Source organism: Manis pentadactyla, chromosome 14 (genome assembly GCF_030020395.1).
Source record: "Manis pentadactyla isolate mManPen7 chromosome 14, mManPen7.hap1, whole genome shotgun sequence".
Classification (NCBI taxonomy): Eukaryota; Metazoa; Chordata; class Mammalia; order Pholidota; family Manidae; genus Manis; species Manis pentadactyla.
Genome location: NC_080032.1, coordinates 79,922,492 through 80,162,338, shown reverse-complemented (window position 1 = coordinate 80,162,338; position 239,847 = coordinate 79,922,492). Strand labels below are relative to the sequence as shown.

At 37.9% G+C, this 239,847-nt stretch overlaps 4 protein-coding genes across 11 annotated transcripts; 2 read left to right on the top strand and 2 right to left on the bottom strand.

Annotated features, from left to right (window-relative positions):
* The first annotated feature begins 20,035 nt into the window (after positions 1–20,035).
* KRAS (KRAS proto-oncogene, GTPase) lies at positions 20,036–55,831 on the top strand. 2 transcript variants are annotated; one of them, XM_036889547.2, is made up of 6 exons: positions 20,036–20,208; positions 23,261–23,435; positions 23,842–23,963; positions 38,248–38,426; positions 40,383–40,542; positions 51,393–55,831. In XM_036889547.2, exons 3-6 carry the CDS (start codon positions 23,853–23,855, stop codon positions 51,507–51,509), a joined length of 567 nt encoding a protein of 188 aa, XP_036745442.1. In that variant the 5' UTR covers positions 20,036–20,208; positions 23,261–23,435; positions 23,842–23,852; the 3' UTR covers positions 51,510–55,831. The 2 variants fall into 2 exon arrangements, with proteins under 2 accessions (XP_036745442.1, XP_036745441.1); XM_036889546.2 differs by lacking the exon at positions 23,261–23,435.
* Positions 55,832–56,082: 251 nt separating this feature from the next.
* ETFRF1 (electron transfer flavoprotein regulatory factor 1) lies at positions 56,083–63,019 on the bottom strand. Of its 3 annotated transcripts, none has more exons than XM_036889550.2 (3): positions 62,894–63,019; positions 57,078–57,165; positions 56,083–56,996 (listed from the first exon to the last, which is right to left on the bottom strand). In XM_036889550.2, exons 2-3 carry the CDS (start codon positions 57,126–57,128, stop codon positions 56,775–56,777), a joined length of 273 nt encoding a protein of 90 aa, XP_036745445.1. In that variant the 5' UTR covers positions 57,129–57,165; positions 62,894–63,019; the 3' UTR covers positions 56,083–56,774. The 3 variants fall into 3 exon arrangements, with proteins under 3 accessions (XP_036745445.1, XP_057347725.1, XP_036745444.1); XM_057491742.1 differs by having other exon boundaries at positions 62,906–63,019; XM_036889549.2 differs by having other exon boundaries at positions 62,890–63,013.
* Positions 63,020–63,053: 34 nt separating this feature from the next.
* Positions 63,054–139,514, top strand: DNAI7 (dynein axonemal intermediate chain 7). Of its 5 annotated transcripts, XM_036889540.2 has the most exons (16): positions 63,107–63,186; positions 65,940–65,957; positions 81,799–81,880; positions 83,073–83,164; positions 85,126–85,227; positions 86,090–86,227; positions 98,887–99,030; positions 102,174–102,277; positions 103,931–104,237; positions 124,010–124,085; positions 126,599–126,759; positions 132,541–132,697; positions 135,403–135,617; positions 136,723–136,890; positions 138,288–138,401; positions 139,124–139,514. In XM_036889540.2, the coding sequence occupies exons 1-16, from the start codon at positions 63,184–63,186 to the stop codon at positions 139,400–139,402; spliced, it is 2,160 nt and encodes a 719-aa protein (XP_036745435.2). In that variant the 5' UTR covers positions 63,107–63,183; the 3' UTR covers positions 139,403–139,514. The 5 variants fall into 5 exon arrangements, with proteins under 5 accessions (XP_036745436.2, XP_036745438.2, XP_036745435.2 ...); XM_036889541.2 differs by lacking the exon at positions 65,940–65,957 and having other exon boundaries at positions 63,054–63,186; XM_057491740.1 differs by lacking the exons at positions 63,107–63,186; positions 65,940–65,957 and having other exon boundaries at positions 80,380–81,880.
* Positions 139,515–139,588: 74 nt separating this feature from the next.
* Positions 139,589–220,342, bottom strand: IRAG2 (inositol 1,4,5-triphosphate receptor associated 2). The gene is given in 40 exon segments (XM_057491290.1): positions 139,589–140,063; positions 140,756–140,863; positions 142,595–142,696; positions 142,968–143,017; positions 143,132–143,194; positions 143,646–143,689; positions 144,552–144,699; positions 149,283–149,417; positions 152,418–152,558; positions 152,819–152,846; positions 152,934–153,000; positions 154,746–154,803; positions 157,680–157,743; positions 159,855–159,966; positions 160,123–160,187; positions 160,305–160,351; positions 169,907–169,988; positions 170,737–170,884; positions 172,627–172,642; positions 172,644–172,724; positions 173,294–173,374; positions 174,475–174,530; positions 181,243–181,405; positions 181,826–181,940; positions 189,052–189,215; positions 190,220–190,321; positions 191,043–191,177; positions 192,824–192,923; positions 193,739–193,803; positions 193,905–193,964; positions 195,286–195,342; positions 197,391–197,468; positions 200,051–200,101; positions 202,070–202,187; positions 205,066–205,224; positions 206,278–206,356; positions 206,447–206,526; positions 210,363–210,531; positions 216,599–216,709; positions 219,751–220,342. Coding segments are annotated over 40 exon segments (4,317 nt in total). The 5' UTR covers positions 220,322–220,342; the 3' UTR covers positions 139,589–139,819.
* Positions 220,343–239,847: the final 19,505 nt, after the last annotated feature.

The window sequence follows — 239,847 nt, the reverse complement described above, 5'->3', positions numbered from 1 at the left end:
TTGTTTGTGAAACTGCCAAAATCCTTCTCTAAACCAGAAATGAAAGAGTACACATGACCAATAGTGTTTTATTGTTCAGTATTTGATATGGACAGGATCTAACATTTATCTAGTTACAGTGATCCTGGTGCATTGTATGCTGTATTATATAACATCCATACATCAAAATTACAAAAAAAGCTTTCATTATCCTTGTTTTCAAATCAAAGAAAGAAAGGCAAAGGAAGGTAATTAACTTGCACATTTTGACATAACAAGAGAGGAAGACCTGGGATTTGAGCCTGTATCTCTAAAAATAGCTTTCAAACTTTTTGTTAAGCTATGGAATCTTTCTTAAGGCAAAGCTTCTGTGTGCATGAAAAACATAAAACAGATAAATCCCTGGAGGCTCTGGCCGAGCGGCTGGTTTTGCTGCTACACTTCTCTTCCCGCCTCTGCTTCCCAGAGCCCTCTAACATCTCCAGTTTGAAAACTATTGCATTATGACAGATGCCCTCTTATTCTACTTTTTCTAAAATCAGCAATCCTCACTGAGTGTACCAAGCCGTTCTCTACCAACAGCAGTATTTAACAAACCGTGCAAGGTGCTCTTTGTCAAGCTTTAGATATAATCATACAAGGTAGACACAACGGTGACAGCATCCATGATGACTGTGATGATAGAGCTAACTCTGTAGAAACACTGCACTTGCTATTTCAAAGCTAAATAATAACATATGTGCAGGCCTCTAAGGCACCTAGCCAGTTTCATTTGCTCTCTCCTGAAAAGCATCAGTAATTCTTTGTGAGAGCTTCCTTACAGGTGTGTTTTTGCCATGTAATCCTGCTAATTCAACAAGGATTGGCATGACCTAAAGATTAATGGCCAGTGGTGAAACTGGGCACAAGAGGAGGACCTTCTGTTCTCTCTTATGGAGTCTGAGCATGAAACATCCAGGGAGAGTCAACTCTGGGAGAATGCAGAAGTGGGGAACAGGAAGACAGGAAACAGAAGCCACGGGTAAGCAAAGCTGTGAGATAGAGGGAAAGTAAATGGAATGTAGTCAGTAGCAAGAGCTGGAAAAATAAGCAGGTAGACAGAAACAGAGAGAAGAGCTGAGTCATGTGCATGGCAAGAAGCCAAGAGTTCCTGGGAAGTCACCAAAGGGCAGCTTACACTCCCAGACTAGAGCGATTACTCAGTTGTGCTGAGAGGCTGTGACTAGAATCTAGTTTTCCAGTAGCCTGACGATGAGAACTTCATCTGTCTTTTCTACTTCCCTGTATCACATCCTTTTTAACAAGCCTACATTAATCGAGCCAAGTGATCTTTTCTCTGCATCCTAAAAGAATCTAATTAATACACTATTGAAAGAATCTAAATAATACTGTATTGAAAGTTTGCAGAGTGCCTGGAACATAGCAGGAGCTGCATTTATAATAGTTATTATCCTTTTCAAAGAGATCCTTCACACAAAAGAAAAACTACACGCTAACACTGAAATCTGAGACTCACAGTTAGTTTGGATATGGAGTTTGGTAGCTTTTTTGCTCTCCTGTTTTAAAAGTTTTTTTTAATTCTAGGAGAGGGCCCAAATTGGATAAGTTTAGGTGTGGAAATAAAACATATGTTCTAACAATTTGGGAGAGATGGATGAATCTCTTGGGATATGAGGTTTCACAAAATATTTCAAATTATTTTTCAAATATTATTGGCTTGGCAAAACCAAAATGAGTTTCTAAAAGAATTTCTCTTTCAGCATTCAAATGGTCTCAGGGGAAAATGTAATGTACATATTTCTAACTCATTTTATATAACTCAGTATTGTTTAATAGGAATTGATTGATTGTTAAAAATCAGTTTTTTAACTAAGAGGTGTTTTTGGACAGTGAAACTGCCTACTCAGGAGAGTCGAATTATATGTTTTCTTAAAAGGGTCTCAGAGCTTGGCCTCAAACTTTACCAAATATTTTTCCTTCCCGCCAGAAAAATAGTAATATCTGAAAGAGCTCCGTTCTTCCAGTTATGAACAAAAAGACAGTAATTTGAAATTCCAGAAAATTAATGGACAACCAGGAAAAAACCAACCATATATTCTTAATGCCATGTCCTTAATCTAAGTTGTAAAAAGGAAAAGGAAAGGAAAAAGGGAAAAAAAAGAGAGAAAGAGGAAGAGAAGGAAAAAGAACCACTGAGATGATAAAGGATTATAGGTTTGTGAACTAAGTGACATGTAGTCAACAACCCAAATTCCTCTGTGGAATGCACCAAGTCTCAGAACCATCTGGAGACCTCAGCTGGTGTAAAATTATACTTTGACTCCCCTCTTTGGTACCCTGCTCTTTTTCCATTCTCATAGTCACCAGACTTTACTGAAATCACTTCATAATGATTTTCCTCTGCCCTATAACCTGTGTGAGGATAGGGGTCCGTGTCGTTCTTGTTCCCAATTTTCCCCAAATTATGCTCGAATTATGTGTTGAATAAAAACCTGATAACACAATAATGCTTAGAAGTTAAAATCATAAGCTCTGGAATCAAATTGAAAGTCACTGTCAACATCCAAAGAGTGGCTACAGCACCTGCCTCATTGAGCTGCAATGACGGGATACGCATCCGGCCCTCGGAACGGTGCTCGGCATGTTGTCAGTGCTCCAAAAATGTTTGCTAGAAAAGGAAGCATTAATATTTCTCCATGGCAAGGAATATAAGCATTTTTCTTTGAAAAAAGAAAGTTTTTATAAAAACCATATGAAGATAGATTTTTAAAAACACACGTTGTGATTTAGGCCCGCGCATTTTACCAGCACTTCCTGAAGCATCGTTGGGGGGGCACTCTCGCAAATCTCTTTTTTCTCCAACCGGCTGGGTGGCCGTGCTCACCATTAGTGAGTCATTTGATCTCACTCGTTTCGGGCTGAATTCCATTGGCAGTGGAGCCAATGGAGCCGGAAGAGTATGAAGGGTTGTAATTCTAGATTCTTTCAGCCCAGTAAGTATGTCAGTTGTCTAAAAAGATGTCCATGATTTAATGGTTACATAGTCAAGAATTCCTAGAGTGAGATTTTTCTTTTTCCTGCACTGGCATGACTCTGACACTGAACAGAGTGTACTGGGTTCACTATGGAGATGTGGCCACTGCCCAAGTGTCCCTTGGACAGATAACACAGAGACTGAAAGGCCATAAATGACTGGCCCTGAAGTCCAGTTAGCCTTTAACTGAACCCAATCGTATGGCTGGAGGGCAATAATAAGAGCTAGAATTTATTGAACTCCAAGTGTGAGACATTTTATAAAATTTCTGATTCTTACACCAAACCTATGAGAACCAACCTATGTTTCCCATTTTACAGATAAGGAAACAGACTCAACTAGGTTAAACCACTTGCTCAAAAGTTCATGGATTTTTAAAATCACTGGACTGTACCATCATCACCATTTTTATGTAAATCTAAAACTGCATTTGTCAAGGAACCCCTCAGGAGAACAAGTTGATTGAAAAAGTAAGTTTCTAAAAGTTGGAATGGGGAAAAAATTCAGTGGCTCTGAGAGTAAACCCAGTTCTGCCTTGATTTCAGTGCACAGAACCTATGCTTTACTTCCTTCCTGCCACCAGCATATGGGATTTATAATAAGATGGAAGCCGCTGTGTAAATGGCCTGCTGGGTTGTATACACTCTGTGAGAACAGTTTTGCCTCTCTTAGGCATTGTTTAATTTTTGCCATTCAGTTCGATTCCTGGTATATAGGGCACAACAAATATGCATTGAATGAATACATGTCCCCTTCTCCCTGGTGGCCTCTGGGAAATGCAATGAGTAGATACCACTGATTAATCAAACGTGTGTTGTCAGGCATTGTTTTCACTGAAGTCTTCAATCAGCAAATAGTACAGGGACTTCCTGCTTTGGGGGCTGGACTGACCCCATGGGAGAGCAACCTGAGAGGTGCTGGGGATGCACCCCCAGTGTCACTACCACAGCTCATACACAAACACGCTGCACCGTTCTCTCCATGTACTAGTCATGCTGTCTACCTGGCACCACTTTAAAAATTGCTCCATTCAGGGAATAAATGCTCATTTCGGAAAGGTAGTGAGGAGAAAGTGTCTAACTGCATCGTTGGCCTTCACGGGGAAGAACTCTAACAAAGGGAATTGTGATAACTAAAAAGAGCCTACTGGGGTCCAGGCAAGGAAAGCCAAGGAGTGTAATTCTAGAAGGTAGGGTGAAGATCATGTACCAGTGGCTGCCATGAGGCCTGGACAGCATAACAGTTATTCACCCAGGGGCTTCACAGGCAAAACAGCAGAACCCACTTCTGCCTGAATACAAAGCCAGGACTAATTCTACTCCATTATGAAAGGGACAGCAGCAAAGGGTTAGGAGGGTTTGCTCTTAGGTCCCCAACTCCATGTGAGCAGGAGCCACATCTGACGAGCTCACTGGTGTGCACCGTGTCTAGCACAGTATCTGCATAAAGTAGGTGTTCAGGAAATACCTGGAGTTCTAAATAAGGCATTTTTTTTTAAGGATTTCTCTTTCTATTCACTCTCGGGAAAAAATGCATACACATAAGGACACCACACATAGCAGCTATAAGGTCTTTGCAAGAGTAATTCATGGTCCTGATTCCCTTTGCTTTCTATTTCTATTTGAAATAGCCATCTGTGGTTTTGTTTTATAAGTAACGCACTTACTGATGAAATTTAAAAGCTATTAAAAATTTTAAATTTCACCACCCACTATTTTTCACCTTTAATAGTTCACTTTTTAGTCTCCTAAAACATACATTATTATTTATGTATCACAAAAAAACAGGCTCATACAATTTTATAATCTACTTTCATTTAACAATTTATTGGAAACAAATTATAATATACTTCCATATCATCATTTTTAGTGGCTATAGGACATTCTTAAGTGGCTACACTATATTCTATACTATTCAATCTCCTACTGTTCATTTTTTGCAAGTACAGCTAAACTACGTATGTTCCTTACTTGTTTTTGAATGTCGAACAAGGGTTTACTGAAGCCTGAGGTTAATAGGAGAGAACAATAATACAGAGAGCCTAAAACTGGATACTAGAAGTGGCAAGTCTCAGAATCCACAGGCCCAATGATCTACACAGGGTCCCCAAGGGCCCGGAGGCCATCACTTATCTTAATCATAGCCTATTGCCCCATTGTACTTCCTCACCCCAATCCATCTTCTGACTTTTATTTATTAATTAATCAGTTGTTCAGTGGATATACAATATATTGGTTTGAGATATACAACATGATTCAACAGTCAGCAACATTAATAAATGCTCACCACGGTAAGTGTAGTTACCATCTGTTAACATACAAAGATACTAAAATATTATGGACTATATTCCCTATGTTGCACTTTCATCCCTTGACTCATTTATCTCCTAATTAGAATTTTGTGCCTCTTTATCCCCTTCACCTATTCTGCCCGTGCTCCCAATCCCTTCCCCATGGCAAACACCAATCTCTTCTCTGTTTTTGACTTATCTTTATAATAGACCTCTAACCTTTATTTTTTAGGAGAACTACATTATCCATTATCCATCTCCACCTCCATTCTCCCTTTACCTTCATTCCCAGCCAGAAAATATAATCCTTGCAGGACAGGAAAATTTCTATCACTTCAAGAAGAAAACTTGTGTCTTTTAGGGTGACCTACCCAGTTACAACCACCTCATTGGTTCTGTCCAGCTCTTTAAGGCTTACTTCCTTAGGTGGTGAAAGGGAATGTCCTGGTACCTCTCAAATTACTTTTCTCTGCCCTTAGCCACTCCCATCTCTGCTCAGCCAATATCCTGAGCCCTTCTTGTACCGACACAGGCCATGCCACAGTGACACTGTGCCAGTCCTTCCATTCTGCATGCCTGAGTCGTCACCACACATCTTTCTTTTCAGGGCCCTTATTACCTTTGGATGGGCTCCACAACAACGTACTGTTGTTTTCCTTATTTTAGGAATGCCACAGGCCATGTCTCCATTGAACACAGAGAAACAATTCTTCAGTTCAATAAATATTTATTGAACACCAAACACTGAGCGAGACTGCGCTGGAAGAAGGACAGGATGTGAAGACATTCAGGGGACACAAGACACCAAAGCCCGGAAAACGCAGGCAGGTGGGTCTGAGAAAGGCGACACAGTCCTGAACCTTAGATGACAGGCTACCCGAGGGCAGGGAGTGTTGTTCTGGTTTGCTTTTATACTGTCACGTTCCCAGGACCCAAAACAGGGACGAGTCCACCTAGTAGGCATTCGATTAATATTTATATATATATATATATATAATATATATATATATAATATATAATATAATAATTAATATTTTTGGATGAATAAATGAACAAGATATGACTCTTGTCCTAAAGAAGCTTGCACTCTAATAAACAAGAAACAAAGGCTGTGTGCAACAAGTGCTCCTCTGGGATAAACAGGGTGAGAGCAGAGGCAGTCCTGGGGTGGTGTAAGAAATCCGGGGCCGCGGCATTGGGTCACACAGCTCCATCTCCTAGCCAGACGGTGCTGATCAAGAGGCAAAACATGTTGAACTGAGACCAAGTTTGTATTTCTCCATTTCCTACTAGTGTGTAGCTCTAACTTCATTTCTGAGTGGCTGGGTATACCCTGAATAGGCCTATTTCCATAGTATTGTCTATCATTATTAAACAGATAAACATTTCTGTAAGTAATTTTAAGAGTACCTTCCTTTTTATCATTAGTGTAGGCAGTGTCCTTTCTCATCAAGGATTAAAGGAGAAGAGGAGAAATAACAGTAGATAGACCCATAGGAACAACAAAGCCAGAAAGAGGGGCTCTGTGGGTTACCAAGAGTCTAGGGGGCCTCATTTCTAAAAACTGCTCTAAATAGAGGGAAATTTTCCCATCAGAAAACAAACTGGAAATTAAAGGTGAGGGTGTCAAAGCCTTTCACCACATTATTCTACTCTCAGTATGCGAGTGAGAAAATGAAGGATCAGCCTCTGTTGCTAGCCGTGCCTCTATTGTGTGGTGTCAGAAAATAATTTGTGTTCTACCCTGAACAATCCCTTGGTGTAAGCCTAAAAATAATTATTCATTTAGGAAAGAAAATTGTCTCCTAAAATGAAAGTAAATTATGCTGTTGAATGTTACATTATGGGTCCTTGTTCCCAAGTAAACACAGAAGTATTTTCTAGCAGAAATTTTCAACGATAAGAGTACCTCTGACTCTAAACATATTGTTAGCTGCCACAGATCCCTTAGGAACAATGCACAGATGGTATATTTTATTGAGATTCCTGAAGGGCTCTCTGGATGTTAATGATATTAGCTTATGCACGTGAGTGACATAGCTTAATTTGCAAATAATAGACAACAAGAACATTTAGTGATAAAATAGAATGCCATTTTGGCCTATTAATGTTTTCATTATGGAAGATGCAGAGTGGTGTGTGAAGTTTTGGGTAAATATGTTTATCTCTGTTAATGGTATGGATGCTTCACAACAAAGACTTGCTGAATATAAATTGAGGCTGATGGTGGTCATACATTATGTATAATATTGAAGAGCTATGCCACAAAAGCCTGCATTTCCTGGGTAACAAAACATTTAATATGGAAATTACGTATCCGATTTCACAAATCAGCTCAAGAGGTTAAAACTGATGGATCATATACTGAACTAGAACTGTCTGAAGAATTCATCTTGTTTTATTTTCCCAGTAAAAAAGCAAACTATTCATTGCTTAAACTTGTTAATGCTTTAGACTAGAATTATTCTCTAAAAGGGCTGATGCTGTTTCATCTACCCATAAAATTTTTCTTATGGCGCATGTAACATTCATTTCTCTCAATTTTTTCAGTTCAAGTAGCAATGTTTCTAATGAAAAACTTTCAAACTAATGTCTAATAAAATGATTCTGTGTTTCTCTTTCCACACGCTGAGGTAATCATGCAGAAAAAGCAAATAAATCTTTCTCTTTTGGGGTGAAAGCATTCATATTTGATAAGTGATTTGAAAGTAAAATGAGATTTTACATAAATATTTTACATTTTTTATGGACTTGTCTTTATTGGTATTCTTTTCAGGAAAGAGTCATTATGAAAGGAAATGCGCACATATCAAAAATATGTATGACAAAGCACAGTTATAGATAATTTTTGTTAGAGAAATAAAGAAGCCTTCCAAAGTGAATATGAGAAAGAGCCTAGTGATAAAAAAGGTTCTGGAACAGTAGTACTAAAGGCAAAAAACTAAATGTTTTGCTTTATGTGAGCATAACACCACTACCTATACAATCCAGAAGATATAAAGAAGGGGAAAGAACAAATTATTTAGAAATAAAAAATTTACAACAGAAATGCACCAGTAAATCTCTGGTTTTAGAATGTTATCTACATCTTCATGTGGCCCCACTGGATGGCTGCCAAATCAGAGCTGGACTAGAAATGTGGCTGTGGGACCTGCGACATAAACTTTGTTCCACATTCTCACCCCACCCCAGAAATTCTTTTCTACTACATTTACATCAATTGGCAGTTAGTGGCATTTCTTATGTCTGAAGGGACTCTAGGCTCTAGTGAAAACTTGTAGAACTGTTTATAACATATTCCACAGTGGAGAGAAATGCAAATCCCCCTTTGGCTTTATACCCTCCTGGCCAGACCTGTATGTAAAAACACTGAAACGCTGTTTTAGTGTGACGGGAGAACAGAGATAATATTTAACCACCTTAGAAAATAACCGATGCCAGATTCCATTTTACAGCATTTCGTTGGAAGGCATAGGGTTTATATTCAGGGTATAACCTTAGAACATATGAATACATATTAAGCATCTACTCTGGACTAGGTACTAAGTTACTTTCTATGGAGGATGCAGAGATAAATGGAACACAATTATGTCTTCAAGTAGGGGCCATGAAACATTACAAATAGGTATAATAAAGGTATATCTGATAGGAAGCTTTGATTGACTGATATTTTCAAAGAAAAACAGCTTAAAATTGTTATTTTGTGTAAATGTTATGCATCCCAATGCTTGAAAGATTGGATCTGAGACCAACACCTAAACCCAGAAGTGGTCGGGGCACAAGCTCTGTGCAAAACAGGTCCAGAGTCCAAAACAGACAAGTCGCTCACTGGCTGGTTTGGTTAAATTCACCTTCCAGATGTTTGAATATGAGACATGCGCAGAGAATAAGTTTGTTGGCCATGTGGCTCAAGTTGAAGAAGTAGGTATTGAAGATTACTAAGTGACTGTGATAGCAGAAAACTAGAATAAGGAGCAAGCAATAATGTGCCACTTGAGCTGAGGGGATGGGGCTGGCCAACTGAGCAGATCACTAGAGCTTCTTCAGAGCCTGGAGGGTCCCAAGCGTCACTATGTCCTGGATTCACATTCCATTCTTCATCGATTTGGCTGTTGAAACTGTGGTTCTTTTACTTCCCCGCATAGCTTTACAATATAGCCTTGTTAATTAACGAGAGGCTAATCTGGGTGTGCCTATACCTTGCATACTGCAGAGACCCCTCGTAACACAACAAAACCATAGGAGGGTTAGAGGTTGACTGTTGGGCAGTAGGATCACTTCTTACCTTGCAGTGTCAGCACCACTTACGAGGCCCCACAGATATCAGAATGAACGTTGAATAAGACAAGTGTGTAAGGTATAATGAGAGTTAAGAGAAGTGAAAATTATTCCTTACTGAGAGAATCAGACACAAGGTTTTGTGGAGACAGTGCCATCTGAGCAAAGCCTAGTTGGGAGTGAAGGGAGGGACTGCTTCCCCAAACACATGCTTTTAAAATGGGAATTTTAAACTGTTGTCATGAAAGTTTTTAAGGCTACGATAAAAATACACTGGACAGAACATTATGAAAATAGAAATTGAAGGGCTGTACCTTTGGAAGGTACTCACTTCCCCATAAACCCAAGGAATAGGTCTTACACCTGGGGCTCTCCTCCTCCTGTTAGAGCCTGTCTTTGCTAATTCTTGAGTATTAGGGAGCATTCAGACATGGAAATAAGAATTTCAGGCAGTGGACAAAGTCTTAGTGTGGGGCAAGTGGGGAAGTAAAGAAGTTGAACTTTAAGTAAAACACCTCAAGGGGAATATTAGTGAGAAATGAGTTTGGAAAAGTAGATTCAGGTTTTCACTTTATTCTGCAGGTATTTATAATTTCTAAACAAAGGGATGTCAACATTGTGCTTCAAGAGGGTTAATATGAAGTGGATTTGATGAGGGAAAAATCATAGTGGGGAGGAGGCAGAACCCAGGACAAATTAGGAACCCAGTGCAAAAGCCCAGGTGAGAGGTAGTGTGGATGGTTGTTATCGTAAAACTACACATACTTACAGTGTTACTGTTTAGTATTTGTGTTAGTGTCTTGCATGTACACCCATCTTCATTAGGTATTTATTCCAGCTCTTTATGGTAAGTCAATACCACAGCAATATGACATATCTTTCTTTCATTTATAGCAACAGGACTGCATACAAGATGCAAAATTCTATAACAGCTTGTTTCTTCAAGTGCACATAAGGAAAAATAATAACCACACCACACATTGTTTACTATTTTGGGTAGAAATGTTACTGTAAGCAGTCCCAAATTCTTTTACTTAGGAAGTAATGATTTTTTCTCAGATGCTCTGAGAATTCTTAGATTTGTGAGAAAACCAAAAGCGATCCACCTGTGGGTGTTGAATCTCATATACTAACGTCTCAATGCCTAACCTTGCACCTTCCGGAATTTTATAAGCTCACATTTCACCCTGTGAACTTACATGCACTGCAGTTGCCTGCCTCTAACCGTCTGAAGGCTGCTCATGGGGATTGGTTGTCAAGTGTTCTACTCTAGAAACATTTGGAAAAGATGGCTCAATACTCTATTGATAATGGTATCAAAGCTTTGCTTTGCTTTCTCCTTTTTCTTTCTTTTGTAGGATTTCTGATTTTCTTTAGAAAAAAGCAGACTAATGATTCACAGTCTTCTCTATCCAAGACACAAACGACTGAAGATAATCACATTTATCATAAACTCCCACGGGAACCAGCTGCGACTCTGACTCAAGAAAACATGAGAATTCACGTCAGCTTGAGAAGCATGTGCTAGTGATAAACCAGCATGAATTAATTTTTTAAGCTAACTCAAGTGTGAAATACTTTTATATTAGCTACAAATGGCTTGGGGATATCCTCACAACGGAATACATCTCAACACTTTGCTTAGTTGAGAGTCACTGGCCTTGATGGTGCTATCACCGTCAAGCATTACCCAGTGTCAGCGCAGGACACACGGACAAATCCTCCCCCACCATCCACACATGCACGTCCCAGTCTCAACTAGACAGAGGCCCTTACATCTTTTCATTCTTATCTGTTTTCTGAACTTTGATTTTTTCAAACTCTATCAATAATTACATACAATTGCATAGAATTTACTCTCTGATAATCTATGTAAATATGTTTAATCCCAGTAGATTTTCATTTAGAAAATCAGATGAGTTATTGAGGGCTCATTTACTTTTGCTTGTTTTCGTAAACTGATTTCAGCCTCATAGGTAGTCTAAACCATAAAAAGAAAACAAAATATATGCAAAATATGTTCAAAGGTAGTTAACTACCTCTCATAAAAGCGTAAGGAGAATTTGCACTCAGCTCACCTTTTAACAGAACTCATTTGGGTAGACCTACTATTCACTTTTAAAAAACAATACAAGCTGTAGAAGATTTTGAAGCCAGGAGAAGCAACTGAGTGGAGTGTTCGTTTATCCTTGTTTGTTGATATTATAGTTTGTTTCAGAATGGTTTTCTGCAAGTACATATTTATTATATTTCAGCATATTTTTTCGATTGGTCACATTCTTATCATTCTGATGCATGTCAAAGTGCATTTTCTCTGCTATGTGTTCTAGCAGTGGGAATTCAACAGTGAATAGAACAGACACAAATCCTAGTTCATGTATTGCTTGGTTTCCTGTTGGGGAAGACAGACCATGAGCAAGTAAATAAGTGAAACATATTGTGTGGCAGATGGTGAGAAGTTTTATGAAGAAAAGAAATGCAGATAAAGGGAAGAGAGAGCTGTGGAGTGGAAACTGCAGTTTTAAATAAGGTGGTCAGGGATCCCACTGAGAAAGTGGCATCTCAGAAAAGACCTGAAAGAAATGAGCAAATGGTGTGGTTAGCTGAGGGAAGGAGCTTCCCAGGTAGGAGGGACCTTCCGTGCAGAAGCCCTGAGGTGAGTGCCTGCTGGTCCATCTGGGGAAGTGGGAGGAGACTAGCGTGGCCTCAAGGGAATGGGAGGATGTGCTGTTAGGAAGGTAATGGGCCCCTCATGGGTCATTTTGAGGCTTCTGCCTTTGAATGTTATGGGAGATTTTGAACAGAGGAGTGACGAGATTTTATTGTGATTGACTTGAACATCAGATGGGGCACAATATGAGTTTGGGGTCACTTAAGTTAGGACACTTAGAGAGTCAGCATATTTTATGGAGCTGGGCTAAGATTTAGTGTCTGAGGAGTTTCATAGTTTGGGTATTTTTTTGGAAAAGAAGAAAAAGGAAGGAAGGATGGAAGGCAGTAAGGGAAGAAAAAAAAGAAAGAAGGAAAGAAAGGAAGGGAGGAAGAATCAAGGATTGTTGAGACATTGAGAGTAAAAATTTTCATTATAATATTACCCATACTCCTGACAAGCCTGGTAAATTAAAACAATCTGGAGAATATATACATACAAGCCCCAACTTCCAATGGTTGGATTCATTGGTTTTTCAACTTTAAGATGGTACAAAAGCTATATGCACTCACTAGAAACTGTACTTTGACTTTGAATTGTGATCTTTTCCCAGGCTAACAATATGCAGTATGATAATCTTTGGTGGTGCTGGGCAGCGGCTCCCAGACAGCCTCATGATCATGACAATAAACAACGGATACACTTACCACCATTCTGTAGCCACACAAGTAATCTGTTGTTCACATTCAGTACAGTATTCAACAGATTACATGAGAGAGTCAACACTTTATTATAAAACAAGCTTTGTGTTAGATGATTTGCCCCCCTGTAGACTAACATAAGTGTTTGAGCACATTTAAGGGAGGCTAGGCTAAGTCATGATGTTCAGTAGATTAGCTGTATTAAATATATTTTCAACTTAAGATATGTACAATTTAGGATGGGTTTATCAGGATATAACCCTATCATAGTCAAAGAAGATCTGTGGTGTGTTTATAGTCACAATGAATACACGATAATTTGTTATTTTTGCTCACAACTTGCCTTTAAGCCGGGGAAAGTCCTGTTACCACATCAAACTTTCTGCAAAATGCTTAAAAATTGTATTTAAAAACATTTCCTTGGTGTCCTGGGAAGTTCAATTAATTAATATCTGTAAAGTACTTCAAATCCCGAAGAACATAAAACTGACCTAAAAACAAGAATGTTCAGTTATTGCAATGAAGTACTTTATTTGGGGCATGCCCCAAAGTATATTTTATGTATATATATATTTTTTACAATAATTTCTTCCCAAACCATCATCAATAGAAGCTGTCTAATAGGGACTCAGAGAGCCTGTTCTGAGAAGTAAAACAATAATTTTGGAAAAGCTAATTATTACATTGGTCTTTATTAAACTTGGACCTGTTACTAGTAAAAAACATAAAATTTTCTTTTGAATGGTAGTCCTCAAAGTGTGATCCGGGCACCCCTAGAGGTTCCAAGACCTTTTTAGGAGTTCTGCAAGGTCAAACCCAATTTCATAATAATACTGTTATTTTCTTTTTTCCACTTTAATTTCTCTTATGAGTTATAATGTGGAGCTTTCTAGAGACTCTATGTGATATCAAAACAGTTAGAATGCAGGAGCAGATATGAGAATCTAGCTTCTTCTATTAAGCCAGACATTTAAGAGATTGCAAACATGTTAAACAATGCTAGTCTTCAATTTTTTGAAATAGAGGTATTTTCATAAACTGATATTTGTGTTAGCATGCAATGAGTTTATTATTATCTAACATGAATCAATCAAAAGGAACTTAATAATTTTTAACTACGTGAAAGAATCCTGAAATCCAAGTCTGAGAACCACTGCTTTTTGTGAACTTGAAGAGAGCAGAAACTTCACTTACTGGCAATTATTAGTCGTAGTATTTTCTTTAGAGCAATTTATCAGGAAATTATCTTTATTAAGTGACTACTGTGTGGTAAGCTCTCTCGGGGCATTGAGGAATCAGCAGTCCCTGGCTCATGAAATTTATATTTCAGGAGAGGGACAAGCAAACAAACAAATGGCCATGGTAATTTCAGATATGATAAGCACTAAGTAAAAGAATAAAACAGCCTCTGTGGAGAGTGATTATTTGAAGGGTAGAGTAAGTGAATCAGGTGGAGTGCTGATTTAGACTGGTTGTTGGGGAACCTCTCACTGAAGTGGTGGAATTAAGCTGTGGAGCAGAAAGAGGCTTGCTGGCAGGAGCACGCAAGTTCAAGGCCCTAGGAGGGCACCAGCTTGGTAGTCCTGGGAAGGAAAAGGTGGCTGGTGTAGTTAGAGCCTAGGGAGAAGGGTGGTACTTGGTGCGATCAGAGGTAGGTAAAAGTATGTGATGAAATTTCTTGAAAGAGTTTGAATTTTATTCTGAGTGCAATGAAAAGCCTTTGCAGAGCTTGATCTGGTCACACGATTCAATTCGCATTTTGAAAAGAATCAGTCTGGCTGTTCCATGGGAAATGGATTGTGGTGGAGCAACAATAGAAAGAAGCAAGGAGACCCATCAGAAATGACTGTTCCCCTGGGAAGGGGGCGGTGGATGGTGGCTTGCACGACAGTCGTAGGAGTGCAGAAGAGATGAAGAGGACAGACAGGGGTAGATGTGTTCTCAAAGACAGTTTGCAGACCTTGTGTGGCTCACAGGGAGGGGTTCAACAAATGGAAGCTGTTGTGTCATCGTTCTGTTCTTAAACACAAAGCTGGCAGAGATTTGTGAATTTGTTCTAGTTTACAGAACTAGAAATTCAGCCGGTGCACCATTCCCTCTATCACTGGGACTGTTACACCATAGATAAAACGCCTTACCTGAGGTCTTTTTTATCTCCAATCTTTTCTGCATTTAGCTGCCATTCTAATCTTCCTCAAACACTGCTTTCATCATGTTTGCCTTGCTGATAAGTACGTTATAAGCATTCATGTAGCTATTGAGTAATTGCTGTGCACTAGGCTTGCATGGCTGGGTGGGGTTCACACACTTAAGATAGCGTTTTTGCCTCTGGGATTTTAGAATTTACTTGGGGAGACATGATTAACCCATATGAAATAATAGATCAAAAAGAGATGGCATAATTAACACAGCTTTCATAAAGAAGGTAGAACTTGTTCTAGATCTAGCTCTGGGAGAGAATTTTAGCAGAGAGAAGTAAGAAGGAGCAAAGGCACATTTTGTGAGGTTCATGGCATAGAGAGGGGATGTGCTTGAGAGGAGAAGAGCACCTACTTTGGGAGGGTGGGAGACAAAATCACAGGGCAGGATGGTGCCAGACCGCGGATGCTATCAAAAGGTGGCCATCTAAGATCTGGACTTGATTCAGCTGGATATAAAGAGCTGTTAAGGATTTTATAAGTAAGATTCAGTCTTAGTAAATGCTTAGCTGAGACCAGTGATCATTTCCCCCTCTCATTTCTAAGGTCATTATCATTGTCTTCAGGTGCTCATTAGGTACTTAGCTTGTAATTCTTTGCACTTTTAAAATATATAATCTGCCTGAGTGCAGCCTATATGGTGTAGGTGCAGAGTAAATGTCTGATGATGATGAAAGGCATGTGTAAGGAAGATTAACCCAGCAACAGCATATGGGCTGATTTGAAAAGAATACCAGGAGGCCAGGGAGTCATGGAGAAGGTGTCCAGGAAAGGTAGGTGTGAAGGAAGGAAGGTAGAAGAGGCAGATAAGAGAAAATACTTAGGAAGTCTAATTAAAACTTGAATGCATAGTAGGTTTGAATTAATTTAAATAATCAAATCTAAATGTTTTGAAGGGTTATGATGTCATTCAGTTAAGAGTGAAAAATTGGGAGAGAGAATTCGTTTGGGGGAATAAGATGGGGAATTTGGTTTTGGACAGGCCTTCAAGATGATGACAGGAGGTTCATCTAGAAATGGGCTAGGAAACTGGCTAAATTAAGATGAAAGGCTGGTGTTTTATAATATAATCTCATTCATGCCAACAAGTATTTATAGAGGCCCTACGATGTGTAAGAGCTATGGGATATAGAAGTAAGTGAGGAAGGGACTTTGAAGAATTAATAACCTAGGAGGGAAAACACGTATACAAAAAAGGAATACAAAATCTAATGAAATAGTATTCAGAGGAGATTATGTGCTGAGTAAGTGAATTAAACAGCACCTATTCAGGGGTACAAATTTCCCACCTAAGAAAAGTGACAGAGAGTCCATGAAAGTATCCGTAGGTGGCTCCCTCTGCTTAACCCTCCCTGCTCTGTGTCCTGCTGCTCTGACCCCAACAAACAAAGGCCATGGTCTCTAAGCAGGCATAAGGAGGCCAGCCACCGATCAGGTAGCCCATCAAGAAAACTGTGTCCCTTTAAGGCCCGTTTGTTGAAGAGTGAATGACCGTTGCATTCAGATCCTCTCTCTTGGGATGTTTTCAACGTAAGTCACAGCGAGCAGTCACTAGAAGCAGAGGGGGCAGAACTTGAGAGTGTATACGAGAAAGAGGCAGAGAGATGCTGATTCAGGAGAATGGCAAATTACTAACGTGTGGGCAATAGATGCTTGCTGATGAGGGGCTGAGCGAGCCACTGGAGCCTGTTGCGGGGGGTCATAAGAACTGCAGGTGATTCCTGGAATGAGTGGTGGCTCTGACTGATGCTATAGTTTTCCTAAGTTTCCTTATGTCCTTAAGATAAACCCTCAGCATTTGCAGTACTCTGACCCATGTCCTGGCGTTTTGTATCTCCTAAGAGCCCAGCTAAAACAAGGGGATTCCTGTTGCTTTGGCTTTTATGATATCTGCAGAAGAGGCTGTCTTGCAAAGGAAAGGGCAAGTATGATCATAAGGCAGGATCAAAGGAAGTGCCGACGTGCACGTGTGTATGTGGCTGCCTTCCCAGGAGACTTGGACGCGGAAGGTTAGAAACTCCATTACATCTTAGCGCAAGCCTGGAATCGCCGAGCTTACGCTCTTTGTTATTTCCTCTCTTCTCCTATCATGATCAGAGTACAGGCCTGTGTGCTTGTCCTTGAGGAGACCAAAGGGAGAAGCAGGGAGGCTATTCACTGCAGCCTCAGGCTTGAGGAAGAGAAGCCCCAAAAGATGGTAGAAAGTGCAGCTGCCAAGAGAAGAAGGAATATCAGTGTCTAGATTGGAGTTTCTCTATGTACAAACACTTATCCACCAGTTTAGGGACACTTGATTTATTAAAAATGAAGAATTCTTGTTCAACTGAGACCAAATGGAATGTCTGAGTGAGGGGTCCAGGAGCACGCATTTTCCTAAGTATGCCAAGGGCTTCATGAAGCACTTACCTTGGAGACCCATTCCTCTAAGCCTTGCAGTAAGCAAAGGGACTGTTGGCAAGGAGGCAGGGCCTTCAGAGAGCCCCGGGGACTGAATGGTGAGAGGCTTGACACGCACCTGCGCACATGCTGTATGGAAAGAAGGAGAGAGAATGTGAGGCCAAGCGGCAGTGTAGGGTGTGTGCACAGATACGGGGCTGAGATTGACTTTGGGAATCATAAGCAAATGAAAACTGAAACCGTGTGCATGGATTAGGTTTCTGCTAAGGCCAGAATTTTTATAATCAGCACAAAGTGCTATATAAAGCTTTGCCATCTCTGTATTACAGTCTTTTAAGATTTATGGAGCGCCCACTACAGGGAGAACATTGTTATTAGCAGCTGTCAGAGAAAACCAGAGCTTACCACGTACTTGAAGTTGGGAAAAATAAATCTGTGGTTTATATTTAAGAGTGACTACAAAGCAACATACAAATAAGGGCAAATCCATTTAACAAAAACTCATTGTGTCCATTACATGCAGACATTTTTCTAGACTCCGTAGGGTGTGGTTTATCAGGTGACCTGGGTGAGTTTAAAGGTAGATTTTGTAAGAGGGTGAAGAAAACAGATTACAGAGGGCTTAAGGCACTTTAAGGAAGGATTTAGAGTCACAGAGTTCAACGGGAGGGTACACAACTTCAGTCAGCATTCCACAAATACTTATCGAGTGCCTTTTGTGTTGGAGGCAATGGAAATGTAGCAGTAAGTAAAACAGACAAAATCCCTGCCCTTGGGGAGCTTCTATTCTGGTGAGAGCAAGACCAGAAAACAAAATTAAGTTATATGGTAATTAAAAGGTGGTAAGTACTCTGGAAAAAAGAAAAAGCAGGAGAAGAGATAGGATATGGGGAGACAGGAAAAGAATCAGTATCAAAAACAATCTTTTGGGAAAAACTCACTAAAAAGACATTTGAATAAAGGTTTATAAGCAAGCATCTGAGGAAGCTTTGTGTATATGTAGTGGACATGTATTCCAGGTAAAGGGACAGCCAATGCAAATTCCCTGAGGAAGGGACCTGCCTGGCTGTGTCAAGAGCCAGGAACCAGTGTGTATGTGCAGAAATTGAGGAAAACCATGCAGCATTTGGGGAGATTTGTTGTATGTTAGGGGATGGGAGCCACTCTAAGGTGTTGGGAGCAGAATTGTACATGATCTATAATATGGGTATTTCATTTCCCCGGTGTGAATTTGGGCCCCATTTTTAACCTCTCTAAATTGATTTTCTTCATAAAATAATGAAAAGTATTTGATCTCATGAAGTTGTTGTGATGATCAAATAAAGAGCAATTCATTTAGCAACTACTTGACATACACTAGGCACATCCTTTTCCCTTCCCTGTCTGCCACCTGGTACCAGGTGCTTGGAGAGAGAGGCAGGACTGAGCCTAGCGGATTACGGCCTCCCAAAGGGATAGGAAGAAAAGGGCACAGTTGGTGTAAGGCAGAGACTAACAGACGTAACCGGTAGGGTTTAATCGTTGTATTAGTGTTTCACGACATGGACTAGATGGGTGGTCCTATTAGGTACAGGCGTGGTCTGCCTGTCTTCCCTCTTTTAAGACTTTCCCAAACAATTTACCTTTCTAGGTAGGTTATCAGCAAAGATTCTGGGTATGCCAGCAGTTTTAATTGTTCCATTGTTTAATGTATTAACTCCCTGAACGTTAACTGATTAACCTCAGCCTTCTAATTAATGTTGGAATGATTCTCCTTGGGTCTAATCAAGGGCACTTCTATTAAAGAATAGTTTTATTTTGTGCTTGTGCTGTCAGCGGCAATTGGTACATTCGAAGTCGCTGTTTGGAGGGACCTGGGATGGCTCCAATCTACCCGTAGACCTGCAGCAACAAACAGCAGACAGCGGTGAAAGGGTTTGTCACGTTTGTCTGGGCCTGGGGCTCGGCTCCTGGCCCCGGAACTTCGAGGCTGGTAATCAGCCGGCTCAGAACCGAAGGACGGAGGGAGAACTGTCTGCAGGTCTCTCCCCAGATCCCTTACATCACCTCCCACGCTCGGTGGCTGCACGTTTATTTAGTTGCAGTAATGATAGTAAATGAAGCTGCACAGGCGCAGGCCAGCCCCGAGGGGCGGCGGGCTTTTCGCCGATTCTCAGGGTCGGGGCGGCGGGTGGCCGGCCAGGTCTCCCGGCGGGCGGGAGGCGACCGCGCGTCCCAGCGGGCGGCCGCGGGCCGGGCTCTGCGGCGAGAGCCTGGGGGCGGGCCGCCGCGTGCGGCCGGCAGCCCCTCCTCCGCGCGCCGAGGCGCCGCCCCGAGACCCCCGTCCCGGCCGGCCGCGCCCCCTCCTCCCGCCCGCGGCGCCCGCAGGCTCCCTTCCCGCTTCCCGCACCGCCCCTCTCCGCCCCTTCCCGCGCGGCCGCTGGAGAGGAATCGAGCGCCGAGCGCCTCGATAGCGCTGCCCTCTGCGGCCGTCCGGCCCCGGGCTCATCGCTGCGCTCGGCGCTCGATTTCCCTAGGCGGCGGCGCGGCGGCGGAGGCAGAGCGGCGGCGGCGGCGGCGGCGGCGGCTGCCCGGCCAGCACTCCCGGCCCCCGCCATTTCGGACTGGGAGCGCGCGCGGCGCAGGCACTGAGGGCGGCGGCGGGGGCCAGAGGCGCGGCGGCTCCCGGGTGCGGGAGAGAGGTACGGAGCGGGCCGCCCCTCCGGGCCGCTGCCCCGGTCCCGACCCTCCTCGCCGGCGCCGGGCGGGGCCGAGTGAATGAATTAGGGGTCCCGGGAGGGGTGCGGCGCGGGCGCGGGCGCGGACCCCCGGCGGGCGGGCGGCCGGGGCGGCGACGCGGGGAGCGGGGAATGGGCGGTGCGGGGCTGGGGCGGGTGAGGCTCGCGGCGGCCGCCGCTGGGCTGCTTCCTGGACGGGGAACCCCTTCCTTCCTCCTCCCGGGCGCCGCGGCTGAGGCGGCCGGCGGGCTGCCCCGCGGGCGTCGGGTCGGTGGCGGGCACCCGGCGCGCCCCGGCCTCCCCTCCCCCTCGCGGGCTTCCCCCGCCCCCCCCGCGCTCCCGCACCTCTGCCTCCCTTCCCCGCGCTCGCCGCCTCGGCCGCTGCCTTTCCTGCTGCATCCAGCATCTCCAGGACGGAGGCATAAACTTCTCCCTCGAGCGCAGTCGGCACGGGTCGTGGTCCTTTTCAGTGTGTAGGGGGTACACGAGGAAGAGGGGAGGTCACGTTTTGCAAGAGCAAAGGAAAGTGCTTAGAGACCCCTGTTTGAGGGTATTGTGTTTGGGAAAGAGGCATCTGCAGCCGAGTTCCTGACTGCTCCCCTCCCCCATGCACGGGCTGTGACATTGCTGTGGCCACAAAGGAGGAGGTGGAGGTAGAGATGGTGGTGGAAGAACAGGTGGCCAACACCCTACAGCGCAAAGCCTGAGACTTGGTGAAAAGGAAAAAGTTAATCCCAGAAGGTCTATTTTGCTTTGTCAAGTTAAAGCACACGCAGAAAACCCGCAGAGCAGAATCTGGGCTTTTTCCTCGCCAGTTGAGGCAGACGGCAGTAGCCAAAATTGTACCTGAAGTTTAATTTGCCTCAACGTGTCCTTTTCCCCGTCTCCCCTATGTTATCGTCGTCCTTAAAAATTTGACCCCCATCCCGAGAGTTTTTACACTACTACTAAAAAGCACACACAATTAAAAAAAAAAAACGATTTACAAGAGAGTTAATTGTAGCAATCCGCCGGCCAACTGCCTGAAATGCTCTTAGGCAATGTGCGTGCTATAGCTGAAGTCTTAAGCTAGCTTTCTTAAATCTTGATATCCATCAGAATAGAGGGTTAAGAACAGAAAAGTATTTTCTTATTTTTGCACAATACATGTTACATTGATAATGGGGGAAAATCACTTAAAAAGAAATTGCAAAGGAAAAAATTCTGTTTGTAATCATCGTCTCAGAATCAACCATATGAGTGATGTCACTCTTAGGTGACTAAGGTCCAAAACGCTGGCTGGAACATGAAATAGACTGTAGACATCAAATATGGTTGATAACAGTACTGTTTACTTTGAAACTGTAGACATCCCCAAGTATACTTGGTTTTAAGAGATAGTAGGTGAGTTGATAGTTTTATGACAAGTAAAAGTGATTTTTTTTTTTTCCTTAACAAAATGCTGGGTCTGGTCCCACTTCCACCCCTTTGCTAGGTTTTGTAGCTTTGGGTGAGGGTGAGGGGGCCCTTGTGGCCTGTGATCTCTAGTAAGGCTCCTTGGGAACCCACTTCTCTCTAGTGGATTTAAATATTACTTGCTTTTAAAATCTAGTTCAGGGATCTTTTGCAGAAACAACCACTGCATAAACACATAGACCAGAAGGTGTGTGTCTCTTAGATTCCACATGTGTGTATACAACTAAGCTTTACACTAAACTATCGAAGATCCAGTGTGGGATATTTCAATATTTGCCATAATAGAAATTAAAACTGAGAATTTAAAAAATGTATTAGTTCATTTAAAAATAGAAATAGCAAGCCCATTACTTGGTGGCATACTTGTTTTTCTTTTTAATGAAAAGTAACCTTTCAAAACAATTTAGTGAGAAGAGTGTCATTGTTTTCACACTTTTGCAAATCTCTTAATTATATGGCTCACTAGAAGACATCTGGATTTTCACCACTTTTCTGCAGTCTGTTACGATAACCAGGAAAATTCTACACTTGTGAAGGAATGAGAGTGGGAAGGGTAAATAACATCATAGTATTATGATGAAAACAGTTTTGATCTGTGGGACCCCCAAAAAGTCTTAGGAACCCTGATGGCTTCCTGGACCACATTTTAAGACCTACTTTTGTGGCACGCTATCCAAATTGTTTTGGGGGTGGGGTGGGCAGGAAGCTCAAGGATGCATTTTGGTGTCTATCCTATTTGCTGTGGCCTATATTTGGAATAAAAAGTGGGAGGTAATATGCCCTAGACAATCGCAAGCAAGGCTGGTGGCAGAGAGTAGACCAAGGAGCTGTGATATTAACAGTCTGTGATAGAACAGTTGTCTAGCCTGTCTGCTCTTTGTGAGAGGGCTCAGGAATAGGGTGAGTAGGTGGTTGGTATATTATCATTTGGAAAACTACTTTTTTTTTTTTTGGTGCCTATTTGCATAATTCTTGGTCTTCGCGCTAAGTCGGTTACTGCACGTACGTAGTGTTTGTATCTGCATTCATTAATTTGAAACTGCTTACCCTGTAATAAATTATCATGCACTTACTGACATTCTTTCTACAGTTCATTCCTATTTGTAATAATATCCTGTATGGTTGAGAAAGGAGATAAAATCAGATAAATTCATTTTATTTCAAAAAGTTTGAAACAGCTGACAAATATTTTGTACCATAAACCTTCAGGTTGCTACTATTTATTGCAATTGTTGGGAGAGCACGTATAAGAAGCATTGAGTAAAATCATGTGGATTACTGGGAAATATTCACTCATGTCTTTTAAGAATTCTCTCATTAAAAGTGCTTATCTTTAAGTGTTATACAATTATATTTTTCTTGTGCAAAGTACTCTTCTTCAGCACTAATATTGGATTATGTATTTTGATTATCAAATCATCTAAACTGAATAGTAAGTTCCAAATTCTCAAAGGTCTCTTAGTTTTTACACCATTTTCCCCAGCAGATATTTTACAGATTAAAATGTCATCAAATGTTGTCATCTGCTTCAGTGTTTCCATTTTTTTTCCCCACTCCACAGTCCAACTTTATTTGACAATCCTCCACCCAGCCGCCATCTGATTCTTGCTAACTAACCATCCACCACACTGTGATGATGCTTTTTAAGTCTTCTATAGCTGTTGGTTCCAACAAAGACATCCAGCATATGCATTTGCAATTCTTAGGGACTAGAGTCAACTAGGAATACTATTGAGGTAGCTGTGAACCAGTTTTGTGTGGGTGTGTCCACAGGGTGTAGAGCCCTATTCTGGGCACTTGTACTGAGTAAAGTCATGGCGTTTTCCTTTGGGAGCCCTGAACTGCTGCAGAACAGCAGACTGGCTATTTAGATAGAACAACCTGAATATGATAAAAGAATTTTGTACTCCGAATGCATTTTTCTCACATGTTGTTGGGAAGTTTGTAAACGAAGTGCCTTTCATTACAGTACACATCTGTAGTCACCTGGCTTTCATCATTGAATTATGTGAGGTATTCTCACATAGTTTTCCATATAAAAGTTGATTGGTGTTAAAAGGTAATGACAGTGTTTGGGTTCTATTAACCTCACGTATGATGTATGTTCTAATGCGATCCCATTTTCGTTATTTTCATCATAAGGCCTGCTGAAAATGACTGAATATAAGCTTGTGGTAGTTGGAGCTGGTGGCGTGGGCAAGAGTGCCTTGACGATACAGCTAATTCAGAACCACTTTGTGGATGAATATGATCCTACGATAGAGGTAAATCTTGTTTTAATATCATGCATATGGATTTGTGCAGGCCCATCCTTTGGGGACAAGAAAAGGATTTTCTGATCATTTTTCATGACACTCATTACAAGGCATTTATACTGAAAGTAATTTATTAAGTTACTTGAAATGTACTTGGGTATCAAGGCACTAAGTTATATGTGAACATAGATATGGAGAGCCCTTCTCTCCATTCTTTCTGGGTTATTAGCATATGTGCATTTGTTGGGAGACTATTTCAGAGATTGGTGAGGGACTGAAAATGTGAATTTACATCTTATCTGTACCTAACATTTATTTTAAAATGTGGCTCTTATTTTTATGGGTATTTTATGGGTATTTTTTGGTATTTTGATGTCTTATGTGAAAGAGTTAAGTTATATTGGTGAAACATTTCATGGTTGATTAAAAAGAAGCCAATTAGTAGTATTTCCTATTTTCTTTTCACACTGAAGTAGTGGAGTATCTACATCTGCCTGGTAGATTTTTAAAAGCTCCTTCTTTGCACATGTATATACACAAATACATGTTATAGATATGTCATATATACATATAAAACATACATACAGTGATTACATAAAGGTACCACTATAAATCCTTACCTTTGCTTTGCAGCCCTCTCTTAATTTACTCAAGGAAATGTTAGAATTGTTTTTATTACACATTGAGTAATGAATAATTTTCAGACTCTTAGTTACATGAGAACTTACCAAAGTAAGGGCCAAAAGCAAAATGTTAGAATAAAGGCCTTGCAGAAACCTTGAGAGGTCAGGTAATATCCTCTTGTCTTCTGGCAGCACTATACTCAGATTATCTGAAGCAGATAAGGATTTATTTAATCCCAAAGATCAGCAGGAATGGATGGCACATAACTGTTCTTGTTAACTCATTTCCAGAATGAAATTATTAGTGTATTTTATGCATCATCTGAATCTTCATGCTAAGTGTAACATCAGTGGAGATGGAAATAAATATATTACCTTGTCCTTGAAATAGACTTATATTGTTAAGAGTATTTCTTAGACTTCTTTACTCCAGGTTAGGCAATCTTTAATCCCTTAGCTTTTATTCTGTATCTCATATACCAATTTTTAAAATCTGCTCTTGAAAAATCTCCCAGCACTCTCTCTGAGTCCCAAGCTGTGGAATCTAGAACAGGTTGAAATGCCCCATTATGGTACTGTGCTGTGTAAGGACTTGACAACACACTCTGGCTGCACCGAGGTGGAACCTGAGGGCACTGGTGGCCTTGGGAAGATGGTCATGCGGTTTAGAACTTGGAGGATTGATTAAGTAACTGTTCAAAAAGAAATGTCAAATGTTTTTGGTATCAGAAGAAAAAGAGAAGAAATAACACTTATTTGCAAAGATTTGATTTAAACATGGAAGCAACTTTTCTTTGGCTTCCAAGTTGAAGAATTTGCATAGTAAAGGGGAAGAGTCGACTGAAGGGGACCACCTATATGATAGTCTATATTTTTCCTTTCGACAAATCAGTTCAATGTTATGTGATGATTTTGTGTTGTTTTTATTTCAAGTAGGATTCAAGAATCCACCCATTTTAAAGCCAGGGTTACCTGGCATACTCCAACATTTAAATCAAAAGTAAAATAAAATTTTAATAGAATTCAGGTAAACCATGGAAATTTTCCTGGGATTTTAGAAGATGATTTTCCAGAAGGGCTCTCCATCTTCTCAGAAAATCTGAGGAATTCCATTATACTGTGTTTCCTGTTAGAGGTCATGAATAGTCTATGATACTATGATAAACTAGGTTAGGAAAACTTTTGGTCTAAACTGTTAAAGTGCAATATAAATCTTAATGAAATAAAGCTAAAAGTTAGTTCTTTATTTGGGAGGAAAGTAGAAAAAGTTTATAAACTCATGCCTATAACTGATTATGATTCCTGCCAAACCAGAAGACTTGACTTTGGGAAGCATTGATTACCTGTGAACTTTGAAACTGACATTCCCTTATTAGTTTAGCCACCTGGGAAAGGGTTCATAGATTGTCTCCTGTCTCCCAAGTAACAGCGAGTCCCCGGGGGAAATGACACATTAAATTCTTAGTTAAGCTCAACTGTAAGAAAGGCAAGAGAATTCAGTAGCTTATTTTAATAAAAAGTTAAGCAGAAATTCTGACTTTATCTTTTTATTAAAAGTTGAAGAGAAGGATATCACCACTGTTCAGTTTTGATTGGTGAAATAATGTAGGTCAAAGAGAAAATGAGAGGACACATCAAAGAGAAAATGAGAGGACACAAACTGCACGTTTGGAATTCTCACCAGTTTTCCTGCATTAAAACAAATGGAAAGAAATTTAGAGAAAAATTTTTGAATCAGGTAATACCATTTTCTAGTGGTTTAGAATTTACAAAGTTTTATGCTTATGAGATAGATAAGGAAGGTGGCATTGTTTCTTTTTTTATAGATAAAAATGGGCTCTGAGAGGTTATAACTTGCCTAAAGGTACTTTGCTAGTAAGTGGTAGAATTTTAAGTTCTCTGAGACAAATGGAATTTCCACTGAACCCTTGAATAACTTTTTTAACATGATAAATGAGTCTTCAAACTAAGAAAATATTTAATATTGGAGGCTGGTTCAGATTTATCAATATGCCAAAATTTGAACTTTGCATATTATCTAATGGCATCTTAATGGCAGAGATAGGATATAGAATTAGATGCGTATGACACATAGATCGAGCATGTTGATGCTTTAGGTTTGTACTTAGGAATCACCTTTACTTGTATCCTGAAACATCTTACCTTTACCTTACATGAAATCCACCAAAGACTCCAGGGAGAATGAAATACGTCATTAGTGGTGCAGGATTATTAGATGCAAAGCAGTGCCCCAAATATAATACCAGACTAGAAATAACTTTTATAGTTTATAGAGATCGCTTGTTATAAAAACATTTTCCAAGGTAAAATTTGATGGAGAGAGATCTTTGTCTTAAAAAAATATAGACATAGAAATGAGACTGCTCAGTTGATCAGCTAGCAAATATAAATTGTGTATCTACTGGATGTAATATGCTAGTAAAAATAGATATAAAAAGAAGTGTTTTTTTCCCAGGCTCTAATTCACTGACATCTGCATGCTACTGTTAACATGACACATCTAATTCAGTCTCTGGTGTTACGCCTTTCTTTGATGAAACGGTTTCCTACTCAGTAGGAAGAATGGATTCATAATTGGATTGAGTTGTTCCATCTTTAGTGCTCTGAGCTGTACAGTGTTTATTCACCAAGATTTATCGGTTTCTCTTTTTAAAAAATTTTCCATGTTACTTATGTAATTTATTTTACTTGCTGAGTAAGGTCTTTAGATTCCATAGAGAAAATTTGTAATATTAAACTAGTATTGAAGAGTGGTGTAAAAAAAGCAATATGTTATCGTTGTAAGTTGTTATTTTTCTGGTTTTATATGCATGTATCAGCAGTTGTCAGTGAGGGGAAGATGGGTGTCCCTCAGAGGCCATTTGGGAACATCCAGGAATACTTCTGGTTATCACAACTCAAGGAGGGGACGGCTACTGGCAACTGTAGTGGGTACCGGCCAGGGATGCTGTTAACTGTCTACGGTGCGCAGGAAAGTTCGCACAGCCTGCAACAAATAATTACCTGGCCCAAATTCAGTAGTGCTTAGTGCTGGAGTTGAGACCCTAATATGTGTTACATATAGCTTTAAACATCCTTTAAATTGTCAAATTCAAGTCCTTGAATCAAGGCTTATGTTAGATTTTCTTATGTAATATAGATTTAAACTTTACCTCTTCTAAACTAATTATACATTATATTAGGTCACTGTAGCATTATATTAAAACATTTTGTTTTTAAAATAAGCTACACACAACATTTGTGTGTAAGTAGATTTCTCTTCAAGGCTTTGGCTAGCTCTTCCCCCACTTCAAGTGAGTGCCCTCTACTGGTCAACTTATGTGATTTTTTTTTTTTTTTTTTTATAGTAACAATGAAATAACTAAGTTTGGATATTTTTCCTATTTAAACTGTGGGTATAATCAATTTATAAACATAAAATTTATTTAAAAGTATTATTTTACTTAATAAGCTTGTTAAAAAACTGAAGTATTAGTTTTATTCTCCTCTAATACTAATAAGATTACTGTGTGGACTAGTTAGGCCTAACTAAATATGTAGAGGAATATTATTAACTAGAAAGAGAGTGTGGTAGTGTAAGAGAAAATAGTGTGGCTCTGTTGTTAACACTTACTGAGGTTACTTTATCTGAGGGGAAAAGAATGGCACTGTGGCTCTCTGAATTTCTTTACATGCACACTGGAAGGACATTACAGAGCTCGAGGCTCAGTGATATGCCACGTGGGCTCTTAGGAAGGACCTATCAAAAGTGGCAAATTGTGAAAGTTCACATTTTGTAGATTTTTATAGGGCTATAGAATAGTTGTGAGCATCTGGTTTTAGAATAAACTAGCACAAAACTCAGGCACTGTGTGTAGGCCATTTTAAACTTATTATTTATTTAGACCTGAATGTTAAAAAATATTGGGCATGTTTATTCTATGGACTTTTATAAGTAAAGCTTTAAAAACATACAAATGAAAGTTAGTAATGGAAATAAATAAAAGGAAAAAACTTTTTACGGTTGGCATCTCTTAAGATTCTGGTTTTAGTGCAACTAACTGCATAATTTCATAAATAATATTGAGTGCCCCCTCTGTCCATGCAGCCTCATTAGGCCTAGAGATACCCTGAGGACCAAAGGGACCAGCTCACTGCCTTCATGGAGCTTATTAGTCCTAGATAAATATTGAAGAGCAGTGTGTCTAAACAATAATCCTAATTATATTTAACTTAATTTAGAGGCCTTATGCTTTAGGAGAGGGCATTAATTTCTTACATCTCTTAACTACATTGTCAAATAGTGCCTAGGTTTATGCAAGAGTTATATCATTATGACCTTAACATAATAAAATTAGCAGAAATAGGTAGTAAAAATAAAATATTTGAGAGGATTAAAGGGAGAGGCACAATGCTTTACCTTAGGTAATTTTTCAACTTTTAATTTTGAAGAATTTTAAACCTATGGAAAAGTAGCAAAATATAGTACAATGAATACCTATTATCCTTAAATCAGACATATTTGCTTTCTCTGTGTGTGTGTGCGTGCATGCATGCGCATGCATATATATATGCACATGCACGCACACACACACATACCGGAATACATATAATTTATTTTTGCTGCATTATTTGAGAGTAAGTTACCTATGTTATGAACCTTTACCTCTAAATGTCTATCTCCTATTCTAATACAGAGGTCTGTAAACTGGCCTGTTTGCTGGCCAAATCCAGCCTGCTGTCTCTTTGTAGTTTCACTGGAGCGCAGCCATGTTCATGTGTTTACGCATGTTGTCTATGGCCGCTTTTGCACGACAGTGGGAGAGTTGCACAGTTGCAACAGAGATCAATTACTGCCTGGTCCTTTGCAGAAAAAAGTTCCCAATCCTATTGTAACAAGAATATTTCTTTGTATAACCACAATGCAGTGATGAAATCAAGGAAATTCCAAATTGATACAATACTTTATCTGACATATAGTCCATATTCAAATTTTGTCCGTTCCCAGTACAGTAACCTCATTTAGTTTTGCCTGATTGTTTCCTTATGATCAGATTCAGGTTAAATGGTTTAGGCAGGACGTCTGCATAAGTGGTGATGGGTCTTCCTTTGTGCATCTCATTGGGAGGCACGTGATGCTCATTTGTCCCATTATTGATGATGCTAACGTTGATTATTTGGTTAAAATGATATCTGTCAGTTTTCTCTCTGCAAAAGTAATCTTCAGTTCCTTTCTAATTAATATGTACTTTGAGGGGAGATACTTTGAGACTTTAAATACCTGATTCTCCAACATTTGCATCCAATGGGATGTAGCAACCACTGGTAATTCTCGCCAGAATAAATTACGACCGTAGTGGTTGCAAATGGTAACTAATTTTCCAACTCTGTCATTGCTTCTTCATTTATTAGTTGACATCTCCTATGAAAAAAAGGTTCTCTCTTTTTCTGCTCCTTATTTATTTGTTTTTTTTGCCTTATTTGTATCACTGTGGACTCATGAATTCTTCTTTAGTCAATGTGTAAAGTCTATTACTGTAACTATTGATTTTGATGCGGCCAGAGAATCCCTTTCAAGCTGACCTCTACACCCTCTGACATGTCCCATTAGTTTTTGGAGCTCATCCTTGTTTTCTGGCACAGTGTGTTCCTAGTTCACTTTGTCCTTTTCCTGTCCCCACCCTGGATTCAACCATTTGTCCAAAGAGTCCTAATTCCTTTTAATGGGGAATGGTATTTAGAAATTAAAATCTGGATGTTAGGTATGTTTACTGCTACTGGAGTGTCACTACTTCTAGATCCTTTTCAGTGGATGGAGCTAAGAAATATATTTTATTTAAAAGTCACTCGCTATCTTTTACAGTGAGAACCCTGGCTCTACCTTGTATAAATTTTAATGTTAAACATTAGATGCCTGTTAAAATAAAAATGATAATGTCAGTCTTAAATCCTTGTTATCGTATTATTTAAGTAACACCGATTAATTGAATTAACTTGACGTTAGGTTTGTTTCTTTATTTGTAGAATTGGGATTAAAGATTTTTTTTTCATTGAAAAAAATAGGGATCCTTTCATTTTCAAAATATTCGTAAACCATACAAAAAACATTTAGGAAAAGATCGAGCTATTTGGCTACATTAAAATTAAGACATCTTTAATAAAAATATAAGACAAATGGAAATCTGAGAAAACTGTTTGCATCATATATCAACAAAGAAGCTCTCTTATATAAGAAGGAAACATCCAAATGGGAGAAAACGGGGCTAGGGATATAAAACCCAACTTAACCACCATAAAAAAGAAAAAATGAAAAAATATATAAAAGGACACCGCATTAAATAGAAATAAAAGTTCAAACAATGAAAATTTTTACTTTCATACTGGCTAAGATTGGAATAATAGTGCTGGTGAGGGTATAGAGAAATATGTACTCATTGTGCTGTTCATTCTTACAGACTTTCTAGAGGTCAGTTTGGCAATATGTATCAAAATGTAAACTCTATGGTTCTTTGACCAAGTAATTCCATTTCTAGTAATTTATCCTAAGGATCCAATCAGATGTTTAAAATGTGTGCACAGGAATGTTTACTACAGTGTTGGTTATGTTTTTTAAAAATGGAAGTAAACTACACATCTAATAGTAGGAAATGTCTCACAATAGGAATTATGAAATATCTATACAAATTATATTAGTGTCAAAAAGGATTAGGTGCCTCTGTGTGTACTGACATTGGGAAATCCCAGTATAAAGTGAACCTGCATCATAGCACATTGTAGAGTATGATTTCATTTATCTAAAAATAATGTGAATATATACATAAAATATGTTAGGACATAAGCCAAACTCTCATTCTGTATAGTATTTAGTTTTTAAGAATGAGCATATACTGTTTGAGGGGGAAAGTGAATACTCATGTTTGAGGGAGAAAAGTCACTACTGTATTTTAGGTACCATTATATTATTTCCTATTTTCCTTCCCCCTTTTAAAATTCTCAACAAACTGGATAATGCAGATGTATCTTGGATAAAGAATTTGGTATCAGGCCAATTAAAGAATAGGTGAGAGATAAATAATACAAAACATGAAAATGATTATTGTAATGATACTGTAATAAGATTGGATCCATGATTGATCCAGCCTCACTTCTGAGTGGTAATGAAATAGGTATACCCTTAATGCAGTGTGAAAGAGTAATATGATGAATACTGTGTATGCACTAACCAGCTTTTCCATATTTTAACATTAGTTCACATATTCTCTTCCTGCCATAAATGTTTTTAAATCTCTGTATGTATTTTTTTGTTTGTTTTATAGTAAACGTTTTATACTATATAAAACTTGCTTGAATACATTTATTAAAATACTTTCATTATAATTTTTAGATTTATGAGTTCATTGCTTTAATATAATTTCTGATATTTTAAACTTGTACTTTCTTTTTAAAGACTTGTAGTGTCTCTATATATTTACATTGCATTGAGTGCATTCATTTATATAAAAATACTGATAACCTACTGTGTTCACGACTATTAGCCACAGGATGTATAAGTGGTGAGCAAAACAAATGTGAACCAACCTCCTGGAGTTTAAAGCCTAGTCAGGAATATAGACTTAGACAATTATACAAATAAATGCATAGTTACACATTATAATACATGCTATGAAGGAAACAGGTGCTGAGGAAGGAGAGTCATATAAGTCCCTGCTTTCTGCTTTGTCATCAGACCTACTTTGCCATTTAACACTTTCTTTCTTGTTTTTACCAAGCAGAGTGATAATGTTTAAGAGTAAAAGGATGCTGTGAGAGGTCTTTAACACAAGTGAGTGACACAATGAACACCACTGCTGTATGGAGAGTATATCATATGAGTAACAACAGGGATTGTTGCTAGGAAGCAGGTGGAGGAGATTTCATGAGACAAAATAGTTATGGACTAGGGTGATGGCGGAGGTGCTTGAATTTGGAGTATATTTTGAAGATAGATAAATGGTATTAAGATTGCGGGTAGAATTAAATGCCTGTGTAATTTTTCCTTGTAAGACATTTTAGGATGCCATGTTAAGTATATCTTTATTGTAACTGTCATTTAAAAATAAGTTTCCTTAGCTTTGTTTGCCACAGTGACATTACTGTGTCAAAGGCTATGAACATTTTATGGCTCTTGACAAATACTGTAATTGCTTTCCAGAGGATTGTGCCTGTTTATTGTTATCACCAGAAATGTTTGAGTTCTAGCTATAATTAACTTTTGTCAACATAGTATATTTCATTTAGAAAAGTTTTTTACCACTTCAGTAAATAAAAAAAAATAGTACTTTAGCTGGGAGTGAGGGGAAATACATAGAATAACTTTACTTCATTTACTGTCTTATTATCTTAAACAAAGCAGCTTTATTCTACCCTATTTTCCAAAGATGTTAGTAACCTATATACCTGATTAAATAGAACAGTTTATTCTATTTAAAAGGCTGGAAATAATTCTAATTAAAAATGTGAAGTTGTGATCTTTTTGCCCTATTCTTAACTAGTTTCATTATAGAATCTGTGTTTTTGAATTGGTTGGGCTTTCATAACCTGTACTTTCTCAGAATGATTTCTTTTTTTATATTAAAGGAATAAATAATGTGTTGAGAATATTTCAGATTTGTAAAAAGGTATTTTATTAGCTTGGAACAGGGTTGGCAGACTTTTCTGGCCCTTTGTCACATAATCTTTGTTTTTTTAAACAATCATTTCAAAATATAAAAACAATTCTTATCTCATAAGCCATAAAAAAAACAGGTGGGTGGGCAGGATTTGACCTTTGGCAATAGTTTGCTGAACTCTTATTTAGACTCTAACCTTAGGAACGATTCTACATTAATCATAAATTTTTTCTACCTCCGTATACTTCTTTTCTTGCAACTAACCTGAAGTTGGAGGAAAATATTTAGTATTTATATATTATTTTGTTATGCTCACTTTCTGCTTCGTCATCAAACCTGTTAGTCCTTTTTAGATTATACTTCATCCTTTAACATCTTCATTCTTGTTTTTATCAAGTTGCACTGCCTTTATATTTTGTTTTTACTTTTTTTTTTTTTTTTTGGAGTATAGTTGATACACAGTCTTCTGTTGATTTCAAGTATACAGCACAGTGGTTCAGCAGTTGCCCATATGAAGTCCTCAACCCCCTAGTACGGTTCCTGTCTGTCAACTGAGGAAGATGTTACAGAATCATTGGCTATATTCTCCATGCGCACTACTATCCCTATGAGCAGCTTATATTATGGTTGAGAATTTTTGTGCCCTTTTTTCCTCTCACCCTCCCCACCCACCTACCCGGTGGTAACCAGTCACTTCTCAGTCTCTATGAGTCTGATGTGTTGTTCATTTTGTTGTGTTTTGTTTTAATATTCTACAAAAAATTACAATCATATGGTATTTGTCTTTTTCCACTTGGCTTATTTCATTTAGCATAAAACCCTTTAGGTCCATCCATGTTGTTGCAAGTAGCAGGATTTCTTTTTTATGACTGAATAATATTCCATTATGTATATGTGCCACATCTTTGCTATCCATTCATCTATTAGGTTGCTTCCATTATCTTGGCTAGTGTAAATAACGCAGCAATAAACATAAGGGTGCATACATCTTCTCAAATAAGGGATTTTGTTTTCTTCAGGTAAATTCCTAGGAGTGGTATTACTGGGTTGTATGGTACTTTTGTTTTTAGTTTTTGAGGACCCTCCATACTGCTTTCCACAGTGGCTGCACCAATTCACATTCCCAGCAACAGTGTAAGAGGGTTCCTTTTTTCCACATCCTTACCAATACCTGTTATTTCCTGTCTTGGATGATGGCCATTCTAACTGGTATGAGGTAGTATCTCATTGTAGTTTTGATATGCATTTCTCTGATGATTAGTGATGTGGAGTATCTTTCCATGTGCCTGTTGACTATCTATATTTCTTCTTTGGGAAAATATCTGTTCCGGTCCTCTGCCCATTTTTTAATTGGACTTTTTTTCTTGGTGTTGAGGCCTATGAGTTCTTTACATATTTTGGATGTTAGCACCTTAACAGATAAATCGTTTATGAATATAGTCTCCCATACTATACGATGCCTTTTTTTTTCTGATGATGATGTCCTTTGTTGTACAGAAGATTTTTAGTTTGATTTAGTCCCAGTTTATATTTTATTTTGTTTCCCTTGCCTGAGGAGATGTATCCAGGAAAAAATTGCTCATGCTTATGTTCAAGAGATTTTTGCCTGTGTTTTCTTGTAAAAGTTTTATGGATTCATGACATTTATTCAGGTCTTGACCCATTTCGAGTTTACTTTTGTGTATTGAGTTAGACAGTAAACCAGTTTCATTCTCTTGCATGTAGCTGTCCAGTTATTAAAGAGACTCTCTTTTCCCCATTGTATATTCATGGCTCTTCTTTCATTAATTGACCATATATATGTGGGTTTATATCTAGGTTCTCTCTTCTATTCCACTGACCTATGGATCTTTTCTTGTGTCAGTACCTTACTGTTTCTATTACATAGCTTTGTAGTATAACTTGAAGTTGGGGAGCATACTCCACCCAGCGTTATTCCTCTTTCTCAGGACTCCTTTGGCTATTCAGGGTTTTTTGTGGTTTCATATGAGTTTTAGGTTTATTTGCTCTAGCTCATTGAAAAATGCCATTGGTATTTTGACAGGGATTGCATTGAATCTGTAAATTGCTTTGGGCAGGATGGCCATTTTGACAGTCTTAATTCTTTCTATCCATGAGTATGGGATAGATTTCCATTTATTTGTGTCTTCTTTAATTTGTCTCATGAGTGTCTTAGAATTTTCTGAGTACAGATCTTTCATCTCCTTGTTAGGTCACTGCCTTGTTATATTGCAGCTCAATGACTAATTGTGCCTCTAAGGATGACTGTAGTTAAAATTAGCTTTGGAAATTCTGAGTTTTTTAATCTAAATCTATTATTTCTTATCAGCAGATTCTACTCATTGTTTACAAGTAGGTTATAGAGTACCTTTTCAATAACTGAATGTGACTCAGAACTTTTCTGTTAATATATTTAGGATTTAAAAAGGAAAGGTAACAGGAATGAAATATCTCAATAAAAAGGGACTGAGCTTGATGGAGTATTCATTATGGAAACATGTTATGAAATACATGCAGAAACCTCTGATATTATACCTTATATACTTTTGAAACACAAAGTGTTTGAAAATTTTGTAAGTGGCACTTTATTGGGGTCACATTTTGCAGGCATTTTATGTGGGCATATGGTGACTAGTCCCCCAGCCATGCCTTAGGTATATAGACTTGTGTGGCTCCAGAAACTGTAGTCTTTAATTTTATTGTTGGTAGAAAATTTTAGATTTAAAGACAAATTCAACTAGAAGGTTAAGTTAGTATAGTGAAGAAAGAATGTGAAGGGACAGCAATAGGCAAGGAAAAGTCTTTGTGGTCTGTAGCCACACCTGGGTAATGAATGGATTGATTCTAAGACACTGTACTTTGCTCTCAACTTCTACTCTTTCATTATACTTCAAAAACACTGGTTTTCAATTTTTAATATACAGGAGTCCTTTCAAGTAGTTAATTAAGGTAATAGGCCAAAATAATAAAATGCCAACCAGATGTTCAAATGTTCAAATCTTTAGTAAAGAACTTCTTGTTTAGAAAATAAATATCTGTCCTTTTTTCCCTACTGATGAGATAATTAATTTTTATTACAGGCAATTTAGGAAATACAGTTTACTTTAAAAGATAAGTACAAGATCATGGTCTAATATGGGAGTATTTTACAATTTAAAAGATTAAAAGTCAGAGTAAGGAATACATTTATATAGAATCCAGTGTTAAAAAAGATGAGAAATTATAAAATTATCTCCATAAAAGATATAGTCTTTGTTAGCATTTGATGTATATACCATCAATTTCTAAGTATATATAGATACATGTATACAGATATGTATGTATATATATTTTACATATATATTGTTACATATATTTCTCCTACTGTAAACATTTTTCAGGTATTTTAACAAAAATATGATTTTTAATGACCATTCTCTTTTTTAATAGACTTGTGTAAAAAATAATTCATGAACTAAGGGCACTCTAGTTTACAGCTCACATGGGGAACAATAAGAAATACTGTCCTTAGTTTATACGTTATACTCATTATATCAGCCTTGCCTCTTTATTTTCTGATTTCCCATCACACCATCTCTTTTTATTTTTTAAGGCTTATTTTGACTGAGAGTATGTGAAATCTTTTAGGCTTAAGTGTCAATCAAAAGTCAGAGGAAAGTTAAGATTTTCATTTCAAGATTCTGTTAATATTAACCCCCGCTTTTCTTTAGTCAGTCTTAGTTTAGCCCTTTACAATAGCCATCACTTTCTCCTTTCCTTTCCTCCCTCGCTTTTTAATAGAGGGCTCACAGTTTGCAGGTAAAACAGTCATACTCTTTAGAGTTATTGTAGTATCCATCTGGCTGATATCGTTCCTAGCATTTCAGAAATGGATAAAGGCATTAAAATCCTAAGTATTTACCATTCTCTTACGTATTCCTTTGATTATAATAAGTAAAACAGATGAATGACAATTATTTTGTAAGTTGATTGATTTTTTATTGTCATCTAAATCATCATGAAAATAGAGTTGGTACAACTATCCATTTTATAATAATTATTTTTTCTTATAGAGAATTTGGGTCTTTTTGTTTTTAGTATGTACACAGGCACTGTTGAATCTCTGTGTAACACCTTTTTTAAGCTTTTGTTTCCTTGTAGTGGTACAGTGTATATAACATGAAATTACCAATGTAGCTGTTTTAAATATGTAGTTCAGTGTCATAGTCACAGTGTTGGGCAACTACTAGCTCTGTTTCCAGAACTTTTTCATCATCCCAAACTGAACCCCTGTGTATAACTTTCCAATCACCTTTCCCCCATCCCTGGGTAGCCTCTATTCTACTTTTTGTTTGTGTGACTTCAACTATTTTAAGAGTGGAATCACAGCTATGTGTCTTTTGTGTCTGTGTGTTCAAGATTCATCCATTTTGTAGCATGTATCAGAATTTCATTTCTTTCTATGGCTGAATAATATTCCACTGTATGTATATACCACATTTTTTTATCCATTCATCTGTTAATGGACACGTAGGTTGTTTATACATTTTGGTTATTGTTAAATAGTGCTGCTGTGAACATTGGCATACAGTATCTGTTTGAGTCCCTGCTTTCAGTTAGTTCTTTTGGTTAGATACCTAGGAATGGAATTGCTGGATCATATATTAATTCTGTGCTTACCTTTTTGAGGAATCGCTAAACTCTTTTCCACAGCACCTGCACCATTTTAATTCCCACCAGCAATGTACAAACCTACCAGCTTCTCCACATCCTTGATAATACATTTTCTTTTTCTATTTTAGTAATAGCCATCCTAATAGGTGTAAAGTGGTGGCTCATTGTAGTTTTGATTTGCATTCCCCCAGTGACATTGAGCATCTTTGCATGTGCTTATTGGCCATTTGTGTGTCTTTGGAGAAAAGTCTCATCAAGTCCTTTGTCCAGTTTTGGACTGGGCTGTCTTTTTGTTGAGTTTGTGTCTAACACCTTTTTAAAAGTAAAAGGTGCACCATAATAATCCAGACTGTGTTTCTCCCTTCTCAGGATTCCTACAGGAAACAAGTAGTAATTGATGGAGAAACCTGTCTCTTGGATATTCTCGACACAGCAGGTCAAGAGGAGTACAGTGCAATGAGGGACCAGTACATGAGGACTGGGGAGGGCTTTCTTTGTGTATTTGCCATAAATAATACTAAATCATTTGAAGATATTCACCATTATAGGTGGGTTTAAAGTGAATATAATAAAATGACATTGAGGAGTAATTGTATCTTCCATTTATGGGGTCATTGTTAACCACTGTGCAAAAATTACCTAGTTTAAATTTTTAAATAATTATGAGGTAGGTAATATCCCTACTTTACAAATTAAATTCTTAAGGATTAGAGCAGTGGAGTAACTTATTTCCTGATTGATTAGATAGCAATGGCTCTGGGATTGAAACCCAAGGCTTGCTTGACTAAAAACCTGTGCTCTTAATTACTCTGCACCAGAGAAATAAGGCTTTGAGCTAGATCTACAATAAAAATAAAACTATCAATAAAACTGTGAAATGGAAATTGAGGTGATTTCACTCAGAAAGCCTTAAAAATCAATCTAGTATATTTAGTGTAGAATTTCTTGGAATCAGATGAAACATTGGCCTTAGATATTCAAAAAAAACAACAAAGACTGATGTAAAACACTGTATTAAGCAATTACAGTTTTTAAAGAATCTGACAAATTGCGTAAAACTGCCTACTTTTATTAAAATAATCATTATTGTATTAAGTATAATTTATATTCTCTTTTTTTGAGGGTTTACAGTTTTCATAAAACTGTATATTAGGCAAATACCCCATTTGTTGGCTGTATCATATAATTAGTTAAGTGGCTTAACATGTTACTTATGTAACATTCGCTGCAGTATGTTTTCTCTGTAGTCTGGTAATAGAGAAAAAGAAATTTGGGTGGGTGATAGTATTTTTGTAGTAGGTGTTTAGATATACAATAAACAGGTATGAATACATTATCTAAGTACTTAGCTAATAAGTAGAAGAACTGGAAATTTGAACCATTCTGACTCCATTGTCTACTTCTTATTCCATATTGCATCTTTGAAATTCACCTAAAATTACGAAGGACTATAATTTTACCCCAAATTTAGAATTTATGCACATCTTACAGAAAAATACCAACATATAGAGGGATTTTTACACCGTGTATGGGTGCGTACCTCAGAGATATTGTAGGCTTGGTTCCAGACCTCCTCAGTTAATTATACATGGCAATGAAGCGAAATAAATTAATTTTTTGGTTTACTAGTGCACATGTTACCTTTACACCATACTTAGTCTATTAAGTGTATAATAGCACTATGTCTAAAAAAACAGTGTACATACCTTCATTAAAAAATATTGTTGAAAGATGCTATCATTATCTGAACTTTCAGCAAGTCATAGTCATGGATCACAGATCAACATAAGAAATATAATAGGAATGAAAAGTAAATATAGTGGGAATTACCAAAATGTGACACAGAGACACAAAGTGAGCAAATGATGTTGGATAAATGGTGCCAATAGACTTGCCTGACAAAGGGTGGCCACAAACCTTCAACTTTAAGAAATGCATTATCTTTGAAGTTAAATAAAGACAAAACAAGGTCTGCCTGTGGCAATGTCAGTTATTCACATAGGAATCAAAATCTTTCCACTTGATACACTCCTTTTTGAGACTGGAATGTGAGTTCTATTACATTTTGAGAATATTAATATAATTCTTGTTCTTGTGAAACATTTTTAATCCTATACTTACATATTTAACTATATAGTATTTTTCTAAGGTTATACTTTTAAAAGTTAGGCATAGCCCTTTTTGGTCTGAATTTTTCCATATTTTCTGTTTTGTCATTGTGACCTATGAGCCTATTAGATTGTAGTTTTATCATTGCTTATGAACCTATTGTTAGATTGTAGTTTTACTATTTTTCTATGTATTTATTCTTTTAAGAGACATAGAAGTCTAAAATGGAGGAAAAAAATAGCTAGAAGGATATACAAGGAAAATTTGGTGTGGTGGGAACAAGGAATTACATTAAATGTATTTTCTCAACCATATTTTGTACGACAAAGTTGTGGACAATCTTTGCAAGATTTTTGTGTTACTAAGGCCTCTGATGTACTTCTTTTCTTCCCCAGAGAACAAATAAAAAGAGTTAAAGACTCTGAAGATGTACCTATGGTCCTAGTAGGAAATAAATGTGATTTGCCTTCTAGAACAGTAGACACAAAACAGGCTCAGGACTTAGCAAGAAGTTACGGAATTCCTTTTATTGAAACATCAGCAAAGACAAGACAGGTAAGTAACATTGTAGTAAATACAAATCTATTCTTTGCAGACTCTATCGAGTGATTTTAATCATTAATCATAATTTACAAATACATTCTAATAATGTCATTTTGGGGACAGTAAGGCAAGAGTACTGGTAAATGTACATACCTGGTAGTGTAACTGTTGCATCATTTAATGTAATGTATCAGTTTTCCTTTCCATTATGGTAAAATAGGAAATAAAACAATGTTTATTCGGTAATTCTCTTAAGGATATGAGAGGGGCAGTGCTTCATCCAATGTCCATGATAGTACTTTTGGCTTTTGTTTCTTTTCACATTGAACATTTCTCTTTGACTCAGCACATCCTATATTCGGGTTTCAAGAAATGTGGGAATTTTTTTTACTGTTACATTTATAAAGCCAAAGACTAGGGGAACAAATACTGAGTTTCCTATTTCAGAAGTGCTTTTAGAGCATTATGTCATGTTTCTAGATTGAAATTTTGTTGTATTTGAGGAATTTTTCTTTAGTAGAATTTTTTAAAGATACATTTGTTTTAGGAGAACATTTTCATTAAAGCAAGAGAATATTTACAAAGTAAACAGAAGTCCCCAGTTACTCATTTACTGTATTGTTTTTGACAAAAATAAACATCAGATTGACCCTGAATTTTGTTTCAAAAATTATCTTTATTTTAAAAGTAACTTTTTCTCTAGTCATAATGGAATTTCAGTTGATATTATTTAACCTATTTGTATAAAATAAGAGTTTAACGTACAGAAAAAATTCTAGAAAGGACTCTAAAAGGATATAGTGGAATACAATTTTCATGTAATGGAGAAAATGATCAATTTATGCTCTATAGAAGATGACGTTTGTTTTTGGCTTTGTCTAGTTAAATGTATCGTGTGCCTGGAAAACCCAATTTTGTGGAACTTAACTTTTGTAATGCTAGGGGTTAAGAAAATTAATGAACAACTCATTACATGGTTAAACTTAATAAAAACAGGCCCTCTAGAACTTTCATTGAATTTCATAAAATTTTGAATAAAAATTTTAAAGTAAACTCATTCAGCTAGTTAATATGTCTGTTCCCCCTAGTGGAAGATCATATATGCCTGCTTGCTAGTTGTACAAATTTGGTACAGAGTGAAAAAACAATGAATTCTATGTTAAGTCTTTGTTTTTAGATTTTGTTTGAGTATAAAAGATAAATTTCTGTAATTTGACCATAGAACAAGTATCTCACTCTAAAACCTAACTTCTAGATTAAAGAAAGACTTGGTATACAGTGCTTCGTTTTACTTTAGAGGAATTAAGATTTCATTCAATCCATTCCCAGGTCCCAAAGACTGGGTCAAGAGGTTTGGTGTTTTTCTTCTTTTTACTGGTCTTCTTTAATGAGACTCTTGATTTCTCTTAGACAGTCGGTACTCAGAAAACAATTTTAATATTACAACTTTTTCTCACGTTTTCTTGTGAAAAATTTTCAAATGTAATATTAAAGGAATTTTATTGAAAATACTTTCAAACCTTTTACCTAGGTTATACTATTGAATTTTATTAACTTGCATTATTTGTAACTTTTAAAGATGCCTTTTTATGCTAATTAACATTTTAGCTTACATTTTAAAAAGAAAAGTAAAAAGCCTGAGACTTTTGCCAAATGTTGTAAAGGGTTGCAAATAGAAAGAACAGTGCTTTTCATACTTTTGTGTGCATATGAATGAGCTGGGCTTCTTCAAATCCAGAGCCTAAGTCAGTGGGTTGGACTGAGACCTGGGATTCTGCTTTCCTCACGAGCTCTCAGGTGATGCACACTTAGGTACCTGGACCATATTTGGAGTAGAAAGGCAATGGAGGACACTAAAGGGGAGCCTTCTTATTCCTGTAATGTTGCCCTCCACTTCTCATGTGTTAAGGGCCGAAAATAGCCGTGTCTTCTTTCATGTTGTATAGTTACTACCTCAGAAGTACTAGTTGATTCTTAGAATTTGACATTAATGCTTCAAGACACCCAGCATTCAAAATTAATCAGAAAATTACCTGGTCTCCTTTCAAAATAGGTTTTTAGATTTTATACTGCTTTTCTTTTTTGGGGTGGGTGGGTGGAGGTGGGAAATGTGTATATCATGTGTATGATTATGGAAGTAAAGTGATTTAAATTTGCTTTGTAGACATTTATGTGGACCATCTAATTAGAATATAGAGTGATTTAATTTATTTCTTAACCTGGCATAGCTTTTTCCTGTTTTATTGATATCTTTATATAATTTATGTTGCTAAGCTATAAACTTAGGGAATCAATTTCTGATCTTCAATTTCTTTTTATTACATGGACTTGTTGGCTTGCTTTTCAAAAGTTTATTCATCTCCCTGTTGAATTAAAATTTGGTATTTCATGCTTTTGGAAGACTTTCGAGAGCTATTCCTAGTAACTATGGAGATTATAAAATGAAATACATAAATTTTTATAAATTTTACATCCCCCGTTTTTGTGAAAATTTGAAGCCCTATTTTCTGCAGTGTTTTTATGTTATTCACCTGCTATTCATTTTATGTTATTTTGAATAAAATTAATATGCATATCCTTGTTGTATTTCATCAGCAGCTTCTTGTTTCATGCCCTGAGTTTTGGTCTTGGGCCTGAACCTAAAGCACAAATACCAAAAAGAAGTATATTAAGTTAGTAGGAACAGGACTTCATTTAGAACTTCTCATAGATAGAAGTCAGAGGTGGGCAAAGATGATAAATACTTTGAGCTTTGTGTTCCACAAGCAATATCTGTTGCTTTTTTTTTTTTTTCTTAATACCTATTAAAAATGCAAAAATCATTCTTAGCTCGTGGGCACTACAGAAAATAAACTGTGGCTGCATTTGGCATTCGGGTTGTAGTGTGCTGACCCCCGATTCTCTGGGGGAACTGTATTGTTGATTAGACATTTAGAAGTCAGGTCAGACTTTCAACTTTAATTTTACAGACTAATATTAGTAATTTTAAAATAAAACTATGTATTCTGTGAAAGGGAAATAGTTTGATTCTAGTACTTTTTCATATAAGGGTTGCAGCCAACTTAGTTTTGTAATTTGTAAAAAGACCATTATATGGCTAGAATATAATGAATTATATTTCTTTACAATCCTTTTAGTCTGTATCTGCAAGGCCGAAGTAATTGTTATTTAATGCTAGTATGCTGTATGTGGTTCCTATGTTCCTAGTTCACATTTATCTGAGCAGTTAGTAATTGCCAGATTTTTCTGGCCTCTTTGGGCAATGCATGGCATGTTGGCAAAGACTGTTGAAACCAAAACATTGATACCATGGTAATCAGCTCTGTGTTTTCCAGTCTGCTAAAATCAAAAGTGGGGGTCTATGTATAGGGTTCAGTAAAGTGGACAACAGAGAGCAGTATTTTCAGTATATCTGCTCCTCTTGATTCAGCTTTTTAGCTTTCTCAAAGTCTCAGTTTGAGCATAATGTGAAAATTAGTTCTACTAATTTAAAGTTAGTAATTTAATTACAATAAGAATTTTTAAATGTTGAGTGGTTAATTTCCTGGGTTTTGTTGTTAATTTCTCAATACTTAAAATGAATTTTTAGAAGACCTCCTTTAAAGAAAGCTTCTGTTCAAATTGTTGCTGGAAACAGAAATCATATTTTCTGGTATTGGTGATGGGGATGTACACACTTAAAAAGTAGACAGACTGATTTTAGATATAAGTTAAAATCAAAATTTGCTTCTTCTAAATTAGTAGAGGACCATAACCCTATTTTCCCTCACTGAATAGCATGTTTTAGAACTTATGCATTCAACTTGTAACTCTTTGTAAAACAGGAATAAAAGTTTATATCCTTAAAAAATATGAGCTTTTACCTGGTTTGTTTTATTTATTTATGTATATTACTTGCATTGATTTTTTTTTTTAATAGTGTAAATTTTTTTAACTAAAGAAGGTATTATTGATATGCAAATCTTATTTTGGTTTCACATGTACAACACAGTGGTTCAACAGTTAACCACATCATCAAATCCTCACCCTAGAAGGTTGGAGGTTAGATGTGGTTCATCTTTATTAGATGAATTAGATCATCAATCATTAGAAGATGCAGTTACTATCAGTGTAGAAAGATGTTACAGAATAATTGTATTCTCCGTGCCATACTAACCTTCCAGTGACCAGCTTATATTGTGATTGCAAATTATTGTGCACCTTTATCCCCCTTATCCTTACCCCCCAACCCATCCCAGCCCCATTCCCTTGGTAACCACTAGTCACTTCTCAGTGTCTTTGAGTCTACTGCTCTTTTTGTTCCTTCTGTTTTGTTTTGTTTTTCTATTCCACAAACAAGTGAAATCATACATTATTTGTCTTTCTCCACCTGGCTTATTTCACGGAGCATAGTACCCACTAGATTCATTCATGTTGTTGCAAATGGCAGGATTTCTTTCCTTTTTATGGCTAAATAATATTCCATTGTGTATCTGTACCAAATCTTTATCCATTCATCTATGAATGGATATTTAGGTTGCTTCCATATCTTGGCTATTTACTTACATTGCTTTTCAAATTGAAAGAGAATCATTTGTGAAAATATCTTAAATGCTACCTCATACTTTACATTTTATATGCTTTACAAGGTTCACTAAAAATACTTTTATTTATCTTATTTAATAATGAGAATTTCTAATATATGTTTTTTAAGGAGTTAGGGGTAAAAATAAACCCTCCCCTTGAGAATTAATGATACATATAAAAATTAAAAATTTTATGTACAGGCACAGTGGCGATTTAAAAGTAACATATTTAATGATTTCAGAAAATGGTTGGCAATTTTTATTTTGTAGCTGGCTTACTAGCTAGTTGATTAAATTGATTCGGTTAAAAACTATGATACAAGTTTTCTTGGGCTATTATTATTTTTATGTTAGGTGAATAGAAGTATATCACTATGATAAAACTAACTTAAGGTGTACATTTTAATATATAGACAACATTAACTGCCTTCTTAATTGAAAATTAATTGTATGAATGTTAAATTAAAGCTTTACTTTAAAGGTAAATTACTGAAGTAGTTCTTAATATATTCTTGATATTTACAAAAATTAATATATCCTAAAGAATAGAAGAGAGTTGCCTTTTTTCTTAACTTACAGAAGCAGTGGATATGAGATGACTTTTGCATGTAAAAATTAAGCCTTAGCTATTGGTCTTCTTCAGTTAATATTTAAATGGCTGATTCTCTGTGCCTGATTGAATTTAAAACTATCAATTGTATTTTTGATAAGTATTAGCTTTTTAGGTGCTGGGTCCATTTTGTCATGTTTGGTTAATAGAAAGACTGATATTACCAATCCCAGAGAGTTAAGTATGCCAATCCCCATAGTGAGTAATTCTTAAAATTAAAAGAACACATCAATCTTAAAATTTAATGTGCAATAGAATGTACCAGCTTTCCTAAGCACTTACATCTTTCTTTAAGAAAAATGAATACAAATATTACATCTTTTAAGTTAATTTGTGCTACATGTAGGTTAATATTTGTGTGCATTTCTCTTTTAGAGGTAAACTTTGGTGCTATGTTTCTCTGGACAAATTAGCAGTGTAGATAACTGCACACTTCGCCTCCTTTGGCTACTGCCTGCTTTTCTGGTCAAGAAAGATGTTAAAAATGTTGTTAATCTCCATATGATGATAGATGATTGTGTTTGTTGCCATACCTTTTTTAATATAGCTTTAAGCAGAAGCCCTTTTTGCCCCTTTTGAGTACTTACATTAGAATAGAAGGTTGGAGCCTGTTTAATTGGATACTGTTCCAAAAAAATTATTTTTAAGATTTGTAATAAGGAAACAAAATGCATTGCTACTATTGTGTTTGTTTTAAAAAATTCATGAGGGTTTCAAATATTGTGGTACAAAGCCCTTGTATACCTTCTTATTTAAGTAATGTAGTTATCTATCCACAAAAATTCTGTGTCAGCTACACTTGTGGACCTTCGAAATTGGACAATGTTGTAATTGAAGATAAAACTTGAGATTCCAATCTCTTGACCCCATTTTATTTTGAGGTGTTTTTTTTGTGTGTGTTTTGTTCTTTTCAAACAAAGGTTAAATATCCCTTTTGTACCTTTTTTCTCCTCACTGCCCATACAGGGCAAGGGTAGGGTAAGGATCAGTGATACTTAAATCACATGTTTTTAAGTCAAAGAAATAATTTAAATCTAATTTCAGTTTAGGCTTTAAGAGGGCATGACATACTGAACTAAAATGGTTGTATTAACTGATACACAGGTGTTAATACATGTGTTTTGGTTTTTTTCATAATCTCCCTTGGTTCCTAATTTAAAATTTAAAATTCGAATTCCATTACAAAACAAAACTGATTAAAAAGAACAAACCAGGATTCAAGCCCATATTTTAAAACTGTATCCCCAATTTTATTAAAATGATCTGATGTCTCTTTTAAAAGGAAATGCTCAAGAAAAGTTCATAATTTCAAATTTCTTGCATATGGCTATCCCAATAAATTACTATTACCAGGGAAACAGACTTTAAGAAGTTGTGTTTTACAATGCAGAGAGGGGAGGATGCTTTTTATACATTGGTGAGAGAGATTTGACAATACAGATTGAAAAAAATCCGCGAATAAGTAAAGACTCCTGGCTGTGTGAAAATTTAAAAATGTATTGTAATGTGATCTGGTAAATTCAGCATACTAATTTTGGCAGAAAGCAGATGTCTTTCAAAGGTAACAAAGTAGCAACCATTTCAGAACTACCTAGATGTGGGATTCTGATTTGAAGTATTAAAGGATAAAGCTTCAGTTTGTGTCCATGATTATTATTTATTTTCAGTCTGATGGGTATGAACTATAATTGAGGCAGTTTTGATGGCTATAGACTACACTTCTGCGGTCTAGAGAGAAGAAATGTAAGAAACTGCATAGAGTAGTAAGGTTGGCTGACCCAGAAGGTGGGGAAAGGCCACTCTTAAAATACAAATTTTTTTGGACATTCCATGAGCAAATACATGTTCTGCCTGTGTTCGCTCACTCGGTAGCATTAACATTACTTTTTTATTCAAGTGAGAAACCTAGCAGTTTTGGGATGATTCCCACATCCCTCCTTTTTCACCCCCATTTGGAGGCAGTCACAAGTTCCTCTCATGTCACATTCTAACTTTATAACATCATCAATTCAGGCTGCTATCATTTCTTGCTGGGACTGTTACAACCTCTTATTTGGCTTCCTTTTTCCACAGTGCAAAAAAAAAAAAACCAAAGAGATAAACTTCAAAGAAATATCATTTTCTTATCTTTAAATCCAGTCACTGACTTCCTATTACCTATGGAATAAAATCTCAAATTTCATAGCATGTTAAAATACGGCCCTTAATGTCTTCCTATCCCTCCAGCCTTTGGCTTTGTCCCTAAAAACTTCTTGCTTGAAAAAATATTTTCTCCCTTGCCCTGCTGTAAATAAACACCATATTATTTCTTACCTTCTCTTGGGTCTCGGCTGTTGCCCTTGTGTGGAGCCGGTATTCTTACCCCCGCTGTTGCTACTCAGCTAGTGCTCTGTCGTGATGGCCTAGACCCCTCCTCCAGGAGTCACGCTAAACCCTCTGTCTGGGCATAATGCCCTTCCCGATACTGTTATTAACTGTTACATACTTACTATGTGAAGTTGAAATAACCTCTTTTGTGTTTGATTCCTGTGAAGTATAGAGAGCCAGAGTCATGTATTTTTAATCTTTGCATGGCCTGGCCTGTTGAGGTTCCTGGCCCATGGTCGCTGCCCTCTTGGATTTACTGAGTGGACTTTGTCAGTGTGTGGACTTTGTCAGTGTCCTTTCTCAGTCATCCCATATTAAATTTGGTCTTGCTCTGAAAATATTTCACAACAGATGCCATAAAGTTCATGCCAAAGCTTAAGATTTGGATACATATTATTTGTAATATATAATGTTCTGTGAGAACATGAAGTAAAATTGTGGGATATCATTTATTGTGCTGATTAAAGGTTTGTATTCCTTATTAAATGAATTTAAGGTTTGAAATAATTGTCTCTCAAAAGTATAAAATACACATCTGAATAGTGGACTCAGTACCAAAAGATACTGTATGATATGCTGATCTACTAAACTCAGAAGAAACAAACCCTGACGTTTTTAGATTTATGAACTCTTATTATTTTTTGAGTATCACAGTGTAAAGCAGCACCTTAATTTAGAAGTTGTGTCAGAATTTAACACTGCAATGCAGTTTGAAGAGTTAAGCTTTTTAAGTAACAATAGCCATAACCAGGTTTAAGTCAAGGCTTAAACAATTTTTTTCCTTCTATTGTCTTATTATTTTAAAGTAGAACTATTTAGAATAAAATAAGTTATATGGCTTAATTTTTATTTAAAGCAAAAGTGGAAAGACATACTTTTCTGAGATTTCTAGTTTGTGCAAACGATATAATGTCACTGTCAGTGTGGTGTCAGGCATGATGAGTTGAATCCTTTTTTCAGTGGACATAAGAAAAACGTGTACTGGGTAATACTTAAAATTTCACATAAAATACTTTTACAAAATTAATATGACAATGATAAATATATACAAATTAGTTTTTCTTAGTCCTAAAAAGGATGGATTTAAACAAAATAATTACTGGAATACTACTTTTGTTTTTTATTTGTGTATGAAACTGACTAGTTACCATATGGGGAAGGAAAAAAAGGAATTCACTGCCATGTTTATTGTAATTCTTTAATAAGATTATATAGAAAGGTGAGTTCAGTGCAATTTGAACCTCAAGTATTTGAATCTTAAAAGATAATGTTACCGAATTGTTTTCATTGTCTCCTAAGCATTTCTGTATTGTTTTCACCTTAGAATGTGTCTTCTCTAGATCTGTTACCTGGTTGTTTACTTGATCTACTTCACCATTTTAGTACCATTGACATTTATCTTCATTACGAAAGCAGTTGAAATGGGGTAAACTACATAGGGATCAAAGAGAATTTTCGAACGGTTGTGGAGTTGCATTAGATCTTCGTTTTAGGTTCCATCTCAAGAGTTTATGATTACAAATGAGGCAAGGGTTGGTAAGCTGTAAAATGATTATTCTTTGTTATATCATTGGAAGTTTTTCTCTCTTTATGTGTTAAGAAAGTTAGCATGAAGGTTTATAGATAAGTCTTGACTGTATTGCTAGTAACTGTGTCTTACCCCGTTTCCCCTTCTCTGGGTGAATCAAAAGCATGTGTTGGAGCAGTAATGACACCAGAAAGTGGGGAAGAGCAGTGAGTGCACTGTCGGGGCCTTATGGGGGGCTTTATTCACTAGTGTTCAGATCAGTAATATTGATTTTTATCCTACTACCATTTGTTTAAATGTGAGCAGGTTTCTCATTTACACTGTTTACTTCTTTAAAAATATTGGTAATACTTTTCTGAATTTTAGATGTGTTGTGAAAATTACTTAAATGTAACCTGAATGAAAATGCCCTTAATTAGTTTTGTTATTATTTTGAAATAATACAGGAGGTCTTAGTAATGCAGTAAAGCAGAAATCATGTCACTGTTAAATTTTCAAATTTTAAATTATTTTGAAAATAATATAAATTAATGTTTTTATATGATTATGCAACAAAGATGGTTAAAATGAATTAAAAACCCAATTTTCCTTGTTGTTAAAGTGGCTTTATTTATACTTTATTTTTTGGGTATTTGTTCCTAAGATTCCCTCTAGGGTCTAGGTTTGATCATTAGGGTAAAAGGCTTTTTTAAAAAAAGAGTTACTACTCAGTTGAACCAATTAAAAAATACGTAGAGAATCACATTTTTTAATTTTTAATTTTGCTCTTATATTTGATTTTTTAATAGGGATATGACAAGAATTGACATACAGTGATGTTGTATGATATTAGTATTATAGGGTTAAAATCTTTCCTGCTATCACTTTAAGAGCACAATTTTTCAAACATTCTGAATGATTGGTTTGAAAATTACTCTGACTTGAAATCATTTTTAGTCATTGATTTAGATACCTTAATTTGGTCACAAATGGACGTAGGCCAAAAATGACCAAATGAAAATTTCTTTGAAGATACATTAGCCTTTATATGGCAAGCTTTTGAGTACTTAGTATACTAAACAGAAACTTAAACAATAATAAAAGAGAATCCTCTCCAAATTGGTAAACTACACAACACTGAAATGATTTAGCTCAGTTCTTCACAAATTAGGGCTATTACATTTTTCAAAGTAGGGTGTCTTGTGTTGACGTCACTTTAGATTTCTTTCTTACATGATAAGTATATGAACTGAAACTTAATACCTCATATATATATTACCTGGAAACTGAAAGTGTATTTGAATACTGTTTGGTAATATTTTAAATCTAACAGATTGAAGTATTCGGCCAGAACTCAATTACTGTTACTGTAAATATTTATGAAAGTAGTATATGCTTGCATGGCTTATATCTAATGTCTACAAACTAAGGGATGATTGAGTTTCAATACATATTCACACATACACACACAAATGCATTTGGATTTTCGTGACTGAAGTGTGCTAATATGGGAAAGTTACTAGCAAATTATGTTCTGGGAAAAAGTCATTTGTTGAACATATTAAGAATTTTGTGCCATTGATTGTCATTGCCTTTTGTGAAAATCAGTGTTCCCATTTGTAATGCTGACAAATATCCATGAAGAAGACATTTAAGAATCCTAAAATCTGATATATATTTGTTACCCACAGAGAAAGATAAAGTGCTTTTATTCTTTCTTAATATTAATGCTTTCATAAGTAATATATCCTGTTATCTGTATGCCTCAAACCATCATACGTATTCACATTTTAATATTTGTTATGTATTTCAGGGTGTCGATGATGCTTTCTATACATTAGTTCGAGAAATTCGAAAACATAAAGAAAAGATGAGCAAAGATGGTAAAAAGAAGAAAAAGAAGTCAAAGACAAAGTGTATAATTATGTAAATACAATTTGTACTTTTTTCTTAAGGCATACTTAAGTAAAAGTGGTAATTTTGTACATTACACTAAATTATTAGCATTTGTTTTAGCATTACCTAATTTTCTTTCTACTCCATCCAAACTGTTAGCTTTTATCTTGAATGCTTATTTTAAAATGACAGTGGAAACTTTTTTCCTCTAAGTGCCAGTATTCCCTGAGTTTTGGTTTTTGAACTAGTAATGCCTGTGAGAGACTGAATACCTGAGATTTCTGTCTTGGGCTTTTTGGTGCATGCAGTTGATTACTTCCTATTTTCCTTACCAATTGTGAACTTTGTGGTGAAACAAATTAATGAAGCTTTTGAATCATCCCTGTTCTGTGTTTTATTTAGCCACGTACTTGGATTACTAATAATAACTTCAGTTGTGATTTCATGATTGGTTTTACTGAAACATTGAGGAAACATGAATTTATGGATGTCGTATAGATTCATCTTGTAGGCATCATGTCCTATAATTTCAGTCACCCCTAATGAATATAAAGTTACACTGTTCACAATGGTTTCCTCCCTCTTTCCACTGCTATTTGTCATAGTCACGCTCCCAAAAATACTATATTTTTTCTATAAAAAGGGGAAAAAATGGAAAAAAATAACAAGGCAATGGAAAACATTTAAAGGCCATGTACTTTCCACATTAGATAAATTCCTATAGTACTCTGAATAGCTTTTCCTGTTGAGGCAGTCCCAGTATGTAATGCGAATTATAGCAACCATTTTGGGGCTATATTTACATGCTACTAAATTTTTGTAATAATTGAAAGAATTTTAACATGCATAAAAAATTCTCATAGGAATTAGAGTTTCCCTGTGCCCTTTCCTCTTTCTTAACATAACTTTAAGTCTTTTCTTGAACTTCAGTCTGAAAATAGTTTTAATTCTGGTAGTGATGTGAAAGATTATTTGGGCCAGTTAGCTTAGTAGGTGTTAAAGAGACCAAGGTTGCAGTGGTCGCCCAGGCGGGAGCCTTTGAGCTTCACTGAGAGTTTCCCAGTGTGGACTGCGCCCCTGTGGTCATTCAGTGTTGTCGTGCATTGATTGGTCAAAAATGGGGACTAGGAGAGGTTTAGATAGATACACTTCTCACTGTGTGGTGATCCTCCTGACAGGGAACGTCACTCTTGTTTTGAAAACAAAATTTTAAAGGAATTATTTTAAATGAGATTTTGGTGTGGGGGTGGCAAGGCTAATTTTTTTTGGACAATGAAGTAAAAAACTCAAAATCTCCAATATTGCAGGCTAGTTCTCAGGACTGGCTAAAGTAACATTTCATAAAGACTTTACAAGTCTGGTCATATTTTAAGAGTATCTAATGCTTAAAAAATAGATGATTTAATACTAAGAAAATGATCCTTTCAGTGCATTTAAAATGTTACTTTAAAATAGTTGAAGAGATGGTATGTTGAGGTGAAAATATCACTGGACTAGGAGGAAGGTGACTTAAATTCTAGTTATTTGTCTTTTTCAACTCTGATTTTGGGCAAATCACTTACTATTCTATCCATTTCTTCATGTTAAAAGAAGTCATCTCAAAGGCTATTTCTAGCATTACAATTACGTGATTCACATTGAGTTTACATAAGGATGCACCTATTTGTCAGTCTCAGCACAACCTGTAACTTTTACCTGTGTTACCATCTTCAGTGCCAGTTGTAGGCAAAATTGTGCAAGAGGTGAAATTTATTTTGGAATATCCAGTTTCAGGACTTCTCTCCCATTTGAGTGTTATCTTGCCTGCCTACCCTCTACATGCCCATGACTCAGTGCTTGTTTTCTGAGTATTTCCAATTCCCCTAATCTCAAGATTTATTGCTCTTTTGGGTATGGGTATCTCCATGAAAGCTTACCATCACATCACACCAAAATGTCCTACATCTTAATTCCTCAGGCTCAACATAATGGACAGAAACTGTAATGGGATTTGACCTAACAGCTAATTTTCAGGTGGTGGCTGAAGCCATTTAATCTTGCCCTTTCTGAACATCATATGTTCAAAATGATCATATAACAGCACTTGGTCCATTAATGACCACATAGGAATTGTCATACCTGCAATGAGTAGACAAAAACCCTATTCAATGGAAGGAAAATTTAAAAAAGGGAGTGAAGAAACAGCTCCTTAGATAACTGCACTAGGACTAGCCCTGGAAGCAACAATATATTCCATTGTTTTAATAACTAAAATCTTACAACGAAAAATTCTTCAAAATGTAATTCATAAAGGTTACTTTTAGCAGAATTCATTTATTCAAGAAATATTTGAGTGCCCACTAGATGCCAGGGACTACACAGGCACTGGGGATATTACGGTGTCCCCAAACAGGGGCCATAATCCCATATCCTTAAGTAGTACTTTTATCCTAGAGTGGTCTGTAATATCTTAAGCATTTGGGACATGACCTGCAGATACCATAATGCCTATTTTAGCTTGGCAAAGAAGGAATTTGGTCTCTAAGGTTTCTTCCAATTGTAAAATAATAGTTTTGCTTTAATTCCAATGTAACTTTAATCAATCTACTTTACATAAATCACTTCATTGTTTTAAGGGAGTAAACCTGATTACGTTGTTTTTTATTTGACATAACTATGTGATTCTACTGGAGCAGTTAGAGTACACATTAAGTTGTATGTCAGATAATAATATTAAAATTCCCAGTGTGTAATATCTGGTTTTTCTCTTTATACAATTAATTAAAATAGACTTTTTAGTTAAATATTGAATTCTGAAATAGTTTTGTTATCTGGATATGAATAAACAGATGCCTGGACTAATTCACAGATTTTACTGTGTAAAAATCAGTAAGATTTCTGAAATGCTGTGCTAAACTACAGGTATATGGAACATTATCCAGAAAAGGTGTCAACATTTTTATAGTATTTCCTTTTGTTTCCACACGAGAAAGAAATGGCCATACTTCAGGAATTATAGTGTACCAACTGAGGGATTTTTAGGACTCCTGTATTTTTGATGTGGCTGGGCAACTTTTTATTTAAGGCAGTGGTAATATGAGACTTTTTTTGTGGGAATATTGAATGGTTTGACAAAAGGTTGGTTTTTGTAGAAATCTTAAAACGGGAGAGAGAATCCTAGAAATAACATAAATGTTATCTAATTATTACAGTCTTGTTGAAGTTGAAAAAAATTGCTAGATTACAGTCTTAGACCTTAACATGTTTGTGGAAGAAGGCAGCAGAAGCATGTAGTATAATTTGAGTGAATATTCCAAATTAGAAACTCTAGGCTCTATTTTAACTGAGTCACACTGCATAGGAATTTAGAAACTTTTATAGGTCATCAAAACCTTTACCACCATTGCACAATTTTGTCCTTACATAGAACTGTTGTGAAGCATGTTAAATTGCAGTTTGCACAAATTCATCTCATTTGTATTCGTGATTTTTTTTCTTGTAACCATTCTTTTATACTATACACATTCAGCTTTTTTTGTAGGCAGTTAAAACTATCTTGTCATTTCCATTTGTCAAAAAGTAGTACTTTCTTGATAATTATGTATTAATGATTTTTTTTAAACCCGTAAGTTACTTTGAAGCTGAATTAATATTTAATAACTTATGTTAATATTGGTTAGCATGAAATCTGTATTGAGAAACTAAACAGCATACAACCGGTAGTTGTAAATTCCTTCAGAAAAAAATTATTTCTGAAGATATATTCATATCAGTTCTTGAAGAATAGTCATAACTAGATTAATAATTGCTTTAGTTTAATAGTTTTAAGTGCCTGCTTGGGATGATGACAGGCAATTTAGATGAATTTAGGGAAAACAGAGTTATTACCTGCAGAAATGTCAACTACAGCGGGTCCCACTGCCCGTAGAGCTAACTGGGTTATGTAATGTTTTATCCAAAAGTTTCCAATTCCACTGTCTTGTGTTTTTATGTTGAAAATACTTTTGCATTTTTCCTTTGAGTGCCAATTTCTTACTAGTACTATTTCTTAATGTAACATGTTTACCTGGAATGTATTTTAACTATTTTTGTATAGTGTAAACTGAAACATGCACATTTTGTACATTGTGCTTTTTTTTTTTTTTGTGGGACATATGCAGTGTGATCCAGTTGTTTTCCATCATTTGGTTGCGCTGACCGAGGAATGTTGGTCATATCAAACATTAAATTTAAAATTGACCACTCTTAATTAAAATTAACTTTCAAATGCTTATAGGAGTATGTGCTGTGAAGTGATCTGAAATTTGTAATATTTTTGTCATGAACTGTACTGCTCCTAATTATTGTAATGTAATAAAAATAGTTATGGTGACTATGTAGTGTGTACTTCTTGATGGAAATTTGAAATATTTGCCCCACAATTGATACCAAATAATTTATAAGCCATAGGCACTGTAATATGTGTTAATGAATTTTTTTTGCAGCTTGTAAGTTAGGTATATTCTTTATTTACGAAAGGCACCATGAACATTATGTAAAGGTGTAGGTGTGGCTTAAATTTAAAACCACTGGATTTACATCCACTGCAATGTTAACTCATTTAGAAGTAGATGTAGAACACATATGCCTTTATGACAAAAGAAAAGTAACATTATTTATTACTTTTTATCAGTGAAGGCAATTGATACACAACAGGTGATTTGTTTTAAGGCCCAGAGGGAACAAGCAGAAAAATTAATAATGGAAATAATTTAAAAGGTATGTATGCGGTGCCTATCACTGGCAGGCTGTTTTCTTACTCCATACATATTATTTCTATAACTGCACTTAAATCTTTACCAGGTGCGATTTGTTTTGTAGTGAACCTTGAGTATGTGCTGTTAATATTCCAAAATGAATTAAAAATAAGGTACTCTTTCAGAAGTTAAGGGGAGTAAATGTGCAAGAAATTATTTTGCATACTTAAAATGTATTAAATGGAATTTCCTATCAGTAAAATGAAAAAGTAGGCTAAGATTAACAAAACCCTTTTTAACCTATTAAATTTTTTAAATTAAGTACATATTTTCAGCCAACATTGGCTGCTTGTTAATTTAATTAGTAGTTGGCAGTATTACACAGCTAAATTGCTTTTTTAGTATAAAAATTGAGCATAAAGGGTTGCTGATAAAATTTTCAGTATGTTTAATTCAGTAAAGCTGCTCAGGTATTTTTTTATATGACATGTATATCTTGCCATTCAAGTTAGAATTATTTTTATAATTATCTGGCATATGTGAACAGCTGGCACTGATTTTCAGTCAAAATAGAGTAATAGTGATCAGTTAGTTTTGTTGATATCTGAATAATAGCGCTGTTTCATAGCTCTGTATTTCCTAAGGAAGTATAAGGCTTCTAGCTCTTTCATTACAAATTCACCCCGTCTAATAAGTTCTTTGATCTTCTCTGGGTCCTTCACATCTTTGTTTTTAAGGAAAGCATTCTTCAGACGCCTTTTAAAGTAGTCTGCTCCTTTTGGATAGTCCCGTCCAAGATACAGCAGCTTAAAAAAGAAAATGATGTATTTCTAAAGAATCCATGTCATATAACGACATATTCATAAAATTGGCAACATACTACTTACATTTTTATAAAGATTCAATACTTCTCCTCTTAAAGAATTGGCCATTTTCATTTATCATGGAAAGTATCCACTTTTATACATAACATACCTAAAGAAAAAAATTTTTTGCAAATAACTGCATTGTAGTCTTAAAAAAGAAACAGAAAAGACTTGGTGCATTGGGGAAAGTGTTAACTTTTTTTCATTCAGTTAATATTGACTGAGCACTTTTACTGTTACAGGCAGTGGGATATAGCTATGAACATATCAGATACTTGCTCTCACAGAACTAAAATCTCCAAGGGAGACATCTAATAAGCAAACAAGATTAATTATGAATTGTGCTAAATCCTATGAAGGAAATATAATAGAGAAAATGGATTGTCATAGATAGATAGATATGTAGGTGTACCTTCTTTTATACCAGAGTGGGATGAATTAGAACTAGACTTGAATCCTAGCTACATAATATTGTACAGGTTACTTAACCTTCTTGAGCCTCAGTTTCCTTGTCAGCAAAAGGAAAATTATCTTTGCCTTGCTTTCAGTGTAAGGCCAGATATGTTTGGAGGACACAGAAGATTCCTGGCAAATCTAGAAGGGTGCTATCCCAAGAAAGGCTCAAGAGTAGGAGAAACTGGGTGTGGAAGTCAAGCAGATGCACAGCTAGTGGTAGATGAGTGCTGAAGAGGCTGAGTGAACAGTGGTAAGGGGGTACATGAGGAGCAGGCAGCATCCAGTGGGATGGATTATGCTCGTTCATGTGTCACCTGTATGCTACTGGGAGGGCAGCTCCTGAAAGGTCCCATGACAGCCTAAATGTAGAAAATAATTCCCAATACTTGTTACAGCTGTGGGACTTAAATCATAAAATTCCTAACATCATAAGCATCTAGTTTATAATGTAATGTCATTTATGATCTTCCTTAAAATTATTTAATTCCCATTTTTCCAGTGATCTAGGAAAACTTTCATACTTTATATCCCTCCTTAATAAGCTTTTTATTTTGATACAGTTTGTTTTGCAGAGAGTTGCAACACAGTACTTAAGTATTTCCCCTGAACTACTTGAGAATAAGTTGCTAACATGATATCCAATTAGCCTGAATACTTTGCAGTACCACGCAACAGAAATAGTGTAAGCCACCTATACAATTTTACATTTTCTTACTAGCCCATATTAAATAATAAAACAAGTGGAATTAATTGAATACTTTGTTTATATCAAAAATACTACTTCAGTGTGTCATGCTAGCTACGTTTCAAGTGCTCATAGATACCAATGGCTTATTTGCTACCACACTGGACAGCACAGCTGTAGAGTGTATTTGCTATGAACAAAGACATTTTCCTATAGAACGATTTGACCAGCAGGATCAAGAAATTAACACTGCCACATAACTCCCATCGAATCCACAACCCCTTCAATTTGGCAGTTGTCCCAAACATATCCTTTATATCAAAAGGATCCTTACACAGTGCGATTAGTGTTCATGTCTTCTCAGCCTTCAGTCTGAAACAGTTCCTCAAGATTTCATTGATTTTCATGAACTTGACACTTGTGAAGATCACAGGCCATTTATTTTGTAGAATGTGTCTCATTTTGATGTTATCTCATGGCTAGGTTCATGACGTGCAGTTTGGGTAGAAATACTACAGACATGATAGATTGTTTATTTCACTGCATCCTGTCAAGTGGACACAATTCTAATTTGTTCCATTATGGTTGATTTAAATTTTGATAAGGTGATATTTGGATTCCCCACTGTAAAGTTACTCTATTTTTTCCTTTTGATGTTAGTATTTTGTGGGAGGTAATTTGAGACTATTTATATTCCTGAAAAACCTTTCATCTTGCAAAAAACACATTAAAAATAACAGGATTAAGGGGAAAATAGCTTAGAGCAGACCATTCAAATCCTATGAAACTGTAAACAGAGCACTAATAAAAACTAGAAATTGGTAGTTGGAGAGCTAATTTGAACTACTTGGGTTGCTCTGAGCATAGCCTGACACAGCACAGACATGTTTCAAATGCTCAAAAACAAGACTAACTGGGAATGAGAGTCAGGGACTGGACACTAAGGAATCAAAAGAGGAGGAGGCAGTCCTTGGGAGGATAGATGTGCTTCTGATGATGGATATCCTTAGTATGGTTGTGATGGTTTCATAGGTATATGTATATGTCACATTTATCAAATTGTATTTACATGTGTAGTTTATTGTATGTCAGCTTTACTTCAGTCAGATGGTTGAAAATTGGTGTAGATAATGCTGGCAAAATGCTAAGAGCAGGGCTGCAAGATACAGAGGTACACATGGAAGTAGAGATCATCTAAACCACGAGGCTGCCAATTAGTGGTCAGGGTAGGTGGTTCAGCCTGCTATTAATCAATAGTTGCAAGAACAGGGTGTGCTTCTCTGGGGAGAGATTCCCTGGGTATAAGTAGTTATTTTAAATTTAAAAAAAATATATATATATAATATATATGTATATATATATTATATATATATATATATATATATACTTGAAAGACTGCTGCTGCCAGTAGGACAGACAGCTTAGTGAAGACCTTTTTATTTCTTAAGTTCAAAAATCTATTGCTTGTCTGGCTTTTTCTTAGGGGTAAAAAATTGCATAGGAACCAACATTATTTCTATGTTAATGCTCATATAATTCCCCTATCTACTGGTAGTGTATGAGCTAGTTCACGTAACAAGCATACTGAGGGCAGACGTTAAAAAAAAACTTTTGAATTCATTAACACTGGCTTTTTTACAATTTTGTTTTTCTCCAAATTAATGTTTCCGCCTGCTTTGTCTAATCACTTCTGAACTTTCCTCCAGTCTAGCAATCCTTTTTTGTCCACTTTTTCAAGTGAAAGGACAAAAAGAGTTTTTTAGAAGATCTACATACAGGGTTGCAGTTTATACAGAGCTTCACTTCCTTAGGGTGATCTGAGTGGGCCCTTTATTTGGGGAAACTTCCATGTCAATATCTTAGATCCTTCCTCTTAGGCTTGTTAGATTCCATAGAGAATTTCCCAGTCTTCTGAGGATTTGCTGATTCAACATTAAAAAGTGGAAGAGGAGTGGGAGTACATACATCCAAATTCACTTAAGCTCTGTTTCCAGGGTGGTTCTCACGAACTTAGTGCACGTGAGGACACCCCAGTCCAGAGAAGAGTGTTTTGTCCAAAAATAAACCTCCGTACTTCTATGGGAGCGAGAGTGCAGTGACTTAGAGGTATTTCTTAAATAGCTTTACTTAATCTACTTGATTTACTTTATTTTTCATTTCTAATTCCACTGGCCCTGTTCCAATCTCTTTTGAGAATTATGCAGTATAAATTGGGCTTTTCTGATAAGCTAAGTCACATGCATTCATCTATTTTGCAGCTCCCAAAGTTTTATTGTTGTCATCTCCTCTCATTTGTCCAATTTATTTTTATATCCCTTCACTGGAGATTCAGTGGAGTTTTGGAAAGGAATGAAATTAGATGGGTGTATATAACCTAATATTAACATCTAATCTCATTAAAAATTTTTTTTTTGCTGAGAGCCATTTTCCAGTGTGGTTTAATCTTACTGAAAAATGACTAAGAACATGTGCTTTAAAAATAATATTAAATCTACATACAGTAATTTCAAATTGCAAATTATAGCCTGTTTAATTTCCTGGCAAAGAGCACAGTTTTACTTAATTCTCAATTTGTATTCTGTGAAAGCTTTTAGAGATGTGTTTTAAATTGTCCTTTTTAGCTGTTGCCCTTATAAATAAATTATGCATAATAATTAGCTGAGCAGAAAATAGCTGTTTGCCTAGTGTAAATCTGTCATGTTCTTTGATATGTTAACTTACACAAATTAAGACAGTTTATTATTTTATGTTGCCCTTCAGGCATTTCAGTTTATTAGCCATTGGGAGAAGTCAGTCTCCTTGGGTTTAAATTGGTGAATAGTTTAAGTCACTAGGGACCTGGGGCTGGTCCTTAACCCTTCATGAAGTCACAGAGGTTAATGCTCTTTGTAGTTAGGGACTGAGGGAAGTCCCCTATCATTCTGAGTATTTGAGTGTGGGCAAAGAAGGAGATACAATCCTTATTGACAGCTTTTTTTCAATGATCCTGTGCTAAGGAGTTAAGACTTAACCAATTCCAGTCCTGGGTTAACCAAGAACTGTCATTTTACTAGGAGTTTTGTAGCCTGAAGTTGTTAGTCACTTTTATCCATGCAGTACAGATGCACTAAAAGCTGAAGGAAAACAGGCAAAGAAAGGCAGTGCAATGTTACCATTTATTGGGTTCCGGAGGACTTGACTCAGACAGGTTAAACACATTTTCCCAGACTAGGTAAGCCTAAAAAGCTTCATACAAAGACATATCCAATTCATCAGCACCAAAAGATGTAATCAGAGAGGTAGGTGGCAAGAGATTTGCCCCCAAAGACTGACATTAGCTTGGTCTAGACCAGGCCAACCTAGAAGCAAGATGAAAGGCGATAGTTAATATGTTCAGAATGGTTAGGTACTACACTATCTGAAGGTAAAGAAGAATAGGAAATGGGCCACCTTATACTTAAGCAACTTATAAGAGAGTACTAGAGGTGAAGCAAGTTCATTGGTATAATCTTAGAACACAGTGAGCTGGGGAATACACACAGTACGGTGTTCTAACACATGCACAGCAATTCCCTCTTTCTAGGACAGGTTGGTAGAGTGAAAACTTAACCAAATTCTCTCCCCTAGAGGCCTACAATTAAGGTAATTTGGAATTACTCTAACACCTCCTTAAACTCATTAGTCCTTGGTGACTTAAGATTCTGTATCAAATATTAGCAGTTTGATTGAAAAACTATTTTGAAACAAAAGCTTACTTGCATACCACGCAGCGCCAGAACTCTCTATTAAAGTAGACATTAAGATGTTTTGGTCTTTCTACCAGGGTTTGTAGGTGGAATGTCATAATTTGCAGTCCAGATTTCTGTTACAAAGGGAGTAACATTTTAACCCACAAAGACTAGCTCAGTCAAGTAATACTTACAAAGACACTTAGTCAATGTAGTTGGAAGGGACAGAGCATTTTAAAGAGTTCAAAAAAGAAGTGGTGCTAATGATAATTTTAAAGTATTTTGTATCTTGTCATACTAAAACAGGGAAACAGGGTTTAGGTCCTAAAATCATAGAGAATTCAGTTAGGCTTTGGAAGGAACCTAATTTCTTAATCATTTCTAGTTTTTTCCTGTTGGTCAAAGTTGCAAGTGTTTATTCGTGTGAGAAGACTGAACTTCAGAAGGTTGTGCACTGGTTAATTAGCCTGTGACCTAGGGCAACAACTTTATGAGCTTTGCTGGGCCTCGGCGACCTTCAACTGTAAGGAATACGTGAGCCAGTAACTGCCTCGAATAGTTTCCAGTTCTTATTTATAACATGCTTTGCACAGAAACTGAACTGAACTATGTGTAGAGAGAGAAATTCGAAATTCGAAGGTCATTTCGAAGTAGCTCCAACCCTCTTGGAGCCAATTTATTTACCTCTAGATATCTAAATGGCCAGTTGAGCCCCTCCCCTAAGAACTGGTGGCCCAGGCAGCCCTCCTGGCTCTCAATCACTTGACCCAATCGCGCAGCAGGCGGCTCCTTGTTTCTCGAAACCCCCATAGAAAGTTTCGCCCCAACATACTCCAGGAACATAGTGAATAACAGAACAGAGACTGTCAAGATCAGAAGACGCTCGGAAGCCCTTTCCCACACCCGGTAGTTCGCCCAAAACACTCGATCGCATCCAGATCCCAGGATCCGGAAAACAATAGAACTCCCCGACGCCTGCACTCACGCACTTCCCGGCTCACCACAGCCGTAAAGGCCTCCGACCGTGTCGACCCCTCCGTCCGTCAACCGCAAAGCGAAGCGGTGGGGCAAGGGGTTGGGTAGGGCAACCGCTCAGGAAGGGGGGCGGGGCGCCGCCCGGAAGAACCCAGTGCGACCGCGCGGGCCCGTACGTGAGGCTCTGCGTTCTGTCCCCGGGGCGCATGCGGGCGGGGCTTGTCGTCATGACAACTCAGGAGCGTTGGTCCAGACAACCCTAAACTGCGGTGTTGCCGACTCTGGACGTGGTGCTTTCCTCAGTATGGTGAGCGGGGCAAGTGGGCGAGCCGGGTGAAAGGGAGGGCATTGATTCTTCTTCACCGGTGTTAAATGATGTAGCAAGAGCCTGTCCCTTGTTAGAGGGGAGAGGATCGGTTTAAGAAGAACCTGCCCTGCGGGGGTTCGGCCTTCGGATGTGTAGCCTTCCGATCCGGGTTGCAGCGGACAGGTGGATCCCAAACCGGTTTCTGTACAGCAGACGATGGCTAATGCTGTCAGGATGTTTCTTAATCCCGCATTGCTACTAGGCTTAAAAACTGGTCTCAGCCTGGTAACTTAAGTAATGATAGACGTTCCCATTGAATCGCTTTTTTTATTACACCTTTATGGAAATGCGTTTTTATGCCTCCTCAGCAGATGATTAAAAGCTATTGCAGTTTGCTCTGCTCCGAAAAATTATTTTATATGGGCTTTTGTTGTAATATAAATGTTTTATGATTTAAGGTCCTAAGCCTGCCCTGAATTTTTAAGCATGATAAACTGCTCGTGCTTTTCTGCACTCCTCAGCTGTCCCATCTTCAAGAACAAACCAACAAGTAGCTATGAGATTATCTCCTTTACATTTGCTTAAATGTGATTTCCCTTTTCATCTATGGGTAAATCCAAGGGGGTAGAAAATGTAATTAGTTAATTATTTAATTCATTAGTTAAGGGAAAATACGGAGTTTATTCTTTGTGCTTGGTGCCAGGTAGAAAGACAAGGATACAAAGATGACTATTACAGCCCCTCCCTGCTGTGGAAAACAGACTAACCAAATTAATTACAAAACAGTTTTATAATTGTAGCAATTGAAGCTACTACAATGGAGTAACAGGGAGTCAGAAATGATTAAATTGGAGGCGGGAGACAGTGGGTAGGGTGCAGGAAGGGAAGAGCAAAGCTTTTCAAGCTGTGTTTTAAATTATGATTATGAGTTTACCAGAAGTGGGGGGAAGAAAAGGGAGTGGAGAACGTTCATGTCAGGGGGAACAGAACCTAAAAGGACTTTAAGCCGACTTAAAACGGATGATAAATGGAGAGAACAATAAGCACCTCTTTATTATTTTCCAGTGGGACACAAATTTCTTCTTAGATTGTCTAGAGTGTCTCAAAATGTACCTGGAACATTTTCTTCTAACACCTGGAATGCTTGTTAAAACACGGATTCCAGGAACAGCGTGGACTCCAGTTCTATTGTATTAGTTTCCTAAAGCTGCCAAGTAACAAAGTACCACAAAGGAAGTGGCTTACAGCAATAGAAACAACGTTTCACAGTTCTGCCAGCTAGTAAATGGGCTAGTAAGTGACATCAAAGTGTCAAGAGGGCTATGCTCTCTCTGCAGGTGCTGGGGAGGGATCTGCTAAAGCCTCGCTGAGAGCTTCTGTTAGTTCCCTGGCTTGTAGCAACATTAACTCCATTCTGTACATGGCGTTTCTCCTTCTGTGCATATCTGTGTCTAGATTTCTCCTTCTTATAAGGACACCAGTCATAGTTCACTGTGAGTCAAGTAATACGCATTATTAACCAGTATCCCAGGTGCTTCTTAAGCCCTCTGAACTTTGAGAACTACTGCACAGCATGACGCTCTTCTGAGCAGGAGGGGTGAAGAGAGGTGCTTATCCGAAACCTGTTTCACATTAAAAGCACTAGTGAAAGGTGGTAGTTTGGATATATTTAAAATATGACTACTTGAGAACAGAGGCAATGCTATTTACCTATTCTGCTATATCGTACTTACTTCAAGATGGAAGAATGTTAACTATTAATTGATAACAAATATGGTAATAAAAATAGAACCCATTTATAAAAATTGTATGAGCACAAAATCTCTACTATTCCTCTTTATATCATTTCCAATATCTCAGAGTGCCTTTTGTATAAGTCATTAATAAATATCTGTTGAATGAATTGATGAAATATATGTACTTTTCAAGAAGGCATAATCTACTTTGTGTCAGTTTTAACATTTATAGTTTGTACAGGAATAACCTTAAGCTTGAACAGGTCATTTCTTCTGTATAAGGCTTCAAATATAGAAAGTGTATAATCTTATAGTTATATGGTCTCCTACAAATTCCTTACCAGAAAACTGATGGATCATGGGGCTAATCAGGAAATTTCAAGGAGTGTTATCAAAAACTACACATAAGTGTAAATGTTTACTGCAATACTTTTTATTTGGAAAGTGTACAACTTTCCAAAATAATATCCAGAAAAGAATTGATCTGCTTTCAGACACATTGCTGAATAGAATCATTTTATCATAGCTTTCCTGCTTTAAATAACTGATTCTTTTTCTATAAAATCGAATTTTACAGAAAGATTATTTATTTATGAGAGCATCCCATACTTTCAGACTTAACATTAGTGCCAATACTTAGTCAATGCCTTATTGTTCTTTGGAACCCTTTAAATAAGGGCCTTCTTGACTGGTATTCTGCTTAGTGATAGGACATTTCATTAAATGTGGATTATAGAATGATTGTTGTAAGAGTGCAACATTTACTTATAAAGGATGTTTCAGTGGGTGAACTATTTTTAGCTTTTCCTAGACTTGCTTTTTGTTTTGTCTGTATTCTTATTTAAAAGACTTCTTATTTGGGGATTTACAGAAAAGTTGCAAAAATGGTACAAAGTTCCCCTATACTCTTTACTCAGATTCTCTGAATTTTAACATGTCACATAATCATGGTACTTTGGTTAAAAATGCCTGAATTTAAAAAAAATGTATCAATTCTTTTATGTTTCCAACTTTTAGGGTCGCAAAGCAAAAAAGGTAGGTAGAAATTATTTCTTTAAATAGTTTTATAAGCACTGACATTGCATAAATAGAATTCTAAAGCATTTTTTTAGTTAATTTTATTATAGTTGATAGAATTTACTAAGCTTACTTTTTAGTCATTTGTGCTATTTAAATCATGGAATAATCCTTTACAATAACAGGGCATATTTAAAATTTGACATAAAAAGATACTTCTAGTTTCACAAAGACTTTTGAAAATAGCCTTTAATTTTACTTGTGCCTAGATTTGAGGCTGTTTTATTACTTGTGTTCTAGAAAACACTGGATTAGGTACCCCTTTTCTTCATTCCAGATAAACATAAAAATAAAGTTACAAAACCTGCTATGACTTAAAAGTGGATCCTGGGTAATATGTCTTTAAATGGGTTCCACGGTGACACACACTTGATTTTGTTTGTGCTTTGTAGAAATTTTAGTTTAATAAGGGATGTATGGAATGCCTTTTTCTTTCTTCTCTTAATAGACATACTTTCAGGCAGAGATTATAATCTCTTGACTGGCAAGCCAGATTTAGCTCACAGACATATTTTGTTTTACCTAAAAAGCTTTTTAAAAAAATCAATTGCCAAACTATTTTCACACACAAATGTGACCTCCGTCTATTCTTGAAAAATTGGAACTATGATGACCTTAGGTGTATAGTCTGTAAGGCAACAGGTGGTGAGGCTGAGTAGCAGGCATTGCTTCCAGATGGGCATAAACTCTCATAGTTTGCCATAGTCCTGAGCTTGACCAAACTCTGCTGTTTACCTACCTAAGCTGAGTAGGGATTTGGGTTTGGAATGCCAGCTTAAAGGTGTATCAGAGGTCCCTTCTCTGTAAATTTCCCTACTATTCTGTCTTGTGAAATCAATTATACCCTCTGTGTTCTTAGAGCACATGCATTCATACCTATCTTAATTATAAACCCTTACATCATTTTATTGTACTACTTATAACTGTGGACTGTTCAAGGTCAGGAGCATATCCTATTTATTTTTATGTCTACAGCATTTAGCACAGAGCCTGACACATAATAGAAATTCAATTAACATTTATCTAATGAGTATGTGAAAATCCTTTACCCTCCCACGTAAAAATACTTGGACCCTTGACTCTTTAGAAGAAATGCTTATGTAAATGTATATTCAATATTTATACAATGAAACATTTCTTCAAGATATAACTCTTCAGTGCCTTCTATGTTTGCTTCTGTTAGTCACTCAGACCCACTACCAACGCAATGCTGTTTTAGGGGCTGTGGATATAAGAACAAAATTTATGAAGCCTCTGGACACATTCTTACAGGGGAAGTATGCTAGAGGGCTACAATATTTGTATGTGCATCTAGGTATTTTATTGGTTTGTGTGGACATTCAATTTTGCTTTAGATTGTGAAATCTTAGAGGCATTGTTTTAAATCTGAAAACTCATTGTTCTAAATGATTTTGGTGATTAATCATGTATGCATGGGTGCTAAATAAATACTTTTGGAATCCTTTGTTCAGAGTGTTGTTTCTCTTAGAAAACGATGAGACGCATCCTATGATACTTGAAACCAACAGGAGGAAGTTACTCACTTTTTATTTTTTATTTTTTATTTTTATTTTTTTTTATTGAAGGGTAGTTGACAACAGCATTGTATTACATTAGTTTCAGGTGTACAACACAGCGACTCAACATTTATATACATGATATTTCTAGGTACCAGGTATCACCATACCAAGTTGTTACAATATCTTGACTATATTGCTTATGCTTTACATTACATCCCGGTTACTTATTTATTTTACAATTGGAAGTGTGTTTATATATATATATATATATATATATTGTGAGGGCATCTCTCATATTTATTGATCAAATAGTTGTTAACCACAACAAATCTCTGTATAGGGGGGTCAATACTCAATGCACAATCATTAATCCACCCCAAGCCCAATTTTCGTCAGTCTCCAATCTTCTGATGCATAACGAACAAATTCTTACATGGAGAACAAATTCTTACATAGTGAATAAGTTACATGGTGAACAGTGCAAGGGCAGTCATCACAGAAGCTTTCGGTTTTGTTCATGCATTATGAACTATACACAGTCAGTTCAAATATGAATACTCATTTGATTTTTAAACCTGATTTATATGTGGATACCACATTTCTCTATTATTATTATTTTTAATAAAATGCTGAAGTGGTAGGTAGATACGAGATAAAGGTAGAAAACAGAGTTTAGTGTTGTAAGAGAGCAAATGTAGATGATCAGGTGTGTGCCTGTAGACTATGTGTTAATCCGCGCTAGACGAGGGCAATAAACATCCATGTATGCAGAAGATTTCTCTCAGAACATGAGGGGGGAGGTTCTAAGCCTCACATCTGCTGCTCCCCATTTTCTCACCAGATGGCCCCCTGCGACTGTGCCTGTCTTAGGTTGTTCCTCCCTTGAGGAATCTTACCCGTCTCTGGCTAACCAGTCATCTTCCGGGGCCATACAGGGAAATGTTAAGTTGGTAAGTGAGAGAGAAGCCTTATCGTTTGAAAAGGTTAGCTTTTTACTTCTTTGCATATTTATGCCCTGTGGCTTCTATGCCTAGCATTTGTCTTGAGGTGTCTTTACCACTTGGAAGAATTATGATACTCGGTAAATTCGACATGTGGCACGAGTTCTATTTAAAGGTTGTGATTAGGTAGGAAGAAGAAAAGCTACAGAAGTAGCAGGCAGAAGAAAACCTGGGAAGATTGATTATTTCTTTGACATATCTTCTTGTAGAGTAACTTCAGCATGGATAGGTTTTAAACGACTAATTAAATTGTGCACACACATTAACATAATAGGAATATAGTTACCTAACCAAAGCATACCTGTAGTTACCAGCCATCTCCAGTGAAACCAAGAAAACCAGTTAGGCACCTTAGGCATTTGTGAAAACTTATCTATGATATGGTGGATATTGTCTGACTGAACTTAAACAGTCTGAGAGAATTCAGATAAACTAGAACACCCCATTCCTGGGGACTGTTCATATCCCATATGTTCTTTTAACGATAAATAGTCTGTGGTTGTAAGATTTTGGAGCGCTACAATTTGCACTTCTCCAAATTCTTGGTTGAGTTCCAACAGTATAGATCCAGTCAAATTTGTTGTTTTACTGTATGCACAGGCCAGCTTAGATATCTCCTTCATCATTCCCATGGCAAGTCCAGGAACTGGTGGGATGAGTGCATCTACACCTGTGACAGTGCGTGGATCTTTGTTGAAGTTTTTTTTTTTTTTTTTTTTTTTCTGATCATCTTCTGTCGTGAGTCTTCCCGAGAGTGCTGATGTTGGAAGTTCTCTTTCATATCGTATCTTAGTTCATTTTCGGGGTAGCCAAATTAGGCTTTGATCCTCTGTATAAACACAAACAGACCCTTTGCCTACACTTTTATATGTCCTGCATTTTTTTTTTTAATCATTAATCTACACTTACATGACGAATACTTTGTTTACTAGGCTCTCCCCTATACCAGGTCCCCCCTATATACTCCTTTACAGTCACTGTCCATCAGCGTAGCAACCTGTTGTAGAATCACTACTTGTCTTCTCTGTGTTGTACAGCCCTCCCCTTTCTCCCACCCCGCTATGGATGCTAATCTTAATACCCCCCTACTTCTACCCCCCTTATCCCTCCCTACCCACCCATCCTCCCCAGTCCCTTTCCCTTTGGTACCTGTTAGTCCATTCTTGAGTTCTGTGATTCTGCTGCTGTTTTGTTCCTTCAGTTTTTCCTTTGTTCTTATATTCCACAGATGAGTGAAATCATTTGGTATTTCTCTTTCTCTGCTTGGCTTGTTTCACTGAGCAAAATACCCTCCAGCTCCATCCATGTTGCTGCAAATGGTTGGATTTGCCCTTTTCTTATGGCTGAGTAGTATTCCATTGTGTATATGTACCACATCTTCTTTATCCATTAATCTATCGATGGACATTTAGGTTGCTTCCAATTCTTGGCTATTGTAAATAGTGCTGCGATAAACATAGGGGTGCACTGATCTTTCTCATACTTGATTGCTGCATTCTTAGGGTAAATTCCTAGGAGTGCAATTCCTGGGTCAAATGGTAAGTCTGTTTTGAGCATTTTGATGTACCTCCATACTGCTTTCCACAATGGTTGAACAAGTTTACATTCCCACCAGCAGTGTAGGAGGGTTCCCCTTTCTCCACAGCCTCGCCAACATTTGTTGTTGTTTGTCTTTTGGATGGCAGCCATCCTTACTGGTGTGAGGTGATACCTCATTGTAGTTTTAATTTGCATTTCTCTGATAATTAGCGATGTGGAGCATCTTTTCATGTGTCTGTTGGCCATCTGTATTTCTTTTTTGGAGAACCGTCTGTTCAGTTCCTTTGCCCATTTTTTAATTGGGTTATTTGTTTTTTGTTTGTTGAGGCGTGAGAGCTCCTTATATATTCTGGACGTCAAGCCTTTATCGGATGTGTCATTTTCAAATATATTCTCCCATACTGTAGGGATCCTTTTTGTTCTATTGATGGTGTCTTTTGCTGTACAGAAGCTTTTCAGCTTAATATAGTCCCACTTGTTCATTTTTGCTGTTGTTTTCCTTGCCCGGGGAGATATGTTCAAGAAGAGGTCACTCATGTTTATGTCTAAGAGGTTTGTGCCTATGTTTTCTTCCAAGAGTTTAATGGTTTCATGACTTACATTCAGGTCTTTGATCCATTTTGAGTTTACTTTTGTATATGGGGTTAGACAATGGTCCAGTTTCATTCTCCTACATGTAGCTGTCCAGTTTTGCCAGCACCATCTGTTGAAGAGACTGTCATTTCGCCATTGTATGTCCATGGCTCCTTTATCAAATATTAATTGACCATATATGTCTGGGTTAATGTCTGGATTGTCTAGTCTGTTCCATTGGTCTGTGGCTCTGTTCTTGTGCCAGTACCAAATTGTCTTGATTACTATGGCTTTATAATAGATCTTGAAGTTGGGGAGTGAGATCCCCCCTACTTTATGCTTCTTTCTCAGGATTGCTTTGGCTATTCGGGGTCTTTGGTGGTTCCATATGAATTTTTGAATTATTTGTTCCAGTTCATTGAAGAATGTTGCTGGTAGTTTCATAGGGATTGCATCAAATCTGTATATTGCTTTGGGCAGGATGGCCATTTTGACGATATTAATTCTTCCTAGCCATGAGCATGGGATGAGTTTACATCTGTTAGTGTCCCCTTTAATTTCTTTTAAGAGTGACTTGTAGTTTTCAGAATATAAGTCTTTCACTTCTTTGGTTAGGTTTATTCCTAGGTATTTTATTTTTTTTGATGCAATTGTGAATGGAGTTGTTTTCCTGATTTCTCTTTCTGTTGGTTCATTGTTGGTATATAGGAAAGCCACAGATTTCTGTGTGTTGATTTTGTATCCTGCAACTTTGCTGTATTCCGATATCAGTTCTAGTAGTTCTGGGGTGGAGTCTTTAGGGTTTTTTATGTACAGTATCATGTCATCTGCAAATAGTGACAGTTTGACTTCTTCTTTGCCAATCTGGATTCCTTGTATTTTTTTGTTTTGTCTGATTGCCGTGGCTAGGACCTCTAGTACAATGTTAAATAACAGTGGGGAGAGTGGGCATCCCTGTCTAGTTCCCGATCTCAGCGGAAATGCTTTCAGCTTCTCGCTATTCAATATAATGTTGGCTGTGGGTTTTTCATAGATGGCCTTTATTATGTTGAGGTACTTGCCCTCTATTCCCATTTTGCTGAGAGTTTTTATCATGAATGGATGTTGAACTTTGTCAAATGCTTTTTCAGCATCTATGGAGATGATCATGTGGTTTTTGTCTTTCTTTTTGTTGATGTGGTGGATGATATTGATGGACTTTCGAATGTTGTGCCATCCTTGCATCCCTGGGATGAATCCCACTTGGTCATGGTGTACGATGGTTTTGATGTATTTTTGAATTCGGTTTGCTAAAATTTTGTTGAGTATTTTTGCGTCTACGTTCATCAGGGATATTGGTCTGTAGTTTTCTTTTTTGGTGGTGTCTTTGCCTGGTTTTGGTATTAGGGTGATGTTAGCTTCATAGAATGAGTTTGGGAGTATCCCCTCCTCTTCTATTTCTTGGAAAACTTTAAGGAGAATGGGTATTATGTCTTCCCTGTATGTCTGATAAAATTCCGAGGTAAATCCATCTGGCCCGGGGGTTTTGTTCTTTGGTAGTTTTTTGATTACCGCTTCAATTTCGTTGCTGGTAATTGGTCTGTTTAGATTTTCTGTTTCTTTTTGGGTCAGTCTTGGAAGGTTGTATTTTTCTAGGAAGTTGTCCATTTATCCTAGGTTTCCCAGCTTGTTAGCATATAGGTTTTCATAGTAGTCTCTAATAATTCTTTGTATTTCTGCGGGATCTGTTGTGATTTTTCCTTTCTCATTTCTGATACTGTTGATTTGTGTTGACTCTCTTTTCCTCTTAATAAGTCTGGCTAGAGGCTTATCTATTTTGTTTATTTTCTCGAAGAACCAGCTCTTGGTTTCATTGATTTTTGCTATTGTTTTATTCTTCTCAATTTTATTTATTTCTTCTCTGATCTTTATTATGTCCCTCCTTCTGCTGACCTTAGGCCTCATTTGTTCTTCTTTTTCCGATTTCGATAGTTGTGACATTAGACCGTTCATTTGGGATTGCTCTTCCTTTTTTAAATATGCTTGGAGTGCTATATACTTTCCTCTTAAGACTGCTTTTGCTGCGTCCCACAGAAGTTGGGGCTTAGTGTTGTTGTTGTCATTTGTTTCCATATATTGCTGGATCTCCATTTTGATTTGGTCATTGATCCATTGATTATTTAGGAGCGTGTTGTTTAGCCTCCATGTGTTTGTGAGCCTTTTTGCTTTCTTTGAACAGTTTATTTCTAGTTTAATGCCTTTGTGGTCTGAAAAGTTGGTTGGTAGGATTTCAATCTTTTGGAATTTACTGAGGCTCTTTTTGTGTCCTAGTATGTGGTCTATTCTGGAGAATGTTCCATGTGCACTTGAGAAGAACGTGTATCCTGTTGCTTTTGGATGTAGAGTTCTGTAGATGTCTATTAGGTCCATCTGTTCTAGTGTGTTGTTCAGTGCCTCTGTGTCCTTACTTATTTTCTGTCTGGTGGATCTGTCCTTTGGAGTGAGTGGTGTGTTGAAGTCTCCTAGAATGAATGCATTGCATTCTATTTCCTCCTTTAGTTCTGTTAATATTTGTTTCAGGTATGTTGGTGCTCCTGTATTGGGTGCATATATGTTTATAATGGTTATATCCTCTTGATGGACTGAGCCCTTTATCATTATGTAATGTCCTTCTTTGTCTTTTGTTACTTTCTTTATTTTGAAGTCTGTTTTGTCTGATACCAGAATTGCAACACCTGCTTTCTTCTCTCTGTTGTTTGCTTGAAATATCTTTTTCCATCCCTTGACTTTAAGTCTGTGCGCGTCTTTGGGTTTGAGGTGAGTCTCTTGTAAGCAGCATATGGATGGATCTTGCTTTTTTATCCATTCTATTACTCTGTGTCTTTTGATTGGTGCATTCAGTCCATTTACATTTAGGGTGATTATTGAAAGGTATGAATTTATTGCCATTGCAGGCTTTAAGTTTGTGGTTACCAAAGGTTTAGGGTTAGCTTCTTTACTGTCTTACTGTCTAACTTAACTCGCTTGTTGAGCTATTATAAACACAATCTGATGATTCTTTATTTCTCTCCCTTCTTATTCCTCCTCCTCCCTTCTTCATATGTTGGGTGTTTTGTTGTGTGCTCTTTTTAGGAGTGCTCCCATCTAGAGCAGTCCCTGTAGGATGCCCTGTAGAGGTGGTTTGTGGGAGGCAAATTCCCTCAACTTTTGCTTGTCTGGGAATTGTTTAATCCCTCCTTCATATTTAAATGATATTCGTGCTGGATACAGTAGTCTTGGTTCGAGGCCCTTCTGTTTCATTGCATTAAGTATATCATGCCATTCTCTTCTGGCCTGTAGGGTTTCTGTTGAGAAGTCTGATGATAGCCTGATGGGTTTTCCTTTGTAGGTAACCTTTTTTGTCTCTCTGGCTGCTTGTAATACTTTGTCCTTGTCTTTGATCTTTGCCATTTTAATTATTATGTGTCTTGGTGTTGCCCTCCTTGGATCCCTTGTCATGGGAGTTCTGTGTACCTCTGTGGTCTGAGAGGCCATTTCTTCCCCTAGTTTGGGGAAATTTTCAGCAATTATTTCTTCAAAGACATTTTCTATCCCCTTTTCTCTCTCTACTTCTTCTGGAATACCTATGATTCTTATATTGTTCCTTTTCGATTGATCACTCAGCTCTCTTAAAATTCTTTCATTCCTGGAGATCCTTTTATCTCTCTCTGCATCAGCTTCTCTGCGTTCCTGTTCTCTGTTTTCTAGTCCATTAATGGTCTCTTGCATCTCGTCCATTCTGTTTTGAAGTCCTTCCAGAGCTTGTTTTATTTCTGAATTCTCCTTCCTTAGTTCTTGCATATTTCTCTGCAAGTCCATCAGCATGGTTATGACTTTTGTTTTGAATTCTTTTTCAGGTAGACTGGCTAAATCTATCTCCCCAGATTCCTTCTCAGGGGAAGATGTAGCAGATGCTGAAGCTGTCTGGGTTAGTCTTGTCTGGATCATATTTTTTTGCCTTTTCATGTTGACAGGTGCTATTGACTGTCAGCTGGGAGGGCCAAACTTTTCACTTGCTACTGGCCTTTCTTTACTGGGGCAACTGCGACCCCTAGTGGCTTGTGTTGGGTAATTGCGTGTAGAGTGGGTCTTTGTGTCTTGCCTGGCCGGAAGGGAGAAATTTCCCTTTCTGTGGGCGGAATTTGTCTCAGGCTGCTTCTCTGCTTTCGCAGCACCCGGTGGGGTGATGGATGGGGGGGCTGCTTGACTGTTTGCCTCCGTGAGGGGTCTCAGAGCTGTTGCCCAGGGGGTTAGTGCACCCGGTTTTCCCTGTAATTTCCAGCTGCTGTACTGTGACCTGGGTTGTTTCCGTCAAGCTGTTAAGTCCCTGTCCCTTTAAGACTTTCAAAAAGCCCCCGCTTTTCTTTGTCACAGGGGCATCAGCTTCAGCACCCGCTCAGAGGTCTTACTCCCTGTTCCCCCAGTATCCAGGGCCCCCTGGGCATGTACTGTGTCTGCGCTCTGGCCCGGATGGCTGGGGCTGGGTGTTCGGCAGTCCTGGGCTCCGTCTCCCTCCCGCTCTGCCTATTGTTCTCCCGCCGGGAGCTGGGGGGAGGGGCGCTCGGGTCCCGCAGGGCCGGGGCTTGTATCTTACCCCTTTCACCAGTCGCTGGGTTCTCGCTGGTGTAGCTGCAGTCTGGCCACTGTCCTGCGTCTTCTGGTCTCTCTTTTAGGGCTAGTTGTGTTTGTTGTATTTTCAAAAGTATATATGTTTTTGGGAGGAGATTCCCACTGTCCTACTCACGCCGCCATGTTGGCTCCGCCTCTCCAGTTACTCACTTTTTAATTATTCCATTCTTAAAGATTATGGTTTGGGGATGAGGTATGTCTATAGAGGGAATTTACAGTATAATTAGGAAACAATGAAAGATACATTTTATTCTTTTAGATTTCTTAAAGTTTTTTTTAAGCTAAAAAGTAATAAATGCACATGGTATTGCATTAAGTAGGATAAAAGTTGAAAATTACCTTCTACTCAAGACTGGAAGAGCCACGGCAAATCTTTTCATAGATTTTCTAAGCATTAAAGAGTACACACATCACACTCCTTTTCTCCCCACAAATGGAAGCATTCTGCATCTTCTATTGCTGAACAATATTATACTTAATTAATTGCAGGGTACTCACCTTTTTACATTTTAGTAGTACTGAAATTGAGATGTATTTTATGGTCATTAGTGTCATACAATCTCTGTAGTCCTGAATTGACACCCATTTCTTCCAGAGGGGATGTTTGCTTCTGTCAGTCACTTGGGATTTCCACTAACATGGTAACTACTTTAAATTCTCTGCTTGAGAGTTTTGGGACCACACTAATGATATGCAAGCCACAGGGATAGGAAATGTTATTTTCCTTATTCTTTTTCAAGATTGAGATATCTAAGTGTCCTTGCTGTATCTTTCTGTGCTGTGGGCTCATTTGTCTTTACCTACATCCAGGTTTGTATAGGTGTTTCCAGTTGGGCACACATCTTGGCATTTCCTGTTTTGGTAGTAATAATTTAAAGGTACATTTTACTTCTGATGGCATCACAGATGTGAAGGAATAAGTATATATTTGAAACAAAACAAAACAAAACCTTTTGTTTTGGCTCATTGAGAAATACATCACTTCTTTTCACAGCTGCATCATATCCCATTGGAAGTATGTACTATGATTTTTATGTTGTCCCTATTTTTTGCTACCACAAACAAGGTAGGAATGAAGATCCTTGCAAAAATATGGAGGAATACTTATTTAATTGATTCGGCAGTGATCTAGGTATTAAGACAGCAGCAGCAAGATAGAAGTTTTGTCCTCGTGAAGTTTATATTTTTTTCCCTGCAGCTTTTTTGATATATAATGACATAACATTGTGCAAGTTTAAGGTATATAACATGATGATTTGATATACATATGTATTATGAAATGACTACTAAAATGCAATTATTAGTGAAATGTTGATATTCAACTATGAAGAGATTTTACAGAACTTGGAATACTTTTATTTGAATCGATTTTATTTGAATAAATTGAGAATGGTGCCCAGGTACTCCCCCCCAGCAGGGAACTGTAAAAAAAAGGGAAAAAGCAAGGAGATGTCTTATTGCTCATATCCATACTTTGAGTCCTAATTTAGGAGCAATGTAGACATGGTCTCCAATTTATAATGGTTTGATTTACATTTTTTAACTTAATGATGATGCAAAAGCAATATATGTTCATTAAAAGCTATACTTAGAATTTTGATGTTTTCTGCGGTTAGTGATATGTATGTCGTCTGATATGTTTCTTGTGATATGGGGCAGGGAGGCACAGTTCCTAGTCCGCTGTACAATCATGAGGGTAAGTAACACGTAAAACCGTTCTCTATTCCTACACCCATTATGTTTTCACTTTCAGTACAGTATGCAATAAATAACATGAGATATTTAACAGTTTATAAAATAGGCTTTGTGTTAGATGATTTTATCCAACTGTAGGCTAATGTAGGTATTCTGAGCACATTTAAGGTAGCTAGGCTAAGCTTTGATGTTCAGTAGGCTATCTGTATTAATTTGTTTACTGGTATATATCAAATGCCTGACAAATCTTAGCCATTCAATATTTTCATTGAATGAACAGTCCACAATTTATTTCTTTTGAAAATATTGATAAAATTGACAATTCTCTAGTAATTTTTTCAAGAAGAATGAGAGGCATAAATAATACTAGGAATGAAAAGAGATACATAACTTTAACAATAAATGACATTTTATGTTATTATTATTTTATATGTCAATAAATTAGAAGGTTTAGATGAACTAGACAAATAGCCAGAAAAAAAAACTTAGTCTTTTTCATGATGAAGTAGAAAACTTTTAACAGCCCTATAGTCATTTAAGAAATTAAATCAGTGGTAAAAAATCTTACCAGAAAGAAAATTCTAGGTCTACAAGTCTGTGTTAGCTAGTTCTTAATTTAGAGATAAATAATTTCATTTTTATAAAAACTCTTCCAGAACATGAAAAAGGAACACTCATGATTCATTTTGAGTTAGCTGGATAGCCTGAGAATAGTATGAGAAAGGAAAATTGAAGCCCATTCATAAATACAAAATCTGTAAACAAAATGTTACTGAGCTCAATTTGGAAGTATATAGAATGATAATAAATAATGACCAATTTAGTTTATTCCAGGAAGGCAGAATTGGTTTAATATAAGAAACTAAATGAATACAATTAGGTTTTAGAAATTCAATTACTGTACTTTCACATTTAACAGGTTGAAGGGCATTTCCTTAGCCTGTTAAAGGTACCTATATTAAACAAAACAAAACAAAAACAAAAACTACGAGAGAAGCAAAGTACTGAAGTTAACAGATACTGATTTGGATAATGATTATGGGAGTATAAATTAGAATAATTACTTTGGAAGTTCGTTAACATTGAAAATGTACATACCTACCAGTTATACTCCTAGGTAAACACCATAGAGAAACTCTTGCAAATGGACACCAGGGTGCATACACTTGAAGGCCTAGAGCAACATTATTCATGATAGTAACAAACTAGAAACCATCTGGTGCCTCTCAGTAGGAGAATGGACAAATTAATGAGTTACTAGTCCACAGTGAAAACATACAGCTTCAGCTGTATCCATTACATGGATGAATCTTACAAACACCACAGTGTATAAAGAAGTAAATCCCCAGAAGGACAAATATTGTAGTATTCTAATTATATGAAATATCTAGAGTACTCAAACTCAGAGACAGAGAGTTGAATGGTGGTTGACAGGAGCTGGAGCTGGGGGAGAAGGAGGAGTTAATGTTTAATGGATACAGATTGTCATTTTGGGAGATGAAACGTTCTGGAGAAGAGAGGTAGTGATGGTTGTACAAAACTGTGAGTGTATTTAATGCTCCTGAACTGCAGTGCACATTTAAAAATGGTTAAAATGGTAAATTTATGTTTTGTATACTTTGCTACATTAAGAAGTCCATTACAAATGTATACATAAAGTATCATTGGGTTTATGTAAAGTTAAAAATAAGCAAACTATATTGTTTAGGAATACATACCTTTGTAATAAATTAGAGAAAAGCAAACAACCATCACAAGCATCAGCAATTTTCTCTAGGGGTAATTCTTTTTTGTAAATCAGTATAATTTTTAGCACATGATCTGGAAAGAATTCAAATAACTGCATGATACAGGTGTAACAAGCCTACTCCCATTGGCTTTTAATAGAAGCTGGATCTCTCATTTCTTATATTTGTAAAAATTAAAAATTAAAATAGATTCCATCTGAATCTTGTTCATTCGTCAATAGTGAACAATTGTCCATGGATCATGACCTAACCAAGGAAAAAAAAAGCCAACCATTCTCATCAAGAGATACATATCCAGCAAAAGATTACTTTTTATGTTTAATATTTACTTATCAAAATTTGTAATGCTATATGTTACTTTGTGTTGTATACTGAAAATAATTATAAGATTAACTCAATCCAGAGCAAAATTTTCATTACTTAGAAGCTTAATGGTAAGGAAATAAAAATATTGATTTTTTTATATATATTCTTGTGACAGATAAATATGATAGGATAAACAAAAGGTTTTCATGGATATACCATTAGGATAAGATTCTGTGAGGGAAGTAGAATGGAAATATAAGTTCAAAGAGGAAAAGGATAAAAATTTTATTAAAAGCTTGTTCACATTTTTAAAACTTGATGATATTGGTCATTATATCACTAATATATAGATACTATTGGATATATTTTAAATAAAGGAGTGATGTAAAAGCTTTATGTATCATATACCAGAAGGAACAACATTTTCAGCTACTTAAGCTTGTGATGAAAAGTTTTCAATGTCAACTTGTGTGAAGGGACATACAATTTTTCAAAATTCTTTTACGGAATATGTGAGCAAATAATTTCAAAAGTTACTGATCAACTACAGCTAAAGCTGGAGGAAAGGCCAGAAAAGTCTGAGAAAGAGGGACCTGGGAGAGAAGAAGCAAAATCAGAACAAACCTGAAGGTCTGGTGAAGGAAATATTTCAAGAAGGAAAAAAACCTTGCCAAATGAGGGTGTCAGATGAGTAAAATGAGGGCTGAGACTTGACCAATGGCATTGGAAACATGGCATTTTAAGGTCCCTTGATGAGAGAGGGTTTAATGGAGCAATGGGAAGGAAAGACCGCTTGGAGTGGGCTGTGCAGAAAATGAGAAAGTGGAAGCAATGGGTAACTCCTTCCAGGTGGTCTGCTATAAAAGGGTAACAGAATTGTAGCAAAAGATGGAAAAGGATTTGAAATCCACAGAGAGAGGAATTAATAAATAACTAGAGGTGTTAACTACAGGAGCCAGGTCTTGAGTAGGGTTAATAAGGGTTGGGGTCCAGTGTAGAAGTGGCGGGTTCAGCCTTAAATAGCAGAAGTTCCTCCACTCTAAATGGGTAGGAAGGCAGAGAAGGATACACGGAGGTTCAAAGACTTGGTATGTAAAGATTCTTCTCTCTCCAAAGTTTCTAGTGATGTAAGAGGTAAGGTCAACAGCTAAGAGCAGGACAGTGGAGAGGAGTTTTGGAGATCTGAAGAGTGAAGAGAATGAAATAGTAATTGGAATGCTCTATGGGGCTACAAGCCTGTTTAAAGTTTGTGCTCATAAATTTGAGCACTTGTATTTTTCTCTGGCAAGGTTCAGCTGCTCATATTGCTAGCACAGAATAAATGGAGAGTTGACTTGAACTAGAACTCAGCTTCTCAGAGGTAAAGGAAAAATAGTGGAGGTGGAGATATGTAAATTAGTGAATTTGGTGATGAAATTTAACCTGGGTAAAGAACAAGTGAGGCATGAGGGGTTGATGAACAATGCAAAGTGGCAGGGCCAATGGACTGGAGATTCCAGTGGTGCTTCCTGAAGCAGGTGAGCCATAAAGAAGATGGTCATCCAGGAGTTTGTTTATTACAAGGGTTGCTCATGTTGAGTCCTATACGTAAATGGTACGCTTCTATATGCACAGGGAGAATGGAGGGCAGGTGGTTATCACCCAGTCAGTTCTCAGATCTGTATTCTGAAACCCTGATCTCCTTGCTAGACCACAGTTCTCAAATTCCAACGCCTGCAAACGTTGCCTGGATGCACCACTAACACGTCATGCTAATCATATTTAAACTCCTTCAAACAGTTTCTCTTTCAAATACACTTGTTCTGGACCACCGTTCTTTTGACTCTTTTCTGACTCCTTCCTCTCTTCTTGCTTCCAGGTGCAATCTAATCAAATAAGTCATCTTATAAAACATTTATTGGATCCATGCTTCTTTCTGCATTTCCATTGTCATAACTTTATTAACTTGTGTTAATAGTCACCAAAATAGTATCCTCTTTATAGTCATTTTTTCCCCTAATACCATGTTAGTTTTCAAAATTACGTTTTTAGTAGCCACAGCCCTTCTCAAAAAATTTAAGGGGATTTCCAGTTCTTTTAGAATCATGTCCAAACTCTATAGCATAGGCTCCAGCCTACTTTCCATTCTCATTTCCATTTCACCTCTTCTTGGAGCCTTCTCAGGCTACACTGAACGTGTGGGCCTTTCCACCCTGTATCTTATGCCTGCATTTCCCTTCTCTTGGGATTTCTTCCCCTCATATCTGAATGTTAAAATTTGGGGGGCACAAACTTAAATAGTATCTGCTCTATAAAAATTTTACTGGATCCCAACTCTTGAAAATGATCTCTTTCCTCTAAATTTGCAGTATAACTTTATATGTCTATTAGTAATAAAAATATTTTGTAACAGCTGGCAGTATATGAAAACTGTTTTTACATTTGTTTTAACCCTTACAGCAGTGAAAGGAGGTTTTATTTAGCACCATTTTGAAAATGTGGAAACTGGGAAAGAGAGATTTATTTAAACTGTATATACTTGTTACAGTCACTGTTACCACTGAATCATTTATATGCTTGTTTTTCTTGTTTCCATACTTATTCCTCAGTGCATTGAGTTAAGTCTTTGAGCATAATAAGCAGTCTTACTTGAATGAGTGAAAGACTGGCCAAGTCTTTCTTGGCCACAGTAGTTATGAAAAGTCTTTTCATGACTATTTGTGTTATATATGTTTTTAAATAATTTAGATGCATGTTAATAGCCTTGTTTTATGTCGTGACCTTTGTTAAGTCTGGTGGTAAGAAAAAGATCACCAAAGCTGAACGATTGAAGCGGCTACAAGAGGAAGAGGAGAGACGACAAAAAGAGGAAGGTACAAAATACACAGTGATACTATTTTCATATGCAGATAATACTAACAATTGGTTGGTATTTCTGTATTCCAGTTGATATTTTATTAAAGAATTTAAAAAATACCTACTATTCTAAGGGTACCCAGAAAATTCTATTAATATACACCAGTCAACTTCCAGATAGATCTTGGAGTTAGTTGCCAGATAAGATACAGGAGGCCCAGTTAAATCTGAATTTAAGATAAACGATGGAAAATTTAGGACAATTTGTCTTGTGTAATAACTGGGACATACTTAATCCAAGTTTAACAAATCCACTATTTATCTGATATTCAAATTCAGCTGAGCACCATGTATTTTTATTTTCTAATTCTGACAACCCTTGAAGTATTTATGTTTACTGATGAAATATGGAGTACAATAAGAATTCTGAAACTCAATTAAATATAGGAAATATACACAAGAGATACAACAGCCTAAGTTCTTATAATTTAATAACATTTATTTGCCAAAATTAAAGAAGACTGTCATTTGATAAAAAATGTCAGCTAAAATAAAAAAAAAATTGGTTATTTAAAAATCCAAAAAAGAGATTTAAAAAATCTGAATATTTCAAGTGGTTTAGTTTTTAGCACTAAGAACATCTGTGGATTCATATTCAGGCTTTAAAAGTCTGTCCTCAGGTTCCATATTGATTTTTTTATTTATACTTACATAAATCCTTTTAAGGTGACCCATGATGATAATACAATATTAGGATCTAGATCTTGGAGAATGTTTTATATTGGATTAAACTCATATTCTTCAACATATATTTCATATTTTGTTTTTAATATTGAAAGCAAGAGAAAATCAAAATAATTGCTTCTGATTATGTAAATGTCGCAAGATAATGGAAATCTTCTGGAGAGTTTACCTCTCCTTAATTGCCCGTGATAGATCTGTCATTTTTTATTGATTGAAGTCATTATTGGAATGCTATGAGCTTTTTGGAGAAGAGAAATGTCATTGTGAGTCTATTTGGCCAGAAAGATTGAATCATGTTACTTTGTGAAAGAAATCTGGCATTTGTCTTATTTCTACCACATAATAAACGTTGTGATTTCTATAAAACATTCCACCATCACTACATCTTGAAAATATTTGAAGTAATTTAAGAGCTTAAAACCAGATTGATTTAATCACTGAGACAAAATTGTTTTGGTTCTTTAGAGGAAGCCCGTCTAAAACATGAAAAAGAAGAAATGGAAAGACTTGAAATACAACGAATTGAGAATGAAAAATGGCAGCAACTTGAAGCAAAAGTAAATTAATAATTATTGATGAAGACAAAATATGTGGCTATCAGGTCATTTGGCCATTTAATGTCATTCTCTCCCATAGGTACCAATAATATTTTAGGCCTTTATGAACTGGTTTAACTCATTTAATCTCACCCTAAGGTTAGTGAGATATTATTATCCACATTTCACAGATAAGGAATTTGAGTAACAGAGAAATGAAGCAACAAATAAGTTGCAGTTAGGACTTAGGCATAAGAAGTCTTGCTTGAGAGCACATGCTTATAACCATTAAGTTATTACTCTCCAATATAATTATATCTTTATTGTTTTGTAGATTATCAAGGACTAAAAGAAATTCAAATTCTACCTCTCCATTTTTAGTTTCACTTCTCTTTCATCAGAATGTTTCAGAACAATAGTTCTGAAATATTTTGATGCTAGAACAAAACCTCATTAATAAAAATTGAAGATTCCCAAGGAGCTTTTGTTATGTAAGCTATATCTACCAGTATTTACCATGTTAGAAATTAAAACTGAGAAATTTAAAAACATTTATTATATTAATAGACATTAAACTTTGTTAAACATTACTAAAAATAAACACATTAACATCTTTAAGAAAGAAAACTATATATAATTATATGTGTAAAATATAATTGATATATAATTGACATATAACACTATATTCATTTTAGGTGTACAGCCTAATAATTTGATGTTTTTATATGTTGTGAAGAGTTACAGAAAGCTATTAATAAATTATTTTTTAAATTAGGGAAATGAATGGCTTTGTTTATATTTTTTAAATCTCTAATGTCTGACTTGGAAGACAACTGGATTCTCATACCTGCTTCAGTATTCCATCTTTTATAATGTGTTGTTTGATTGAAATATATGAAGAACATCTGGCTTCACACAAACATATAGTTGGAAAAAGGAATATTGTAATAGCCTTTCAGATAATTGTGGATGTTGTTCTTTGATACTATACCCAAACTCAGTAAGCGATTGTTTCTTAACGTGGATCTGAAGCCATATCAATGAACTTCTCATACTTTGTTACACTAAAATATTGATGTCTTACACTTTAAATAGATCTTGTATCCATGCATGATTTTTCAACATCATGCATTGGTTGCTTGGAAAATTTTGGTTCACTGAATTATTTGCTTCCAAATGTTGACATATTTTGTTTATTTTCAAAGAACTCACATGTATTAATATCTCCAATCAAATTAAAAAAGTTTTTGAGGATTGGGAATGGTAAAGCTCACACTTGTAGATTCCAATTTTCTAAAATTCAAAATCCTACTTGAAAGCTTTAATTTTTTCATTGATAACAAATACTTTGAGTCATTTGCTGGAAGGGACATGTTCAATTCATTCATTCTTCAGAGACTGTCTGCCAAAATAGTCAAATAATTGTACCAGTATTTATTTCTCAAGAAAGCATTGTCCTTTGATACGTAGCAGATGTGCTTTATGCTTATTCTCACTTTATCACACAGAATATTAAAAAGACATACTTAAGAGTTAATATCTAATCAAATTAATGATTTCCACTTGTTCAACAGGTCATTCTTGTGCAAAACTGGCTGTTTATCACCCTCCTCCCCAAAGAATATGACTACAACTACAGTTCATGCCTTGATTTGCGCTGAGGTGCAAGCAGTTTTACACCGGCTTGCACCATCAGTTTTACCATCAGTGCAAATGCATACACTACAGAAAAGGCTAAGAATGTTTTAGTATTCTTATGAAAGTAGATTTGACCTTGCAGATCCTGAAAGAAGAGACTTGGGGACCCACCCGAAGTCTGCAAATTACACTTTGCAAATCATTTTCAGTTGAAACCTTTTGGAAATGCCACATGTAGTCAAACTCATTTTAGTATTCATTTTGAAACTACTACTTTGCCAAGTAAATTTTAGATGATACTCCTTGTGAAACACAAACACACTGTATCTCTCCCCATGCAATAGCATCTAGAAAGGAGAAATGAAGAACTTGAAGAACTTTATTCCTTAGAGGGGTGTTTTCTTGAAGCAGAAAAACTGAAACGAGAAACTAGATTGCTTTCTCAGGTAAGACTTTTTTCTTTTAGCTAATACTTCCTTAGCACAAGAAGGAATTATAGTCTGATATCCTAATTTTTAACCTCCCAAATTAAAGTTTCTCTATAAAATATCTCTAATCTGACAAAGCTCTCTCCTATTGCTTGTAGCAAAGTAAATTCATACAGCTTTGTAGATAACTATTTGTCAATAACATCCTTGAAATTTTTATGCTTTGATTTAATTTTTGGGAATCTATACTGAATATGACTCTAAATTAAAATAGAAAAACTCTGAGTTTAAGACAATCCATATTGCTCAAAACAGCATAACTTTGGAAATGATATAGGTGATTTTCAGGAGAAAAGAGAAAACTGTAATATTAGGGCCAGATGATTATGATATAATTTTAAGCAAAAAATTTTAAGTACAATATGACTACAAATGTAGAAGTTGCACAGACCACAGAATGAATAGAAGGACTCATATTAATATGCCACTAGCAGTTAGTAAGTAAATAGTAATATGAGAGTAATTTGAGTAATAATTTGAGAAGTAGATAATTGGCCTGTGTGGCTTTTGTAAATAGCTATATGATTAGAGAAGAAAACTAAACAAAGCCAGTTGATACTGTTTTTTAAAAAAAATGTCAGTAAGTAGAAGTCCTATTAATTTGAATTAATGAGGCTTATCAATTACTTTGATGAAGAGGAAATTGGTTAATTTAACAATATCTCAAGTAACTAGTTAAAGTCATATGTTTTTTGCCTAGTTTGGAAAACTAGGTTATGACACCTACTTCAAAACACTTTAAAATATGTCAGAAAAGAAGTAATTTAACCCTTGGTTGAATTTTCATCAGTGTGAACCTTCAAATATTTGTATTCCACAGTGGGAACACTATGTTCAATGTGATGGGAGCCCTGATCCTTCAGTATCCCAAGAAATTAATACTTTTATTAGTTTGTGGAAAGAGGAAACAAATGAGACTTTTGAGAAAGTGATTGTGAAGAGTAAACTAGTGCTAAGAGTAAGTACCTAGGTATTACTCTATAATTTCAAATTATTATTTGAGAAGTAGAAATTAGCCTGCATGGCTTTTGTAAATATGACTATATAATTAGAGAAGAATGCTAAGCAAAATCAATCCATACTGTTTTAAAAATAAAAATATGACAGTAAGTAGATACTGAGGCTATCAATTATTTTGATGAAGAGGAATTTGGTTAATTTAGCAATATCTCCAATAACTAGTTATAGGTTGTCTGATATTGACAATATTGACTCAAAAAATAGAACTTAACTGAATAAATATAGTATCTGCCAATTAATAACACTACTGCTTCCTTGGTTATGGAGAAAAATACTTGATAATCTTTTCATATTCTTTATTGTTACAACTCCTAAAAATCTCTTGCCACCTTAGTAAGGTCAACATAAGATAAATGTGAAACTTCAACTGTATGTTTCTAATTCAAGTAAAAAAAAAATTCAAGCTATATCCATTTTTGTAGATAACTTGGGGGGGAAAGTTTATGATTTTGTTCTCAGCTGCAATTATCCACTCTTCAGTGATTTAGTACACATTTTTTAATGTTAACTGTGTGCCAGGAACCTACTCTTTTAGGCACTGGAATTACCAGGATAAATAAGAATACCCTATTCTTCAACTTGTGCAATTAGGATGGATTGGCTAGCCTGAGGAGCTACGACTTTCCAAATCACTTAAAAATACTAGAAAAAAATTAATTAAATGACATTTATATCCATTGCCCAGCTCAAATGAAAGTGAGGGAAGATCATATTTATTTTCTGATTAAAACAATTGAGAAAAGGTGGCAAGTCTTAAATTCAGTAGCTTCCCAGAGAGTGTCTATCTGTTGACATTGGGTGGTTTGGCATTGGTTTAAAGGGCCATGAGGAGGCAAAGCCTCTGGCATATGCAAGGTGGCCAGTTGAATCAGAGACCCTCTCTGTGGCCGGGAGCCTCCAAAAGGTATTGTGGATAATAGGGTGAAAAAACTATTCTGCCAAGAGAGAGGATAAGAACTTGTTTGGCTTATCTTAAACCTAGTCTCTACTGAGAATTCTTAATCACAAGTGAGTCAAAAGTTGGTTTGGAAGAATTTCTCAGAAGACAGCACAGAGAGATAAAAAGATGGAAAATATGGAAGAGTGGTTAACAGACATGTATGACAGAGCAAGAAGGGCTAAAAATATCTTGAAAAGGTGTATGAAAAGGAGATAGAGAAGAATAAGGGACAGACAGTATCCAAAGAGATAAGACTAACAATCTTCCAGAATTGAGACTCAAGAAAACCCAACAAATCCTAATTTAGGATAAATAGAAAGAAATTCACACTTAGACATACCTCCCAAGTAGCAGAAACTAGAAGGAATTCACTCCTCTCTGTCCTGTTATCCTCGAATGCTTCTTGTTCCAATTCCCCACCACATTTTTGTGCGTTTGCCATGTGGTTTACTTCATCTCCGTGTTGCTCTAAAATGGAGTAACTTCAGCCTCTCTAAGCTTCTAACACGCACTGCCTGATTCAATCTGGTCAACAAGCTTCTGAGACTGGTTTTACATAAGAAGCAGCATAGACTGTGACCAGCTTTCAGTCCCCGGTGAGACCTTAGATGGGCCTTGCTCTGACTTTCCAAGGCTCCAAGGAGCCTCCCACACACTGGGTGAGATATCTGGACACCAGTGGCTTCACCATACAGTGTTCTTGCCCTTGAGCATCCTCTCTGCCAGGGATGCTGTCACACCTGGTGCTGGTCCAGGAACCTGGGGCTCTGCAGGTTAGCAGGGAGGCAAAGGGCAGAAGCATGAGAGGTCACCAGTGATGAGCTGGAAGGGACACCCTCCTGTCATGAATGTGGGGTACAGAGGCAGAAGTAATAAACTACAGTAGGGAAAACAGGAGACCCCATGGCAAATGCCAGCTTCCAAGGTATCAAATGTATTTATTTGACAAACTCCTATGTTAGGCTAACCATGCCAGCTTTTAGAAATGGCAACTTTCTGAATTCTCGTAACTTGTGAGGTAGGCGCCACTATCCCCATTTTACAAGTGAAGAAGCCGAGGCACAGAGATGTTAAGTAACTTGCCCAAGGTCGCATTGCTAGTAAGAGTTGGCTAAGACTGAAGCCCAGCGTTCTGGCTTATTTCCATGTTACCCTGCACTGCTATGCTGCCTCTCAATTTAGAAATTTTCCATATAGTATCCGTGTCAGTGTTCCCAGCTAAACTCTGCCACTTATTAACTAATAATAGTTCATCAGATTCCTTGATCACACTGTGCCTCAGTTTCTCCCAACACTTTAAATCTCTCTCCCCTCTCTTCTTGCTTGCATGGTTTCTGAGAAGTTGGATGTAATTCTTAATTTTGTCCCTCCAAAGTAAGATTCTTTTTTTTTTTTTTTTTAAATAATTATTTTTTATTGAAGGGTAGTTGATGCACAGTATTACATTACATTAGTTTCAAGTGTACAACACAGTGGTAGAACATTTATATACATAATTCGAGGTTCCAGCTATCACCCTACCAAGCTGTTACAATATCTTGACTATATTCCTTATGCTATACATTACATCCCGGTTACTTATTTATTTTACCATTGGAAGTCTGTCCTTTTTTTTTTTTTTTTTTTTTTTTGTGAGGGCATCTCTCATATGTATTGATCAAATGGTTGTTAACGACAATAAAATTCTGTATAGGGGAGTCAATGCTCAATGCACAATCATTAATCCACCCCAAGCCTAATTTTCGTCAGTCTCCAATCTTCTGAGGCATAACAAACAAGTTCTTACATGGAGAACAAATTCTTACATAATGAATAAGTTACATGGTGAACAGTACAAGGGCAGTCATCACAGAAAGTTTTGGTTTTGCTCATGCATTATGAACTATAAACAGTCAGTTCAAATATGAATACTCATTTGGTTTTTATACTTGATTTATATGTGGATACCACATTTCTCTCTTTATTATTATTATTTTTAATAAAATGCTGAAGTGGTAGGTAGATACAAGATAAAGGTAGAAAACATAGTTTAGTGTTGTAAGAGAGCAAATGTAGATGATCAGGTGTGTGCCTGTAGACTATGTGTTAATCCAAGCTAGACCAGGGCAATAAAACATCCACGTATGCAGAAGATTTCTCTCAGAACAGTGGGGGTGAGGTTCTAAGCCTCACCTCTGTTGATCCCCAATTTCTCACCTGATGGCCCCCCTGCGACTGTGCCTGTCTCAGGTTGTTCCTCCCTTGAGGAATCTTACCCGTCTCTGGCTAACCAGTCATCTTCCGGGGCCATACAGGGAAATGTAGAGTTGGTAAGTGAGAGGGAAGCCTTATTGTTTGAAAAGGTTAGCTTTTTACTCCTTTGCATATTTATGCCCTGTGGCTTCTATGCCCAGCATTTGTCTTGAGGTATCTTTACCACTTGGAGGAGTTATGATACTCGGTAAATTTGATATGAGGCACGAATTCTATTTAAGGGTTGTAATTAGAAAGGAAGAAGAAAAGCTATAGAAGTAGCAGGCGGAAGAAAACATGGGAAGATTGATTATTTCTTTGACATATCTTCTTGTAGAGTAACTTCAGCGTATATAGGTTTTAAGCTACTACTTAAATTGCGCACACACATTAACATAATAGGAGTATAGTTACATAACCAAAGCATATCTGTAATTACCAGCCATCTCCAGTGAAACCAAGAAAACCATTAAGGCACCTTAGGCATTTGTGAAAACTTATCTATGATATGGTGGATATTGTCCAACTGAACTTGAACAGTCTGAGAGAAATCAGACAACTTAAAACAACCCATTCCTGGGGACTGTTCACATGCCATATGTTCTTTTAACAGTAAATAATCTGTAGTTGTAAGAGTTTGGAGCGCTACAATTTGCACTTCTCCAAATTCTTGGTTGAGTTCCAACAGTATAGATCCAGTCAAATTTGTTGTTTCACTGTATGCACAGGCCAGCTTAGATATCTCCTTCCTCATTCCCATGGCAAGTCCAGGAACTGGTGGGATGAGTGCATCTACTGTAGCAGTGCGTGGATCTTTGTCGGGGTTTTTTGATGATCATCTTCTGGCATGAGTCTTCCAGAGAGTGCTGATGTTGGAAGTTCTCTTTCATATCCTATCTTAGTTCATTTTGGGGGTAGCCCAATTAGGCTTTGATCCTCTGTATAAACACAAACAGACCCTTTGCCTACACTTTTATATGCCCTTTATACCCTTGTGTAGAACTCGTTGGAGGTTACCACACAGGAACTGCCCTTTTTTTTTTTTTTGCTTTGTTTTTGGTATCACTAATCTACACTTACATGATGAATATTATGTTTACTAGGCTCTCCCCTATACCAGGTCTCCCCTATAAACCCCTTTACAATCACTGTCCATCAGCATAGCAAAATGTTGTAGAATCGCTACTTGCCTTCTCTGTGTTGTACAGCCCTCCCTTTTCTCCTACCCCCCCATGTATGTTAATCTTAATACCCCCCTACTTCTCCCCCCCTTATCCCTCCCTACCCACCCATCCTCCCCAGTCCCTTTCCCTTTGGTACCTGTTAGTCCATTCTTGAGTTCTGTGATTCTGGTGCTGTTTTGTTCCTTCAGTTTTTCCTTTGTTCTTATATTCCACAGATAAGTGAAATCATTTGGTATTTCTCTTTCTCCGCTTGGCTTGTTTCACTGAGCATAATACCCTCCAGCTCCATCCATGTTGCTGCAAATGATTGGATTTGCCCTTTTCTTATGGCTGAGTAGTATTCCATTGTGTATATGTACCACATCTTCTTTATCCATTCATCTATTGATGGACATTTAGGTTGCTTCCAATTCTTGGCTATTGTAAATAGTGCTGCAATAAACATAGGGGTGCATCTGTCTTTCTCAAACTTGATTGCTGCGTTCTTAGGGTAAATTCCTAGGAGTGCAATTCCTGGGTCAAATGGTAAGTCTGTTTTGAGCATTTTGATATACCTCCATACTGCTTTCCACAACGGTTGAACTAACTTACATTCCCACCAGCAGTGTAGGAGGGTTCCCCTTTCTCCACAGCCTCGCCAACATTTGTTGTTGTTTGTCTTTTGGATGGCAGCCATCCTTACTGGTGTGAAGTGATACCTCATTGTAGTTTTAATTTGCATTTCTCTGATAATTAGCGATGTGGAGCATCTTTTCATGTGTCTGTTGGCCATCTGTATTTCTTTTTTGGAGAACTGTCTGTTCAGTTCCTCTGCCCATTTTTTAATTGGGTTATTTGTTTTTTGTTTGTTGAGGCGTGTGAGCTCTTTATATATTCTGGACGTCAAGCCTTTATCGGATGTGTCATTTTCAAATATATTCTCCCATACTGTAGGGATCCTTCTTGTTCTATTGATGGTGTCTTTTGCTGTACAGAAGCTTTTCAGCTTAATATAGTCCCACTTACTCATTTTTGCTGTTGTTTTCCTTGCCCGGGGAGATATGTTCAAGAAGAGGTCACTCATGTTTATGTCTAAGAGGTTTTCGCCTATGTTTTCTTCCAAGAGTTTAATGGTTTCATGGCTTACATTCAGGTCTTTGATCCATTTTGAGTTTACTTTTGTATATGGGGTTAGACAATGGTCCAGTTTCATTCTCCTACATGTAGCTGTCCAGTTTTGCCAGCACCACCTGTTGAAGAGAGTGTCATTTCGCCTTTGTATGTCCATGGCTCCTTTATCAAATATTAATTGACCATATATGTCTGGGTTAATGTCTGGATTCTCTAGTCTGTTCCATTGGTCTGTGGCTCTGCTCTTGTGCCAGTACCAAATTGTCTTGATTACTATGGCTTTATAGTAGAGCTTGAAGTTGGGGAGTGAGATCCCCCCTACTTTATTCTTCTTTCTCAGGATTGCTTTGGCTATTCGGGGTCTTTGGTGTTTCCATATGAATTTTTGAATTATTTGTTCCAGTTCATTGAAGAATGTTGCTGGTAGTTTCATAGGGATTGCATCAAATCTGTATATTGCTTTGGGCAGGATGGCCATTTTGACGATATTAATTCTTCCTAGCCATGAGCATGGGATGAGTTTACATCTGTTAGTGTCCCCTTTAATTTCTCTTAAGAGTGACTTGTAGTTTTCAGAGTATAAGTCTTTCACTTCTTTGGTTAGGTTTATTCCTAGGTATTTTATTTTTTTGGATGCAATTGTGAATGGAGTTGTTTTCCTGATTTCTCTTTCTGTTGGTTCGTTGTTAGTATATAGGAAAGCCACAGATTTCTGTGTGTTGATTTTGTATCCTGCAACTTTGCTGTATTCCGATATCAGTTCTAGTAGTTTTGGGGTGGAGTCTTTAGGGTTTTTTATGTACAGTATCATGTCATCTGCAAATAGTGACAGTTTAACTTCTTCTTTACCAATCTGGATTCCTTGTATTTCTTTATTTTGTCTGATTGCCGTGTCTAGGACCTCCAGTACTATGTTAAATAACAGTGGAGAGAGTGGGCATCCCTGTCTAGTTCCTGATCTCAGCGGAAATGCTTTCAGCTTCTCGCTGTTCAATATAATGTTGGCTGTGGGTTTATCATAGATGGCCTTTATTATGTTGAGGTACTTGCCCTCTATTCCCATTTTGCTGAGAGGTTTTAACATGAATGGATGTTGAACTTTGTCAAATGCTTTTTCAGCATCTATGGAGATGATCATGTGGTTTTTATCTTTCTTTTTGTTGATGTGGTGGATGATGTTGATGGACTTTCGAATGTTGTACCATCCTTGCATCCCTGGGATGAATCCCACTTGGTCATGGTGTATGATCCTTTTGATGTATTTTTGAATTCGGTTTGCTAATATTTTGTTGAGTATTTTTGCATCTACGTTCATCAGGGATATTGGTCTGTAGTTTTCTTTGTTGGTGGGGTCTTTGCCTGGTTTTGGTATTGGGGTGATGTTAGCTTCATAGAATGAGTTTGGGAGTATCCCCTCCTCCTCTATTTTTTGGAAAACTTTAAGGAGAATGGGTATTATGTCTTCCCTGTATGTCTGATAAAATTCTGAGGTAAATCCATCTGGCCCGGGGGTTTTGTTCTTTGGTAGTTTTTTGATTACCTCTTCAATTTCGTTGCTGGTAATTGGTCTGTTTAGATTTTCTGTTTCTTCCTGGGTCAATCTTGGAAGGTTATATTTTTCTAGGAAGTTGTCCATTTCTCCTAGGTTTCCCAGCTTGTTAGCACATAGGTTTTCATAGTATTGTCCAATAATTCTTTGCATTTCCGTGGGGTCCGTTGTGATTTTTCCTTTCTCGTTTCTGATACTGTTGATTTGTGTTGACTCTCTTTTCTTCTTAATAAGTCTGGCTAGAGGCTTATCTATTTTGTTTATTTTCTCGAAGAACCAGCTCTTGGTTTCATTGATTTTTGCTATTGTTTTATTCTTCTCAATTTTATTTATTTCTTCTCTGATCTTTATTATGTCCCTCCTTCTGCTGACCTTAGGCCTCATCTGTTCTTCTTTTTCCAATTTCGATAATTGTGACATTAGACCATTCATTTGGGATTGCTCTTCCTTTTTTAAATATGCTTGGATTGCTATATACTTTCCTCTTAAGACTGCTTTTGCTGTGTCCCACGGAAGTTGGGGCTTAGTGTTGTTGTTGTCATTTGTTTCCATATATTGCTGGATCTCCATTTTGATTTGGTCATTGATCCATTGATTATTTAGGAGCGTGTTGTTAAGCCTCCATGTGTTTGTGAGCCTCTTTGCTTTCTTTGTACAGTTTATTTCTAGTTTTATGCCTTTGTGGTCTGAAAAGTTGGTTGGTAGAATTTCAATCTTTTGGAATTTTCTGAGGCTCTTTTTGTGGCCTAGTATGTGGTCTATTCTGGAGAATGTTCCATGTGCACTTGAGAAGAATGTATATCCTGCTGCTTTTGGATGTAGAGTTCTATAGATGTCTATTAGGTCCATCTGCTCTACTGTGTTGTTCAGTGCTTCCGTGTCCTTACTTATTTTCTGCCCAGTGGATCTATCCTTTGGGGTGAGTGGTGTGTTGAAGTCTCCTAGAATGAATGCATTGCAGTCTATATCCCCCTTTAGTTCTGTTAGTATTTGTTTCACATATGCTGGTGCTCCTGTGTTGGGTGCATATATATTTAGAATGGTTATATCCTCTTGTTTGACTGAGCCCTTTATCATTATGTAGTGTCCTTCTTTATCTCTTGTTACTTTCTTTGTTTTGAAGTCTATTTTGTCTGATATTAGTACTGCAACCCCTGCTTTCTTCTCACTGTTGTTTGCTTGAAATATGTTTTTCCATCCCTTGACTTTTAGTCTGTACATGTCTTTGGGTTTGAGGTGAGTTTCTTGTAAGCAGCATATAGATGGGTCTTGCTTTTTTATCCATTCTGTTACTCTGTGTCTTTTGATTGGTGCATTCAACCCATTAACATTTAGGGTGACTATTGAAAGATATGTACTTATTGCCATTGCAGGCTTTAAATTCGTGGTTACCAAAGGTTCAAGGTTAGCCTCTTTAGTATCTTACTGCCTAACTTAGCTCGCTTATTGAGCTGTTATATACACTATCTGGAGATTCTTTTCTTCTCTCCCTTCTTGTTCCTCCTCCTCGATTCTTCATATGTTGGGTGTTTTGTGCTGTGCTCTTTCTAGGAGTGCTCCCATCTAGAGCAGTCCCTGTAAGATGTTCTGTAGAGGTGGTTTGTGGAAAGCAAATTCCCTCAGCTTTTGTTTGTCTGGGAATTGTTTAATCCCACCGTCATATTTGAATGATAGTCGTGCTGGATACAGTATCCTTGGTTCAAGGCCCTTCTGTTTCATTGTATTAAATATATCATGCCATTCTCTTCTGGCCTGTAGGGTTTCTGTTGAGAAATATGACGTTAGCCTGATGGGTTTCCCTTTATAGGTGACCTTTTTCTCTCTAGCTGCCTTTAACACTCTTTCCTTGTCCTTGATCTTTGCCATTTTAATTATTATGTGTCTTGGTGTTGCCCTTCTTGTATCCTTTGTGTTGGGGGTTCTGTGTATTTCCGTGGTCTGTTCGATTACTTCCTCCCCCAGTGTGGGGAAGTTTTCAGCAATTATTTCTTCTAAGATACTTTCCATCTCTTTTCCTCTCTCTTCTTCTTCTGGGACCCCTATAATACAGATATTGTTCCTTTTGGATTGGTCACACAGTTCTCTTAATATTGTTTCATTCCTGGAGATCCTTTTGTCTCTCTCTATGTCAGCTTCTATGCGTTCCTGTTCTCTGATTTCAATTCCATCAATGGCCTCTTGCATTCTATCCATTCTGCTTATAAACCCTTCCAGAGTTTGTTTCATTTCTGCGATCTCCTTTCTGGCATCTGTGATCTCCTTCCGGACTTCATCCCATTTCTCTTGCGTATTTCTCTGCATCTCTGTCAGCATGTTTATGATTCTTATTTTGAATTCTTTTTCAGGGAGACTGGTTAGGTCTGTCTCCTTCTCTGGTGTTGTCTCTGTGATCTTTGTCTGCCTGTAGCTTTGCCTTTTCATGGTGATAGGAATAGTCTGCAGAACTGGGACAAGTGAGGCTGGAAGGACTTCCTTTCTTGTTGGTTTGTGGCCCTCCTCTCCTGGGAGAACAGCGACCTCTAGTGGCTTGTGCTGCGCAGCTGCGCGCAGACAGGGTTTCTGCTTCCTGCCCGGCTGCTATGGAGTTAATCTCCGCTGTTGCTGTGGGCGTGGCCTGGCTCGGGCAGCTACTCCAAAATGGTGGAGTCGCTTTGGAGGGGGAGCTCCGGGAGGCTATTTATCTCTGTAAGGGGCCTCCCTGCTCCCTGCAGCCCAGGAGTTAGGGTGCCCAGAGATCCCGGATTCCCTACCTCTGGATTAAGTGACCTGCCCTGCCCCTTTAAGACTTCCAAAAAGCACCCGCCAAAACAAAACAACGCCCACCAAAAAAAAAGAAAAAAAAAATTTTTTTTTAATTAAAAAAAAAAAAAAAAAGGTGGTTGTTCGTTTTTCTTTATTCTCCGGTGCCAGCCTCAGACCTCTGCTCACCGGTCTTTCTGCCCTGTTTCCCTAGTATTGGGGTCCCTATCCCTTTAAGACTTCCAAAAAGCGCTCGCCAAAACAAAGCAGCAAAAAAGAAAAAAAAAAAAAAATGGTCGTGCGCTTTTCTTATGTCCTCTGTCGCCCAGCCTCCAGTGCCTGCTCACTGTTCTTGCTGCCCTGTTTTCCCAGTATCGAGGGCCCTGCACTCTGGCCCGGATGGCTGGGGCTGGGTGTTCGGCAGCCCTGGGCTCCGTCTCCCTCCCGCTCTGCCTGCTCTTCTCCCGCCGGGAGCTGGGGGGAGGGGCGCTCGGCTCCCGCGGGGCCGGGGCTTGTATCTTACCCCCTTCGCGAGGCGCTGGGTTCTCTCAGGTGCGGATGTGGTCTGGATATTGTCCTGTGTCCTCTGGTCTTTATTCTAGGAAGGGTTGTCTTTGTTATATTTTCATAGATATATGTTGTTTTGGGAGGAGATTTCCGTTGCTCTACTCACGCCGCCATCTTCTGCCCCTCCTAAGATTTTTTTTTTTGTCTGGCTTCTGTCAGGAGTTTTTCTTCACCTTTGACTTTCTGTAGTTGGAAAATGATAAGCCTCAGTGGACTTTTTGTTTAGCATTTTCCCTGCTTGGCGTTCTCTGCGCCCTGACGTGCGGTGCGCTGTCTGGCCTTAACTGGAGGAATTCCAAAGTGTTTCTTCCTCTCCTTTCTCTCTTCACCCTCCGGCGTTCCCACTATGTGTATGTTACACTTTTCCCAGTTGTCCCATAGTCCTGGGATATTCTGTTCTTTCCCTCTTCTCAGTCTTTATTGTCTTTGTTTTTTGGTTTTCAGGGGCTTTATCAGCCGAGTCTCATTTGCTAATAAGCCCAACACAGGCGTCCTTCATTTCTGTTACAATGTTTTGATTTCTAGTATTTCTTTTTGCTTCCCTCTAAGGATTTACATCTCTCTGCTCACAATGCCCTTCTGTTCTTCAGGCTTGTCTACTTTATCCATTAGCGCCCGTAGCCTATTCATCACAGGTGTGTTGAGCTCTCAGTCTGTTAGTTCCGACATTCCTGCATGTCTGCTCCTGATGCCTGATCTGTCCCTTGGGTGCTTTGCCTTCGCTATGCCTTCTAATTTTTTTCTTGATAGCCAGCTGTGATATCCTGGGTAGAAGGGACTGCTGTAAACAGGCCTTACAGGGGTAAGGCCTGGGGGTGTGGCCGTGTGGTAGGGTGGCGGCAGGGCGCGTTCTGCAGCCCCGGGATTGGGTCCCAGCCTCCCTGTGAGCCTGCGCCTCTGGACGGCGAACTTCACAAGCGTTCTTCCCTTTCCTTAGCCCCTCCTGTGGGAGGGGATGACTAGAGTCAGCGGCAGTTGGGCGTTTCTTTTCCCCCAGGTGAATTAGGCTCTGAGAAAACTCCAGCAGGCTAGACTCCAGCTAATTTGTCTCCCCTGCGATCCGGCCCTGCTGAGAACAGAGCGCTTTGGCCCGTTTCCCACAGCTTCCTTTTCCCCGCCCCTGCCAGAAGCACTAGGGGTTTTTTCCCCATATTTATCGTGAGAACCTGGTCCAGCTCCTGGTGGTGAATCTCATAGCACTGCGTCCTCTTGGAGTCTCTAACTCTGACTTGTCCACTCCGAGCCTGCAGCGGTTTGTCACTTCATTTACAGTCAGGCTTTCCCTACCCAGCGCTGGTTCCAGCAGTGGTTTCTGCTCCTGGGTCCCTGCTCTGCTAAGACGACTGACTCCTCTATTTATTTACCTTTCTCTCCATTCTTGGGGGCAGGGCTTTGCCCTGTAGCATCTCCTCTCTTATGGATCAAAGAAGAGTAGATTTATCAGTGTGGTCAGCTTTTTACTTATGAGGACAGGAGTTGTCTTGCCAATGGGTTTCAGCCCCGGGCAAGTTCGCTATGGATCCAATGTGACCAAAGAAATTGACAGCAAAACGTTCTTTGGGGTGAAAGGGTTTATTTCCCGATGGTGGGTCGAGCACTAGCACCTCTGCCTCCACCCAGAGCACTGGGCCGAGCTCTCTACATAGCGCAAAAATAGCTTATTGCCTAAAGGTGTGGAAGCGGTAGCCTCGCAACAGGCCAGGTACATCATCAGGTGGTTTAGGTTCAGTGAGGAACCCCGGCTTCCCCACAGGAGTCTTGGAAGCTCCTACAGGTGGAACAGGACTGCCTCAGTTTCCTCATCTATACAACAGGCGCAATAACAGCATCTACCTCATAGAGTTGTGATGCAGATGGAAAGAATTAAAGCATATGAAGTGTTTAGACCAGTTCCTGGCACATAGTAAGCATTCGGTAAATATTAGGGATTCCCTCCTCCTCCTCCCCCCACCTCCTCCTCCCTGTTGTTGCCATATTGCTGTGATTCCCATTATTCCAGGCTTAGGAAGTGACAGGCTGTGCCTTGTCTATCGGCTTGGCTGATGGAAGCTCTGTTACACACAGCTGAGAATTCTGAATGGAGGGTTTGGAGGAACTATATTTTCCCATGATCTTAAATAACAGAATAAATGCAGGAAAGGATTTTTCTGTTTTACCGATGCTCTGTTCCTCCATTTAAAAGTGATAGAACATCCTCCTTTTCACTTTTTCTTTGACTATTTGTCAGAAGATTAGTTCACTGTTACAGATTTTTACTTTATGCTTTTACTTTATAGTTAATTGATAAATTGAAATTAACTTTACTGGAAACTACACTATATGACTTACAAAGTAAAAATATACAGTACCAAGGATCAATTCTAGAACTGCAGGAGCTCCTTCATCTTAAGTTTAACAAAGCCACAGAAATACTTCTCAGAGTAAGTGTGATACTTTACTTATGTATTATTAACTTTTATAATGTTTAAATTTTATGCTATCTAATTTTTAAAATACAATATCTTTAAGTTAATAGGTTGTGGAAAAGTTAGTAGAATAAGTTAAGGCACATAGACTTATCCAGATTTAACAACTGTATTTCCTTTTTAAAGAAAGAAAACACTATCAATACTAGTTTTTTTTCTTAGACTTGATAAGGCTTACTAGGATCACTATGAAAATAAATTCATGAAACATTACATGTTAGATATTCACTGCAGATAAATTGACACAAGATTATAATTATTGGTAGTCATTCTATTTTCCCCAAGTACTTAGCACTAATGATAATAACCAAATAACTATAAAGCCATTATTATACCAAAGAAAATTAGTAACAATTCCATGGTATATTCTAACATCCAGCCCATATTTAAATTTTCCCTAATAGGAATGAATATCTTCTGTAGATGACTTATTTTTTTTTAATCAGAAACAATTTAAGGCCACACATTTGTTTTGGCTATTTTGTCTCTTGGTTTCTTTGGTCTAGAACACAGTGCTCTGTAAAGCATTAGAAGAACGTGTTCTAATTGCAGAAAAACTTCAATGAAAGCTTAAACTTCACAAAGTTATTCTTAGCAGTAATAGTCATATTATAATTTTAGAACTCTTATTAATGAGAAAAAGCAAGAAAGGAAGTGTATTATAAGGATGTGTAATCAAGATTTTTATTTGAAGAGAAAAAAGATACAGTATAGAAAAGATTAGAAAAAAATTCTGTAATGTTTAATTTGGAATGAAAATAGCAGTATGACCCAGATTTCTTCTTATTCCATTAAAAGGAACCAGGTCTAATTGGGATAAATCGCTGATTCCAGGCTTGGGGAAGGAAAAGTTAACGATGAGGTTTGAGTTATCTTGTGCCAGGAAGCAAATAAATGTTCAAAGCCTGAAGTGACAGGAGTAAGCTTAAAGAGGCTCACTGGTCTCATTTGGGATAATTTGAATATCAAAAAGAATAATGACTATAATAGATTATAGCACACTGAATAAATAAAAATCCATGAGTACATAGTGATAGTCCAAAAAGGAAGGGGTAAAGTAGGGTTGAGGGGGTGCAGAGAATAGTCTTTACAGAAGAATGCCATCTGATAAATGTTGAAGTAATGGTCAGTTAGAAAATCAGTATTTTCTAATCCCCAACGTAATAATTGATAAGGGTCATCAATGGCTATCTAAATAATTAGGTGAAAGTTATTAAAGAACATGTTATTCTCATAGTGCCGCAGTATTAGCCCACAGATTACTTACTGATTGGGGAAGACTGTACTTGGCAGTGGGGGAGATGTGGGTAGTCACCACCTTAACCCAGTGATCAAGTCCGTATTGTTCAGTGGGGCATCATATACTTCCCGATAGGATGCACTGTGAAGAACACAGCATAACCTGTGATACCCTCTTGCTGAAAAGGGTTGATCTGAATCTAATTAAACCTACATAGAAATAGTTTCCAGTGTACAACAAATAAAGGGGATAGAGGCGCAAGTTTAAGTAAATCCATGAGAGACAATCAGATAAATCCGCAATGTGTTAACAGTTCTACAAGGCACCTATCCTGGACAATTCAAAAAGTTAATGTCACAGGAACAAAAAAGTGTGTGGGAACAATCAGGTTTTTTAAAAATTAGCAATAAATGTAATCCCTAATACTTTTAAGTTTTTACATTATAGCAATCAAATGCATACAGGCATACCTCATTATATTGCACTTAGCTCTGTTGTGCCTCCTGGAGATTGTCTTTTACAAATTGAAGGTTTATGGCCACCCTATGTCAAGCAAGTCTGTCAGCACCATTTTTCCAGTTTGCTCACTTACTGTCTCAGTGTCACATTTTGATAATTCTTGAAGTATTTCAAACTTTCTCATTATTATATTATATTTTTTATGTTGATCTATGATCAGCGATCTTTGATGTTATTGTTGTAATTATTTTGGGGCGCCATGAACCATGCCCACATAAGATAGTTTAATTGATAAAAATGTGTGTTCTGTTTAGACTGGCCATTCCCCATCTCTCTCCCTCTCCTCTGACTTTTCTATTTCCTGAGACACAACAATATTGAAATTAAGCCAGTTAATAACCCTAAGGCCTCTAAGTGTTCAAATGAAAGGAAGAATCGATAGGTGTGGCAAACGTCATTGTCTTATTTTAAGAAATTGCCACATCGACCCCAACCTTCAGCAACCACCACCCTGATCAGTCAAAAGCTGTCAACACTGAGGCGAGACCCTCTACCAGCAAAAAGATTATAACTCGCTGAAAACTCAGATGATGGTTAGCATATTTTAGCAATAAAGTATTTTTTAATTTAAGATACATACATTGTTTGTTTTTTAGACATAATGCTACCATACACTTTAATAGACTACAATATAAACATAACTCATATGTAACAGTAAACCAAAAAATTCATTTGACTCCTTTTATTGTGATATTTGCCTTATTGAGGTGGCCTGGAACTGAACCTACAATATCTCTGAGGTCTGCCTGTATTGATTTACTTAAGACCTTTTAAAGAGCTAATTTCCTGAACAATAGGCATCAAGTTCTGTAAATCTTTGTTAAAGAATCTTATGAATGTCCTTAAATAGTATGTTTAATGTTGGATATCAAGTATTGGACTAGTAAAACTCAGGACTCATCTGGATTCCATAAATTGGGTATTTTGCTTTCTAAACTTGATGTGTTCAGAAATAAGCTAACTTTTACAGTAGCATAGTCTACATTTTCATAAGGTACAGATAAAGAAGCATGTGTGCAATTAAAATGAAAGTCATGGTATTATTAAAATTGAAAAGGTTAACAGTGATCCGTAAGTGCTACGTGTGAATGTAGGAGCAACTCGAATCCTCAAGCACCTTAAAAGAAACTGGAAAAGAATAAGTACATTTAATTAAGTATATTTGTATCAGAGAATTTTTTAAAACAATTCTTTTTTACTTTGGTTGAACCTTATTTTTATTCAAATTACTCTTTTAAGTAATGAAGGGACTCCAACATCTAAATGATGAAATAAGCTATCTAGGTTGTATAATTTATGAGGTCTCTAATCTTTTAATGTTTTCCTTTTTCTCTTATAGCAAGCTAGTTCTTTAGCAGATCTGGACAGTGGAAATATGGAGAAAATCATTCAAGATGAGACCGTTACTCTACACGTGTGGGCAAACCTCAAGAAGAATCCAAGGTATTCCCATGGGTGATACTTAGGTTGAAAACCATTAGAATCATGTCACCATGACCAGGCAGATGCCTGTTGCATAACAGCCTGACATGCTTGGAAAAAACCATGTTAGGAGGTCAGCCAACTGGGGTTTAAGTTGTAGGCCTGCCATTTACCTTAGGCAAGTTGCTTAGCCCTGCTGAGCCTCAGTATATCATAATAAAATGCTGGTTATGTTATTTAAGTTATTGGGATTGGAGTGAGAATCAAATATTAATGCATGTTAAGGTCATAGCATGGTGCTGATTAAAAATATATACAATACAAATATACTCTTTACCCACTTAATCTCCCTCTCCCCAGAAAAGTAGAAGTGGTAGGTGTTTTCCACATGGTAATCTGAAACTTAAAAAAAAGTGTTTGTGAACTGTTAAAAATAGTACTTCCAAAAAAAAATGCTTTCAAGTATATATTTTTTAGATATTTAAATGCTACTTCTCCAATTATTTTCAACAAAGTAACATTTTTCTGAGGTATGATAATGATAATTATAAATTCACATCACTTGGTTGCTGTTTAATCTTACACTTCTAAGTAATTTAGTATGGCAGTGATTTTTAGTAAAAAAATTACCAGAATAAAAGTTAGGAGGCCTATTTCTGGTCCCAGCTCTGAAAAGACTAGTCGTATGTCAATGGGGAATAAAATTGGACTTTATTTTTGGTATTTAGTAAAAGGACAGAACAAAATATTTTCCAGGTTCCATTTGCTATAAAATACTCTGTGGTTTAAATCTAATCAGAGACAAAGCATTAATATAACATTTTTCCTTATAATATATATGCAGAAGAGTGAAGGAAATTTGTATGATTTTTAAAAGAATAAAGGTAAAATGAAAGGTAAAACCTGTATTAGCTACCCAGGTTTAAGAAGAGAATTATATGGTATCTTTTACTTAGATAAGGAATAATGGAGGCAGAACAAGTTTTATTTTGGTGGTGATGGTGAGGAAGGGCTGTAGGCATGACGAGTTCAGTATTGGACTTGTTCTGTTTGAAGTATCATAAAACATCAAAGTGCAACTGTCTGAAGGCATTGAGAGAAATATGAGTCAGATATACTTTGGGGCTTCACTAGCATATCACTCAATAGTTCTTAATTTTCTGGGAGTTCAGAGACTGTTATGTCCCTTATTACATATGCTCACACTTATCTAAGGGCATTTTTGGAACCCGTTAAAGCCCATTCAGGAATGCTTCTCTCCTCTGCCCCACACCAGGGAACAGAGCTCACGTTAAAGATGCCTGATGCTATAAATAACTGAAGCCATGGAAATAACAGTACCCAAGGGGAGTAGACAGAGGAAGAAGAAATAAGGCCCAGGATGGGAGCCGAGTAGTATCAGGGTTTAAGGGTTGGTTAGGAAAAAGGCCATAAAGAGAAAACAGAGAAGGAGCTGCCAGAGGTGGGAGAAAAGAAAGAGTACAGGGTCCTGGATCCCAGGAGTGCTTTGCAAAGGACAACAGGGTCCACAAGCTGCAAAGGAAGCAAGTATGGGCCAGGAGCCAAAACTGTGGTGCAATTAAAATGGAGAGAAATACTGCATAGGCATAAATTCATGACAGATCTGGAGTTTCCCAGGGCCTCACCCTTTTTATTAAAATTAATTATTAACAGGTACAGAAGTGTGAGATTCTCTGAAACACAAACTGGATTTGAAATTCCAAGGATATTAGCAACAAGTGACATTGCTCTACGACTCCTGCATACTCATTATGATCATGTCACACCACTAAACCCTGTTCCAACATCATTGCAAGAACATACTTCCACAGTATCTCCACACGTCAAAGAGGAAATTAAGAATGTGGCTGCGGTAATCAGTAAAGAGTCCCAAGAAGAGAGTAAACAAGAAAATGAGTCTAACTCCGTTCATGAGGAAGACATAAATGTGGAAGAACAAGGTGATATGGAAGTACAAATGGTAGGACACATTTAAATGTATAAATTTTTTCCTTCATGTAACAAGTGTTATTAGAGTCCCTTGAAGCATTCTCAAAATTTTTTCCTAAATGACTAGAAATTGTCTGAGAGTCACTTTCTTGCCGATGGCTCAATTTTGAATGTATTTTTTTCTTGCCTTTTATTCATAACCATTCTTCAAAGTTGAGTCTGTAGTTTCAACATCCTCAAGTTTACAGGAATGGCTCATTTTTTTTTAGGTACACTATCGAAATGCTTTGAAGCAACTTAACTTTTATGCCATATATTTCAAACTCACTTCAGTGGACTTGCCATTAAATGGAAACTTGCAGTAATTAATTTCACAAACTGTAAGATTATCTTATATTACTTCATAACTTCCTCAGCTTGTGGTTTTGTAAGAAAGAATTTTATAAAGTAAAAATTGATTGTCTTAAACTATTGTACTCTTTTAAAACCACATTTTTAGATATAATTACATATTTGAGCAATTTAATAATCATAGTCCTTGAGTTGGTTTCTGCTCTTTCATGTATTTCCAGGGTTTTCAAGCTACTCATTATGTTAGCATGAATTGTCTTTAGAATTTAGTAATACTGTCTCAGACCTAAGCAGCTTTTTTGTTTGGCTATAGACAATTTACATTTCAGGAAGGACCAGAAATAGGTTTTCCTACAGGTGCTTAAGACATGAAGTGTATTAGTTTATTGTTTTGTTTTCTTTAAACACAGGTAAGCATTAAGAATTAAGTTGAATACAAATTTGAAATCAGGGTAAGAATTATTAGATATTCTAAGAACATGCTTAATTGAAAAATTACATTTTAAATAGTACATCAGAATCAAATGATAAAGATTCTATAGCATATATAAATAGATAGGGCATGATAATGATTACAAAGTATCCTATTTAGAGCATGATTGCAAACGTGTAAAAACTAAAGAGGCATGAGGGAAGGAAAACCCAAAACCTGTGTATAGCTGAAACTTTATAGAGGTGGGAAATAAGTCATTTGTTCTTCTTTAAAAATTTGTCATGTGTTCTTTGAGCAGTCTGATAGCTTTTAAAATAAAAAATTGCCTTTTACCTCTCAGGGAGCATGGTGGCTTTACTACTACTATTTACTATTTATTATTTTAATCAGATCAAACTTCTTGATCATACTTAATATTTTTGAAAAGTCATCAACATTTTACCCAAGAATTTCATGTTATTTCACAATTTGAAAATAATTAGAAAACAGATAACCTGAAATATTACTTGAACTTGCATGGTTAATGCAATTCTTATGCACATATGTTTCCTTTATACAGTGGTCTCATGCAATGGTGATTTATTATAGTCCTGTTAATTTTGAAATAATTATATTAAAAATATAAGCATTGGAGTTCACTGTAATACTAAACAGTGCAGCTGTGTTTTTCTCAAGACCTATTATGTATGACATGAAGTCATTTCCTTTACTCTCAGCTAGTGAGCCTGAAGGTGCCAACTAAGCTTTCTGCAGTTTGAGTGTCCTTTATCAGTGTGTTTCTGTTATTATTTAATGTTTGATTAAACAGTTTCAACTTATAATGATGACTAAAGGTATGCTAATGCTAATGCTGGTAGTGCTGCAAACAGCATGCTAGGAACAAGCATTCATCTTAATAAGATGCATGTTTAATGGACTATTGAGGCTGTCCTCAGATAAGTAGTCTAGGAAACCCAGAGTTCTTGATTCCTGAGGTAAGCCTGTATTGCTATATACTTTCCTCTCAGAACTGCCTTCACTGCATCCCATGGGTTTTGGGCTGTTGAGTTGTTGTTTTCATTTGTTTCCATATATTGCTTGATTTGTTTTAATTTGGTCCTTGGTCCATTGATTATTTAAGAGCATCTTGTTAGCCTCCATGTGTTTGTGGGCTTTTTTGTTTTCTTTGCATAATTTATTTCTAGTTTCATACCTTTGTGGTCTGAGAAGCTGGATGGCACAATTTCAATCTTTTTGAATTTACTGAGGCTATTTTTATGGCCTAGTATGTGATCTTTTCTGGAAAATGTTCCATGTACACTTGAGAAGAATGTGTATCCTGCTGCTTTTGGGTGGAGTGTTCTCTGTAGATGTCTGTTAGGCCCATCTGTTCTAATGTGTTGTTTAGTGCTTCTGTCTCATTTTTTTTCTGTTTGGTTGATCTGTCTTTTGGTGTGAGTGGTGTGTTGAAGTCTCCTAAAATTAATATGTTGCATTTTATTTCCCCCTTTAATTCTGTAAGTATTTATTTCACATATTTAGGTGCTCCTGTATTGGGTGCATAGATATTTATAACAGTTATATCCTCATGTTGGACTGACCCCTTTATCATTATGTAATGTCCCTCTGTCTCTTGTCAACTTCTTTGTTTTGAAATCTATTTTCTCTGATATAAGTACTGCTACTCCTGCTTTTTTCTCCCTATTATTTGCATGAAATATCTTTTTCTATCCCTTCACTTTTAGTCTGTGTACATCTTTGGGTTTGAAATGAGTCTCTTGTATGCAGCATATAGATGGGTCTTGTTTTTTATCCATTCTGCAACTCCATGTCTTTTGATTGGTGCATTCAGTCCATTTTATATTTAGGATGATTATTGATAGATATGTACTTATTGCCATCAGAGGCCTTAGATTTGTGGTTACCAAGGTTCAAGGATAGCTTCCTTACTATCTAACAGTCTATCTTAACTCACTTGTTACTCTCTTTCAAACACAATCTAATGATTCTTTTTTTTCTCTCCCCTTCTTCTTCTTCTCTCTCCATTCTTTATAAGGTGCCATATTCTGTACTCTTTGTGTATCCCTTGACTAACTTTGTGAGTAGTTGATTTAATTTTATATTTGCTTAGTAATTAATTGGTCTACTACCTTTATTGTGGGTGTATTTTCTCTGGTGATGGCTATTTAGCCTTAGGATAGTTGGAGCAGTCCCTTTAGGATAACTTGCAGAAATGGTTTGATGGTGGTGAATTCCCCCAACTTTTGCTTATCTGGAAATTGCTTAATCCTTGTTTCAAATTTAAATGATACCTTTTCCAGGTAGAGTATTCTTGGTTGGAGGCCCTTCTGTCTCATTGCGTAAATATATCATGCCCCTCCCTTCTGGCCTGTAGGTTTCTGCTGAGAAGTCTGCTGATAGCCTGATGGGGTCTCCTTTATAAACGATCCTTTTCCTCTCTCTGGCTGTTTTCAGTACTCTCTCCTTGTCCTTGATCTTTGCCATTTTAATTATTATATGTCTTTTTTTTGTCTTCCTAGGGCTCCTAGTGTTGGGAGATCTCTGTACTTCCATGACCTGTGTGACTATTTCCTTCCCCAGATTGGAGAAGTTTTCAGCAATTATTTCCTCAAAGAGACTTTCTATCCCTTTGTCTCTCTCTTCTTCTTCTGGTACCCCTATAATGTGACTGTTGTTCTGTTTGGATTGGTCACACAGCTTTCTTCTTATTATTTCATTTCTAGAAATCCTTTTTTTCTCTCTGTGCCTCAGTTTGTTTTCCTGTACTCTTAATTTCTATTTCATTTACTGTCTCCTCTACCTCACCTAATCTACTTTTAAAGCCTTCCATTGTATGTTTCATTTCAGATACTATATTTTTCAAACTTTCTATCTCTTTGTTGAAGTCTTCCCTGAAATCTTGAATATTTTTGTGTAGCTCTATGAGCATGTTTATGACTTTTATTTTGAAATCTTTATCAGGGAGATTGGTGATTTCAGTTTCACTAAGTTCTCTTTCTGGCTTGTTTTTTTCTTGAATTTTTGTTTGGACCAGATTCCTCTGTCTCTTCATTTTTTTTTTTCTTTTTCTTTTTCAATGTTTCCTATGGGATAATAGATTTGTGTAGGAGATGCCCTCTAGTACCCAGAGGGTCAGTTTCCTATGTGGGAATCCCAGCAGTTGCAGGCAGTCACCTGAACATAGTAGCACTGAGACTATTCTCTTGAGCTGCTGCCCGGCCCACTGCAGTGGTGGGGGTGCAGATGCAGGACCAGCGCCTGCCAGGAGGAAATTTCTCCTGGTGGTAGGCTGCCACGTGCACTGGCTGCAGGGCACCACTAGACCTGCTGTAATGGTAGGGGCCCTGGTGAACAGGACCTGCTGGGACGAAAGAGCTCCAGGGGCTGGTTCTTGCATGCAGCTCCTGGCTGGACCAAAATAGCCTGAACAGGCCGGGGGTTCTTCCCTTTCTTACCTTGGCATAAAGTTTGAGTTCACTGCCACCTGGCAGACCACACCTCATTGTGAGGAGACTGGGGTGTGTTGCCAGCAAGGAGGATGGGGCATCTGTAGCTTCTGTGGGCTCCCAACCTGTTGGGCTGAGGGCAGGCTGAGAGGTATTGTCCACCTGACCTTTCTCCTAAACAGAGAGCCCTGTGCAATCCTTGCCCCTCCAGCGCCCCCCTCACTGCTGGGAACTCTTTCAAACTGCCCACCCTGCTCTCTTTCTCTGAGGGGCTGGTGGAGCGTGCCTGTCCTCCACAGGTGGCTGGGATCAGCCTAGTGTTCTGCCCGTCTCTGTTGTCCAGCCCCACCAGTCACCAGGGCACCATGCAATGTGGGCTCATGTTCCCAGAGCAGATCTCCAGAGCCAGGTGTTCAGGGTCCTGGGCTCCTACAGGGAACCCTTCCTTGCTCCATTCTTCTTCCTCCCACCTGTGGGCTGGGGATGGGGGAGGGCTTTGGTCCCACCAGATCACAGCTTTGTCACTTTACCCTTTCCTGTAAGGTCTTCTCTTCTTCCCCAGATGCAGGTGGGCAGTTTCACAGTCTTCAAGTTGACTTCAGGCCTAGTTGTATTTGTGGTATTTTCATGTTCTATGGGATTTGGGGAGGAGGTTTTTGCCTTGCCTTCCTACTCCACCATCTTTTGTTCCCATCCTCAGAACCTATATACTTTTACATGGAAAGATATTTCAGAAGTATTGTTAAGATATTTTTTCAAGTTACCAAACTTTTTTTCCAGTAGGATTCTGTTTTTGTGAGGGGAAGAAAATACTTATTTGAAAATGCATAGAAAGATATCTGGAAGCCTAGCACCAAATAGTAGCTATGGAGTAGAGCAAGGGAGAGAGGTAGGAAAGTGGTGTATCACCAGGAATTTTTGAATTCTCTTTACAGTTCTATATTTGAATATTCAATAAATAAGTACACAGTACTTTCCTAGTAGACAATGAAAGAGTATTTTCTTTTTTGGTTTTAAAGAGGCAAAGTTCATGATAAACATCTGTGAGACTTGACTTGATAGTCTGTCATTGTGAAATTTCCTTCCTCCCCATCCTCATCCACTTTATCTGAATCTACCTGCCTTTCAAGACTTAACTTAAACTTTGCCTCCCCAAAATTCTCACCTTATTGTCTGACTAAATTAGTTGTCTCTCTACCATGCTTTTATTCTGTTTATTAGAATTCTAACCTTAAACACTAAATTATGATCTTGAGGACAAGAATGTCTTGATAGACTTCTTATTTACAATAAGCACAGGGCCTGGTACATGATAGGGAGCTCACTAAATGTATTGAATAAAGGAAGGAAAAAGTGAATGAATAAATGGTTAAATGAGTAAAAGCAGGTCCTGACTTGAGTCTAATTTGTTGTGAACAGTCTACATAACAACAGCCATCCATATGAACCACTACCCACATTAAAATGATTCTGTTTTGGAGACACATAAGACCCTTTCATTTACAGTTAGGTGTATTGGGAACCATTCTGCTATGTTTAGGGAATCTATAAACTTGCCACTATTCTTGGGACCCTCTCCCCAGAAGTTCTGATCCCTGTGGTGATCTGGCCCAGGACAGGTGCTGATAGGGAGGCATCGCTTCCACCACTCAGGAAGCGTGTGCTCCATGCAACCCCATTGGAGCTCAGAGTAAATCTGAAGCAGTGTTTATGGATGGTGGTTAGGTTTGTATTCCTCTATAATCACAGCAATATAGAGACTATTATAACCCTGAATGTCATTCATAATACTTTGTGTGGCAAAATGGGTTCTAAATATTAAAAGCTAGAATATAAATTCATGAAATTTAACTTGTAACTGTGCGTGTACATGTGTTTGTGTGAGTGTGTGTGTGAATTAGGACTACTTATAAGATCAATAGCAAATTTAAAATGTTTTGGTTTTACAGGAAGAGAATTTCTCTATTTTTGCAACTTTTCGTTTAGAGTAAACTTTAAATTTTTAATGAATTAAAGGCTAATCATGAGGCAACCATTAGTATAATAATGCAGGAACGTACAGTTGTGCGATATGATCACAAATAACAAGCATTTAGTACTTTGTTAGCTTAAAAATCTCAGATTTAGAAGACAGTCCAAATTATGTATCCTTTTCATGGGTCTATTAAGAATTTTGCCACTAGAGGGCTCTTAATGCCATATTTTAGTCAATTTAAATGTATAATAATACAATATTGTAGCTGTTGGGTAATGCTATCTTTTCAAGCAATATATCTTATTACAGAATTTTTTAGCAAAGCCTAGTTTAAGCGTAGTGCACTTATGAGAAATACTGTTTTTTAAAAATGATACTTGTCTTCAAAATATTTTGGTGATCTAAAGGTCATGCATAATAAATGGACCTTTGAATTTTTTGACATTCAAGTTAAAAATCATCTTTGTCTTTACAATATTCTCAACAGATACAATATTTAACATAAATGAGTATATATTATATATTTAATATAAATATATATATGTAAAACATCTGCTAAGCACCTCTGTAAGGAATCCAACATGATTATTGTTTTAATGAGCTAACAATCTTTGGAGGAGAAGAGTAATAGTTATCATACATTCTGATATGTGCAATAAGGGAGATTATGCATAGGAGTTAAAAGTTCAAAAGGAATCCAAAAGAAAAACCGAGCGCACAGAATGGAAGTCTCTGATGAGGTAACATTGGAGCTAAATCTTTTGATAGGCATAGAGGAATTTAAATGGGAAGGAAAGGAAATTACTCTGGTCACCGGGGAAAGTGTGGAGACATGAAATAGCCTTAGAGATTCAGGGACTTCTTGGCATTATCATGGATAAGTTAGAAGTCCATGAGAACAGCCCATGTAAAAATCCTAATCTTAACAGTCAACACTGTTCAATTTCCCACAAATGTACTTCAGTAGCCCATTCTCATGGCTCATACCCTGGACCTCATTTACTTCTTATACAACAAATATTTATTGACTGCCTACCTATATGTGCCAGGCACTGTTCTGGCTCTCAGGGGACAGTATTGAAAAGACAAATGAGATTCCTATTCTTGTGATTTACAGACAAGTCAGGAGAAACCAACACTGAATGAGAAAAACAGGAAAATAGCAGATAGCAGTAAATGCCATGCACAGAATGAAACAGGACAACGTGCTAGGGAGTGACTGGTCGTGATAGATTGGGTGATTTAGGAGGCTTGTATGATGAGTTATTATTTAAACTGAGGCCAGAATGACTAGAGGGAATCAGCTATCTAATGATCAGGTTAAAAATATTCTAGTCTGAGAGTACAATTCCTGCAAAGTATTGAGAAATGAGACCAGGAGGGCCAGTGGACTGACATAAGGTGCGCAAGGAGGAAAGTGGTGTGTGATGACGTCGGAGAGACACAAGATAAAACAGGGCTTTGCAGGCCAGAGTAAGAAGTTAAGGTTTTATTGTAAATGCAATGAGAAGCCATTAGAGAGTTGTCAGTAGGAGAGTGGTATGATCTGATTTATGGCTTTGCGAGTTATTCTGGCTGCTATGTAGAGACTGAATATGTAAAGGAGCCAGAGTAGAAGCACCGTGTCTAGTTACATTGCACTGGGGAGGCCCAAGAGGTCATGATGGCTTGGATCAAGGTGGCAGTAAGAGATGCAGGAAGGTGGATATGTTTTGGAGGTTAAAATAAACAAATCCTGTTGAGTTTGAATTTCGGGAAACTGAACAGATGTGGTGCAATTTACTGAGATGGACAGGAACGGGCAGAACTGATTGAGAGTGGCAGTGAAACAAGTGTTTTGGGCATGGTAAGTTTGAGACACACAAATGGAAATATCAAGTAGGCGAATGTGAAGGCCTGTGGATGTTAAGGACACAGGAAATGAATGGAAGACTCCAGCAAACATAGGATAATGATTCTTAACTTTTATCCCAAATGAAGCAAATGCTGCTGTTCTTTTTCAAAATTCATCTTCGATTCCTTATCAAGAGCCAGTACTAAGAACTTATTCTGAAACTCTGGTTAAATTATCTTTTGATGGAAAAAATTGAATATCATATCAATGAACTTCCTTTCTCTAGATCTTCTTTTGATTGACAATATAATTCAAGACATTTCTATCAATTTGTAGTGTTCAGCATTGACTTGGGGAGATGTGCAATATCAAGATCACCTGCTTCATAGCCCACTGTTGATATCAGTCTGTTCTGTTCAGTAACTTTCATGATTTTTGTCGCTTTTGATTGGTTTAGTTATATTTTCACTTCTAAATCTTTTATCCACCTGGAATTTAGTGTACAGTGGGAAGAATCTAAATCTTTTTTTAAGATCATCTTAGTCAACTGTCTTGAAATACTGTATAAACCTTGGCTTTTTCTATTGATCTGAAATGCGATATGCTAAATTCCCAAGTGGATCCTGAGGTCTATTTCTGGAATTTCCCTTCTGTTTCCACTGACCTTATTTATGACCGAGGTTACATTTTTATATCGAATTCAAATTGCATATATATTAGAAGACTTTTCCTATCACAAAATCTGCATATTAAGTTGTAATGAAAAATACTTGCCAATGTTCCATGAAGTTCTTCTGTTATTATAAGCCAATTCTTGTATCTGTTGCATCATTGAAAACTTACAGTTTAGCTACTTTCTCTACTTCATATTCAGGCAACATTTCAGGCAAACAGTTTTTTAGAAAGTATTACTTTTTATGGATTTATTGTAAATCTATAAATTTAGTGCAATTCAAAGAAAAATTCCATTTGGTAACTTTTGAGACTTTACAAATTCTACTGAGATTCCTAGAAGAAAAAATAGATGGAAAATAGCCAATTTTACCAAATAATTATGATGAAAAAGAACTTTTCATTACCAGATATAAAATAGGATGATGATATGAAGTATTTTTTTTAGTTTCATTGCCAACAAGCTTTGTAATGTATAAAACCATAAATAATTATATTGTGCAGAAGTATGATCTATACAGCCGCAATGACAAAAAACATTCTAGTTATCAAGATCAAGGAGTTTGCACCAGGATGTACATTGACAAATTGCTTCTGTCATCAAGAAGTCTTAACTTCAAAATGGAGGCAACTTTTAGTTGTGCTAAAGAGTAACATAAAATAGTGAAAATTGTTAATTATGTAAAGACAATGTATTAAATACAATATTCTCTCTCTTATGTGATAATGTAAAGGCTGAGAGACTCCTGTTGCATGCTGAAGTACTGGGTTATCAAGGAGAAAGTTCTTTTGAGAAAGTCTACATTCTTAGTCTTCCTGCAAAGTGAGAAACCAGTTTGGTCTAGATTCTGAAGAATTCTCAACTTTTTGAAGATGTGAATTGGAAAGCCTGACTTGCTTTTTGGTCTGATATCTTTGGTATTTTTAATGGTCATAATCCTTCTTGTAAGAAACAAATGCAACTGGCTTCTTTTTTTTTTTTTTTTTTTTTTTTAATAATTATTTTTTATTGAAGGGTAGTTGACACACAGTATTACATTACATGAGTTTCAAGTGTACAACACAGTGGTAGAACATTTATATACATAATTCTAGGTTCCAGCTATCACCCTACCAGGCTGTTACAATATCTTGACTATATTCCTTATGCTATACCTTACATCCCGGTTACTAATTTATTTTACCATTGGAAGTCTGTCCTTTTTTTTTTTTTTTTGTGAGGGCATCTCTCATATTTATTGATCAAATGGTTGTTAACGACAATAAAATTCTGTATAGGGGAGTCAATGCTCAATGCACAATCATTATTCCACCCCAAGCCTAATTTTTGTCAGTCTCCAATCTTCTGAGGCATAACAAACAAGTTTTTACATGTAGAACAAATTCTTACATAATGAATAAGTTACATAGTGAACAGTACAAGGGCAGTCATCACAGAAACTTTCGGTTTTGCTCATGCATTATGAACTATAAACAGTCAGTTCAAATATGAATACTCATTTGGTTTTTATACTTGATTTATATGTGGATACCACATTTCTCTCTTTATTATTATTATTTTTAATAAAATGCTGAAGTGGTAGGTAGATACAAGATAAAGGTAGAAAACATAGTTTAGTGTTGTAAGAGAGCACATGTAGATGATCAGGTGTGTGCCTGTAGACTATGTGTTAATCCAAGCTAGACCAGGGCAATAAAACATCCACGTATGCAGAAGATTTCTCTCAGAACGGGGGGGTGAGGTTCTAAGCCTCACCTCTGTTGATCCCCAATTTCTCACCTGATGGCCCCCCTGCGACTGTGCCTGTCTTAGGTTGTTCCTCCCTTGAGGAATCTTACCCGTCTCTGGCTAACCAGTCATCTTCCGGGGCCATACAGGGAAATGTGAAGTTGGTAAGTGAGAGAGAAGCCTTATTGTTTGAAAAAGTTAGCTTTTTACTTCTTTGCATATTTATGCCCTGTGGCTTCTATGCCCAGCATTTGTCTTGAGGTATCTTTACCACTTGGAAGAATTATGATACTCGGTAAATTTGATATGAGGCACGAATTCTATTTAAGGGTTGTAATTAGGAAGGAAGAAGAAAAGCTATAGAAGTAGCAGGCGGAAGAAAACTTGGGAAGATTGATTATTTCTTTGATATATCTTCTTGTAGAGTAACTTCAGCATGTATAGGTTTTAAGCTACTACTTAAATTGCACACACACATTAACATAATAGGAGTATAGTTACATAACCAAAGCATATCTGTAATTACCAGCCATCTGCAGTGAAACCAAGAAAACCAGTTAGGCACCTTAGGCATTTGTGAAAACTTATCTATGATATGGTGGATATTGTCCAAATGAACTTGAACAGTCTGAGAGAAATCAGACAAATTAAAACAACCCATTCCTGGGGACTGTTCACATGCCATATGTTCTTTTAACAATAAATAGTTTGTAGTTGTAAGACTTTGGAGCGCTACAATTTGCACTTCTCCAAATTCTTGGTTGAGTTCCAACAGTATAGATCCAGTCCAATTTTGTTGTTTTACTATATGCACAGGCCAGCTTAGATATCTCCTTCCTCATTCCCATGGCAGGTCCAGGAACTGGTGGGATGAGTGCATCTACAGCTGTAGCAGTGCGTGGATCTTTGTTGGGGTTTTTTGATGATCATCTTCTGGCATGAGTCTTCCAGAGGGTGCAGATGTTGGAAGTTCTTTTTCATATCGTATCTTAGTTCATTTTCGGGGTAGCCCAATTAGGCTTTGATCCTCTGTATAAACACAAACAGACCCTTTGCCTACACTTTTATATGCCCTTTATACCCTTGTGTAGAACTCGTTGGAGGTTACCACACAGGAACTGCCCTTTTTTTTTTTTTTTTTTTTTTGCTATCACTAATCTACACTTACATGACGAATATTATGTTTACTAGGCTCTCCCCTATACCAGGTCTCCCCTATAAACCCCTTTACAGTCACTGTCCATCAGCATAGCTAAATGTTGTAGAATCACTACTTGCCTTCTCTGTGTTGTACAGCCCTCCCTTTTCTCCTACCCCCCCATGCATGTTAATCTTAATACCCCCCTACTTCTCCCCCCCTTATCCCTCCCTACCCACCCATCCTCCCCAGTCCCTTTCCCTTTGGTACCTGTTAGTCCATTCTTGAGTTCTGTGATTCTGCTGCTGTTTTGTTCCTTCAGTTTTTCCTTTGTTCTTATATTCCACAGATAAGTGAAATCATTTGGTATTTCTCTTTCTCCGCTTGGCTTGTTTCACTGAGCATAATACCCTCCAGCTCCATCCATGTTGCTGCAAATGATTGGATTTGCCCTTTTCTTATAGCTGAGTAGTATTCCATTGTGTATATGTACCACATCTTCTTTATCCATTCATCTATTGATGGACATTTAGGTTGCTTCCAATTCTTGGCTATTGTAAATAGTGCTGCAATAAACATAGGGGTGCATCTGTCTTTCTCAAACTTGATTGCTGCATTCTTAGGGTAAATTCCTAGGAGTGGAATTCCTGGGTCAAATGGTAAGTCTGTTTTGAGCATTTTGATGTACCTCCATACTGCTTTCCACAATGGTTGAACTAACTTACATTCCCACCAGCAGTGTAGGAGGGTTCCCCTTTCTCCACAGCCTCGCCAACATTTGTTGTTGTTTGTCTTTTGGATGGCAGCCATCCTTACTGGTGTGAGGTGATACCTCATTGTAGTTTTAATTTGCATTTCTCTGATAATTAGCGATGTGGAGCATCTTTTCATGTGTCTGTTGGCCATCTGTATTTCTTTTTTGGAGAACTGTCTGTTCAGTTCCTCTGCCCATTTTTTAATTGGGTTATTTGTTTTTTGTTTGTTGAGGCGTGAGAGCTCCTTATATATTCTGGACGTCAAGCCTTTATCGGATGTGTCATTTTCAAATATATTCTCCCATACTGTAGGGATCCTTCTTGTTCTATTGATGGTGTCTTTTGCTGTACAGAAGCTTTTCAGCTTAATATAGTCCCACTTACTCATTTTTGCTGTTGTTTTCCTTGCCCGGGGAGATATGTTCAAGAAGAGGTCACTCATGTTTATGTCTAAGAGGTTTTCGCCTATGTTTTCTTCCAAGAGTTTAATGGTTTCATGGCTTACATTCAGGTCTTTGATCCATTTTGAGTTTACTTTTGTATATGGGGTTAGACAATGGTCCAGTTTCATTCTCCTACATGTAGCTGTCCAGTTTTGCCAGCACCACCTGTTGAAGAGACTGTCATTTCGCCATTGTATGTCCATGGCTCCTTTATCAAATATTAATTGACCATATATGTCTGGGTTAATGTCTGGATTCTCTAGTCTGTTCCATTGGTCTGTGGCTCTGTTCTTGTGCCAGTACCAAATTGTCTTGATTATTATGGCTTTATAGTAGAGCTTGAAATTGGGGAGTGAGATCCCCCCTACTTTATTCTTCTTTCTCAGGATTGCTTTGGCTATTCGGGGTCTTTGGTGTTTCCATATGAATTTTTGAATTATTTGTTCCAGTTCATTGAAGAATGTTGCTGGTAGTTTCATAGGGATTGCATCAAATCTGTATATTGCTTTGGGCAGGATGGCCATTTTAACGATATTAATTCTTCCTAGCCACGAGCATGGGATGAGTTTCCATCTGTTAGTGTCCCCTTTAATTTCTCTTAAGAGTGACTTGTAGTTTTCAGAGTATAAGTCTTTCACTTCTTTGGTTAGGTTTATTCCTAGGTATTTTATTTTTTTGGATGCAATTGTGAATGGAGTTGTTTTCCTGATTTCTCTTTCTGTTGGTTCATTGTTAGTATATAGGAAAGCCACAGATTTCTGTGTGTTGATTTTGTATCCTGCAACTTTGCTGTATTCCGATATCAGTTCTAGTAGTTTTGGGGTGGAGTCTTTAGGGTTTTTTATGTACAGTATCATGTCATCTGCAAATAGTGACAGTTTAACTTCTTCTTTACCAATCTGGATTCCTTGTATTTCTTTATTTTGTCTGATTGCCGTGGCTAGGACCTCCAGTACTATGTTAAATAACAGTGGAGAGAGTGGGCATCCCTGTCTAGTTCCCGATCTCAGAGGAAATGCTTTCAGCTTCTCGCTGTTCAATATAATGTTGGCTGTGGGTTTATCATAGATGGCCTTTATTATGTTGAGGTACTTGCCTCTATTCCCATTTTGCTGAGAGTTTTTAACATGAATGGATGTTGAACTTTGTCAAATGCTTTTTCAGCATCTATGGAGATGATCATGTGGTTTTTGTCTTTCTTTTTGTTGATGTGGTGGATGATGTTGATGGACTTTCGAATGTTGTACCATCCTTGCATCCCTGGAATGAATCCCACTTGGTCATGGTGTATGATCCTTTTGATGTATTTTTGAATTCGGTTTGCTAATATTTTGTTGAGTATTTTTGCATCTACGTTCATCAGGGATATTGGTCTGTAGTTTTCTTTTTTGGTGGGGTCTTTGCCTGGTTTTGGTATTAGGGTGATGTTAGCTTCATAGAATGAGTTTGGGAGTATCCCCTCCTCCTCTATTTTTTGGAAAACTTTAAGGAGAATGGGTATTATGTCTTCCCTGTATGTCTGATAAAATTCCGAGGTAAATCCATCTGGCCCGGGGGTTTTGTTCTTTGGTAGTTTTTTGATTACCTCTTCAATTTCGTTGCTGGTAATTGGTCTGTTTAGATTTTCTGTTTCTTCCTGGGTCAATCTTGGAAGGTTATATTTTTCTAGGAAGTTGTCCATTTCTCCTAGGTTTCCCAGCTTGTTAGCATATAGGTTTTCATAGTATTCTCCAATAATTCTTTGCATTTCCGTGGGGTCCGTCGTGATTTTTCCTTTCTCATTTCTGATACTGTTGATTTGTGTTGACTCTCTTTTCTTCTTAATAAGTCTGGCTAGAGGCTTATCTCTTTTGTTTATTTTCTCGAAGAACCAGCTCTTGGTTTCATTGATTTTTGCTATTGTTTTATTCTTCTCAATTTTATTTATTTCTTCTCTGATCTTTATTATGTCCCTCCTTCTGCTGACCTTAGGCCTCATCTGTTCTTCTTTTTCCAATTTCGATAATTGTGACATTAGACCATTCATTTGGGATTGCTCTTCCTTTTTTAAATATGCTTGGATTGCTATATACTTTCCTCTTAAGACTGCTTTTGCTGTGTCCCACAGAAGTTGGGGCTTAGTGTCGTTGTTGTCATTTGTTTCCATATATTGCTGGATCTCCATTTTGATTTGGTCATTGATCCATTGATTATTTAGGAGCGTGTTGTTAAGCCTCCATGTGTTCGTGAGCCTCTTTGCTTTCTTTGTACAGTTTATTTCTAGTTTTATGCCTTTGTGGTCTGAAAAGTTGGTTGGTAGGATTTCAATCTTTTGGAATTTTCTGAGGCTCTTTTTGTGGCCTAGTATGTGGTCTATTCTGGAGAATGTTCCATGTGCACTTGAGAAGAATGTATATCCCGCTGCTTTTGGATGTAGAGTTCTATAGATGTCTATTAGGTCCATCTGCTCTACTGTGTTGTTCAGTGCTTCCGTGTCCTTACTTATTTTCTGCCCAGTGGATCTATCCTTTTTGGTGAGTGGTGTGTTGAAGTCTCCTAGAATGAATGCATTGCAGTCTATATCCCCCTTTAGTTCTGTTAGTATTTGTTTCACATATGCTGGTGCTCCTGTGTTGGGTGCATATATATTTAGAATGGTTATATCCTCTTGTTTGACTGAGCCCTTTATCATTATGTAGTGTCCTTCTTTATCTCTTGTTACTTTCTTTGTTTTGAAGTCTATTTTGTCTGATATTAGTACTGCAACCCCTGCTTTCTTCTCACTGTTGTTTGCTTGAAATATGTTTTTCCATCCCTTGACTTTTAGTCTGTACATGTCTTTGGGTTTGAGGTGAGTTTCTTGTAAGCAGCATATAGATGGGTCTTGCTTTTTTATCCATTCTGTTACTCTGTGTCTTTTGATTGGTGCATTCAACCCATTAACATTTAGGGTGACTATTGAAAGATATGTACTTATTGCCATTGCAGGCTTTAAATTCGTGGTTACCAAAGGTTCAAGGTTAGCCTCTTTAGTATCTTACTGCCTAACTTAGCTCGCTTATTGAGCTGTTATATACACTGTCTGGAGATTCTTTTCTTCTCTCCCTTCTTGTTCCTCCTCCTCGATTCTTCATATGTTGGGTGTTTTGTGCTGTGCTCTTTCTAGGAGTGCTCCCATCTAGAGCAGTCCCTGTAAGATGTTCTGTAGAGGTGGTTTGTGGAAAGCAAATTCCCTCAGCTTTTGTTTGTCTGGGAATTGTTTAATCCCACCGTCATATTTGAATGATAGTCGTGCTGGATACAGTATCCTTGGTTCAAGGCCCTTCTGTTTCATTGTATTAAATATATCATGCCATTCTCTTCTGGCCTGTAGGGTTTCTGTTGAGAAATCTGACGTTAGCCTGATGGGTTTCCCTTTATAGGTGACCTTTTTCTCTCTAGCTGCCTTTAACACTCTTTCCTTGTCCTTGATCTTTGCCATTTTAATTATTATGTGTCTTGGTGTTGCCCTTCTTGGATCCTTTCTGTTGGGGGTTCTGTGTATTTCCGTGGTCTGTTTGATTACTTCCTCCCCCAGTGTGGGGAAGTTTTCAGCAATTATTTCTTCTAAGATACTTTCCATCTCTTTGCCTCTCTCTTCTTCTTCTGGGACCCCTATAATACGGATATTGCTCCTTTTAGATTGGTCACACAGTTCTCTTAATATTGTTTCATTCCTGGAGATCCTTTTGTCTCTCTCTATGTCAGCTTCTATGCGTTCCTGTTCTCTGATTTCAATTCCATCAATGGCCTCTTGCATTCTATCCATTCTGCTTATAAACCCTTCCAGAGTTTGTTTCATTTCTGCGATCTCCTTTCTGGCATCTGTGATCTCTTTCCGGACTTCATCCCATTTTTCTTGCGTGTTTCTCTGCATCTCTGTCAGCATGTTTATGATTCTTATTTTGAATTCTTTGTCAGGAAGACTGGTTAGGTCTGTCTCCTTCTCTGGTGTTGTCTCTGTGATCTTTGTCTGCCTGTAGCTTTGCCTTTTCATGGTGATAGGAATAGTCTGCAGAACTGGGACGAGTGACGGCTGGAAGGACTTCCTTTCTTGTTGGTTTGTGGCCCTCCTCTCCTGGGAGAACAGCGGCCTCTAGTGGCTTGTGCTGCGCAGCTGCGCGCTGACAGGGTTTCTGCTTCCTGCCCGGCTGCTATGGAGTTAATCTCCGCTGTTGCTGTGGGCGTGGCCTGGCTCGGGCAGCTGCTCCAAAATGGTGGAGTCGCGTTGGAGCAGGAGCTGCTGGGAGGCTATTTATCTCCGTAAGGGGCCTCCCTGCTCCCTGCAGCCCAGGGGTTAGGGTGCCCAGAGATCCCGGATTCCCTACCTCTGGATTAAGTGGCCCGCCCTGCCCCTTTAAGACTTCCAAAAAGCACCCGCCAAAACAAAACAACGACCACAAAAAAAAACAAGAAAAAAAAAATTTTTTTAATAAAAAAAAAAAAAAAAATTTTTAATTAAAAAAAAAAAGGTGGTCGTTCGTTTTTCTTTATTCTCCGGTGCCAGCCTCAGGCCTCTGCTCACCGGTCTTTCTGCCCTGTTTCCCTAATATTGGGGTCCCTGTCCCTTTAAGACTTCCAAAAAGCGCTCGCCAAAACAAAGCAGCAAAAAAGCAAAAAAAAAAATGGTCGCGCGCTTTTCTTATGTCCTCTGTCGCCCAGCCTCCAGTGCCTGCTCACTGTTCTTGCTGCCCTTTTTTCCCAGTATCGAGGGCCCTGCACTCTGTCCCGGATGGCGGGGGCTGGGTGTTCGGCAGTCCTGGGCTCCGTCTCCCTCCCGCTCTGCCTGCTCTTCTCCCGCCGGGAGCTGGGGGGAGGGGCGCTCGGCTCCCGCGGGGCCGGGGCTTGTATCTTACCCCCTTCGCGAGGCGCTGGGTTCTCTCAGGTCCGGATGTGGTCTGGATATTGTCCTGTGTCCTCTGGTCTTTATTCTAGGAAGGGTTGTCTTTGTTATATTTTCATAGATATATGTTGTTTTGGGAGGAGATTTCCGCTGCTCTACTCACGCCGCCATCTTCCGCCCCACCCCGCAACTGGCTTCTTAATGGTAGGCAGTATCAGACCCACCTAGATGTCCCATGGGCACCTCAAATTCAACATATCCAGAAAAGAATTCACTTTTGTCCCAAACCTGTCCTTCCTCCTTTCCTTGGTAATTGTATCCCCATCCACCTTATTACCTAAGCCGGACACTTGGGTATCAGTCTCCCCCTACCCCTGCCGTGCTTCTCTGTCCAGTCACCATCCAGGTGATGTTGGTTGTACTTCTTCATCTCTCATCTCTGCTGCTCCTAATGGCCTTGGTGCTTCTGCCTTGAGGCTCTGATGCCCCTACCTTGGACTTTTTACTCTTCAGTAAGGAACACTTTCCTTAGCTGGCCACCAGAATACTTTTCCAAATACAAATTTCTTCATGTTACTTTCTTCTTAAAAGTCTTTTGTGGGTTCCTTTACCCATAGGAGAAATCCCAGACTTTGAGTGTCATCCAAAGCTCTCCCCAGTCTGGCCCTGCCTCTCCCTTAAAATCCTCACACACACACACTCCCAGCATGCCTCACTGCAGCCATACCTGACTACTGGGGGCTCTGAACCCTCTGTTATGCTTCATGTCTCCCTGCCTCACTCACAGTTGGCATACCCTCTCGCCATTTGGGGTGAAGACCTAATTATCTTTCAAAATTTGAACTTCACCATCTTTGGGTAGTGTTGCCTAGCTTTACCCACCCAAAGAATACTTTCCCCACAGAATTGACTATTCTTCCTTTGAATTCTTCTTGTGGACACCTAATTTTTTACTTCAGCACCCACAAAAGTGTGTCATACATATGAGTTTACCTGCTTCCGTACCAGACTGGAATCTCAAGTTGGGGAACTTGCCTTTTTCTTTCTTTCTTTTTTATTCCTAGTATCTAGCAATGCTTGTACGGTCAGTGAGTGAGAAGGTTCAGAGGTACAGTGGAAGGGCAGAGACTGCAGTAGTGTTAAAACTGGTCGAGAGGAAGGCACAGGGCAGTACTGTGAGGAGAGGAAAGGAAAGGGTCATTCACTAGGGGCTCTCGGCTTTGTATGGTGGTCGAAGATAAGAAGCACAGTTGGAGTTACTGGCCTCATGCTTCTGAGTAGAATTCTGGTGGAAGGTGGGTTCTGTTGCTGTAGAAGTACAGGTGGTATTTGGTGTCAAATGAAGTTTGCTGTTCATCCTCCAGTTTGCAAATATTAGCACACACATACCAAAGTTTGTAACACTTATCTAGTGCTTCATAGTATACCAAATTCTTTATTTCTATTAATTTATTTGACCCTTGAAGCAATTACCTCCCCAAGCTTTTGGTTTCCCTTTTGTAAAATGAAGAGAATAGCTATCTCTTAGGATTATTTACAAGACGTATTATATGTCTGGCACAAAATTAAGTACCGAATACGTTGTTAAGTCATAAATTTGAGGCCCATAATGGTTAAATGACTGCTCAAGGCCACAAAGGTAAGTTAGCAGCAGATTGAAATACAAATTTCAGATCTTATGTCCTTCTATTATAATATTTTTTTATTACACTAGAGTATAATGAGATAATATCTTCTGTATTACTTGGTGCATGACATCTTTAATCCTTCAGAGGCTTACTCAAAAGCAGGCTTTGGAATGACTCCATCAGAGAGGTGATTGCCAAAATCAAGCAAAATCTTAAACTTGGCTGAAACCAAATGCAAATATAAATAATATATTTATAGCTTGTATTGCTTTCTACTATCTCTATTTTACAATTGAGGGTTTATAGCAGAGAATTTGAGCAGGCTAGTACCTGTCCTCGTAAGTTCTGTGGAGATGTGCTCTCATTTCAATCGATTCTTAAAATACTGTTTTTTAGTCCAGTTTTATGCCAGAGCAAGTGTCAGGTTGGGGCCCTAGAATGAAGGTAGCATCTGATATGGGAACTGGAACAGAAAGAATGAATCTGGATGGAAGCCGACACTGACAATCATGTGCATCTGTCCTTGTGTTTTGTGTAGAGTTCTGTCCAAGGAGAATGTGAAACCACAGAATGTGACCTGGAGATGAAATTATTAAGTGAAATGGTTTCAGCAGGTATGCTTCTAAATACATTTTTAGAATTTAATTTTATTGGGATTTTTTTGCTTACAAAAGTCATGCAGGGTCATTGTAAAAAAAAAAAAAATCAGGTGTTGCAGAAATATAATTGAAATGAAAATTCTTCAAAATCCCTCCTCTGAGATAACCAATGTTAACATTTTTAAATTTGTGCTCCCTCTTTCTCTTTTGATTTTTAATAAAATCAAGGAGTCATAGCATACAAATGTTTTTGTTGAAAATGACCTTTTCTCATCCAACAAAATTGTTATTCTACATAGATACATAGAACACAATACATATTCTACTTAAATGAATAATATTCAACATTATGCTAAGTCAGAACACATTAATAACTTCTCTTAGTACCTGTAAAATTCCATCCAATAATGGAACTATTTAAATCCATATCGATAGGCAGGTTATTTCTAATTTCTTATTATAATGTTGTAATGATTATTCACAAGCACACATATGCAATCAGAAATTTCTCAACACTTTTGTATTTCAGGCTTATCCTGGAATATAGCAATTGGATAGTTTTAAAATGTCAAAAGAGTGATATCTAATTTATAAATTTTTTGTTTGAGATTTATGTCCACCTTCCCATTAACTTTGTTGTTATACTTCTTTCCCAGTAAACTTCTAAGGAATATATTTTCTATATATTTCTTAGCATCTTTAACATATTTTTCATGTCTACTTCATCACTTTTTTCAGCATACTTTTGTTTCAACAGGCAACTAGGTTTATATCTTTAGAATTTTTCTATAATGCTTCTGATGTAATTTTCCTGTTAGAAATATAATATTATAGTCAATTCATGAATTTCTGAACTTCTGTCAGTAATGCCAACGTTTTCTACTTGGTAATCCCCAAATAATATATATCATAATGTCTAAATTTGGACACAATATTCTTTCTCACTTTCTTTTCAGGTAAACGAATAGTAAAATAGATATATTTGAAAAATTATTAGTCTGCATTTTAGTAAACATACACAAGGAAAAAAGGGCAATTGCTTACCTGGAATTTTGTGTGGATATTTCCATTATTTTCAGTGCCTGATATCCATGGGTTAAATGTGCTTCTTTTAACAGGGGAGGAAAATTGTAATGATAAATAAAAGACTAACAGTTCCTGTGTTTTTTACTATGTGTCTGGCACCAGTTCTAATTTCTTTATCTGTATTAACTCACAACTCTCCCAAATTCTAAGATAGATAGTATATCCATTTTAATATCCATATTATAACCATTGGGTAGAAGAAGTAGGAACTAAGAATAAAGATTAATTAGTATATCTTGCTTAAAGTCACCCAGCTAGGAAAGGGTGGAACCTGTACGTGCTCTGGTTTTCCTTTCTTATCCATTACATTCTCTTGTGATAATTTTCGTGAAGGGTGGGAATGGTCCTAGTAATATGTGACTTCAGATAAATCTCCAGATTGTGCACTGAGAATGAAAGGAGCATAGAATGTCTCAATTAAATTTCTAGACACAAGAGATTATCCAATCCAGTTTTCTTTCACTTTTAAGCCTCCATCCCTGTTTTTCAATGAACTGGGCCTATTTTTGTTGAAAAAATAATTAGACTTAATTTCATATATGGATCAATTTTTTCACCACTTCAGATTTTTAGCCACATAATGTCCAATTTTAAGAAATTAACTTGGCAGTCATGAAATTTTCTGTTAACCATTTTTTTGATCTTTTATAATGAAGGATAGCATAATATGCCACTTTGGCATAAGGATTATTTGAACTGAAAGCAATTGAGAAGGTGCAGATGCAAGAAAATCTCCATACCCTCCCCCTATTTGCCTAAAAGCAGGACATGTATTTTCAAAGGTGCCTCCATCCTCTTGCTATCAGGAAGGACAAAGTTTAATTCCCAGAGACAACTTTAGACCATATCAGCCTGGGGAGGGCACCAGGGTAATTTACATAACAAAATTTGCCAAATAGCCTTTATCTCCCTCCTTCGAAGCCTAAAACTGCTTTTCTTTGTCCTATTATTTCTCCACATATTTATTGTTCTTTGTTAAAGATGCTATATAAGCTGGAGTTCTAAACCACCTTTTTGAGTTACTCATTCTTCCCTGGGTATCTCCCATGTATACATGACATATACATGTTACTAAACTAATGTTTTTTTCTAGTTAATCTATGTCTTATCACAGGGATCTCAGCCAAGAACTCAAAGGATAAGGGGGAATTATTTTCCTCCCCTACAGTAAAATAGTTTTTAAGTTATTTGAAAATGCTTATTGTATACATGCTTATTATTTACAAATTCCTAAAATGTTGAAATATATATGGAGCCCTCCCTGCAGCCATGCCTAGTACAATTTTCAAGACTAGCTTTATGAACAGTTTTGAACTAATCACTTTTTGAAAATTTTTAGTAGCTAAATAAAAAGTTCCTGTATCAGTTCTTCATTTCCTTCCTAAGAAAATACAAAAATGTTATGACCTATTTAGAAACTGATGTAATCTGATTAATTTTAGCACAGTTGTTGCTGATAGAGAATGTTCCTGAAAAGCCATATTACTTTGAAGACAATGAGGTTGATTTATACCAATTCTCAACCCTGGGCGGAGTGTACCACTTGGATATTTTGGTGCTTCCTCCACAGTGTAAACCAATGAAGGGCTGGATGATTGTGGAAGTAGGTTGACTCTTGAATCAAAATGTTTGAGTAAACTAATTTCTCATATTTTATCCCAAATGATCTACTATCTAATGAACTTTAATCTTATTGAGCAAGAACAAAGGAAAGTAATTTTGAACTGTCTTGAATTGCTAATATTTTAATCTAGTACTACAGGGAAAAAAAAATCTAAAATATGTATCTTAAAACTAGAATTCATAATGTTAACTTGTTAACTTGTAGCATTATGTTTAGATTGTACCAGTTTGGCCTTAATAATGATAGCCAAGTTCAGAGGCTGACAGACCTTTTCCTGTAAAGGGCGAAATAGGAGATATTTTCAGCTTTATGGGCCATACCGCTCTCTTGTCACTCCTCAATTCTGCCATTGTAATGCCATTCTAAAATAGCCATATGTAAGCAAATGGGCGTGGCTATGTTCTAGTTAAACTTTATTTACAAAAATCAGTGGTGGGCCAGATTTTCCAGGGACCATAGTTATGGACTCAGGTTAGATCTGTGGTTCCCAGCATGTGGTTCCTTGACCAGAAGCATCAGTATCACCTGGGAATTTGCTAGATATGCAAATTCATGGACACCCTTTAATCTTACTGAATTAGAAATCCTGGGGGTGAGCTCAGCAGTCTGTTTTAGCAAAATACTCCCTAATGTTTGAGAACCACTGTCTGCATCCCTCATAAAGTATGTTTGATGGACCAACAGCATTGGCATCACTTGGGAACTTGTCAGAAATGCAGAATTCGGGGCTTCACCTCAGATCTGCTTAACAAGACCCTCAAGTGGTTCATATGCACACTGAAGTCTGAGGAGCACCGATCCAGGTGGTGCACAGACCACACTGAGTAGTAAGGATACTAATGATAGCAGGCAGGCCGTCTTTCAAGGCGTTTCCCACTCCTGTTTCAGTTAAGTAGTAACACTGGGCACTAGTACTGACTTGGTCTATTTTAACTTTACCTCATGAGCTTGCATCCCAAGTGTACTGTTATGTTGTCAGAGCCCCTTCCTCCTTCCTTCCTCGCTCTCCTCCCCCTCATGTTCTTGTCTTCCTCCTCCCCCCATCCCTCTCCTCTAACACATCCTGTAGATACATCGCCACATACTTCTCACGCACAGTCCTACCCATTAAGGACCTTGGTGCACTCTTATTAGAATTAGAATTAGGTATTAGAGCAGTATTTCTCAACCTTTTTTTCCCTCATCATCCCTCTAAGGACCATTTGTAGACATTTTTTTTCTTCTAAGTTTACCCACCATGAAATTTTAATATGATAGCTATACTGTGTATCTGTGTTTGTGCTGTATGTATATCTGTGCTTTATACATAAAAGAATATGGTATTTTTCACAACCCCTCACTCAACTATTTTTTACTCTTTTGGGGGTGATATTGCCATTCCTTCCCCCTTCTCCCTATAAATGATAATGCATTTATTAGAGCAAACCTGGGGAAGGTAATCTGGACTGTGGCCACCCTGAAGAATCTATCTGATTCAACTTTCCCTACCTCGGGGATATTTGAAGGACACAAGGGAGTCCAAGAAAGACATTTTGTGAAAGGCCTTCAAAACTCTTTCTTCATAGGAAGATCCCAGCCTGAGCTGGAGTTTTCCAGGATTCATTTAAAGATTTGTTATTTTTGAATTTTATCAGGGTTCTGTACCACCACTCCACGATCTCTCCATTTGAGCCTGAAGTGTCCTCCTTCACACGTATTTTACTCTCCTACAGAAAGGAGGCCTTCCAATCTTTCAAGTCTCTTTTCAATAGTCTCCCATTTCCTCTAGAATGTCCCTGACTTTTCCTCTCTATTCTGTAACATTAAAAAATTTTTTCCCCTTCCCTAGATCTTTCTCTGCTACAGTCAGATAATGGAAAAATCTCCCTTATATTAGAAATAGCTATTAGCTTAATTTACTTTTTCTTCTTCCAACTATAATGAGATGTAATTGACATATAAGATTGTGTTAAGTTTAAGGTGTAAAATGTGATGATTTTTTAAATTGAAGTATAGTTCATGTACAATCTTAACATTAGTTTTAAGTATACAACACAGTGGTTCAACATTTATCCATATTATTAAATCCTCACCCCCATTAGTGCAATTACTGTCAACATAGGAAGATGTTACAGAATCTTTGGCTATATTTTCCATGCTGTACTACCATCCCTGTGACCAACTTATATAGTGATGGAGAATTTTTATTTCCTTCTATCCCTTTCATCCTCTCCACCCACCTACCCCAACCCCTTCCCCATGGTAATCACTAGTCATTTCTCAGTGTCTCTGAATCTACTGTTCTTATGTTCATTTTGTTTTGTTTTGTTTTTATATTCCACAAATAAGTAAAGTCATGTGGTATTTATCTTTGTCTGGCTTATTTCACTTAGCATAATACTCTCTAGGTCCATCCATGTTATCACAACTGACAGATTTTCTTTCTTTTTTATGACTGAATAATATCCCATTGTGTATATATACCACATCTTCTTTATCTCTTCATCTATTACTGGACTTTGGTTGATTCCATATCTTGGCTATTGTACATAATGCAGCAATAAACATAAGGGTGCATATATCTTTTTGAATCAGGGATTTTGTTTTCTTTGGGTAAATTCCAACAAGTGGAATTACTGGGTCATATGGTATTTCTATTTTTAGTTTTCTAAGGAACTTCCATACTGCTTTCCACAGTGACTGCACCAATCGACACTGCTACCAACAGTGTAGGTGGGGTACCTTTTCTCCACATCCTCGCCAACACTTGTTATTTCTTGTCTTTTGGATAGCAGGCATTCTAATGGTGTGAGGTGATACCTTGGTTTTGATTTGCATTTCCCTGATGATTAATGATTAGGAGCATCTTTTCATATGCCTGTTGGCCATCTGTATTTCTTTGGAAAAATGTTCAGGTCCCCCACCCATTTTTTAATTGGGTTGTTTTTTTGGTCTTGAGGCTTATGGGTTCTTCATATATTTTGGATGTTAACCCCTTATTGGATAAATCATTTACAAATATATTCTCCTATACTATGTTACCTTTTGTTCTGTTGATGGTATCCTTTTCTGTACATATGGTTTTTTATTTGACATAGTCCCACTTGTTCATTTTTATTGTTTCCCTTGCTTGAGGAGATGTGTCCAGGAAAAAATTGCTCATGCTTATGTTCAAGAGATTTTTGCCTATGTTTTTTCCTAAGAGTTTTATAGTTTCATTTCTTACATTTAAGTTTTTGATCCATTTAGTTTACTTTTGTGTATAGAGTTAGACAGTAATGCACTTTCATTCTCTTGCATGTAGCTGTCCAATTTTCCAAACACCAGATATTGAAGAGACTCTCTTTTCCCCACTGTATGTTCATAGCTCTTTTATCATATATTAATTGACCATCTATGTGTGGGTTTATGTCTGTGTTCTCTATTCTATTCATTGACCTATGGGTCTGTGCTTTTGCCAGTACAATAATGTTTTGACTGTAGCTTTGTAGTACAGCTTGAAGTCAGGGAGTATAATACCCAGGCTTTGTTCTTTCTTAGGATTTCTTTGGCTATTCAGGGTCTTTTGTGGTTTCATATGAATTTAAGGATTATTTGCTCTAGCTCATTGAAAAATGCCATTGGTATTTTGATGGGGATAGCATTGAATCTGTAAATTGCTTTGGGCAGGATGGCCATTTTGAAAGTATAAATTCTTTCTATCCATGAACATGGGATAGATTTCCCTTTATTTGTGTCATCTTTAATTTGTCTTATGTCATCTTTAATTTGTCTTATGATTGTCTTATAGTTTTCAGAGTACAGGTCTTTCATCTCCTTGGTTAGGTGACTGCAGTGTTATATTGTAGCTCAGTGACTGTGCTTCTAAGAATGACTGTAGTTAAAATTAACTTTGGAAATTCTGAGTTTTTTAATCTAAATCTATTATTCTTATCAGCAGATTCTACTCATTGTTTAAAAGTAGGTTGTGGATTACTTTTTCAATAACTGAATGTGACTCAAACTCTGCTGTTAATATTTTTAGGGTTTAAAAAGGAAAGGTAACGGGAATGAAATGTCTCAGTAAGTAGGGACTGGACTTGATGGCATGTTCATTATGGAAACAAATACATGCAGAAACCACTATTATACATTACATACTTCTGAAACAAAGTGTTTGAAAATTTGATGTTTTACATATTTAGGTGCTCTTATGTTGGGTCATAGATATCTATAATGGTTGTATCCTCTTGTTGGATTGATCCCTTTATCATTATGTAGTGTCCTTCTTTGTTTCCTGTTGCTTGCTTTGCTTTGAAGTCCATTTTGTCTAAGTATTGTTACTTCTGCTCTTTTTCTACTATTTGCATATCTTTTTCCATCCCTTCACTTCAGTCTATGTATGTTTTTAGGTCTGAAATGAGTCTTTTGTAGGCAGCATATAGATGGGCCTTATTTATTTACCCATTCTGCCACCCTGTGTCTTTTGTTTGGTGCATTGAATTCATTTACTTTAAGGCAAGTATTGATAAGTATATACTTATTGCCATTTTATTGTTTTCTGATTGTTGTTGCAGTCCCTCTGTTCCTTTCTTCCTCTCGTAGACTTTGTTTTTTGATGGTTTTCTTTAGTGTTGTGATTGGATTTCTTTTTTAAATATTATTTGTGTATCTGTTATAGGCTTTAGGTTTGTGGTTACCATAAGGTTCATAGATACTTTCCAAACTATATAATAGTCCATATTAAGTTGATGATAGCTCTATTTCAAACACAGTCTAAAAGTACTTCTTTTTTATTCTTCATCCTCCCTACTTTATGTATTAGATATCATAACCTGCATTTTAAAAAATTCCTTGACTGATTTTTGTGTAGTTGGTTTTACTACTTTTGCTTTGTTTTAATTTCATACTTGCTTGATAAGTAATCGGTGTACTACCTTTACTGTGGGTATATTTTAACTGGTGAAAACTCTTTAGGCTTAAGAAAATTTCCATCTACAGAAGTCTCTTTAACATATCCTGTAATACCAGTTTAGCAGTGGTGAATTTCTTCAACCTTCATTTTATCTGGGAAATGTTTAATCTCTCCTTCAAATCTGAATGATAATCTTGCTGGATAGAGGATTCTTGGTTGAAGGTTCTTCTGTTCCAATACACTCAATATTTCATGCCATTCCCTCTGGCCTGTAAAGTTTCTGCTGAGAAATCTGCTGATACACTGATGAGCTTTCCCTTATAAGTATTTTGTCTGCTTTCCTACCCTCTCCTTATCCTTGATCTTTGTCATTTTAATGATTATGTGTCTTGGTCTTGTACAATGTGATGATTTTTAATTTATGTTCATCAGTTCATTTCTACACTTTTCAAAAGGTCGCTTATACTTGTTTCTCTCTTCCCCTACACACCCTAACCAAAGTATTAGAACATAGAGTTTGGGGTCCTGTAAATCTGTTTTTTGAGTTGTGGTGCCTCCATTAAGGCATTTTGTAATCTTTGACAAATACCTGATTTCTCTAAGTCCTAATTATTTTCTCTATTAATTATATGCCTTGTAGAATTACTTGATGAGTAAATCTCATCATAGAATCTGGCCCATACAGGAATTCCATAATTACATTCAAATTTAGTAATTGTTTTTGCTCAGTCATTATTTTAATTTTGTTGTGACATTTTGTTAGTCAATCTATAGTTAAATGGGACCAAACTGCAGGGCTTATTAGAAATAACAATACATCTTATTCAGCAATACTTGTATCTTTGTTGTAGCTTCTAACTTAGTGTTGTTTTGGACATTTTTAAAAGATACTCAAGGAAGGATTACAGAAATATACCTATCCTCCAGAAACTACCGAAGAGTATGACACAGAGAATGCCTTCCCACCCATAGAGGTCACTCTTGAGGTTCAGAAGAATGTAATCTTTTTCGAGGATCCTAAGGTTGCAAGGTGGGATGCTGAAGGTACAGTACTTTGATAATTATGTAATGAAAATAGCTATAATAATATAAATCCTTAAATCAAAAAAAAAATGCAGTGTAAACTGAGATTCTAATCTTACATATGTCGATGCCAATTGTAGGGTCTTTGTTTTGTTTGCTCTTGAGGGAAAGGAATAGGAATTACACTTTAATAGTTTATTGAATTATATAACTATTCGTTTCTAAAGTATTCATATCTGCCATAATGTCTGAACTTTATGGTTATATAATTATATTTTAAAAAGTAAGGAAATGAACAAAAGTATCAAGATAGAACAGCACATAAAAAAAACTAGTAAAAAGGCTATTCTCTTCTAAAATGACCAAATAATTCAGATTGGGATGATTAAAATTTGATTGTTTTAATGTTAATGATTTATAAATTGCAAATCTTATTAAAGTTAAGTTTTGGGCATGGGGAGTGGGAAAATGGGAAACCTGAAGAGGATGAAAAATAGTTACTGTATGCCTCTTTATAACTTTTGATTGTTGAACCATTGGAAAACATTGCTTACTCAAAATGTTAAATATCAACAAAATAAGAACAAAAAATACAAGCTAATGATTCACCAATCATTAACAAATACCCCATTTTGGGTTGACTGGCTGAACTTTGAAAGGTCTTGGTTTTATGAATTAATGTATGCATCTTTTTGAGGCTCCTAGATGAGAGCTGCACAGTAGCTGTGTTTTTAATGTGAATTAATTTACCGCCACCTTGGAACAGTTAAGATCACTGAGGCATAAAGGTATTACTCTATTTATTCTTTGTGGAGGCAGAAAATCTAGGAATACCAGAAAGGGTAAATATTTTATAGTTTAAACTTTTTTATGATAGGTACAATAGACCACATTTTTTCTTGTACAGACATAATCACAAGGTATTCATATTTGAAAAATAGTTTGTGTTAAAAACAGTATTTTCTATCAATACATTAAACTATAAAATATATCAAAATGAGCAATTAGGTAATTTCTTCCTTTAATGTTGCTTCAGAAGTTTCACTTCTACTTTCTTTTAAGGGTAATGTTCTTGAATATTTACTTATCGCACTAAGAATTATTCACATTAAATTAGAATTAGAGAAGGTAAGTTATCCCGACCTAGGGAAATTTGTGTACATTTGGCTCTAACTGCAGTAAGTGGCAGTTACTGACAACTCCAGTACTTCCTAAACAATGGGGACATTTTTTGCCAGGAAATACTAGAAATGTGGAGAATTTATTTATAAGCAATACTTCATTTTTACCTTTATACCGTGAAATAATTTTGTTAATGTAAAAAGCCAACAGAGGAATTACAAATAGCTTAGTTTGTCAGTATAATTATATTTTTTATATTTAAGGGTCAAAAATAGTCCATGGAACCCTCCATAGGAAAAGAGGAGAAAACCAAGTAGAAATGGAGAGGGCATCCTAGGGAGAGAATGATTCATTCAGTTGTTCCATAATTAGGTCAAACCATAAGAAATACAGAGATAAATGAGACATCCTTCCTTCCTCTGGGAGTTTTCAAAGTTGTAGAATTAGAAAACAAAGAAAATCGTAACACAACAGAGGAGGGTGCTAGTGGATCAAAGTGCTGCAGAGCAGAAGAGTGGGTCTGTCTGGAGAGTCCAGGCAGGCTTCTCATAGGACGGAATATTGAACAGGGCCTTAAGAAACTAAGAGAACATTCACGTGCAATTCTTTGTGTGGTCATGTATTTTCATTTCTCTCACCTGTATATGTAGGAGTGGAATTGCCGGGTTAACTGGTAAATTTAACTTTTTAAGAAACAAGAAACTGTTTTTCAAAGTACCTGTGTCATTTTACAGGCCTACCAGCAATATGTGAAATTTACCATTTCTCCACATCCTTGCTAACACTTGTTATCTGTCTTTTTTGATCATGGCCATTCTAGTGGGTGTAAAGTGGTATCTTGTGGTTTTAATTTGTATTTCCCTAGTGAACAATAATGTTGAGCATCTTTTTGATGGATTTATTATCCTTTCACATATATTCTTTGGTGAGATGTTTATTCAAATCTTTTGCCTATTTTTACATTTGGTTGTGTTTTATTGAAAGTGATACAAGAGACCACCTATTATAGGATTGTATTTATGTGAAGAGTGCAGAAAAGACAAATCTTTGGAGATGGGAAGTGTTTTAACACTTGCCTGATGCTGGAGGCGGGAATGGGAATAACGATAAAATGGACATATGGGATCTTACTGGGAGAATAATAATCTAAAACCGGATTGTGATGATGGTTGTACAACTGGGTGAATTACTCAAAATAATTAAATTGTATTCTTAGGACAAATGAACCTTAAAGTTGTTTTAAAAGAAAGGTGAGAGGATGAAGGAAGAGTAGGAAGGAAGAGCTGCATGTTCAGAGGCTCAGAGGCATATGATGTGGGGGAAGGAAAAAAAAGTGTGGCTAAAAACAGGCGTGAGAAGCGGCAAGGGATGCAGCCAGGAACGTGCGTCAGAACTGCTTTCTGGAGGTCCTGCATACCATGCTGAGTTTGGACTTGACCCAGTGGATGGGAAGTAACTCCTAGCAAAGCTGGCTTTTTGTTGAGATTCTATTCTAAATGTAAAAAATCAGTTTATATACTTTGCAGTTATTTGGGTGATTTCATTCATCTTAGTTTTGTGTAGGAAAAAATGAAGCTAATATAATTTTCTTCCTTATTTTAAAGGTAAACATTGGAAAACTGATGGCATCAGCAGTGTATCTTACAAATCCGAAGAAAGGCTTATAACATTCAGCCTGGAGACTTTTGGCCCTGTTACCCTGCTTCAAGAGACTCATATTAACATGCCATTCCAGTCGTGGGAACTAACACCACTTGATGGAAGCAAAGTACTGCTGATAGTGACTACAGTGTTTACTGAGCTGCAAATACAAATTAAGGTAAACTGCTGTTATACAGCAAGTCATATCAAAGAGGTAAACCTTTGTAAGAGTGTGCCAAAGCAGTCACTGATGATTTACATATTGAAACGTCTTTTATAAACACATTTAAAATAGACCTTGAACTATAATTTCTAAGGGAAATATTAATTGGACAGGTAATTGGACGTGTAATAAATGAAGCATATATTTGTACCCTAAAGTTATTACCAGGAATAGACCAATTACTGAAGGTAGAAGGCTGGTTGCATTGTAACTTTTGAGAGAGTTTTGATCCACTCTGAATAGGCTTTCTGATTTTTATCACTCAGCTATTTGAAATCCTCTTTGAGGTTGGTCCCTGCAGGAGCCTGTGTTGTTCATCAGTCCGACATTTCCTAGCCTGGAAGTTAGACAAAAGTAGACCAGGGGTTGCCTGCAGCTGAAGGTGGGAACAGAGATTAACTGTAAATGGACATAAGGGATTTTACAGGGGGGATGAAAATGTGCTAAAACTGATTTATGCTGACTGTTGTATCACTCAGTTACAAAAACCATCTTTGGATTGTTCACTTGAAATGGGCGAATTTTGTATGTAAAAAATACATCACTGAAGTTGTTTGAAAATAGAAAGCCTGAAATTCCCTAGGAATGTAGCTGGAAGACTAGAATATCATCAAAATTTGCTTTTAAAACCAGATAAGGGATGTGAATTCTTACACCTTCAAACTGCCATTTTGCAAACTTTAAAAGTGGATAATTTTGCATTAAATCTCATGTGTATAAAATAATTATCCTTCAAAATTAAAATATGATTGCTCTCAAACAGCTATTGTAATTCAGTGAACACATGTAGTATTCTTAGATCAAAACTTGTAAAATGGGAGAAGACCCGAAGATCCTTTAGTCCAATCCCTTGATTGTTTAAACAAAGTCCAAAACGAGTTTGGGTAAACTGTTCAAGGTAACATGGAGACTTTGGATCAGGCCTAATACATGTGTCTCCTGCATTCTTTTTAGTATAGAATGACAAAGGACTAAAAAAATAGTATAAGGAATATTAAGGCTGGAACTGGAATGATATTAATAATTTAACTTATAAAAGCTTTTTTCTTACCGAAATTAGGAAAACCTTTGCATGTTAGCTTCAATCAAACTAAATGACAAAAAGCATTCCTCTATTTTAGAAGGGAAATGGATGACTCCCATTTCTTTCATTATTGCTTTGAAAGAAGCTGGACTGAATATCTTCCCTACTGGACACTCTCATTTTTATGTTGTCATAAACCACAAGGTAAGAATGAATGAATCTTTCCAAATTGAATATAATGGACATTTAGAATGTTAGCAAGTATTAAATTTTATATAAATCTTAAGATACCATCGGTATTCTATATTCATTTATACACACAAAATTATAGTTAGAAAGGAAGAAGTGGCAAGGCCAGAAATCCAGGGTTCTCTCAGGTTTAATAATCTTCTCCAAGAAAGTAAGCACGCCTGTAGTGTGATCTTCACAGTGACACATGGAGCATATGCACAGCTGGTCAGCTTAGTGCAACGGTAGCCTAAGCAACTCCCCATTTTATATATTTTCTTTATTCTTCCAGACTGAGATTTCTTAAAAAAAGTAAATGACTGTAGTTTCGCAAACATAGTAAGTCAGGTGAAATCAAACACATAAAAGGACCATTTGTATACAAAACCCACTCCCTTGTGTTTATTGGCAGAGCCTCCCTGTCTGCATGAGACTGTAGCTAAATGAAATCCTTGCATGTTAAACTGTGAGCTCCTTGAGGACAGGATCTGTTTTTTAATCAACTTTGATTCTTCTAGCATCTAGCATGTTCCTAGAATACAATAGACATTTAGTAAACATTTATGATATATGAAGACAGAGGAGCTTCTAATAGTGGCAGGTGTTTGGGCAGGGGAGCTCTGTACTCAAGAACAAAGTTAGAGTATACCAGAAAATGACAAAAAGGTAGGCATTTATATAACACTTGAAAATATCAAATGTGTACTTACATGCATAGGTTTTAGTAAATTCATTGCCAGTTAGTTTACAAATGCTGAATGTAGTGTGCTATTTATCTTTCCAAAATATTCAAGAACTTTTTCTGAACACCTATACTCAAGGCATTATTTTAGATGCTTAGGATACATTAGTGAATAAAAGAAAGACCCCTGCCGAGCTTACATTCTAGTGAGGGAGGCAAAAATAATAAAATGATCTCATATGTTGAAAGGTGTTAGATCGGGAATCATGGGGTTAGAGCAGCATACAATATTAATTAGGGTGTTGGGGGCTCAACCTGAAGGTGGGGAATTTAACCCAGTGGTTATGTCGTGAGGCAGCTTCCAGGCCGAAAGAACAGCTGGAGCAAGAGCCCTTAGAAGGTGGCCTGGTGTGTCTGGGGACTAGAGGTAATGGGGGCCTGGAGCTGAGAGAGTAAGGGGAGAACAGGAGATAAGGTCGGACAGATAATGGGGAGTGGGGGCAGGTCCGATCAGAGGCCCTTGCAGCTAATTGTGAGAACTTCGGATTCTACTCTGAGAGCAAGGAAAAGCCATCGCCCCATTCAGAAAGAGGGTTCATAGAACCCAACATCTTAAATGGAACATCTGTGTTGAGGAGAGTGGCTTGTTGAGAGGCTCTATGATCAATTCTTTTTGTTTTTACATTGGCAGGTTCCTCTGGTAGAAATGAAAGCTTATCGACAAATGGCGCTGTTAAGCCCTGCTTTTGCATTTAGTTGGAGCAGATGGAATACGCTGTGTGATTCCGAACATGTTATAATCAAGGTATAGCACGCAGAAACCCATAAAACTACTTTGTCTTCCAGAAGATAAGGCACTCAGAAGCTAAATGGACGTAGACCATGGTTGCATTTCTTTGAAAGTTTCAAAATGGAGTTTTGACAATTAAAAAAATGTTTTAAAAGCATAAAACCAAACTGTAAAGGTTATACCTTCATTGTTCATCATATCATAAGCTCTTGACTTTAGGCTAGAATCTTTATATCTCTTTACATAATTCAAGAACAAATGGGAGCCTTTAACCTGAATGGGTCTGTGGTTCACAAACTTTCTCCTCTGACGGGTAGGCCTCCAGCTGATTGTTCTGGAACATTTACTGCTGCCTGATAATAAAGAAGGTGTCCTCTGTGACTGAATGAGCCGCTGTATTTGTTTGCTTTGCTCCCACTAGAATATAAGCTGCTTGAGGACAGGGTTTCATTACTGCAGTTGTTATTAATACGTGGTTTTTTGTTTTGTTATATCCCCAACACCTAGAAAGTACTTGGCACATGATAGCCACTCAATAAACATTTGTTGAGTTAATGCCTTTTGATAAGTTCCATAAACACCAGGATATAAAGTTTCATGGTTTAAAACATAGGACATTAAGAATGTCCCTTTTAACGTGAGCAATTTTAAGGATTGAGTGGAGCCCTTAAAATACTTTACTGCCAAGATACCTAGCAGAAGAGGAACTATTGACAGATTTCTCTAATTTTCTTTAGGTGAGGGAACACCTTACTAAGGAAGAACCTATTCAGAACCCTGATTGGGATCTTTTAATGTTCAGTGGTGAGAGAGCACGAAGGCTCAGGATTGACGAGTACAGTGAGGCGTTCTCTGAAGCCCTTAAAGAGGATTCCGAGTTTCATTCTACATTATATCACATGGTTAAGGATTTTGCTTCTGAAGAAGCAATGGAGAAAATAAGGAATTCCAACTGCCAGTTGACTGACTCTGTATGCCACATGCTATTCTCCACTAGATTGCTCAGCTATTCTTAAACTTTATTCAGCATGAAAAACCAAGCAACTTGGAGAAAAATGAGGTAATTCTTCAACAAAATGTAATGATTGAATATACTTCAAATAGGCTATTAAAATGATCTAATCAGCATTTTATGCTCATTTTTTTAAAAGTATGGTTTTATTTTCCCTATGAATACTTGGTTTACTGAGACTTTCACTATACAAGATTTAGATCTTTATTTCAGTAAATTTCAACAAACAATATCTCCTCATTAAAAGATCACAGGCAGGCTTCCTCCCCATCATATCTTAGTGGGGAGGTAAGAAATATAGTCCTTCTGTGAACCTCTGGCTCCATGCTATCATTTCCCATCTAAAAGTTACTCATTTACAAAAAGTTCAGATACTGAAATGCTAAAAAAAAAAAAATACACACGTTAGGATGTGCGGTAGTCACACTGGTGGTGGCCCGTTGTGTCGGAGTCTGGTAAATGGCCACAAGATATGTTCCAGAGACCTCCAGGAGTCGCCTTCTTGAGTGGGAGCAGCGTCCACAGACTTCTGGAAAAACCGGCCTGTGAGGAAGCTCACCAAAGCTGCGAACAGCACGACGAATGCAATGGAAAGCCAGAGCGCCCTGTTGGCCTTTCCGATGGAAGTCTTGAGATTTGTTGCCCAGGAAGCTATTGTGTCATAACTATAAGGAAAACACAAATTCAGAATTTGGTAATCACAATAATCTGTTAGAACACTCCTTTTGCCAACAAAGTACTGTGGATCTGCCGTCCGTACCACAAACCCTGCCTTCTAAGGAGCCACGTACTGTGACCTGTCATCTTGGCTTGGCCACAGTCTGCCCTCAGAATGGAAGAAATGATGTGATTCAGGCATTATTTGAGTATTTAGTTTCATTCTTTCAATCAGGCAAAGCAGCTTATATATGTTTGTACTATATATGCATATGTATATGTGTGACTTCTGGATGTTTCTACAGCTTAAGTAACAGCATCACATAAGTCTTTGAGAATAGTGTCAGATACTGTACTAAGCCTTTCACATGTGATAATTCATTTAACCATGACAATGAAATAATGACATAGGTAGTGTTTTCATCTCTATTCTGTAGATAAAGAAATTGATGTTCAAAAATGGGCGACCTTTCCTGGGCCATCTGGCTCCAGGGTTGAATTCCTAATACCATGGACACTACCATGTCTTATGACTCACAGGTTCAGGGATGATTCCTGTAGCCATAGAAAGCTCATTATTCATCTTAAATTTAACAATTTGACAGGCCTTTCCATAAACTAATTTAATTAATACTCTTAACCCTACATTATCTTTCCTCCTTCAACCAAAATGGTATCAGTTAGCAAGCAGACAACTTACACTGCAGAGACATCCCATTTTGACGGATTGTTTCTCTTTTCAGAAAGACTTGGCTTTCTTGTCCTTTCTACTATTTCTTCTTCAGGTGGTTCTGAGTCCTCCTTAGTTCTGTAAATAAGTATTGCTTTTAAATATTTGAAACTATGGATAATGTGCTTTAATTTATAAAATATTGCTACCCTTTTCTGTAATTTTAGAAACATTTGATAAATTTCAAATTCTAAGAGATCACCAAATTTAACCATTTCTAGGGATTTGATTTTAAAAAGTAACTTTCTGTATTTAGAGAACTGTTTGTTGCAGAAAGTTGGGGTACTAGTGAAGGAACAATTAAAAAGGGGGAAATGTACAAAAACCATGTAAAAGCCAACTCGCACCACTTGTAATAAAACAATATTATTTCCTTCTCTGCATATATGCATGTGAGAGCACACTTTAAAAAACAAATGTGGATGACATATTCTTTCTCTCTGTAATTTTTGTAGTAAAATTTCTCACTCTTCCACCACAGTTTTTAATATCCCGTATTAACAATTGACTTTCCAGTGTCACCCAAGGACCTAGGAGACAGCATTTCATTGTTTCTCTGCTAAACTGGAATAACATCAATGGCATTTCTTCTTTCTCTAAAAATCTTAATTTTAAATCTAGCTAAAAAAAAACCTTAGTATTCAATGACCTGGGAAATAGCAATTGGACTGACTGTATTTTAAATAAAGTCATGCTAAAGAGGGGATCCTTTACCTGAAAAAAACTTGTTTTATTATCATGTTCATTGGGGAATTCCTAGTTGGATTTGAATTTTGAAATCCCAACACTCATAATGGCCTCACAATTGTCAAAGAGAACAAAGTTGTTTTTTGGAATTTTTCAGTTGAACAGCTAGTTTTTAAAGGACACAAAACCCAAAGCCATAATTCTTATAAGATTCTCAAGGTTTCGGTCTTTGGTTTGCAAAGACTTCTCAGTAGAAATCATATCATAATCACAAAAAGCAAAAAAATAGGTTATAAGCTTTTGGAGGAAACCCTTGATTTTTTTTAAACCCAGTTCAGAAAATATCATGTTAACTCCAAATCTGAAAAAGTTTTCAATTTATGCTCTCAGGATTTTTTTTTTTAATACTTTGAGAGTAGACACTATACTATGTCTTCCTCATCCTTATATCCCTTAGGATTCAGCGTAGTGTCTCATGTAGCAGGCATGCAATGAACATGTATAGAATGAACAGAACATCATCGCATTAGAATCTCTACAGATGAGGACACTGAGGCCAGATGGGTGCAAGCAATGTGTCCAGTACCTCCCAGGAACTGATAGACAGCATTTCTTCATATCCTTCCTTTTTTGCCCTGTACCTTTCACTCTAGAAGTTTATTTTGTTAAGAGAAATGTTTAACTTGCTTAGAGTTTTGTTTCTTTTACTCTTCATTTACATAAAGGGATGACATATATATATATATATATAAAATGCAAACATACTCTATTTGTGCCTATGTGTTATACATTTATTCACATAGTTTTTAAAAAAAAATCTAAGTAGATGGACACTTTACTTTTATGGCTCCTTAATGACCTTCCCCCATGATGACTAGATAGCTATATGGGACAAAAATTATCTTCACAAGTCTGACAAATTTCAAGGTGTTTTCTAACTGAAGATCACAGAAATTGCAGTTCTAAGTGCTATAAGAGTGAATGTATTCACAAATAACATTTATATAGTGCTTTACAGTTTATAAAAGACTTAACAAATATTGACCTCATTGAATAAATGTGATCCCCACTGCTTATTCAACAGCTCACATCAGGTTAATAAACACACCAAGCTTCACCTACTTTAGTTCACATTTTTCTTCTTCAGCATCTGCCCAGGAATAGCTGCTAATAAATCGATGTAATGAGGGACGGTGTTCACTCTGCTTTGACCCCAAAATACGCCTAAATAAAGATGATTATAGCCACTTGTCAAATCAAATAACATCTGTAGCCATTATTTTATTTCCTACTACCTAAATCAACTCAAAAATGATATGTTCTGATTTTTTCATTGGGATGTTCACATATTTCATAATAAACCATTTCATGATCATATTCCAATTTTTATAATTAGTCTGCACATAATGCTACTAGACCACTTATTTTCAAACATTTACTTTAGCCCAATTATAAAATAGTAAGGTTACCCAGGAGCAACCATAAAACTACTTACCAACTGCTTGATCTCCTACTGAAACGGTCGTTATTTTCCATCCCAGCCACCTTTAAAGTTCAGATGGTAAAGAAACAATAAAATATGAACTTAGTGAAGTTTATATTATTTGGCATATGAAAAGGAATGTGCTTTTGACTGAGACCATGTAGGAATTTGCTTACCATTCCTGCATTTCCAATATTTCTGGGCAAAGAGGCAATGGTCACTCTTCGAAGAGAAGGTGGCTACCCGAGGGGAAGAAATGCACATTTAGGAAAAAACTGTCTTGGCGATTTGATGCCCAGAACTCGGGAAGCCATCTCAGGCCATATGACGTAAGCAAAGGGCCGGGGGTGAGGCAGCAGCAAGGGAGGAGTTTCCAGGGCCCTGCGGATTTTGTGAAACTGCCCCACCCTGGACTGCTTATTTCTAACTTAGGTTTCACACGAGAGAGAAACTATCATTATACTGGCCTCCTTCTTGCTGGTGGTGAACTTAAGTGATACACAAATACAGCAAGAAGTATAAAGGCATACATATATAAACATAAATATGCACACATGCATATGTACATACAAAACAATGTAAATTAAAATCACTGTTCTATGATTTACATGTAAAGCCATCTTGCTTTCAAATACTTTAAACCATCTCACTTATAACTGATAGACATTTGTTAATCAAATTAATAATTACCTTGGAGTTTAGAGAAGCTGAACGTTTTTTAATTTGGCAGTCCTCTGAAAGGAGAAACGTATTTGCACATTTTAGGAAATACATAATGTAATTTAGCGCAATGGTCTTGATTCTTTACAAAGAAAAGAAATGGCCAGAAAATATTTACTTATGACCCTAGAGACTACCAAACTATATAAATATCTAGTTATTTTTGATTTATAACAATTACCATCTTAACCAGTGGAACAGAGTCCTCTCATCACTGCAGATATCCACAGTGCCTACCTAGCAACACAGAAGGCACTAAATGAAAGCATGCTGAAAAAAATGAATCCAAGGTACAGATCAGAACATTACCAAATATGCTTACTTTTCTAGGAAAGGGAAAAGACCATTAAAACTATAATTCTGCCCAGAGTAGTTCATACTATCTAATTAAATCAAACTATTATAAGATCTATAAAAACCTTAGATATTTTCCACAGTCTCAGATGTCTCCCAATTTTCCAATTCGTTGGTCAGCTTACTATGCCAGAATCATTAGTCCAAAAAATACAAAACCATGTCGATATGAGTGGCTCATTTAAGTCATTGTTCCTTCTGTATATTTGGAGAAAGCCAGTTCTAGAATATCCTAAGTAGGAGAACACTAGGGTCGACTAAATGGGTTGGATTAAATATATTCTCTCAGCTCAGCAATTTTTTAAATGAATTTTTGGTGTCATTACCAAAGAATCCTCCTTGTTTCCCAGTCTATTTTCTGACATCTTACTTTGGGCTATATAAATAGCAGGAATGAGCTTTTTGTCTAAAATAACCTTAAGGGTCTTATACTAAAGACATAATAATAATAATTAGACAGTGAAGGAAAGAGGAGCATGTTAGGAAACCATAACTGATACAATCATCTTAAACCTTTACTACCTTCATCTTCAAGAGGATTAAAAGACCTTTCATTTTGCAAAAGAACTTCTTTCAGTTCTTCTAATTCAGTGTGCTCTTTGGTGTACATTCTCTTCAAGTTTTCCACATGTTGAATCATCACTTCAACTGCTTTACTAACCCGGCTTTCCTAGGAGGAAAAAAGTTAAAAATTTATATTGAAAGTACTACTCTCGATACACAGTTAAAAGATGGTGATTAGACACATGAATTTATCTTCACTCCATTCCTAAACGGCACTAACATGACAATAAACATTTTTTTCAAAAACGCAGATGCTTTCTTAAAAAAGGGCAGATAGAACAGAAGACATAAGCAGCACAATTGTGAAAGTCTGCTAGTAGAATGACTAGTGGGGCATGACAGAGACCTGAAAAAGCTGAACCCTAACAAAAGAGGTAAGAAAAGCCTACAAGCAGCCTGGGCTGCACCACAGAAAGCCCCACAGGCTCAGGAATTAATGGTGCTTCTGAAACTAAGCTTGAAGGGCGATGTATGAATAGAAGAAATGGTTGAAAATCTGTGTAGAAATAATGGAAAAGGAGAGAACGTAAGCAAAAGTTGGCGTATCTATCGACTACTGAGAGTAGCCAGCCTTATTTATTCCTCCTTCCAACTCTAACGCCGACTGCCAGGCTTTTACTCGAGGCAGGCGGTGGGAAAAATGTTCTCTTGGAGAATCTAACAGTGCAAGACGAAAGCCCTAAATCAACTGACATTAAGAGTATCCCAGTGGCCTGTTCTTGCTCTTGTAAAGCTCAGAGCCAAGAAGAACCTTTTCTTCCCAACATGTACACCGAGCCCCCAACCAGAGGAGAGCCTCTCGCATGAATGGAGAAATCAAAACAGAAACGAGCAATCTGGAGGGAACAAACTGCAGAAAAACCGAAACTCCAAGGAACCTGTCAGTATCTTCGTGGAGTTAAAAGTAAGTACTGCATCCATGAAGTAAGAGCAAAATAACACTACAAAGCAACATTCTGAGAAAAAGTGTCTGGAAATTAAAAATAGGAAAAAATATGTAACGCAACCAGAGAGTGTCAAGATAAGGTTGAGGAAATCTCCCTGAAATTAGAGCTAAAAGACTAAAAGGTAGAAAAGAGATAAGAAAGGACCAGTTCAGGAACTCCAACATCCAAAGAATAGGAATTCAAGAAAGTAGAGAAAATTCCACAAAATGCAGAAAATTAAGCAGCTAATGACCACAGCAAAGAAAAATGATTAAGTCTAGGAAGAACATTAATTTGCACAAAGAAGGAAAGTCATACACTGCTCTTTGCTATGAATAGAATTTACATGCTTATAATAATATTTACACATAATTTGATCTAATAGTATTCACCCACTAACTCATTTTTAATTAAAAAATTTAGTTACGAAAATTTTCATATGGACCTAAAAAGTACACAAACCCACACATCCCCATCAACCAGCTTCAAGAATCATCAACATTTTGCCATGAGTTTCAGCTCCTTCTCAATTTTTGAATATTTTATATTGTTTCACTCTTAAATCTTCATAATTGGAGTGTATTTCCTTAAAATAACTACAGTGCCACAATCCCACATAGCAATAATAAAAAACACCTTAATATCATCTAATCGGTATTCAAATTACCCCAGTTGTCTCAAAAACATCTTTTTACAGTTTTGTTTTAATTGGAACCTGGCAAAGTACATTTCATTGTACTTTTCCTTGTTTATATAAGTGAATACATAGTTCATAATATAAAAGTAACTACTTTAAAGTGAACAATTTGGGGCGATTAATGCATGCACAGTGTTGTGCAACTGCCACTTAAATCAGGTTCCATAAGGCTTTTATCCCCCCAAATAAAATCGCATTCCCACTGAACAATTATTCCCCATTCATCCGTACCCCAGGCCCTGGTAACCATCCTTCTCTAAAGATTTACCCATTCCAGATCCTATAAACAGAATCAAACAACACCTGACCTTTGTGTCTATCATCTACACTTAGGATAATGTTTTCCAGATTCATCTATCATGTATCACTCAAATAACACATATCAGCACTTCATTCTTCTTAATGGCTAAGTAATATTAATTATAAAATATTGCAATTTATCCACATATTTTTTTTTGTAGCTATCCTAGAAGGTGTGCAGTGGTATGCCATTAAGGTTTTGATTTGCATTGCCATTGCATTCTCTAATGCATCTTTTCATGTGCTTAGTGGCCATTTGTATGTCTGCTTTCGAGAAACGTTTATTGCCCATTCTTAACTGGAGTGTTTCTCTTTCTGTTCCTAAGTTGTAGCTGTTCTGTATATAGTCTGGGTACTAGACCCTTATTCAACGTGATTTGCAAATATTTTCTACAGGTCTTCTTTGCACTTTCTTGATAATGCCCTTTGTCACACGAGCTTTTAATTTTCGAGGAAGTCCAAGTTATTTTTTGTTGTTGCTTTTGTTTTTGGTGTCATTTACTCATTTAACAAATAATTTTGGGGGCACCTGCTTTACATTAGGCACATTTTAGGCTTAGGAGATATAATCAGTGAGCCACACAAATATTTCTGCCTCCATGAAGCTTATATTCTAGTGAGAGGAGACATACAAAAAAACAAGATGTCAGTAAAATGCGTAGTGTATTAGAAGGCAGTCGGTGCTGTGACCAGCAGAAGGCGGCAGAAGGAGGGTGAAAAGCCTTGGGGTGGGAGGATGTCAGGGAGGTCAGTGCAGGTCCTTCTGTGAAGGTGACATCGGAACAAGATTGATGGAGGTGAGGGCTGAGACATGTAAGTACCCGAGGAAGAGTATTCTAGGCAGAGGGAGCAGCCAGAACTGGGGCCTGGGGTGGCAGGGTGCTTAGCATGTCCGGTGGTGAACAGAAAGGCCACCGGTGTGGCTGGTGTGCAGTCACCCAGGAAGACAGTCATAGGAGGAAAAGTCAAAAGGTATGAGAGCAGTGGAATCATGCAGATCTTTTTTAACCCATTGAAGCATTTTGGTTTTTATTCTGAAAAAAGTAAGGAGCCACTGGGGGAGCTTTGCACCAAAAGTAACATGATCTGTCTTAAATTTTAAAGAATTATTCTGGCTGCTTTATTGAGCATAAACTATGTTGGGGGAAGGGTTGGGTTTGAATGGAAACAGATTGTTTAATGAAAATACTGTATTAATCTGGAAAAAATAGAATGGTGACTTAGATCACGGTGGTAGCAGTGGGGAGGGAAATACACGGCTACATTCTGGATATATTCTGATTGTGGAGTGAAGAGAATTTTCTGTAGGATTAGACGTGGAATGTGAGAGAAAACTGCTGAGAATTATCCACCAAGGGAAGGGCAGAGTGCCCTTAAATGAGGAAAGGAGGCTATGTGTGGAGCAGGTTTTGGAGGGACTGGCAGCAGTTTATTTTTGGATATGTTAAGTCAGAGTTGTTTATCAAACATCCACGTAGAAACACTGTGTCAGCAGTAGTATATTCTAGTTTGGACCTCACGGCAGAGGTTTAGGATAAGCACGTGAATGTGGGAGTCATCGGCTGACTACGCAAGATGGTATGGGATCAGGTGAAGATGGAGAGAAAATGTACAGGGTGGAGCCTGGGGCCCGTCAGGGAGCTCAGTTAGCATAGAGTGGGGGCGTTTTGTGGCTATGCAGGAATGAGCAGGTGGCAAAATGGATTTAAACAGAGTTAGAAACCTTCTAAATAAGTAAAACAAAACAAGAGGGAAAAGTGTTGAGGGTTCATGCAAGGGAGCAAATACTGTGTTTGACCTTGGCATTCAAGCTTGGTTAGGGAAGGAGAGAGATCAACAAGAGGGGGTGAGACAGTGAAAAATGTCAGGGGGCAGAGATTAATAAAAGAACTAAATAATTCATCTTCATAGTGGGAAACCAAGAAATATCTAAAACTAGAAATAAGTCACTTAGGGACAGTAAGCATTTTATTTAGAGAGATGGATGTAAACACAAAACAGCCCCAAAATTGTTGCTCTGGAACATGGGAAAATGAAAAATAAGCCTTGTAGAATTACTTGATTCTTTTTCTAACTATGTATACATATAAATAAAATGAAGAATATTACTCTCTAGTGAGCAGTTAAAAAGGAACTTCTTAATTTTAAGCTATTAAAAATATACAACAAATTGATCAAACTAAAATTACCAGCACAATTAAATGTCTCCTTTTAAGGAAAATACATTTTAACACATTTGTTTAAGTGTAGATTCAAAAAATCAGAGTCTCCCAGATTTACCTACAAATAAAATTCTGCTTATCTGTAAATAAGTGTGCAAAGATACATATACAAGGATGTTTACTGTAGCATTATTTATAATAGCAAAATATTAAGAAAATTCTGAAGTGATCACATGTAGGAGATTGGTTAATTTATGATCTATTCAACCAATAGAATATCATAAAAAGATTTGTGTTTATATATTTGTATCACATGGAGAGTCATCTATACTATATGTTGAATAAAAAAAAAGATTATAACATTGTATGAAGGGAGTGGCTAGAAAAATATGTCACATTTTATGATTGTCGGTAGCTAATGCCAACATGAGAAAATTTTCTTTACATTCCATTTTCCGTTTTTTCCTTCATTAAACATATATGTCTTGTACAATAAAGATGTGTGTTTTTTTTAAACTTCTTCCTAGAAACATAATCCATAATCTCAGGGATAATAAATCCTTTTAAGAATCTCATTGTAACTAGAGACATGGAGACAGATTACCTGATTAATGGCTCCCAGCATCTCAGCCCTGCTGGCCACTCGTGTTGTGCACTGGCTAAGGAATGTTATACTTTTCTCCAGCTTCTGAATGATTTCCTGGGCCTGGTGGTCATCTTCACATAGATGTGCTAAGGACTGCGTGGAAAGCAAAGTATTAAAAAGTATCCAATCCAAGAATTCAGCTAGTGACTCTAACACTGACTATGTTGCAAATGCAGATGACAGTCAAATCTCAGTTGTCTGGGTGGGGGATGTAAAGCAGCAGCACAGACCAATAATGAATGATCCTGAAATGGTAATATCTCTGTTGGCTATCATGTAGGCCAGCACAAATGCTCAGAAAACCTTTTGTCTATTCCTGATCCCTTCTTTCTTCACTTTCCAAGTTTGCTTCATGTATATTTATAACTTTCTGTATATTTATATGTATATCTATATCTTCATGTATAGTTAACATCTTTCTTTTACACTTAATAGGATGGGATCTAATTAGTTGGTATTCGGTAAAGAAATTTTGCTTATAAATGAGTTGGATCTACTATATGAGGAGCCTAGTTTGAACTTTTAAGAAAAGTAGTGAAAATATACCAGAATTAGAATGGCTCTGACAACTATATCTGCTCTTCCCCTGATGAAAAAGTGTGATTGGGTTGATGAGGTGGATATGCCTTCACTGCCTTATGAATATTTATCTCAAAACTGCCTTCTTGATCAAGGATGATAGCTTTCCTGACGGAAGACCATCCTTTTCACTAGGGTGGAGACAGAATTAAGAGAACAGTAGATTTGGAAGCAAACAAGCCACTGCTCATTAGCTGTATAAATAAGCAAATTTCTAAGACTTGCACAAACCTATAACACCATAAATTTTATATATCATTTAGAAAGGAATAATCTGCCAATAATTAACTATTCTTCAATAAAACTATAAGGAACCATTAACTCTAAATTGCATCCTAGTTCTAGAAATGTTATAATGTCAAACTTTCTGATTTGCTCTTTCCTCATCTGTTGGATAGAGACAATTATGTTGTCTTTCCAGGAATATTATTATATGACAGGTAATAGCTGCCAATTGCTTGTTACACAGTAGGTGCTCAATGAATGGCAGCCACTTCTGAAAAGGACAGGTATGTATGAGTTGCAACAAAAGAGTTGCCCACCAACTGGAATGGCCATTTTTGGACACACAGTTTCCTATTTTAGTTTAAATAACCACCTTTATTTGTTCTCAGGAAAAATCAGACATTAGTTGTTAGCCAAACAGAATATGGTTTACCCAAGCAGAATCATGAAGAAATAGAAATTTGAACAGACCAATTACTAGTAGAGATTGAAACATTTATCAAAAATCTCCTAACAAAGAGAAGTCCAGTGATAGATAGCCTCACTGGTGAATTCTACCAAACATCTAATTAAGAATTAACACCAATCCTCCTGAAACTCTTCCAAAATATTGAAGAGGAAGGAATGCTTCAAAGCTCATTGTTGGAGGCCAGCACACTGATTCCAAAGCCAGACAAAGACACTCCAGGAAAACTATATCCTTTAAGGCCCATATCCAACAGACCAATATTTCTTACCAACATTGGTACAAAAATCCTCAACAAAATACTGGTAAACTGAATTCAACAGCACACTGAAAGGTTTATGCAACCTAACCAAGTGATATTTAGTCCTAGAATGCAAGGATGGTTCAACATATGAAAATCAGTGCAGTACACCACATTAACAGATTAAAGGATAAAAACCACATGATCATCTTAATTTATGCAGAGCAGTATTTGACAAGATTCCACATCCTTTCATGATAAAAACAGTTAAAAAACTAGAAGTAGAAGGAAAGTACCTCAACATAATAAAGGTCATATATGAAAAGCCCACAGCTAACATTATACTCAATGGTGAAAGATTGAGTTTCTCTTCTAAGGTCAGGAATAAGGAAAGGATACCTATTCTCACCACTTCTATGCAACTTAATATTGGAAGTACTAGCCAGAGCAATTAGGCAAATAAAAGAAATAAAAAATTCACATTGGAAAAGAAGAAGTAAAATAATCTCTGCAGATGATATGATCTTATATACAGAAAACACCAAAGATTCCACAAAAAGACTGTTAGACTAATTAAACTCAGGAAAGTTACAGAATATAAAATCAACATACAAAACCAATTGCATTTCTATGCACTAACAATGAACAATCAAGAAAGTTAAGAAAAAAATTGTATTTATAATAGCAGTGAAAATAATAAAATACTTATGAATAAGCCTAACCAGTAGGCAAGAGACTTGTGAAACTACAAAACAGTGCTGAAAGGAATTAAAGACACAAATAAAAAGAAATACATCTTGTTTCCATGGATTGGAAGACTTAATTTTGCTAAGATGTCAATATTACCCAAATCAATCTACAGATGCAATGCAATTCCTATTAAAATCCCAAGTGCATTTTTTTCAGGAATAGAAAAATTCATCCCCAAATTGACATGAAATATTGAAGGGCCCCAAATAGTCACAACAATTTTGAAAAAGGAGCCCAGAATTGGAGGACTCATGCTTTCAGCTTTTAAAACATATTATAAAGCTAGAGTAATCAAAACAGTATGGTACTGATATAAAGAAAGACATATAGGAAGAGAACAGAGTGCCCAGAAATAAACCTATAATGATCAGTGATCTTCAACAAGGGTGCTAAGACTACACACGGGAAAGGATAGTTTCCTACTTCTGTGTGCCTTATACAGGCTTGCCCATTATCTGACAAGACTGAAATCAGTCACCATTCTTCTTCAGTAATGGAAATAGACTTTTGATTTTCTTCTTTAATGCTTAAAATTCTCCTATTGCTCAGTTTTCTGCATGATTACTTTACTGCCTGAAATCTATTTGAAAATCTAAAAAGAAGGTGGATGCACAAAACTACTTTAAAAGACATTTGTTTTATTGCTTACACTTCCCTATTAGTGAATATTTTATTCCAGCCTGGTCTTTAATTTTTAACTCCTATTAATTCACATTTGGACCAGGCAGGGCTTGAGCTGGTGTTGGTTTTATCATACAAATAAACTCATATGTAATTTGAAAACATCAACAATATGATCAAATGTGCAATCCCCAAATGTTAAGATTCTCACCTCTAACAGCTTTAAACAGTTAGTGATTTCTTCCTTCAAATTTTCTTCTGCCAAGTCACGGGATCTTTCCTCAAGCTTTACTCTCTTCTCCAAGGTGAACCAATCGCACTTAAATCCCAAAGATAATCTGAGAAATTCGGCCTGTTGTCAAAATAATGTGAGGGTGAGGGGAGAAAATTGGATGTAGTCAAATATTTCAGTTTAATAATGGATTATACTGAAGCATTTCTTTCTCCTTTGAGCAGCATAATGCTGGCATGCATAGGCTTTACCTATACTTAGTTATTGACAAGCCCATCAGACACCAAACATGACTTGTGCAAAAGCGTGAAGTGACTCTAGGCAAGCGAGTCTGAAACACTTTTTTTAATTAAAGAAAAATCTGTTTTCTTTAAACTTACCTCCACCTCCTTCTCAGTAGCAGAAGTGCTGTAGGACAAGACAAAGAATTTATTCAGACACAATTCAATGCAGCAAAGCAATAAACGTTAGCATGCTAAGTGAAGAAGAGCTTACTTGTCACTTTGTTTAAAGTTAACCGATTTCATAGTGGTTACAGGAAGAGTGGAAACAGCAGTATCCACTGAAAGACAATAAAATGGTATTTGATTAGAAAGCTTAATAGCTGAAGCACTTTCGATCAAATGTTGTTATGTCCTCTGTCCACTAAAAAGGGGCATTCCATTGAAACAAATCTGAAATGATAGCCAGCTAATAATGCATTTGCTAAAATATAAGGTAATGTTATGCTATTGGGATCACAATGGCTCTAAAATCATTGGTTCATACTTAGCCTGTGAATAGTCTGAAACCTGAAGATATCTCAGAGCCAAGGGACAGCCCAATTTGTTCTCTTCACATTTGAATGTTTATTTGACTTGATGCAAATGCATACCTTCCTCTGATACTCTGGTCCTTTGGATTAAGGTTCTCATAGCAGCAACAGAGGTAGTAGTGATTTTTGCAGTAGTAGTAATAACAATGATAACAATAATAGTAACAATAACAGTAACAATAAACATGGTATCAACCATTTCTCACAGGTCAATATGCCAGTCCCAGAACAAGGCTCTTTGCACATATCTTTTTTTATTAAGGTATCATTGATATACACTCTTATGAAGGTTTCACATGAAAAACAATGTGGTTACTATATTCACCCATATTGAGTTCCCCCAACATACTCCTTTGCATTCGCTGTCCATCAGTGTAGTAAGATGACACAGAGTCACTACTTGTCTTCTCTGTGCTGTACTGTCTTCCCGTGATCCCGCACACACTAGGTGTGCTGATCATAATACCCCTTCTCCCTCCCCCCCTCTCCCCCTCCCCCACCCCTTCCCTTTGGTGACCACTAGTCCCTTCTTGGAGTTCGCGAGTCTGCTGCTATTTTGTTCCTTCAGTTTTGCTGGTTACACTTCACAAATGAGAGAAAGCATTTGGTATTTGTCTTTCTCTGCCTGACTTATTTCACTGTCTTTGCACATATTAATGACATTCTTCATGACAACTTCACAAAAAGAACAATAAATTACATATTAAAAGCATTAGATTTAGACTTATAGCTGTGTGACCTGGAACAAGTCACAACTTCATCAAGCCATCTACAAAATAAGGATGGTATTATCTTGCTATAGTAGCTAACATAATTTTATGAGAATTCTGCCAGGTACTTTTCTAAGTGCTTCCTACACAGTTTACTCAATCCTTACAGCAAACCTTCTGTACTAGGTACTATCTATAGTTTACAGGCTAGGAAACTGAATTGCAGTTTATTATCCCACTAGGTCTTTGGTAAAATGAAATAAACTATGCACATAAAGAACTTAGCCTAGTACTTAGCATATAGTATATTCTCAATAAAGGGTACTTTTTAAAAAAACTCATTTCCATTTTGCAGATGAGGAAATTGAGACTCAAGGTTAAATAACTTTGCAAAGTCATAGCTAGATTCTCTATAACTCCAAAGCCTAGGTTCTATCCACTATTCTGTCCTAATGGAGGTGGACTGGGAGGGCAGCATATTAGTACTCATTCTTTAAATAATGGCTTCTTTACTTTTAGATGGAATAAGGAAAAGGATGTTGAAGTAGAGCTTCGCATTTATTAATGACATTGGTATTATTCTTAGCTCACAGTAGGGCACTAGTTACAAGTCCTCTGGGGCTGAAACATCAAAGCAATCTAAATGGGGCTTTTCAGAAAGAATACAAATTAAGTCAAGAATCAGTTCTATTAGCTAATTTTATCTAGAGATGCAGAATTGTAGACGTCATATTTTTACTCAAAAGTCCACTGTTCCCAGGGTTTGGAGACAACATTCCTTACCTCCTGTGGCACATTCTTTTCTATGCACATCTATTGTTTCTGGTTCCTCTTTGGCTTCCTAAAATCATAAAGAGATTTTATTGTTGTGCATAGAGTGGAAATCCCTAATAACCAATAATTTTCCAACTTCCTGTCCTCTCCTAAACCTACCCTGTTAAAAATACTCTACAGGATTCAAAGAACTATACTAGGGGTTAGGAAGAAAACAGGACTGGCTCCAAAGTGGGTTTCCAGTCTAGTTGAGGCACAGAGGACAGAAATCTATGAAAAGCTGCAAATGTGATACAAGTAGAGCCTCTGATACCATGTTATATAATTCTCACACAATGGAAACTGAGATTTTGATAAAATTAACAAATACAATAATACACATAAAGCACTGAATCATTCTTACCAACAAAACAAACTAGGGTTAATTAACAAATATGTAAGATGTAGGTAAATAAATTCTCTGCAAAGGGAGAAGAGAGACCATGTCTTGAGAAGCATGGAAAGTCTCTGCAGACAAGGAACATTCTAGAGCTTGGTGGACAGGTAGGATTGGATGCATGAAGAGGTGAGGGTGATTGAGGACAATTACATGTGGCTTTCTAGAATTGTTGGGGAAATTGGGGCAAAAATAGTTGCTAAGATTGTATTAGGCTTTTACTCAGTTATTGATATATTTTAAGGTCACTGACCAACTCTCCTCCAAATGTATCTACAGAACATCAATCACAATAAGCAGGTACAGCCTGGGGAAACCTATGGGAAAGCTATGCACATTTTAAAAATAATAATTATACAACATTCTCAGAAATTTTCCATAAAAATAAGTCTAAGACAAATTTCCTTTGTAGAGCCATTGATACCATATGATATAATTTTCACACAATGGAAACTGAGATTTTGATAAAATTAACAAATAAAGTAATACAGATAAAGCACTGGATCATTCTTACTAACATTAAAATATTAGATTTTTGGAATCCTCCCTCAACCCCACACCATTTCCAGCTATGGCATTTTTTACCCTCTCCTGTCCTTTACAGCCACACTCCCTCTGGGAAGATCTGGCCATGGTTGCTGCTTCCAGCTCTTCACCTCCCACCTGTGATCAATGGAATATGTACTCTGCCCTGAATCCAGCCCTCCCCAGCCATCAGTGAACATCCTACTGCCAAACCCAAGGGATAATTTTCATTATCTTACTTGACCTCACTGTAGCATCTAAGATGGTCTATCATCTCCCCCTTCTAGAAGATTTTCTCCCCGTGGTTTCCCACTCCTGAGACCCCCCACCCCCATCACGTAGCTCCTTCTCAGTCCCTTCTGCCGGTGTCTTTGGGAAATCTCACCCACATAATTGGCTCTCTGCTGATAACTCACAAATGTGTGTCTGCTCCTGAGAGTCCCATGGGTGAGTGTATGAATATTAGTACACAGCTATATAGAATCTCCTTACAGAATATGGATGTCTCACATCAACCTGAAACTTGACTTATCTCAAACTAATATTATTTTACTCCACAAATGCTTCTCTTCTTACTCTCTCTTTACTCTCGTGCTATTCTGGTTATTCTGTAGGTTAAACCGCAAGCCTGGGTATCTACCTTTCCAATGCCGCTGTTCATTAGTCACCATGTGCTGTGAATTCTTTAATATATTAAATCCTTAAATATCTCTCAACTTTGTCTCCTTTTCCCCCATCCTCACCGGATTCATACTATCTTCATATCTCTTCCTTGAATTATTACAATAGCACCCTAACAATTCCCTACCTCCTTTACTACATTTTCCAATTTGTTATTTTCAAAAGCTTCTTTCTTATATCTTTCTTTGAGATGAGAAGAAAAACCTAAGAAGGCTACTATGTAAAGCTAGAGGACTTGAATTTTCCAATGTCCAGTTTTTATAAGGGGCAACCCCTTTCGGCCCATGTGCTAGCCACTCTTCACTCTGTACATATTATACATGACAAAGGGCCATTCCAAATCACATATGCAATCACTCCACTCCTTTCACTCTTAGCAATCCAATAATAATAGAAGTAAATAGTAATAAGATAGAATGCCATAAAATTTTTATCAACTTTATTGCCTCAAATGTATCCATGCCATCACCTTCTCTTAACTTGCATTAGCTTGCATGTGTCTATTTCTTGTATCCAAGTAGGCCTAACTGAAATAATGTGTATATACTGAGGGAGAAACACCACCATCACACACACACACCTCTGCAAATATGGAGAGGCATGAATACCTAATTAAGACCCTTGAAGAGAGGTGGAATTGGGTCCATAGTCTACAAATTAGTGTACAATAATTATAAATTCATCCCAGTAGCGATTAGCCTTCTCTTTAAGGAATTTCATGCTTTTTCCATAAACATTTAAATAGTTATCCCTATAATGTTTTGTAGCAGTTTGCCAGGCACCTGCATAGCATTCAATCCCACTCACAAGTACCTCCTCCATGACACCTTTTCTGGCCTCTCACACCAAGCATTTTTCTTTCATATCAATAACCACACTCTAAGTGCATGTTTCTTTCCTTCGTTAGACCGTATTGATCTTTAAGATAGATATCACTGTTTTATTTAACCTTGTTTGTTAATGCATTCATTTATTGAAGAGCCCTCTATTGATAGATACTTAACTTGTTTCCAGTAGACACTGGATGAATAAATGAATGAGTGCATGAGTGAACAAGAAGTCACTGGAGTCAGGAGGTCCCAGCTCTGACTCTATTGTATGACTTTGGACAAGTCACAAGCATGCTTTGGCTGCAACGTCTTCATCTATAAAATACTGTATAATTAAATTCTATTAAGCTCATAATATTTTGAAAGGACAGAACTGGATAGTGCTTTTAAGAATATTTTGCAAACTTAGAGAGTTCTACCACTGTTACATTTATTGTTACATTAATTGTTAACACGTGTGTATGTTCTTACCAGATTTAACATGGTTCTGTCCTCATTCACAGAGCCTTGGAGTGCAATACTCTCAGGAGCTGGACTTTTGTCTATGAGAAAAGAAAACATGCAAACAGTGTAGGGGGAGCAGTAATGAGTAAAAGAGGAAGAAATAGTGAAGGCAGCAATATGGGCAGACAAGTGGCCCAGGCCTTAACCTGTAAGATGAATTGTGTCCTCCAAAGCCTTAAAGGAGTCCCCTGAGTCAGAACCAGGGGCAGAGCGGCTGAAGTTCCTAAAGAAGGGAGCCAGACCAGGTTTCGTGATAGAACTGACCATCTGTATGTATGGCCTTCAAATAGCAGGGTTTTAAAAATCCATTCAAAGGCTGCTTTTTTAAATCAAATACATTACTAGCATAATTATAGAAACCGAATGAAGAGAGCATGAACAATTAGTAACTTAATAGCTTTTTAACAGGTTGACAAACAGGTTTTTTTTAAATTACCTATGCAAGGCTGATAAAGTATTATATTCTTCCAAAACATGGTACCTTTTGAAATAAAATGTCATCCAATTAAGAAGACTTACTTTTAATTTATGCCTTTGTTTTTGTATACTTTATTTGTACTGTAATGTGCTTGATAATGATTTTCCTGTTCATGTGATCCATTGTCCTGAAATTAGTTCAGTGCAGGTACAAAGGTCAGCAGCTATATTTTTTCTTTTTAAGAAAAAATATGAAGGACGTATTATATTTTTTAAATTTATATAGAAATAAGAAAATGGTAACCACCTTCTTCAGAGAGATAAATTGATTTTCTCTATGGAAATTTTATTTCAGTTTTTCTTAAATTTTAAGACATTAGATAGATTCATATGGTTCATAAATAAGAGTGTGTAATGTTTTACAGTGAAATTTTCCCTCCCCCGTCCATGCCTGCCAGAAACCCACTTTCTCTCTTGATAGTCAATGTTATTAACTCTTGTCTAGCTTTCCAGAGATATCTATATATATATTAAACTTTTTCCTATCTTTTTTTACCACAAGATTTTACATGCAGTACATAATGTTTTGTACTTGGCTTTTTTTTTCTTCAAGAAACACTAGTTCTTTGATATCCAAGAAAAAAGTTTCCTTATATATAGTTTATGGATGCATATTAATATTCCATAAGATGGATATGCCAAAACATATGAACTAATCTTCTACTGATAGTTTGTTTCTAATATTTTGTTACTACAGACAGTGCTACAGTAAATAAACTTCCACATGTATGGTATATGTGTATCTAGGACTATAGGATAAATTCCCAGAAACCAAACTGTTTAATCACAGGATATCTACATCTAACATTTTGGTAGATATTGACAAATCCCCCCCCATGTTAATTACAATGCCACATTCTGTAGAGCAAAGTATGAGAATTACTTTTCCCCTACAACCTTACCAACAGAGTGTAATCAGATTTTCCCACCTTTGTCTATATGACAAGTGAAAAATGATATCTTGCTGCTGTTTTGATTAAATATTTTCCTATTTGGTGTGAGGTAGAATATAAAGATATTCCTGAGTTACCTGAGGAATGGATTCCATTTTTGCAATTTATGGTTCCTGTAATCTAGCACCTATGCCTCAAATTTAACTGTGGTTCCAAACAACATAATGAATGTTCACTGATTTTTGTTCTTTTTTTTGGTGGGAATGGTTGCCTATGCTTCTCATGAGTGTCAACTGTAGTGATGTCTCACTGGGAATGGTTGAGAATAACTACTTTGTTTTCCGACTCGAAAGGCAGAAAAGAGTCTAACATATTCTCGTTACTCCTTTTGCCTCCTGTGTGGACCCTCACAAACTGGCCCATCCTTTTAAACAAATAGATTTTAATTAAGATTCAGAGAACTTCCTGATCAGGTGATTCCACATCTGCACCACAGTTGAGACCCAGTTGTCCAACCAATCTTTGCCGTAAGGAAATTTTTAAGTCCCATTAAAATATATTGTAATTTTTATTCTATCTATAGAATTTGGGGGTGGTGGTGAAATGGTAACTTTATCATGTATGAAGGCTGTGGTCACCTCTTTGACTTCTTTCCTCAAGACTCTGTCTTTAAACTTCCTTTATAAAATATTACTCAGCTACCAAGACAGTTATTCCACTAGCTTATAGGTTTGCTTAGTGTTTAGGAATGAAAGTAACTGAACCCTTCAACAGCTTACCTTTGATCTTTATCACAGAAGCTGATCTTGTATCCTCCTCTTTCTCACAGACTGATTTGCAATCAAGGTCACCAGAAGCCATATTCAAAATTTCTGACCCAGAATCTATCAACAGGAAGAAACTAACATGTGAATACTATGCAAAAAAGATTATTTGCCTACATTCTTTTCATTTGCACACAACTCAGTAGGTCACAGAACATCAAGCTTCGGGTTATAATACTAGTATTCTATTTTTATATCTTTTCCAAGTCTACTCACCACTTGAAGTTATAGTACTTTCTGTGGATGAAGTGTGTGCAGGAGATGCGAGTGTGGAATATTCCCTGTCAAATGAGTAGAAGAAATATTTTAGAGCCTCAGGTCCAAATAATTCTCTTCAAAATTAGCAGAGTATGCATCCAGTGTCTCTCACACCCACCCACACACCCACACAGACAAACCTGGGCTGTGGCAGGCTCTTGGAACATATGTGTTCAGCACCATTCTCCTTATGAAAAAAAGGAGAAGAAGCAGGTTCAATAACTTGACATTTTCCATTCCAGAGAGGTTGTTTCAAGCAAACATTTTCATAATGGTTTACAAGAACCCATATTTACTTTGCTTTTTTGGAGAGGACAGGGGAATGGGATGGTACACGACAGGTTGATAGACATACTTCCTCAGAGCTGTACTTGTAAAAGCAATCTAATTTTAAATATACTTACAAGTTTGATATTTAAAGAAAACCTGGTAAATTCTTGGGCAAAACAAATTCTACACTCAAAGGGCAGATACAGCTTATTTCATGAACTTAAGTTTCTTTAAACAGAACATTCTATGTGGGCGTTGAATAACATTCTATTTATGGAAATATGACACAACCTAAAACTTCTGATCTAGTGATTTAAAAATGGTTCTCAATTTTCTAGCTAGATAAATTATAACTTTTAAACATAATCCAACCCTCAAAGATCTAAGAATTACAACTAAGTTAGTACCTATTACTAGGTGCTGCAAAGGGCCTTTGCAAAACTGTGGTCTAGCCTGCCGGGGCAAGTGTTTGAAATCTCATATAAACTTCTTGAGCTCGAGCAGAAGTTCCTAATTTGGGGAGAACTTTAGAATATTAGGATTGGTTAGCAAACATATTCTCTTTCAAAAATCAGTGGGAACATAGCTTCCTCTTACATGATAAGTTTTTCTACTAAGTATATTTTCATTATTATTTGGCTTAGGAAAATAAATTAAAATTTAATTATTTACAACTGAAATTATTTGGACATATCAAAAGTCTGCCCAGACAATGCAAAAATGAAGACATTTAAATATTCCATAATCAAACATAGAACTTATTAACTGCCACAACCAACAACAGGTTTACAAAGGAGGGATGCTCTATGGCAGACCCTGTATTTAGAATCTTTTCAAGATAACACTGACTGTAGTCACAAAAGGTAAAGGGTTATTGGCAAGAGTTGCTGAACATGTAGTTACTTAAAACAGTTAAAGCAGCTTACATCTTCTCAGCACAGTACAATTTACAGAAGACTTTTTTTGTATCATCTCATTTAATTATTCCAAAAATCTTATGCAGTGGGTTTTAGCAAGAAAAGATACACTTGTTTCAGGTAAGGAAAGTAAATCCAATGAATAAAATCATTTCCCAGGAGTGCGCACAATGGTGGGATCAGCCTCTAAACCCAGGTCTGACTAAATGCAGTGTTTTCTCCACGGTAAACAGGATAGTCTCCGAGACACCCTAACCTAGGCTGCTGGAGAGGCAAAGACTTTCCAATTATTGTCTTAGACTGACAGATGATATAAATATAAGCTTTTTAAAAGTTCACCTGAAATGTCTAGAAAAAGCCACAAATTTGCAAAGCAAGCATTTACACCAAATCCTCCTATACATTAATGTTGGGCAATTTTCCCTCTTCTATTTCATTCTGTCCTTGCTTTAAATGTCTTTGGATCAAATCATCTGTGACTGAAGCCCCTTGAACATCAATTTAATTTAATTCAGCCACTTTCATCGAAGTCCACTTTGTCCCAGGAGCAGTGACAAAGGCTGGGGACACCCAAAAACACGGTCCTTGTCTCTGAGAAGCTCACAGGCCAGTCAGGGAGACAAATATACAAAAAAAGTAATTCCTAAATCATAGGCAGTGTTTCACAGAGGAAAGTAATGTGCACAGAACAGAAGAGAGAGAGGTAGTGTCTGAATGAAAGTTTGAAGAGAAATTGTCCCTTGTACCCTACAGTAGGCCCTATCTTTAGACTACTTAAATAGATTGTATTAGTAAATAGTATATGCTTATTTAATATATTACAATATATATGTAAGAAATGAAGCTATAAACATAGGAAAAAAATTAAATATCCTTCAGTTTCATTGAGTATCATGCTTCATAAAAGTCAATACAGATTGGTTCTTTAATTTTAAAAAAAGTTACATTTAACACTCTAACATATAAACATTTGTTATATGGTTTGAAATAACACTAATTTCTTTGCTCTAATATATATAATAATCATAATAATCATGTTAAGATAAAAATAATTATAATTTAATAAATATAATATCATATCATACTAACGAAAGTGCTAATTTTGTCATAAAAATCTTACACCTACCAGGGTTATGGATATTTGCAATCTGAATTTAAGATGTATAAAAAAGAATGCAGTTATTTTGTTTAATTAAACTTATTTCCAATATGGGGGGAGAGGGAACACATAATTTATGCAAACTTTTAAAAAGTCTATTATTTATAGTCAAAATAATAAATACAGCAAATACACAGCTTGCTTCCATTGTCTCACGGATGAGTCTCATTTGCTGTAAAACTCTGTATAAGCCCTTCTTTTGTCCTATACTTTATTTGCAAAATGTTTTAGTGAGAAGGCTTTTGGTAAACATATATTATTTATTGATTACAAAAGTAATAATTCTGTGATTTTGGAGAACTGTGATATATGTAGTAGTTATACATTGTTCCAGAACAGTTGCAAGATAAGCAATTGGATATTGCTCCCAATTCATCACCCTTTATAAATCTCACTGATTAGAAAACAACTCAATATACAACATATCTCAATCCTAGATTTTCATAAATTTGGTCTAAAACATTTTCCCTTCTTATAAGAAGAACCAGACCAGACAAAAGCTTTTTTTTTTTTTCTTTTTTCAAATTTAGGATTATGGCTAATGAAAATCGGAGAGAGCCCCTCAGGGAGCCCGTGGGTGTGGAGTGGGAGGTGGGACATAACACTTTCCACAAGTGTGCTCTTTTCTTCCAGCTGCTAAAGTCACCTCTATTCAACCCAGCGTCCCACACAGGCGAGCCTGACCCACACACAGAGAATATAAGAACTGGGCAGATCATGAAAAAGATAATCTTCTGAATATATTTTAAAACCAAGGAAAATCAAGAAATTGACTAAAAGCAAGGACAAGAAAGTTTAGACGAGACTGACTTACGTGTCTTAGAAGATTGGCTCCAGTCAATGAGTCTAACACATGCCGATAGCATAGAGCAGGAAGAATCTCTTCCTGTGCAAGCCATTCAAATATCGACCTGCATAACATTTCCATGAAAATCTGTGGTCCAGCCCAACTGCTTCTGACAGTAAGTGTCTAATAAAGGGTGGGGTGATCAAGGCAGTCACAGAGCAAAGTGAGACAGGGTTTTCCATGGGCCGCCTCAGCGAGGCGGGCCACACACACGCACACACCCCCTCCGGTATTGTTTTAATATTAAGATAGAAAACTATGAAGAACAATAAGAAGTAACTTTTAAGATATTAATAAAGTCGGTTAATAGGTCTAGATCAATTCCTAGGGGTTTTCTTTTCTTCTAGATGAAATGTTTCTTTATAGATTTTTATGATCAGAAACCCTTGTAATAAATATTCAGGTTACCAATGTAATTTTTACTCTTAGATCCATTTTAGATAATTGGTGCTACTCAAATAAATATGATTTTCTGAGAAAAAGAAAAACTGAACAGAAGCAATCTATATAGACTTGTTGCATTCCAACTTAAAAAAGAAAATACCCTTGCCTGGACTCAGTGATGGGGTCAATATTCTAAAAAGAGAAAGAATGTAAAATTGAATGTCAAAAGATGGTAACTGCTGTAACCCAAACAAAACTCAGTCTCCTCACAGGTTTTTTTGTTTTCCTTTCCAATTTCAAAGTAAAAGGTCACCACACCCTCAGACCTACAGGACACACCCACCTCTCTCAGGCTCATGTATAGAATAGATATCAGCCAATTTCTACATGTCCCAATTTTGCAATCGGCAATGTTACTTACTCTCCGAGGTTACTAATGCTGTACCCACACACAGCTTGAAAGAACAAGATAGACAATGGCCAGAAAAATCTTCTGAGATATTTTTAAGTTGATCCTATCCTTTGCCTCATAAAGCACCTTCTCCTAGTGATAGTATAACTTAGACCGTAACATGTAATAATATGGAGACCTCAAAGGGAATGACAAGACACTATTTTTTTTTGAACAGCCAAAGGAAAAAGAAATTTTGTAAATAATTCTCAGGGGAAAAATACAACAAACAGTTACTAACCCCAAGATAAGCCAGATAGTGGAATTACCAGACAGAACGTGGATGAACCTTGGAAACAGCATGCTAGGTGTAAAGAACCAAGTCATAAAAGATCATATGTTGTATGATTCCATTTATACGACATGCCCAGAATAGGCAAATCTGTAGACACAGAAAATAGATTGGTACTCTCCAGGAACTGGGAGACAGGAGCATGGGAAATGACTGCTAATGAGTGTTGGGTTTCTTTCTGGGTGATGGACGTGTTCTAAACTTAGTAGTGATGATTGCACAGGTCTGTGAACATACAAAAAAATGACTGAATTTGTACACTTTGAAAAGGTGAATTGTACATCCTGTCAATTATATCCCCACAAACTGTCACTAAAAACTTCTTGTATATATGCATAGAAATATATCTAAAATGATGTTCACAAAAAAAAAAGGGGGGGACAGAAATTCATCTTTGTGACCTGGTGACAAGGTACCTTCTGAGCTTCACGCTGTTGATAATCCTGATTGTGGATGAGCCACAGCTGCTTTCTTCTGCGTGGTTACTATGAGCCAGGGGCTTTGCCTATGTTACAAAGGGCCTTGGTGGGGTCAGATCTGATTTCCGAGCAGGCAAAGGCGATAATCAGTTTCCTTGTCATAAAATTTTCAGGGAATTTCTTAATTCTTGGAGTATTTGGGGACTCACACAGGTACTTAATCACATGTCCAGTTTTGCAAAGGCCCAGAAACCCTTTGGGTCACTGTTCAGACACAATGGTGGGAATAGCAAATAAGGAAAAAGACTCTAAGCAGAGACACCTGGGCCCTAGAGAGAAATTGTCAAGCATGAGGGAGAACTGAGGAAGTTGGCCAAACCATGGAATCTGGCCACCGAAAGGAGCCGTGACACTTGATTCAGGGGAGACCGTGCCACTGAGCACCATGTCCCCCAGCCCTGCCGGACAATCCTGTGCCTTGGGAAGTAGAGGATAATTTTAACAACCCCATCACAAGGAGCCCACCCAACACCATAGCAGGACCCTGCTCTGAAAGTCCTGAAACAAGAAGGGGGGTCATCGCTCCTGACCAGAGCGAGGAGCCCACCGAAGGGCACAGAGGCCCAAGGCGGTCAGCGGTGGGGAGCGCTATGGACAACAGATGGGAAGCTCTGCAGAGGTGTGAGCGGCAGGAGCCACCACCTTTTTTCACAATCTCTCAGGAGGTTACGTTCCTTCCTGAGGCCCACTGGGCGGGGGCAAAGGGGGGGTGCCCGAAGCACACTGGGAGATGCTGGCATGGACCCCTCGAGATTCTTGGAAGTGTTGAGAAGGGATCCCGTGGAAAAGAAAGGCCTTCCAATTCATCAGCAAGTGGGGAACAGAATTGAGATTTGTCTTTCCTCTAAATAGGTACAACTTGATTTGTTTCCAAAACTTAGCTGCTGGAGGTAGGTATATGCATATATGTAACATACGTACATGCATACATGTGTATTCAAATCCTCAAAAGAATCCTGCAAAGTAATATCTGTTTCATGGAGGATATAAGCAAATTGTGCAAAAACCTCCAGAGAGGTTAGGCCACTTGTCCCAGTTCACACAGCTAATAAGTAACAGAGCCAGTCTTAAATCCAGGCCTGCTTGATTCCAAAGAGTGTGCTATGTGGCTAAAAATTCTAAGTCTATACTGGGAAAAATTCAAGTAAATACAAAAGCAAACAGAATAGAATAATTGAACTTTGTGTGCCCATTCTGCAGATACAAGAACTGTGGACTTATGGCCAATCTCATTTCATCTATACTGTCACCCACTAAACCCACCCCTGAATTGTTTTAAAGCACATCCCAGATACCAAACATTTCTCCCATAAATATATCGGTCTGAGTCTCTAAAAGACGACCAGAAATAATTTCCTTCTTTCTTCTCTACACCAAAATAACCCAAGTAAATGAATTTGCTGGATCAGTAAAGTACCTGTGTTCTTCCCAAGCATGTCTCCAACTGGGCCCCATGTTATTTTACTATGAGATGTTCTTTTAGAGTCCTTTGCTCACTCAAAGATCCTCCAATGAGTACCACTGTCCACTTATTTCATACTGTGCTTTCTGGATAAGATACTCGAATAGTTTCCTCTCTGAGTTTGGGAGGGTAATGAAATATAAATCACAAGTTGTCAGGAATACCCGTCCAAAGAAAGGACTCAGAAAGCAATAGGGCAGGGCTGTCAATTCAACAAGTTCATTGAGGGTTCGCTCTCAGTGCTTTCATAGACCCTGCAGGAAGTACAACACTAAGTGAGTGGGCACGCAATGAACGTCAACAGGGCAGCTACCTTACACCAAATCTATGCAGGGCGCTAAACGCACATTGGTTAATGACCGAACGGCACTGCCCACCTAGCTTCTCACCTCTAACAGGAATAAATATAAGGAAACAAAGAATCACAAAGCAACCAGAACATAGGTGATAACAAGGGGAAGGCTAAGAGTTACTGGGGTCTCAAAGAAGGAAGTGAACTTATTATTATTTTTTTCCCGAGTGGGATAGTTGAGAAGTGAGGAAACCAAGGCCCGAAAGACATGACTCTTCATGGTTCCAGAGAGACAGAGCCAGAAACCCCCCGACCTCCCCACTGCTGATCCGTTATGACGTCCACCTCAAGGAGGACTAGAGGGGCTTCACTGTAAAGCATTACCTGCCGCCCCAAGAAAGGGTCTATGGGACAGTCGGGTTTTGAAATGGGCCTTGACATTCAAATAGAACTTGAGAAATGGAGACGCGTATGATGTTCCGGGCAAAGAAAACAGCACAAACAGGTTTGTGTGGTACCTTCTGATAATACCCAGCACCTGGCTGACCGACACGTAGGGACAGCCATAGGGCAGTGACGGGGAAAGGCGAGAAAGTGAGGTTGCAGCCAGATTAGAGGGAGGCTTGAATACCAGGTCAAGTTGTTTGTTACGAAGGCTCTCCAGAGTAAAAAATCCTAGGATGTGAAGCTCAAGAGTTAGGAAAACACGATGATTTATGGGATAACACTGAAGTAAACATTGGATTACGATTTTTATAATTTTTATCTCATACTTCATTCCAATTTCCTCGACTTATTATTAATAAGACTGCTTACAAAGGTATTTTCTATGAAGCGCTATTTGTTTAAGAGATGGGCACCCGAGGCATGTCGGGTAGAAGGTGGGGATTTAAGGGGAGGGAGCATGCAGTGAACAGACTGCAAGGATTCTTCAGTGGAGCGAATCCTGGGAAGAGAATGATGAGAACTGGCTGCATCAGTCCCAAAGCACAGCCAAGAGAACAGTTACTCAGGAAGAAGTGGCTCAGAAGTTGGCATGAAAACCTTCAGGGAACACATACATCTTCCCCAAAGTGTTAACAGCAGTTTCTACTGTGATCTCTATTAGGTCCTATTTTTCAACAGGGGTCAAGATCAGAGACAAAACTACTCGGTCATATATCCTAATGACAGTGGGTTAGGAGGTCCTTACAGCTAGACAGAGTGGCACATTTCTTAGTTAAAAACTCCTTTCAAGGTACCATGAGTCATTACTATGGGGGAAATGTCAAAACTGAGGGTTCTAAGAGGGGCTTAGAAGGACTTATTCTTTGAAACTAGACAAACCTGAATTTGAATCCTAGGTTTGCTACCTACTAGTCAAGGGATCTTGGGTAAGTTAGTTAACCTCTCTGAACCCTAGTTGCCTCATCTGTAAAAGCAGAGAACACCTACCATTCAAAGTCATGGGGAGGATTAGTACCACCGCATGTGGAAATGCCTTCCCACAAAGTACCTGGTACACAACTGACGTTCGATTCTTCCCCCTTCTTGGTAAAATCAGAGCCAGATAAAAGGGAAATTACTAATAGCCAAACATCCTGTAAGCTTCCAAGTTTAACTTCCTTTATTAAAACTTTACAAGAACTGCTAAGTAATAGCAAAACAGATTCATTTCCTTTTTCTTTCCTTTTCTTAGCTACTCAATAGGTTGGGTACTAAGAAACAGAAAAATATCAAATACACAAACTTTGCAGGAAGAATGAAAACATGCATATAACTCACTAGCAAAAAAGAAAGAAAACCTGATTTTTAAAATGGGCAAAAGACCTGGGTAGATGTACCCCCAAAGAAGACACACAAATGGCCAAAGTAATGAAAAGATGCTTAATATCATTTGTCCTTAGGGAAATGCATATCAAAACCACAAGGAGATACCACTCCACACCCACTAAGGGGGCAAAAATCAAAAAGACAGACAAGTGTTGACAAGGATGTGGAGAAGCTGGAATCCTTTGGTAATCTGTTTTGCAGTTCTTCAAAAGCCTAAACCAACAGGTACCATATGATGTAGTGATTCTACTCCTAGGTATGTACCCAAAACAATTAAAAACATGTATTTACACAAAAGCTGATACACTAATATTCACAGTAGCATTATTCACAATATCCAAAAAGGAGACACAACTCAAGTGCCCATCAACTGTAGAGTGGATAAACAAAATGTCATATAGCCATGCACTAGAATATATTATTCAGTCATAAAAAGGAGTGAAATATTGATAACGTGCTATGACACAGATGAACCCTGAAAACATTATACTAAGTGAAAGAAGCCAGTCACAAGAGGTCATATATTATTCCATTTAAGTGAGATGTCCAGAACAGGGGACAGTATAGAGATGGAGAGTAGATTAGTGGTTGCCTATGGCTGGGAGTTTAGGGGAGGGGGGTATAGGGATAGATGGTAATGGGTATGAGGTTTCTCTTGGGGTGATTTAAATGTTCTAAAATTGATTGTGGTGACGGTTACACAACTCTATGAATTTACTTGAAACAACTGAATAACTTTAATTAATTGCTTGCAATGTGAATTATATCTGAAACAGAACTGTCTGCCCTATTTGATTAAGAAAATCATGGAGATCAGGCTGACTGTAGACCGAGGAAGGCGCTCCAGGCATATCTCCATGACCTAGGATGTTTGCCTAACACTAAATAGCTAAATAATAAATTATTATGTAGAGAAGTATCATTAGTACCTAACTGCAGCAAAGGATACTCTCTTGGCTTTGCCTTTGTGATAATTTACAAAGTACCAGTACCTTAAAAATTTTCTAGTCTTGACCTTAATTCCTAAGGAGTCAGTGGGACCTGAGACTTCTTACAGCCATTAGTAAATTTAAATCTCAAACCACCCTGCCTCTCAAACAGAAAGTACAACACTCTTCATCAAAATCTCCTTGAGTTTATAAAACAGAAGGGCTAGAAAGCCCTTAAATGACTGAATTTTAATTTCTTGCCATCAAAGCCTCACAGATCTCATGCATCTGAGTTTTGAAAGATTCTCTAGTTGAAAGATTCATGCTTGCTGTATGACTGTCTATACTTCTCAAAACAAGATGAAACAAACAAAAACAGAATACCCGTAGTAGAGGACTAGGATACAGAAATACTAAAAACAAAGGTGAAATACAGTCCGATACTCACATCCATCCTCAGGTCATCATTCATCCTGACGCAGCCTGGAAGATCTGCTCCTGGGTGAGGGCCAGCTGTAGGGCCTGGGTACCTAGCAAGAGAGTAAAATTCCTTACTACAGGTAGAAAAATTGCAAATTTCAGCAGACACTAAACTAAACATAGTTCTTCTCCCCGACCCTTACCATATCTCTAATTACGTTCACGGCTTAAGGAATGAAAGAGAGCTCCAACCTCCATCAGATAGAGGTTACAAACCATAGAGAACCCATCCAGAAATGAAAATGGAGGTTCTGCAATTCAAAGTCTTGCTTCTTCATCCTGATTTCATGGTGGGGGAGTGGGGGGACACTGCTCACAAACCCCAGTGACATCTGTGAACTTTCCCTAAGGAAGATCAGCCTGTGTACTGAGAAAGGTAAGTGAGCAGGGGTGAGCATCCAGCAGAGGGTGGGGCAGGGACAGGGACAGGTTTCCAAAGTCTCGTTAACTTTGAATGTGAAGGAATAGGAATATGATCGAAGCCTCTCTGTGTACAGGTTAAATTGGCAGTCCAGAGTGTGTTCCTATACCGTGGGAAACAGCTCAGGTAGCCTCACTGGTCTTTTACATTTTAGAATGGAGACTATGAAATTCAAAAGAGCAAGAAAACTGCACTTTAAGAGAACTGTAGGGATCTGTTTTACAGTTGTCAACTTTCAGAAACAGAAACTACACAATAAACGTTCCACCAACAAAGATGTTATTCTCTCAGGATATGAAAATCTAACTTATTAAAGTTTAGGCAATAGGAATCGACTACCCATGAAGAACAGGGTATGTTTTGCTCTTTTAACTTACTTGTGTCTTCCAGTCACACCCAGAGCACCACCCTCTAGTTCTCCATATTTGGGCCTTTCACATGAAGCGTGGATTCCACTGGCTACACGTGAGAAAGGTGTCAATTCCAGTCTTGGAATCGTTGTAAGACTATCCAGATGCAAGGCATCTACAGAACAGGAAAAAATAAAAACAGAAATTTATTTCTGGTCCATACTGTATTATATAAATTCTTTCCCTCTTAACAGAGTGGGCCATTTCTGAGAAAACAGAAGTCAATTCAATTCCATTAACATTTTAACATGCCCCCCACCCCCAACCATGATGCCTCGTTATATGGGGTGGAAATGCCAAAAGGGAAAGAAATCAGGGGGCGGGGGTGGGATGGAGGAGACAGAAGCTTGCCCACTAAGCAGCTAGAGGGATCAACAATCTGCAGCCAAAGGGCAAAGTCCAGCCAGCTGCCTGCTTTTGTAAATAAAGTTTTATTGGAACACGGCCACACCCATTCAGTACGGCCCGTGGCTGCTTCTATGCTACCACGGCAAGCTGAGTAGTTGCTGCAGAAACCATATGGCCTGCAAAGCCTAAAATATTTACTATCCGGCCCTGTGCAGAAACAGCTCATCACCATCTGAAGACAAAATAGTTAGACATTGTGATTGGAATCCATTAAAGAGCGGCGCAGGAAATAGGGTGACAAACTGCTCTTTTGGTTTTTGTGCATGTGGGGGGGGGTGGGGGACTTGTTTGAGGAAACTGTCTTGCTAGGTATTTTCCTGAGTATAGGCTGCATCAGGGTTTAATAGAAAAAAACGTAGGCTTTGGAGTCAATCACAATTTTCTAGTTCAAATCCCAACTCTGCCACACACCAGTTATGTCATCTGGGCTAAATAACTGTCATTCTGAGCCTCAGGACTGCCATAGAAAGTGAAATACGACCTTAGGTGAATTCTTAACTCAAGGTTCCTCTGTTTCCTTATCTTTAAAATGGGAATGACATGAGCATCTACCTCACAGAGACACAGTGAGGACTGAATGAGTTAACAGATATGTTAAGAGCAGAGAAAGGCCTCTGGCACGTGGCAAGCATCTTTTAAGGGTTGTCTTCCTTGTCGGTGTGTTGTTACCACTGAGTGTGCGTGAAATCATCTCTATAAAGCACTCATCTGTTGCGTGACTCAAATGGCCCGTCCATTAGTGGTGGTCCCCCTTCTCTAGTTGAAACAATCCACAAATCACTCTCCTCTCTTACTGTTTTGATAATCCTCCCACTTCTTTTGTCATTTCCCAACCAGCCATTAACATTTGCTTTCAGTCACATCCAGGCTGTGATGAGACATGTCACTCATCTGAGCATTTCCTAAGATAAAGCTTATTGGCCTGGCGTTGACTCATAGTCCACAATTTGACCTACAACCTGCCCCAAACTTCTGCTCTACTGTATCCCAGTGCTTCTTGTTTCCAGAATGACTTGTCCAGCTTTGACTCTTCTCCAAAAACTTAAGGCTTTTGCCTTCTTACTTCTGGGTTTCCCCTCTCATGTCCCATTTGGAATACTTTTCTATGTCTGTTGTTTTTCCAAATTCAACTCATCTTTCAAGGCTGGAGTTTGACTTCTTCTATGGAGCCTTCTCTGAAGCCTTCTCTGACTTCTCTAAGCTGAGGCCTTATGTCCCCAATAATCTGTGAGCTATTTTAGGGCTTATTCTTCATCCTACATCATAGGGGCCTTGTGCAGAGTAGATGCTTGAACATACGTTGATTGACTGAATTTAAGGATGAATATCCAAGTATTCAGCAACTCTTCTTATACAAATATAATTGTGATTAATTATTTCCCCTTTCAGAAAGAGCCCCAGCCCCAGCTATGTCTGATGGGGTGTAGGACAGAGGCTATCCATGCTTACCCAGCAGAGGTGTATTACCAGCATGTATGTTTGAAGGTCAAAGGTGTCTGCTGTGTTCTTGCTTCTTGACTACTCTATTGATTATGGCAACAGTGCTTCTGAACAGAAGACCAAGTAGTATTAGCTATCTAAAAGGGTGTCACAGAACACATAATCTATTCCCTTCATCTCCAAAGGTAGAAAGATGATCACTGGTATCAAATAACCCTGCGAGAGAGGTTAGAAGGAAACTAAGGATGCCAAATAACAAAGCTTTCATGCTTTTGATCAACAAGTACACCCTGTGAGTGATGTGTAACTCTTATTAAAAATCACAGTTTAGTAACTTAGCAGAATGATAACAACATCAATTCCCAATAGTCAACACTTTTATTTAAACATAGGCTTTGGGGAAAGGTATGGGTGAGGGGCAAGCCTGTTACATAATTCTTCATGACACTGCAATCAAAAATTTTTAAATATTAGATTTCCTAGGGTCTACCAGGGTTGTGTGCATGCACATGATAAAGAAAAAACATAGGTATCCATTGCTTCATCTGATAATCTCTCAAGAAAAGCAGTACAGTTTAGAGTTCTAAGACTACTAATGGATACAGGATTTAACTATTTTGGCATCATAGTTGATTCACAATTGGCACTTAAATCCTTTCAAAACGCTTAAGCTTACCCATTGTTCTTGAAGATGTAGTTGAATCCTTTCTGTGCCAGACAAGGGACCACAGTGAGGAAATTCCTCATCTAACCAGCTCTGTCACAGGAAAACGGTGGGGTATATTCAAGGACAGAATGATGACAGAGTCAAAGGTACAAGATGCATTAGACTCAAGAGAAGATACCCAGGGAGGGTAAAAGTGACCGGGTCTTGATCTCATGTTCTCATTTAAGGGAGTAAGTTTGTAACTGTGCACCTCTCATTGCATTTTCCCCATTACTTATCCTAGGAATGAAATCCAAAGATCCGGAGCAGGCACCTGCATGGCTTTGTCATTGGAATCCTTGGCAGAGGCAGAAGAAACTTACTGGAGACTTAGCTCAGAGCAGTGAAAATGGTGTCTGAAAACTCTGTGGCAATAAAATCATGGCCTTAGCCTAAGAGGTTGATATATATCTGTCATTACAATACAAAATTTTGTTGGTATTCTGGAGAAGATTAAAGCAGATTTAAATATGAAGGTTTTTCCAGTTCAGTTCATTAGAGGGGGCTTTTCAGGCACTCTGCCTCACGTAGTCTCCCACGTGACTAATTTCTTTTTCTGCTTAAACAGATGTGCCTGCATTATGCCCTGCAGAGATACATGCAAACATCGCCCTTCTTTCTTCCCTCCTCTGGCCTCTTCCTCCAGCATCAACTTTGCTATTCCTCTTAGGCTTTTTACTTATGAACAAAAAGGGGAAGTTTACCAATGTCATAAAAGACAGAAATCCATTAAACTCTACCATGGATATATTGAGATATCCAGGCAGAAGGGAGTTGAAAGTTTAATGCAAACAGGAGAAAAAAAGAGAGAGTAACCATCAAAGCCCATTCAAGAATAAACATTGAAGACTCTCAGAAAGGAGGTGCCTAAGACTAAAACACTGGCCCTTTGCTAATAGACGTGGTAAATACTGAAATGCTGCTTCTTTTAAAGATGTTATTAGGAGCCACTCAGCTCATGAAGGCTCTTCCCTCTCGTTTTGTTAAAGCTTTCAGCACATAAGAGAACCAAGTCCACCAGAGCATATTCTTCTAAGTGAGTTATTCAGTTTCATGGTTAAAATTACTATAGATTATCTTCAAAACCTTACACAAATTGGACATCTTTCCCACAGTACCCACACATCACAGAAGTCTGCTTTATTTTTAACCTGAGACAGCAAGCCATGGGGTCCTCCTTTAATTAACTTCTTCCTCAGGGACTCAACTGTTGCAACAAAGAGAATTTATAACCACTGAGTCTGACAATTTGTAAGCCCCTCTCTGCTTAATTCATTTCATAAACTCTTAACAGCTTTCAGTTTGGGGTCTGTGGAAAGGAGAGAGAAAAACGACTTCTGGCATTCTCAACACATGACTTGGGAAAGTGGAAGAGCAGAGAACAAAGCGAGCTGGAGCAGCTCACCTGTTCAAAATTAACCTTGAGACATGCAAGTGAATTGCCTTCCAGAAATGAGTCTCAGAATGCTTCCATGTTAAAGCGGGGATACATCTTAGAGGCCATTCAGTCCAAGTGCCTGCAGAGGTAAAAGCCGCCCATCGAAGGCTGCTGCTTGAGCTATGAGAGAGGGCAGCCCCAGAATCCGGAACTCTGCAAGCAGGTCTGAGATCGTAAGACACTGCAGGCCAGAGGATTTACATGGCAACTGGTTATTCGTGTTGCTAAGATCAGTCTCAGCACAGGGGCGAATTAATCATGAAGTTAAAAATGTTTGTCTTTCTACTTAGCTGAAACCTGCCTGTCAATAACTTCCAAATTCTCATCTTTGGAATAATGGAAGTGGGAAAAAAATACCTATTGAACTCTTTTGAGTTACACAGTAACATAGTACTTCTTTGACAACCCATACTCTTTGAAATAAAGCCAAGAAAAGAAAATAAATCCAAATCTTTTGAACAACCAAAATAGATGTTGACATCCATGCTCTTTACTCATGTGACGAATCCTCACACTTCCAGACAGTAGGCTCTGAATTTGTGCATAATTCTCACAAGCTTGCCTGCCTTCTCAGCCCACAGATGATTAAAAACAAAAATTAAATCAGGGTAAGAAGCTCTGCTACATGGAGGCATATTAATAGCTATCACTATTTTTTTTTAAACACTAATGGCCAGGAAAATTAACAGCAGATACTCTGGTGTCCAAAACACATAGAATTCTGGTGCTTCTTATTTTAAAGGCCAATAGTTTTATATCTCAATAGCCTGAAAAAAATCCTGAGCCACGAAAATAATGCTAATTATATGGGAATATATATAATCTAATTTTAATTTTTTTTTTTTCCAGGAGAAAAGGCTTGAAAAGCTTTAAATGTGTGGAGAATTACTCTTATTTTGTGATTTTTTTTTTTTGGTAAAAATACTTTCCTCAACCAAGCTTGGCATAGTGTCATTAGGCCCACTAGGAGGAAAGTATGTACTTTTTAGAAATATTTCTAACATACTTAAATAATTGAAATTTTAACGAAATTCCTAATACTTGGAATGCTAGTAAAGATTTTATTTTTAAGAATTATCTGTTAACTATATGAAGAAATGAAGCTCTGTCCTCCTCCTCCTGACCTACAATTCAACAACAACCAGCTAAAGATTTCAGAGTGGCCAACATAATGCTTCTGGAGGTTGTGTATCTCTAAAGCACTGTCTTTGAATTTCCAAATTAAGCTTGTATTTAAGGAATAATGGGTTATATAAGACTGCCTAAACTGCCCATCTGTCTTCCCACCAGGCCATCTTGGGTTTTAGAACTAGTCCATCTCAAAACATTCAAATTGTAAATCTTATTTCAACAGATGTTTTGTGCAATGTGTAGCAACTACTTCCGTATGTTTCCTAAGGCAAAACCAGCCAGTTTATGACCCTAATTTGCATGCACCTTTGCATTTTTCTTTATCTGTTTATAGTTGGCCCTGCCATGTCTCCAGGACATTTGGGTTTCACATGGAAGTAAAACAATGCCCACTGTACCCCCTGCTCTTGCTATCTGCAATGCCGGATGGGACTGTGTGTCTTGGATACATTGCCTTTGAAGGAAACTGAGATAAAACAAACCTTCTAAGTGACTATGCACTGAAGCTTTCAGGCCAAGGCCCTGAAATTCCTTTGCTGTTGAAAATCAACATAATATTAGAGCTGCAATAATGTTAGCAACTACTGATAGCTGACACTTACAGAGCATGGACTTTTATAACACAATCTATGTGTTACCTCATGTTCTATAAAATCATGCCTTAAAAATATCAGGGTTCATTGAAAATCACAGACAAGGGGAAAATAATTCATAACACGTACATCTGTCAAGGGACTTGTATCAAAAATTTGTAAAGACCCTAATTTGCATGCACCTTTGCATTTTTCTTTATCTGCTTATAGTTGGCCCTGCCATATCTCTGTAAAGAAATCCTACAACCCAATAATGAAAAGACAAATATCCTAATTTAACAACGGACAAAAGACTCAGATACTTCCTAGTGAAGCTCACAGAGAAGTATCTATTTCACAAAGAAGTAGAGAATAGCCCAGCAGCACATCAAATGAAAATCACAATGAGATACCCAGAAGGATGGCAAAAATGAAGAATGTTGGTACCGACAAATGCTATAGCTGTGGAGCACCTGGAACTCCCACACATTGCTGGCGGGAGTGTGCAATACTACAGACGCTACGAGAAACTGTTGGGCAGTTTCTTGAACAGTTAGTTAAAACTGTACTACGACCTAATTAACTCTGCTCCTAAGTATTTATCCTAGCTTAAATAAAATCTCAAAGCCCCACAGAGACCCATACATGGATATTCACTGCAGCTGTCTTCCTAACAACCCCAAACTGTGAATAATTTATATTTCCAAAAATAGGAGAAAAGGTCATCAAGTTTGTGGAATGTTCATACAAAGAAATACGACTCATCCGTGAAAAGGGCATACCAAAGGAACAGAGATAAATAGGCTGGGGGAAAGCAGACAGACACACACAAATACATACCGTGTAACTCAATTCTAGAATAAGCTAAACTAACCCATCAATGTCAGAAATCAGATCAGCGGTTGCACGTTGTGGTGGTGGAGGTTGGGGATGGCGAGTGGCTGGGAGATAGCACAAGGGAACTGGGCTTACCAAAGTCCTGTGTTTTGAGGTGCATTTGTCAAGCTGGTTAAGATCTGAGCATTTTATAATACGTTAATTATGCATCAATAAAAAAGAATTAAAAGATCCCAAGAACAAATAATAACAGGGTAAGGAAGACCACTGAAACTGTAGAAGCAACATTGTAACTAGAGCACTAACTCACAGTTATTAAATTATTAATATCTACGAAGATAACCTTGACCACAGAGACGAGCATCTTAAAATGACTAAGGGCTGCCTCACAGATAACTAGAAATGCGTAAAATCAGCAGAGTAGACATGCCGGTGTCCCTTTAAATGGCACAGCCCCGGAGGGGCGCTAAGAAAATGCAGTTGGAAGTTGAACTCTGAAGCAGCCGGACTGGGAACCTGAACGCAGAAGGGAGAAAAATTGGCCACAAGCTAGAGAGCCCTGCAAGGCCGGGGCTGCGCCCCTCTGCGGAGAGAGTCCCAGGTACAGACCCTTGTTTTTGATTTTCTTAAAATAAAGCTGAACGGGCTCATGCTGCCTGTCAGCAGCCACGCTGAAGGCTTTTTCCTTTCCTGCTGAACGTTACAGTTCTATTCCTACCAATCCAAGCCCTCTTTCCAAAGAGGGCTTCACAAAATTGTGAATAAAACGATTTAACTTCCATCTTATACGAACATGTCATTTGCGAACTGTGAATGAGGTAATTCACGTCGTACAAACAGGTTCTGGCAGAACAGAAAGTACCAAGTATGGCCAAGCATGAGAATGAACAGATACTGCATTTGTTGGAAGAAGATGCCCAGGCTCAGAGAGGTAAAGCGATTTGTCCAACTTAATCCAGTTCCTCTTTTGTAGACTGAGGATCAGAATACGGGTTTGTTCAATTTAAATCCCATGCTCTTAATCATCGGGCTGTACTGTCTCCTAGATTGTTTCATCTACACCTGCATATTTCACTGGGGAAACCACAGACCCCTTCCAGCAGAGCTGGTGAGCAAACTCTATTTGAGCCTGGGTTTCTCCGTGGTCCTCGCGCCAACACCGATCTTCCAATGCCTCAGTTGCCTGAATCCCCCTTCCTTATCTCATTTCCCCCTTGTGGTGTACATGAGACTCTCATCTTGCATCTGCCCTCAAAGCCATATGGCTTTTCTCTGCCGCACCCCTCATGCCCTCCAAGCCTTGACCAGCAAGCTGGAAGAGTTTCCAGTGAGACCATCCAGGTTCTCAAATCTACAAAGTTCATACAGTTCTATGTTCAGATAAGGACTTACGTATACAAGAGCTTCTCAGGCTCGCTCGCCAAGGAATTATGATTTCTAAAGGTAAGTCCGTGATGGGCTACTACATGAATGCCTCGGCAAATATTTCATGTAAGATGGGCAAAAAGAGGATGAATAATAAAAGGGTAACAGTTTTGATTTGATCAGCTAGTCTACGTTTCATGTACATTAGATTCACCCTAGTAACTCGGATGCTTACCCTGGCTCTAAGAAGCTTTCTGACTTCCTTTTTAAAGCAAACCTCCGCTTACACATCCCATACTTCCTATTAACATATGAAAATACAGATGAAGGGAGGAAGCAGGAGAGAGAAAATATATAAGTAACCGTTCAAGAAATTTAGCAGTTCTGATGGCACATTTCAAGGAGGCAGGTATGTACACATAAATCAGTCCAGTCCTGGTGGCAACTGAAAATTTGAACAATACTGTTGACTCAACAGTACATTGAGGATTTCTAATCAAATGTCATTAACAACTTCCTAATTCCAGTCTGTCATTGACCTGAACCTTTGAACAAAACAGTTGCATCCCACACAATTTGCTGATGAAACTTTCTTAGATGCAGCAGAAAGCAATTGCCTTAAATGCCTGGTGACTGTACTAAGCTAACCAGAAAGTTTCAGATCTAAATAGATTGAGATTTTTGTTTCCTGACTCAGAATTCAAACAGCATGTGGTGGCAGGGGTCATGGTGGAAAGTGCAAGAACGTGCTGGTGTGGCAGCTCTTCTACCTCACTGACATTTATTCATTGAACAGCAAGCTAGTCTACGTTTCATGTACATTAGATTCACCTTAGTAAGTTGGATGCTTACTCTAGCTCTAAGAAGCTTTCTGACTTCCACTTCCAGTGGAAAATCTGCTGTACAGAACATTTCAAAAATACGTGCTGCCTTAATTTCCCTCTTCTTGCAAAGGTTGGTTTGTAAAGGCATTATTAGAAAGAGCTCCATAAGCAAATGATCTTAAGGGCAAAATCTTGAGTGTATACTTTCTCTGAGCAGCAAAAGATATAAACAAGTAACAGAGTTCATAAACTGGGCATTTTATGAACAACTCCAGACAAAGAGGCATGCAATTTACTTTATCCAGACAGAAAAAATACATGCATTCAACCCAGCACAGCATTCATACTCTATTTTTAGTCATATTTTGACCAATTACCCTAAGGAGAAACTGGGACAATAATAAGTTCATAATATCAAGAATGTACATTTGGGGATAAGTTTCAAAATTTGACTCTTCCAAGAAGGAACCTCAAGGAAATCATGGGGGGTTGGGAGAGCAGACAAATTCTTATTTTTATAAAACTATGGGGGGCGGTGATATAATATTGATTTAATCAAAAGATAAATATGACTGGGCCAAAAGACCAGTCCTCTAAGCACAGTATCTAAAGCAAACATGCCATAAATCAAATTTGGAATACCTTATTATTCATGTCTCAGTATGAACACTTCCAATCACAGGGAACCTTCACTGCCCTCCAAGCAATCATAAAATAACATACATATTATGTAATTAAAAGCATGCATATGTTGTCTGACAGAGTTAAGCAAAGTAAACTGATACTCAGAGCTATTGAAAACTAGCAACCTCTGCAAGGTTTAAAATAATAATAAAATAGTGAATAAACCACTGCTATTTGAGAGCCAGCTAATTCTTTTACACTCTGAAACATCTTTCTCACATAACAGTAGAAAGGATACAGTGAACCCAAAACAGACACAACCTGGAAATTTCCATCTCTAGCTTACCTTAAGTTTCTATTTAGTTATTACGTGAACCAACAACTTTCTATAAAAAGAATATTTATATTGCTAGAACAAAACCGGCTGAATAAAAGCAGTTGTGTGATAAATGGTCAAAAGAAAAAAAAAGCTTTCATGGGGTCAAACTACGTTTTTTTAAAATAAGCTTATAAATAATCTGACATCTGTACTGAGACAATCTTCTCACCTAAATCCTTAACAAACACATCCATTAGGTAGTGCACAAAAATGACAAATATGCTTTTTTAAAGCAAACATACATATGTAAAGAACACAATAAAATTTAAAAAGAATTTTCACACATATTTAATATTTTGACACATATTGAATTCATCCATATTTTGCCCAACTCTAAAATTGCTATTTAAAAACAAATAGAGAAGCAAGGCTTTTTCCACCATGTGATGGGCACGAACTAGCTAATAAAATCAGGCTAGACTATGTAAACAATTGGCAAGTTTAAATATCCATGTGTATAAGATTTTTTTCCCCTTATTTACTTTTACTGATATTGAGAAAGTTTTATTTCATTTCTAAAGAAATTCAATTTATGATAAATAACCAAAAGGGAAAGTGAATGGTTAAATCAATCTCCCTAGCCACTAGGCAAACCTCCCTGAAATGCCTGTAATACTGCCTTCTGGAATCCCTCCGTTGTCATAAATGCAGTACTAACACAACAGCTGTCGCCTAGAAAAATGGCTGTAGTCCTCCGGCGCCACCCCAGAGTGGGCTGAACTGGGACTTAATGAATATGTGCTACTCACTTGTCCGTTTTCGTGTCTTCTGTTCAAGTGTCTGGCAAGTGTTCACTAATTCGGTATTTACAGCCCGGAGAGTCCGTTGTTCCAAAATTGCTCCCTCTAATTTATGCAGCCGAGACTCAGCTTTCTCCCTGGCAGAGTGGGCTGCCTGATCGTGATCTTCAACCTGGGTTTGCACAGTTAATACCAGACTTGAGCAGCGTGTCCGGGAAGGAAAGTAATTGAGCGCTCACTCTTATTATGCACTTGAAACTGAAAATGTGCTTTTCTTCTCAGGGAAGTGATAAGCCTCTACTGCACTTCTGCAATTCTGTGTTTGCATGGGCTTCATATGCCTGAGCTATTTCTACACTGGTAAAAGTCCTGATACGTCAAGTTGCCTCTTTCATCAGCAGACTGTTGACACCACCTCTTTTACAACTCCCCCCTTACTTCCTCCGCTCACTGCTGGGCGCGAGGGACTGAACTTCGCAGTTCCTCTTTGTTTTGTTTTTTTTTTGTTCCGCCTCCATTTTTATTTCATGGTTTTAGGACATCTGAGGAGACTTCCCCTGAATATAATGTAGTGAATGAAAGGCCACCCTACCTGATCCTCTGTGTCCTTCAGCCATTGGCTGGCTTCTTGAGCCTTCTTCCTGAGGATGGCTTCATGACTGACAGTATCTTCTTGCAGTTTTTTAATGGCTTCTATTTGTTTCTTCCTGGAGTTAAAAAAAAAAAAAAAGTCCAAACCACAAGCTGTCAGTGACATTTCAATGAAAAGCCACCCCTAGGAAGTTGTGACAAATGCAAATTTAAGGCACTTCTTTAGAGATCAGAGGACAAAGTGATACTAAGAAAATAATATAAATGCCTCACAAATACAGAATTTTAATTAAAGCAATCCTATTGACCACTTAGCCTGATACCCTCCCTTTACCACTAAGGACATTCAGTTTCCTATTTTACTCTGGAATATTCGGTTTCAAGCTACATTCCTCATACTTATTAACATTAGTCACTAGTTGATTAGAGGATGGGGCTACCAGGAGGCGAACGTGACAGGTGCAGTATTTACACATCACAGCTAGATTTTTCAGAAAAGGAAAGAAAGTAAAAGGGAGGGAAGGGAAAGAAAGAAAAGAATTAAGGGCTTGTTTCATGACCTTAGCCTTTCTCTTTGAGCTTTGATTTGTCAATCATGGCACAAATGTGTGCCGGGTACAGGAAGTGCTGCTTCCCAAGCTCAGACGAAAGCTAGCTCTTCATATTTCCACTCCATGCCTCTCTTCTCCGAGGCCTTTCCCCTTTCCTTCTTCCTCACCCCCAATCTTAGTGTTATGGTAACTCTCTTTTGGATCTGCCCCTAGCCCTGGATCTGACCGCATCCACTCTCTGTTAGGTGATGAGATTAAACTCTACTATGTATTAGCACATCAGATGACTATCTGGAAACTGGACGTCAATAAAGATCTAGCTTAAGGGGTTGACAAAACTCTCTCTAGCTGGGAGTTTTGAAGTAGAGAGGAAGACAGGGTCAGGTGTAGGCCTTCTGTGTGCCTCTCAGATGTTATACATAGTCAGGAGCCCACTGTAACATGGCATAAATCTAGCCTGATACCAGAAGGCCCACAGGAGAGACAAGGTATGGTCTCATAGACTGCTTTGCCATCATGGCAAACCAGCAAACAAAACCCTCAACAAAAATAAAAACTACCTAAACACAGATTCTACTGATCATTGTTCAATAGGTTATGGTCAGTTTTTAACTTTTTAAAAATTGTGGTAAGAACATTTAACATGAGATCTACTACCGTCTTAACACGTTTAAATGTACAATACAGTATTGTTAACTACAGGCACAATGCTGTACAGCACATCTCTAGAACTCATTCCTCTTGCAAAACTGAAATTCTGTATCCACTGAATTGCAACTCCCCATTTCCCCCTCTCTAGACCCTGGAAACTACCATTCTGTGAATCTATTTTAGATACTTCATACAAGTGTAAGTATAAAGTAGTTGGCCTTCTGTGACTTAATTCACTTAGCATAATGTCCCCAAGATGATTCATCCATGTTGTCACATGTGGCAAAATTTCCTTCTCTCTTAAGGCTGAAAAATATCCTTTATTCATTCATTCATCCACTGATGAACACGTAGGTTGTTCCCACATCTTGGCTATTGTGAATAATGCTGCAGTGAACCTGGATGTGCAGATAACTCTTTGAGATTTTATTCTAAATTATTTTGGATTATATTCTCACAAGTGGGATTACTAGATCATTCATTTTTGGAGGAACCTCTATACTGATTTCAATAGCAATTGCACTATTTTATATTCCCACCAAGAGTATGCAAGGGTTTCAATTTCTCTACATCCTTGTCAACACTTGGTGTCTTTTACCTTTCATTTTTTTAAAAATAGCCTTCCTAACAGGTATGATTCATTCATCACTGTGAATGACTCACTGTGGTTTTATTTGCATTTCCTTGATGATCAGTGATGTTGAGCATCTTTTCGTGTACCTGTTGACCAACTGTATGTCTACTTTGGAAAAAATGTCTATTCACGTGCTTTGCTAATTTTTAAATTGATTTTTGTTTTGTTATTGAGATGTAGGTATTTCTTATTAATATTAACGTTTTGCCAGATACATGGTTTGAAAATATTTTCTCCTTTCCAAAGTTTACCGTTTTACTCTTGTTAATTCCTTTGTTGTGCAAAAGCTTTTTAGTCTGACATAGACCCACTTGGCTATCTTTTCTTTTGCAGCTCGTGCTTTTGGTATCATATACAAGAAATCATTGCCAAGACCAATGTTGTGAAGTTTTTGCCAAATTTTCTTTTAAGTAGTTTTACAGAATCTGTAGATCACTTTGGGTGCTATGGATATTTTAACAATATCAAGTCCTACAAACCATGAACAGAAGGTATCTTTCCATTTATTTGCAACTTCTTTCATTTCTTTCAGTGATATTTTATACCTTTCAGTATACAAATTTTCTCAGTTTCTTCTGAAGTATTTTATTCTTTTGAATGTTATTTTGAATGGGATTTTTTCTTCTCAGTTTCCTTTCAGATAGTTCAGTGTTCGTGTATAAAAATACCACTGATTTTTGTACACTGTAACTTTGCTGAGTTCATTAGTTCTAACAGCTTTTTGTGGAGTCAAGGGTTTTCTATATTTAAGATCATGTCATCTGCAAACAGAGATGATTTTATTTCTTTTCCAGGGCGGATGCCTTTTATTTGTTGTTTTCACTTAATTGTTCTAAGACTTCAAGTGCCATGTTGCATAGAAATGGCGAGAGTGTGCATGCTTGCCTTGTTCCTGATATTAGAGGAAGAACTTTCAGTCTTTCACCATTGAGTATGCTAGCTGTGGACTTTTAATATATGGCCTTCATTATGTTGAGATAGTTTCCTTCTATTTCTAGTTTTTTGAATATTTGTGTGTTGAATCTTGTGGAATGCTTCTTTGTATCAGTTTAGATGATCATGTGATATTCTTCATTCTGTTAATGTGGTGTATCACATTAATTTATTTGTGTATGTTGAGACATCCTTGCATCCCAGAGCTAAATCTCACTTTGTCATAGTGTATGACTGCTTTAATGTGATGTTGAAAGTAATTTGCTAGTATTTGGTTGAGGAATTTTGCATTTATATTCCTCAGGGTTATTGGCCTATAGTTTTCTTTTCCTGTAGTGCCTTTGGTTTTCTTGTCAAGATAATGCTGATCTCAAAATGAATTAGGAAGTGGTCCCTCCTCTTCAGGTTTTTCAAAAATTTTCTGAAGGATTGTTATGCATCTTCTCTAGATGTTTGGTAGAATTCACCAGCAGAGCCATCTGGTTCTGGATTTTTCTCTGTTGAGAGATTTTTAAACTGCTTCGATCTCCTCACTAGTTGTTGGTGCATTCAGATTTTCTGTTTCTTCCTGATTCAGTCTTGGGAGGTTGAATGTTTCTAGGAATTTATCCATTTCTTCAAGGCTGTCCAACCAGTGGGTATATAATTGATCCTTTTGTGTGTGTGTGTGGTATTAGTTGTAAGATCTCTTCTTTCATTTCTGATTTTGAATCTTCTCTTTCTCTTAGTCTAGCTAAAGGTCTGTCAATTTTATCTTTTCAAATAACCAACTTTTAGTTTCATCAACTTTTAAAATTTTTAAATAGTTTTTCTATTCTCTATCTTGTTTATTTTATCGCTAATTTTCATTATTTCCTTCCTCGTGCTAACTTTGTTCTTCTTTTTCTAGTTTTTTGAGGTGTAAAGCTAGGTTGTTTGAGATTTTTTTTGTTTAGTCTAAGCATTTATCACTGCTAACTCCCCTCTTAGTATGACTTGCTGCATGCCATAGGTTTTGATATGTTGTTTTCATTTGCATTTATCTTGTTAGGTCCATTTGGTCTATAGTATTGTTCAAGTGTGCTGTTTCTTATTGATCTTATGTGTCAATGTTCTAACCATTATTGAAAGTAGGGTATTGAGGTCTCCTCCTATTATTATATTGCCATCTATTGTTTCTGTTCTGTCAATGCTTGCTTTATATATTTAGGTACCCTGATGTTGGGTATATATATGTAATTGTGATATCTTCCTGGTGAATTGATCCTTTTATCAATATAATGTCCTTGTCTCTTGTGACAGTTTGACTTAAGTCTATTTCATCTGATGTACATATAGCCACCCTGCTCTCTTTTGGTTAGCTTTTGAATGGAATGTCTTTCCATCCCTTCACTTTCAGCCTATGTGTGTTCTTAAATCTAAAGCAAGTCTCTATAAGAGAATAATGACATATATTATAGACAGCATATAGTTGGGTCTTGTTTTTTAAATCCATCCAGCCATTCCATATCTTTCAATTGGGGAATTTTTAAAAGTAATTATTGATGGGGGGACTTACTGATGCCATTTTGTTGTTTTCCATCTTGTTCTTTTGTCCCTTTTGTCATCTCTTCCCATGTTCCTTTGTGTTTCATTTTCTTTTTTTGTATTGATATGTTTTGATACCTTTAATGTGTCTTCTCGAGGTACTTTCTTTGTGGTTATCACAGGACTTACATAAAATATCATTATAGCAGTCCATTTCAAGTTGATAACTTCAAGCAGATACAAAAAACAGCATTTTTATTTCATCCCCTACTTTGTTATTTAGGTCACAATTTACATATTGCTATATTAACATATTTTCATAGTCCTATTTATAATACTTTTATTTTTTGACTTTTATCCTAAAATTGACTTACCCATCACTGTTATAGCATTATAGTATTCTGTATTTGTCCATATATTTGCCTTTACTAGAAGATGTTCTACTTTAATATACTTTCATATTGCTGTTTAAGCTGGCAGGAAAATTTCATAAAACATTTACACTTACTATATGCAATGGACTCATACTTATTTTTTTTTAATGGGTCATAGCCCAGTATATTGATTTTGGGATCTCTAATTGGTTATCTTATTGAAAAAACTCCTCTCACTAGCCCCACTGCTTTCACTCTCATCCTTTATAGACAATTCTCTACCCAGCAGCCAGAATATCTTTCAAAACACAAGTCATATTACTACTCTGCTTGTAATTCTCTTATAACTCCCCAGCCACCCAGAATAAAATCTCAATTCCTGAAAACAAACTGCAAGTGATAGCCCTGACCCATACTGATCTCTCTGACCTCATCTCCTACCACTGCCCAGTACTACTCCACCCCAGCTATGCTGGCCTCTTGCTGCTGTTCAAACATACCAAGCTCCTTACAACCTCAGGGTCTTTGCAACAGCTCTTTCTTTTGCCTGCAACACTCCCTAGATCGTCACATAGCTCCCTCTCTCACTTCATTCAGCTACCCGTGCAACTTATTGCTCCTCAGACAGGTCTCTCCTGGCCATTCTTTCTAAAATTAGGTCCTCTTGCCCCCTGTCATTCTTGGGTTTCTATCCTGCTTTAACCTCTTTCCTATCATTTATCACTCCTTGACCCTATGTAATTATATGTTTAGATGTCCACTTTCTGTGCCCCTTCATAGATACTAGTTTCATGGAGGCAGGTATTTCTGCCTCATTTTTATAATCCCCTTATAGAAAAGAAAAAAGCCTGACAAATTGCTGAAACTTGGATATTGTACAAATGATGACATGCTTTTCTCCAAGAGCTTTGTGTTTTCTTTTCCACTGCCTCCCCTTCCCTCACTCACTCGTTTCCACTCCTCAGTGCTGGAGTCTACGTATCTTGAACCAGAATGGAAGCCTTCTCCTCCTCAGCAAACAGCCACTCAAAGTTTCCCTTTAATAAATAAATCCTATCTCATCTAAACATAGTGTCTCTCATGCCCGTAAAACACACCACTCATTTTCTTATTCATGGTTAAAAACCATACACAAATCACTGTGTGTGTAACCTCTATATGGTTTTGTCTGTTTTAAATGATGTCTAGAAGGCAGAAGCTACCATCCTTACATTGTAAGTAGTATTTTGCCCAATGATAGGTTCCCAGAATTTTTAAAAATGAGTATTAGATCAGATTTTAACAAGTAAATGGTGGGGGATAAATAGTTGAAAGAAGATGGATTCTGAAGTTGAACATATCTAGGTATGAGTCCTGCTATCCCTTAATCCCACCTGGTGACCTCAGATAAGTTATTAAACCTCCCTAGAGATATACGTATTCTTAGCCTTACACCCAACAAAGTGAGTGCTTGACAAATTGCACCTACTATTATGTAACTGGGCTGCTTGTATGTCTCATACGATACTATAGAAGATTCACCTAGAGATGACTCCAGTGTAGGTCTCTCTCCAAATAGTTCTTGGTTGCTAAATAGAATAATTTCAACGCTCCCTTTTGTGGAGGTGTATCTGTGTTAGGAACTTGCATATCCACTTAACCCACACCTTTACCCCTCTGGGGAAGTCTGGGCTCTGAGCTTCTTAGGGAAGGCAGAAAGGCACTCTCTTGAGAGTTCTTTGTGGCATTAACCTGTCTCTGCTATCTAGTTTCCTTATTTGGGGGGAGTAGAATACTTTCTTCAGCTATTTTCTTTAAGTAACCTTGGTCTTGACTTTATTAACTTCACTCAAATTCAGTATACACCCGTGTTTATTCATTCATTCAAAAAGCATTTCTTAAGGGAATGCTTAGAATACTACAAGCAGCTATATAAACAGTGATTAACAAAATATATATGATTGATCTCGTTTAGTATGCCATTTATAGAGTATACAGATACTAAGAATTTCCCCCAAATCATAAGAATTACGCTAAGAGGAAGGATAAGATGGTAAGTCACTTTACACTTAGAGTCCTCTGTTCCCTATGACTTATTTTACTTTAAATTTAATTGATTAGTCCCCAGTGTGAGGCATGGGGAACATGAAGCCAGTGGGGTAGGAGCCAATAGACCCAGCATCAAGTTCCTCCACTAACAGATTCATAGATTTGCCATTAATAACTCTCAGATCTTGATCAATTCACTTTACATCCTTATGCTTCAGTCCCCTGTAAAATTAAAAGGTTTTATTAAATGATCTCTAAGGCCCTTTGTAGTTAAAAGAATTCTATATTCTGTCATTCCAAATTCCTTCTCTAAGGAAAATGAGTCACTAGTCTGATTTTCACAGATTGTAAAGTCCACTATTTGCAATTTTTAATATATAATTTCACATTATTTTACAGTTCAAAATTTTCAGATGAAATGTCTTCCCTAAAAAAGCATTATTTGAAATCAATGTGCACAACTCAAAAAAAGTAAACTGGATGTCATGGCACAATCAAAAATGTGTCATGTACAGAAAGCATGGGTTTCTAATATATAAATGATCATCACCTGGAAAGAAATTCTTTTCTGAAAGAAAAATATTCCAGCCTGAATCTCTTCAAAATCTCTGTCAATTTGACAAGCTGTTTATCAAGAGATTCTCTGTGCTTTCCCAAGTTGTTCAGCATTGGTATACAAAGGGTTTGCTTTTCTTCCATGATACATTTGAATTCCTACAAGAAAAGTCACAAACAGACTCACTGTTTCTGTGTTAAATATAGATAAACAGAGAAGCAATATAAAATGCTGTGGCCATTCCAAGCTCAATAGTACTTATTCTTATTAGACCCTAAAATTCTAATTGAGCAGATACCAATTCTCAATTGCCCAAATATTTATAACCTCAGGTTGATTATCTCAATGTAAGTACATATTAGGTACCTATCATGTGTCTACATTGGAGCTTTTTTTTTTTTCCTGAGATCAGAGGGTCCCTGACAACTTCAACAATCAGCACAATTGCTTCAGAACAGGATGGGACAAGAAAAATGCAATAAAATCACTAAATAAAAAACGATTTAAGAATAAAATAAAATGTTGATTAGCATATGCAAAAGCGACTTAAAAATGGTTTGGCAAAGGGGTTGAAATTAATATTCCAGAGTTTTCAGAATTTACTTCTTGCTCTAGCTTATCTTAGGGGCTGATAGAGGTTAGGTAACTGCCTGGTAGTCAAGAAGTAGAGATAACTGATGGAAAAATTAAAGAGACTCTTTTCATATGCTTCCTATCTAACAACCGGGAACAGTTACCTAAGAAGTTTCCATTTTTCCAAAATTGTGTTAATTTCTGGCGTAATGAACCTGCCAGAGTCTCAGGAATAAGATTCTTTTGCACAATAATCATTCTATCAAAGTGGGGAAAATACAAACAGATTAGCCAGCTCTTACAAGAATTTAAATGCATTTTTTCATTGTCTTATTTATTCTTTGTCTCTCCAACACACAGCGCATTCCCTCACACTCACTTTCTTTCCTCACCCTCACACACACTTATCCTCACCCCACATTGGCTGATCCACGTATGCACACTCACGCCCATCCCCACACACTCTGTGCACATCAGACCAAGACAGCTGAACATTACAGGAAGGTCTTAGAAACAGCACCGCATAGAAGTATTACCTGGGTTAAGAAAACAAGAAAAAACCAGAAAATAAAAAAATATAGAAACTTACAATAAGCATGTTCTTCCGCTTTTCTTCCGCAGTAATTTCTGTATTTGTTACCCTCTTTAAATGGTTATAAATGAAGGTTTCAACTTCAGAAACTTCTTCATGCTGGAAAAGAGTTCCACATCTTCAACTAGGAATTCAGGTGAAAAGCATACGCTATTATGTAAGAAATAATTTAGACCAGAGTCCTCTGTGTAGGTAATTCAGGAAGACTAGAATGGAAAGAGTTCTTTCTCATCTAATGCCACCCAGTGATTTTCCTTTATCCCAGGATGTTGCCATGTGTAGATAGTAACTCTCATCAGGTGCTCTGTCTATGCTGAACATTAACAGACAGAATCATTTTCCAGAACCTATCTATTTTCATTCGCCTCTCAAACAGAAGGAAACAAGCAATTTCATGGATTTTTCATTTGTAGAACTAAATGCTACATACTACACACTAGGACTGTGAAAGGGACTGGAAATACCAAATGAAGATGTTCTCTGCTTTCTCTAGAGTGTCCAGTCAAAACTCAAAATGGAAAAGAGGTAAGCCATTGGCTAGAAAGAAGCTGTTCAACAGATATGTCTTCAGCCCTCTGAGTATGAAGATGGAAAAAAGAGTCGCAAGCAATCTGTATCCAATGGCCAACCCATTAGTCCTGACTGACCCACACTAGAAAACTAACTGCAGGAAGGTTTGAGAAAAATATCTTCATAGTAGGATTTATTTGGGTCTCAAAAAATACACAGACATGTCCTCAGGAAACAGGCTATATAGGCCAGTTATCTGCAGACATTCCTAGCCAATGAAACACCATGATATGCACACATTGCACCATACCAGCTCCTGAAGCATAGCTGTGAATTCCACTCCCTTTTGTTCAAGGTCTCTCAGTAACAGCAGCATTCCTTGGTCCATCATCGTGTCCAGAGATGACAAGCTGATTGAACTGCCCTGACATTCAGTCTCATTGTTCTGAAACAATTACCAAAATGTCCACAACTCTGTCATTCTAATAAAGAACATGCTTTAGTTTTATTTTATGAAAACGATGCCCATGGGTCAGTGTGATTGCTCCCATCAAAAAGGGGGACATCCTCAAAAAGCTGTTTCTATTTTCTCTCTGGGATGGCTTCAACTTACCATTTATTCATTTGTAAGGAAAATCATTTATCCAACAGATAATATTTCTATGGGTAATATCAACCGGTATGGTTCTAATTTTATGAAAATAGGGGAAGGTGAACAAATTCACAGAAAACAACAACTTTGTGAGGGGTTGCCAATAAATCCCACTGTAGACAGACTGGTTTCTTTTGCTCCCTTTCGTTCATAGAAGACACTCTCAGATGATGTTTCACAAGGCATATTCTTTACACTCATCTCAAAGTCCCTGCCCCTGTCATATTTGAGATATGACAGTACCACATTTGTCTTTCCTTTTGCTGTCCACTAGAGAAAGGTCCGAGAGCTGTCATTTCCAGATTCCAATTAGAAGGCAAACTTCTTCATCCATCAGCGGGGTAAGCCTCAGAGCCAGCACGTCACCAGCTGTGTAACCCCTGTCTAGTAGGATAGAACTTTACGGCTGGCATCTTGACATCATTATTATCCCAGAGGACTTTGCTTCACTCAGTCTGGCAGTTTGGCTTGATTTCAGAAACACCGTAAAATGATGAGTACTTGAAACAGAATATCAGGAAAGCACAGCCCTCAGCAGAATGTCCAAGGCTGCCTCAGACAGCTTCAGAGGATGGCGACATATGTCGTCCCTGCATCCGTGGCAGAAATTCCTACAGTGTTTGCCCCAAAGACATTCTTCCTCTCCTTTCAAGGTCATATCACAGCTGTCAACGGGAGGGAAGTTCTGACATACCCATCATCCACAGACATGGAGAGCCCGTCAAAGTGGCAAAAAGAAAGCAATTTGCTAAGAAAGCACTGCCTGGCATAACAAATGCAAAGCTGGGCAGGACACAGGAGGGAAGATGGTATGGAGGGGCCCCAACACTGTGTGCCCAGGAAGGTTTCTGCTTGTTTCCTCCCATGTTGTAAATAATTGGGTCTGCCTACAAGACTGAGAGGTTTTAAAAATAACTCATTTTGTCATTTTAAATTGAACCAAAAACCTATAAAAATGCTCATTTCTGTTCAGACTGTATTAATCAGTGGCACTAAATTGGGTTGGTACAATTACGTCCTGTAGTAAAGACATTTTGTGTTGTTTCTGAGTATCTTTGGTTTGGATAGATGTATTTACTTTGGGGATTTGTGGAAATACTGAAAAATTTTTCATGGATCTCTACTGCGACGTTTAGGACCCCAGGCCAGTGATCAGTGAAGGTCATTTATCATGAAAAATGTCAAGAATATAGACCTTTCTAAAATCCAGATTCACTGGAGGCACACTCCACAAACCCATCCTTGAGCCTGATGATATTTTTCAGCTGTAACTTGAAAAAGGTCCATTCTTCCGGGCTAAGAGACTAGTTAGACTTGGATTCTAAAACCCTCAAAAACGCCATGGTTCCTTGTCAGGAAGCTACAGGCCTTCACTTAATAGTAAGTTGTCCCATGTGGTGGTAATTTTTTAAGATTTCCATTTGATGATAATTACCTACCTCTGCAGACTGAGCAAGAATGAGTTCACAGTGCAGGGATTTTTCTCCTTCAGAGATGATGCTATTACGTTCTCCACTAACATTCAACTGGATCCCTTTTCTTGGGGGAAAAAAATAATAGTCAGTTCCGTTAGGTGTCCTGCCACCATTATATTCTAAGTCACCAGAACAGGGTTTGCCACCAGTCAGGAAGCAGTCACATGTGCCAAGGATTGTGTAAGGTACTTAGCAATACAGAGAAACAAGACAGAGTCTCTGCCCTCCAGGAGAAACACAGATTAGTGACTCTAGGTGGTTGCAAACAAATTGTCCACACCTTTTCCTTTTTTTTTTTTTTTTTAAGAATTAGAGTCAATGGTTAAGATTTAGAAAATTCCACTAAAAATCTAAATGTCTGGCTTTTCTGAAAAAAATGAAAAGATGTAGCAACCCTGGGCCCATCTATTTATTGTTGATGCAACAATTAGCTGGAGCTCAGCAGATCGGCCCCCTCTGCCTTTATCTAGGTAACAACTCTTCCCATTTGTCACTCTGGTCCTGTAAGTGTGTGCAGTTACCCATTGACCTTACTCATTTTTGTTATCTGAGTGGCTCCTGTGGACTCCTGGACGAGCATATTTCACATATGCAGAAATAAATGATTATGATACAGGATTATGTGGGTTAGGAAAGAGCTAGCAACAGCCTGCTGTGCATGCATTCCAAAGAATTATGCTACTCAAGGTCAGAGAAAAGTAAGGGAGGGTCGTGGAAAAGTCGTGAAGGAGTTCTCTGGGAGCAAAGCAGGGAAAATGTCACTTACAAAGGTGCACAAGAAAAGGACATGGCATGAGGAACTGCCTGGAGCTCAGGAGGCCAATGACGCAGGGCAAAGGCGTGCGGGAGAGGGCCGGTGTGCGCTCGCTCTGTACTTACACAAGGAGCTCCTGCTGCAGGCGCTGCAACTCCTGAACCAGTTTGTTTTTATCCCCTCGTAAATTCTGGAATCACATAAATTTGTCATACATGTTACCCTAGTGGAGGATTTACATATGCATTTCAACAATCCCACCTTGCACGCTATGAGCTGTTGATGGCATACCTCTATAACGTTCCTGTACTCTACGATGGTTGACTTAAGTTCTTCTATACTTAAATCCTTCTGAAAGTAGGAGAGAAAATAGCAAATAAATGTAGGAGCCCACCAAATCATATTTGTTGGATTATCAGTCTGAGCCACAGAAGAACTGTAAATGCCCAAAGACGGTAATCTCATTAGATTGATTGGATCCTACCAATCTCATACAGAAAAACTGAACCAGTCTGTGTTAGGGATAAAAACCAAATAAAAAGTATGGGACAGCAAGGCAGCTATCTTAAACTAGTTATCTAAATGTATATCTATATCTAACATATCATTATGTTCTGTTTGCTTGATCCAATGGGATCAAACCCTGAAGGACAATTCTTAAGTCCAAGCCACAGTTGTATTTATTATCACAATACATTTAAGAAAAAAATCAGTCTACCTGAAATGCCTAATAAATAATTAAGGCATCTAATTTTATCTAGTTTAAACAGTATCTTTTAAAACCATGGTTCTATACTGCAAGAACAGAGGGTACAGTCAGTGTCTGGACTATAATGTTATGCCATGTCTAGCATGGTGCCTGGCACATGGGAAGTGCTCAGTCAATACCCTATAAATGCTGGGCAGGAGTGCAAAGCGATGGAAAGCCCAGAGTTACGGAGAAAGTGAGCAGCCAGCACGGCCACAGTGTCACTACATGGGGACAGAGCACCCATGACGAAGAGATAAAGCTGGTACAATGTTCAGTATCCTGGTCAATGTCCACATGCCACGGATGACGCCTTTGAAACATCACAGGGAAAGGAAAAGCAGTATTGCTCTTTCTGCACTTCCCTGTCTTCGAATGTGGAAGTTAATTAGCTTAGGCTGTGCCCTTCTTGTCTTAAAGCCATAAACCTGACCAGCATCTCTGTAGTCAGTATCCTTTGTAAGCAGATACAAGGATATGTAGATCATTACCTATCCATCCATCAATCAAACAGGGTAGAAAATAATTTGGGGACATATTCTTCCTTATCCCTAAAATGAATGAACTGCATGCACACTGGTATTGCCATTAATTAAAACTGCATCACGAGTACCTAGCCAAAGACTGGTAACCTGGCACTCTAATATGCTGCAGAAATGGTTTCACACACCAGAGTTTAGAGAGGAAATGGTAAAATTTATCCCACTTGGAGAAATCAGTATTCTTCACTCATAGGAATATTTGTGTATGATAAAGTATGATAAAGGTACATTTATAGAATATCAGATACATATAGAATATTCATGCGATAGAACTTTAGAATCGTATTTGACTGAGAGTGAAGTTATACAAAGAACCATCTCCTTTGTGATTTGGAAAGAGCTAGCCAATCCCGCAGGACTCCATGGCGGGAACATTACCAACCTTCTGCAAGCTTGCATCCTTATTAAGCAAAGTGTTCTCATACGTGTGTAACTGCATCTGAAAAGAAAGAGATGTTGGAAAGTCCACTGGGAGGCTGCCTTGGTAAAGGACAGTGCCACAAAGTCATTGCAGTAGGCAGACGTGTTTCTGAAGCACCTTTAACATGCATGTGTTTCTCCCCTTATAAGGAACTTTCCTGTCTGCCTCTTACAACCTTAGAGGCCTAGGTCATTGTCCTCATTTTACCAGTGAGAAAATCGAGGCTCAGCACTACCCAGAGGCTTGCCCAATGTCACGCACAGTAAGTGACAGAACTGACTAGGGTGTAAGTCTCTGGCCCCAGCCAAGTGCCTTCCCGACTCTTTCACACCTCATATAAGAAGGCATAGAGAGTCTTCAATTTTTGGTGAAATTGAAAATTTAGACAGGGCATGGACACAGAACTCCATGTGGACAGAAAGAAGACTTTTCTCTCTTAACGACATAGTTTTAAAATGTTCAAGATTTCTTTTAGTTCAGTGAATATACTGAGGATGTATCTGTTTATTCAAACCAAAAGCAAGCTCGTGGGCAGAGGCTTCTAACTATAATTGATAAAATATGTATATTGATTGAACTGAAAACCTAGAAAAATAATCATCATGGTCAGAAGTACAATCATTGTTATAATCATATATATTTGATATCTCTTTATAGTTCTAAAGGTATCTTGACATAATCATCTCATTTGAATTTCCCACAAGCTTGTGGGTCAGGTAGAATATGTCACACCCATTTAGCAGATGAGAAAACTGAGACTTAAAAGACTGACTACTTGCTTGAGGTTATAAAGCCTTTAAGTTGGGAAGACAGGATTTGAACCCATGCCTTCTGGCTCTGTCCACTAGTTTACGACAGTTGCATTTTCCAAAGACATCTTAGAATAAAATTAATTGAATGTGTAAATTATAACTGCTACAATATACATATTACATATACACATGTGAAATCTGGCCTTTTCCTAGGAAACTTGATAATTCCACATATTAGATATGAAATTTAAAAACATCACTTCAGACATACACTACCACAAAAAACATTGCTCAAATAAGCCATTAAAAATATCAATAAGCATGACATAAATTCCTGAATTCCTTCTGTTTCCTGATAAGAACATATGGTAGACATAGCAAAAATACATACTAAATTTTGGCCTTTTAGACGCAACCTGAATAGAAATCATTTCTGTAAGTTATCATTCCTTAATTCATCAAGGATATTTTCCCATTTCCCCTCATTTTCTGCATTAAGAAGGTACAACAGCTGAAATTTTTCCTGACTTGGGGATTCACAAAATCAGACACTATTAAATTAGAAGTTGCCACTACAATAAAACAATATTTAAAAAACGGGTTATCATTTGACCTAGTAATTCCATTCCTAGGTAATCACGCAAGAAAAGTGAAAACATGCCCACACAGAAACTTGTACATGAAAGCTCATGGCAGCATTACTCTTAATACTCAAAGCAGAAGCAGCCCAGATGTCCATCAACTGATGAACGAACAAAATGTGGTACATACATACAATCAAATGCTGTTCAGCAACAAACAGAAATGAAGTACTGATACATGCTGTAACATGGATGAACCTTGAAAACATTATTGTCAGTGACAGAAGCCAATCACAACAGTTCACATAACATGTATGATGCCACTGATATGAAATGTCCAGAATAGGTAAATCTATAGAAATAGAAAGTAGATTAGTGTTTGCCTAGGGTTCGGGGGCAATGGGGATTAACTGCTGAAGGGATTTCTTTGGGGATGATAAAAATGTCTTAAAATTGATTTGGGGACAGTTGCATGACTCTCTGAATATGCTCAAAACCGCCGACCTTTATACTTTGAGTGAATTTATGGCATGTGTATTTATATATCAGCAAAGCTGTTGGTAAAAAAAAAAAAAAACCAGAAACTGCCTTTTATATAATTCAGACATCTTGAGGAATACAAATTTCAAACTTCATAACCAAAGGTTATCATGCCAATGAGTTCTATACCCCTTCATAGAATAAGAGGGTTTGACAGAAGACAATATTTTACCAGCATGTGGGAAGAGCTTACTTGGCGCTCTGTCTCGGTTTCAGAGAGCTCCTCAATCTTCTTTTCCAGTTCGTATATATCCGTAATGTTTTTAGTATTCTAATATAAAATAAGATAGTATTCTGAGAGGCAGACCAAAAAAAAATAGGAGAACATCACAGTCTTTTTTAGGAAGTGGTATTTTCATCATTAACATCAAAATCCATTTTAAGCTAAGGGATGAAACTTTAGACTCTGTCCAAAAATACCACGATCCCTTTCCCATGACCATCCAGGAACACTCTTACTAGTCCCTTCTTATCTTCCCTTACACCTTGGCCACTCATTCCCTTGTCATACCTTCAAATACGTCCTTACCAGCAACTACGACCTCTCCATTTTCTTAATTGCAAGCAGCTCACTCTTCAACTGGCACTTCGCATCTTTTCAGATTGCTTCTTTGAGCAGCAACACCCTCAATTGCCCCTGGAGCCTGTAATCCATTGATCCTACCCCTCCCTACTTATCCTTCTACCTTGCTATGAACTCAGTCCCCTTTGCAAACTACACCAGCTTCCCCACCTCACCCCCACAGGCCAACACTGGCTGACCACTTGGTTTTGTGAATAAAGTTTTATTAGAACATAGCTGTGCCCAGTTGTTTTGTATTGTTTATGGCTTCTTTCCCACTAAAGTGGCAAGACTGAGTGATTGCAACATAGGCTTTTCAGTCAGGCAAGCTTAAAAATACTTGCTATCAGACCCTTAACAAAAAGTTCACCAACTCCTGGCTTATTTCATCCCCTCTCTCTCCTTGAACTTCTAATACCTCCCCCATCACCCTCCCTCTCAACTGATGACTTTTCTTTTATTTCACTAAGATTTATAAACAGCCAGAACCTCCACATTACCTGAATAGATAACAAATGCCTTTGGATAAAGTACAAAGCATTTGCTGACCTGACCACTTCTCCCCACGTTTACTGTTACTGCTTCAGTCTAAGCCTCCATCCTCTTTGGCCTAGATTATTCTCACGGTTGGTCTCCCTGCCTCTTCCCTTGCTCACTACTGATAATTCTAAACCCAGCAGCCAGAGTCGTCTTGTTACAACAGGAACTGGAGCACGTTACTCCTCTGCTCAAAACTGTTCCAGCTCCCGTCTCACTCTGCAGACAGCCAGAGCCCATGCAGAGCCTAGATGAGACCCTCCACCTGCCGCCCTGCAGCTCTTGCCACTGTGCCTTCTGCTGCAGCCACGCTGGCCTCGCAGACAGGCTGCAGCGTGTGGACTGAGAGCTCGCTGTTTCCTCTGCCTGGAACGCTCTGCCACAGATAAAGCTCCTTGCCAGTTGTAACCAAATGACTAACTTCCCATGCTACTTTTCCTAAGCACCCTGGTTTAAGCTGCATTCCCCCGCAATTTTGTTTTCTGCATTTCTTTCCACCATGGCTCTTATCACCATCTAACATGCAAGCTCCATGTGGGCTATTTTGCTTAAGCTTGTATCCTCAGCATCTAGAAGAGTGCCTAGCACATAGAGGTCTCCCAACGAATATGTGTTAAATACATAAAGGAATGAAAGTAACTACTCAAACCCTCATGCTGTTACTCTTCACGTGCATCCAATTTTTACCTCCTAAAGGAAGCTCAGTGAGCAGTGACATATGTATATGCCTTTTCAAATGTGAATCATTAATTGCAATACTACCTCATGAGAAGGGCTCTCAATCTCCTTCCATCTCAATTCTAAACGGGCTTGCTACAATTCTTTTATGCTAGTCAGTCATCCTACATATGTAGAGAAAAATAACTTACATTGGGAGCTTAACTGTAAAGAACTAGTTTCACATAATCCTGGCCTTGTAGCTGTAATACATCTGAATTTAATGAAAGGATTTTTCTCCCCTTTAATTTTCTTTTCTAACCCACTATGAAATTTTTTTAATGCCCACTTGGCCCATATTTTGGATAACTCCCCAGACTATTCATCAGAGCTTAATAAATACCCCTGATAAATTTACATAAAGCCCAAATAAAAAAACTGTGCCTAATCCTTAACATTCAAAAGGTTCCTCTGGAGAGTTACCTCCAAAATAGTAACTTACTAGTAGTTTTATTACTTGCTCTTTCAATGCTTTAATTCTGTTGCTTAAAAAATGGATTGCACGGGATTTGTTTTTTTAGAGATTTTACTAATATTTCCTAACATATATGAGGCATATTATGGCTAATCAAATGTTTTCACATGCAATATCTTAATCACCAAAATAACTGTAGGGAATATGTATAAACCTGAAACAACAAATGGCTTTTTCAATGTCAGCGTTTCAGTGAATTTAAGATCTGGGTCTTAGACTCAAGATTTTTGCCACCTACTTCTGTGGGATAATAATGGAAAATTATTAGATAATGACTACATTTTCCTTCTTGATTTGTCCTCTTTTTAGGTAGGTTAATTTCATCTTAAATCTGAACTTCTTGAATCCATTTCTTCCACAGATAATTATAAAGGTGGTAACATATTTATGTCCAGACCTGAAAATCCTATCCACTCTTCTTTCCTTGTCATCTGATAAAGCAACCTGGCCTTTGGCCCACAAGAAACCGATAGTCACATGATTTCTATTTCACACAGATCAGACCATGACTGTATGATTTTAATATGTTTATCTGTGCTCATGTTTAATGATGTCAACATACCTCTTCTTGGAGAATCCGAATCTCAAGAATCAGGGCCCGGTTTTCTGTCTCCTGATTCATTGAGAAAAGTAATTTAAAAGTATTTAAGAAGTTTATTAAGTACCACATATTTACCTCCAAGGTTATTCAAATTCTTCTCCTTAATCAACTTTAAATTTAGCATTGACATCAGCAACAAGCCTACTCCGAACATATCCTGAACACTGGGTTAAGCCTTTGGCTGGCAGCTTTTTGGCATCTGTGAGAAGCCACTCTTCTCCTTGGCTTAATCTAACTACGGCGGTTGGCAAGGGAAAGACAACAAAAAGAAAAGGAACAGCCTGGCTTCTCTCCCTGCAACTTTACCACCATCCACTTATAACAGGTAGTGTGAACACATCTATTCAAACAGCAACTTGAAATCACAGACTACAAGCTTTCTTCTTAAAGCTGTGGATATTCCCTGATTCAACCTTATGAGAGCATGTGAATATCAAAAACTATTTTATAATTAAGAGCCCCAAATTCAGAGCCATCAGAAGAAAAAAGTATTCCGGGACAGGGTATATGTATGCCAAAATGTTAATGGTAAATCTTGTGGATAGGATAAGGGAAGGATTCTGTGGGATTTTATTTTTTCTTTTTTAATATGCATTTCCTTATTTTTATAGAGTGGACAGATATTACCTTTATAATATAGAAATAAAAGGGGAAACATCTCAGGCTAGGATATCAATGGTATAAGAACAAAGGAACACACACACTACGTAATTGGAATCACAAGACCTGGGTTCAAGTCTAGCTTCACCATGAATTAGATAATTGACTTAGAATAATCAAAACATCTCTGGACTTGACCTATAACTCTTTTAATTTTTTAAAATGAAGAACAGCAAGTTCTGTTCTACCTCATTGAATGTCTATGATGACTAAACTGAAATATTAACAATTCTTTTGAAATCATGAAACACTATAAAATGTGAAAGATTAGGATTGTATATACAGGACTCTGCCCTGTTAGCAGTAGCAGCTAATGTTATTGAGCCATAAGAGGAAAGAAGACATTGTAAAATATGTAAGTTCATGCTTTACATATATGAACTCATTTAACCCTCCAGCCCTACTGTAGTTCATTCCCATGTCACACATGAGGGCACAGAGGCTTGAAGGGATTATATGGATGGTGTGAGCAGCCAACTGTTTAAATTGTATGAACATCCCTGGAGTCAGAACTTAAATGCTGGCAATGTGACTCCCAAGGGTGGGAGTTTGACCGTTTCTCTGTATGGTGTCCTGGTGGTCCCTACTTGAGTCCTTCCTGAAACATATTCATAGGGACTTGCAGGGTTCCCTGACACTCATGAGACTTGTCCCACATTTTACTAGTGAGGCAAAAGCTAAGCTGTGTTGACTGCAGAAGGGTCACAATGACACAGGCGGGGAGCCCACGTCTCCTGATGACTTACAGACCTAAAAATAAATGATTTTGAATGACTTTCAGCTGACTCCCGCCATTGTTTGCAGTGCTAGAATATCAGGATTTTGAAGATTACAGCTAAAGCTCTAGGTAATAATGTTCTCAAGAAAAGTGATTTATCTGGCAGTTGAGTTAAAGCTTAGCCTAAATAATGTTTTGCTCTGAAAATTACAAGACTGCTTATTTAGCTTAAGGACTCATTTATGGAGCTTCTTAGGGATCATCAGGAAGTACTGAGAACAAGGTAAAAGTTTGACAGAGACTTTTAAAAATTTAAATGGTTTTTAGCATCAGGTATTTATGAATTCACCTATCAACCTCAGGAGGCTTTCCAGAGATCCCCTAGATCTTCATGAACCATTGTGAAAATGACTAATTTACCAAGAATTTTTATCTTGGTTGGATAGGCAAATAAATTTTTTAATCCTACCTGCTTTTATTTTTCTAAAGTATTACAATTCATTTATCAGCCTACTGATTTCTGATTTTTGCCTCCAAATAAGCCCGCCTGGATTCCAGTTACGTCAACTATGTGCCAGTTTCGAAGTATGTGGATGACTTACCAATTGTTTGTTCTGGGCTAGGATAGTGGTCTTCTGCTCCTCTGAAGCATTCATACTAATTTTCAGTTCCTCCAGTTCTTCTTTTAACAGATTTGTTCTCATAATAGCCTGGTGGGCACTGTGGGGGTGGGGTAAGAAGGCAACGAGCGAAACCTCAAATATAACCGTCAAAGATACTAAGTAAAGCCAAGAACTATTTTTGGACCCAAGTTGAAAACCACTAAAGGCTTAAACCAGATGCCAACAATAGTAAAAATATACCCATAATCTTTTACAGATCTCAGAAAAGAAAGGCATTTGGGGGAGAGCAATGAGGGAACGACAGAGGAAACAAACATATCCCTGAAGATAAAGATTGGGAGACACCCTTCGAAATCCATCATTGGCAGAATCACATGGCTCATGCCTTGTCCTAATAAGATGTAATATTAGTTAATGCAATTCCACAAATATTTATTGAATAATACCATGTTTCCTGTGCTGTACCTTGCAAGGCAGCCTATGATGATGGGCAAAAGGGGGATGGTTTTTGCCTCTGCAGGGGTTACATGCTAATAAAGGAGGTGAAAACCAAACAAATACAAACAGTTTTATATATTTCATTTTGAAAGTTTATTATAGCATTGCTTACAATAATAGAGCATTGGAAATAACCTAAATGGCCAAAAAAAGGAAACCTATTAAATGAATTATGGTAATCCATATCATGGAATTATCTATTTGTACTCCCACTAGATTATAAATTATTTACTGAGCAAGGTCTCAAAGCCTACAGTTTCTTTCCTTACTAAGATACTGCACTGGTCCTTCAACAGATATTTACGGAGCTCCAATACTGCGGCAGACATTATGCTAGGCATTGAGGAAACCAAAAGGGAGCCCAGTCCTGAGAACTCTACCCTCCCAGTATCACAACTACATAATCATAACTACAATACAGTGTGATAAAAACCAAGGTTGCAGTGAACCCAAATTCTGCAGATACTATGTGAAAGGCCGATAGCTTAGGTAATGAGGAAGGGAGTGAAGGAGGGAATAAAGAGAAGCTTATTGAGGGCCTGCAAGCAATCAGAGATTGTTGGAGCCCAGAACAGAAAATGGGAGGTAGAGATAAGGCCACAGAGGCCCCACCAGGAAGAGCTTTACAAAGCAAATGAAGGAATCTGGATTTTGTCCCTAATACTGTAGGGACCCATGGAAATGTTCAAAGCAGGGGTGTGACGTTCAGGCTGGCATTTAGGAAGATCACTCCTGCTGGTTGACTGCAGAAAAGGCAGGGAGATCAACGAGGGGCTGCCGTGGTGATCCAGGTGAAAGGTGATGTCACCTTCAACCAAGTGGCAGATAGAGAGACAGAAAGAAGTAAATCTACTGGAAAGACTTGAGGGAGGCGAAATTAACAGGACTTGGTATATAACTTAGACATGAAGGCTGAAGAAGGAGACAAAGGTTTCCAGAGGGCAGACAACTGAGAGGATGGGAGGGGTCATCTACAGCAGACATGCTACTCAGCACTAGAGTAACCAGGTTAACAGGGTCACAGTTAACATAGAAGGCAAATTATACTATGATGGGACCACTGCACAATAGCAAAAATATGCTGTGAGTGCTGCAAGGAAACAGAGGCTCTTTCCAGTGAGTCAGGGGAAGAAGATGGTGCAAAGGCTTGGTTTTGTAGACACTGGCATTCTGGTTGCCCACCAGATTCTCTGGCCGTTCTTTGAGTTACCCAATTCCTTGCTAATACATTTCCCTGCTGCTTAAGCTAAGTAGAGTCAGCTTCCAGTTTTTACCAAAAACCGTGAGTGGCACATTTGTCCAAGGCAGTTTTTTTTTAAAGAAACTTTAAATTATTATATTTCAAATAAGTAATAAATAAGCCAATTGTGGAATGGAGAATGAAGTAAGCATATTTTTTTATTTTATAGAATGGCTTGGAGGTTAGACTAGCTGGGTAAAAATTTTGACAATAAGAGGCCAAGGTCAGAATGTTTTACTGGCTTTTCAAGTTAACTTAGAACTTCTCTATTCAGAATTTTAGCATCTATGTCTGTAAATACAGACTTTGGGAGACACTTGTCATTTTTTACCTGATGCTCAAGCTCTCCCCACAACCTGTTTTACCAGGGTTTGACACTTAACATGGTATGGATCCTAGGTCCTTATCCCTTTTTATCTTAAGCTAAGGTCACAGATTTTCTTACCATTCTTCTAGGTTATAGACTCCCTGAGAGCACATCTTAAATTTGACTCATCAATGAATCTCTCATAATACTTAGCATGGGAATTTCCAAACCACCAAAAACTTTGGATAGGTTCACACTTGGCCCATAGGCATACTGGTTTTATATAGACAACTCTACCTTGAATTATATAAAGAACATCATTACTAGAAGAGAAGTGACAAATATTGCTAGTAGAAATGTAAAATGGTACAGCTTATTTGGAAAACAGTTTGGCATTTCTGCAAAATGCTATGTATAGGCCACTACACAGCAATTCAACTAAGTGTATACCCAAGAAAACTGAAAACTTATGTCTACATGAAAACTTGTACACAAATGTTCAAAGCAGCAGTATTTGTAATAGTCAAAAAGTGGAAATAACCCAAATGTCTATATCCTGAAGAATAAACAAACAACGGTGCTATATCCATTCAATGGAATATTATTCAGCCATAAAAAGGAATGAAGTACTGATACAAGCTAGCCTTGAAAACATTATGTTAAGTAAAAGAAGCCAGACACACAAAGGTCAAATATTATATGATTCCATTTATATGAAATGTCCATATTGGCAAATCCACAGAGAGAGAAAGTAGATTAGTGGTTGCTGGGGGCTAAGGGAAGAGAGAAATGGAGAGTGACTGCTAACAGCTATGGGGTTTCTCTTTTGGAGTAATGAACTGGATCATTGTGATGATTGTGTACACTCATAAATATACTAAAAATATACTAAATAAAGTTCCCAGCAAGCAGTACCCGCCTGTGGCTCACCTTTTTATCTGAAGGCGCAATTCAGTACAATCCTCTGACAACTGACTGTTAGCTTCTTCCAAGGTTTCTAACGCCAGTTTAAGCCTATTATTTTCCTCCTCTAATTTCTGCTTGTTGAAATGCAGGTCTGCTACATAGGTGATCAAATCGGAGACCTCTCTGTAAGTGAAAGAGCAAGTGAGAATAATCTGCAACATCTATAATCCTTTCCAATCAAAATAAGATATGTGGTTAAGCCCAAACAGGCTTAACTATTCTTGTGAGATTTTCTTCTTTAACCTCTTCCATCTTCATAAATGTAGTCCATCTATACAAGAAATATTTATTCAAGCATAAATTATAATAGCATCAAAGATTTTTCCAAAATTGTCAGGTATTCAGCATCTGTCAGTCATAAAGTCAACTTCCACAGCTTTTGCTGATCCCTTTCCACTTCACTCCCAAAATTTGTCTCCATTTACAATGAAGAGTTCTTATTTCTGCCTGGGTTATGGGAGATCCTGAAATAAACTGATATTATTCTTTCAGTCAAGGGATCTTGGCAGATTTTAATAGGCCTTTAGGAAACAATTTCTAGAGTCTCATATTTGTAGCCTGCAGCTCACAACTTCTATCTCTCCCAATATCTTCTACAGCTTTTTAATGTTTGTGAATGTCACTCTTGCCCCAACCCTTTGTGAGTTGGGACTGTATGCTTCCTGGGGTCCCAGGCCTACTCTTGCTCATTATCATCTTATCCAGTACTTAGCACAATTTGGTACATGGTTCCTACTCCTCCTTTTTGCATAGATATACCTAAAGTGGCAAAGATAAAATAAGAGACAGAATCACTTCTCATTAACGTCTGAAACTCACATGTAGCAGAAAATAACTCTTCTCATTCATATCTAAAAGTATCTATTAAGAAAGTGCTTTAAAAACGATCCCAGAAGAGCTTAAGGTCAATGTCATAATGCTACTTCAAATGGAGCTTGTTTACCAAAGGAAACACATGAAGTAATGACGGAGAAGGGTTTCATGAGTGAGAAAATGCTCACTCACATAGCGCTAGTCTTACATAATTTGTGGCTCTAATGCATCAGGATATAATAATTAAGAGTTTTTTTAAAAAGAGCTAAGGGACTTTATCACAAGTAAAATATGTAGATCTGTGATATAAATAAGAAAAATAAATAACTGAACTACTTGAGCGTTACACATAAGAGTGCATACAAGACCCCTCTAGACACGTCTCCACCCGAAGCCTCGAAGTCCCGGGATGGACACGCCGTTGTATCTGTGGTCATTGCATCTGAAACACATACAAGAGAGTCTTATGAAAAGCGCATTTCTCCAAACCGTAAGAAAGTGGCAGAACAATCCCAGAGAAATGCATACATACTTGCATCACGTGACTGTAGGCGGACCTGTTCAAAAACGGAGTCCGCGATGCCGCCGCTTGAGCCACAGTTCGCTCCTTCCCTGCAGCCGAAAGAACAAAACCAATGAGCCAGCGTTCTCTGCCAGACCAAAGCTCAGCTAATTTTTCATATTTTCTGTACTTGCCTAGGCAGGTACTTCTTCCTGAATTTTAAAATTATCTGTTCATTCAGCAGTGATGTGGAGACCCACACTGTGCTTAGATGGGGTAACAGAAAGAAACATAAAGTGGTGCCTCCACCTTCATCAGTGTTTAATCACCCATGAAAAAGAAATGTGCACAAAGAGAAAGGTAGGTGGTGATGTACGACAGCTGTGATTCAGGTATGGGAAGTCCAGTACCTTAGGAAGTTGACACATTTTGCAGTGATAAATGGACCCTGTAGAGGTTACAAAACCACAGCCTAAAAGGACTGGAAAGGAAACTGCATGAACAACGAATGCTTTGGGATGCCTTGACGGCGTTCTCATTTTCTCTTTCTCGTGGAAATCCAAGTGAAACCTAGACTAGCTCTATTTTGAGCATCTGACTCCTGAAATTTGGGGAACCCTCTGTATGGGCCTCTGTCTGGTGTACAAAGTCCAGCTGTAACCCCCCAAAATACACATATTTAAATTTTAGCCACTTCTTTTCAAAGAGCCTCTATACTATCTGTGATTTAAGTTTTGTTACCTAATCTTTCTAAATGCCAAATCCTTAGGTTATCTCTCTGGAGCAGCTGCAAAACTAAATTTCTATTTACATTGCACTGTGTTTCAATCTGAGATGTCTGCCAGGGTAGCTGGGTAGAATAAGTCCTATGGCATTCTTACTATTCCTAGCTACAGACATCACTGGGTCCAGGTTTCTATTCCTGTATTTTGTATTTATACCTCTCGTGTTTCTTTTCCTTTACATTTGTTATAAATACTAGATTTTTTTCTTTGCCTTCACTCTTTTATAAATAGACTATTGATATTTTTATTAGATAATCAAACTTCATCTGGAAAAGTGGGAAAACTCATAATATAAAAAGTTAAAACCATCATGTAAGGATAATCATTGTAGAATATATACTTCCCTATTTTTTCCTATTTTCTTGACAAATATGGGATTATACTATATATATATATGGATGCAGGCCCTACTATTTGAAATAAATAGTTCTCTTGTTAAATATTCATCCAATTATAATTGAGTGACTATTCAGGATTCCAGTGTATGGAAAGATTATCACTTATTTGCCCAACCCTCTGTTTTAAAATATTTAGGTTTTTTATATTTATCACTATCAGAATAGCATTCTACACAGAGGTTATAGGATTGGTTATTTTTCTTGAAGTTAACTATTAACTAGTAAGCTCAAACACATCACATATTTTTGAGGGTTTGATAAAACGTGAAAATTGCTGTCAAAAAGCTGTACCAACTTGTGCCACTACCAACAGTGTATGAGAGGGGGCTTAGTTCTCCACATGCCCGGACAACAGAGGACAGACTCAGCTTTTTTTTTTTTTGGAGTTCCAAATTTGAATATTTCATTAACATGGACCTTATAGATCATTTAAGATTAGCCATCCGGTTCACATGTTAACTATCTGTGGCATAGGGAAAATGAGTGATAAAGACAAGTCTTACTCTATTTGGGGTGTGACAATATCAAAACCCTGAAGCCACTGATTATTCCATCTACCCTGTGATGTATATATGCCAAAAATACACATTCTAGGTAAGACGATTTTCACTGTGTTTAAATATATGCACATATGTGGACTGTACTATACTTTTTTTTTTCCAGAGGGCATCTCTCATATTTATTGATCAGATGGTTGTTAACAACAATAAAATTCTGTATAGGGGACTCAATGCACAATCATTAATCCACCCCAAGCCTAATTTTCGTCAGTCTCCAATCTTCTGAGGCATAACAAACAAGTTCTTACATGGGGAACAAATTCTTACATAGTGAATAAGTTACATGGTGAACAGTGCAAGGGCAGTCATCACAGAAACTTTAGGTTTTGATCACACATTATGAACTATAAACAATCAGGTCAAATATGAATATTCGTTTGATTTTTATACTTGATTTATATGTGAATCCCACATTTCTCCCTTATTATTATTATTATTTTTTTTTTTTAATAAAATGCTGAAGTGGTAGGTAGATGCAAGATAAAGGTAGAAAACATAGTTTAGTGTTGTAAGAGAGCAAATGTAGATGATCAGGTGTGTGCCTGTAGACTAAGTGTTAATTCAAGCTAGACAAGGGCAACAAAACATCCACAGATGGAGAAGATTTCTCTCAAAACAGGGGGGGTGAGGTTCTAAGCCTCACCTCTGTTGATCCCCAATTTCCTACCTGATGGCCCCCCTGCGACTGTGCCTGGATAGACTCAGTTTTTTAAAACTTTGCCAAACTGATGGGCAAAAATGGTATTCTGTCTTCATTTGCATTTCTTTGATTGCTAGTAAGATTAGATGTTCTTACATATTTTTATCTTGCCTTCACAATTAACTCGTGTATGGCAAACAATGATTTGGTCATCATTTCCTAAGTCATCTAGATATCCTAACCTGACGTGGAATCCTGCAAGTTTTGACATTCTTTGAGCTCGAAGTTTTCTTTAAGCAAATCCCTAGTATATACCAGCTGACAGCTGGGGCCTGGTGGCAGAGTAAAAGTCACAGGAATTGGACTTCCTGGGAGAAACAGTAATGCTCCTACAGTATGCACTAGGGGCACCTGAGGCTAGGGTGCCGTTCTCCTTGTCCACCTTTTTTTTCTTTTCTCTATCTTACTGTTTTTTTTTCTTTTCCCTTTAGTTTCCCTAAATTCTATATTTCCCAATTACACTCATTGCCTCAAGGGCCCCACTGACCTCGAATGAGCATTCACTCTGAGTTCACATGCATTTGGAGATTTGGTGGTGGTCTTACAGGAGATGAGTCCTTGATCTTCTTGAGAGGAGTTGAAGAACAGATGCAGAAATGCTATTGAACATTAAGAGTTCATTTGGAAAATAAAGTTCAGAAAAAAAGTGCATGTCCCCAGAGAGCTGGGCGCAGGCAGACCCAGAAGGGGTCGTGCAGAGAACTGGGAGTCTTTTTTACAGGAAGGAAGATGAATATTCACTGAGTGAGATTAGGTTTCAAAGGGGCCGGGGCCTTCCTGGGGGTCTGGCTTGCTCCCCCCTCCCATGGGGTGGAGGGATTTTTGACTATATTTTGTCCCTGTTGGAACTGTCATGGTGCAGGGAGGTGTGATTTTTACTATGGCAATGAATTTTGGGGTGAACTTTCAGTCAATTTCCCCCCACATTGGAACTACCTGGTTTTGGCCATTCTGTTGTCTATAGTCTCACTCCACATGCGGCAAGAAAAGTTTTCACAGAATGTGTGGAACGTAAGTAAACATCTAGTCAAATGTCAACACTTACCAAAGTTATCCTCCTCCTTCCCTGCTCAGGGCCGGCCATCTACCTACTATGTCAGGACTAATAATCTGCTTGACTCCTATGCTGGCTCAGTTCTCTGTGAGAACATAGTATGTGCTGTCTCCTGATCAGCGTTAATGGATGTCATCAGCATCAACATCAACAACATACTAGGTTCTCAAACTGTGCCCACCACAAGCTCCCATCCTCTCCATCAGTATCACTCTGAAACATGTTAGATATACAGGTTATCAGGATGCTCCCCAGACCTACTGAATCACCATGGGGGGAGGGACTGACCAAATACCAGGTATTATATTGCTCAGGTGACTCCAATGTAAGCTGAAGTGTGAGGAGCACTACATTATAGTATTTCCATCAACAGAAAACAGTGATTTGTGCCAGTTGCAGTCAACTTTAAGACAGAACCTGAAAACTCATCCTGCTGGGACTACGATTACCCTTTGTATCTGCAGCAAGCTGTCCATTCTTTCCTGGTGGCACGGGAAGTTTCCAGATCCACTTGCAGGTCCCTCGTTTCAGGATCAAGTGTGCTCCATGGCTCCTCAGAATCTTGACTTGTTGTTTGTCCTAGGTGATCTATTATTTTGGCCATCCCTACTGAGCCTTAACAAGAAGAAAGGCAAATTAATTTTGAAAGATGGGTGAAGATTATTTTTTTTAAGTGATGTGCTTAACTCTTTCAGATCCCCAGGGTCCTGGAAACTTGCCGTATAACCCTAGTCCTGTTGAGCTGGCATGCAAAGTGCTTTGGGTTGGAGCCTGAAGAACCTAGTGTCAAACCTTGGCTCTGGAATGTAATGGATGTGTGGCTTTGGGAAAATGACTTGATCTCTTTGAGCCTCAGTTTCTTTCAGGGAAACAATTCCTTAAATCCTTTCCAAGCAGAAAGGCTTTCTGGAAATAAATAAGTCCCACTCATCCTAACAATATAACTCAGGGTGCATGCTAATGTTATGCTACAAGAATGTTCATTTTTCATACAATGGGGAAAAGACAGCATCTTCAACACCTGGTGTTAGGGAAACTGGACAACTACATGTAAGAGAATGAAACTGGATTATTACCTAATTTCATACACAAAAGTAAACTCAAAATGGGTCAAAGACCTGAATGTAAGTCATGAAACCATAAAACTCTTAGAAGAAAACATAGGTAAAAATCTCTTGAATAGAAACATGAGCAACTTATTTCCTGGACACATCTCCTCAGGCAAGGGAAACAAAATCCAAAAGGAACAAGTGGGACTACATCAAACTAAAAAGCTTCTGTATAACAAAGAACACCATCAGCAGAACAAAAAGGCACCCTACAGTATGGAAGAATGTATTCATAAATGACTCATCTGATAAGGAGTTAACATCCAAAATACCTAAATAACTCAACACCCAAAAAAACAAATAACCTGATTAAAAAATCAGTCAGAGGACCTGAACAGATACTTCTCCAAAGAAGAAATACAGACAACCAACAGGCACATAAAAAGATGCTCCACATCACTAATTATCAGGGAAATGCAAATTAAACCACAGTGAGATATCACCTCACACCAGTAAGGATGGCCACCGTTCAGAAGACAAGAAATAACAAATGCTGGCCAGGATGCAGAGAAATGGGAACCCTCCTACACTGTGGGTAGGAATGTAAATTGGTATAACCATTGTGGAAAGCAATATGGAGGGTCATCAAAAAACTAAAAATAGAAATGCCATTTGACCCAGTAATTCCACTTGTAGAAATTTACCTGAAGAAAACAAGATTACTGATTCACAAAGACATATGCACCACTATGTTTATCACGGCACTATTTGTCATAGCCAACATATGGAAGCAACTTAAATGTCCATCAATAGATGAATGGATAAAGAAGATGTGGTACATATACACAATGGAATATTATTCAACCACAAAAAGAAAAGAAATCCTGTCATTTGCAACAACATGGACGGATCTATAGGGTATTATGCTCAGTGAAATAAGCCAGGGAGAGAAAGAGAAGTACCAAATAATTTCACTTATTTGTGGCGCATAAAAACAAAGCAAGACAGAAGGAACAAAACAGCAGTAGACCCATAGACATGGAGAAGGGACGAGTGGTTACCAAGGGGGAGGTGTTGGGGGAGGTGGGTGGGAGGGGAAAAGGGCACCATAATTAGCAATCACAATATAGGTTGGTCACGTGGACAGCAGTACAGCACGGAGAACACAGTTGATGATTCTGTAACATCCTATTACCTTGATAGTGACCACACTAGATGGGGTGAAGATTTAATATAGGTAATTGTTGAACCACTGTGCTGTATATTTGAAACCAACATAAGATTATATTATCAATGATACTTCAATTTTTTAAAAAAGATGTTCATTCTGATGCTAATTATAAGAGGAAGAAAATACTATCCAAACACAGATTGGTTGAATATACAATGATACAGCCTAAAAAGAGTATACAAAGAAAATTTGTTGACACAGGCAAGTACTCAATATTCAAAATTACTTTGAGATAAAGATGATTACAAAACATTATATTCCCATGCATATTTAGCGTACAAGTCATATATATCTTAAGAAAACAAGAATGACCAAAAAGTCTTAAACCATTTTCAGCAATCATTTTGCAGTAGGGAGGTAAACAGGAGCTAGAGGGTCCCTTACCATCCCTGCCTCCTGAGGCTTACACCCTGGTGAAGTTTCCTCACCTTGCATGTGGATATAGCCTGTGACTTGCTCCAGCCACAGAACACGGCAGAGGTGATACATGTATACGGTGTGTGTGTGACTAGTTACAGAAGATCTCAGTGCCTGTCTTGCTGGAGTCCCTCATTCCCATGCTGGCTTTGAAGAAGCCAACTGCCATGTTATGGGCTGCTAATGCTGAGAGACCCAGCTTACAGGAAAGTGAGAGAGGCCTCCAGCTGACAGCAGCAAGAATCTGAAGCCCTCCATCCTATAACTTCAAGCAAATAAATGGTGCAGGTCACGCCCCAACTGAGCCAAAGACAGCTGCCCCGGTCAGGAGCTTGACTGCGGCTTTGTGAGTTCCTTAGCAAAGGACTCAGCCAAGCTGTGCCTGGACTCCTGATCCAGAAAGTTTGTCAAATAATAATAAGTGTTTGTTGTTTTAAGCCTCCAAGTTAATGGTAATTCAGCAACCAAGAGATGATACAAGAACTTTGGGTATCGTTATTCTGAAACTGTTGTGTATGTATTGTTGAATAAAGCAACTGAACATTTCTATTAGTCAGGGGGAACCAGGATTTTCTCTGGGTGTCAAAGAAGATACAAATATAGTATCTGTTCCTAAGTAAAACTCCTATAGTACTGAACTTGCATTGGAAGAAAGGCAACAAACTCATAATATATTTTATCTTCAAAAATTTTAGGAACTTCCTGGGTCTGACCACTGAAAAGGCTTATAAACAACAACCATCCCTTGCCCCCAGATTGCAGTCTCTCCATATTATTTCCAATGAGAAAGAGTCAAGGATCCTTGAATAAATAGTTGATCCCAAGGTTGGGACAGGAAATGTACAACATAAGCCTAGAGACTTTTATAATATCAGGAAAAACAAGTGAGCTATTAAAAATGATGGGGACATGTCAAAAGTTTTAGTACCTGGGACATCATGTTATACCAGGAAGTAATGAAATGCTCAAAGAAAGATGGGGACGTACAAAGAGACATAAAAGCTATCTTGAAGAATATCCTGCTGGCTAAATCTGGGACAATTTGAGCATCAACATACATAATTATAGCAACAGATTATAAGCCACTCAGTATAAGAATTCAGAAATTCATAATGACATTAATTCATTAATTAGGTAGAAGTAAAACTCTTGCAGTATATTGACAAGCAATAAATATAGAAAGAATGATGGAGACAGAAAAATTCCTATTTGATAACCATCATAATAATGATTGATTTAGGCAAGGAAAGTCAATGGATGCTGTGTTTCTGATCACCAATTCCAATATGTGGGATTTTTTTTTTTTCCTCACACATTCAAGCAATTCTTGGACACCAGCTAGGTAACCCACAATTCAGCTCGGTTCTGACACTACCCAGTGATGGTGTGAGATCCCACAGGTTAAGGGCTCAGTCCTGTAAGACTGACACCCCCCAACTCCCCACCTGCAGATGGCATTTGTTAAGTCCAGGTTGTTACCTGCACTTCTGACCAACCAGCTATTGATGGGAAGTTCCCATGGATTCAATTAATAAGCTAGAGCAGCTCACAGAAATCAGGGAGACATTTTCCTTCTAGATTACCAGTTTATTAGAAAAGGATGCAATTCAAGAGGAGCCAGATGGAAGAGCTGAATAGGGCAAGGTATGCGGAAAGGGCATGGAGCTTTCACCCTTTCCCGGGAGTGACACCCTTTCCAAACTGCTACATGTTCACCAACCTGGGAGCCCTCCAAACCCCCTCCTTTTGGGCTTTTATGGAGGCTTCATTACACAGACATGAAGGATTAAACCACTGGCCGTTGATGACTGAATTCAATCTCCAGCCCCTCCCCTGCTCCCCAGAGGTGTGTGTGCTGCACAGTGAGGTTGAAGTTTCCAACCTAATCACGTGGTTGGCTTTCCTGGCAGCCAGCCCCCCTTCTTAGGCGGTGCCTAAAAGTCACTTCATTAACATAACAAAAGACACCTTTAAATTAAACGGTTTTAGGAGGTCTGTGCCAGAAATGGGACAAAGACCAACTATTTATTTATTATAAATCACAGTATCCCAGATGCTAAAATTAGTGAGTGAAATTTTGATGAGGAATAGGATATTTATATAGACTCCAAGTATCTTCCCATAAATTACTGACTGCAAAGGAAAAACAGTAACTCTGCAATGGGAAAGTTGGCAGATACCACACTAATCAAGTGATCTAAGTTAAACGTCCTGGTATAGTGTACCGAGGAGACCACACATGATCTCCGCAGTATCTGCAAAAAATGGATAACCTGAACAATCAAAAGGAAAGAGAGACGTTCTACAAACTGATCCACACCTTGAAAAATTTCAAGGTCATAAAAGACCAGGAATCTGAGGAACTGTTCCAGATTTGAGGAAACTAGAGATGTGACAACTAAATGTGATTCTCAATCGGATCCTGTACCAGGAAACAAAAAACTATAAAGTGTATTATTGGCACAACTGACAAAATTTGAATATAAAATTTTGAATTAGATTATATTGCATTCATGTTAAATATCCTGATTGTGATCACTGTGCTGTGGTTATGCAAGAAAGTGGCCTTGTTCATAGGAAATAAACTGTGCTTAAGGATGAAGAGGCATAATATCTACAACTTATTCTCAAGTTGATCAGAAACACAACAAGCTTTTATCCTGCCTCTCCAGGAAATAAGACTCAGGACAGACTAATAGTTGAAGAAACAAGGTAGAGCTGCTCTTTGTAGACCATCCCAGCTGACAAATTGGAAAGGAAGAGAAACTATCTACATTTGCAAACCTAATGGAAGAACAGATCTAGGCCTTCATCAAGAGTTCTGCCTTCTGATAAAAATACATAACACTATTTATATAGAATTCTTGCCAAAAAGATAAATAAACCAAAGTCTTATCAGATTCAACCTCTAAATATAGGGGACAAAGGAACAGGTTCAAGGTTCCTACAGCCACACAATCACCAAAATTCAGATCCAAGAAAACTCTACAAGAGAAAAGAACCAGTTTCATTAACACATAACTTAAAAACACATAAGAGAGAGATGGGAAGGGAAGTCAGAAACCAGACAACTAATTATGATGCACAAACCTTTCGTGGATATTGACTTGAACAATTAAACTGTGAAAGAAAAAATAATTTTCTCACACAAAGGAAAATTTTGAATACTGACAGGATATTTGATATTAAAAAATTATGTTACGTTTTTAGTCATGATAATCACACCGTGATTGAGTTTGGAAACAGTCTTTATCTTTTACAGATGAAATATGATGTCATGGATTTGTCTCAATATAATCCATAGTGGAGAACAGGAAAATGGGTGGAGTTAAAATGAGGCAGAATTTCTTATAACACATATTTATATAGAGGCTCATCACTCCCTTCTACTTTTGCATGTATTTGAAATGTTCTATAATAAAAAAGGATATTTGAATCCAAATAAAACATATTGACAGAGGAAACTGTGGAAGGTTCTACAACAGATCCCTAATAGTGGTTACTCAGGGCAACAGGATTACTGATGGTTTTTCCCTTTCTTTTTGCTTAGGTATGATTGATTTTATTAAAATGAGCATGAATCACATACGTACTAAAAACTGTGGAAATTTTAAAAAGAACACACCTCGAAAAAAAACAGAAGTGAAAATCTAAAATTAAATATTTTGACCTAAACTCATACACTGGTTTTATAAATATGAAGTATATCTTGTGAGGTAACACCTGTGACATGGCTGGTAAATTAGTCAGTAAGCTCAATAAACCAAGACGCTGGTCAAACATGCAAATTAGGTACAAAAAAGTGAAAATGAAATAACCAGCACCTAAACAGCCATCCTTATACCCAGACTAGGTTGCATCCACCATGCTTATAGATACAGAAACACAGAGCACCACACGCACACCATTTCCCTTCCTCTCAATAGAAAGCAGAGATGACCTGACGACTACTACCAAACATTCGAGCAGATAATTTTCAACTTAGCTCTGCATTTCGTGTCACATGCATGAAAAATACTGGTGAGTAACTCTTCTTTATGGGTCCTATTAAAGCTGTAGGTTACCCCCTCCTTACCATCACCAGTTCCTAGTTTCCATCCTACTAGAAGAAAAAGTTTGCAAATTCAGATGCTTTCCTGTGCTGCAATGACTTATTGCCATCTTTTTTGTATCAATTTTAACAAAAACATATTTAAATGAAGAGCAAGCCCGCAATACTGGTTACTCAGCTTGAAGAGTCTGAGTAAAACAAGTGGTCCTGAAAGGTCTCTTATTTACTTTTCATTTTAATTTATAAATTTTATAAACATAGAAAAAAGGAAATTGATTTTGCCTTATAATATTTAAAGCACTCTGAGAAAGCAACTAGTATAACACAAACAGAAATATTTTAAAGAAAAATAGAGGGAAAGCAAACCCAGCTATACAGAAAATGCATGATTTTACACTGTTCTGTCTTTCAGTGCTTATCACATATGGGACTCTGTAAGCAATCCCCTAAATAGAGTTCCCAAAATTTCAGTTAATATTGGCCTGCAAAATTGACATTCTCCCCTGGCCTACCTTATTGGCTCTACAATGGACCCCACACTTTCTTATATTTTACTCTTGCACCAAAAAAAAAAAAAAAAAAGGCATACAGGGTACTTTTTAGCAAGGCACCTGAGAACTATAGGCATAGTTCACTTTCTTGCACTTTGCAGATATTGCATATTTTCTAAATTGAAGGTTTGTGGCAATGCTGCATTGAGCATATCTTTACCATTGTCCCATTAGCACTTGTTCACTTCACGTCTCTGTGTCCTGTTTCAGGAATTCTTGCAATATTTCAAATTTTTTCATTAGTCCTATATTTGTTATGGTGACACATGATTGGTGATCATTGAGGTTACTATGGTAATTGTTTTGGGGCACCACAAAGTACAACAATTTAAAATGGCAAACTTAATGTGCGTGTTCTGGCTGCTTCACCAACTGCCCATTCCCCTTTCTCTCTCTCTCTCTCTCTCCTCAGACCTATTCCCTGAGACACAATATTGAAATTTGGCTAATTAATAACCCTCTAAGTGTTCAAAGTGAAAGGGGAAGGCATGTGTCTCTCACTTTAAATCAGAAGATAGAAATGAATAAGCTTAGTGGGGAAAACATGTCAAAAGCCAAGACAGGTCTCATTTGTCAAACAGCCAAGCTGTGAATGCAAAGGAAAAGTTCTTGAAGGAAGTTAAAGACCTATTCCACTGAACACATGAATGATAAGAAAGCAAAACAGCCTTATTGCTGATATGGAGAAAGTATCAGTGGTCTGGTTAAGTCAAATCACCTATAGCATTCCCTTAAGCCAAAGCCTAAACTAGAGCAAGGCCCAACTCTCTTCAATTCTAGGAAGGCTGACAGGGGTGCGGAAGCTTTAGAAGAAAAGGTAGAAACTAGCAAAGGTCGGCTCACTTAAGGACTGAAGCCATTTCCCTAACATACAAGTGCAAGATGAAGCAGCAAGTTGCCCAGAAGATCTAGCTGAGATCATCTGTGAAGGTGGCTACACTAAACAACAGATTTTCACCATTGATGAAATAGTCTGCTATTAGAAAGGATGCCATCTAGGACTTTCATAGCAAGAGAGAAAGAAGTCAACGCCTGCCTTCAAATTGTCAAAGGACAGGTTGACTCTCTCACTGAGCACTAATGTTGACTAAGCTGAAGCCAGTGCACATTGACTATTCTGAAAATCCTATGGCCTGTAAGAATCATGCTAAATCTACTCTACCTGTGCCCCACAAATGAAACAACAAAGCACGGATGACAGCACGTATGTTTACAACATGCTCTACTGAATATTTTAAGCCCTCAGTTGAGACCCACTGCTGAGAAAATATTCAAGATATTACTGCTCATTGAGAAAGCACTCGGTCACCTAAGAGCTCTGATGGAGATGGGCAATGAGATTGGTGTTGTTATTGCCTGCTAACACAACATCCATTCTGCAGCCCAAGAATCAAGGAGTAATTTTGACTTTCATGCCTTATGACTAAAGAAATACATTTCAAGGCTGTAACTGCCATAGATAGTGATTCCTGCGATAGATCCAGGCAAAGTAAATTGCAAATCTTCTGGAAAGGATTCACCACTCTAGATGCCATTAAGAATTTATGATTCCTGGGAAGGGGTTAAAAATATCAACATTCCCAGGAATTTGGAAGAAGTTGATTCAGACCCTCATGGATGACTTTGAGAAGTTCAAGACTTCAATCAGAAAAGTCACTGCAGATGTGGTAGAGACAGAACACAAATTATAAGGGAGCCTGAGAATTGACAAATTGCTTCAATCTCATGATAAAACTTCAGTGGATAAGGAGATGCTTCTTATGTATGAGCAAAGAAAATGGCTTCTTGAGCTGGAACTTACTCCTGGTGAAGATGCTGTGAAGATTGTTGAAATGTCAATGAAGGATTTAGAATGTTATTATGTAAACTTAATTGGCAAAGCAGCACAGGGTTCACGAGGATTGATTCCAAATTTGAAAGATGTTCTACTGTGGGGAACATGTTACCAAACAGCATCACATGCTCTAGAAAGATCATTCGTGAATCAAAAAGTCAATTGATACAGCAAACTTCATGCTGTCTTACTTTAAGAAATTGCTACAGCCACCCCAACCTTCAACCCCACCACCCTGATCAGTTAGCAGCCATCAACATGGAAGCAAGTCAAACTTCATTTGACTCGCTGTACTGTGATTCACTTCGATTTATACTACAATTCACTTTATTGCAGTGGCCTGGAATCAAACCAGCAGTATCTTCAAAGTATGTCTGTATGTGAATTTTAACTCCCCTGTATGTATTCCCAGCATGACCTGCTAACTTGCCTTGGAGGAAGTTTGTTTTTGGGTCAACAGAGAAACACCAATGATTACGACTGTAAATGCAATCCAGAATTTCTATCTGATTTTTAACTGAAAGCACAGAAAATACTTATATACTTAGATTTTTCTTTAAAAGAAGAAAAAAAGAAAAAAATGTACTTTAAAAAGGGAAAGATGGATGCTCCCACCCAAGCTTTAAGAATGTGGATTAGTTTTTAGGTCAAGTATTCTGAACTTATTGCTTTATTGAAGAACAGACATTAAAATGAATATTTACCATCTTCACTCAGAGATAACTTTTTCGCCACTGAATCCTGAGTAACAAATTCAGAACTTTGATCAGAGGTAGAATCAGAGTCAAGTGCTAAGGCATGAAAATTATTTTCACTGCAATGGTTGTTCAAATCCTTGTTAGAGAAGCGTTCTCCTTTTCTGATCTGTGATACCAGTGATGTGTAAGTCTCGTAACTCTGTGATTGTGGCCTTGAGATGTTTTCAGAACTTGGGACGATAACAGCACCTGCTGCATTTTCAGGAGAGCTGAGATGAGAGGTGGGTGGGCTTGTTGGAGACACTGTTAGAGGAGATGAGATGAAGGCGTCGTCTTTCTCAGGACTGGAAAAGGGAGCGTTGGGCATAGCGCTGTGAGAAGCAGTCATCTTCTTCAATACCTCCTCAAAGTCTTTCTTGGTGTTAGTCTGTGGACTATTGAAACTGCTAGATTGATATTTGGTAATCTGTCGACCCGGACTGGAAATCTCTTCTCTTTTTTGGATGGCTATGATTTTCCTGCAAATGCTTTCCACTGGGTTATGCCGCTTCTCGGCTACCTTCCTTGCAGAGGCCATTGTTTACCTTCTTCCAGCTACACAGACGAAATGGCTGAAGTACAGGCAAAAGAACACGTTTTAAAGTTAGCATTGTCCTAACGACAATTTAGCAATAGGCTACTTATTCTTAAATCTGCTTTGGAGGCATCAAGATTATCTTTGGACAATGACTTTCAACTTTCCATGTTTAATTTTAGCACTCAAATTTTAGAAAATAAGAGCTAACACGTATAAGTATTGACCATGTGCCAGGCCTGGTACTAAACTCCTTTTATGGATTAACTTGTTTCATCCTCAAAACAACTCTATGAGGTAAGCATTATTATTTCCATTTCAGATGAAGATAGAGTAAGAGACACACCCAAAGTCACTCCAGGTGAGTGCCAGAGCCCAGACTTAAAGCCAGGTAGTCCTGCTTCAGAAGCTACACTCTTAACATACTGCTTTACGTTTATAACGGTATGTCAAATACAATGATGGCGAGGAAGCAAACAACTCCCACCAAGTGCTTGTTACTCTCATGTATTGAGAACCTACTAAATATGCCCTTTATTAGGCATTTTATATGTATTAGGTCTAAACTTCACAGAAACCCACGCAGATGTGTGGAAATATACACCTTTTACAAGTAAGAAAACTGAGGCTCAAAGAGGTCAAGTAACATGCTAATGGTCGCATCTCTAAGATTGGAGCCAAAGAAGTATCTGACTCCAGCATAACTTTAATAGCAGGATATGTGGCCTTAAAAAAACATGGTCTCACTTATTAGATAGTGAGGGAATTTGTAAGTAAACCCAAACTTTTATCTAGCCAAAGAGTTAAAATCATTTAAATAGTTTAAAATAGTTGAATAAGTCACAAAGAATTTGAAAGTTAATATTTTTAGGACCTTAACAAAAATTTCCACTCAGATCTTCTTGAAAAAAATCTCTTAGTAGGAAATCAACAAAAGGTACAGAAATTTTAAAAGAGCTATAATTGGAAGAGGTATTAGACTGGGAAAAAGAAGATGCTCAAAATCCTCTCAATCTGCCTTCATTTTACTTCAAGATGATGGCCCCCCGCTCTAGCCAATGAAGTTTCTATCAACTTTCCTGTTTAAGGTAATGATCATCTTTGCACCTTTATGTCGGCACTTGACAATATCCTCCTTTCCATGTATTCAAGGGTTACTTTTCAAAGCCAAACCTTACATGCATTCTCCTTTTTAAATTCTGGAATCAGTGTATACCCACAGGACTCAACTCCTCCTGGTCTCTCCTATGCCTTATAATTGTATTGTGTATTTTTAATCATTTAATAAAATGTTATCTTCTATTCTTGGACCGTTTTAAATGGGTATACATATTGTCTCCAAAACAATTTTAATTTTTGTGTTCAAAACCCATGATGTGGTTCTCTTCTAGATACTTAATCATTGTTGCTAGCACCATTGATTGTCTACAATTATATAGAAAACATACAATTACCAGGCTTGAGGACTTGTCCCCCAGCCACTGGGACCACTGACTCATAATCACACACAACTACCACCTTTTCGGGAGAATTTCCCCTGGCCAAGCGGGAGCTGCTCATTGCTCAACCAGGGAGGTTGGAAGCGAACTAGTGAGACTTATGGAAAAGGATCCCGTAATTCCCACTAGGATTCCTGTGAACATAACCCATTCCAAATCTACAGGTGACTGTGATGGTCACATAGCAGAAGCCACCTGATCTCCCCACTCAAGCAAAGGGCCTGATGAAAGACTGGTTATGTATCTATCAGTGTTCTGAATATGAGGTGAGTGGTTTTCCCTTCTTGAGCCAGAGCACTGAAGCAGGGGCCGGGCACGGGGCCACAGAAGCCCTAGAACTGCAGCCTCAGACTCCCAGCTGCTGTCACGCCCCTCGTTGAACACGAATGTGGGATGCTGACGAGGCCACACTGGAAGGCTTTCCTTTGTGGCACTTGGACCTGATCCACATTAATGTTCTAGCATGTGACACCCGTTTCTATTTGCTTTTTCAAGGCATTTATCTTTCACCTTCTGTTTTCTAAACTTCCATGACTCATCTAAGTGAGCCCCGCTTCATGGTTTGTAAACTAACCCTTACAAAGAGCACACTTAAGACACTAGCTCTTCATGAGCTAACAAAACTTCACAAGATTAACTAGTTCTCTTTCTCTAATACAGCGCAGAACATCTGTGGGAGTTCAGTAAGTACATGTGATGATAATGAATTAAAAATTTGTGCCACCTTCTCTATATATGGCCTGGGATCATCTCCTGTTTATCCAAACCTCTTTTAGTTTTAGATACTAGTAGAAAAAATTAGCTGCAATCTGCCATAACACTTAGAGATACAAGTCTAACATGCTTTGTGCAATAGCTGTTTTTCAGGAAAAGTAGTCACTGAAAATTGAAAATGGAAAGTTAATGGTAATAGTATTATTATTAAATAGCAGTTAATAGCAGAATCAGTTGCTTGGAGTTTCTCTTTTAAAAGGAATTTCCTCTTTATTTATGTTTTAGCTGGTTGAATATGTACTAGGTAAATATGGTGCACATATAGAAATCCCAATGGCAAGAACTGCTTTAACTCCTCTGAATCTTAGGTGCACTCCATATAAATCATCCCTTTACGCATTCGACCAATATGTATTAAGCACCAAAAAAATGCAAATGCCTGTGCAGATACGGGAAGTACAATGCTGAGCAAAATGGTTTCTGCTCTACCTGAAACTTGCAGTCTGTGGGGGGTACAGATATGAATAATACAGCTGCTAGGATTGCCAGATTAAATCTAGGGTGCCCGATACAATTTGAATTTCAGATAAACAATGGCTAATTTTTTAGTATAAATATGTCACAATGGTTGCACAGGAAAACATATTAAAAAATTATCTGTGGTTAATCTGAAATTCAGATTTCACTGAGCAGCCCGTACTACTGTTGGCAAAATCTAGCAACTCTAAAGTCCACAGATAATTACACACTAGGGAAGAAAAGTGCCAAGGGCCATGAAAGCATATAATGGGGAGTTATCCTAGCTTGGGAGCGAAGACAGGGAAAAATTGGGGGGCGTCTAGTATGTGTAATGCTATACGTATTGTTTCCTAAATCCATAGTTATAAAGCAGGAAATTTAAAATGGAACCACAAATTGGGGAATTTCCAGTTGGGCTCACATTACTTACGCATAATGTAAAATAATCTTAGATATTACCCAAACCAATTATTTCACTTAATCTTATTTGTTTCTCTAGCAGACCTATGACTCATGGTTTTGTTTCTAGAATCTGTCCCGTTATTACACTTGCTTGAATTGCCTTGTTGGCTATAGTAAAAGCCCTTGAGTCAATAACTTCTGAATCATCTCCCTGATCCAAAATCACAAAGCAATAATTAAAAGCCTCTGATGCATGGCGACATGTATAAAACAAGTATGATTTGTTTCTTAACTAACATTGGGTTAGTCATCAGACACCTAATTTTCACCAGTGACATAACCGCAGAGTTCAACGTTAATTTCCAAGCATACGAACTCTTTGACACTTACAGAAATCTTCTTTTTGTCCTGACTTCCTCAAGCAGTCTTCAGTGGGTTAAACAAGTTCACCATGCATGTGCAATATAGGGAATATTTCATATTCTTTAGGCATTTACCAACAAACATAAGGGTATACTTTATACTTTTCAGTATCCATATTCTTCTATCACTAAGAAACAGTTGAACTTTTTTGCAAAGAAAGACATAAGATTTATACAGATACATAAAAGTGGCATTCTTGAAAAAAGCAGGTCAAGTAATTCAAAGGCTCTTTAGAAAGGCTTCTGAACCAAACTGACCCGAAAAAAGATAATTTTGACAATGTCGTCATCTTTCCATTACCAACCATTTAAATTTTTTCCTGTGTTTACTGAGTTATTTCTTGAATATTAAACTTCAAAACTTTAGACCAATAGGCTTATTTTAACAAACATTCAATACTTAATTATGAAATCCAGGTGAATCTTTCACCTAAGTGTCTTACTTGGTGGATTAATTGCAGCAAAACCCTTCATTAGTGTATGCAACTATTTAAATATATGTGTGTACATGCACATAAACAAGGGATTCCTTCTTCCAAAAGAGCCCTTCACTAACAATTAGATGCCAGTAAGACTCTTCATGGAAACATAAGAAACATCTGCTCACTAAGATGTTCCTAGTAAACATCTTTAGCGAGCCTAGTGGGAGGGCAGAGCATGGTTCTCTACTTAACCAGTAGATCTTATATTTGTCAAATTACATTGTTTTTAGTCTCTTTGTAACTAATATTTAATGTGATTGAAATAATAACGCTTTTTCCTGCCCTCTCTAGTATAGATGGTAGATGTTAAAATGATTTGCAAACTAGAAGTCCTAGATTTAGCAAATGCTCAGCCAGTCTCATCTGCAAACCTTTCGATTGCTAATAAATGCAAGCTGGTGTGGAATATGGAGCCCTTCCTCCCACTATTCACTTAACCTTGTTATTTGAAGCTCCTTGGCTGGGTCACACCAAACTCATTATAAACATCTCACATTGGAACAATTCCTGAAATAGCAGCCGCACATATGCTCCTGAAAACTGTGCTCTTCTATTTCAGTTCTTATTATATGAAGGCTGGTTTTCTTCTTGGAGACCAGGAGAAGACCTGGGAGAGATGTCTGACTCCAAGAACTCAGGCGCTCCCACGTTCTTACCATCTGCAAAGCCACATGAACACTTTGTGCTAACACATTTCACGTGACCAAGCCTGGAAAGGCCAATTCTTGACTTCACCTACACAAAAGTCCCTTCAGAAACAGTTCTGGGATTTGCCTGTGATGAAAGCAGTGTTTCTGAGGAACCCGGCTTCACAGCTTTCAGCTACTCATCTTTTCTCCCACTCTCTCTAGTGTTGTGTGGTTTTTACCCCCCGATTTCTTCCAAGTTTACAATGAACTCTGTTGAACCTCCATGTAAACCATTATCGGAGGTTTGTCTCATTTGCCACAAGCATTTTGAGTTTGGGGTTGGGGGGCCAAGATGGCAATGGCTACATCGAGGATTGTTTTGCCATATTTAGGGCAGAACCTTTCTTGACCTTAGATGAATAAGGGCCAGCATCGGCCAAAGTTTATTTACTTGGGGACAACTCACCACCTTCTGTCCACTTCACACTACCCGCACCTCGAGACCCATCTTCCAGACACTGTGAGTCGGAGTGAAGACCCTTCCGGCCCAGGAGATGGGAGGCGCTCACCTCTCCAGGCGGCTACAGAGGGACGCTGAGGACAAAGGCTGGAATAAAGGCAAGCTGCTGATTAGCCGCATCTGCCTTTTCTGGCTCTAGCTGAGATCACGGGAGGAGGGGAAGGAATGACACGTGGGGGCAATGAGGGCACAAGCTTCAGGTGTATCCAGGCCACTTCTGTGCTCTCACCACCATGATAACAGCATAATACAGACCACCCAGAAAACACTCTCTCTAATCAGGGGGAAGGAAAAGCCACTTTTTAAGTTAAATTTCCTATATTTCTATCAGGCCAAGTGCTATATGGTTTCTAAAGCATTGATGTTATTCATCACTATGTCTTTTACGGGACCATATCTGGTTGGAAGACAGCATATCAATTATGCAAAGTGCAATAGTTGAGCAAAGATGTGAGGACTGGGACATGAAGCGCCATGGGAGGCCGGGATAGGGTGAGGTCAGTGTGGCTTGAGAAGCGTTTGTGTGTAGGTGGGACATAAGCACAGTTTTAATTAATAAGTATTTCGGAAAGAGGGACTTGGACAAACCTGTGAGGTGGGGAGAGACCAAGTCAAAACCAGTGGTGAGACCTGAGCTTGTCAGTCGGGCAGCCCCGGGTGAAACAGTCTGATGGAAATGGGAGAGGTGGGCAGGTGTGAACAGAATTTAAGGTTGGTAAGTGGAACACAAACACCTGCAGAGGTGAATGAAGCCTTCTGCAAGGCCATTTCCCATTCAAGGTGACACTATTCAGCTGGAATGACATCTTAAAAACAACGCAATAAAACCTACCACCAAACACACAGAAAAGCAAACCGGAATCAGGGTTCTAAACCTGTTCCCCGAAGCATCCTAACTGGAACATTTTGTTCTCAAATTGGCAGTATTGCTCCTACTCAGGGGCTTCTCCGGCCAGACCACGACGTCCCTAATTACATGCCTCTGCAACTGTAGCATTTGTGATTTCCTACTTCTCCCCCCTTTTCTCTCTTCCCCACTTCGTCTGGGGTGCTCTGAAAATCTATTTTTTTTGGAATATCTAGATTTATGTGTGTTCCTTTAAGTCTTCATTTCTGTCACTAGGTAAGAGGGAGAGGAGTGGGATAGTTAAGAGGTGGGGCTCTGGATTCAAAGAACCTGAGTTCGAATCCCAGCTCTGCTACTTACTAGCTTGTGAAACAAATGTGGACCCTCTCTGGGCCTCAGTGTCTTCATCTGAAAACCTGCGTCAATGACATGAATGACCTCCTGGCTTTGCTGCAGGGATTCACGGAGATGACACACGTATATTGCACTTTCTGAAACTCCTTTACTTTATTTCACATATTGAATGTCCTCTTAAAGCACAAAATAGTTCCCAGAAAGAAATGACCAATTAGGCCCTGTTTAATTGCCCATGAAATGAACCATTATAACACCCCTGCTTATGATCTTCTTATCAATCCACAGAGACCAAAACTAGCAGCACCCAGAGAGATTTTCCTCCGAGTCATAAAGGAAGCCGGTGGTGGAGCCAGAAATAATATTAAAATTCCGAATCCTCTAGACCATATCGCCTGTCTGGTAAGTCATACTTTTACTTCCTGTCCCACATGAGCGCATCGTACCTGATGTTTCTCAGAGCAGTGAAAGGAACAGCCTGCCTTGAACGGACGTGTTAGTTTTTACTTCTTGACTGTTTCCCTCATGCTGGTGCTAATATAAGACCCTCACGCAGCTCTGCCTGCAGGGGGCACGAGCTAGGAACCCCCATTCCGGCACCAAAGGCAGCCAGAAACGTGCAGCCTCCCAGAACAGCTTCGCCGGCTCCGAACACGCGCTCCGCTAACATGGGAGAGGCAGCCGAGCGGCTCCGTGCACACGCGGCCCCAAAAAGCCAAGACGGGGCTCCGGGGTTTTGGATGTACTAGAGGTAGAGTGGATAGCAACATATTTGCTTGCCGAGTCATTTCCTTTTCAGACACATTCACAAGATGGGGCCCCTGATATTGCCAGGCCATGAGAGCCGCTGCCTGTTTTGTTATATTTAGAGAAACTCTATAAAGGGTGCCATCCCCTGGCTTCAAAATAACATTTCAAAGAAATGAAGTCTTGTCATTTCTTTGAACAGACAAAAATAAAAAGGGGTGGGGGTTTAATAACACATATCCCCTTCTCTGTCACGCAGTCTTTAATGTTGTTAGACATTAGCCAGTAGCTTGATCTCTGGGATTAATCTATGTTCCATGGACTCATTTTGTCTAACCAAATGGGTGAATTATTAGAAGAAAGAAGGAAGGAAAGAAAGAAAACAAGACAGTGGAATACTCCCATAGTAGAGGCATGATCAAACAAAACATGCCTTTTTTTTTTAAAACCTGTTCTATGTAAAATGCACTATTTCCTGTAATGTACTCTATAGTGCCCTTATATTCGAGGTGTCGGTGTCTTTAAATTGCTTGAATTACACCTTAATAGACAAATGCAGGGTGTTCAGGAAGATGCTTTTCATAAAGATTCTGCCTCATGAAGAAAAGGATTGGGGGTTTTAGTGATCCGTGGGCGCCATTCAGAAAAGGAGCAGCGCGGAAGTGAATACTTCGGAAGGAAAAATGGGCACTGTTTGGAGGGAAGTGGAAATGCAGCACGGCCCTGAGGGTACACACTAGCTGGCTGAACGTCACTGTGGCTCTGCCAGCTCTACCCCCCAGAGGTAAACCAGGACCCACCTGTCCTTGCTCGGAGTCCCAGGACACCGACCTCTGCTGACAGCAGGGGCTGAATCCTCGGCCCTTTGATGCCCACTGAACTTGGCCAGTAGGGGGCGCCCACAGAGACTAGACGGGCAGTAGAAAAGGCCTGGGATATTTACTCTTTTGGCTCCTGCCAGGCGGCCCTCTCCTAAGTGACAGTCCTTGATTGTCCCCTCTCTTGGCCTTTGCTGGGGATGCTCATAGCTTCCTAAAGCCAGGACACCCCGGCCCGGGGTGCTCCCCACTCCTTACTGTTTCCCTTAACCCCACCCGCACCTCCATGAATCGAATTCTTTGCAGCCTCCCCCTTAAAAAAATGTGCCACCTGTTTCCTGGTGGACATGAACTAAGCTTCTTTCAGTGGTCGTATTCGTTTCCATCGCTCAAGCGGGTTATCACCCACATCACACAAAGGGCACGCCTCCCTGAAAATACGCCATCTTTATTGGTAAACTTGGGTAGCCTCTCCTTCTAGTTAAGCACATGCAGCTAATTCAAAGAAAGATTTAACTAATAGGAAAAAGAAATATAAAACTCAACAAACTTTCTTTGGAAAATATTTATAGCTATTGCCAAAGTGGTTTCCATAGAGGTTGTGGCAACAGATCGTCTCCCCAATTCTGTGAACCTGCTTTGTTCCCCACACAATGTGTTGATCTTGGCCAATCTGATAGGTGAAATACGATATCTCATCACCTTAATCTGTTTTTTTCTCTTTATGAATATGATTTCATGTGTTTAAAGTCATTTTTGTTTTCATGTCTATACTGTGTTTTCTTTGGTCATTTTCCAATAAGGGCTAAATTTATCATTTTACAAAAGCTCTTTAGATAGAAATTTAGTTCTTTGTAATTTGTGTTAGGAATACATTTGTACAATTGCCATTTCTGCTTTCTGTTTATGGTCTTTTTTGCTCCACAGATTAAAAAAAAAAAAACAGTCAAATTGTAATGACCTCTGTGTGATTTCTGAATTTGTGTTAGCTTTCTGTAGGTCTTTCTTACTACAAAATCATAAAAACATCCCCACATGTTCTTTTCTAGTAATTTTATGACTCAATACATTCAGAATTTATTCTGGTGTAGAGGGAAATAGGATTCCACCTTCATTATTTTTCAGACAACTATCTGTTTCTTTCCTCAAAAGTTACCCTAATGATGTACTTGCACATGTTTACAAAGATAAATGTAAAAAAATATATATTATAGTATTATTTGAAATAGTAGTATATTGAAAACAACCTTTGCATCCTTCAATAGGAGAATGCAAATTACAGTTCATTCACACATTGGAATAAAATACAGATGTTTAAAAGAAAGAGGATCATAGGTAATGATATGGAATCTCAAAATTATGTGGTCAAGCTATAAATCAGCCCAAAGTTGAAGAACAGGGCTTTTTTCATTCCTGAGTTTAGAATATACAACAAACACAAAGCAAAACACATGTGCACAAGCATAGAAGAAACTGGAGACAATGACCTTGGGAAGAGAAGCTGGGGGGCTGAGGAACAGAGGTAGAAGAGAGATTTATTTTTTGCATTTTTTTTCATATACATGTCCAAAATCCTGAATTTAAATAAAGAAAAGAGAAAAAATAATAGATCTTTGAAACGCAAGTCATTATGTTTTGTTGGCTGATACATTATTACTATATTGTAATGTAGATTTGTAAGATAATGTCATTTACAGTATTGAAACCTGTATGTGTCAGCAAAAGGACACATAGGTGTGAAAATGTGAATCGGTAGCACCCTCTGCTGGTAATGAGTTGAAATTAACATACCCTATGATTTATCTTATGCTCTATTTCATGATTATAATCGTGTACTCAAAAAGAATATCATAAGAATAAAATATCTTATTACATTTTGAAAAAAAACACTGTGGGAATTCCTTAAAGTTAAAAAAATCACACAATTTTTTAGCAGCCCACAGTTCTAGTGTTTTAACTAGTCTGAGTTAAATGGTGTAGGAATATTGAATTGATGATGTGGGAATATTGAGAATAAAATAGTAACTATTTTAAACAATAGTTATCACCAATTTGTATAAAAGTGAGCTTCCTTGTGTATGTTTGTCCTGTCCGTCTGTATATTTTCACAATTATAATTCATTCATTCAACAATACTGAGTTCTTGGTGTACCCAGGCTGAGGATACAGTGAAGAAAACAAACTTCTTGCTCTCAGAGAGCTTACTTCCTACCAAAGGAGACATAACAGTAACATCATTGACCAAAAAATACAGTATGTTATAGTCTAATAAATAATGTGGAAGAAAGAAAAATAGGATGGGAAGAATGACCTTGGAGGGAGGGTTAAAATTGCAGATGGGATAACCAAGGAGTCATTACCTTGTAAGTAAGTCAGTACTTACCGTCGCCAGAAGGCAATTTGAATGAAGACCTGAAGGAAATGAAAGAGCTAGTCATGGATACTTGAGGAAATGCATCCAAGCAGAAGAGCAAGTGCAAAGGTCCTGAGGTGCAAGTTTGCCTATCACGTTTGAGAAACAGCAAGGAGGCCAGTGTGGCTGGAGTGAAAAGAATAGGGGACAGTAGTAGGAAATGGGGTCGGAGCATTAACTGGAGAGAACAAATTATGTAGGATCTTCAGGGTTAAAGGACACTGGCTTTTACTCTGAGATGGGAAGCCTTTGGAAGGATTTTAAGGAGAGCAGATATGTGCTATGAATAAATGAATAAACTGTAAAGAGTCAAGGATGGAAACAGTGAGATGTGTCAGATATTTATAGCGATAATCCAGCAGGAGACATGATGACAGAAAGGGATGAAAGGCAGAGAGCTGATACATGAATACCCAGATCAGTGAGCGCACCGTTAGATGAGAAGGCGTATGCCGGCAGACCTGGTGTGTGGTATGAGAGCCACAGAAAAGTAAAAAATGACTGCAAGATTTTGGCCTGGGCAACTGGAGGCAGGTAGCTTGTTAATTAAGATGCTCTAGAGGGAGGGACAAATATCAGCAGCTCAGTTTCAAACTGCTGAGTGTGAGATGCTACTAAATATTGAAGTGGAGGTTTTCAAAGAGGCAGTGGACAGATGGTCTGGATTCAAGGGAGAGGTGCAGGTTGGCCGTATAAATCCGAGAGTCCGCAGCATGAAGATGGCATGTAAAGCTGTGGGACCTACTGAGCTGACCCAGGGAGGGGGGCCAACAGAACAGAGAAGTCCGAGGCCTGAGCCCTGTGACACGCCAACCGTCATCAGTGTGGCTAATGAGATAAGGAAGAACCAGCAAAAGAGACTGCAAAGGAGCAGCAGAAGGATGGAAAGTGGAAGGTGAAAATCTAGTGAGTGTGGTGTCCTGGTAACCAGTTGGGAAAGTGCTTCAAGGAAGAGAAAGCAGCTGCTGAGAGGTAAGTAAAACAAGGGTTAGGAAAGGACCTTAGATTAGGAATAAGACAGCTAGGAACTGGTGATCCTGATGAGCACAATTTCCTTATAACATGTGCAAAAGACAAATGTTGTATGATTTCACTTATATGTGGCATCTAAAAAGCAAAATGAGCAAACAAACAAAACGGAAATATATAACCCAGTGAAAAAGTTGGCACCTCTGTCTTCATATCATGTTTGTCTCCTCTGATGTCTTAATCTTTGGGCCAAAAGGAATAAAAAGCCTTGTAGCCCTGCACACAGGCTTGGAGAGCATCAAAAGGAATTTTGCTTTACAGCCGGAGATTTCTGCAAAGAGCTCCTTATCCGAAGGTTGCCTCCTCCAGGAGACGGAGAAATACACATGAAAATAACGGTTGCCTTGCCTAAGAGTTTTAGGGACCTTGTGACCAGACCTGGGTCGGCAAGTCAGCTAACCAAGGACGCGGAGTTGCTCAGCACTCCTGGGACCTTGGCTAATGTCTGCAGCTGCCAGTCACTCTCCTTCCTGCTCCCCCTTCCCCTAACAGGAAAGAAGCTTGCAATCTACCCTGAATTAACGTGCTGCTTTAGGACATGCGTCCACCATCTTCTCGGTCTGCTGGCTTTTCAAGTTGCTTTCCCTGCCCCGGTACCTTGTCTCCCAACTTACTGGCATGTTGTGCAGCGAGTGGCATGAGCTCGGAGGGTTTGGTAACAGATTCATAAACACAGAGAACAGACTGCCGGTTGCCAGAGGAGTGGGGGGCAGTGGGGGATCGATGAAGGGGAAAAAAATGAGTGTGAATGTTTGGTACGCTGATCTGGGTGATGGTGACATGGTGTATAACAGGCCAAAATTCACCAAACTGTACACTATGGTTGTGCATTTTATTGTATCTACTTCAGTAGAAATAAATATATATATTTTAAAAGTGAATGGGAGGAGAGAAATTAGAGACTGTGGGTCTGGACACTGCTTTTTAAGAGTTTGCTGTGATTGCCATACAACATTATACCCGTAGTTAACAAAACAGTGTTGTGCACTTAAAAGTTTGTTGAGAGGGTCCATCTCGTGTTAAGTATTCTGATCACACACACAAAAAGCAAAGGGACATTCAGAAAACTTTTAGAGGTAATGGGTGTGTTTAGTTCTTTTATGATGATGATGGTATCACAGGTGTATGCCTATGTCCAACTCAGCAAGTTGTATACATTGATTATGTGAACTTTTTGCTTTATTAATCATCCCTCAATACAACTATAACAAAAGAAAAAAAAACTGTGCTGTGACAGGGAGGAAAGATACACTGGCAGAAGAAGTGGAGTCCAGGGAGTTTGGGTTTGGGGTTTGTTTTTATAGTTTATAGTTGAGAGAAAGAATAGTATGTTTGCATGCTCCTGGTGCAATCCAGAGGGAGAAACTGAGGCCCCAGCAGAGAGAGGAGGGAATGGTGTGCTGTCCTCGAGCACGAGTCAGAGGTTGAAGCCGAGTGCTGGGGGTGGCTGGGCTTCACTGGCTGCAGAGACACCCATCCACGGGACAGGCAGGGGACCAAGGATGGGCACAGAGGCAGACAGGTGTGTAGAGGGGACAGGTGGTGACGTTCTCTTCTGATTGCTCCATCATCTCAGCACAGCCAAAGTGGAGGGACTGTTGGAAGCTCGAGGAGAGAGGAGCAAGTGTTAAGTGACCCAGGAGAGCAAGCAAGAGAGGCTGGGCAGGGAAGCACTCCATGCTTGCTGGACGGCACCAGCGCCAGCACGAGATTCATGGTCCAGAGTCCCCCGTGCAACCAGTTAGCGGGCTGCATGCTTTCAGCTGCACGGGTGCAGGCACAGAGGAGGCAGGGAACTGGTTAACCAGGGCTGTGGTTTATTCGGGCAAGTAGAACGCGAGACAGGAGGGGTTAGTAGGGTTGCAAGAGTAGGCGGAGCAGTGACGCTGTGATGGAAAGGGATGTAAGCCGGGTAGAGAGAAAACTTGGGGCACAGTGGGGGTGAGGGAAAGTGCAACATGAATGGGACCAGATCGCTGGGTCGAAGGCCCTGGCAGGGTCGGAGAATGGAGATATTGGGCTGCTGACTGTAAGGAGTGAGCTGGAAAGGTAGAAGGGAGCAGTCAGTGTGTGATCCAGGATTCAAGACGTGACAGGTCTGTGGCTACTGGCAGTGCCAAGGTCGAGGGTGTGGCAGGGCAGTGAGAGGCTGCGGCAGTACCTGGGTAAGCCCAAAGTTTATGTTCTTTCTCCATAAGGAGGCTTCACATGGCATCTAGCAACTGAGCTGTTTGACTTCTGTCCTCTGCTTGAAAGAAAATTCCCCTCGAGTCACTCATGTTTTCAGATTAGACACTAGAATACCAAACAGAATGCACATCAGTTTTTTTAAATGGCAGAGGTATGTCATTCCTCCCAAATGTGCAATTAAACAGACTGGCACTAGAACCCCATTTAGTTTGCAAGACAGACCATATGTTTTTCTTTTTCCTGCTTGGCAGGTGGGAATTAGTGTTAGGATTGTGCTACACAGATACTGCATTCAGTTCCTGGTTTTTCTGATAGACAAAATAGAATCACTTACTCACCATGACTGTCTCCCCCATAAAACTGCTCACAAAGTAACTAGCACCAAGTTGAATAATAAATCAGACCCCCTCTGTAAAACTTAGGCACTCTCTCCAGACCAACACCCACAGGCTGAGCTTTGTCACTTATGGGCCAGATGAAGTTTCTCAGACAAGTACTCTGCTCTGGAAAATCAGCAGCCAGGTGTGAAACTGCTGCGAGGCAAGCATGAGCCTGACCACCGACAATAACATGCATCAGCCTCGTGTAGGACATAAGAGGGAGACATCGGTCCTTCAATCTGCATTAAACTTCTTTCCTCCAACTTGTTATGCATCGTCTGTGGTATCTCGCAGAGACGGCTACACTGGACTTAATTTCCTGACACTCAACAAGGCATTTTTATCAACCAAAAGGGAAACCAAAGGGTGCTGGGAATTTATTCTTCTTCACCCGTCAGGTCAGACTGATTTCTGTCGTCCTCTGCAGGGACAGGACAAGCGCGCAGTGTATCTGAGCCTCTGCTGAGACCCCGAGGCGCCTGCTCCCTAAACAGTATTCTAAGTGTCTGATACAGATGCACCAAGGGCACCGTGAGAAGGAAGAAAAAGAAAACAAAATAGCCCGTGACTTTCATTCTTTGTGAAAAATCACTGTAACATATTTTGTTTTATCTTGGAGGAGGGCTGTATGGGTCAGTTCGTTGATGAATTTACTTCTGAATGGAAATGTGAGTTTATTTGAGCACCCAGACAGCATCACAGAAGAGCGCTGATGGCCACATCTGTCATCACTACTACTTGGGTTTTCGGCCTCCTTTGAAAAATGCCCCTCCTGCCAAAACAGGCAGATTTCTTCAGACTCTGCTAGTTGCTCTTGGTGGGAAAGATGGGTAGGTAGAAGATTCATTCATGTAAACTGCCCTTAATAAAGTCAAATTTGCCTTTAGTAAGCATGTCCAACCTCTCATCTTTGCTCATGCACCTACCAGCCCCTGCCTCTAATGGTCTTCTGACCGCAGTGGAGGTCACCTTCCTGCCATAATTAACCACCAGAGGAGCTGTACGGCACAGCGGGCAGAACCGCGGGCTCAAGATCTAGATGGCCGCGGTCTGCGTCTCACCTCTGCCTCTTGGACTGTGGCTTCACTTCTCCATGGCAGTTACCTTGTCTGTAAAATAGCAATAAGAACAGTATCAGCGTAAGGATTAAATGAATTACTGTACGTGAAATTCATAGGACACTGCATAGCATGTTGCACAGCACACGGCTGAGTGTCAGCTTTATCATCGCCAGAAATAAATCAGACACCAAGCAGTTTCTTCAGCTTCTTTATGTCTTACTCATCTTCATTAGTTATCCAGTGCTGGGAAACAAACCACACCAAGATTTAGAAGCCCAGGGCCATAAACGTTTGTTATCCCACGGATTCTGTGGGCTAGGAATCTGGGACTGGTTAGCAGGGTAATTCTACTTCCAAGATCACGCTCATCATTACTGGCAAGCCTCAGTTCCTCTCCACATGGGCCTCTTAGCAGGGCTGCCTCACAGCTTAGCAGCTGGTGCCCCCAGGGTGAGCAAAACGAGTGAAGAAGAATCCCTCACACACCACAGAGAGAAAGAGAGAGGCTGGGAATAGCAACAGCCTTTTCAAAACTAATTTCGGAAATAATATCCCATCACCTCTGCTATTTTTCTATTCATTCTTATCAAGTCACTAAATCTAGCCCCCACTTAGGGTGAGAAATTATACCCAGGCCGGGGTCCCTGGAGATGGCCTGCCATACCAGCACCTGTGAACTGACGTGGAGAGTGTCCCTAAATTTATTTTGCCTGCATATCTAGAAAGGGAATATTATTTTTACCAGTGAGAACCAGTTTCTAACATCTACCTTCTTAATAAACATACAGACACAGTTTTGCCAATAAAAACTCATATTGAACATGCAGTATGCCAACTTGCCAAAGGTCTAGGTGACGGAGGAGACGGGAGAGCAGGGAGTCCGGCTTTCTCGGTGCCGTGCTAGGTGACGCACCTGGAACACAGCACGGAGAGCTGGTCGGCTGGCGACCCCCCGAGACAGCTTCAGTTCACTGCAAAGTACATAAAACCGTGCCAGCTACACTCAAGTGCTTTCAGCTACGCTGAAGACTTCCTAACATCTTCCTAAAAGGTTTTTCTGTAAGTCCTACCAAAGTTCTGTCTCTGAAAATCTTATTTAAAAAAAATATGGCTACAAATAAAGATATAAATAAAGGAAGAGTAAGAAAAAAATTGGTAGAACTTAACATATTTTTCCAACTTACATGAGTCTCAAAATGGAAAATACAGACAGTGGGTGTCTGTGTTGAATCACATGCTATAGCCGCTCAGAGCTGAGCAAGTATTTTGCTGACTTAATAAAAGCTCTTTGGCAGGTCAAAAAGCTGTGGTGGCATTTCTGCTTCACAGAGTTCTGAGCAGTTCATCTGTCAGCTCTCAAATACAACTGAAAACCAGGGGTATCCAAAAGTTGATAAAATAGGAAGAGTATAAAAATAGTTTAAATTTAAAAATGAAGGTTTTGACAGTAGTAGACTCACAGACACTGAGAAGTGACCAGTGGTTACCAGGGGAGAGGGGTTGGGGTGGGTTGTGGGGAAGGTGAGGGGGATAAAGGGGCACAATAATTTGCAATCACAATATAAGTTGGTCACAGAGATGGTAGTACGACATGGAGAATACAGTTAATGATTCTGTAACATCTTACTATGTTAATAGATAGTAACCATACTAGATGGGGTGAGGCTTTAATAATATGGAGAACTATTGAACTATACTGTGTTGTGCATTTGAAACTCACATAAGATTGTATATCAACAATACTTCATTGTAAAAAAGAAGGTGTTGAGCAAATTAAAGCCAATTATATACACTGCAATCTCAAATAGAGAGAAGAAAAAGTCTAAAAAAAAAATCCAAATTTTTAACAATGGAGGTTCTGAGTAGTGAAATTTTACTTTTCTTCAACTTCCAATATTTCCAAAATAAAGTCTTTTGCAGGTATGTGTGTGTGCAGACACACATGCATGCTTTAAATAGAGCTTTTCCATATCGCACTTTGAATATCAATAAGAAGTTTAAATCCATTCTAGAAAGCTAGGAAGCTGGAATGCAGCTATCCCTGAGTCCTCTAAGAGATTAACATCCAAATCTAGAAATTCCCTCACTGCATTTTAGATGCAGACCCTTCTGATCCAGAACAAACACCATAGCAATCTACTCTCTTTCAAAGTGTACAGTCCCACTAAGATCCCTAAGAATCCATATCTCTTCCAGGTTTGGGGCTGGGTTCTGACTCTTGAATGGACCCATAATGCCTCAAATGCTACCTGCCTATTTTTTTCAAAATGTTTCCCCAAGTGGTAAAAATTAATTAAATATGAGTTAAATATGATCACAAATACATCATTCCTGCTTTATATTTCCTAAACTTGGGGAAATTGCTATGGCAAGCCTCTTGTGGGCTGGAAGCAGATTCTGTCTGTTGTGCACCGTCCCACGGCTGCAGTTATTGAGAATTATTGAGACCTCCGCTGACCCGTCTGGGTACCACCCACTATCTGGAACCACACCAGAGTCTTGGGGAGAATCTGAACTCATTTAACTATCTGTGTGGTTCATGTGTAGTTATTTGAGTGAATTAAAATAAAAAGTTCAGTTCCTCAGTCACCGTAGTCACATTTCAAGCACCCCACAGCTGCATGTGGCTGGTGGTGACTGTATTAAACAGAACAGAATACAGGATGTTTTCACCATCCTAGAAAGTTCTATTTGAAAGTGTTGTATTTGATTATGAAAAGGTTACCTGATAGCAGAAAATTCTGGTCACTTACTTTCTGACACAGATGTGTATGTCCTTTGAAAGTTTTCTTATCCCCTGGAACTAAGAATCCAAAAAGGAATAGTACCTTGGGATGGCCTTCCGGGAGGTCACCAGCTGGAACAGTGATGGTGAATTGCTGGAATCTCTTACCTCGCTTTTCATGGACTTCCCCAACTTCCCATAAACCCGCTCAGTGGGAGTTGTGACACTAGTCAAAAACACTAATAATGTGGGCCTCTTGATACAGACATTTTCCTGCCATTTTGGAGAAAAGAGATTATTACTTTCTGACACAGGATTTTGTTTTTGTAGAAGTTCACCTCTTCCATTCTGAGTTCCCTGATTTCACTTCCTTCTATGATTCCGTCCTGTTCTTGGTGGCATAGCATGGTAGCTAAAATTCCTGACTCTGGAGCTCTACTGCCTGGTTTCAAATTCTAGCTATGCTCTTTACCAGCTGTGTGACGCTGGGGAAACTGCTTAACCGCTCTGTGCCTCAGCATCAGCAAAGTGACAATGCTAATACTACAATATTAAGAGGTTTCCTAAACAGTCCAGGACTTAAAACATCTAAAATGCTTACAGTGGTACCTGTCAAAGAGACAATACTCAATGAATGTCAGCCAGCCTTAAGTCATCCAAATGTTTTTTCAAGAAATAAAATAGTGTCCACTATGCATTGTCCTAAGCTAAAACAATGACCGTGTCTCCTAACCTTCCGGAACACACTGCTTTATTTGGCAGGTTTTGAATTCTATCATCTAGTGGAGAGGCTTCCATGGAGACCTGTCTCCATTACCTGACAAGCTCTTGGAGGGCTGCTGGTTTTCATTATCCTCACAGTTCCAGCCCCTGGAACAGCCCAGCTCACTAAATGCTACCTAACGTGAGAGAGGGCCTCCGCCACACTCCTTCCTGGAAAACAAAAATGGTCCTCAAAGGCCTCAAGTCAGCATGGAATTTCTGTTGGAGATGTTAGTTTGGTGTGCTAGTTTAAACTTTAAATAATTGTGCCTCAGCGGCCTAGGTTGTGGAGAAGAAAAGAGCCCCAGAAGCTTCGATGTTGCCATGAGTCTTCTCTGCAGAGGAGTGCATTCCCCAGTCCATTTAGTCCAATTATGACCTTAAAAGGTACTGATAAGGTAGACCTGGCAACAGCAGGTCTTAAAAATTGCACCCAGAGTCTACCTTAGCTTTTCTTTCTCAGTTTGAAACAGCACATTTTAAGCTGTCCCACAACAGGAAAATAAATGTTTTGCAATTAGGTAGCTATTTCCTTGGACTTTTTTCTAGTTTTATAATGCTGCTGGTATTCATCCATGCATGCATTCATTCCACAGAGATGTATTGGCTCCATCTACGTGCCAGGCACTGAGCAATACAAGGAGCACGGCAAAGTCTTCTCCCTCTGAATGCCTGCAGCCCAGTGCAGGTAACAGACTTTAAACAAAACAGTTGCACGAGTCATTTAAATTACAATTGTGAAAACTGTCATGAACGAATGTTGACAGGAATCACTCATTCATGTAGAACTGGGATTGACTTTCCTGAGAAATTTGCACATTATGACACGAAAGGTAAGTAATTACAAAAAAAAATTTCCCTGGGCCATCCTTGTCTCATTAAACAGGAATGAAGGCAGGGTGTAATTCCAACCTACTGCCTTCTGAGGCACCCTCCACACCACACCATTGTTGCAGTTTCTAAAGCCCCAGATCACTGCTGTTTAGGGCTAAAGCAGTGCATTCCAAGGGGTCCTC

Bases quoted from the DNA above. Each gene is read 5' to 3' on its own strand.
- ETFRF1 (XM_036889550.2), bottom strand. From the start codon at position 57,128: ATGAAAATGGCCAATTCTTTAAGAGGAGAAGTATTGAATCTTTATAAA. The intron at 56,997-57,077 runs GTAAGTAGTATG...TTCTTTTTTAAG, and splicing joins TATTGAATCTTTATAAAAAT to CTGCTGTATCTTGGACGGGA.
- KRAS (XM_036889546.2), top strand. From the start codon at position 23,853: ATGACTGAATATAAGCTTGTGGTAGTTGGAGCTGGTGGCGTGGGCAAG. The intron at 38,427-40,382 runs GTGGGTTTAAAG...TTTCTTCCCCAG, and splicing joins GAAGATATTCACCATTATAG to AGAACAAATAAAAAGAGTTA. The intron at 40,543-51,392 runs GTAAGTAACATT...TATGTATTTCAG, and splicing joins CATCAGCAAAGACAAGACAG to GGTGTCGATGATGCTTTCTA.
- DNAI7 (XM_057491740.1), top strand. From the start codon at position 81,760: ATGTTAATAGCCTTGTTTTATGTCGTGACCTTTGTTAAGTCTGGTGGT. The intron at 86,228-98,886 runs GTAAGTACCTAG...TTTACTTTATAG, and splicing joins AGAGTAAACTAGTGCTAAGA to TTAATTGATAAATTGAAATT. The intron at 124,086-126,598 runs GTATGCTTCTAA...GATTAATTTTAG, and splicing joins AAGTGAAATGGTTTCAGCAG to CACAGTTGTTGCTGATAGAG.